Genomic DNA, 288,358 nt, shown 5'->3' with positions numbered 1-288,358 from the left:
ATATATATGTATATATGAAAAAAGTGAATAAAGACAGCTGTTAATATGTTTGTTCACAACAGAAAAAGAAGCTCCCCTCACCCCCTCAGTGACATGTGGTTAAAACCTCTTGGACATTTGAGAGCGACCTGTTAAAGTTCTTTAAAAAAAATCAGGGGCATTTGGGAATTTAAACTCTCAGGCAAATGCCATGATCTTTGTTTTTATTAATCACTGTGCAGCAGAGATGGGCAGTAACGTGTTACAAGTAACGCGTTACTGTAATCCGATTACTTTTTTCAAGTAACAAGTAAAGTAAGGGATTACTATTGCAACAAAAGTAATTAGACTACTGTTACTTTCTCGTAAGCACGCTGCGTTACTGCATTACTAAACCGTGATTTTGTTTGTGAGTGTCTCATGAAAAATGACGTAAGTGCGTGTGGCGTTCGTGGTAACAGACGTGTGCAGATCATCAATGGATAATATGACGAGTGCGGGAGAGAGTACGACCATGTAGCGTTTAAAGCCTGAAAGTACTGACCTTACTTTGAGTTTGATTCTGTAAAAAGTGACAAAAACATTAGCATCCACTGTACACTGCATGGGAAGAAAACTAATATTTACAGCAAAAAAAACCCCCTAAACTTCTGATCAAGTACCGAGCACGCTGCCACAGGTATGTGAAATTCACAGAGATCCCCCCACTGACATCACCGCGGAGGTTCACCTCCACTGGCCCCACTCCTGCTAAACAGCGGAAAATAGATTTAAAAACGATAGTGCCGCTGAGTCTTTGATTTTATTTATTTTCTGCTGTGTTTTACTTGCATCTATTTGAAAGCGTGAGTGTAAACACAAAATATATTCTATATGCTGGAATAAATAAATAAAATATGTATAAATGTTAAACAAATTTCTTCAGGTCAAAGACTGTTGCATATAATTAAATTTTTGCTTGATGCATAAAGTTAAAAGATTAACAAAAGCTTCAAGAAGAGACTTTTTCAGTTGATTACATTTTATATGATGGATTATGCAGAAAAAGTAGAATTGGTCTGAAAGCTCGATTGCTTTATTACCTATTCAGGTTGTGTATCATGTTTTTTGAAAAAGTAACTAAGTAACTAATTACTTTTCAAAATAAGTAATCAGTTAAGTAAACAGATTACTTTTTTTGGAGAAGTAATCAGTAATTAGTTACTAATTAATTTTTCAAGTAATTTGATCAACACTGCTGTGCAGTGATGTAATGCAGATTTTAGCTCTGTAACTGTGGAGGAACCCTCCTAAGCAAACATTGCTGAGCATGTTTCTAATCTTAGTGTCAGAGCAAGTCTATACCAGAGAGTCTGAAGGTTTGTGATGACCACAGTCTGGGGCTTTATGGCTATAAAGCTTATCGATCTGCTCAAGTAGGCAAAGGTGGACCAGAGAAATGTGGTCCATGTAACAACCTCTCTTCTTCTCTCAGAAGAAGAGAGGTTGTTACATGGTGGGTCTCATGAACAGAAGGCCAACTATTCAGTTGGCCTTCTGTTCGTCAACTATTCAGTTGACTTTCTGTTCGTGAGTTGGTGTAGAAGTCAATACCCAGAAAAAGATGTGTGATTCATTATATGTTGCTTCAGGAAGAAAAAATAATTGCCAGTATAGACTTAACCTGATCGATGAGAGGTTAAAACTCATCACATGCAATTGTAAGGCTATACAATCATAATAGATATTTTTCTAGTCTATTTAACACATCTATCCAGAGGTGATGTTTAATAGGATGACTGTTACTATGCAGGAAATTGGTACGTAGCTCAAATGTCTCACATTTTCAAAACCTCCAGTTCAGTTTGTTTAAAGGACTTTTGCAGCACTGTCTCATCAGCAGAGGTAGGGAGTAACGAAGTACTCCCTTAGTTACTGTAGTTAAGTAGAATTTTCTGGTATTTGTACTTTACTTGAGTATTTCTTTTTCTTTCTGTAGTTCACAGGAAGGGAAAAGAAAGACAGCCATCTTCACTCAGCAATAGAGAAGGATGTAGGAAGAAAGGTTAGATTTAACAGTAAGGATTGCACAGTGACGCTTGATAAACTGCAAATTTAAATTTTACACGTGATGTCATCATTTTAATCACATATTGGATTTGTATGCGATGTGTTTTGATAAATTATGTATTTTCATTTTGTGAAATGTCCTGCAAAAAACTAAGATACACAAACTTGTGTTGATCAAATGTTGCATGAAAATGTGGGTAGTTTTGTCGAGGATAAACAGGTTAGTTTGCATGGGATGAATTCACAGTAAGGCGTTGTGTTGGACTAGTGCACAGCAGCTGCAGTGCTTATGGTCAGATTTAGGTTACATCTAAGGTAGCAGAGATGAATTTGCATTTAAGATGATGATGCTTAGATTCATTCACTGAATGCCAACTTACTGTCTAGTGTAAAGACAGTTTAAACAGCATAGTGTCAGTGTAGGGGATGGACATCAGTCAGGACAGCTGTGAAACATCTGCTGACATCCTATTGAATTCAGTCATTAAATCCACAAAGAGCAACCTAAATCAGCTGATCACATCATGTAGAGTAAGAAAATCTACCGAAGTTCACATTAGAAATGATTGTGAGTTGTGATTCTCATGATCATTTCTAATGTGTGTGTTTTCAAACACGGGAAAGGTTATTTGCCGATAGTGTACATCTATTGTTCCGTTTAAAGTAAGAATCCAAACCTACGGATACTGTGAGCCAGATGGATTGCAGTAACGTGAGCCTCTATTCACCTACTGGGGTTTTTTTTTAGGCTTTTCAAAGGCTGAAGCTTTTCAGCTTACACACAGCATCTGTCTGCGAGTAAATCCTGTGTGTGTTTTTTCTTCTTCTTTTTTCCTTGCTTTTTTGAGTCATTTAAGTGTGAATGTTCAAAATGTTCGCCTTTTAAACAAGATCACCTGTGAAGAACTTTTGCCACCTGGGGATCTGATGCAAAATTAAAGGTAATATTTTTAGGCTTCATAATAGCTCACTAATACAGTGCCAAACAGCTTAATTTCTCTATTTCTAAAGATAATTGATTAACTGGTAATAACAAAAAACAGAATTCAGTGTTGTACTTCAATGCACTTATACAAGATTTAAACAACTTCACATTTAAATGCAGTTTAGTACTAAATAAAAATTTGCATGCCTAAGATTGAAACCTTATGGTCTATCAGCTACAGCAAAGAGCAGGGACCAGACTGTGAATGACCAGAGGGAGGATCCCAAGGTTTAAAATTCAGGCTGCGTCTTATTTCAGTAGCACAGCGCGAGCCTCTCCACTCATCTAGATAGGTTGACCTGCGACCTTTTCGGTCCCCGTGCAGTGAAGAGAGGAGATGGGGTGATTATCTCCAATGAAGTGTGCTGACAAGATGATGAGCAACATTATTACATCTGACATTGCTCGGTTGCTCAGCAGCATGTTCTGACAGCAGATGTCCTGCACCTCATTAGCAGAGGCGTTAGTACACGTTTTGTTGTCCTCAAGCGTATTCGGGACACCCTCTGAGGAGCCGAAATTCCCACAGAGGATTTTGTGTGGCCACGATCGCATGTTCACAATTTGAAGATGAAGTAAAGCTCTGAAGGTAGTCCAACAAATAACAGCTATAGTGAATAAGAACGGTAAAAAGTGCTCATCAGTGTTATGGTTACCATCAGCTCTGAATCTGTGCAGCACCTTATATTCTCACTGCTCCTGAGACCTCTGAGCCGTCATCGTAATTGAAAATGACAAGTTAGTCACTCAGATAATTAGATTTCAGCCGCAACACTGGCAATAAGAAACATGAAGGAGAACCCTCCAGTATTGGTAATCAGTTATTTTCTCAAGTGTCCAATTACAGAATAATAACTTCACCAAAAACTAATGTCTACGAAGATAACCAGTGTTTCCTGACAATAAAAGCAACTCCTAAGGGAAAACATCATCAAGTCCTTTAGTGATTATAATCAATCTCGTTCATCTTCTTCTTTCAGGTGCTCTTTTTGTGTGCCACTCCAGTGGATCATCATACCTCTAGCGTCCTCCTCTGTCACTACAACCCTCTGCATTTCCTCCTTCACTATCCTGTACATGTCCAAATCATCTCAGTCTTCCATCTGAAACTGATCAACCTGAGCTGTCCCTCTAATGCATTCATTTCTAATCCTGTCCATTGTGCTCACTCCCAATGACTAATAATGACATCTGCAACTCTACTGCCACCTCCTTTTGTGTCACTGCCACTGCCTCCTAATCATACATCGTAGCAGGTCTTTCCTTTCAAGCTTGCTGCTATCCTTCTGTTTCAAATCACCCCTAACACTCATCTCCACCCACTGGAGATAGACTCTCTTGTGCATCGTTGCTTGGGGTGGTTGACGCTCCGTTCTTATCTGCTTAAACCCTGATCTCAGTACAAATCACAGTGTCATGCCGCAAACATCATAGTCCACATAGACTCCTGCCTGGCTTCATTTGTCTGTTTATCACCATCGTAAACAAGAAAAGGTTTAGAGCTCATCCCTGATGTAATCCCCCTCCCACCTTGAATTCATCTACCATTTCTGTCACTGTCCTCATTCGTGTCCTGCACCATCTTCACTGACACTCCTGACGCCGCGCTTCTGGCGGAAGAGTTTGTTTTAACCCATAAAAGTGTGTTTTGTGTGGAGAAATTGTTCCCAGCCGAGGTGCCCGAACGGAGACCGTTCCCCATGCGTGCTTTTATTGTCATGGCTTTGGGCATTTAATCGCCGCATGTCCGGCGCTGAAAAGAAAAGAAGCCAGGGGTGTGGCGGTGTCTGGCAGGGTGGGGCTGATTGAAACGGCGCCTTCATCGGTGTTACCCCCTGCCGACGTGGGTGGGGATACGATGGGTGACGTTGATCCGCACTTTTCCCTGTTTGTTTCCCATGGGTTTGCTTCCTTAACGGGTGAGGAAACTGATCGGGTGCCGGTGACTATTTTGAGGGATACCGGTGCTTATCATTCTCTCCTGTTGGAGTCTGTGTTGCCCTTATCGGAGCAGTCATCATGTGGCTCGAACATATTGGTGTGGGGGATTAAAATGAGTGTTACAAGCACCTCTGTGCACATGGTGTTTTTGCAGTCGCCTTTGGTTTCAGGGTATGTGAAAGTCGCTGTGCACACGCGGTTGCCAATCGCGGGAGTTTCTTTCATTTTGGGGAATGATTTAGCAGGCGGGCGTGTTTTCCCGTCTCCGGAGATTTTGGGGATTCACATTTCTGCTGCTGATCCTGCCTCCCTCCCGCTGGGACTGTTTTCTTCCTGCGCAATTACGCGGGCCCAGGCTCGCAAAATGGAGGGAGTGGTAGATTTGGAGAACTCGTTTTTGGCTACTGCAGATGGGGGCCACTTCCGAGGGCTCTGAGAGTGTGGTGAGGGGTAATGACTCGGCTATGTTGCCCATAGATATGAATTTGAGCCTAAATATCATGAAGGACCTGCTAATTGAAGCTCAACAGTGTTATGTGACACTAAAGCCCTGTTACACTTTCACTGCAAAACAGGGGGAGTCTGACATGCCAGTGATGTTTTTTATTGAGAGCGGCGTGTTACAGAGATCGTGGTCTCCTGCTCCAACTGGCCTGCACAAGGTACACCAGGTGGTGGTGCCGAAGGAGTACCGATCTCGGGTTCTGAGCCTTGCACACAATGCCAGCTCGGCTCGGCATCTTGGCATCAATAAGACATATCAGCGCGTGCTGCGCCATTTTTTTTTTTGGCCTGGGCTTAAAGCTGATGTGGCAAAACATTGTCGCTCGTGTCACACATGTCAAATGGTGGGAAAACCGAACAAGCCGATTCTGCCTGCGCCCCTCCAACCTATCCTGGTGATTGGGGAGCCCTTTGAGCGTGTGTTGTTGGACTGTGTGGGCCCCTTACCGAAGACGAAATCTGGCCATCAGTATATATTGACAGTAATGTGTGCCGCTACTCGTTTCCCTGAGGCGTTTCCATTGCGTACTGTGAAGACCAAAGGCATAGTGAAAGCTCTTACGAAGTTCTTTTCCACTTTCGGGTTGCCCAGGGTAATACGAACTGATCAGGGCACGAATTTCATGTCAAAGATATTCACGCAGCTATTAAAGGAGCTGCGAGTTGAGATCAGACATCTAGTCCGTATCATCCTGAGTCGCAAGGGGCTCTGGAGAGGTTTCACCAGACATTGAAGTCTATGTTGTCAAAGTATTGTCTCGGGACTGGTAAGGAGTGGGATGAGGGGCTTCCCTTATTGTTGTTTGCCGTTTGAGTAGCCAAGCAGGAATCCCTCGGTTTCTGCCCAGCTGATCTCGTTCTTGGACACATGGTACGCGGGCCGTTGCGATTGCTTAAGGAGAAATGGTTGTCCGAATCGCATCGGGTGGAGCATAATGTGTTGGATTATCTGTGTGCTTTTAAGGAATGTCTCTCTTGTGTATGTCAGTTGGCCCGCGACCACTTGAGGCGAGCCCAGGGCGGCATGAAAGCACGGTTTGACAAGAAATCTGTGGTTCGGACTTTTGCCCCAGGGGAGAAGGTGCTGGTTCTGCTCCCGGTGACTGGGTCTAACCTTCGAGCTCGATTTTCTGGTCCTTATGAGGTGGATCGGAAAATCAGCGATACTAACTACGTCGTTAAAACGCCTGATCGGAAGCTGAGTACCACCCACAAGACAATGTTTTGATGGAGAAAAGTGGCTGTATGCCGGGGGCTCGGTTGAGGAATTCCGAGATGTTGGCAACTTTGGAGTCCTCTGTCTCTCATTTGCCACTCTCTACTCGCAGGGATGTCCTAGGGTTAGTGACAGCTCATCAACCATTGTTTTCTAAACACCCTAGTCTAATATCTGTGCTGTGTCACGACATCACGGTGGAAACTGACAGGCCGATAAAACAGCACGCTTATCGTGTAAAACCCACAAAGCGAAGCTTGATGCAGCAAGAAGTTGGATATCTTATTGAGCATGGTCTTGCCATTCCCAGTCGTAGCGCGTGGAGCTCGCCTTGTATTCTGGTACCAAAAGCGGACAATACGCCCCGCTTCTGCAGAGATTTCCGGAAAATGAATGCGGTTACGAAACCGGACTCATTTCCGCTCTCGCGGATGGAAGATTGCCTCGATCGTGTTGGTTCTGCTCAGTATGTTACAAAGCTGGACCTATTGAAGGGGTACTGGCAGGTTCCATTAACACCTAGAGCTTCGGAGATCTCTGCGTTCGTAACGCCCGATCACTTCCTCCAATACACAGTGATGCCTTTCGGGTTACGTAATGCGCCCGCAACGTTTCAACGCCTTATGCAGCAGGTGCTGTGTGGAGTGCCTAGGTGCGAGGCATACTTGGATGACGTAGTCATCTATTCTTCCTCGTGGCCTGAAAATCTGGCAACACTTTCTGAGGTGTTTGGGCGGTTCAACAATGCCTCTCTCACGCTCAACCTTTCTAAATGTGAGTTTGGGAAGGCTACTATTACCTATTTGGGCAAGCAAGTGGGACAAGGGCAGGTGCGGCCCATGACCGCAAAAGTTCAGGCCGTGGTGGACTTTCCGGTGCCACAAACTCGGCGCGCGTTGCGTCGGTTTCTGGGCATGGCCAGGTTCTATCGGGGGTTCTGTAAAAACAGCTGTGGTAAGCCCTCTAACCGACCTCGTTAGCCCCTCAAAGCCTTTTGTGTGGTCTGCTGCATGTCAAACAGCGTTCAGGTCGATCAAGGCGTTGTTGTGTACTTGCAGCTCCTGATTTCGCTCACCTCTTCGAGTTGGAAGTGGACGCTAGCGCGTCTGGTGCAGGGGCTGTCTTGCTGCAAGAGAGCAAGCAGGGGATCGATCATCCTGTTTGCTACTTCTCTAAGAAGTTTCATAAACATCAACGCTATTACAGCACTAGCTTCACCAACTCTTTTTTTTCTGTAGATCTATGTTATGGCTCATAGGCTTTATGCCTCTGACCATCACCTTTCCAGTCTTCATCCTCTTCATAGCTGCCTTCTCTTCCTCCTTAATAATCCTTTTACTTCCTAATTCACTAACTGTCTCACTGGGAAATAATAATAATGATGATAATAATAAATAATGATGATTTGGGTTTTAGTTGCTTTTAAGCTTTTCAGCTTTCTGGTATGGTGCATGTCTTGCAGTGGCACACATATAGAACAGAACAGTTTCTTTGTTTTTTACTGTCATTGACCACTTTAGATGCCTGCTGTGAAAAATGGCTATTCTTGGCTAGTCCTTTTTGTCCTCCATGGAAATATTTGCATTCTTTATGTTTTCTCGCTTGTATTCTTTCCTTTAATTTGTCAACTGTCACTATGCTCTGCTACTGGAAAACATATTCTCAGGGGGTTAGATTGTATTGTATTGTATTGTATTGTATTGTATCTTTATTTGTTTCAGACATATAAAACAAAAAACAATATATACACACTACATATATTTTCATTTACAGATACGAATATATATGTAGATATACACACACACACGTATGTGTTCAGATAAACAAAAAATATATAATGAAATAAAACAAAATCGTCTGACATAATGTAACAATGTTTGGTCTGAAAAGGAGTAGGAAGAAGTATGAACATACTTATTAATTCCTACCCCTGCTCAACATCTTATTGATCCCACATAATTCACCTAATTCCCATCATCACATACTCCACACGATACACGAGGAGAACCTATATAAACTTGGCTACCGTGATTGATATAATTTGGATATAATTTGATATTTTTATACATACAATGGGTGATCATCTTTATCGGTATCATATTCTTCCAAAATCAGTTTTCGAAGTATTTTCATGAACTTACTAATTCCTGAGCATTGCTGTAGATCTATAGTAAAACTATTCCACAGTTTTACCCCATAAATAGTGACACAAAAGGTTTTAACCTTTGACCGTGCTTTAAGAATCCTTAGATTCAATTTCCCCCTCAATTCATAGTCTCCTTCTCTGTCATAGAACATCCTCTGTATATTTCCTGGTAACATATTGTATCTGGCCTTGTACATAATTTTTGCAGTTTTATATTTTATAAGATCCATAAACTTCAGTATTTTTAATTTCAAAAACATGATGTTAGTATGGTCTCTAAATCCTGCTTTATTAATCATCCTGATTGCTTTTTTTTGAATTTTACATATTGGTTGAAGTGCAGTTTTATATGTGTTTCCCCAAATTTCCACACAGTATTCCAAATATGGCAATATAAGTGAACAATAAAGTACCCGGAGTGATTTGGAAGGCAAAAAATATTTAACTTTACTTAGTACGGAGATGCTTCTTGACAGTTTGGCTTGTATATGCTTTATGTGAGGTTTCCAGCAGATTTTGTTATCTATTATCACACCCAGAAATTTTGTATCCGAAACTTGCTCTATTTCAACATTGTTTACTAATAATTTTGCTCCTGCATCTTTTTTACAATTTCCGAATAACATAAATGTAGTTTTTTCCAAATTTAATGATAGCTTATTTCTATCAAACCATGTTTTCAGTTTAATCATTTCTTGTGTGACAATTTCCAAAAGCTGATGTAAGTTCTCTCCAGCACAAAAAATATTTGTATCATCTGCAAATAGAATAAACTGTAGTATATCTGATGTTCTGCATATATCATTGATATAGAGGATAAACAGCTTTGGTCCCAATACTGACCCCTGCGGAACTCCACAAACAATGTCCATACACTCTGATTGATATTCCCCAATTTTCACAAATTGATGAAATAGTTTGGCAGAGCTAATGATATGATCTCGTTAGTAGCTGAGAATAGACATAGACGCAGTATTATCTTACTTTAAGTCGTTATAAAAAAATATGATTGGTAGGGGAAGGAAGCTGCTGGGAGCTTACTTCCTGGAAACTGAGGTTACAATTCACAGAGGAGAACTGGAGATTGAAAAATGTTGCCTGGTTTGATGAGTCTCGATTTCTACATTCAGATGGTAGGATCAGAATTTGGAGTGAACAACTTGGACACATTTTGTCTTTTATCAACGGTTCATGTTCCTGGTGATGGTAGTGTAATGGCACAGGGGATGTTTTCTTTGCACACTTTCGGACTCTTAGTATCAACTCGTTTAAACACCACAACCTACCTGTGTATGGTTGCTGGCCATGTCCTTCCCTTTGTTGTGTGCCCATCTACTGACGGCCGCTTCCAAGCAGGTTAACACACCATGTCACAAAGCTCAAATCATCTCAAACTGGTTTCTTGAACGTGACACTGAGTTCACCGTACTCAAATGAACTCAGCTCGACCGTCACCAGATCTCAATCCAACAGAGCACCTTTGGGATGTGGTGCAATGGACAATTCACCATGAATGTGCAGCCGACAAATTTGCAGCAAGTGTGTGACACTGTCACGTCAATATGGACTGAAAGGAGGAATGTTTCCAGCACCTTTTTGAATCTATGCCATGAAGAATTAAGGCAGTTCTGAAGGCAGAAAAAGAGGGTCCAACCCAGTACGGGGTATACCTAATAAAGTGGCAGGTGTGTGTATTTTAATACAGTCATCAGTTATTTCTAATAAGATGTGTCTAGTCTTGTGAACGTAGTGCAGACAAGCATAGGCAGATATAACGGATAAAAAGATGCAAAATAAAACTTCTCTGACATTTTTTGTATTTTTTACCAGCATATATCAAAGAGCTTTTAAATTATGACACAGGAGCAGACCACCCTAATACTAAATACAGTGCCTAATAAAGTGGCCCGTGAGTGTATTTTAAAAAAAGGCTTATATCACAAAAAAGGAGTATCATTTTTAAAAAAAAAGTTCTATGCAAAGTTTGCTGTCTTCTGCTATTTTGGTTCCAATCTGTGTCACATTCATCATATTCCAAGGTTAACCACTATCTGCTGCTCACTACCCTTCGAGCAGATTGCCAGTTCAATCCAGATGAAAATATTTTGTTAGCATCCGCAGCTAAAAGAAACTCAAACATTCTGTGTAATAAAAGCTTTGGCGTACGAAATGTAATCACAGCAATTTCAAACAGTTGGCAGCTGAGGCAGAACCAGACTGGCAGGAATTTGTAAACCCTTTTTCCTCTGTACTGATAAAAAGAACCTGACAGTTTTCAAAGAGTATTTTGTTTGCTTCTATCAGATTTCCATGATTTCTGTTGCACATATGGTGAGGTTATATTTTCATTTTCAGTTATTGTGATAGTAGCCAACTCTAAGACCACATCAGCTAGGACATACACGCATATAATACAAGAGAAAATCTGAGTTTCTCATTGTGAACTTAGTTATTTGTTTTAATTAACAGGCTGAGCAATTCAAAGCATTTTAAAGATGTTCTTCAGGAAGAGAAAATCTCTTTTGGGGGAGATTTTCTTTGCCTTTGCTTCGGCTCATTTAGGTGAAGGTTGGCAACCAAGGTTAGAATCTTCTTGATTATTTGCTTTATAACTAATAACGATACATAAAGGATATCATAAAGCTATGTTATCTGGCTGGTGGTGAGGACAGCTCTACTCTAAGCTTGCCTGTCTTTGTCACACACTGTTTAGAAGTCTTGGCTTAAGGGGACAAATCCTTTCCACACAAACACAACATCAGATGAAATAAGGCGGCGCTGTGAGATCTGTCCTGTGTTCTGAAGATGATCTCTAAGATCCATCTTCACAACACCCTGCAGATCCTCTGGCTTCAGGATTACCCGAGACACACATTTAGCTGCTGTTAAGGGGTCGGCAGAGGCTGGATTTGAATCCTGAGGCACGATGCTAGGACAGAAATTCTCTGCAAGTGAGTGGTTGTTGGTCAGATGTGGTTGTTTGCTGAATTCTGGACTGAATACAGGATCATCTGTGGCCACATGACCTGTTACCATGATATGTCTTCAATGCTCAGTGATCTCGTCTTGACGCTCATCTCAACGGTTCTGAGGTGCGGGGAGGGCAGCAAAGGTGAAAGGCTATTCAACCAGAAGACATCGTGACATTTTCAATAAAGAGACCCTGCAGTGACTGAGAAGAGGGAGAATAGCTCACATATCCTTTTGGCACCTCTAACATTTAGATTAATTTGAGGAGGCTGCCTTGAGGCTGCATTGAGGCGTTATATAAATAAAATTGAATTGAATTGAATTGCTGTTGAAATGGACTGTGTTTGTCTTGCTTCGGTCATATCCGGATATTTGCTGATGCCAAATTTAATGCTGTTCACACCGTTTCCCGTCTTACAGCCTCAGCAAGTTACAGTTATGTTGGGAAATTTTTGGACATTGTTATACCCAGTAAAAAGGTTAGGGTTACACATTATAAATAATTTTATTTGAGTATTGTGAGTGTGTGTGTGTGTGTTGTCTTCTATGTCTGGAACATGTGGACATCACCAAATAACACCTTTCTTTGCCAGACCTCCACTGCAGCTGTTCTCAGGTATTCCTTGCTCCAGTTAGTTTTTTCCCGTATGCTCCTTTGGGTTGGAGGTGACTGAGAGAGCCTTTTGCTGAATATTCCACCTCTACCTTCAAAGAGTCCTGCACTGCTTTCAAGGTGTCCTGCGGTTCTTTGTCCAGCTGTACTGAAGAGCACTCGCATTAAACTTTCCTGCATTTGGCTTTCAGGAACTGTACTAAACTGGTTCAAAACATACTTAGAAAACAGGAAATACTTTGTATCAATAGGTAACTTCACATCTGAGCAGACAAGTATCACATGTGGAGTTCCCCAAGGTTCCATCTTGGGACCCCTTCTGTTTAACATCTACATGCTCCCACTGGCACAGATTATAAACAACAACAAAATAAACTATCACAGCTATGCAGATGACACACAAATATATATCACAATGTCACCAGGAGACCGAGGCCCTGTACAGGCTCTTGGTAAATGCATTGAGGAAATCAATGACTGGTTGTGCCACAATTTTCTCCAGCTAAACAAAAACAAAACTGAGGTAATAGTCTTTGGCGCCAAAGAAAAACGATTACAGGTCACCAGAGAACTTCAATCTATACATCTAAAAACCACAAACCAGGCGAGAAATTTGGGTGTAGTGATGATGCAGACCTAAACTTAGAAAAACACATTAAGACAATAACAAAGTCAGCTTACTATCACCTCAAGAATATATCAAGGATAAAAGATCTGATGTCTCAACAGGACCTGGAAAAACTAGTCCATGCATTCATCTTTAGTAGGCTTGATTACTGTAACAGCATCTTTACAGGTCTACCTAAAAAATCAGTCAGACAACTACAGCTCATTCAGAACTCTGCTGCTCGAGTCCTCACTAAGACCAAAAAAGTGGACCACATCAGTCCAGCTCTGAGGTCTTTACACTGGCTGCCTGTCCGTCAGAGGATAGACTTTAAAGTTCTGATGCTGGCCTATAAAGCTCTGAATGGTTTAGGACCAAAATACATCAATGACCTCCTGACCCAGTATGAACCATCCAGATCCCTCAGGTCATCTGGATCCGGTCTTTTATCAGTTCCCAGAGTCAGAACCAGACACGGAGAAGCTGCATTCAGCTTTTATGCTCCTTATATCTGGAACAAACTCCCAGAAAGCCTCAGATCAGCTGAAACACTCAGTTTATTTAAATCCAGGTTGAAGACTCACCTGTTCTCAGCTGCATTTGAATAAAGCACCAAATCCAGACTTTAAGCTTAAATTTCAAAACTTACATTTAACTACTGATTTTATCTACTGTTCTGATTTTATCTGTTTTGATTTTATATACTGTTGTTTGTTTGTTTGTTTGTTTGTTAACTAGTTAGTTAGTTTATTTGCTTGTTTTATTCAATTTTAAATCATGCTTTTTATTTGTTCTTGTTTCTAATGTCTCTGTAAAGCACTTTGAATCACCTTGTTGTTGAATTGTGCTATACAAATAAACTTGCCTTGCCTTGCCTTGCCTAAAGTTGAGCACTCAGAATTCATCCTGCTGCTTCTGGCTCCAACATGTCTTGCAAATTATGTTATGTGCTTCAGAGCTTTATCCTTACTTAAAGTAATACTCAAACAGATTTATGTTTGTGTCATTCATCTGGAGTGGGGTTTTCTTCTGTGACCGCTTCAATTTTCATAGACTTGGAGAGTTGGCAGGATGTTCTGAAGAGGTCCTTGAGATTTTTCATGTTGTTGTGCATTTTGTTTTTTGTTTAGAATGTACCAAACTATTGATTTATAATATATTTTTTAGAGAATTTGTTTGGTTTTTGCAGTCTGACCCACAGTTAGAGCACTTTTGTTAGCATGTTGTGGGTTCAGAGCAAGAGCTTCCAAATTCAAATGCCAGGAATATCTGCCTAAGCAAATAAAATTTGCTTTGTTATAAGCAAATAACAAAGAACTGGCCCACATATTTTCATAAAATAGCTGTTGAGTCATCGATCCAATCACCTTTCACTCTGTTTAAAAATTAAAGAGCGAGAGGTGTGGAAGGACTTTGTGGTGTACCTTTAGTGCTCCTGCTTCAAACAACCTGCAAGTCTGTGACTTGCTTTCAAAGGCTGAGCTATGACGACACCAAGTGGACAAAGTTGTTAACACCAGCTGGATACAGTATTTGTGGTTTGGTATAGGCTCAGTTAACATAGCTGCAAAGAGGGAAGTTTTTCTCTTCCTTTTAAAGCATTGATATATTTGCGTCATTGGCCTCATTTACAAGACTGATGCATATGTTGTTTATTTGGTGAGCTGTTTGGTTCAGACAGAGTTGGATTGCCCAAACTCCTCCCACAACATCTGGGTGCAACATGCCTAGCCAGATGAGCCATCTCGACTCCTGTCACCTATTCATCGTTTTTCTTCCCCCCCCCCCCCCCCCCCTTCCCCCTACTGTCCTCACGCATTCTTTTCCACTTTCTATGCTCTCATTTGTGTCTCCTTACCCCTTCTTTCCTTTTACTACCTCTGGCTTAGAACAGTCCAAATCTGTTTTTGTCTGAAGTTATAAAGAAAGAAATCATAAAGCAGAAGCATGTTTTCTGAACATGGGCTAAGTTACAGATTTATGTAAAAAACTAGTGTTGAAACTGTTTGGGGAATGAAAAGAAAGAAAAGAGTGTGAGATAACTTTACTCAGAGATGGACAACGATAAGAGAAAGACAGGAGAAGATAAGAAGACGAGAGGTTGCTTTCAAAGGTAAGGGCTGCTCGTGGCATTTGATAAACTGGAACTTTATATTATTTGTGTTATTCAAAGGTTGCATGAAAACACCCGGCGGTTTAGTGCTTGATTAACAGGTTAGCTTGCAGTAATGTGGTTAATTTAAGTAAAGAACAGTGTTTCGGACTGCTGCAGAGCAGCTGTGGCGTTCATGGTCAGTTATGATGTTTAGATCTATTCGACCTTTATACCAAAGGAATAACCGTCTAGTGTAGAGACAGTATAAACAGTATACTGTCAGTGAAGGGAATAGAATTTAGCCAGATAGCTCATGAGACATGTGCTTGCATCTCGTTGTGTATAACTACAAAGAGCAGTAAAGCTCAGAGCAGCAGCGCTTAGCATAGATCAGCCGATCAGAGTTCCTATGTACTAATATTATTTTATTATTACATTAATATAGCACCAGGTTCAGTTAGCTTTGCACAAAAATAGCTAAGAGATGCATACTTCAAAGACCTAACTTCTTACTTTGCGTGCACACCAGACTTTTTCACTTTTATTCAAGTAAAGAAGATGAGTCCGTACTTCAACTTTTACCATAGTATTTTTAACACAAGTATTTGTGCTTCTACTTAAGTAAAGAATGTCTGCACTTTTGTCATCTCTGCTGGTAGACAAACCTTTGGTCTCTGCTTTAAATGACAGTATAGCTTTCCCTTGTTTCCAACTGTGTGTGCTGAGCTACATTAAGGCTGCTTACACTGCCAATCTTACTCCAGAAATCAAGCAAGCACAACACCTACCATTAAATCACAGCCACATCTTGCCAGACACGTGGTTGCTGTCCAATCACAGTTCTCTGCTGTGTCAGAGGTTTGAACGCTGGAATATCTTACATGGTACCTAAAACAGGCCGCTTGTCCTGTTCAGAAAACTATAAATCTTGGGCAAGTGCCTTTGCAAGCGTACTTCTATGAAACCTCTACATAACAGTAGGTATGTAACGGCCTGCAATAATAAGAAAAACAGTACACGGTGGGATTTTACAGACAGAGCCACTGACATTCCTTCGGGATCTGTTTTAGCTTATTGTTCTTTCAGAGCTTTATCCCTTGTTCCTGAGAAACCAGCTACCCCTGGATCTTAGTCCAGACATTTCCCCGAGGGATTCAGGGCAGCATCTCATTTGTATGTGACTTACGTGTATTACAGCAGCAATAGCAACAGCAATGTGTGCTGAATCCTCTGGGTTTAGGTTAAGAGAGAGTTTGGAGTCTTAGCTTGTGACAGACAGGCGCAGGCACCCCCTCTTCATTCCAGTCCACATTTCATTATGACAGGAATCTTAAATCACATGAAGACTTCAGGGACTATCCAACAGGAGGGATGCGTGGTAGTGGGGGGGGGGGGGGGATCTGGATATGATCAGAGGAAATGCTTTGTATGTCTGAAAGAAATAATTCACGCTGAGGTCTGGGGGATACATTACTCAGTACTTTAGTTTTGCTTTTTTAAACTAGTCTTGCGATTTGTAGCATTGTCATGGTTTCTTTTCCAGATCTAATATTTTCCTGATAATTTCCCAGTAGTTTTCACTGAAGTTTCCTGGAACAGCTATGTGGGTTTTTGTTTTTTGTTTTTTTATTGGTGCTACAGAAAAACAGAGACACACTAATTCAGTTAAGTCCACTATAGTCCAAAAGAAGATAATCATTTCCATACACTAATTAGTTTTTTTCTGGGACTTCTATGACCTTCCATGTGGGAGAGCAGCTGCAAGACAGCATGCATGGGAGCAGCACGGCTTGAGACGGGTTGCAAAGCAGCCTGCAAGATGTGTGGCAACTGTAGAAGCTAAAGCAAAGCATGAAGGTGGTAATGGTGCATGATTAGGAAAACACAGTTTTAGTTTTGCTTGTGTAAAATTGAACCTAAACATGTCAGCTCTTTTCTTTTGGCTCCTACAGGAAATGTATTCCTACTCTCACCACAGATGGTTTTTAAATTCTAAAAAGGTTTTAAAATTCTTTCACCATATTTAACCACTCAAGGTTTTGCGTCTCATGCAATGAAAAGTGTGCCTTATAAAGTCGAGCCAGAGGCCGAAAGAATGTGCACAGTTCCACTTCACACATACACGTTACACACATGTGTTTACTGTACTGCACCACACAATCTCTCTCTCTCTCTAAGAGGCCCAGGCCCCCTGCTTGGGTGGCAGCAGCCGAGAGAATAAGGAAAGTAAGGCGGAGATAGAGGAATCTGATCAGAAGCCAGATTGGCTCCCTTCCCCAGCCGGACCTCAAGCGTGTAGGACCTTGGCGGGTGGATAGACAGGCGGTTCTGGGACTCGGAGAAGGAAGAGCGGCCAGCTGGAGTGGTAACAGTGTGGTATTGTGAGCTGACTGACTGACTGACGCCTGAGAGGAGCAGAAGAGCAAGCTGCCGGGGTGGCCTCTTTCTGGGCCTCACAGGGCCCCAGCGCACTGATGCACTGCTCGAAGTGGGCCAGTCAGACACAAGAGCACAGTCAAGAGCAATTGGGTGGGTGTGTGCTCAGCACAGATCAAAGACAAAGAAGCATCCAAACAGGGACGCTTGTGTACAGTGAGCTGGAAGAGAAGAGGGGCAGAAGGCTTTGTTGACACTGTTCTAAAACTTCCATTAAAGCGATGATTATCAGCATTGTGGGTGAATTATTGCACGATTGCAGCTGATGCTGCAAAACTCAGTTTATTAACAGAAGAAAACAGCAACAAAACCATAGCTTAGATTTGGAGATAAAGACTGTGCATTTATTTCCCCTTAAAATGCACCACTGTTTTGTTTTTAAATGAGGCTGTGATTTTCATGGCAAGAACAATCTGTTTCTCTGTAACCAAAATGAAAGAAATGATTATCATCAAGGGGAGTTTATCAGAAGAGCAAAAGGCCTGTTTGAACAAAAAACCTTCAGAGCAGAAGCAATCGCTCTGCCTGCCAGAGGGAGGCAGTGTTCACATTGCACATGCTTTTACATTCTTCACAGCATCCATTTTCCATCCAATTCTTTGCAGCTTTTAAGACGCAAAATGATCGCCTGCCACGGAAGCTGAGAGCAAGCAGTTATCTTGTTATTGATGTGGGCGCTTTGTAGAGAAAAGGGAGCTGCCACATTCTGCCAGAGAGGACAGCAACACAAGACAATAAAAGGGAAGATCTGAGGAAGTCTGAGGAATGTGAAGAATGGGGAGAGTAAAAAAACCTCCTCAGAGGATGGACAAGGCTGTGGCTGTGTCACACTTAAACCTGAAACACACCATAAAGCTATTTTTAGGAGTATGTTTAGAGCATTGTGGGAGATGCTGGAATTGCTCAGCACATTATGCACCACAAAAGAGATTTTTATACATTTTAGGTTTCAGGAAAAAACCCAATCAAGCGTGGAAACATTGCACATATGGAGGATAAGCAGACACTTGAGGTTATGGTGTACATCTGTCCTGGCACCTCGTCAGAACATCATCTGGTTACCCATTCTGTTTGCTCTGAAACTGAGCATGCCTTGTATTTATCCTCCCACATGCGGCCTCAGCGGGGAATCCATCAGGTTAAAATACAGCAGAGTCTGGAGAACAAAAAAACGTCTTTTAGCTGAGATCTGGGCGAAAGGGGGGAACACACGAGACAGAAGTGAAAACTGAGAGAGAACAGACCACACTGTCGTACGCTCGGTCTTGGTAAATACTTTATATGCAATTATTTTTGATTTTTGCAAACACTGTATAGAAAACACTTACGGTAACATTTTTTTAAACATTTAAAGCGCGTCTGAGTTTCCAGACAGACATGGCACAGTATAATCTACAGCTTTAGAAACGCTCTCTCCTGTTCTCGTCCTCTGGCCTTGTCCATACTCAGCACTCCCCCAAACACATAAAATCTCTTCCTCACACACACACACACACGCGTGCACACACACACATACTCACAGCCACCACTATCAGGCTCTCCACTTATTATTCACAGTAAGCTTTATAATACTGTTTCTGTATTGTATGATGGTTCTCAACATTTTTTCTTTATTACTTAAAATAGCTATCGACATTTATACTGTAATATTTGGGAAGTGATACATTTGTATTTACATAAGCTTATCAGGCAAGAATCAAATACAACATGTGTGTAACATTTGTATAGCTTTACACAAGTTTGAATATTCTGCTGGAGTCGCTGACTGAAGACCATTTCCAACCGATGGTTTCCAGTCTGTTCAGGACAGTTCAGTTAGAAAAGAAGAAAGAGTTCGGGTTTTTTTTTCCTCCTCCACAACGGTGCCTCAGTCACTCGGAGGGATGACACAGAGCACACAGAGACAGCTGGTCACTGGCCGACTGCCTGCGGGGCCAGAGCAGCACCCCCCCTTAGAGCTGTCTGAGAGCACGAGGAGATTACGGGAGACTGGACGTGACTGGAGATGCTGTGAGGTGCTCACAGTATGTCGGACTCATACATTCAGCAGAGGCCAGGAGGTGTAAGTCGTTATATCTCGAATGGCTGTGATTTAGGGGGTCTTACAACCTCAGTGTGACTGGCACATTTAATCACTCGCTCTTATCTTTTTGATTGGTACAAGACGGAGTTGAGTAAACTTGGCAAATGGTCGTAGTACGACGCCTGATTTTAAAAGCAGATGCTCTCTTCACTTCTAGCTAATCGTACAATACGAATTGTACTTCCTCGTCTCTTACCTTTTCTTTTTCATGCACACACACACAGTTGCAAGCACTCGCATGTACACCCCATATACACAAAGTACAGAATTGGGAATTACACCGACAAAGAGTAGGATAAAACCTTGTGAGCAGACACGCGGCCACGCATACACACTGGGACCTGGGTAAGAGACCAAACTTATGTGAGAGGAAAGTGAGGCACATAATGTGACAGGCAAAAGAGAGCCTGAATTTTGGTATACTTAAAACAGAAGTCGGATGTGGGTGGTTAAGGTGTCTCGGACGGGGCTGGGCTTTCACTCCAGTGAGAACTTCTAAAAGACATTTCGCACCTATGTTCTCCCAGGTGCCGTACGCGTACTCTGAATCTTTTTTAAGAGACAGAGGCAGTAGCTCTATCGTCTAAATGAATCAACAGCTATGCTCTGTGAATAATATTCAGGGTTCGGACTAAGGTACGATAGCAAAGATATGAGCAGTGCGTAAAGGCCTAGCTTTACTTTCACGTTCTCGTTTGCTGTTGCCAAGGCTGAAGGCATTACGTTCCACATAATCAAACATTTCAAGAATGTATGTGCTCCAACAGTCTCATATAAACTCTGAGTTGGGACCAGACATCTTTCTGCTGAGTCCCTACATGGCAAGAGTGGCAGTAGATTATTCTGACCTGGTGCTAGGAGAACATGGACTTAACTTTGTTTTCTTTGTTTCCTTGATCTAAAGGTTAAGGAACGATAGGCGCTGACAGGGGTTGCAAATGGAAACGTTGAGAGATTCAACTGAGAACAACTAGAAAGGTGCCTATTTGCTGAGTATTTACTCAAAATGGGGCAGCACTTTGCTATTCCTCTATGTAAATATTGTTTCGTAACTTCCTTTACGATAGTTAAAAGCTACTTCACTGTCTTGGGTGCATTGGTTCATATGGTCAGTTCATTTTATTTCATATAGATAACAGAAAAATAGCAAGGGAGAATGAGAGAGAGAAGGTAATCTGTCCATCCTTCCAGTCAGCCCTCACTTTGTTAGGATGGGGATCTTGTGTTTATTGTATTGTGTTTTAGTTCAACCATCGTCTGGGGTAGAGTCTTCGGGGGTGGACGAGTCCTCCGCAAAGTCGTCCGTTGACCCGCTCTTGTGGATGCGGCCGTCGCTACGCATGCTGTGGAAAGTCTTGCGGAAAGCCTCCATCATCGAGTGCGCCAGCTTCTTGGCCTCCAGCTTGCTCTCGCATTCCACAGCGTGGCAGTCCATCTGGAAGGACAGGTCGTCGTTGATCTCCCGGTAGATCCAGGCAAATATGTTGGGTTTGACGCTGTGGTCAGCTGTGCAGTAGGCGATGCGCGCCACCTGGTAGGTGTCCATGGTTACTGATGCCTCTCCGCGATCGTCCATGTGGTGAAGACGCACCTGAAAGGGCCGGATCTCCAGCAGAGAGCCGCTAGCCGGACAAGTGCCCTGCTGCTGAGCCAGGGCGCGATGCTCCACCAGACCAACCACCGCCGACTCTGTGCAGCCAGACAGGAACTGCGTCCCAGAGATTGTCACCTTGCCCAGATAGGTCACCTGTAGCAAACAAGATACATAAATCTACAGTGAGACTCTTTTTTTAATTTACAATGCAATGCTTAACAAATCTACATATGAAATTGGTTACTAATGAACCGCTGTGCTTTAATCTTTAGTTAAACATAAAAGGTGTAAACTAAGCAACAGTGGGACAAGGTTGGATCCTTGAGGAACACCACAAATAAGTGGGCATAGGATAATCTTTTTTCATGTTATAATTACATCATATTTCAGCATCTATAAAAGAGCATCCACCCATTCAGCTCATGTAAACGTCTGCAAGTCACTGCTGAGTCACTCTGTAACTGAATGTGATCTGAATGATCACAGCAAAACGAGCCTTCGTCGTCGTCGTCAAACTAATCACTGTGAAAGTCTATCACTGTGAGTGGTAGACTGTGGAGATGGAGAGAGATAAGGTGGGAGACGTAAGAAGCGAACAAAGCTGGAGTTTTTTGGGGGGAGTGTGGCCAGTTCAAGAGCAGCCCAGAAATAATGGCTGACTTGTGCACTTCTCTACATGCTGTTCTTTATGGCTTTACAAAAATACACAGAGGAGATGCCTGCTATGAGTCAAACACTCAAAGAGTTTTCCCCCCTGCCTGTTTATTCGGGGGCAGGGGAATACTCTGAACCCTTTAAGAGTTCGCTGAGGCTGGCTTGCATGCAGTGCATATTTAAAATATAGCTCCAGATAGCATGTGAGCAACAATAAAAGCAAATTCTAAAGGAGAAGAAAGTGTATCAATCATATCAACATTTATGAATTTATGAATTGTGATGTGTGTTGAATGTGAACATTTCTGGCACAATGCACGACACTCGAATGTCAAACTAGACAGTGTTCTTGATAAAACTATTCCCAAAGAAATTCCAGCCAAATATCCATCCTCACATCTATTCTGATAACAAAAACGTCATCCAACAGATATCCATGCCAGACTGACAAAAAACACAGAAAATGACACAAAGCAGAGGCCCGGGCCATGGTTTATTTAATCATATAATTTAACTGCTTCCATTTTGTTTAGTCTGGACCAGTCGAGTCTACCTGCGCTGGTTCACTGCTACATTTTTGACTGCATGGGACTCTTCAGTGTAAGCGTTGAGGATAGACAGGCCAAGCTTAGGGCAATTACCATAAAGCTGGAAAACTGAAAAGCTGGACCTGGACCAAAAAGCTTGGGGGACACGATTATGAAATTAATGTATCATTAATTGAGCCCAAACGATACAGGAGTTTTCGACTGATACCGATATCTGGTGATCAAAAAGGTCAGATATGGATATATATTCAACACAAAACACATTTTAGGTGCCGTTATTTAACTTTTTCGAGTCTGTCCAACTCCACTCAGATCAGCTGGTTTTTTGTGGCAATCCAAACACTGTTGCCAGCAAGGAAGTTGCAGATTGCCCTCTGGTGGACCAAGTATGCAACTTCAACAATTGTAACATGCTTGAAGGGTGTTTCTCCAGTCTCCTCTTTCCTTTTTAAATATACATTTAGTGGATTTTATAAAGGCCAATGCCACAAGACCCTTTTGTTTTGTTTAATTCATGTATAAACAGAAATGTAGTAATTACAACAGGGAGTTGTAGTTGATGTGTTTATAGTAGCCTTAGATCTGTACTGAAAATGCTTGTTCAACATTCAGACTCATTTTGTGACTTTGATTCACTGCCATATGAAACATTCCGGACCAGAAAAATTAAGTTTCAGTGGTTGAACATTATTCTTGATTCATTTCTGAATTCTCAGAATTCAAAAATGTGAAATTTAAAGTATTATTTGCTTTAGTGGTCTAAAAAATGTGTACACATAGATGTAGGAGTACAATAGTACCATTCTTTTAATCTTGTAAAAAGTTTAAAACAGTAAAGCACAGAAAAGGCATCTCAGATTTTTTTAAAGACAGAATTCAACATGACGCTGCAAACCTGACCGACAGTGTTTAGAATATTTTGCCAGTATAAGGTAGAGATGGACCGATCCGATATTACGTATCGGTATCGGTCCGATACTGACCTAAATTACTGGATCGGATATCGGAGAAAAATAAAAAATGTAATCCGATCCATTAAATATCACGAAAGCACCTCACAAAACTTGCAACACGCCGTAACTCACCTCAGAACGTTAGCACGTCGGAGCAGTATGCATCACGTGATAGAGCGGCTGTGGCATGCGGGACCTGTCGGTGGTCTGGATAGCATTTGGAGCTTCGCTAGCAACCCGGCATTTCATCTCCGACAAAGTTATCCCGAGAGAAGTAAAGCAAGTGTGTAAGTCCATCTCTGAATGTTTGTAAAGCATTCCTGCGTTAAGCTTAACAAACGACTGCCTCTTCTTGCTGCTACTTCAATCATGAAACTGCTTAACGATCAGCTGATCGGCTTTTCTGTCGCGAGTCCGTGTCTCTAGTTTGCTTTTGGCCCACTTTGCACCAGAAAGAGGAAACCAGCGGCTGAACAACAGCAGCACGTTTAAGCTTGATCAGCTGTTGTTAGAATTTATTTAATATTACTTTCTACTCCAGGATCTTTTTCTACGCAGCTGACGGCTGGTAACTGTGCAGGGGCGGATCTAGCAAAGTTTAGCCAGGGGGGCCGATAGGGCATTAACAGGGAAAAGGGGCACAAAGACATACTTTTCTTTCTTATTCTCATTTAAAATGTCTAGCTTTTAATAAATAATTATCTGACACCCAAAGTTTTAATTTGATGCAAAATGAATAGAAGTCCATTACTGTATATAGTAACTATTAAGTCTAATATATATATATATATACCCTAGTAAGCTATAGTACTTTTTCCTTTGGGAAGGTACCATCTGTGCAGTCTGCAATTTTGTTGAAGAAAGATGTTGAATCTATTTAATATTTCTTGAAAAATAATTGATTTCTGTGCATTTTTTTTTTCACACTGCATGAAATTAAGGTTGATTACGTCGATTAAGCATCATGAGGTGGCGCGTGAGGGGTGGTTCCCTATTTTTTATTTATTTATTTTTGTTGTTGCTGGGAGTTGGAACCCTATTAGTTAGGTTGCTTAATATTTATGCTAAGCACTCTTTAAAATACCAGAATAGGGAGGATGGTGTAGGTTTAAGTTTATTAGATTGATCAGTATTGCTGAACTATGAAATATTTTTTTTTGCATACAGGTATAACAGAATAGCTTTAGTGTAGTTGTTGTTTTAAACTTGAGTATGAACTTATACAAAATGCAGCAAGATATTTAAAAAACAGCTTTGTTGATTAAAAAACACTATATCGGATTCATATCGGTATCGGCAGATATCCAAAGTTATGATATCGGTATCGGTATCGGACATAAAAAAGTGGTATCGTGCCATCTCTAGTATAAGGTGGACCGATGAATAAACTCACATAAAAGTAGGTCAAAGAATCCTCTGGAAAGCTTGTTTAAAAGTAGCATCTGTATTTGTTCCATTTATATAAACAAACTCCAGCCTCCCTCTATGGTGTAGGAGCCCTCATAATATCACGATTCCCTGATTACAGTACAACAAAATGTGGATTCCCAATTTAAAACACGGGAAGAGATCCAGGCAGCGAATGCAGCCTGGATCATGCCTGGTTTTCATTAGTGGTGGGCACTAATGTGAGACATGCAGGCTTCACACTGGATTCATCATTCAGCTGAGCACCACAGGTCTGCAGGAGCAGCCTGGAGGCTGGGTGGTTTTGATAGCCAACCGCCTCAACACCCTCTCGCAGCCAAACGGCGGTTACTCAGTCAGCCAACAGATCCAAAGACTACGCCAAGATACATCAACCATCCACAATGTGCCTTTTGTACGTCAAATAGAAATAAAGAGTCATTATGGTTACTTTTCACTGCGTCTCCCATTTTGATATTGAGTTACTTGTTTAATCTGCCGTTGTTTTTACTGATTGCTTGCTTCCTAGTTAAATGAAGGCTGGCTGCTTTGCCAGGTTGTATTCAAGGCCAAAAAAAAGACAGTTAAATGTTTTCTCTTACATCCACATGTCTGCTCCGCTGGCTCTATTCTGCTACTGTGTTTGAAAATCAGGATATAATCTAGTTGATCTGCCTTGTTCAAAAAGAGCCGCAGCAGCCTGCTATTGAAAGCAAATAAATCCATTCTCGGGATGCTTTCAGAGGGGACCAGCCAGGAGGTCAAGAGGATACAAACATGTTTGATTTTCAAAGCAAAACTTTGCTATTTAATTTTGGCAAGTCCGAGCTGGTCGTGGTAAATTTCTTAACTTTGTAGGAAAGCAGAGACTAATACTAGAGCTATACAGGTTTGTGCATGTGTGTGCAGCGCACACAGAAAGATAAGTGAGGAATGTGTGAAGTGAGGAGGTCAGCAGACTGAGCAAACATTAGTTTATTTCTTTAAAGTCCAAACCAAACATGCAGCTGAAGAGGAAACTGTTAGATTGCTCAAGAAGAAAGATGAGAGACAGCTAGAAATAGAATAAAATATTGCTCAATGAGGCAGTGTTCATGTGAAGAAAAAGAGGAAAATAGACGAGTAAAACTCTGGAAGTGCATGATTTTCTGGTTTGCGGTGCATGAATCACCCATTTCATCTGCACTGGTATTTTTTTCCTGAGACAACACTGAGCCCATTTACACCTGGTTTTAAAAATGTGCTCTCTAGGTGATAAATGTGCATCTACTGTTTGAACTCCAGACAAACTAAATGTGAAACTAAATCTGGAGATTATTATTAGGCTTGGCTGCTGATTAAAGGCAGCACAGATCCAGCTTTTATATTATTAGGTTATATTTTAATATGTGAACAAAGAACTGAGCCATCGTTTCTTCAGTGTCAAAGCTACCCAGCAATACGTGTGAGTGCATCCAGTGGTACACAGGAAACACGAACTGTTAATAATACATTTGGGGAACTTAATTTTCCAAAATGCATTTCCGGTATAAAATAACATCCACATTGTTGCTAGGATACTATGAAAGTGACCAATCGAAAGAGGACCAGTTCCTCTTCTGGTTTCTTCCCTATTAAAGTGTAGATTTTAACTTTGAAAGCAGTTATTCTGCAAGTGTCAGCAATCACTGCAGGTGAAATGATTTCAGGTCAAGTGTCTTGAGGAGAGAAAATGGAAATAAAAACAGCACAGACATATACACTTACTGACACACATACTTTATTGTGTACGCCTTGCTAGTATCAGGTTGGACCAATTTTGCCTTCAGAACTGCGTCAATTCTTCGTGGCGCAGAATTGAAACGTGGGCGGAAACATTCCTCCGAGATTTTGGACCATATTGATATGATACACAATCACACAATTCCTGCAGATTTGTCGGCCACATCCCAAAAGTGCTCTGCTCAGATCTGGTGACTGTGGAGGCCATGTGAGTACAGAAGAAGAAACCTGCTTTAGATGATTTACATGAACTTTGTGGCGGTTTACCCCGCTGGAAGCAAAACATGGGCACACTGTGGTTTAAATGATGCACATTTAGCACTAAGTGGGGCACAAAGTGTGTCAAGATCATTACACCACCATCCTGAAACCCAGAGAACAGTAAGGCACTGGATGTTTTCTGTTTTTCAGATCATTCTCTGTAAACCCCATAGATTGCTGTGTGGGAAAATCCCAGTAGATCAGCAGTTTGCGAAATACTCCGACCAGCCCAGGGCATCAACAACCGTGCTTCTTTCCTCATTCTGATGCTCAGTTTGAGCTTCAATGTCGTCTTGACCGTGCCTACATGTGCATTGAGTTGGTGCCATGTGATTCAATGATTAGACAACAAGCAACTGATCATGTATGTCGCTAAAGTGTATACAGCATCTTATAAGCGATGTGATAGTGTGAGTTCTGTTCATTTTGTGGTAATGATTCACTCAGAGTCCAATGTTTCCAAAAGCCATGGTATTGGGTCAATTTAATTGCTTTTAGGATAAAACCAGGAAGTTGTTGAGAGCTCTGCCTACTATATTTTTTAATAGAAAATAGAAAAACAAAACAACGTGGATATGAGGAATTAAGATTTTTGATAGAGAAGCTGTTGCAGTTCCTTCTTGAATCTATTCCTATTTTTTAGAAATATTGTCAAAGTATTAAACCAAACACCCTGATGTTGTTTTGCTCTTTAAATAAGTTTTTTCTTTTTTAAATTAAATTGAAAAGGGCAGAAAAAGACGTGACTGATCACATTAAAATTGAAAGCACGCATTCTTTCCCAACATTTGACACCAGCTAAATGACTGACACTTTAAAGCAGCAGTGTTTAGATGGCTCTGCACACAATCTGTGTCTGGAATCCAGCTGAAGAGGCACGAGAGGTTAGTGGTTGACTTTTTACAGCCATAGTGTGTGTGTGTGTGTGTGTGTGTGTGTGTGTGTGTGTGTGTGTGTGTGTGTGTGTGTGTGTGTGTGATTCAGGTTGGACTCGGTCTCAGCACAGGTTATGAGAACCTTCAAGATCTCCAAGCCAAACGTGGATGCTCGCCACAGGGCTCTGTCAGAGTTTGTGCAGTGAATGAAGCAAACCATTGAGGCTGTAGCTATCTCCACATCAGGTTCTTGATAAAACTGCTACATCAATCCATAAATCCCAGACAGCAACACGTGTGCTGTGCTCTAATCTGGCAGTCTGGCTACGTCCTGGCAACCTTGTTTCAACTTTCCATGAGTTTCTCCTTCATTCCTCCACTCGTATCTTTTCCCCTCCACTCTGTCCTCTCTCTTTCACCTGTTTCTTCAGCGAACTCCTTCACCCGCTTCCCCTCTACTATTCTGCACTTCTTCAAAGCCTCGCCGTTATTTCTATCCCGCCAGAGTGGAAATGCTGATTGCATGTGAAGCAATATGGAGACAGAAATGAGGATCAGTTACAGGAACAAAGGCCTTGGGGGCTGCAAAGAAAGGATGTTGTAAAGATAAATAAAGCAAATGTGGACAGAAAAAACAGAGAGTAAGGGGAACGGCAAGGTTTAGAAAACAAGCTTATGTGAAATTGAAATTTAAACTATCTGCTGGAATTGTGGTGTAGACAAAAGCATACCTGCTTTGTCAACGAGACACAAAAACAAAGAGAAGCAGTGGGAATGTTTGAGATTGTGACAGAGAGGGGAGGGAGCGTGGTTAAACATTTGCATGTGTGCCGACATGTGGCTGCTATTACCAACTCTGGTTTAACCCATTGTCCTTTTCTATTCTCTCACTCTCCATTTCTCTTACTGTACACTGCGAGAATCTCAAATGCCTTCTGCCACCTGCAAGACTGCAAGAGCCCCAGTCGTTGCTTTGCACAGTTTCATACCATTTATGTTAGCGCAGAGGGTTCGAGTTCCTGTTGCGGTATTCTCCTGAACCATAGGTGGCGCCACTGAGACAAAATCTTGCACATCAGTGCAAAACCAAAAACAAAGAAATCGCAGATTTTTTTTATTCTTTTCCCCAGAAAGTCTCCCTCTGCAAAATAGCTGAATCTCAGTGCTTCTGTTGTTATCATTCAAGGTGCAACGTGCGAGGTCATAAAAATCTAAATCGAGAGGTGCACAGCAACAACTTGCACCAGCAGATATGATGTCACTTTATAGTCCAGCTTTGTTCGAAGAATGGTGAGGATAATGGCAGCACCGATGGGCTTCATGATCATCTGAGGCAGTTGGAGTGTTCGTTGGCTAGTTTCTGGTAGCACTGCTAGCTTGGCTGCTTCTAGTGTAAAAAAAAAACTCGAGGTAGAATCCACATTAGGTCAAAGAGTTAAATTAGACTGACACCACTCAGACGTCTGTAGTTTATGCTTGAAGCTCCTGCCACCAGATGGGTAACTTTGAATGACTCAAACACTGAAAACAGGGGAACAGCTAGCTTTGCTCAAATGCGCACATGGGGGTGTCCAAATTCATAGGCTGCATCCTCCTGAGGACCCGGCCTTTGCGGTCTACATGGGCCGGGTCCTCCACAGGCCGGGTAGGCCAGAAGTGAGCAGCTGTGACATTGGACAGTCTAGCCTTCAGATTTGTCTCACCAGCTGTCTTGGTGGAGTTTAATAAACTCAGCCGTCTGCTCCTTGCTATGTAAAATATAACAGGACACTGGCGTAAATTCTCGATCATCTCACACTTCTGTGTATTCAGCTGTAATCTCACCCAAACCGATTTACTCACGAACAAATAACACACTGAAAAAAGCCAAACAATAACATTTTTAAGTTATCTAAGTGACTTATATATGATGTTTAACTTGAGTAGCAAAAGACCACGGGGGGTTTGCCGGGAGTTTGCTGTTCTCGTCCCGGTTGGCTATCGAGCTGGTGGGTAACAGACAATGTTGGAGCGCTTTTGCAAATATGTTATATCTTGATAAACCGGGCAGATATTTGAAGTTTACACAGCTACATTCTCGCCTGAAAGTACGTTAAAAGTTTATTTTGCGACCTGGAAAGAGTAAGTAAATGGTAAAAATGGCCTGTATTTGTATAGCGCTTTACTTAGTCCCCATGGACCCCAAAGCGCTTTACACTAAATTCAGTCATTCACCCATTCACACCGACATTCACACACTAGTGATGGCAAGCTACATTGCAGCCACAGCTGCCCTGGGACGCACTGACAGAGGCGAGGCTGCCGGACACTGGCGTCACCGGGCCCTCTGACCACCACCAGTAGGCAACGGGTGAAGTGTCTTGCCCAAGGACACAACGACCGAGACTGTCGGAGCTCAAACCAGCAACCTTCCGATTACAAGACGAACTGCCAACTCTTGAGCCATGATCTCCCCGTAAGTAGCTGCTGCCATTGTTGGAAACTGGACATGGCTGGGCCATGCTATGAATTCTGGGATATGGTGGGCCACAAAGGATATACCCGACCCATCCTTCAAATCTGGGGAAAAGGAGCACATTTGTCGGCTGCATTTGGAGGAGTCTACAAATTTGGACAGCCTTCATCACGTTGCTGTGACGTAATCGGACTACAAATGCGGCCTCAGGAGGATGCAGCCTATGAATTTGGACACCCCCATTTAGCTTGTAAGCTAGGTGTTAAACTGACAAAAGAAAAAGAGCTAAAATGGTACAGCAAAAAATTCTAGTAAGAAACATAAGGTCAGTCCTAACCAATACTGCATTTCATTTGCCTTGGAAGTCAGAGCTAGCACGCTGAGCACATTCCAGTAAAGTCAGACTTGTTTTGATCGATAGCAAGTTTGACCCATTCATGGATCTCTAGCAAACTAGCACAATAGCTGTTTTTTTGTTTTTCAGTTGAGCTGATTCGAGATAACAATCGACCAATGTTATCTCAGAATAGTGACGAATGAGATGAGACCCCGTCTTCAGAGTATTTGAATTTATTTAATATCAAAAGTTGGTACTCCTGTATTCATAAAGCATCATCACACAAAAAAATTTGCAGTGGTTATTTGCTGTATCAATACAGTATATTGTTACAATTTTTGCTGTTGTACTACTGCTTATGTCCACTATCGCCAGCCTGGACTGTTACGCAGGAGTTGATGGGGCTTTTCTAGCTGGATGTCTGACTTGAGGGAACATTCCAGTTGAAAAATTCCAACAGGAAACTCGGAAGTTCTGACTTGAAACGGAATACATCATAATAAGCCAATCGCTGTTCTTTCCAGAACTTTATAAAAAAAAACGTCTGAGACTCCTCTGCTTCTAGTGTTGACTTCTTCTCCTCCCATACCAGCGCTGATGTGGAGGTTTTGTCCAAGTGGTGCCACCTATCACTGAGGACAACACTCACGCCCTCAGAGTTCACTGGAGAGATGTCCTCCACAGTCACCAGATATCAGTCCAACAGAGCACCTTTGGGATGTGGTGGAACGGGTGATTCTCATCAATGGAGCGAAATTTCTGAGGACTGGTTGAGGTAGACTTAATAAATCGGAAAATGAGCATAAAAACTGTAGGTGTTACCCTATTGTGTTTACAACACTACAAAGGACTCAGCATCTCTTACTAATTAAAATCATAGAGCACTGCGGAGAACATGCATGCAAACACATTAAATCGTGTAGCACGGCACCACAAACTGTTTCTGACATTTCCCATTTTGAATGAATCAGTGGATCCAAGCACAACAATGCAATGAAAGCCACAACTGTGGTAGGGTAAAGAACAAACAGACATGCAAAGACAGAAAAGAGAAGTTTATTAATAACAGCTGAGTGAATGCAAAAAAGGGTAGAAGAAAGCAGGGGACACACAGAGGGGGACTGAAAAAACATCCGCAGCCCAGCAAGTGAGCCGGTGGGAAGAGACGGGAACATCCTGTCTGCGCCTGTCTATCTCAGTGTGAGTCGTTATTCGTGTGTAAGCACACACGCATGTCTGTGTGGATGAAAGGTGTAGAGCTAGTGCCGCTGGAGCCACAGCCGGTTCGGCCTTCACTAGAGAAAGGATCTAAAAGGATGAAAAGAGAAGAGCGGGTAGTATGAGAGAAAGATGAGGGAGGACTCGATAAAGAGATACCTGTCCCTACAGACGTTCCCTTTGGGACCATGGAGGAAGAAAGAGGAAGGAGTTGAGAGGACAAGGAAGCGAGTTTGAGACCAGAACACAGACGCGGTTGTTGAGAGTAGCTGTTTGGTCTTGATGGATCAGCTTTGGGAACAGACTGTGATGTGAAGGCAGGTCAGGAGCACTTCTGGAGCTTGTCATTTCTGCATTTAAGCCACCTTCTCAGAAACCGGTCCAAGGGCAAACAGGTGGTGCAGACTAAACACACAGTCCCCCCACCAACCCAGCTGGTTGTAGTTTGCTCCATCCAAATGTTACAATCTTTTCCAAATGATAAAAGATAGAATATCGGCACGAAAATGTAATTGTTTTTGTTCACGCCACAATCACCGGCTATCTGGAAACATTTCAGATTTGTTTCTGGCGGTGGTGTTTGAATGTTGGCTGCCAAGAGTTAGCAAAATACCTGCTATTATCTATGGATGAAAGAAAACTAGCAGGTAATTTGAAAAAGAACTGCAGAAAAAAACAACACTTGTGAAGGGAAAATGTCCCGAACCAACATAAAGTGTAAGTCTAATCTTTACTTGAGAGATGGAATGCCATTGTTCCCGAAAGCATTCCTTCTTTCAAAGGTTCAGGTTTGTCCTTTCATTTGTTTTCATCAGCAGTCATACATTGGTTTGCATTTAAGGGAAATAATATCAGTTACACACTGTTGTCAAATATTCAGTACTGTACTGGCCCAAAATATTTACATCAGTATGATAAAGATATTTACTGACACCAAAGTCGTACTGTATATCCTTTAGCTTTGCACAACTATGCAACTGTTGACAGTAGAAGGTGTCTCCCTCTGTAAAGCCTCTGTGTCTCCAACAAGACTGGGAATCCACTGCTTGCGAATTCAGCATTCCTGAAGTGGTTGTTAAAATTCCTCTAAATGTATTGAATCAGCACAGTCCAGCTGGCTGTGCTAGTCACGGCACGCGAAGATGGATCAGCTTCTTTTTTTTATCCCGATTCAAAGCGCTGTGTGTTTTTTGCTTGTTTGTGTTGGGAGATGATGTGGTATGTATCAGCCCAAAAAAAAAAGGAAAAAAAAGAAATTACTCTGACTGGTTCAGTGCCAAGACAGAAGCCCTTTGGTGTAAATGAAAGGAGCTTTTTCATTCACTCTCACTTACGTACAGCCTACTGCAGCACAAGACTCTCGATAGTCCAAAGATGGAGCAAGGTGGAACTTATCTAAACTGTACGCATATACTTCTCACCATTCAACTATGTACAACTACACTGACAATAGTACTCGCAAAAAAGTCATTACCTGACACATGAATAACCCGTTTCCTCCTCAAATAATGAATAATGATGATGAAGCTGTAACACTTGTATTGGATCAGTACTCAGTAGCTGTATGCATTGAAAACCAAGGGTGTAGTATTGTATGCAAATGACAAAAGCTCCCTCCCTGCTTTCATTAAATGACTATCAAGTGGGTGGCACAGGGAAACAAATAAAATAAAACATGGCCACAGACAGTATTTGGTCGCGATGCTAGCAGAGGTAACACGCCTGAATAACTTAACTCCTCTGTCCCAATTCTTTACTAACTTCTGCTCACATAAAAATAATCGACAAGCAGAATATTCTTTATTCTGCTTGTCTATATTTCTTTATTTATTTAAAATAAAGAAATATACAGGGTTTATCAAAAAGCACAATCTGATTTCAAAGCGCTTTCACTGGTAACGATCGAAACATATATGGTTACAAAGCGGCAATTCGTGAGTTATTTGCCGGTGTGTAGCATAAGAATAGCAGTAATTCCAGACGTGGTAACAAAAGTACAGGGTTAGTTATGACTATAGTTATAACTATGGACATGTGCCATGCGTCATCACAGTTTTAACTTCCTGGATCTGGCTGTCACGTGTGTGACACAGGTAACTGATCCTTTATAGGCTGGGGTTGAAATGGGAAAAACTGGCAGGTGTTCCAATGGGTCCTTGTACAAATCACTGTTGTTTTGGGGGGTTTTTCCACACAGTGGACCAGCGTGTCCGTTGTACTCCACGTTTTCACCTCGGAGAGTGAACCAGACTTTAATGCCCTGGTTAGCCCAAATACAGACTAGCTTTCTCTCACTGAACAACAATAAAGAACTTAAAAGTAATTAAACTAGTAGCAAAACAGCACTTTCTCTAAATTGAAAGATCTTTGAAACTTGGCAAATACACACACACATTTAGTTAATAGTTGTTTTAGGTAATGTTCATTAAATGGTGATAAAATGTTGGCACCTTCTCATTTCATTGCCAAATTATACCATCTACTGTCACCACTAGCAGTTTATAAAGACATGGACTTGAGTGAATTCAGCTTATTCTCTACAACAGTTCCAGTTTCTCGGTGGTCAGAGTAAAGCTAAATTTTAAACAGAAGCATGAATACTGCTCTCATCAACATCTCTTGTCCTTTCAGTGAGGTCTGAAAACCAATCGCTGAATTTTAAAACGAGGATGAAACAACCCGGGAATGTTTGCACATCAGTGATTCTGATGCTTCGAGCTACGAACACACAAATACACATAAATGCCAGAAACGCTGATACAAATCTGCTGGTACATTCCACAGCGCAGGCAGCTGGAAGCACCAGTCGTCTCAACTGCATGGTAAAAACGATTTAAATGTCATCACTGCATGTTCTGTTCTGGGAGGAGGAGTGACAGCGCATCCAGCGCACAATCTGACATCAGAATATCAAGTATGGAGACAGACAAAAAGGCTCTCTGCCTAACAGATTAGATAAAGGCATGGTAGGACCAGCCTGCATTGCACGGGCTGCTGACGTGAATGACGTCAGTGACAGAGGGGAATTATGACTAGCAGAAGTAGCTGATAACATAGCATAGTGATGTCAATACAGAGCAATGTTACGGTGTTACAGCGAGCCTGAATGCCCCGTGCCTTTTGGTGCACTACAGAAGCAAATCCAAAACATCTCATTTCTGCACTTTTCCCCCAACAAATGAAATATAATATGGTAAGTTGTAAACCTTAGATATATTGTTAGCAGGATTTTGTTGCCTTTGGACAGACAGGCTAACATAAGCTGAATGAATTTGCTCGTTGATATAGTGTTCAATTTCCCAGAGGTTCCCAGATTCATTTTTTTCCTGCTCTGCTCTTCTTGTCTTCAGGACAAATATAATTTAAAGCAGTGAATGATGGGTAATTAGCCTTCATTTGACATTCACGTTAACACTTATACAGACTGCACACTGTCTGTCTCACTGCTGGGCTGTTAAATACGTAAGGTGGGTCTGAATTGGAGACTTGTGCGCTCGTGCCTCATAGCCACATCCAAAATCCCACTTTTTCTAAAAGCCAGTTTGACTCCTCGGTAGGGCTGAACGATATATCGCATTTGCGATAATATCGCGACATGATCAAGTGCAATTTTCTAACCGCAAAGGCTGCGATTATACTCTGGACATGTCCAAATTCATGGGCTGCATCCTCCTGAGGCCGCATTTGTAGACCGATTACGTCACAGCGACGCGCCGAAGGCTGTCCAAATTACTACCATATCCCAGAATTCATAGCGCGGCCCAGCCAAACTCCAGTTTCCAACAATGGCGGCCGCTACTAAGTTTTAAAATTACTCATACTAATCTTTCTGGGTCACAAAATAAACTTTTAACATATTTTCAGGCGAGAAAGTAGTTGTGTAAACATCAAATATCTGCTCGGTTTATCAAGATATCCCATATTTGCAAAAGTGCTTCGACGTTTTCAGGGGCGTCTGCTACCCACCAGCTCGACAGCTAGCCGGGAGCTCGAGGGTTACTGATGCGGCCGAGAACGGCACAACTCCCGGCACATCATTTTCAGATCACCGCGGAGTTTCGCTGCTCGGGTTAAACGTAATATATAAGTCACTTAGACAACCTAAAAATGTTATTGTTGGGCTTTTTTCAGTGTTTTGTTTGTTCGTGAGTAAATCGGTTTGGCTGAGATTAAAGTTATTAGATTAGATAAAATAAAACTTTATTAATCCCCCGGGTGGGTTCCTCCTTGGTTTTCACACAGCTGACTAAACGTCAAACAGAAAACTTATTAAACAGAAGTATGAGACAGTCGAGAATTTACACCAGTGTCTGGTTATATTTTAGATAGCAAGAAGCAGACGGCCGAGTTTATTAAACTCCACCGAGACAGCGGTGACGCTAATCAGAAGGCTAGACCGTCCAATTTCACGCCTTTAAATTTTAAAGGCGTGTTTGTGTGTGTGTTTATACAATTGCTATTATGTTTGCACTTTATGTGTTTATTAATACAGAAGACAAAGACCTTAAAAAATAATCGCATATCGCATCGCAATCGCAATATTGGGGCAAAAAATCGCAATTAGATTATTTTCCATAATCGTTCAGCCCTACTCCTCGGGGTCCCGGCCAGGCAACTCTCAAAAGCTACTTTCTACTCTTAGGTGAAGAGAACAAATTAAGTTCAAACACAACAAAATTATATTGTTTTTTTAAGCGGACTCCAGAGTAATTTCACAATTGCCATGAAGTGTGGTGATGAAGCTGGCATGGCTGCAAAGTACATTGCACACGTTGTCAGTGGATGTGAAGTGGAGCGCTTTGACAGCGGCGGGGAAAGCGGGGCAATGAGAGGTGGCCTTTCATGCTCGCTAGCTGCTAGCTTTGGCAGAGGAACAGCAGTCCTCAGCCAGCCTTCCTGCCTGTCTGTCTGTAAATTGGGTGCACGGCCGGAGAATGTGAGAGGAGAGAGTGAGGGTGAAATAAGACGTTCACGGAAGGCAACGTAAAACACTCCGTGGGGATAATAAATGCTATAATATTCTGCAGGAAGGATGGCAAGGAATCCAAAAAGCAGAGGTGGGCTGACAGATATGCAGACAGGCAGGTAGTGACTCAGACAGGAAGTTACGGAAGCCAACAGATGCAGGCAGCGAGGCAGACTCACATCTGAAGAAGTCTCAGACAGACAGATGAAGGAAATTATTTATGTGTGTATGTACTGGTAATTACAAACAATAAGTGAGTGGAAATTAACTGTAACACGCGAAACACCAGTATCCTGATGACTCAGTAACTTGTGACACTGCATTTGTCACAACAACCCTCTGCATGTCTTCTTCACTACATCCGTGAATCTTCTCTGAGGTCTTCCTCTTTTCCTCCTGCCTTTATCCAACATATCCACTGTCCTTCCTCTGCACATGTCCCAGCAATCTCAGCCTTGCTTCTCTAACTTTGTGTCCAAAACTGTCCAACCTGATCTGTCCCTCTGATGTACTCATTTGTAATTCCATCCATAGCGTTTACTCCCAATGAAAATCTGCGTCTTCAATTCTGCCATCTCCAGCTCTGCCTCCGGCCTTTTGTAAAGCACCACCACTGTCACAAAGAGGGTGCCACCCTCAAAACTTCCTTATGACTGATTTGGTTTCTAGCAATTTGCCATGTTCACCTGTAGTTTGCACTGAAGTTGCCAATTTGTTTGCAAACAATTGCTAACTAGCCACCAAGCAGTAACTTGAAACTTGAAAAGTTGAATGCAATCTAGACCAACATGTTCAAAAGGAGTTTGCAGACACAACAGCATGTTTTTAATTCAAAATGCAGCTAACTGCAGCAAGCTGTAGGCAAACAAAGTAACTGTAAGAAGGGTTTTGGTCCAGCCCCTTCTTTACTGCCAATTTCACCAAGCAACAGCTAGCAACCGCTTGGCAACCAGCTCGATAATATTTTTACCAAGCAACCGGTGGTTACCAGAGAGCCCCAGTCATGCATAACTGGATACTGGATAAAAGTTATGTAAATTCCACAGCATTAGGTTTGATTTTATTAACTTCCTAGCATATGATGTTGAGTCACATAAGAGGCCTTCTCCCACCTGTACCTCAATATGAGCCAGTGGAAACGCTGCTGGGTAACTTGTGTCTCTTCTAGCTAGACCAAACTGCTCTGCTCTGCCAGCAAAGGTCCTCTTACTGACTTTCACTTCAACTTCTGGAGCTTTTGGGAAGTGCCAAAGAGGACTCAGCACTTTTGGCCCTCGTAGCTGCTTTTGAGATGTTTTTCTCCCCACAGACGTATATGCATTTAGTACGAGTGCATCTGCATGAGTCTGCGTGTGTTCATGTTCGCTGTTCTGTACGCTGATCCAACAAATACAAATATCAACAAGAGCTGGGACTGTGTGTTCCACGTCGGTTGTTTTTGGCAGGAATGTTCTTTAATGTCAGCTGCCAGATACGAAAGGTTTGTTTTAGTTTAGCGAAGTTAGAAAAACCTCCGTTTCCAACATGCTTGTTAATGACACAGCATTAGAGACCAAAAACAACATCAGACATGCAAAATAAAACCCTAATGCCCCACCACCACCACTTGAAGTTGCCTTCCGCGATGATTTCAGTTTATTTGTTAGGCTTACAGTGCTGCGGCACAAGGGAGGCAAATACACAAAGACACAGTTAGTGGGTTAGAAGTGTTGTGTGTAATAACAGAGCCTGGCTGCTATTTTAATCTGTAGCCCTGTTTGCTTTCTGTTTTCAGGACAGAGAAAAGAGAATATGGGCTGTGAGTTGGATCACAGTTAGAAACCCTACATCTAACACTTAGTAGAGCCGGGAGGGGGGGGACACATTCATGCCAGGACGCACGTATGTGTGTGCCCACACAGACATTCAATATTTCTCAAGTATGTGGCTCAGACAGGAAAGTTAAAACTTTAAAAACTCTGTGCTGGGAAATCCACGGTGCAAGTTAATTAAACTTGTGACCAAAAAGAAAAGGAAAAACATTTGGATTAAGGCTCTAATAATGCTATTACAGATTTAGTGTTCAGGACTGGATTTGAGGATTATTAGGTTCATGTGACCCCCTACCTTGTATCCAGCGTGGGTCCTGCTCTTTGCATGCGGTGTGGTAGAGCAGAGCTCAATGGCCTCGGGCTCGTGGAAGATCACCGTGGGCAGCGGCTCCTTTCTCAGCGTCAGCACATTCAGCTTGGTCTTCAGCATGGTCTGAAAGTGCTGATGGAGAAAGAAAGATATATACACAGTGTGCTTTAGGCAAATATGCAATCTGTACCAAACAGCAAAAAGCTAATTATGGCTGTGGTTCAGCATTAAGTTTCCTTGTCAACACTGCTGTATGAAGAAAAAACAACCCCCAGAAACTTCAGCATTTTGTGTGCAGACGTGTACCTCATGTCCTGCAAAGGAAAGTATGGAACAGGCTCAAGGGGTCAAAGGACTTTCAAGGCTTTTATATTTACACAGGAGCCCACTCCAACTGATAGAAAACACATCTCGGTGGTGAAAAGGGAAGATGAAGGCTCGAAGTGAGATGGCTGTGAGAGATTTAGTCTGCTCCGAGAGGAATGTGAGGAGCAGACGAAGGAAGCCCTGCCCTCTCTGTCCCCGTCAAAACAAGAGGGGCTGCCTGCTCTCATACTACAGTGCACGGCAAGTGTTTCCTGAAGCCGTGCAGAACCACACGGCCCGTCTCGCCATGTGCAGCGTGCCTGTTAGAATTTCTGGTATTTTTAGACACCATCAAAACAAAATTGAGCAGCTAATTAAATCACGATTTTCTGAACTAAGGGGAAAACAGCACACCTGCTGGGCAACGGTGTCTGCAGCCTGACCTCAATTATTTTTCTGGCTCCATCAATCGGTGAATTAAGGCCTGAAAATGACATTTCTTGCCAAATCCATATTAGCAGGCTTCATATAAATCGATCTTGTCAGGGACTAACAAGGTAGCTTTTTGCGATAAACAGTTATACACAACTTAAACGAAACTGCTAGCTACAAACTGCTAGCATGTTCATCCACTGCATTGAAACATTTTACCTTCACGATCTGTAAAGAAAACAGCTAAAGCATTGGTAAAATGAGTAAAACCTCTTTAATCTTTAATGCTTATTTTGTAAAATCTCATTGAATTGGGAGAATTAGTGGAAAAGTTCACTTTTTCGAGACATGACTTTGCTGTTACCTCTGTTGTTGGAGGATGATTTCGAAAATTGCATTAAGTGTTTTCCTGCGTAGCGGTGTTAAGGTTGTGATATCCCTGCTAAGGACTGCTAACTACACGCGAGAAGGGCTCATTAGCTAATTAGCTAATTAGGGGTAATTAGCTCAGATTGGCTAGTTAGTTTGTTTCATAATTAAAATTTACCTCTGTTCTAAGTTTGCATAACCTGCCATCGACCGCCTGGGTTGCTGTAGAGAAGGATCAATTGGTGCACTGCCATACTCTACGCTTTGGTAACAGTTTTAACAAACTAAGTGGCTCTGCAGTGGATCCTATTAGAAAAACTATCCATTACTTTGCAAAAACTATGTATAGAAGATTGACTGTGATTCCAGAGACAGATCCTGCATTTCCTACACTAGAAATCCCAACCACCATGGCAGCAGCTGATGAAAATCATAATCAACAGGTCGGACACTGGAATTCAGTATGTGGGGACCCTGAATGTCTGCACTTGATTTACAGCAATACGTCCATGAATAAAACATTTCTCAGAATCGTGACTGTTTCGTCACAGTCGAGCGGTACTTCAGAATTTCATTTAATCTCAAATCTTCTAGGTTACACAATACAATCGATGCTATTGTGAGCGCACCACCAAAAACAAACTGGAGTTTCTTGTTAAGTACAGATCACTTTAACAAATGCTCTCCAATACTTTGTCTTGCATTCAGTGGCGCTGAAAGCTGTTTTCCACGTTGGACTGCATGAAAGCCATTTTCTCCTGCAACAGATGGTCAACATTTTCAAGCGATGAAAACAGCCGATGCTGCCAATACGATCTATCATCAATCTTCACTGTTGCCTTTATAAGGCCAAGCAGAACATCCTGAATCAACGTTTGAATTTAAACACTGCTTCGCTATCTGATTGTTAGTGTTTATGGTTATATTAACACTTTCCCGCCTGAGTGGGTCTTCTGCTGCCATCGTTTTAAGGGTTTTAAAATATATCTGTCTGTGACTTATAGCATTCTGTTATGAAACGCCTAATCCTGTGCTGACGCCCTACAGTGTAACCCCCAACCTCTAACTCACCGTAGTGGACCTTCATGCTGAGAAAAGGAATAATAAAGAGAAGGAAGCGGCAGGCGGGACGGGGGTAAGGAGAAAGATATGGCGTGGAGATGAAGGAGAAGAAGAATGGTGGAGTTGTGAAAGTAAAGCCACATGTGTGTAAACGCTCGCTGACCTCCGCGTCAGCACTTTACTGCTTCCTGACGGTGACTTGCATTCCTGTGGTTGGCCTCCGTACGGAGTGAGATGAGGGGGTGCCATGACTCCTGCACCCCCCACCAAGTGCACAAGGCTTAAGCAGGTATATAAAAGAAGCGAAAAAAACAAAAAAACTTTGCTTTATACATGTACGTACATGTTTTATACTTATCAGTTCACAGCGAGGTGCTTCGTACTACTGGAGGAAATGGGAAAGCTTTTTTTCCTCCATTACTTTTCCACATGCGGCGGGCTGCTTGTGGAGCAATGCTGGAATTCTATTCACAATATTTTCACAGTATCTTAATGTTTTTGTTATTTCTCAAGTCCCAACTGTCTCCTCATCAAGTTATTGATTCTATTTCTGACTTTAACTTGGAGCCACAAAAGTGTTCGGCCTCCAGCGCCAGACAGTGTGGGCACAGTCAGTTGTGAGTTGGGATAAGGCGAGGATCCTGTAAACACTTGAGCAATCACCAAAGTGCCTGACCTCCATACTTAGTGTTTAAATGTTTGGCTTCAGCAAAAGCCTCCACATGCTGAATATCGATCTGGTTTTTTTCCACCCTAAATGAATTTTAGCAGGCTCCTAATATACTAGCGATGCTCTGCCATCGGGATAGTTCTAATTTAAGCATTTAGTGATAATCAGTATATTGCTGCAAGTCGCCAAAGACCCCAAAAGAATAGTTACGATACCCTGTGCCATCATTCAAGACACTTGGATAAATGTCCAGCTTGAGTCTGCCTTGTTTCTAACATTCACTCCAAAGGTTTGTTCTGGAGTATACAGGAGCCATAACTTCTAAAACTTCAAAAATACTAGTTAATGCAACTACACAGCAACTTTACCGCTTCTTATTTCGTCGTTTCGGGAGAAGAAACACATTTGTACTTGTCATTGTGCTACGATGTGCCATATGATGAAGATGGCGTGACAGCCCGGTATGAAACTTGTTAGCAGAGTGCATCCCCGGAGCACCAGATTTAAAGCATTAATGTTAAATGAAAGCATGCACATAAATTTATAAAGGATTTGGAAGAAATCCCTAAAGCACAAGATTTATCATATGATGGATAACTTCAGGTTTTCAGTTGGCATTTCTAGTTCATGACTTATTAAATGCTCGTTCTAATCATGGGGTGTATCTGGGATGATCAGGAAGAGGAGTACAGAAGTCTGGTGAGGAACTTTGTCGCATGGAGTCACACAAACCACCTGCAACTCAACACCTCAAAGACTAAGGAACTGGTTGTGGACTTCGGGAGGTCCAGAGAAGGTCCACTGCCGGTTCAGATAGAGGGGGAGGAGGTAGAGGTGGTCAACAAGTACAAGTACCTCGGGCTGTGGGTGGACAATAAACTGGACTGGTCATGCAACACAGAGCACCTGTATAAAAAAGCCCAAAGCCGACTGTACTTCCTCAGGAGGCTGAGGTCTTTTAACATCTGCAGGAAGCTCCTGAGGATGTTTTACCAGTCAGTGGTTGCTGGAGTACTTTTCTATGCTGTGGTGTGCTGGGGGAGCAGCACAGCAAAGAAGGACTCATCCAGGCTGGAAAAACTGATCAGGAAGGCTAGCTCTGTGGTCGGCATGAAGCTGGACACTCTGGTGACAGTGGCAGAGAAAAGGACACTAAAGAAACTGATGGACATTATGGACAATGCTGGGCATCCTCTGCACACGGCCATTAACAACCAGAAGAGTCTGTTCAGTGACAGGTTGCTTCTCCCCAAGACAAGAACTAACAGACTTAAAAACTCCTTTGTCCCACACGCCATCAGACTGTTTAACTCCTCTCTGGAGGGGAGAGGGAGGGGAAACAGGAGGACAAAGGAGGGGGGAACAACTAAGCTGTAGTGCCTCTTCACCTCACTGTGCAATACCTTTTGTGCAATACTTTTGTAAATAGTCAACAGTGCAATAGACCTCAATACTCGAAATGTGCAATTCACTTGTATTTTTATTTTTTATTCCTATTGATTCTATTTATCCCCTTCGTATATTTTATTTATATTGTCTCTGTATTTATATGTGTGTGTGTGTGTGTGTGTGTGTGTGTGTGTGTGTGTGTGTGTGTGTGTGTGTGTGTGTGTGTGTATGTATACATATGTGTATGTATATATATATATATATATATATATATATATATATATATATATATATATATATATATATATATATATATATATATATATATATAAATATTCTGTAACTCTGAAACTTCTGTCGGTGCTGTGCTTTTTGGAAATCGAATTTCCCAGAGGAACCCACCCGAGGGATTAATAAAGTTCTATCTAATCTAATCTAATCGTTAATCTTGTGAAATGATTTGGTCTTTTGCACGCAAGTTGTGATATTTGCCTTCATGGCTGGAAATGTTCACATTTAGCGTTATTACTTTAATGCTAAAAGCAACAATAAGTAGTTGGTGGCGAGCAATGCATCCGCTCATTTACACTCACAAAAAGAGAGTGTTAGTTTTTATACTATCAGAGTGTGAGCAATATACTCACCAGCCACTTTGTTAGATACACCTGTTCAACTAATATCTAATTTCCATGTGGCAGCAACTCAATGTATTTAGGCCTGTAGACATAATCAAGATGACCTGCTCAAGTTCAAAATGAGCATCAGAATGGGAAAGAAAGGTGATTTAAGTGACTTGAACGTGGCGTGGTTGTTGGTACCAAACAGGCTGATGATCTACTGAGATTTCCCCACACAAGCATCTTTAGGGTTGACGGAGAATAGTCCAGAAAAGCGAAAACAACCAAAGAGCAGCAGTTCTCTGGATGAAAATGCCTCGTTGATGCCAAAGGTCAGAGCAGAATGGCCAGACCTGCAATTAGTAACTCTAATAACAACTCACTACGGTAAAGATGTGCAGAAAAGTATCCCTGAACACATAGCACATCCAACTTTGACGCAGATGAGCTATAGCAGCAGAGGACCATACTGGGCGCCACTGCTGTCGGGTAAGAACAGGAAACTGACGCGACAATCTTGGTGAGTCAGTGTGAACTGCCAACAATTAACATAGGCTCACCTATGAGAACTGAGAAGATTGGAAAAATGTTGTCTAGTCTGATGAGTCTCGATTTATGCTGTGACATTCGGATGGTAGGGTCAGAATTTGGCATAAACATAATGAAAGCATGGGTGAATCCTGCCCTGTGTGGGGGATATTTTCTTGGCACACTGTGGGCCCTTAGTGCCAGTGAGCACTATTTCACACTGTACTCAGATGGCCTACACATTCACCAGGTCTCCATCTAATTGAGCACCTTTGGGATGTGTGAACAGGAGATTCACATCATGGATGTGTCGCCAACAAAACTGCACAACTGTGTGATGCTCTCATGTCAATATGACCAAAATCTCTAAGGAATGTCTCCAGCACCTTCTTGAATCAATGGCACTGAAGGCAGTTCTGAAGGTAAAAGTGGGTCCTACCTGGTACTAGAGTTGACTGGCTCTGAGGATCTTGCCCTGCTTTCTTTCAGTGATCTAATCAGATTGTGGAATAGTCAAATGGTTGACACAACAGAATCCGTCCCATCAAATTATGTTACATGTGACTTTCTAAAAAACACCAATTTAACATTCCTACAGTTCACCTAGAAATTGTTCTGAAGGCAAAAGTAGGCCCAACCTAGTACTAGCAAGGTGTACCTAATGAAGTGTCTTGTGAGAATGTATTCATGGTCATTTAGAGACTGTTTACATGATTATTATTATGTCAGTTTGTGAGTTTTTGTAGTATTTTTCCCTATTACAAAATCACGCTGTTCTGCTGTGGACCTCTCCTGTGAATAGTTTTGAATGACACTAAAATTAATCTTGAATATTAAGATCTGGATCTTAGTCAAACTGACCCAGTGCAGCCAAGAAATTCTGAATGACTGCTCTCCAACAACGACTCTGATTACTGCTGGAAATCACAAGTGCTATCTAGACAAGTGCTAATTTCTTAAAGAGTCTCTAATACTAAATGATTTGGAATTGTGCATTTAAAATATGCAAATGTAAGACATCACTTGAACAATCACAACCACAAGACATTAAGTCACAGGGAGTTTTGGGGAGTGCAGTTTGCCTCCTACAGTGATGAGTTTAACAGATCACAGATGGTAAGTTCAACTTTTGGCCCTCTGAGGGAGCATTCTTAGAGAAAAGAGGCTCTCAGGTCAATATCATGGTGAGTCACTGCATAACAGGGTGAAAACAGGCACTCGGGCACACCCACTGAGACGCATAAAGTCAGGGTTACGGGGATGGGATTATGACAAAAGTTTACGAAACAGCTGGAAATAATGTTAAGCCCTGCAGACAGATGTCCTTGTCCAAAAAGCACTGATAAAAATCCACCTAACCCCCCAGATACACAAATGGCTACTGGCTCATCCCAAGAAATCAACCGAGACTGGTTAGTTATGTTAAGTATGGTTAGAAGTCTTGTAACACAAGACCTCAAGATAATACGAGTCAACAACATCAGTCTGTGTCATACGCATCGGCATCCACAAACACAGACACACATGTGGAGAGCCTGAAGAAAAAAAGGAGCGCAGACAGCAGTGCGCCAGCTGCTCAACATGTGTGTGGCGCTGATAAAGAACAAGAGAGGAGGCCATCATTGTTTGTTAAACTGTTCTGTTGCAGAACTTTTATTTTTTTAAAGCGAATACACAGCTCCGCATGTGATCATTAAGCCTGACACGATCCAGAATTAGAAACACTTCTGGCCATGAACCAATTAGGAAAGCACCATCAAACTGTAGGAAACTGGAAAGATAAGCAAGGGTCGCACTGATGTCTGGTCCTCGTATACTAGGTGACAAAGCTTGATGTACAAATAGATAGTATTTAGTATAACCTAAAAATGAATTACAAGTATGTTAGCAGCAACAAAAGCACATGCTCTTATTCGCCACAAAATCTTTGAAAATCCCATTTATGATGTTTATTTATTTCTTAACTTTGATCATTTACATCTACGATTGCTTGCTGTCACATCATTTTTTAATTATTTTTTTTACCCGTAACCTATGACCGGTGCACAGTAAGAAACACTGGCAGGAACATGTATTTTGTCTGCCAGTTATTGTTGCCAAAGTCGACCTTAATTTGTTCCTAACCATAAGAGTTTTTTTCAAATTGTAGCTGTATTTTTAAGATGTTGTACTTGTAAACAGACAAAAACATCACTGTGGCTTTTTAAGGAGGCTAAAGTTAAGTTTGTGGCCTCTGTATTTATAGGGAGAACCTGTATTAACTGTGCATCTGTAACTAACCAAGGTAACTATTAATAATCCAAACATTCAAAATTATAGCACTCAACTTATGAAATTTAAAAAATCATGATAAAGGAAAGGCATGCTAGGTAATGCTAGCTAGCCATTTAGCATTAACAGCAAAGCTGTTAGCTATGCTTCTTACTGGTCTGGTTAATGATGAAATATAAAAAATAAAATATAATGCATTAATATTTATTAAATCATCCAATATGAATGAAATCCATATGTATCCAGTGTGTAAGAACTAAAACCTTCACCTTGAACAGATGTTAAGGACCTTTTCTTGGGCGATCGTGGCTCAAGAGTTGGGAGTTCGCCTTATAATCGGAAGGTTGCCGGTTCGAGCCCCGGCTTGGACAGTCTCGGTCGTTGTGTCCTTGGGCGAGACACTTCACCCATTGCCTACTGGTGGTGGTCAGAGGGCCCGGTGGCGCCAGTGTCCGGCAGCCTCGCCTCTGTCAGTGCGCCCCAGGGTGGCTGTGGCTACAATGTAGCTTGCCATCACCAGTGTGTGAATGTGTGCGTGAATGGGTGGATATGTAAAGCGCTATATAAATACAGACCATTTACCATTTTCTGACAACATTTACTGTGTCATATCCTCAGTTTCACCTCAACGAGTGATCTGAAGCTGGAACTGGGACATTTAAACCATGTATTCAGACTGAATACACTCACCGGTAACAGTCCTCTTGCTAACATTCACTTTTAATCATTAACCAACATTCATATTTGAGAAAAAAAGAACTACAACGCTTACGTGTGTGTTCCGTGCTGCTAGCATAACATACGTGGAGCAATGACAGATGAACTACGAGCTAGATTTCTCGTGTTTCCACCTTTACAAGCCAAAGACTTGTTGCATTTGTGGCAATGAGCACTGTCAGCACTGACTCTAACAAAGTAGAACCACACTTCGGAGCATTTAATTCTCGACACCATCTTCACAAAGCCCAGCGAGAACTTTATTTTGGATAAGGAATATCAAAAAATCATGAAATCTGGTCAGATAAAATGTGAGAAATTGACCTTTAAGTACCAATAATAAATCGTATTTCTTAATCCTACCAATTTTACTGGGTTTCAGTACCTAGTCCTACTCTACGTATATCGACCGGGAGCCAGGTGAGGCAAAAACAGCGTGTTCTCAAGACTAACAGGTGCTTTTCCTGATGACAGAATCATTTATGACACAAAGTTTGAAAGAAAACATCCAAATAGAGATTCAAAACACCTTTACAACTTTTCCAGCAGGAACTATCCTCTATGCTATCCCTGATTTGGCTCTTGGCACTTTCTTGTCTCTCTCTTTCATTCTTTCTTTTCATCACGAAAGACATAGAAAGACCTTCACCTACACAGTAACAGTAACACAGTAACTTCGACTACCACAGTAACATGAAACCCCCCAAAAACTATATTCCATACAGAAATATTTTGTCAGTGTGAGACAAAAACCTATATAAATGTCTTTCTCTTGTGAGCAGACAGGAAATGAGCTAAAGTCGCACATTAAATGAATTTGCTCCCAAAACAGGCTCAGCCAATTAAGCGAGTCTTTCACAAACACTTAAACCTTGCGGCTTATACCTTAAGCAACTCTTGAGTTGGAAACCACCTCCATCCAACCCCTGTTTGTCCCTCAGACACCTTTTATACACACAAACACATCCTTCCCAGTAAACCTATGAAAGGACAATGCTGTGGTCTACAGGTAGGCCAGCATGTGGCGGTTACTTCCTAAAGCCAAACGTAGGATGCGTTTCTCCAGTTCCTGGATGGTAAGAATTCAAAAAACTGTCTCTCTGTGTGTTTACAGCATCCTCCACTGATCCTGGGGCAGTTTATGAGAGGAAATTTGCCCGAATGAGCTCAACCTCGAGTAGACTGTGGGAGGTCTGCACATGGACGAAAACCTGTTTTTCTCAATCACGATTGGAGCGCCGAGGCGTGTAGGAGGGAGAAAGTCAGTGATCGGAAGGTTGCGATTGGTCTGTTACTTCTGTAGGAGGAAGTGGGCATTATAGCACTCTAACCTCAAGGCCTGAAGGAGACTCTCTGGCTGGCAGTAAAAACATCAACGACCGTTTGACATAAACAGCGAACCCACTGCGACATCTTAAAGAGTCTAGAGCCAGAGGACATAAACGGGACGTGCTAATGATAAAAAACACTCCTCGCTGCCAAGAATATCTGCATGGTGCGTTGTTCGGCTACAGGTCAACCATCACGGGCACTAACTGCCTTTTGATAAGTCACAATAGCCGTTACAGAGCTGTATATTACATGTATGCACTACATCTTTGGCTCATGCAAGCTAAAGCTAATAAGCAGACTCAGACACTGCTGACCCAATGCTTTTTATTTATTTCTTTAAAGCAATACGTAGGGATGCACTTGATTATCATCAGTTCACTTTCTCATTATTTTTTTTAATAAAATTCTAAAACATAGTAACAGATACATGTAACAGAAATTCAGCAGATCATTAACAATGAGATTGTTTCAAAAACACTTGCTAACTTGACAAGTTTAATGACATCAAGAAATTCATCCAGAATTTTTTCACCTCTATCGCTGTGGAGCTTATATAAAATACATATTTATTGTCTTGGTTTAACATCATTTCAAGGCCTAATCCTATGGAGATCTACTTCCAGGTGAAACGAGACATAGAAAGTAAAAGAAAGGCCAGAAATGATAACTTGGCAGGGGAGCACTTCTACTGTAGCCAGGGGGTAGAGAGGGAGCCGGGGAGAGAAAAGCAATAGCTCACATTCACACCCACAGCCAAGTGAGAATCACCAGAACACCCTAACAGAGGTTGTATTCCACTGTGATAAATCCACAACACAGGCACATTGTAACAGCACAGCCTTCTGACTCCCTCCACCGTAACCTGCCATGCACCCCCCGGAAATGTAGCTACACACCGCCATCGACACAGCCCCCACAGGCATAAATTCCCACATCGGCCACTTGCATAAACTACAACTTAGGCTCAACCTAAATTCATTGCCAAAGTATAAATTACCGTTAATATGTATGTCTTTGGACTGTGGGACGAAGCCAAATTACACAGAGAGAACCCACACAGGCTCAGGGAGAACATAGACAGAACTTTACAAAGAAGGGCCCGGCTACGCATTTAACATCCCTGTGCTGTTAAAATGACTTGCTAAATGTAAAGGTTAACTGTTCTCACATGATGTCAGGTCTGTATGCCTGTGTAACTGGGCGCTTTAGCAATAATTTTCCCTGGTTCTGCCATCAACCTCCAGCAATCAGTCGCAACCAGCCACAGACTGGTCTCTAGGCCTGTGTGACTAGGTCCTTGATTGGGCCCTACACTGTCACCATGACGGTCACATATCTAAAATGGTAGACAAGTTAATGTCAGGTGGTTAAAGTGATCATGTATGTGCAAAACTTCAATAAACAGCTAAGCGGAGCTAATAAAGCTAATGACATTTTTTAACGGGAGCAACAGCAAAAAATAGAAGGTGAATGAAATGGTAAGCTAGCATTTATGGTTGTTTTAAGCAGTTAGCCAAACATGGCTAACAAGTGCTAAGCTAAAAGTAAATTACTGTTAAAAACAGCCCAGATCCCATTAACACAACTTCAAATTAAACTAAAAACAGGCACGCCACCTGAAATATGTTGGGAACTACTAATCTAGTCTGTTAGCATTCAAACAGACAAAAATATGAGTAAAAGTAAAGAAACATTAAACACCGTGCGACAAATGCACTTTGACCAGTACAAAGTATTCAACTGAAATGGATTTAAAATCTTTAAACAAAAGAAAACACAAATAGGTGAAATGTGCACACTGAGGAAATGTCTGCTGGATAACAAAATGGTTTTGGGTATTATGGGGAATTTTTGGGCAGTCTCCTTGTGCCATCAACTATAACTTAACCCTTGTATGGTGTTCGGGTCTGTGAGACCCGTGTTCAGTTTTTTTCAAAAGAAAAATTAAACAATTAATTATTTTTTCACGTGTAAATGTGTTGTGTCTTTCCACTCACTCCACTTGATTATAACTGATTTATTTATAACATTTTATATAAAAGAAAAACGAGAAGCACATTAATTCATAAATGTGATCTAACAAAGGTAAAGGGAAAAAATTAACCATGTTTGCTGTTCATATGTCTTGTAATTGGGATGAAGTAAACATCTGTTGAGTAATTTAACATAAAATTGTTTGATAGTGTTAATTTGGAAAGCCAAAACTCTAGCGGGTCCACCAGACCCATGAACACTGGCTGAGTAACAAAAATACGAACATCACACAAGGGTTAACTGTGGCTACAAAGCAACCTCAGACAAAGAGACAGAAATGCAGAGAATGACTCTGACTCTTTTTGACCTCAGTCTGTTGCACTGTCAGGTCAACATCTTTGCGTCTGGTCAGCCCTGTTTGTCAGAGTCGCACACGCTGAAGTTTGAAAGCGTCAAAAAGTTGAAACCGTGGCTAAAGAAAGAGCTGCTGACAGCGGAAAACAGCGTGTCTGGAAGGCTTAGGGATTTTCACAAAGGAAGCATGCTGCTGTGCATGTGTACAGCCTTGTAACCTGCCTCCTAAGCTGCATGTGAGCGTACATCCACACGCATAGCTGTTCCCAGCCCACTGCATATTGTGCAATCTGTCGGTGAACCAACATGGCCTCTGGCTGGGGAGGAAGGGCCCGTCGAAAATGACCGAGGGATGTGGTCAGCGAGGGGTAGAAAGGGCAAACAGAGAGAAAAACAGGGAGGCATGATGCAGCATCAGCACACAGCGTGGCAACACAACCCCGTATCTCTTCAACCTCACGGATAAACGCATCTCTTTTTCTCCCTTTTCCTCTTCTCGACTGGGCGCAAGACGTTAAAAAAAAAAAAAAAAACGCAGCAAGACATCAGACGTTGCTATGGCAACAGAGGACGGCACAAGTGCGAATAATATGGACAGATGTGAATAACAAAAACAACAAAACAGGACATAATAAGCGACGGTAAATCAGCTAAGAGAGACATTAAACTGTACAAACCCCACCATGCCCGACTCAAAAGCGCTGAAGGATACCAGCCTACAGGATGGTGTTGCTATGGTAACAAAGCAGGCAATGGGTGGGTATTTGCTATCGTTCAGTAACCACTTTTTGGTGTATGGGTCATTCATTATTTTTTTATATCTTTTTTTTTTTATTAATATACACAGCAAGGTTTCTGCTATTTAGCATAAGGAGAGAACAGCCTGGCTGCTGTCCTCAACAAGAGTCTCCTCATAAAGTCGTCAACTGAAACGTGGAGCGTTTGATAGTTTTCAGACATGCCTTACTCTTTTATCAGCATCCAGCCACAGCTGGTTTCCAGGCGGTAAACTGATGTGGACTAAGCCCAGGTTATCAAAGTTAAGATTTCCTTAATTACACCTGTTCCCTGAAGCAGTTCAGTATTACATCCCTGGATTCTACATTTCCCAGAAAACAAGGCTCGGTTAGCTGGCATGAGGCCTCTGTACTTGCCTACAGCACAGCCACTTTCACATTAAAAGGCTCCAAGTTGGATTTATCTGATTTTCCATTTCCCATTTGTAATTACAGTTCCTACATAGGAACTACATAACCCTGGGGGTCTGGCTCAGTAACATCAGCTCAAAAACGGTGCAGTGGGAGCTTCGTGGCATGGGTTTCCAAGGCCAAGCAGTTTCTGCAGGTGTAACCTGTTGATGAAACCAGTACTTTTGACCATATAGTAGACGTGGAGAGTTTTAGCCCTAGAACACTTTATAATGCTATCACTAACATCGAGTATATTTTACCTGATATAATATAACTGATAAAACACACTTCCCAACACAACAACAATACACTGCAAATTGAAGTGCTCTTCTTTTTATTTCCCCCTATACAACATCTCATAAAATGACTGGGGATCTTGTGAGCCTTATCCAATCCCCCCCTACCCCCATGAGCAAGCACTTGGAGACAGTGGGAGGAAAGAACTCCCTTTTAACAGGAAGAAACTGGAACCAGGCTCAGGGAGGAGTGGCCATCTGCCGGGGGTGAGGGGAAAGAGGAGTGAGCAGAGAGAGGAAGACTGGACAAAAGACACACTAGAGGAGAGCGAACTAGAGTTTAATGATTGCTAATGATTAAATGCAAAGTGGTGTATAAACAAACATGGACTGAAAAGAGACAAGAGAAGAAGAAATGCATAACTACGGGAGGATTCACGGTCAAAAAGGAGAGCTTTAAGCCTAAAGGGTGTCTGTCCCATGAATCCAAACTGAGGAGGGGCCCACTCTACTCTATAAACCAGGAGTAGGCCAGCAGTTTGAGAAATTAATGAACAAAATAACTTGACCTAAAAGGATTACAACCTGCTGGTTGTAATCTGGGCTGTTGATGTGGCCGTTTTTTTGTTTTTTTCCCTCTTTTCACTGCGTTTGGCAGGGACCTGAATGATGATTCACTTGCTGCAACACTACCAAAACGTACTGGAGCAACCAGCCATGGAAAGTATGAGATTGACTTTACGACACTTGTTGAGCATGACCACATCTGAGTTTATCCGAAAGCGACAGCGCAGTGTGCTCAGCGAGCCCGGATCAATAGCAGTTTATAAACCGCGTCCTGCTGCAGCCTGTTTGGATCACCTAGAGGGCAGATGTGTGTTAAGGGGATAATTTACAGCGCCCACATCTGACTCCCTACAAACACCGGAACTCTCGGTTTTAATACTTTGTGATTCCATCTTCTTGACGCCTGGGCAGGAGAGGGGATTGTGCAAGTTCACTTGGCAAGCAGTCCACAGGCACACATCTGGAGAACATTACGTCTGCAGGAGACGTGAAACCAGGGTCGGTGCACGACTTACCCGTGGATATCACACTACGTGTCATTAACCACGTCGCTTTTTTTTTTACACCCTAACAGATCACGGGATGCTTTCAGACAGAGGGTAAGCATCCTGATGTGGCAGCATGAACGGAAAAAAGTGACAACAGCAGGAGGATGAGGAGGCCTGCGCTCAATGAAGGTGGATTTTGGATCGAGCTGGCCTCTGGGCCAACGTGTGGATATTTCAAACACAGCTGCAAAGTGCGTGTCTGTGACTTTATACGGAGGGGGTAAAAAAAAGGCTCTCCAGCGGTGGGTTTGCACAGGAATGCAGTGGAGACACAAATTGTTGCACGCTGCTCCCCCCCTCCTCTTCCCAGCCACCCCACTGGCTTGCGTAACGTGAAACGTAGCAGCAAAAGGTAACCACACAGAGACAGGGGCAGAAAAATGCTCGCTTTAACGCTCGTCTCTGTCATTTTCTGAAGTCTGCTGGCACCCCGGTGAAGCGTCACGGCGCACAGGGAACATCTGTAACGGAGCGTTTCTGCCTGGGCTGCAGACACACACGCACACGGCACCAGCACGGCGGGTCTCGGTAGCTGCTGTGAGCCGTTTATTTCTGCCACCCCACCGACCATAAGCCGCTCACATCCTTACCTGCAGTCGCTCCGACGCAGGTTGCCACATGTTCGCAGAATCAGAGGTTCTCCGTCTCTTACTACAGCTTGTTCTCCTCCCGTAGTCCGGCTCACATCTGTTCGCCTTCACTGCTTGCCTCTCCGTCCTCCTTCTCTCTGGACTGGTCGATAATGAAGGATAGGTTGCTCCGCCTGGCTGTAGTTAACGCAGTGGCCACCAGGTGGAGGTACCTGCTATCCACGATGGGGCGCTTCGTGCTGCTTTCAAGTGCGGTGGGAAATCGAGGATCGATACGGTTAATCTGATGCTTTGAATCTGCAGCCTGATTCTTAGGGGGACTTTTTGTTGGTTTAATCTGAGAGTATAAATGCTGCTTTAGCTAGTTTTTTTGTTTGTTTCTTTCTTTTATACACATTTTAACACTTCTCACTTTGTAATTTCCTTTGAAAAATCCATCACCTTAAATATTAATATTGCACATATCAGATTATACACTATTCGTCCCTGAATTCTCCTCTTCCATTTGGAGCATCTTCCAGTTTATTAATCTGGTTTCATGCAAGGTTATTGTAGTTAACTAAAATGAAACTATAAATTAAAACTAAATAAACTAAAATAACTCTAATAAAATTAAAATTAAAACTAGACTTTTGTGAGGAAAAGATAACCGAATACATTTTGTGAACTTGGAAAACTAAAATAAAAACATGGAAGAAACGCCCTTTAGCACCTGTTAGTTTATTTACATTTACATAACATTTATTACAGCTTACCTGACGAGGCATTGATGGATGTGTTTATTGAGACAAGACTGTGACTTACTGTAACTGCTTTCAAAAAGATGTATGTTTTATTGTAATACTTGTATTATCCTAAATCTCGCTTCTGACATATTCCCTTCTTACAGTAATAATTAAAAAGACTGAAACTAATAAAAATTCAATCAAAACTAAACATTTCTAGGCAATAAAAGCTAAACTGACTAAACTGACTCTGGAACTATAATCACTCTGGTTTCCTGATCTCCAGGTCCATTTTCTTTGGTTGATTGTGCAACATCAAGGTTCTTCTTGGAGATCCCGTCACTGCAGGCCTCAGTGAAGTAAATTCTATACTCCCAAAGTCCTGCATTTCCCATTTCCACATACATCCTTTTTCCAAGGCCCTATTTTTTCCACCCAGCTCTGTGAAGCAACACGAACATCAAAAGGCGCCCATAATGAAATTTAGCCTCATTACAAAAATGAATTAAAGGCCCTCGAAGATTAGTCATCTGGACCAAAACAGCCAGAAGTGGAAGAATGCAGTCAAATCAAAAGAAACGTTATGTAAACCCAACAAAAACAGCATTATTTCAGCGGCTAGCAGCAATGAAAACGTGGTTAGTTTAAGTCTTCCGGTCTCATAAATCCCAAGTTGAACAAAGGCAGCTAAGGACAAAGAATGTTATGCTGCCCACACATTTTGATCTCCTTAAGCGCCTAAAAAACAAAGGCTGACTGTATCGGCTCAGAATGACCTTGTTACTCTACGAGCTCAGTCTGGAAGAGATATTCGTGAAAAACATCATCTGTTATTTTCTCGAAAATTGATCAATTCATTTTACTGCCGCCAAAAGTTGGATAATTTTTAATCTGCTGTCGTGTTAAAATGAAACTTTTAGCAGTAGACGGCGCCATGTGAAACAGCCTGACCCTCCAAACCGCTCAAAGGGCAGAGGTCAACCTCACAAAGTCTCGGAAACAGACTGCAGGAAAAGACAAAAGCCAGCAATCGCATCTGGTCCTCCTGCAATGTGTGTGTGTATGTGGGTCGACACACATAATCTACGTAGGTGTGAGGAACGACATGACTCCGCAGTCGCAGTCTGTATTTAGAGATGTTTACACGGGGAAACATCTGGATAAAGCCTGAGGTCACTGAGGGTGTTCGCATTACCAACACTCCATAAAAGGTCTGTCGCACGGCTTACGGTTCAGTGTGGTGGGTATGACCTTGGGAACAGAAAAACAGATGCTGTAAATAGCTAGAATCCACGTTTTCAGAAAACAGTTTAATCGCTGTAGCTCCATGTGTCCGCCCATCATAGCTGGATTATTAGCAGAACAGCAGCAGCATCGCTCGCTCAGTAATCACACTTCAAAATTCTGATGCTGCCACCTTTTTTTATGTTGTGTTTGGGCGAGATGCAAACTGATGAACTGGAGGTGCTCTGTTAAAAAACATAAACAAAGTCCTTTTTGTACGTATAGAACGCTATTTGGTAGAAAACCATGTTCGTGTTTCTCAGTATTGTTTTGGTATGAGTTCTAAAGCGCCTCAGGCCTCAGGTACAGCACTGGTACTAGTAGCACAACACTTTTTCAATCTGATAATAAATCTTTACACTGCCTGTAGAAAAGGGCACAGTACCATTACTGCTGCTACAGCTGTGACAAATGAGCTCATAGGTTCATAGGTGCCCTGGACAGAAGACAGCATTACACTTCCTCGTCGGTGGATCTGTTTAAGGCGTTTTGATTCACTTGATCGTGATTTACAGGTGAGCAAACTTATTATCGCTGGATTTGATCCTAAGGCTGACTGGTTTCAAAATCAAACTCAGGATGTTTGTGTAGACGGCCCAAAATCTCTCTCCCTCTTTAATGAGAAGTGTCGTGCAGAGTTCCCTTTTCGAAACCTATGATACTGTGCAAAAATCTCGAGCCAGTGCTTATTTCTTGATATTTTGCTTCCAAGGATCCAGACTTTCTATTAATGTTTCAATGTTGTCTTGAACAAAAGTTCTCCAAGTTTTTCTTTGAGGTTGTATGTTTTTTAAAACAATTTTAACTGTTTGTTTGGTGTACTTGCACTAAACTGTGACCTATGAATCATTCAAACATTTAAAAAAGGCACCTAGCTCAAGTGATCAACCAGCATTGCGTTTACACATAACAAAAAACTTTGTTACTAGTACCCTGTTTCTTACCCCATCATTTAACCGAATCTATTTTTAAAAATGCCAGAAATATTACAGTTTTGACATTCATTAATTTGTATTCTCGCACCAACAAGATGGTTCCCGATGAGTTATCAGGTAAAAACTTGGTATATCTCAGCGTGGATGCAAAAAAAAGAGGAAACTGGGTGAGTGAAGGACAAAAGTAGAAGTGGCAGGCCTAAAATTTTTACATTTGATGGAATTATGAATGCAGACAAGTACCATCAGATTTTGAGCCACCATGCAATACCATCTGGAAAGCATTTGATCGGCAACATCTTCATTTTTCAGTATGACAGTGATAGTAAAACACACTGCAAATTCAGTAAAAGCATACCTGGGTAGAAAAACCACACAGCAGAACTCTATCAGTCATGGACTGGCCTCCCCTCAATTGAGATCATGTGAGATCATGTTGACTGAGAACAAAACAAAAGACAGTCGGCATCCGAAGAAGAGCTTTGAATGTCCGTTAAGAAGCCTGGAGAACTATTCCTGAAGACTACTTACTGAGAAAGGTCAGGCTTGCACGTTTTAATAAATCGCTGCACATAATTCCCATTTTTTTGTTATATTTCTTTCATTTTCAGTATTGCTTGAGTTTTCATGGCCAGGCCTCCTTTAGAGAGAAGAGACTTGATCTCAGTGGGACTTCCTGGTTGAATAAAGGTCAATAAATCAAACGCTTTCAAACAAGTATCCTGCCCCAAATATGATGCATGTGGTACAGTACACATGAGACACACATAAAGAAGTCACTTATGTTCACTTGAATCTTTATTGTTTACATAATTCAACAGAGATAATAGTTTATCATGTTGCTGCGGTTTAAAACGGGAGAAAAAAATGGTAGGATTAGCTGAGCCTATTGGTAAAACATTGCTTGATCTCGAGAGGAACAACAGAGCTGCACAGACAGAAAGTTTTCCACTGGCAGAACACAGAAGCACATATATTCTGGACTAGATAACATCTCCTCCGTCTTCTCCAAACTAAAGCCAACAGGAGGCCACTCTAGCAAAGAAACTCACATCCAGAAACTAATCGATGCTGCCAACACTAGAGGTGAATTTGTACACTGGGAGGAACAGGTACACTGAGTAGAACCAACTATGTTTCTGTGCAGTGAGAAGTATACCTACCTATTATCCTAAATATCACTTAAAAACATACAGTAGGATGGTAGGGTCACAGTACTCCAGCAAACCAACTTTCTGTACTATTCAAACACCACTTAGAAACTTGCATGTAAAGAACAGGACAATATAATATAAAGGGGGGGGGGAGGGGGAAAGGCTGTGACTAGTATTTTATACATTTATGTATTTTGTCTACTAACCACAAAATTCCCTAAAGAAAACATTTGGCACAATCTTGACAGAGAGAAATACAAGTGCAATGGGAAGAAAAGAACAACCAACAACTGAGTACAAAGGTTTTAAAATATTTGCAGAGAGAACATCAAATCTAACCATGCACAAAGTAAGGCAACCTACAGCAGATTCTTTCATGTTTTTTTAATATAGAAAAAGATACAGTGACAAGTGCACCTATTTCTACAACACCTGTAAGGACTGTTGTCAGCGCTGTCTGCTAAGTTTACGCTTAGAAATGTGGGCTCCCGGGATGCTGGCCCCACCTGCAGACAGACAGTCTGGTGCAGACTAAAGTCATCACTCTATTGTACAGCAGAGATTACTGGTAGTGTTGCCTGTCATCATTAATAACTTAAGTGATGCAAAGAATGCTCTTACGCTACAATAAAGCCTTATTGTGAACTTGGACAGGAAAATAGATGTATCAAATTCCAGATTTGCTCTTTTTAATCTACAGTCTATGTTTTGCATTATTTTCTTTTTCCACTTTACATTCAGTTTTCTTTTGCTCTTATTTTAGATTTGTACTGGCATTATGTATATGTGCGTGTGTGTGTGTGTGTGTGTGTGTGTGTGTGTGTGTGTACAGCCTGTAATGGTGAAACGCAGTCGTGTTTTACAAATCCTTTGTCTTGATGAGGGTAACCAGTGGCTTGTCATCAGGACTGTAGTCTTCATAGGCGATGGGAGTGGCGTCATACATCGCAGGTCTGGACTTTTTCCCAAATCTAATTTAAAAAAAGCCGAATGTTTATCAAATATTGCAGCGTAAGAAGGTGTTTTGAGAGAATGACAAGTGCTTTTAAAGCTGGAGGAGATAATAACCCAGAAAAAGTACCAAAAAAAGTACAAAACATCCTGACTACCCACCCTACTTTAAAGAGTTAGTTAATTATTGTTCAAGAAAGACAAACAAAAGACAGATAATACTGAAAAATGTTTTTAAAAAGCACAAGTGGAAGAATCCAAGATGCTCTAGCTTTAATTAAAAAATCCCAAAAGTTGACTCGGTGCTGTCTTCAGTTAGACTCTGCCTGCCTGTTAAATGTCACTGTGTCCTAAACTGAACATGCACAGTGTGCAGAGCAGAATTTCAGATTAAGTGCTGCCACAGAGCTGCTGGTGACCGGTAAAATGGCTTTGACAGATCACTCCTGACCTTGGCAGCAGCAATCGAGAAAAACTGTTATGACTGAAGGTTACCGTACCCGTTTCTTCTGGATTCTGAGATATACAAACACGGCGACAACGCATCAAAAAGTTGTGTTAATTAAAAAGAATATTTCTGAGTTAACTTGGTCAATTTTGGATTTCTAAAAAAAAGGGGGGGCAGCGTGGGTGGATGGTAAAACTAACATCCAAGAAATGTTAAATGCAAAGCACTCATAAAAACAGCTCATTAATCACAGCAACTGAACGCTGACACACAAATCCTGTCACTGACCTGGCATGGCGGATGGAGGCGATGGCGTTGCTGAACTCGCTGTCAATGCTGCGGCAGTTGTAGAACTCCTGGTAGGCGTGGCGGGAGGAACCTTGATACTCGATGCGGCTGATGCGGCAGATGCCCACAATGAGGATGATGAGCATGAGCACGAAGGCCACGCACAGAGCTCCAATTATGATATAGAGGGAGTGGCGGGGCATGTTGGTCAAGGTGTCCTCAGTGTGTGCAGGCTTCCACTGCAGGTCTAACACACACACACCCACACACACACACACACACACACACAGGGATAGATCTTTGTGTTATATTATTCATGCATAAGATTCAACCTCTCAAAAAAAAAATTCTTTTCAGAAATGCGGGTAAAGCTGTAACAGTGCATCTTAATCTCAGAATAATGTGATTTACTATTTCTTTCAGGGTTGCTATAAACATGAAATTTGTAAGTTGAAAGATAACAGCCTTAATTATATTTTAGCATTAAAAACCTGGTTTAACCATTACAGAAACACACAAGAAATGGTAAAAAAAATATATAAATCTGTTACTGTAAATTTGTGTGTGTGTATAAGTTAATAAAGATCAGTCACAAATTGAATTTTTTAAACTGTTTAACCTTCACTGAATCAGAAAAATACAACTCTTGAGATAAAATCTCTTTTGCAAGCGTGTCTTAACGACCATGTTCTGCTCATGTGCCATTCACTACCCAGGAAAAACACTGAAATATCAAAAGGTTTTTTGATATGATTGCTCATGTAGATATGTACCTGCACAAGCAGGGAAAATGCTTTTTCATTTGTAGTAAACATGGGAGGAAATGTGGGAGGAAATGGAGCTCAAACCACTGAAGAAAACATGTTTCTGCTCGCCAGAGGTGAGTGAGTGGAGTCATATGAGGTCAGGTTTAGCATACTGTCACTGCAGACTCTGCACATTACCACTGCTGGAGTCTCAAGTTTGTCAGCCCTGAAGGGGACCCTCACTTGCCTGGAGAGTTGCCCCAAGAGTTGGCTGTCTTGCCTGACAGAGTAAGCCACTTCTGGAGCTCAACACTGAATTAGCCCAGCAGTGAAGTTACAGCAGTGCAAACTGTGCATCGTGTCGTCAGTAGAATTTGTGTGTAGTCAGAAGTTTGTGTTGCATCCAAATCTGCTGGCAGGCATCTTTTTTTAATTCTGCCAAACACGTTTCATGTAAACTGTATGCAATGATTTCTATGTTTCTATGAACTTAGTGTCTTCAATAATATTAATATTAATATGTCCCTGTGTGTTGGCCCTGCGACAGACTGGCGACCTGTCCAGGGTGTACCCCGCCTCTCGCCCTATGACAGCTGGGATTGGCTCCAGCGCCCCCCGCGACCCTGAGAAGGATAAGCGGTAGCGAATGGATGGATGGATGGATGGATAATAACTCATATTCCAGTGATGAAATGATGATGACCATGTGAAGTTTGCCTTTTCTTCCGCGTTTCTGTAAAATATTTCGCTCTAAGTCAGAGACGTGCTAAAGTGTGCTGACCTGCATTGTGTTTTTGGGTGCATGTTTAGGCCAAAACGCTGATTAATCATTTGAAATCAAAGTTTAGGCACTCCCATCCAGTTTGCCAATATACTCTGCTGTAAATCCTGCACTGAAATATGAGGATTGTTTGTTTATTAAACCTAAAAATCAGCATGGAGTCACTGACAGAAGCGCGTCGACATACAGCCTTATGTCGTCTTGATGGATTCTCAATCATCCAGGTAAGTAATCTCCAAAAGTTGATTCTGTTCATCTGGACGTAGCATTTTGTGGGAACGCGGAGTCAAGGAGGCCATTTACATGAAAAGGGAAAGACCATCCCTGAATCGAGGAGGGGGCCTATGGGTACATCTTTCACCATCTTACAATGTTTGATTGCTGCCATTCCCCAACTCTCTGTGAATGGTACTCATGGCCACTGATCAGTGGTCATTTGATCAGTGGGTTTTGGTCAGTGGTTGTTGATCAATGGTCATGAGAATTTGCATAAATAAGATTAAGGAACTGACCTCCCCGCCCATTGTTCCTTCAGTGGGCTGGTTTCAGTCATTATGCAAATGTACTGTTTATAAGATTTGGGGAAACCTGCAGTCAGCTGAGACTGAAGAAGTCACTTGGATGAGTGACGAAACGTTTCTCCCACAAAACGCTACGTCCAGATGAACAGAATCAACTTTTGGAGATACAGCCTTATAAATTAGATTTTGATATATTTATTTCAGAAATGATTCCTAATAAGGTGTATGCTGCATCAGACAATAACACAGGTCTGCAACCAAAAAACTGCAGAGGATTTTTTGACTGTTTCTTATTTTTCCTCACTGAAACTTGGAAAAATATTCCATCACGTCAGGTTTTCTTCAAAGCTCATGTTTTTAGTTTAATTAAGTGTACAATTTCCCTTTTTTATACTGAAATCTGGTATCCTATACTTGAGTTAAAATATATCCAATAATGATTTCTTACATTAATTTCATCTTTCTTACAGCGAGACTTGAAAGAAATACAAATAGAAAATGCGAGGAATTGAGGGCGGTCAGTAGGAGGGGGAAGGTATGGTGGGTTTGGTGGTGTGAGGAGCTCAGATGATCATGTCCCAACAGCTTTATTTTGGTCATCGTGAAAGGTAAGGAATCTAAGAAAAATTATGCACAGTTAATTGTAATAAAACACTGATTTTCTTCATCGCTGTTTCTGTTCCAGGGGTCAGAGATGTTCTACAGGACAAGAGTATCTTCACCAACAAGTTTGGAGGTTCTGCAGGAGCTGTTTTGATCTGGGAGCTTGAATTCAAAAGAGCCTCCTTCTTCTTGCGATGATAAATTCTTCTGCGTGAATGTTGCTGGTGAGAGTGAACAGCAGGGAGAAGCAGAGCTGTGTGACTGCAGCCTTCCTGCTCAGAGGTCTCCTCGTGAGTGTCATACAAACACTGATGCTGCCCGTGAGCTTCCTGTTTGTAGTTGGAGGAGGAAGGTCACTTCTTTATCACGTCATCGGGGAAAACTTTGAAGCATTTGGCTCATTATCAAGCAGCATATCTGCTTCTACACAGGTTAAAGAGCGGACACATTCTGATTTAAGAGTTTGCTGCATGGGTCCAGGGGTGTCAAACATGCGGTCTGTGTCCATGCACTTTGGCACAATAGATGGCTTTGCAAGGCAGATTGTATCTATGGTTTTTCAGCAGAATTTTCTGCTATTCTGACAGAGGTGATGCCAGCATTACCACGTAGATGTGAAAATATACGGACACCGAAGAGTATCATTAGTTTTTAAAATCTTTAGAATGGTTTTTTGTTTCTTTTTTGAAGTTTTAAAAAAGATTCAAATCTCTTGTTTTATTCTCAGCCTGCCCACGTCCTGCATTTAGGTGTGAAAATCATATCACAGACGATGGTGCCCACTGAAAAGTCAATGGGTCAAAGGGTTAGTTATCAGGAACCAGGAACTACATTCAAATTTCAACCTCACAGTGGAAAGTCAGAGGACCACTAAAGACAATAAGGTTCCGCCTCTGGAACTCGTTGTGTGTGTGTGTGTGTGTGTGTGTGTGTGTGTGTGTGTGTGTGTGTGTGTGTGTTTGCTTGTGTCAAAATTGGGGACTTCTATCAGCTCACACACCAGTCAATTGGGGACACCTCTCCCTTTGGGGACCAAAACCACCGTCCCCAATTAGATTTACCTCTAACAACGTTCAGCATGCTCTAAAACACACGTGTGTGTGTGTGTGTGTGTGTGTGTGTGTGTGTGTGTGTGTGTGTGTGTGTGTGTGTGTGTGTGTGTGTGTACTAGCTGCGGCCCAATCATCATTTTATTATTTAGAATAATATCTGATGAGATAGTTTCTGACAGGGTGACTTACGGATCTCGCAGCTGGGTCCCACCCACCCAGGTGGACAGTGACAGGTGAAGCCATTTGATTGGTCGATGCACGTGCCTCCGTGGTGACAAGGGTTGCTGTCGCACTCATTGATGTCGACCTCACATTTTTCCCCTGAGCAGACAGGTAAGGTGGCATTAAATGACTTTTTTAGCAATAACGTCAACAGCTCAAAGTGAGGCTGATGGATCACAGCCTGACTTCATTTTCCACGCAGCTACATTCATCTTCATCACCAGCCATAATCACAGAAACACGCAGCTGGTCGTCAGGCTGTGCTCACCCAGGTATCCAGGCGGGCAGGAACAGGAAGCATTAAGTCCCGCACTTTCACAGCGGCCTCCATTCAGGCAGCGCATCTTCAGACATGGGTCCTTGTAGATTTCACAGTGTCTGCCTGCATGCACACATACAAAAAGAGCTTTCAATAATTCACCGGGCAGCACTTTTAGCACTCTAAAACATATTCGGATACACACACATACCTTCAAACTGGGGTGTGCAGACACACTCATAGGCATTGATGAGATCCCTACAGGTGGCGTAGTTTTGGCAAGGGGCAGACAGACACTCATTGTACTCCTCCTCACAGTACAAGCCATGGTAGCCTTAACAGGACACAGATTCATACAGTTCAGAATAAAATCACAGTCTTTATGAATGATTATGTAATAACAAAGGGTTTGTGTTTATGTGAGACACAGAGACAGAAAGTGTGTATCCTTCTGCAGTGAAACACAGTAATGGTACAAATTGATTTTCCTGATTTTCTTTGCATCACTGTGAATATGCATGAAAATATTTTTTATTTAGTTTTCAGGCTCTAATATCTTTAAGACCATACATGTACATTTGAGTAGCTTCATGCTGTTCTTTCTAAAGGCCTTCAAATATGGTATGGTGGGTCACACTACAAAATTTTCCAAGCTCTCAAAGTTTTATTTTGAACTTGAGCAACACTTTAGAAATTCCATAGTAGCAGATGTTTGGATTAGAAATATTGAATGACATGTTAAGTAGATCTCTAGATACGGCTATTTCAATTCCACAGGAAACTGATCGCAAAAGGCTCGAATCCCCCACACTTCACAAAAATATGGAAATGAATAGTAGTAGAAAGCTCAAATTAGACCACTTTTTCACTCTCCTGGAATTTCTTCCATCATAGATGTTTCGTGTGCCTAAAAATTAAAAAAAAAAATATTGGCTGACGTATTGGATTTTAAAATCACTGAATATTGGTATCCTTATTGGCCTTATAAATCCCACATCAGTCGGGCTCTATTGTAACAAATTAATTTCTTCAGGGAGTAATTATGTCAAGTGATGCATTACATTTCATTATAGTAGCACGTAATGTGTAACACATGATTTTCTTTCAGTAACGACCCCAGCACGAGTTAAAGCTGAGCAGAGGGTCCTTGTAATAGCGCCTCAAAAACAGTTCACACAGCAACAGCCTATCAAACAACCCGTAGCATTCATCTTGTGGCACTATGAAGCAATTTCCTCACGCGCCCTTCCTCGGTCACTGTTCTTGCTCTCAGTGCTCTGAGCAGATTAAAAATATTTCAACCTTTTAAGTCGCACTTGACACCAGCATTGAGACCTACTGCCATCAATGCTAGAAGCTCAACATTTTACGTGTTTACCTGACTGAACCGCACACTACAGCGTACACAATAACAACTGGACCACCGTATGTGCCTCTGTATTTCTTTACAGGGATTTATAAATTAGCCAACAGGGGTATGAGCGCATATTAAATCAATGTCAAATGACATGCAGTGCACCGTGTTTTCCATAGGATGGCAGCTGTGTACTGAGACCAGCATTAACATGGTCAGCGCATCAGAGCATCAGTGCCTCTTCAGCTGTGTGTTTTGCGCTTTTCATATAGGACGTGTGTAACTTGCACTTCGATTTTGTGGCTACAACAGATGCAGATCGAGTGTTTTCATTATCTCGTCTCCAACTTTGACTGCATCTCTCGGCTGGGTGCAAGTACTGACTGAAGCATCAACAAGCCCTCCTCGGGCTACAGCTAACGTGTGTTTGGGGAAAAGAGAGGAGAGCAATTAATGAGGAGCCCAGTTAGAACCTCCAGGGCCCTCTCTGTGAAATGTCAGTGAAATGTCAAGTGCCTTTCCAAGACTCTGCCTGCTTTCTGTGGGCTGGCAGCCTCTCATGTGAGCAGGATTACAGGAAACAGGAGGACAGATCCTTCAACATATCAGCTCCCCAGAAGCTTTCTTTCAAACAGCCAACAGGCATTTACACAACCCCACACATCCGCACACCGACACCATGGAGACGGTCACACTGCTGCATTTGTGGACTCACACACACAGACACACACACTGAAATTAAAACTTTAATGCAGACACATAAACATGCCGCAAGCAACTGACATTCTGATGATGGGGAGAAAAGATCGTTTTGGTCCAAAACACTGCAATGTGTGTGTATCTGTGTGTGTGCGCGCACATGTGTGTGTGTGTTTGTGTGTGAGTGTGATGCTTGGGATGCTAATTACAAATTACCAATTTCACCAGTCCCATTACAGAGGGAGCAGAGGCATTTGATTGGATGGCAGCATCTGTTCAGCTACAAAACACAAACACAGACGACAGACTGGGAGCCACACACACACACACACACACGCACACGCACACACACACACACACACACAGCTTCTCCATGGCAACCAGACAACAGAGGATAAGAGGGAAATGAGGTGCGGTAAATGTTACAGGATGATGATGAGAAAGGACAAAAGGACAAGCAGAAGAAAAGAACACGTGAAAGTAACACAACGTTATGAAAAATAGAAAAATATGCAGGTAGTGTCGCAATAATTGAAAAGAAGTGGGCGCCCGCTCTGCCTCAGAGCACAGTAAGAGCCGTTTGAATAAAAGGGAAGAACATGAAATAAGAAGGCATTATTACAAATCCAAGTCTTGCTGCTCAACATTGATACTGCTTCGTTTCAGGAATTTAAAAAAAGACACCAAAATGTAAATTTTAAAACTCTTTGTACTGAAATGTCAGGCGCTTTCACAAAAAATGACATTAACATAAGAAAACAAACATAATCTTAGCCCCTAATGCTTAATGTATCATATTTGATGCACGCATACAGTTTCTGTGAGTTTTCCACTTCTACATTATCAGTGTGATTTATATGTATTTATTAAAATAAATAAATTCCACACTACATTTTTAAGCAATAAATATGCTGCAAAAATGAATGTGGCAAATATAATAGGAATTAAAAGTCATATATTCAAATTCATATTAAATTAATGAAAAGTTCCATTGTCACAAAATACAATTTTCTGGCGATTATTTCAGGGTTTAGACTTTAAAGGATCAAAGCGGACCATTTGCTCTTCCTTATTTTGTGGCAGACATATTTTGTTACAACAATGGATTCTAATATTAAAAGGGCTAAAATCTCAAATATTGAGGTCAGCGTGTGTACAGGTGGAAATCTCCAGACTACTTAAACTCTTGTTTTCAACCGTTTTATCTTGACTCAGTGTGAATCACACAGAGGTGATATAGTTAAAATGGTCGTCTCAGATACAGAAGCCCCACCTACCTGCTGTTTAAACCTTTTATTTGTGAGGGGCAGCCAATCAGAATAAAGTAAACTTAAAGGAAGAAGAGCTAAAACAGCGTGTTTCAGACAGAGCGACGAGCTGCTCCTATCAGTTTAGGTCTGTGAATCACATATACGGAGCAGGAAATCAGCTCCAAATAGATCCACTTTAAGCTCTAATTGCTTTCTGCCATTCTTCCAAAGAGACAGGAACTAGATTAGCCGTGTGAAAGGAGCGTGAATGGGAGCATAAAATATGACACTGAGATGGTTACTCCTCTGTACATTTGACTGACAGCGTGTATAAACAGTGAGAAGCAGGGGCAAAGTGTCAAATTATGTTGATGGGCCATTGGGAAAGTCATCATTTTCTCCATCCTAGCAAGGTAATTGCAAGACAATAGATAATGACAAGTCATCATTCCACTCAATTGATTTAATCAGTGAGGCCTCAGCACCAGCAGCGCCGTGCTATCGTCTAAAAAAAACACTCATCGTTGGGGCAGATGACATTTAAACACACCTGAGTCTAAGCCAGGACTACAAGTCACCATCCTTTTACTTATTACAAAGTTTAATGTGCTGGTGGTAAATCCAGATACAGAGTGGAGATTGATCAAAGTAAGGATTCAAGAGGTTTCATGAAGGCTCTTAAAATGTGAATTTCTCAGTGACATCAGTCAAAATCTCATCGGTCCAGGAACTCAGTGGACATGTAGTTTTATTTAAAAATAAAAAGTCCAGCTTCACTCTACTCCCCACTCTACTCTCAGAGGTTTCAGGCTTTTAAGTAAACAGAGTTTCAACTTTTCTACTTGTATGAATCAGCCTATTATATTTCTGGTGCAGTTTAATTCAGCCTTTGTAGCTGATTTGGTTTAATTTTTAATCAGATCATTTAAAAGAATTACCTCCACTCCTCACATAACAAGTAAAACTATCTGAGGATTCATAGATGTCATAAAACTCTTTTCGTTTAAGTAGACCGAGCCCTTTTATGTTAACTATAAGCTTACCTGGCACGCAAAGACACCTGTAGCTGTTTCCCACGCTGCGGCAGACCCCGTGAGCGCAGGGGTTCAGGGCACAGAAGTCCACCAGCTGGGCGCAGGTGGGTCCTGTGAACCCTGCTGTGCAGCTACATCCAAACCCCAGGGGGCCGGGGCCCTGGGCGTAGCATGTCCCGTTATTGTGACAGGGGCTGGAGGCACACGGGTCCACCTTCTGCTCACATGTAGCACCCTGGTAACCTGTGAGAGGGCAGAGAGGGAGCAAATATCCTTAATTTGCTGGAAGGAGAGGCTTAAAGCATACAGCTGCGCTATTACTGGTAAATTGTTAGTTTTGAAGGGAAAGCTTTGGGATTCAGATGAACCTGCTTTCAACAGTGGGTGACACAGCAGGGGCTGTGTTTATGCAAGGCGGGTGTTGCAATCCAATATGTGGCATCTACTTTGGCATAAAATTGCACCCACTCAACTGCCCACTGAAGCCGCTTCTTAATGCAAATGGAACTTTGCAGAAAAATGTTAATGGGATAAAAGAAACTCCTCTACAGTTAAAGGGGATCATAAGTTTTGTTTTTATTTTCTTTGAGTGAACTTTATTGCATTTATAACCACTAACTAAAGGGATGTGCTTCAATTATTCATGCTGCATACGGTGTATTAAATATGACGACAAAGCACCAGCAACCAAAAATATGTACAGAGCAGGACAATAGGATGAAGTCAAATGCTTTCCCTAAAGCAATAAATAAATAAATAAATAGACATTTATCATGCAAGAAAACCACAGTAAGTAATGCAGGAGTGCATTAAACAGTCCTGGTTATACTATACTCCTGTAATGTTTTAGACTTAAAAGCATTTTTCTGACGCAGTTATTTCACTTCTTAAATTGTGCATTTGGTACGTATGGTTATATAATTTAAGTGCGCGCAGTTTAAGATTACATGCTATTATTTACTGAAAAGAAAAGTTTAGTATGCAAGAAAACACACCGGATTACTTTTTTGTCAAAAGAGGGAGTGAAGCTAAAGTCAGTAAACAGTCAATTTACCTTTAAAACTACACACGGAGGAAACACAAAGCCAGGTCCTGTTTATTTGCGTCACTGAATACATCATAAATTAAGAACACATTAAACATTACATATGTAGAAAAACTAGTTTGAATTATATATGTGCTTTTAATGTTTTCAAGTCTAATTCTTTTGTAACACAACTCTGTCAGTGTAAAACTATGTTTTAAATGTTTCAGTAAAAAAGATCAAACTTTTTTTAATGGCAGTGTGTCGCAGTGGTTGGAGGGATTTACGCTAGCCGTTTTCCAGTGCTAGCTTTCTGCTAAGCTAAGCTAACACTCCTCAAACAGAACAAACAAAGGGCAGTATTTGTATGATATGTGGTAGGTCTAATAGAGAAAATGCTCAGGAGAAAGTTAAACTAATTCAGACTTTATATACTCACTGGCCACTTTGTTTGGTACACTTTGCTAGTACCTGACAAGAGCCCATTGTGCCTTCAGTGTATTTTATATTGACATGACAGCCTCACACACTTGATGCTGATTTTTCGGTTGCATATCCATTATGCTAATCTCCCATTCCACCACACCCCATGGGTTGAGATCTGGTGACTGTAGAGACCATCTAAGTACAGCGAACTCATTGTCATGTTCAAGAAACCAGACTGAGATTATTTGAGCTTTCTGACATGGTGAGCTATCCTGCTGGAAGCAGCCATCAGTAGATGGGTATACTGTCGTTATAAAGGAATGGACATGGTCAGCAACAAAACTCAGGTAGGCTGTGATATTTAAACTGTGGTCAGTTGGAACGAAGGGGTCCAAACTGTGCCAAGAAAGTATCCAGCACACTATTACACCTGAACCTTTGATACAAGGCAGGATCTATGCGTTCATGTTGTGTATGTTAAATTCTGACCCTACACTTTGGGGGTTAAAGCAGAAATTAAGACTCATTATCACACCAACATTTTTCCAATGTTCTCAGCATGTGTGAACTGTAGCCTCAGTTTCCTGCTGTTAGCTGTTAGCTGGTGTGGTCTTCTGCTGGTGCAGGTCAACTGCTTCAAAGTTTGACATGATGCACATTCAAAGACACTCTTCTGCATACGCTGGTTGCAGTGATTGGTTCTTTGAGTTAATGTTGCCTTCCTATCAACTTATAGCAGTATGGCCACTCTCCTGGCCTCTGACATTTTCTCTCAGAGAAACGCTGCTAAATAGAGATTTTCTCTTTTATGTCTCTTTTTTTCTCTCGTTGTGAATTGTAAATGGTTGCGTGTGAAAATCCCAGTAGATCAGCAGTTTGAACTTCAGCAGGCTGTCTCGACCATGTCTAAATGCCTAAACACATTGAGCTGGTGCAATGTGATTTCATGATTAGGTATTTGCATTAATGACCACCTGAAAATGTGCACGTAATAAAGTGACCAGTGTAAATTAGAATGCAATAATTTAACTGTATCTACTCAATGTGACTGTAAAAAGAAACAGCACCTGTATGCAATGATCAATACAAAACAGTTTTGATGCTGCAGAATCAGTACTCAACAGTGATGGGAATAACGGCGTTACTAACGGCGTTACTTTTTTCAGTAACGAGTAATCTAACTAATTACTATTTCTATCGTTACAACGTCGTTACCGTTACTAACAGGAAAATGTGGTGCGGTCGCACTACTATTTTTCAACAAACAGACAGTTGCAGCTGTCTTTAGCTTGCTGCACCTTATATCAGTTGCATGGAAGCAGCTGTCTATGTAAGTAATCGAGAACGCGCTCCCGCGGGCAGCAATCACTTTCTGGCAGACGATCACTTTTTGGCACAACACCTGGAGCTAAGGGGGCAAAACAATCGCATGAGTGCTGCTGTTTGACTGAGGAAGAATAAAGTAGTCGTGGTAAGCCAATCACATGACCACTTCAAGACAAAGCAACAAGGTGATATATACCAGTTTTTAAATTGTGTTGATAAGCCTCGTAAAACCAGAGTCATGATAAAAATATATACACAGCGTTTTTTCCTCAATAGTTTCGCCACATTTACTGTCTAAGGACAGCGCAGCAATCACTCTCTGCTTATGACCAAAAAATAATAAAACAAAACAAAAAACAGCCCGTTCGTGTTTGTGGAAAAATGTCGACCAATCAAAAAATGATGTGGCGACATGACATTTGGTTGTTTAGGAAGAGGGGAAAGTTTTAGGAGTGATGGCACGAGAGAGAGAGAGAGAGAGAGAGAGAAAGAAAGAAAGAAAGACAGCAGAAAAAAAGAGAGCGAGTTTTGAGAAATTTGTGACGTTTAGCATGTTTGGAGTGTGTAGTTAATGTGTTGTCTTGTGTAGTTAGTGTGTAGTGTTGTGGATAGGTTTGTGTTGTGTGTCAGAACAATGAGGCGACTGCTGTCTCCAGGTAGAAACAGGAGTGATACACCTGCTGCTGTCAGACCTGCAGGTATCAGGCTGTGATGTTCTCCTTTATAGTGGACAGAAATTATTTTTTTGGAGTGGCACAAATAATTTGTGTGGCATCTTACTGAATGCAGAACAACTGATTGTTCTGTAAATAGTTTGAATGGTTATTTAAAAAATGGGTAAAAGGTAAATGGCTGCAAATAACTTTGTTGTTTGCAAAACTTGTGCATATGATTTTAAAATTGATAATTTATATTTGCATTTAAAGTTATGAAATATGATTCACTAAACATGTTTGTGGTTGTTACAGTAAAAAATATAACCTTTTCAACTTTTATGTTTTTTGTCTGAATTTAGATCAATTGTGTTAATACAGTGTGTCAAAATGAAAACATAACTGTAAACTAAAGGATGATACGAAACAAGGCAAAGTAAATAGTTTTTAAAGGTGAAATGTAGAGGAAAGTAGTTAAAAAACTTTTTTTAAAGTAACGCAATAGTTACTTTTCAATTAATTACTTTTAGAATCTTGTAACTCAGTTACTAACTCAGTTACTTTTTTGAAGAAGTAACTAGTAAATATAATTAATTACTTTTTCAAAGTAACTTGCCCAACAGTGGTCCTCAAAGAAGCAATTCAGCATATTCAGAAAAATGTTAAATTACACCTTGAAGCCTGATTAATGGCTTGTTTTCTATAATATCCTCAGAAAGAAAGAGAGAGCAAATGGTTTGACTCAAAATGTTCTTTCATCAGTCCCTCTTCCTTAGTCAGGTCACCAAAAAAACAGAGTGACAGCACCTTAACGCACACCGAAATATTGTGTTGACAGGGACATCTATAATGCTACACCAGCATCTCTGAAGGGGCTGAGTCTGTTTCCGTCATGCTCCTCCGTGTTTGTATGGGGGCTCTGTCCTGTGCACATCCATGATCTCATTTGCTGATGTGCCTCACGTGTTTCTTCTTCGCCTCCTCTCATTATCTTGTGAGCCTCTGCCTCTTTCACCTATCTTCCGATTCTAAAAATAACCTCCTCCCGTCACCCCTTCTCCTCCTCCTCCTCCTCCTCCTCCGTGTTCACCTCCCATGAGAACCACCATTGTGCTGCAGAGAGCAGAAAGACACAGTCTCTACGCACATACCTTTTCTTTGTATGTCTTGGTCCTCTGATTCACAGCGTAGTAACTCCCTGTGCTGACTGCACCAGAGTGCACACTCAATTGAACTAATGAAGAGATCTCTCTGAAGCATCCATTGATCTGCAAGACTTTATTTCACCGTGTGAGCAGGACATTTATCATTCAGCAGGGCGGACAGGAGCAATCAGGAGCAGGCAGGGAAAATATCACCACAGCTCTTCTTCCCTTTGCTGCCTCCTTCTCTTTCTGCTTCATCCCTTCCTTTCTTTGGTCCTCTGACTTCTTCCAAGCCCCCTCATCTCATCTTCCTTTCCCCGTTTCTCTCATACAGTTCCAAAAGCGCCGCTGATACCGAACACACACATAAATTTAATTTCCTGATTTGCATTTGTTCCGCTGTGGTTTAATCCCCCCGCTTTCCTTCGTATTTAACATATTAGCTCCATTTAAGAACTTGAGCTTCATTTCTCTCTTTGTCTGGTTCAGCTTTTATTTTTTCGGTAACACGTACATTTATCTAAAGAGGCACAACTACACTGTGACATAGGTCCCAGCTGACAGAGAGGAGTCTGTTCGTTCCTGCTGCCAGCATTCAAACTGCCAGGAGTTAACAGTATAAATTTAGCTAGCCTGCTCACTCCTCCACCCTTCTACTTTTGGCTGGAGGCAGCCACAGTGCTGGCGTTCACACTTCACACTTTTCTGTCGGTGTGTGTAAGTGAGAAGAAGTTAATATGACGGTGGTTGTCTCTGTTGAGGATTCAGAGTGCGAAACATGGCCTACTTACACATGAAATTCAGATTAAACATGAGACCTACAGGTTTGACTTTTCCAGCACTTTGGATCAAAGTTAAATTTCCTGCATTCTTCTTCTCAAAGTCTGTCTTAAAACAAGGCTACGTCCAAACAACTAGATTTTCATTTCAAAACATTTGAAAATTTGCAATTTCTGTCCAGATAATAAATCTCCAACTGATACTAACATGCACAAAAAACAACCCAAGACATTCCCTGTAAATTAGGCATGATTGCTGTCATGATCCACAGTCTACAGGTTGTTATCTGCCAGTCAGGACTGAAGATTTGTTTTTTCTTTATGGCCATGTGACAGGGAAATGATGAAGCAGGTAGGTAAGGACACTTAGTAAGACTGGGCTGCAAACCTGGACACCTGGTTCATTGTTTATTAAACTCTCTGCTTCTGACCACACAAATTTAAACACACTAAAATATAGCAATAAAATAGGGACGATAGCTTTTTTGGAAGTCACTGTTTTCAGGAGAAATTATGGTTGAGCTTCTTCCTCTTAGAAGGGAGTTTTTCTTTCACACTGTTGTCAAATGCTTGTCAATTGTTGTTTTTTTCTGTATTAATCTTTACCTACAATATAAGGTACTTTGAGGCCAGGGGCAGATCTGAGGGTGGCATGGATATCAAAGCTATTACTTTACGCATATGCTTTAATCTTAAGAAAACATTCATAAAAGCAGTGGATTGTGAATTCCTTTCCTCACTGGTGACCTTGCTCCTTAGGCAGCTGTAGACTGATAATGTGTGTGAGGCCTTCTTTCAGACTGTATATGTATATGTGGTTAAAATACATTAAATACAGCATGTATACACGTTTCATATAAACATAGTCTGTAACTTTCTTATTGACTTTAACCCAAATAATTAGACATTTCAGTTACATGAATAATGTAATATTTTTTGATTTTATGTACTGTCCTAGCCTATATAATAAATAAGTGTGTAGCCCAGTAAGTTTAAAATCCAGAAAGCTACACAACGTGTTATAACTCGTGTTAGAAACACAAGTCTAACTCTTCTAACACGTCTAACGCTCTTTTTATTACAAATAATTAAAGTGTCACATGCTTAAATTTACACAAAATGTCAGAAACCTGCACTATCATGAAAACATTTTCTCCAAAAATGTAAACATCATTTTTCATGAGTTATTGGGTTATTACACACACGTTCATTCATTTCCAGACTGTAACAATCAACCACCTGTGTTGATCTGAAATGCCCCTGGTGTTGATTTAAAATGTACTCTGGCACAATCAAGGGTCGATTGCTGCTTAAAACAAAAAATAAATCTATATCAACCTGTGGCCGATGTTTTCATGTATTCAATGTTAATTGTAGCGAGGCTCAAACTCTTAATGCTAGGTTATTTTAATAAACAATGTTGTCATATGCAAAGCTAGAGTGACACTAGGAGTGGCAACAGATTATTTTTAGGTTGGGACATGCCACCCCATGCCATCACAGTAGATCCGCCCCTGCTTGCGGCAAGTATTATTGCAATTTGGTGCTATACTGAAAACTGAAAATTGCAAGTGAACCCTTATGACTTCTACATCAGAGAAAGTGCTGCAGCTGGAACTAAGTACATACTTTGTGTTACTATGAGTCGAAAAGCAGGTATAGATTGGAAAAATGTAGAGATATTTTTGATAACATGATGCTGATTGCAGTAAAAACTGTGGGTTAAAACCAATAAAAACCAGTGGATAGAGATCTCAAACACCAGTTTGGCTGTTTCTTGGCTCAAATTCTCTCTGAAAATTTGTTTTTGTCAAATGCTGCCGGTAGGAAAAACAAACAGGGATGAGAATATCTTGTTTCCCTGTGAGGCGAATCGAGCAAATCAAAATGCAGCTCATGTTGTCGTATTTGCCCTATTGATCCCAAAGCTGATGCATCTCTGATGACAGCTACTGGAGTTGTCATGCCTCCCATCCTTTTACTTATTGCTTGTGTCTGTGCAGACACTGAAAGAAAACTTATATGGGAAGAGATCCTATCTGTGCTCTAAGCAGCATTTAAAAACATGAACACGCATCCTCTGCATGTGCCAATTTGGCTGTTTAATTTTGCTTGTACTTCTTTGCCAGTGGAGAAAAATAATAAATACAGAGTGTCTCATTTATCATGGATTGCAGAGCGTTTCTGCTCTACTGGCTCCCAAAAAGAGAGAGAGAGAGAAGAAAAGCTGGAAAGCCAGTGTTATCGGTCCATTAAATGGTTGTTATCAGCTGTTATCACTGCCATTGATATTACCAGTAGGCAAACTTTTCCCCCAGCTACAAGGCGCAGTAGGCTGTTGTCAATTCATTTAACTGTGCGGTGTTCCTGCATCGACATAGGTGGAGTGTTTCCAGTTTGAAAGAGCAACTAAAATCTGTGTGAGAATGGTGGAGTTGGCAGAAATCAGATAACTTTCACCAAGGAAATGTTTGTATGGACTCTTTGCATGTAGTGCCATTCTGACTTGTTCTGTTTTTCATCTTAGTGATGCCTGCTAGAAGGTGCAAGACGGCACCAGCTGGCTGTCATAGGAAGCCAGTAACAGCCGTTTGTTGGGTTTATAACAATTTGAAACAGGTGGAATACATTTTTTTTCCACCTCCATGAGTTGTGAATAAAAGCCTTTGATGATTTCTTACTCAGAGGTTTTACACCTGAGAATGTCAAACTCACTCACACCGTGGTCCACATACAGCCCACTTTGATCTCAAGTAAGCCAGACCAGTGAATCCCCCCGGTCTATCGGTATGAAGAAGTTTAACTGCACACTTAATCCCTAAGATATGTTGGTATTAGAAAATAAAGTGCAATTTCAGCAGTATATTTTCTGCATAACAAAGAAATGCTGTGATAGTAAAAGAATGAAGTCTGTCCCAATGACTCTTTGGGCATAAACTGTAAAAAATAAATGTATAAAATTTTGGAACAAGTTCTGGTAACTCATTGCCCAGAATGTCATTTAACTATAAAACAGATCGTTTTTGGTCATTTACAGAAATTTTTATTTTAAATACCTATAAAACAGGAAGGTAATAATATTGAATAATATGTAATAAATATAGTTAAATATTTAAAACTCATGCCGTCCTTCACTTGTTGCAAAGCTGTCGAGTGGGCTGGATCATAGTCTCTGCTGGGCCGATTTTGGCCCCTGGGCCTTATGTTTGACACAGCAGTTTAACACTGTTATTAAGGATCTCCTTCCTTAAGCCTTGAGGCAACTGTTGTTGTAGTTTGTTGCTGTATAAATACATTTGAACTGAATTCTTTGAATTGAAGTCTTCCCTAGTTTTCAAACACACTTAAAAAAAACAAAAGACATTAAAGTTTCTGACATACAGATAATAAGACATCGTGGGGTCATCTTTGAGCCCTGCAAGCACTTTAATCTTAAGACAACATTCATAAAAGCAGTGGATTATGAATTCCTTTCCTCTCTGGAGACCTTGCTCCTTAGGCAGCTGTAGACTGATAATGTGTGTGAGGCCTCCTCCAGACTGAGAATGAACTGACTGCTGGGATTTATCCCTGGAACAACAAAACAATTTTCACTCAAGGCTCTCTTTATTCACATGTTGATGTCCACGGTCGGCTAATATTTTCACAGTCTGTGTACATACTGGAAACCGCAGTGTTGAGAAATGCTGTTTTGACAACTGCTTTGTGGCCACAGGTTTTAGGTCAATTGGGCTATGAAGACTAATTAAAATAGAGGAGGAGGGCTCAAATTAAGCATGTCAGTGGCACAGATACTCTCACACATGCACACGCACGCACACGCAGCGTCTATGATAACAGCTAAAAGCTGCACACACTACTGCGGCAAACGTATTTCTACAGATTTCTCTCTTTTTCCTTCTTTTTCACAAAGGCACACAAACACCATAAGCTGTGAGGTTTCTTGGCAATCTCAAGCACACAGACCACTCATTTCTGGCAGCTTCACTCATTCCTTCTGATTCACTTACGGCACACGATTGGTTCTAGCATGCGATAACGGGCTTCCTACCTTCGGGACAGTAACACCTGGGCCCGGCCAGGCTGCTGAAACAAGTGGCTCCATTCTTGCAGGGCTGGGAGACGCAGTGATCGACCAACAACTGGCAACGCTCTCCTTCATAACCTGAGAGACACGAGGTTTATGATCACACTGCTTTTGCTGGAGTTAACATTCTGTGTATTGTTATCATACAAGGATGTGATATATAAATATTTATACATCTGCAGAAGACTAAAGTGATGAATACATGGAAAAGCTGGAAATGATTTGCTTTCAATGTTAGATTGTTGGATTGCTAATTAAGTACTGTGTTATTACATTTGTGTTATTACTCTTGACCTTTTAGCTGTTTTATTCCAATACATGAAATCTCTGTTTGCCTGCAAATTGCTCCCACACAATCAGTTCAACAGCCAAAAATGGCACACAGGTACACCTTACACCCCTGAGAGTCTTTATCTACATCAGATATCATGATTATTATGTTACCAGCCTGGCAACCACCTAACAACAGGCTGTAATGCCATCTATAACATGATTTTCACTTTAGGGTAATAACTAAATAATGAATATCCACGTAACTTGAGGGATGCATGATACATTAAGATGTCATCATCTTGCCTAGCAACAACCTACCAGCTGGCTAAATTGACACATTTGTAGCCTTTGTGCACTTACAACACCTTATTAAAAAAGCCTGATATTAATTTTACTGTAATGACACCTAATGTAAACGCAATTTAGGCATGTTATATTATGATGTCATCACATTGTCTAGCAACCACCTAACAACGCCTAACTACAGCATGATCGTAGTAATATTTAATATTATTAAGAGTGGCTGCTCAGAGTTGTGCCTAATTTGGTTTCTAATTAAAGAATAATGTCAGCAAGACCACCTGAGCCACCTAGTAAAGACGGTGGTGTTTGCTGTCTGTTTCCGCTTTCTTAATTTTTTTCCAAACAGATGCTCACAGAGGGCTCGTTAGCACAACATGCTAATGAGAAGTGACTGGCAATCAGTAGTCACCTGTGACATTTACCTTCCTACCACAGGGTCTTTTTTTCCAGTTCCCGTCTCAAAATAAATCTGACAAGATCAAAAGTTCAGGCTACTCTCTGCTGCTCTTTTTATTCAGACATTTTCTTAATGAAAGAAGCTCTCACCTCCCAGCCAAGACAACACAGTCAGGTTCCAAAATATGTGAATGGGGAATCTTCTTCAAATACAAAAGCATACTGGGACCACTACTTTTTAAATTTCTAGTTTTTATACATTACAAGAAAACATTGCATACATTTCCATTGCTATGCAGATGACACCCAGCTATATTTATCCATCAAGCCAGATGTCCTAAAGGTATAAAGGCCTGGATGAAATTTTCTGTTTCTAAATTCAAATAAAACTGAGGTTATTGTACTCGGCCCAAAAGCTCTTAGAAACATGGTGTCTAGCTGATACTTACTTTGGATCAGGGGCGGAGCGTGGGGGTGGCTTACGGGGCTTAAGCCCGGGTTGTTTTGTCAGAAGCCCGGGGTATTTTGGAGTGTAATTTTTTCATAGTTAGATGCCTGGCTGACAACTGTATAAAACAAAAAGTACACACAATATTCGAAGCACATAGTGCACACTGTGGGAATTTACGACTGTGCGTGAATCCCCCCCCCTGATATTGGTATGATCCAAGCTCAGGCACTAAGCGACTGAGCGAGGGGGCGGGGCAGCTGCTGCTCGTGAGTGCGCTGTTGGAGAGACGGAGCCAGGCAGACAGAGGAGAGCTTAAGTTTGACCAGGTACCAAAGCAAATCATTCGTACCGTACAAATAATGTAAATATGACGGTGAATCACGAAAGATTGATATGAAACTGATCACTTGACCAATATTACGTTATTTGCTCTTCAAGTGAATCAACACACGGTGAAATGAAAAGCCGAACAAATGCTATTTTTTAGAGAGTCTTAGCTTACGTGTGTTTATTTCATATTTTCAGTTCTTACCCTCTCCGACTAAATCGGTTTCAGTTATGTACTGAAATATAAGAATGGACATTCGAGGGTTCTTTCAAAGAAAAAACTCAGGTAAATGTTATTTTATATATTATGCTTTGTATGTTGTTCAGTATATTTCTATGCAAAACAAGAGGGATTTCAGTACACAGCAGGATATTCACATTTGTAACCAGATATTTACATACACTTTAGGGAGAAAACATAAAACATTTTTACTGTACAACATCAATTTAGAGTAAACTTTTGTTTTAGATAAATATTGAAATATATTCTGAATTAGTTAAATGTCAGAATAAAGAGAGAGAGATCTGTCTATTTATTATCACTTTCATCAAATTTAGGAGTACATATACACTAAGTTTATTGTTAAATAATAAGAAAACTCCAGAGGATTCCATTCTGAGCTGAAGAAGCTTCTGATAGGTTAGTAGAGTCCATGTGAGTAAATTGGTGGCACAGCTGTGGATGCATATAAGGCAAAACACAGAGCCTGTTTCTGTGACATGGGAAAATCAAGAGATGTCAACAAAACACCAGGAAAAGAACTGTGGAGCTCCATAAGTGTGGCTCAATTTTGAATACAATTTGGGTGTCATTTGCAATTAAGAAATACAGATAGTTTCTCTCTTTACTCTTAAAGTTAACAAATATGAATTAAACATTTAGTCTACTTTGAGGTTTTACCTTAAATAAGTGTTTGTGTTTTTATCTGAAGAGCATGTAAATATCTGGTTTCAACTGTATATTTGATGATGTTGGTGTTTGGTTTGATTGTCAGCACAAAGAGGGAGAGAGAGGGAGATGGAGAGGAGAATGAGGACAGAAGAGAAATGGAACAAGAACCAGGTGAGACAGACATGTTAGTCAAATGGTTGTTTGCCAAAACATCAGAACACATATCTAGTACCTAGTGTATCTTTTTAGGTTTGTTATTTTTCAAATTCTATATTTATTAAGTTATGCAAACTTATTTGCACAACAAGGCTAATTAGTTATATAAACTTTTCTGAATCTAAATAGAGTACTTTGGTAGAATTAAAAATAATATGGCACAAACTTGTGACTCACAAAGACAAATACAGAGGGATCATTAATTAGTAATGATTCTCTTTCTGATCATTCAGAGAGGTCAGGGGAAATCAGGAAAGCAAGTGAAAACCAAAACACAACAGCATCACAGCAGGAAGCAGCAGGTGGATCGTTAAGGACAGCTGAAGGAGGTTTACTGGAAGGAGCAGCAGGAGATGATTTAGGAACTCTAGAAAGTGGTCCAAGACAAAATGTCCTCCCACAATATCCGCTGAGCCAGTTTGGAGGTCAGCAGAGGGCGTTTAATAAGAGTTGGTTTGAACAGTTTACATGGCTGGAGTATTCTGTTGTGAGGAACTTGGCTTTCTGTTTTTCATGTCGCATTTTTGGGAAGCAGAATACTTTAAAAAAAGATGGCCTCAGTCATTCAGGGTTCTGCAATTGGAAGAGGGCTTTAAATGCCTTTAGGGAGCACGAAAAGAGTTCTAGCCATTCGTCTTCTATGATCTGCTGGCACAGCTGTAAGACCACAAAAAACCAAGGTGACGTTGTTGAGCAACTTAGATCAGCAAGCGCAGCACAGATTTCAGAGAGACGACAGTATCTCCACAGGATCTTAGCTGTAACAAGTTTCCTTGGAAAACAAGGAATACCATTCCGTGGCCACGATGAGCAGGAATCCACCAGTCATAATCAAGGGAACTTCCTTGAGTGCATGAAGCTGCTGAAAACATTTGATCCTTTTTGAAAAATTACAGTCCTGTCTCACATACTACCTATGTGTCTCATTTTTCACAAAATGATATGATAACCAGTATTTCACATGAAATAACTGGAAATATAGTTAAAGAGATGAAGGAAGCTAAGATGTACTCTGTTATGGCTGATGAGGCTAGAGATGGGCACACGGAGCAGCTTGCAGTGTGTGTACGTTTTGTGTCATGTAAAGGCCATGTCAAAGAATGTTTTCTTGGTCTACGGAAACTAGAAAGGTTTGATGCACAGTGCATTACAGACACTATTGAGGAGCTGTTGCAGTATCACACGCTCAGTGACTTAATTTGTGTTGCTCAATCCTATGATGGGGCATCTGTCATGAGTGGTGCTGTGGGTGGTGTGCAGGCCCGTTTCAGACAGAGACACCCTGAAGCAGTATATGTGCACTGCTATGCACATGAGCTCAACCTTGTCCTTTGCCATACATGCAAGGCTATTCCAGCTGCTTCTGACTTCTTTGGACTTTTGGAAAATGTCTACACATTTTTTAACACCTCCCTGGTAAACCACACAAAGTTTAAGGAACTGCAAAAGGACCTTGGACTGTTTGCATCTGAGCTTGTTCAGCTCTCTAACACAAGATGGGCCTGCCAAGTAAATTCCATCAAAGCCCTTCTCAACAACATTTCTGCAGTTTTAGCAACTCTCGAAGCCACAAACACTCCTATTGCTAAAGGGATCTTGTCCAAGCTGTCAAAACCCAAGACTGTGTACATGTTAATCATGTTCTCACAGCTGCTTGGCACCACTGAAGGCCTGCACCGCTACCTGCAGGGAGAAAGGCTAGACATGGGCAAAGCTGTGGAGTACAAGATGTCGGTAGTTGATACACTGAGTAAACTGCGCACAGAGGCTGCTGCTGAGGAAATATTTGAGAAGGCCATGGACATTTGTGGAAGCTACAACATCCAGATTCCTCAGGGGGCAAGACACAAACAGAAAAGACTTGAAGGATTTGTACTTGAGTCCAGCTGTGGTGCAACACCAAATCTCACAAGCTCAGCAGAGTTTAGGTACGAGATATTCTTTCCTTGTTTGGACCGAATGTTGCAGGAGCTAGCAGACAGATTTTCTGGGGCAGGACAGAAAATAATGGAGGGCATTCAGGCATGCAATCCATCCTCCCCAACATTCCTTTCCGAAGATGCCCTAAAACCCATTGCGGCACACTACCATGTGACAATAAAGCCTGAAGAACTTGTTGTGGCAAAAAACTTCATGAAAAGAAAAATGGAAAAAGAGGACATTTGCGACATCACAACTGCCTTCCACTTGCTTGACGAGGACATGTTCCCAACTCTGAAGGTCATCTTTAGAATTGCACTAACCATTCCTGTCAGTAGCTGCAGCTGTGAGCGCTCTTTTAGTGCCTTGCGTCGTCTCCACATGTGGCTAAGGAGAACCATGGGACAAGAGAGGCTGAATGATTTGGCCATATTATCTATTGAAAAGGAGTACTTGGATAATGTTGACCCTGAAAATGTCATTGATAGGTTTGCAAAACTCAAGCCTCGAAGATACAATCTCATGTTACCACAATAAAGAGGTGTTGTCAGTGTAGTGCAGATCTGTGATGATTTTCAGTGCTACCGTCATCTAGTTTTGATTTTGGTTCTTTGTTGGTTAAGTCCTGAAGTAGTCTTGATTTTGAACTGTTATTCTACTGTTTTCATTCTGGATCAGTTCTGCGTGTGGTTGAAATGGGGTTTAGTCCCCGTATCTTGAAACAGCCCTAATTTTGTTCTGCCTTGCTGTTTAAGTAAAAAACAGTTTTTAAGCTACATATGTGATATTTTTTTTTCTCATATTAAGTTTTTTTTTAAGCTTACAACACAGCCTAATAAATCTTCAACTTCACAGCAGGTTTTTTTTGTCATTTCCAACCCCCCCCCCCCGCACGCATATTACCCTTTAGGGCTAAGCCCCGGGTGTTTACAATGTCTGGCTCCGCCTCTGCTTTGGATTGCATTACCTTGGCCTCCAGTAACACTGTGAGGAATGTACGTCCTTTAATTTGCATTTTAAAGAAATATGTGGGTGTGCTTTTCTTTTTCCATCTCTGTCTCCGGGTGCTGCTGAAAAGCTACTTCATGCATTTATCACTCATTGGCTGGACAACTGTAATTTATTACAGCCTTCAGTTAATGCAAAATGTTGCAGCGAGAGTCCTGACAGGGTCTAAAAAGAGAGAGTCTTAATTGACTCCCTGCAAAATCCAGAATTGAATTTAAAATCCTTCTCCTCACATACAAGATCTTGAATATTCTGGCCCTATTATATCTTACAGATTTTCATAGTACCATATTGTCCAAATAAAGCACTGCACTCTCAGACTGCAGGCTTACTTGTGTAGAGTTTCTATAAGTAGAATGGGAGACGAGTATTTTGTAGCACCAGTTCCCAGTTTGGATTCGGGAGACAGACACCCTCTCTACTTTCAAAATTATCCCTAAAACTTTCCTGTTTGATAAAGCTTATAGTTAGTGCTGGATCAGGTGACCCTGAACCCTCTTGGTATGCTGCTATAGGCTCAGACTGATGCAGGACTTGATGTGATGCACTGAGCACTTCTTTCCATTTACCACCTTTATTCACCATTTGAACAGATCATTAATTTACCTTCTCCCTCCCTTTTGTCCCATCTCTCTATTTTCTCCTTTTTCTCTTTTCAGGGAGTTGTTCCTTACCAACATCCTTACCACGTGTTGCTCATTGTTTGAGCTTTCTTCAGAGTACTGTATCTTGACACTGCAATATAAAGCACCTTGAGACAAATGGTGTTGTAATTTGGCACTATATAAATAAACCTGAATTGAGATGTTCAAACAGTCTATCTCAAAAACAGCACTGAAAGTAAAACCACACGATATGGCATAAAAACACTGATAGTGTGATAGGCCACACACAAAAGGGTTAATGCTGTGAGTTTTAACCCAAAACACAATCTTTTCTTAACCTTGCAAAGTCAGCTTTGGTGAAAAAAGTGAATGAAAACAAAACAACTCAGTGAGTGAAAATCACGAGCACAAGCATCCGCCTCCAAGCAGCAATATCTGACGCTCTGGAATGAGAACAAGTTCACCACACACACCTGGTTGACAGGTGCACGTGAAGTTGCGTCCTTCACCCCCCTGCCTGATGTCAGTGCAGGTGCCGTTGTTGCGACAAGGTCGGTGGTGGCAGGCGTCATATTCCTCACAAAAAATCCCGGTGTAGCCGTCTTCGCACTCGCAGAAGAAGGTGCTCTGCAAAAAAGCGACAGCACACAGATTTCACGCGTCAAATCAGGGAGCCCTAACGGCGAAACGGCAGGAGGGAGGAAAAACTTGTGAAACAGCAATAATGAGATCGCAGATTGTGAAATAATTCAGCGACACAACAATGCAATTATGAGCAGCGGTGACACAGTTTGGTTTTCTCAGCTAACGAGGGAAAACAGAAGAAACGGCACAAAACCAGACACGGTGAGATGACCTCTCCAACACCTCCCTCTCTACACTTTCATTCACGCTTAAGAGGCACAACCAACCGCTACATCTTTTTTTGGTTCGGTACGTGAATGTTGGGGCTCAGTGGATCCATTTTTAACTATGAGCAACGGATAATTAAAACAGGCCTGCATAAATCAAAAATAGCACCGCAGTGTTTGTTCTTCCAGCTATTAAATTTCAGTGATCAAAACAGAGCACAATAATGCATCTCTGATGATGATGATAATGGGAATTCAGCTTTTTTGGAAGTTGCATGTTTTAGATGTTAGAAAGCAATAAAGAGATTGCTAAAACTAAAGCAATGAGCGTGCCCATTCAGCGGTGCTACCTTTATTTATTTCACTAATTTATGCTAGTTTGTCCCATAAAACGTGAACCTATTGGAGGGCTGTGTATAAAAAAGGCTTTAATTTGTAAAAACCCTTTGAATTAAAGCAAGGATTCTTCATTTTAGTCACATACTGACTGCTGAAAGTAGCTTCTTGTATCAGCGAGCACTGAAATGTGTTCTCGGGTGAAGAAAAGAAACGTTCTCACCTCAGAGGGTTGGGTGATGCATTTGCCTTTTCCGGAGCACTGAGGGTCACTGAAGCTGCTGCCGGGCTCCACACAGCTGCTGGCCTTCACCGTCAGGTTGAGACGGAGCGTGACCTCCGGGGCCGTGGGAGCGCCAACGCGAATCACACCTGCCACAAGAGAGTGTGTAATCTGCTCATTTATACAACAAGTACAGTAATATGTGATGGATAATTTGGATGGATAATTTGACTCGGTGGTGGAGTTTTTAACCATACAGCAGTCTGAAGATGTACTTTCTTTTTCTATTTTCAGACACGGCTCTTCATTTATAAATATCGCAACACCTTTTGGAGAGTTTTTAAAAGGATTCCTGGTCCCCAGAGGATGAATTGTTGGCAAGCCCTTCTCTTTTCTCGCCTAGCGCTCAGCTGTATTTTTAGCCTTTTAGCATGTTGAGTGAATCATCAAACATCGGCCTGCAGCAGCCGCACACAGCTTTCATTTAACAATGCTTTAGTAAAAGTACACACCGCTGCCCCAAAACTGCATAAAACTTAAGTGGTAATAAAAGAATTGATGGATTCAGTTCATTACAGTGACCAAAATAGAGACTGTGCCTCTCTGTCTTTGTCTCTCCCCATCTCTGGATCTATAAATGTAGAACATGTCGTATTATAGGTTCAATCAAAGCTGACAGCTTCGCGGGCACTCGGATAAAAATAGCTTCGTAGTGGATATCACCTGCCATTCTTTTGGAGCAACACCGGTGACGACAGCGATGATGCAAGCTCCTCGGCCAATCGGAGCCCTGATAAAACGACGCGTGTTCCTCCGTCATCCCCGACCGAACCATCGTCAGCACAATGACACTGAAAGTCGGACCTGCGCAGTCATTGCGCTTTTAAACTGCGAGGAAAGCACATGGCCACAAACATGGCACTTCCGTCCCATGTGTAGATGGGTGCCTGTGTCTTTCCTCCTGTCCCCTGATCTTGCAGGGAAACATGCAGCACGCTTAAAATCATGCGTAGATGTGAGTTTGGTTTTGTTGCAAGCATTTTTATTCAATAAATGCGATACCGCCTGCGTCTTCATCCTTCTCCCACAAATTGTCCTTCATTCACGCCTCCTTCACGCCCCTTTATCCTTTCCTCTAATCCCTTTCTTTGTTGTCTCCTTTCCTCCCTTGCTCCCTCCTTATCTAACTCTTCTTTCTCCTTCTTCCATCCTTCCTCATCCTCTCTTCTCTCTGATTTAACTCCCCAGTGTCATTGCCACCGCCACCGTGTCCTTCTCTTTCTCCCTCCCTCCGTCTCTCTCCGGTGAAGCTGCCACCGAGTTACCAGACGTGTCAAGGTCAGCAGCCGGGAAGAGTAGCGAAACAGCATCAGGTATGTAGAGCACACGCAGGGGTCAGCCAGCCCTTCAGTCAAAGGAGCGAGGCTCCAATTAACCCCCGGCGGCACCCGCTGCAGCTCACGCCATGGTTTTTTGGCACCACTCTGTGAATACTCAAAAACTGCCCGTGTGAAGCTCGGTATTAAAACACAGATGGAATATCAGCATAAATGTCTGTTCGGTATGCAAATAAAACATTCTGACTCACATATGCAAATGTTATGTTATTTTCCCCCGATGACACTGAAGAATAAACGTCGCAATTACAACTTATTTAAATTCATTAATCCTCTGATGTTTTTGGCTCGGCTGTAAATGATCTATTTGGAGCTTCTTGACAATGTTTCAAATTCAGCTTTTCTGTGGTTGTTGGATGAACTGCCATACACATTAAATAATTAAAAAAACACACGATTCTCTGTAAATATGTATCTAGTTTTAATAAAGTTATGGCTGGTTTGGAGTCATCGAGGGACTATCTATTTATATTTCCCACAATTTTTTTATAGATCATCCTCAAACTTCACAACAATACACCAAGCCTTGGGGGACACGAGTACCTAGGTGGGCTAAACATTTGACCTTGGCCTTCATTCTCAGGCAGCAAGGTCAAAGTCGACCTTGAAAACGAAATTCCAGAAACCATATCAAGTAATGTATCATATGACAGGGCACGGAGACCGCTGTACAACACACTCGAATCTTAAAATCTTTACAGCCTATAGAAGCTAAAGGTTTCAACTAATTCTGCTGCAATCATATCGGCAAAGTTAATAAAATAGGCAGTTTTAGTATGTAGTGCTTCGAGGTTAAGGGTCAAGGGCCAGAGTCACACGAATCTATTGGATCATCTCCAAACTTTGAACCAATATATTAGTCACTAGGGGGGCATTGAGCTCTTTAACTTTATATTTTGACATTAATTAATTCGCTACACTAGATTTTTATATTACCAATGCTGACATCACAGATTTGATATAGGCCCTGTCCTTCAGGAGGAGTTGAGCTCTTGTTTGTTATGTTTCTGTCATGGTTAATCCGCCAATAAGCACAAGCTCGTTAATCTATAATATCTATAATCATTGTGGTTAGAAATGTTCAAATTAAATGTTTTTACCAAAAAAAGCAGAAAAATAGTACAAGTGCGATATTATTTTTGATTAAGATGCCAAACTGCATCCGTTTACTTGCGTTCCTGAACATTTGTTTTTAGTGGTCGAGTGTTGCGCCTAATTCATTTGCAGTGTTTCTGCTCAAATTTGGATTTGAAAACATGAATTCAGTTTAATATTTGCTTAAAAAATAACAACATCATTTTCAATTTTAAAAAAGTGTTTTCTTGATTTTATGGCAGCTGGTCGAATAAATTTGTTAAGCACCGTATGCCTATATTTTCTATGCAATCTGAGCCAAACATACTCAAACCGGATTTACCAGCTTTTTTAAAGAAATTATTCATAACAAACTAAATCCTCTGTTCTTCTCAAGGCTGTTTAATTTTGATGCCTTTAAGTAAAGACAAATCCAGATTCTTGGCTTCTGTGTCCAGAAATACAGCTCAGGGCTGGTTGCCTCAAAGAGCTAAATGCTAACATGCTGATGTTTGGCACATGTCCACTATTGTAGTTTCCTGTGTTTGCATGCTAATATTTCCCAAAAGGCATTATTAAAAAGTACCAGGACACCAGAGGCTTACTCAGGAAGTAGTTCTGTCCCAGGGGAAGCAAGTGGTCTGGCACCACCAGTCCATCCGGGGTCTGCAGGAACCACATGGTGGTGCCGTTCAAAATGGACGAACGGAGGAAACCCTCTTCGTTCACTCGCCACAGCACGGGAGCTCCACTGGCATTCACCACGACCCTGTTTGGAGCAGAGACAGGAAGGGAATCAAGTATGATGAGGCTGCTTTCCCAGCTCGTGACGAACGCTTACAGCCTTCAGTGTGTAAATCATAGGTTGCACAAGAAAATTCAAGACTCAGTGCTCAAACACAATCCACGTAGTGCACGCTTTTGCTACTGTATACCTAGCGAGGGTCTAATCCATCTTGCCAGCCATGAACCTTTTTAAAATGTCAGCATGTCAGCTTGAAATATTAGACACATGAATGAATCTTCTATGTGAAGCTGCCTGCTTCTGCTAATGATTATTTTATTCAAAAGAAGAAGTTTGGTGAAATATCATCCCGTGTGCACACGTCATGGTCGACAGCAGCTCAACAGTCAGTCAGTTTTTGTACCGAAGGACATTTTGTGCGGCGTACCCGATGATTAAAGTACTGTCCTCCTGTTGGTGAGTCCAAGCTGGGATCATAGTCAGGTCTGTGAGTAATGACTGCCAGAGAGGTTGATGCTTCTTGTGGAAACACTGTGAATCTTGTGAATAGAGTTGTGAAATACAATCAGTGTTGCTGGCATCCATCATTCACACTGAGCCATTAAATAGACCCCCGGGGACACGGAGGTCTCTGCAGACCACATAATTCAAACATAAGTCACATAAAAATACCAGTGACACCAAAATGATCTCTTTGGTCTCTTATTTAGACAAACCTATTATTGAGCAATTCCAAATTAATGTCTATGCAGAGGCCAAGATCAGCAACCCAAATGATATCGATGAGACAAAGTATTATTTACAGAGCTCAGTCCATCTCTCACTGCTACCAAAGCCACAGCCAACACGGACCATGAGGGTAAATCCCGTATCTGGAGGCCTACTGTTCTGGGGATCGTGCTGCCAGCAGGATGATCTAATCCCTCTGGGCAGAGCGAGAAGAACAATGCGCGCCATGTTTCATGCCAGAGACGCCGAGCTCCACCAGCTGCTTGCTGAAGAGACAGTAAAGAGCAGAGCCAAGCCGAGCTGAGCCGAGCTGGATCACCACGCAGAGCAGAGTGAAATCTGTCACTGGGGGTTGTGAGAGGCAGCAGCTTCAATGAGCCTCCTCTTGTTTAAATGCAATTGAGAAGCCCTCTAACCCCACTCCCACACCTAATCCATCCAATATTAACAAAAACAAAAATCAATCTGATTACGCTCTCAGCTCCCGCCGTCACGTATCTGTTCTAATGAACGCTTGTTACTTATAAGAGCAGTAATTGTTATTATTACCTCTGTGTGCTTTTCATACACTCAGCCACAGATGAAACAGATTTACAGAGAAATTAGGATAAAAAAATGACAGATACAGGATGTGCCTGGCGTGACAAATAAGCACACAGGAGTGTTTGTAACAAGCTGTTTGATTCATTACTAAAACATAAAAAATCAGAGTCAACTTTGCTGGCATGAAAAAATATAAAATGGTAATAAATTATTCAGAATTAAAGACTGATATTTGTAGTGCTGTGTAAACATACTGAGCCAGCCCGTCATGGGAAATAGGTGCAGGGACTTATTATAACAAGTGTAAGTGTTCTTGGCAATACAGTATATGAGGCATAAACAGAGTTTATACAATTCTAATAAGCTCAATATTTAATAACCAGTCTGAACTCTCTTAGTCCAACTTCCTTATAAAGTAGTCTTCAGGAATAGTTCTCCAGGCTTCCTGAAGGACAGCCAAAGCTCTTCTTTGGATGTTTCTGCTGTTTGTTCTGTTCTCTGTCAAGATGACCCCACACTGCTTCACTAATGTTGATGTCCGGGCTCTGGGGAGACCAATCCATGACACGCAGTGTTTCATTCAGTGTTTTTCTATCCAGGTGTGCTTTGGCAGCATGTTTGGGATCATTGTTATGAAGAAAAAGCAAATTGCTGCAAGTGATGCTACTTTTCTGTGTTTATTCTGTATTTCCATCGTTTTGACAAGATCCACAACACCACAGGCTGAAACGCAGCCCCAAACCATGACAGATGGTTGCAGACACTCACTGCTGTACCTGTCTCCTCATCTCCTCCATACATCCTTATGATTGCTCATTTGGATTCGTCGCTCCATCAGACTTCTTGTCACTGATTTTCAGTCCAATTCTTGTGTAATTTGGCATGCGTCAGTCTTTTCTCCCTGTTTCCCTTCCTTAAGAATAACTTCTTGACAGCCAATATTCCACTGAGACCATTTCTGATGAGGCTTCAGTGAACAGTAGATGATCAACTGAAGGCTCAGATGCATCTCTCGGGTCTTGTTGGTCGCTTTGCTGGATTTTTTCCTGTCTTAAGGACATGACTTTCAGATTCTGTTCATCTGCTGTAGATACCTTTTCTTTTGTCTTCCACTCTCCAGTTTCCTCAGATTTCTTAAGGATAGACGCCATACTATGCCAGGTATCCAACTAACAACTCTCACCTTACCGGTGCAAATATTTTATCTTATGCCTGTCAAACTGTGCTGTATTTGGCATTTTTGCTGCGTGTTTTGTGACAGGCTGCTAGTAACAAAGCACTTAAAGATACAATTAAAAACTGGTTCTTTGTAGACACAAGATATACCTCGAATTAGGTGCCTTTTGGGGCTTGAATGATTCATGAGTTTTAAGTGGCTTAACACTCCTCTGAAAATGGTCAGGTACATAAAGTGGACTGAAATCTAGTAAAAAGCAGCCAATTCTACACCAGCAATAAGAAAAATGCTGCCAAAGCATACAAAACAAAACGGAAATAGAAAAAACGAAAACAGAAATAGGTCAACAACAAAAAAAAAGGGGGAAGTGTTTCTGGGGAGACAATAACTCGAGGGACCAGTTGCAGGAACCCAAAACATGGTAGGCGTGTTTTATCATGACTCACATAATACTGATGACAGATTTTTAGGCTAACAGTCAGGCTAACACACTTACATCTCATCTTTTCTTTCCTCACAAAAACGATAGATCCTCCACTTCTTTTAAGTGTCTCCCAGCAAAATCCTTAGCATATTTTGGTTCCTGCAACTGGTCCATCGGGTTATTGTCTCCCCAGAAACACTTCCCTTGTGCTTTTTGAGATCTGTTTTTTCCTATTTCTGTTTTCTTTTTTCCTGTTTCCGTTGTGTTTTGTGTGCTTTCTTATTGCTGGTGTTTTCTTAAGTTGCTGTCTGTTTGGCCTCTCAGGGCCACCGTACAATGCCCAAAAAAAGACCTTCAGAAAACCTGGAAAACTATTTTTAAACATCACTAAAGACTAAGACTTTTACACAGCACTAAATTTATTATTCAAAAGAGGACAGAACTGCTTAAGTAAGCCAATTTTGCTTTTAAAAAGAAATCTGCCAGGCACACTTTGTGGTCCATAAGGATATATTGTAGGTTTGAGCTGAGGAGCGAGGGCAGGTTGGATGAATCAATACGATGGCTGTCCCACAGCGCTGCGGCAAAGAGGGGGGCTGAGCCTGGAGGTGAAGCTATGAGCAGTGACTGCAGTAATAAGATGGTGGACGGGCTGCTTGTAGCTGAAATGAGTTTTCCTTCGCTTCAGCCTGAGGCGCAACATGAGGAGTCGAGATATCCGGGGGTTTTTAAATGAAAATGTGCCCGGTGATATCTGACAGCTAGTCCTGCATTTGAATGCTCTACACTCATGCGTGTCGGGAGTGTGTAAGGCTTTGTTCGACTTCATGTTGGCATTTGTCTCATTTTTCGTGGCCAGTGAATAATTGTGACCTAGAGTGATTATTATTAATTCAAAGCGCTTGCATTAAAACAGTTCATAGTCTTGCGAGTGATACTCAGGTTCAGCGTACGCACGTCTGTTTAGAGACATGACAGCTACTCTCTCCGGCTTCTCTGGGATCTGAAGCTTCATCATCATACTATCAGCATCTCTAAATCGATGCCACTTTGGGATTGCTGCTTCATTCCTAAGTGCGGTGCGTCAGGTTTGTAAGAGTGCCCTTCACTGCCTGCATCTGGGCGTGCGTTCAGATGTCATGTGCAATTATACAGTATGAAAACAAAGCAGCAGCAGTTGATTAACTCGCAGCTCTCGGTCTGCGGTCGTGATGAGGGGCCCGAGTCGTGCCTGCAATATGTAAGGATTTTCTACATAAAGGACCCCCAGCATTCACCTTGACCATTCCTTCAGCATAATTCACTGACCCTTATTTACTGAGCAAGAGGAAGAAAGTTTGCGAGCAAACAAGCTCCGAAAATACAGAACGCACTTTCAGTCACGTAACGCCAAAGTCTTACGTGCAAGAGCCAAGTCACGAGGGGATTCAAGTGGGAGGCAATTAGCTTAAAAATCTTTGAGCTGTGTTCGGTTTCCAAGGAAAGTTTCTGCATGCAAGTATGCAGATGAAAGGCTGCACAAAGTAGAATCTATTTTAATGTATCTTGATGATAATTATGCGCCCGATATACCGGACAGCGTGCTTTGTTGTTCCTCTTGCTGATTAGGAGCCAAAGAGCTGAGCTAATTTTGCTGAGATGGTTTTTTAAGCTCGATTCTGGTGTTTGTGTGCTCACATAACACAGAGGTGAAAAGCTATCGCTGGCCACTTGTAGGTGAAAGTTTTCCCCACAACACTCTCTCCTGAGGGCATTTCCACATCACTGAGCTAATGCCACAAGTTCATGTCATGTTGTTCACGCGGTAATTACAAAAAGCTGAGATGGGAAATTTTCCTGGTTGTAAATGAAAGAGTTGTAAGTATCAGAAAAAACATAAAAAATTACTGCTGCTACAACTAGACTGCTAAGCACTCTGAATTATGAGGGCAGAAAAATAGCTGATTTAGGATACATACAGCTCAAACCCCTTTATCAGGAGTTTTTTTCCCATTATAGCACCACTACAAAATACTTTGACCACCTGTCCAGGGTCTACACGGCCTGTGATAGCTGGGATATGCTGAAGCCCTCCCCCACGATGGATCGAAGAAGACTAATCATTCCAAAGCACTGCACACAAACAGGTGTTTCCATCAGAGCATGCCTGAGACATTTGTCAATATTATTGGCTGACAGTGGCCTATCACAGATAGAGCACTGATATGAAACAGACTTTTTTCACAGCATAAAAAGCAAAAGACTATCCTTAGGGAACTCTGAAATTATGTCATCACATGGTTTGTTGAGCAGAGCATCTCCAGCTCCAGTGTTCGCAACACTCTCGTACTCTCATGTGTGTATTACATGCAGTGTAGTGCATGCCACAGCTGAGCAGACAGAAGCAGTGTCTTCACGATTAGTTGAAAACTAGTTTATTTAAAATCAGCGCTATTTCGTCTGTGTAGGTTCTCAGTTGTCCACGTTATGGGAGTCTAAGGAGCTTGGAAAGAAAGCACTGGACTTCTTTAAGTTTCAGGAAGATGTTTCTCATCTTAAGTTTCGTCACCTCTAAAACTGAAAGATGGAGAGTCCCAGGTCTTTAAACCATAGTGGTAATCCCTTAACAGGGTTTTGACCCACTTATACCCACTCATCACATGAACCAAGGTATGAAAAAAAGGCAGAAGGTTCAATAAACACTCCATTTTCAAAAAAATCTGAATTTTCTGGCCATTATTTTACAGCTCAGACTTTAAAGGGCTAACCTCCAAGCCCTTTAAAGTCTGGTTTACCGAAAGAAAGAAAGAAATCGTAGTCCCTGTGTTAATATTAGTAATATTAGTCTGGAGTAATTTAGCAGCAACAACACATGATTAAAACACAATACTGGTGTCAAACTGTCTTTTTGCTATCGATGTTATTTCAGTTGGATGAATGTGTGCGTTTATTGAATTTACAGAAGCTCTCATGTACACAAACATGTTCCGGGTTCGTATTCCCAAGCAAGTTTATTTGGTCTCTGAATCTCTATTGGGAAAATTTAATTAAGCTGTCATTCTGTCTGCTGAGCAAACGGCATCTCTCGAGTAGTTAAAAGAAACCAGACAGATACAGCGGAAACAGAGCGAGATGAATAAACAAGGCCCCACAGGTAGAGCTCGCCCTGCGGGCTGTGGTTCTGGTTGATCAGAGCTTGCTCTAAGGGGACAGCAATGAGTTATAAAAGGTACTTGATGGTACTCTTACTTTACAGCCGTCTCTTCAGGCACCTCCAGAGACAGAGTCAGAGTTCCTGATGTCAGCTCACAAAGCTCAGGACTCACACAGTGCAGACCCTCGGTCACCTGAAACACACACGCATCGCCACACAGCATGAAATCTTTGTACTTTTTTTAAATTTAAGCTCTACAGCAGCTTAAATTTATCTCACCCTGTCTGCCTCCCACGGCACTACCAGCAACCTCTGCCCAGGTTTGGGTTGCCATGGCTGCAGGGTGGGAGGAGGCGGCGTTGTGGTGGTGGGGACGGTGGTCGGTTGCGGCGGCTGAGTGGCGGCTGTGGTCGTGGAGGCGACTGGGGTGGCCAGCTCAGGAGCGGAGGGGGTGGCGGGGTCCCAGTCTGCGGCCGGCAGGTCCAGCAGGACCTGATCGCACCTCTCCCCCTCGTAGCCTTCGGCGCACTCGCAGGTGTAGGCCTGCTCCCCCTCCTCGCTGCCGTTGCGCTGGCTGCAGTTTCCATGGAGACAGGGGCTGCTGGCACAGGGGTCTGTGAAAAACTGAGATAATGGAGAAAATAAATAACCGGCAAAACATCAAGAGGAAGCAACAGAACGAAAAACACTCAGATGCTTCTCACTGCTGTCCTCACTGCCCGAGCACCTTTCGTTTTTTTCTTTCTTTGCCTCCACATCATTTTTTACATCCAAATCACAAAATGTCAACAGAGTAGTCAGCTTCTGTTTTAATGGGCTCTCGGAGCGGGCCCTTGAACGATGTGGAGGACATTTTATAAGTAGTCCAAGCTCGCACTCATCATTTCCTTTTCCCTCGGTGCTCAGCGTCTTCTTTTATTGCTCTCTGACTCAGCTTCCCTGTTTATATCCTCATCTCTGCTTTTACCTTTTATTAAATTTTGGACTCTTTGTTTCCAGTAAATTGTCGAGGGACGGCTTTTCTTCCATCCCTTCTTATGCATATATAATTTTATTCTTCCACTCTCACAGCATGGACCCACTTACACTTTGTCCCAAAATACGGTTTCCCCCTCATCGTGCAGCAAAGAGAAAAATGCACCCTGACAGCCTCCTTCATGCTGGTTTCCCCCATCAATAATTGATCATATTTGGAGAAAACACTGAGGCGTGGATGTTGAAGGTGAAAAGGGACAAAGCCGCGTTTATGAAGCTCGCTGTCTCACACTGTGTTTGGCTTTCAGAGCCTTCTCTAATCCCGCTGCCTCTTTTTCTTTTTTAAAGCAATTTCCCTGCAACATCCTCAGGTATCTGTGACTCCAGCTGTCTAATATGAATGAATGTAGATGCAGTTTTATTAAAGGCAGCTGAAAACAGAAAATCAGGGTGAACAGAGGCAGGGGAATGATGCTCACACCAAAAAAAACCCCCAAAAACCCTCAGTGCATAAAGATGTGAGCATTAAGTATGTGCGAGAAGCAGCAGAACAACAAGGCATCATTAACAGTCCACTCTCTCCGCAAGCAAGTCACAGCTCATTAGTGCTAATCTCTCTCAGGTTTTTACAAGCAATGCTTCTATCAAACTTTCCCTGCTCCAAAGCTCAGAGAGTCCCAGCAGTCCCAGCGAGCTGCTCAGCAGTGGTTGCACAGTCTGCTGCTCTTATCTGCACTCAGACGGCACCGGGGATTGAGTTTATCAACCTTTAGAGAACAGCAATGCTGCCTTATTGCAGGAAGCATTAGAGTCCGGCTCATGACCTTTTTCGTGTGTCACTCCTGATTTTTTCCCCCCCTCCATCCCAAATGTCTCCATCCAGGCTGCACGAAATGTGCTCAAGCACAGCACAACAGGACCAGACCCAATGAGGTAAAACCTGCATGACAAAAAAAATCCCTGTCGCTTATTGTGAAGACTTTCCAAGGCTGAAAGTAGAGGTAATACAATCCTGCGCTGCCTCGTCTTCTAGTATTCTAGTAGCATGAAGCACCTCAAGCTAAAGCCTCAGTATAGAGATAGTTATAGCAATGCTTCTCTGACAGGGTTGATCAAAGTGAACATTATTATCTTTATAAAGTTAAGTTCGTGTTTGAGCTTTCTTTAAAAAACTGTCAGGTTTAGATGTTTGCTACATTTGTACGACTGCGTTAGCGCCAACAGAATTTATTCAATGTTTTTTTGGTTGATAATAATCTACAGAAATATTGCAGTGAATGCCTCCAGCTCCTCAGCTGTGGAGATTTGGTCATTTTTGTCTGAAAATTTCTGATGCTGGAAAACAAAAGTTCCAAATCTGTTCATTCACTTACAAAAAGACAATATACTTGATTGGATGTTCTTAGTTTTTCAAAGAAGAGAAACTAAACACACCTTGGATTCAGTACCTCGTAGTATCAATAACTTGCAGTTATCATTTCCTCTATTACTGTATCCGTCTGTCACACCATTGTGCAGGAATTTTGGCCCATTTTTCTTTACAACATTGCTTCAGTTCATTAAGTTTTTCCACAGCACTTCGATTGAGGTCTGGACTTTGGACCATTACAACACCTTGATTCTTTTGCTATTCTGCCATTTTGTTGTAGATTTGCTGCAGTGCTTGGGATCATTGTCCTATTGCATGACCCAATTTAAGCCAAGCAGACGGATGGCCTTGCATTTGACTCTAGAATATTTTGGTATACAGCAGAGTTCATAGTAGTCTCAATTGCTGCAAGGCTCTCAAAACAAGACCAAATCACCACGCCTCCACCGCCGTGCTGAAAGTTGGTATGATGGTCTTTGGACTTCACCAGATGTGTCCCTGTGCATTATAACCAGACATCTCCAGTTTTATGTCATCCGTCCAAAGGATAGTCTTCCAGAAGTCTTGTGGTTCTTCAAATCCAATTTTGAAAATCTAAGTCTAAACCTTTCCAAATAAGTTATACTGATTAAGTATTTTTATAATTGTACTGTCAGAACAATTGTGGCCTGTAGAGTCTGACATGTAGCTCTTGGTTTTTTGCTGTCTCTGAGCATTTCACAGTCTGTTGTTAGGGTGAATTTACCCAGATGTCCACTCCTGGGACATCTATGGCTTCCACATTGACAAATGATGTTTCTCATGGTAGAATGATGGACTTATAACCCTTCCCAGACTGTTAAAGGGAGGTAATAGTTTGAGCATGTTGCTGATGCTTTTCCTTCTTAGCATTGTGTTTACACACACCTGAACGCTCCAGACCTGCACACCGCCAGAACATCTGCTTTCATGGAGGTGCTCACACTTGCTGCTCATCATTTACTCAAGTGCATTTGATCAGCAGCACCTGGCTGCTGCTTACACTCTTAATTCCAATGGAAGCTGTACAGGTGTAGAGCTGCAGTTGATTAATTCAATAAAAATGTCCTTAGTCTGTTTTTGTAACGTGTAAGTTAGCCTTGGAATAGATTCACAAGCATTTAAAACAGACCACCTATCTGCCTGATCAGATCTTTTACCAGGACAGGGGAGGTGTGTGCAGTAACTCTTATCACTTCAGTACGTAGATGCTGGTGACTCTGTGGGCACAGTTCTGCCCAGTATCACTCTTATCAGCTGCATATACTGAAAACAGGTTTGCAGAGTTATATCAGATTGATCATGATGTCCTGACATGCTTGGTGTTAGCTATTCGTGTTTTACGTGTCTTCCTGCATCATTTTTCTGATTGTTCTGCTCCACCAGACCGCTCATATGCCTGGGGTCTGGCTAACCATGTGAATCAATTTCTTCTAAGCAGCTGATAATAACCCACATTAGCTCCTTTATCTATATCCCCACATGCTCCAACACACAGTACAAAGAGATCCTCCGAGGCCAAATTAATTGCTTCTCAAGGTGCTGTGATCTATTTGCTAATTTGAGATAGCCGCCCTGAGGAGAAAAGATCAATACAGCTGGATGGAGGGAAACAACCACAATACTTAAGCACTGACAGCCACAATTTAACCTGGTGGAGGTGCTGGATGAGTCTGTTTTTAAAGACATGCCACACACACACATGAAGACACACTACATTGCCAACATGTTTTACTCAGTCATCCAAATCACTGAGTTCACGTGTTTCAATCACGTTGATGGCCACAGGAGTATAAAATCAGATGTCAGATGCGGTGGTATAAAGCACACCACCAGTGGACTCTAGAGCTGTGATGAATCACGCCTCTCCGTCTGGCAGTCTGACGGACGAGCCTGGGTATGGTGGTTGCCAGGAGAACAGTACTTGCCTGACTGCACTGTGCCAACTATAAGGTTTGGTGAAGGGGGGATTATGGTGAGGGGTTGTTTTTCTGGAGTTTGGCTCGGCCTCTTAGGTCCAGTAGAAGGAACTCTTAATGTTTTAGCATAACAAGACATTTTGGACGATTTCAGCTCCCGATTTTGTGGGAACAGTTTGGGGATGGTCCCTTCCTGTTCCAACGTGACTGCACACCAGTGCACAAAGCAAAGTACATAAAAACATGGATGAGGGAGTTTGGTGTGGAAGAACTTGACTGGCCTGCACAGAGTCCTGACCTCAACCTGAACACCTTTGGGATGAATTAGAGTGGAGACTATGAGCCAGGCCTTCTGATCCAACATTAGTGTCTGACCTCATACAGTGGGGCAAAAAAGTATTTAGTCAGCCACCGATTGTGCAAGTTCCCCCACCTAAAATGATGACAGAGGTCAGTAATTTGCACCAGAGGTACACTTCAACTGTGAGAGACAGAATGTGAAAAAAAAATCCATGAATCCACATGGTAGGATTTGTAAAGAATTTATTCGTAAATTAGGGTGGAAAATAAGTATTTGGTCACCTCAAACAAGGAAAATCTCTGGCTCTCACAGACCTGTAACGTTCTCTGTAAGAAGCTTTTCTGTCCCCCACTCGTTACCTGTATGAATGGCACCTGTTTGAACTCATCATCTGTATAAAAGACACCTGTCCACAGCCTCAAACAGTCAGACTCCAAACTCCGCCATGGCCAAGACCAAAGAGCTTTCGAAGGACACCAGGAAAAGTATTGTAGACCTGCACCAGACTGGGAAGAGTGAATCTACAATAGGCAAGCAGCTTGGTGTGAAAAAATCAACTGTGGGAGCAATCATCAGAAAATGGAAGACATACAAGACCACTGATAATCTCCCTCGATCTGGGGCTCCACGCAAGATCTCATCCCGTGGGGTCAAAATGATCATGAGAACGGTGAGCAAAGATCCCAGAACCACACGGGGGGACCTGGTGAATGACCTGCAGAGAGCTGGGACCAAAGTAACAAAGGTCACCATCAGTAACACACTACAACGGCAGGGAATCAAATCCCGCAGTGCCAGACGTGTTCCGCTGCTGAAGCCAGTGCATGTCCAGGCCCGTCTGAAGTTTGCCAGAGAGCACATGGATGATACAGCAGAGGATTGGGAGAATGTCATGTGGTCAGATGAAACCAAAGTAGAACTTTTTGGTATAAACTCAACTCGTCGTGTTTGGAGGACGAAGAATACTGAGTTGCATCCCAAGAACACCATACCTACTGTGAAGCATGGGGGTGGAAACATCATGCTATGGGGCTGTTTTTCTGCCAAGGGGACAGGACGACTGATCCGTGTTAAGGACAGAATGAATGGGGCCATGTATCGTGAGATTTTGAGCCAAAACCTCCTTCCATCAGTGAGAACTTTGAAGATGAAACGAGGCTGGGTCTTCCAACATGACAATGATCCAAAACACACCGCCCGGGCAACAAAGGAGTGGCTCCGTAAGAAGCATTTGAAAGTCCTGGAGTGGCCTAGCCAGTCTCCAGACCTCAACCCCATAGAAAATCTGTGGCGGGAGTTGAAAGTCCGTGTTGCTCGGCGACAGCCCCAAAACATCACTGCTCTCGAGAAGATCTGCATGGAGGAATGGGCCAAAATACCAGCTACTGTGTGTGCAAACCTGGTAAAGACCTATAGTAAACGTTTGACCTCTGTTATTGCCAACAAAGGTTATGTTACAAAGTATTGAGTTGTATTTTTGTTATTGACCAAATACTTATTTTCCACCCTGATTTACAAATAAATTCTTTACAAATCCTACCATGTGGATTCATGGATTTTTTTTTCACATTCTGTCTCTCACAGTTGAAGTGTACCTCTGGTGCAAATTACTGACCTCTGTCATCATTTTAGGTGGGGGAACTTGCACAATCGGTGGCTGACTAAATACTTTTTTGCCCCACTGTATATATTTCTGAACATTATTGTTTAATTGGAGATTCAAAGAGGTGAAAGAAAGTAAAAGCATGAGGAAAGTGAGCAAAAGTTTTACTTAAAAGTAAGCATGTCACTGCTGTGATGCATCAGTATTTGCAGAAGCTGACGCAAGTAGTTAACTAAACCTGGGAAGTATGCACGGTCTGTCTTCATGCTTTACAGTGGCAGTTTATCTGTGTATCGCCACAACTTAACATGATAATTAACAGAGGTGTGACGAGGGAGTGTTACATCGCTAACGGCTTCTTCTGACACCGTGACAAGGAAGCAAACGTTGATGCTGCGATGACTTGACGAGCTGTGTCAGTGAGCTGTAGCAGTTAGGAAGACATGAAACTGCATGTTTGTTAAAGCCGATGTCTATATTCATTGTGCTCTTTATTGGCTTTGTGTGGGCTGTGAAACATCCTCAGGAAGTAACATTTGGTAACTCTCAGTGTAAAGAATGTAGAAGTCAGCGTAGTGTATATTGAAAATATTGATACTACTTGCCATGAAAAATTAACTGTGAAGGTTGTGGAATGGGTTCTCGAACATTTCGAGTCTTTTAAGAAGCTCAGAGTGAACGGCAGAAGTGCACTTGAGCAAGAAGTTACACAATATGAAGCTACTGTACCTTTTGACCTCAGAGAGTATGAAAAGACTCAACACAGATTAATAAATGTTCCAAAGCTTTTGTTATTTCACTCTAACCAGGGGGCCGAGCTGAGTCGCTAAGTTGTTTTGCAGCTTGCTGTGTTTGAGGGCAACGGGTGTTATTTGAAAAGGTGATGCAATAAGGAAGAATCAAGCATAATAACTCAACAGCTACTCTATTACAAGTGATGCTGCAAAGTGGTTTTGGACAAAAAGTGCAAAGCTTTCAGGATTTCAACAAATTATTTTGTGCAATAACCGAGTAGTACGTAATCCTTCAAGTCAGTGTAGCAACATAGAGGCTGAACTGAGAATTGTGTTACAAACTGGCTTCTTGAACGTGACCGTGACTGCAGTGTACTCAAATGACCTCCACGGTCACCATCTTTAGGATGTGGTGGAAGGTGAAGCAGGTGTGATGTTATCATATCAGCATTGACCAAAATCTCAAACAAAAGGCGGATCCAACCTGGTACTAGCAAGGTGTACCTAATAAAGTGTCTGGCGAGTTTATAATGTGAAGTAGAATATTAGTAGACTATTAATCGCATTCAGGTTTGAGGGGAATATTTGTGCTTCCTTGTGGTTTTAATGACTCTTTTCAAGGGTTTAAGTTCAAAAATGTAATTTAACTAAACAGAGTTCAACAAGTTAATGTGAGCCTCCAATCGTAATGCCAACAACTGACTGAGTGCGCCATTTCACCATTATTATCGGCCACTTGTTGTTTAAGTGCGACTCATTCGAGTGGCTGGTGATGACAATACTGCAGGGGTTCACTTTGATGGTTCACTTTGTTCCGCGAATTACACCGAAAAAGACGACGGAAACACGTACGTGAAGAATATTATCAACGGAGCAAGTGAACCACTTATCACAAAAAGGTAAAAATAAGTTTCATTTATGTAGACTTCTCTGTACTTTATTTGTAATGTAAGATAGTAACACAGAAGCGCCTCAGTGCTTAGATAGATAGATAGATAGATAGATAGATAGATAGATAGATAGATAGATAGATAGATAGATAGATAGATAGATAGATAGATAGATAGATAGATAGATAGATAGATAGATAGATAGATAGATAGATAGATAGATAGATAGATAGATAGATAGATTTTTGTGTGTTTGTTTTTTGGCAGTACTGTAAGTGTGCTTCATCGGTTCTTTTGCCCAGAGTGTCCCATCATGCTGCAGAGAGATGATCCATCTTATAATCCACTTAGTTCCTCACCTGGACTGTTTATCACCATTTTACAACCCTCAGTCAGGGTGTCAGCAGCCTCCCGTGGCCTCCATAGAGGAAGAATGGATCCAGTTTCTCTTCAGCTCTCTCTCTCATGAAAACATTTGTTTACAAATAGCAGAATCAGGATCTCGTTGGATACATTTGTTCTCGCTGCAATCTGATCTGAAGGAATATCAGCAGAGATTACGGCATGATGTGTCTGCACGATTCTTCTCATTTAATGTTTTACTAATGAGTGATAAAGTTAAAAATTGATGCACCTGAACTAGATCCATCTTCTTTCTTCTTTGTTTTTTGTCGAGCATTTGCTGTTAGCTGAATTTAAGGCTACAGAGAGAAAACTAGAGTGTCTTTGGCTCTTGCTTGCTCTCTCTGCATTGTGTAATCTCAGAGGATCAGTACAAATATCGGGGAATATGAGGCTGAGGAGAAAATACAACCCTGCAACATTCAGGCCGTGTACTTAGCACTGCAAACGCAAACAGAGCTTTTACGGCACTATACGCTGCAGACGGACAGCTGTGAAACACACGACATCACCGCAGTTTGGGGAATTAAAACCAGAGCTTTGTGACTGCAACAGCCAACAAACAGTCTGTAATTATATAATCAATCACACAGCAATTAGCTGGATGAACCAAATTAAACTTTCATGTAGCCAGCAGTCATTTTTATATGAAATGTGCGGTGCATAATGAGCACCCGCAAGTCAGCTAAAACAAAATATTTAATTCATGATAGTGACAAAATAATACTTGGAAATCATCCCTCAATGGACCCATTTCTCCCTGCGGTACTTTCTGAAGTCTTCTCTTCTGAGGTTTGGGCCCAAAGTGATTTTCAATGTACGCAGTACACACGGCACAAAAAAGGCCGAAATCCATGAAGCCGATACACGCTGAATCGGCCTAATCAAGTGAAAAATTCACTTCACACGACTCTTCTGGTTTGGATCCTTTGGATCCGCTGTCCAGACAGAAAGCCTCGAAATGTCTTCTTCGGTGAACTCCTGCTTTATGAGCCAAGTGACTGAGGGAATACAGCTGAGAAGCAAAAACAGACCAAATGAGGCATAAAATAAAATAAGCAAACCGAGAAACGAGGAAGCAGGAAAGCAGTTCAGACAAATATGTTATGAAGACATAGGACTTCTTGAGCCCATACTGAATACCTCTCAGGATAATGGCTAGGACACAAGAAGGAGCTTTGTTTTTGTCTTCTAATAAAAGATGGACAAGAAAGAACGAACCTCCTAATCGGAATATAGGAAAAGGAAGCATGTGGGGTCTTGCAGACAATTCAAATGTTTAAGCTCGGTTTGAGTCTTTTTAGGTATTTCTCTCGTGACGCAAAACTGCGTTAAATTCTCCTGTCCTTGGCAGAAAAGTGGTGATTTTTATTTTAACAGGCCACGTTAGCAAGAGGATCAACATCTCTGGAAGAGAGTCTAATCACTCACCCATTTTGTAACACAATAAACTGATGGAAATGCTGCCGAGAAACTGTCAAAAAAGTGAAAGACTCGATGAGTCACACTGTATATTTTGGGATCTGGGCCTTTAGCTGGTGTTAATTTCTAATCCTGTGAATAACATGTTTGCCTTGTTTTTAAGTCTATATTTGGTAAAAACTTGAAAAGAAATATAAAAATGGTGCCGTGATATTTGCTAAATAAACTCTGCTGGTGATATGAAGGCAATGTGAGGCTAGATATCCATGAAAAAAGCACACTGTGGTAAAATGCTAATATGACTAAGCACAGTAAATCCTCTGCTTTAAAAGCTAAAGAGGAAGATAAAATGTTCTAATTGTATAAAAATCTAGTCTCACTGTGTGAAAACACAAAGCAAAATATCTCTGATAAAGAGACAGAATGATGAAGATGAAAAGGCTTAAACTAGACACGTGTTTTGTAGAGTTGTAAAGACAGAATCCAGCTTAAGTTTAAGATTAAGAGTTTGACTCAGGTGCCTGTAATTGTAATTCCTGCTGAATTTTAACAATGCGAACTGATGCCTCAGTCACGCATGCCTAGAAACTGGTTGCTAAGGACTTGACAACATCTTGCAGCTAAGAAAAATTTGTATTCCCTGACTGGTTGGCTGGTGATTGTTGGACATAACTGCATGAAATCAACTGCAAACAACCGGGTGCTGCACCAAAACCCCCACTGTGATTGCTTTGGTTACTAGTGCATTGCCAGAGCTGGCTGTAGTTTGCATGGCAGACACAGACTTGTTTCTCAAGTACTTGTCAGCGAATTTCCCAACACTCATGAAACTTGAAAAGATTTAATAACGTTTGCTATCAAAGTAAAGGTTTTGCCTTACCAACATGTTTCAGAAGTGCAACTTTAACTTTGAAGGTAAACGTTCTCTGTTTCCTGTTTGCATCACACTTTTCAGTTTCACTACCACCTGGGGAGCAGTTGTATGCAGACAAGTTGGGGTCCTCCATGCAAACTATGGGAAACCGTGAAAACCTGTTAGCAACCAAAACAATCTGGTTGTTAAGTGATGACGTATGAACTTTGCTTCTGGATCCAAACTACTCTGCGTTTATTAAGGCTGTTGTGTTTTTAACATGTTTTAATGCTTTGTATCTTGTTCTATTTAATCTGAACAAGCCCCTAAAAAAGTCTGTGTCGCTGTCGGCCTCTCTGGCTTTTATTACCACTATTCGGCAGCACGTTTTAAAGCTCAGTTTTCTAAAACCTTACAATGTAACCACAGCCCAGCCCATGCAGCAGTATATTAATGACTAACCTTGTATTGTGGATGGATTATCTCAGTTGTTCTCCTGACTTAAGTTTGGTCCGTTTACAGCATCCTGCCATGCGATTACATTTGTCCCTAACCATTGGGATACCTCACTTTAACTTTTATCGAGTGGAAAAAGATTAGCGTTCATCCTCCAGCCTCACTTTGCTAATGTGTTTATATTATGCTAACCATAGCTGTGTAGCTAGCCACCACGAAACGCTATGATACACCAGCTAGCCCAACTTCAGTAACCCTACAAATCTTACTACTGTTTAGTTTTCTGTCTTCATTTATGTCTGCTATTATAACTGATAGCAAAGCTGTACGTTTTGAATTTTCAGAAATCCCTCAGTCAGAACATGCTATATCATCTTTAGATGGAAACTACTGAGCAAACTCCCTGCTAACTTTTAACTCCGTTAAACTTCACAAATTATGTTTTCATGGATTCCTGAATGTTAAACATAATTGTTACACCTGGTAGAGCAGCCACACTGATCATTTTATTAAAGATGAAAGAACTTAGTTTGTAACTCGCAGTGATGCTGCAGTGTTTGTTTGAGTTTGGGAACTGAAGCAGAGTTTGGACCCATAAACGGCTAATGGCATCAGACTTGGAGTCCGGATTGTAAGGAGATTTTCAGTGCAGTACCTTACACCTCTGCACGACCAGGTTCACTTATCAACACCAAGCAACCTCCAGCAACCCCTCACCCTCAAAGAGAGTGTGCTTTTTTCCCTACCAACCTAAGGCTACGTCCACACGTTTTCACGCATTGTTTTCTCTCCGTTTTGGCCTTTTGTCCACACTGACACAGCGTTTTCACTCATGGAAAACGCAGCGTTTTGAAAACGCTCTCGAAAACACATACATTTGAAAACGGTGCTATTGCGTCGCAGTGTGGACAGCGAAAACGGAGACTTTCTAAAAGTTTGTCATGTTAGTCATGTGATGCAATCATGTGACCAATTAAACTAAGATAGCGGAGGGCATTATACAGCAGTTGTTTTGTTTGCTCTCAATTTTGACAGCCCTATTAAAGATTAATATCAGCATGTACATGCTCCAGATAGCTTTTTTTCAAATTCTTTAACACTCACTCGCTTTTGCAACTTTGTTCTTTTGTGTTACTCGCAGCAACAACTCCACCTCATTGTTAGTCCATTTAAAAAACTCAGAGCTGTAACTTTCCATTCTGACTTTATTCATCTCCAAACTACATCTGGACACACTGCGCCAAAAACCAGCAGAACCCCTCCTCCCGACCTGGGTGTGAGTGGAGCCCTCTGGTGGGCCACCACATTACCACATTTTGGCGACCATCTTTCAGCATGAGTTAAAACAGTGCTATTATTAAAAAAAGATAAAAAGATCAGAAGCATCTACCATGGCAGAAGAGATTTGCACATTACATACTTCGTGTTAAATGATGTAATGTGTCAGTTTTCTCCGAGGATTCAGTTCTTCAGTTTTACACTGTCACAAATTCAAATATGAGAGTAAATTATTTCCTTTAAGACTACCTCACTGCTTAACATAACAATGTTCACCTCACATCATGCCATGCTGGCATGCCAAACACATTGGATTCTTCCCGCAGTTCATAAACTGATCAGGTCAGGTGAAACCCCAGCTATCTCCTCTTCAGTGTCAGTGTTAGTCTTTAACCCTTTACAGCCGATCGGAGCGGGCACGCTCTGTTTTGCGTAACTATTTTTAAATCCCGGTAGCTCTGCAACCAAGTAAGCTAGCGCAATAATTTTTTTTGCATATGAAACCGGAGGAGTTGTACTTACATCTTATGCCATCAGCTTGTCCTAGGTCACAGTTTCCTTCCACATATAGCTTTGCAAAAACTGCATAAAAATCACTTGCAGCAACAAAAACATGATATTCCAGAAACACGCTTCGCCGATCCATCAGCTGTTTGTAACACTTCCTACGTCCATCAGCGCGAACTATCACATGACCGCATGACCTGCCCGAAACCGGAAGTGACGTCATTTTGCGGAAATGTAGTTTTTTACGATCGGGGCCTTATGAGCTTGTGTTTTACTTGTTATATGTTTTAAAAAGTTATGTTTGACTTTATGACTTTCTGTGTCGTTTCTGGGATGCTTAAGACTCATATTGCACTGCTGGAAATAGTTTATTTTGATGCATATGCTGTTATTTTGCAAATTTGCACTATAATATTTATTTTCGTTTTTCCTGCAGTATATAAAAATTGGTGTATTTCAAAAATAAAACTATGAAGACACTCAAAATAAATTTCCTGTGGTGGGAAACTAGTTTGTGTAACTTTTTTGTATTTACAGTTTTGAGGGATAAGCCTCTTAAATTTCTCTAACTAGAAATATATGTTAAAAAAACAAAAACGATTTTCAATTTTTTTGTAGTTTATTGCACTTTTTTGCAATTTATGTAATTACTATGCACCTAATGCAGACATATTATTAAAGTTTGGGCTATAATGGTTGTATTGATGTATAGCAACTTGAAATGCTCCCAAAAATGGCTCCACAGCATGTAAAAATATAATATAAGCTCTGGCGAACTTGGTTCTATGGTAGGTCTTAAAGGGTTAATAAGTGTGTCTTTGTATACAAGTCATGTTATGCACTGACAAGCTGTCAAGTGTCCGACGCTGCCCTGTCTGACTAGAGTAAGAGGATACTGAAAAGTTGACGAGTGAGATTATTTTTCGGAAGAAATGACAAATTTATTCGCCACTTCTCCAAATGAAAAAGTAATCACTCCGCCACCCTTGTCCCGCCCTGTCAACAATATCAACTTAACAATATTCAAAGACGCTGTAATGCGCTGTTTTGAGCTTCTGCCTTAGGAGTTCAGCGATTTCCTGTCAGTATTCCAGGCAGACTTTATTGCTGTTATGATTTATTACACCCATCAGTCAGAAAACCACCCAGCATGAAACCCCCTCATGATCCAGCCTCATCACTTCTGCTGTCAGCACAGACACTTTTCAGATTCACACCTGGAGACTTTTTCCCCTTCCTGCGACAGTCTTGAACAGAGGAGGGGGCGGGGGAGGGGGGGTGACTGGTTGGATGTTTTCATACATCAATACCCATATGTGCTTCTTGCAGTCCGTGTGAGCTTCAGAGCTCCAGCCGTAAAAACCTTCAGCTCCAGCACCTTCCTCTCTTTGGTCAGAAAGAGTATTCATCTTCATTTGCATGCACTTCCAAGAGGGTGCTGTGTTTGCCTTGTTCCGACAAGCTTTTATCTCATGAGCCATTTTAGCTATGAAGTTAAACTGAAATTAAAAATGTCAGCTGTCAGCGCTGCTATCTGTGGGATGATTGAAGAGCCTCAGACAGAGCTAAAGCAGGAACAGGTGGTGATCTCACTCACACCATGGGCAGCTTCAGCTTTTACTGTATGAGAGAAGCTAAAGGTACAGTAATATATGAGATACACATATGTCAGAGGTATGTTATCTATTTTTTCCACAATTCAGCACACCTGGTAGTTACTAATGTTGCAGATTACGTACAGTCCTGTGAAAAACAGGATTCGTTAGCTTGTGGAACCACTTTTAGCAGCAAAAACTTGAAATGATTGTTTTCTATGTCACTCTAATGTCAATGTGTCTGTCTGTCCTATGCAACATTGCTTCAGTGCATTGAGGTTTGCAGGTATTTGTTTATGCGGAGCTCTCTCAGGGTCCTGCCAAAGCACTTTAGTTGAGTTGAGGTCTAAACATTGACCGGGCCATAGCAGCACCTTGATTCTTGTTGCTGTGCTTGGGATCATTGTCCTGTTGCATGACTGAGTTTGGACCAAGCTTTAGCTGCCAGACAGATGGCCTGAGATTTGACTCCAGAATACTTCAGTACACCACCATGCATGACAGCTGGTATGTTCTCCAAATGTAGTGGTGTGCGTTAAGCCCAAACATCTCCACTTTAGTATCATCCGTCTAAAGGTTAGTGATCCAGAAGTCTTTCCGTGCTTTGTTCAGGTAAAACTTTGTGAACTTAAGCTGTGCAATCAAGTGTCCCAATTTCTGATGTCTTTCTTCTTGTGTGTTAACACTCATCTGAATTCTCAGAACCTCAAACTACCAAAACCTCTGTTTTTACAGAGGTGCACACAATTATTGATGATCAGGTGCTTAGCATCACCTGGCTGCTACTTGCTCTCTTAATTACTATGAAAGCAGTAAGGGTGTAGTTCGTTTTTAGGGAAAGCGGTTCTTAGAATTGCTGTCATAACAATTCAATAAGATGATGATATGTCAGAGTTGTTTACAGCTTGTGTCACTGTCCTCGGGTGTTTCAAAACCATTATTTTATGGTTCATTTTGAGTTGGATAACTGTACAACACAAAACTCTACAAAATTCATTCTCTGTAGCTCTGCTTTTATCTCCACCTGTTGCTTCTGTTTCCACTGTGCCTGACAAAGGAGATGAATGTGTATGAATTGTAAAGCTCCGCCCACATATGAGGTGATCCTCCCTTCATCTATCGCAGTTAGATGCAGTCAGACCCTGTAATCCTGAAACATTCACTCCCACTGTTAATGTCTTCACCCCTGACCTCAAAGTCAGGTGCATCCAGAGGGAGGGCACTGGGTGGCAAAAGCCCTTCCCAAAATGTGATTTCCCTATCACATATGTTGCTAACCCTTAAGTAAAGATTCCTCAAGTAAATCATTTCAGTCATACAATGCAAAACAATTTTTTGATTTTAACTTTGTTATATTTATTTATGTGTTTGTTTGTTTATTTATTTGTTTACCAGTAGCTTCCTTACTGGTATTTAGGACTGGACTCTCACTTTGCAGCGGAAACAGCACCTGTCTCCATATATTTCCCTCAAGGACCAATGAAATTTGAACTCATCGATAAAGAGAAAGATTTTGACATGTGAAATAAACTGTTTCTGTCCAGCAGAGACGGCCTTAGTGGTTTCAGTATTCAGTTTAAAGTTGTAGATTTTATAATCATATGAGGCACTGTTCATATGAGAATATTGATTACAGGCAGGAGATAAAGTGGGATTTGGCAGGTGGGAGGACAATAAGATCAGGTGTAATGCTGCAGTGTGAGGAAAAGAGCTATTTAACACCATATTTCACACAAATATAATCCAGTGACCAGTTAAATATGGATGCAATACCTAGATACCGCAGCCACAGCTGTATCGATATCACTCCGCGAACGCATCAAAGGGATGAGAAGGAAAAAAGGAAAGAAAGGAAGAAAAAGGGGAGGTAAACTGGATGTTACCGGACTGCGAGATGGCATTATTTTCCTATTAGGTATGAATCAAAAACCTAATACGGCGTCACTGGAAGCAACGCCAGGATCAACAGTAATATATCAGATTTAACTGCTGATTAATCGAAGGGCAGGAACGTCTTTCCGGCCCACATTAACCCCTGATCATAGCTGCTGTACACTTAGGTCATCGGCCCCGTGTGATGACGAGATCAAAATCCATTAGGGGACACAACCATGTTACAAACAAACATCCTGTACAGCCTCCGAAAAATAAACAATATTACTATTCACAGTAAAGCCTGGGGGAGTGTAGCACAAGAAAGATAAATTACACTCATTCACTCACTCTTAACAGCTGTTTGTTGATACCACTAAAGCCCTTCAGTGCTCAAAATAGACATTACTCCATCTATGGGAGGCATTCAAGGGCCTGAAACTGATTTTTTTTTCTTGTTTTATATTCTAGCTATATCTGTGTATATCAGGCTGAGCCATGTGATGCATCTTAATTAGCACGCTTATTGATGAAGTGCCATCTCTAACAGGAGGAGAGAAACATGCATGGACGCAATGGATGTTCACTGAGTAAAAAAAAAGGAAAAAAATGGCACCCTGGATTGTGCAGTCCTCGCACAATAGGCTCACAGTTTCTAAAATCATATCTGCCATAAAAACCACGTGCAACTATCTGCACTTTATACTTACCTAAGCTGATGTCCGGAGACGCAGGACACTGCCCACGTTGTGTTTTAGTGAGGGGGCTTTTTAATGTTGTCTATTTCTGCACATCAAAGCGCCTTCCATCCATCCCTCCCCTCTCCGTCAAACTTCCCCCATCACTTCCTGGCCGCCGTGGCTTCAAAGAGCAATCCTTCTTTTAAAATCTGAATCTATGAGGCCTACACAAACATGGCCGAGCACCTTGATAAATTTCAATCTCGCCTTGATGCATAACTAGATGTAAATGCAGAGGAAAGATGAGAAGGAGGAAATGCTAATGAGGTGAAACTGCCATCAACGCCCATAAATTTCCATTTCCATCACACTTTGTCTCTCTTCTATCTCTACATATCTTTGCTTGTCATACTTTTCTGGAGTTTTTTTTCCCCCTCTCTGAAATGTGTCACTCAAAAAGCAGCCCACAGCAGGACGACGCTTACTTTACTCCACCAGGCTCCCTATGCAAATGACATTAAATAACCTGCCATGATTGCCCGACATCATCCCTCAAAAAACAATTACCACTCAACTTTCCCAAAAGCCAAAACAGACAGAGTGATAGAGAGGGATTGATGCAAGAAAATGAGACCGAGAAGAGGAGGAGGAGGAGAGGAGTAAGGAGAATATTAAGTGGAAAGAGAATGATTTAAGAGAGGAGGTGCTGCATGGCTCTATTTATACCTATCCAAGTAGAGCCGGGGCTGCAGGGGATTCAGACGTTTCTCCTTGAGGACACAGTTGTCTGTCTTCTTATGCTACCAGACAGGAACTAAAATGGATCAGGAGCTCTCGGGCTCATTGTGAAATGATCCGAAACATCTCTTGCTGCAGATGCACTGACGGCGTTTCGTTGTTTGGTGTTACGTCTCCCATATGCAGCTTTTTCACATTACAGTGACAATCTGTCTGCTTGATAGATAAGTTCTCCGGTGAGGACACTTCGCAACGCGACAGTTGTAGTGGATGAGCTGAGACTTTAATATGAGCCCCGTGTCAGTGTTGAGACGGCACTGTTTTAAGCCACAACCAGAGCAGACGGTCTAGAAATAGTTCCTCTGTGAAAGACAGAATAAAAATGTTTTCATTTGGAGATTTCGTCTGAAAGCGAAAGCTAAATCAGTCTTGCACTGATTTTTATTTTAGGCATCTGGAAGCACATGCAGCTGTGTGTTCATGTAAACCTAGCAGCGACTGAGGATCGAGGACACGGGGTTGGGTCATGCTCAAACAGAACTAAATCGAGCGCAGGGGGAGGATGTCGGCAGAGAGAGAAAAGCCGAACATCGCTGAGAGTGAGAGAGAGCTGAGATGTGATAATCATTTAATCTGACACTGTCTCCGAGAAAGCGTTCGCAGTTTTTGTTCAAATAAGAAAGAAGAGTGAGAAAGGAGGTAGAAGTCTGAGCCTCGGCCTGAATGTTGGGTTATCTTTTTCAGAAAGGTTAAAGAATAGGCGGTTGTGACGCTCCTCCCGATGTCTGATACGACGCCGGCCCTTTTACCACATCCGCCTTTTCCAAACTTATTATGCACTCCACCTGATGTTACCATGCAGTCCTTGCATTAACACTGCTTAGTTTTGATCAGTCTTGGTGGTCTCCGCCAAAGACGTTATGTATTCGGCGGTGTTTGAATGCATGTGTGTCATTCTGTCTGTAAACATGATGGCTCAGATCATTTTGAAGGAATTCTGATAGAACCTTGTAGGGATCAATTTACCTATTTAGTGGTCAGAAATGGACAAAAACCTTATAACTTAGGAACTATATGTGCTGTGTATTGTCAAAATATACCTACTGTGCAATGTTCCCTCTAATTTTTCATGTGTCTGAGCGAACACACAAACTCCCTGAGTGATCCCTTGGACCACTGTGAGCAACAGCAGACGTGTGCACTGTGGTCACGCCAGCATAGAATCCATCCAAGTTACATGGTTAATTAAAATAATCAAATTACAGCATTTACATTTATCTTAGACTACTTTTAATTAACTGCTTTAGCCCACTTACAATGAAAATTTAAAAAAAAAAAAAAAAATCTTGTTCATGGCACTATTGGAAGTAAAAATAACTTGAACTCCAATTTTGAAAACAAAACTTTTTTTTTTTTTTAAATAAAGCTCTGACTTGTATTATGAGTCTGTGGTCTGGGAGAGAGTCCTGTAACTCTGTCTGCAAAATACAGTATATAATGACCAATGTTGGGCAATTAATTATATAGTTACTTCTTCAAAAAAAGTAACTGAGTTATGCAAACAACAAAGTTTTTTGCAGCTGTTTGCCTAAAAATGCAGCCAAGGCGGGTTTTTTTTTTTTTTTAAATAAACATTTCAAACTATTTACAGAACAATCAGCTGTTCTGCATCAAATTTGATGCCACACAAATTATTTGTGCCACTCCAAAAAATACTTTCTGTCCAGGAGAACAACAGCCTGATACCTGCAGGCCTGACAGCAGGAGATGTATCACTCCTGTAACACCTGTAACATTCAGCAGTCGCCTCATTGTTCGGACGCACAACAAAACTATTGACTACACTACACACTAACTACACAAGATTTGCGTTAAACGTCACAAATCTCTCACATCTCAAAACACCGTCACTCCTAAAACTTCCCCCCTTTCCTAAACAACTAAATGCCATGTTGCCATATCATTTTTTGATTGGTCAACATGGTACATTTTTCGACCAATAGGAAAGGGTGGGGGTTTTTTGTTTTTGTTTTTGCTCACAGGCGGACAGTGCTTTCGAGCGTTTTCCTTATAAAACGCCGTTTTTACCATTTCTCCCTGCAGGAAATATAAACAATGATAGTATTCAGGAAGGAAACCAAACATTGCAGATATTTTTATCACAACTCTGGTTTTACGTGACCTATCAACACAATTTAAAAACTGGTATAAAGTCCACACTGTTTCTGTCAATTGTTCCGTCTGTCCTGCTCACATCTCCAATGGTTGTACACGTTGTCATTAACGTGGCTTCACGCCACATCAGCCACGCCGCTTTCCTAGCTAAAACACCGGTGTGGCACATAAGGACGCTGTCATAGCCTGTCAATGACGTTGATTAGCTGCGTATATATGAATGTGAATCGCATTATTGGCTGGACTATGGGATAAGGTGGCCCATACGGGAGCAGCCAGTCACTCACTGACTAACACTGCAAAACAGAATTGTTAAAGTTTTAATTTTAATTTCAATTCAGGTTAGATTTTTTTTTGTGCGCAACGCAGATTTTCTGTGTGCAGAGACCGTGCCAGCAGTGCACGATTGCGCATGCGCGCAGCTTAGAGGGAACATTGTTACTGTGTAAAGATTAAAAATGTCAGGTTGCATGTGACCTTTGACCCCTCCTTTATAACAATACATAAAGCCTGAATAAATGCAAAATCTTCACCTTTGATCAAAAAATTCAGTCCCTTGATATTTATCAGTAAACATTTAAATGAATTTACTAAACATTACAATGAATGTGTTAATATGTCAAGTATATTCAAATGCACTTGTTTTTACTGCACTGCAAACTTCTTAAAATACAAAATACAATACGATTGCCTTAAAGTGAATAGCACCCACGCAGAGAGATGATGAATGGATGGATGAAGATTCATCCATTTGAACAGGGTTTCTGGACCTCATTTTACAGAGTTCCGTTTTTTTGACTCTGGGAAAATATCTCAGGCGGACCTCTTGCTTGTCGCATGCTTGGCGTCAGAGGCAGCTTAATCCAGTGTCAGGATGTCAGAAGATGCAGGGTTTTTGAAGCTGTGCAGTCATCCATAAAGTAGTTCCTATGAAGCCTACTGTGACATTAAGATTTATAGTAGACTAAGCAAAATAAAAGCACACATCTAATGAAGAATAAAAAAGTAATAGTTCAATTTCCATATCTACTAATTAAAAACAGATTTTTAGTACGTTGTGTGATCATGCTGAAAAAGCAGTTACTCTGTTACTCTATAACAGAATGAAACAAGTGTGCATATTTATGTGATATCCTGACTTTTACTCTGTAATATGCATCACATGGCTTATAAAAGGACTGCATTTATATAGTACTTTTTTAGCAATACTTTACACCCACGTTAACTCATTTATGTCCACAGTCATGAAGTCCTTTTTATAGTAAACACAAGCACTTTTCTGCACACACGTAGCAGCAGACAGCCCATTCTACCTCCTGAGCCACAGCGTCTATCATTAGACCGATTGGACTGACAGAACCTCGCGTCTTTTCACGTCTTTCACTGAGTTAACTGAGGTGAATCAAGTTTCATTTGTAAAAATCTGTCAAATAATCGCATCGGCTCAGAGCGTAGCTCACACTGTGGTGCGACGGAAGAAAGATGGCAGTTTGCAAAGTACATTATCTATGTTCAGTGTGACTGATCGCAGTGATTGCACGTGTTGCGTCATTTCTTGTTAATTTTTCAAGCTTAGTGTAACACTGGTGGTGCAATACTAGACCTGTTAGTGCTACTTCTTGCCTTCTTTGCATGTAGTGCGGGCAGTATAGTTACCTTTAACCACAGTACGCGGACAGAAGGGAAATATGGACCAGATCAGACAGGTTCTAGATTCGTAGGAGCCAAGGGTGTATGACAACAGAGGACTTGTACACAGTAGGTGTAGAAAACACAATTGCATTTATTAGCAATTATTAAAGTTGTGCACATTTAACAAAAGTAGAGCGCGCTTCTTGAAAACAAAATAAAATAAACCCCACAAATGGTCGACCTAAGGATATATTGTCTTTTGTGTCTTTTTTTTAAAAGTCAATTTCAGTCTTTCAATGTTCAGTAGTCACTCAATGTGTTTGTAACCAGTCGGGTTACAATCTACCAGTTCATCCGGCTCTTTGGGCTGGGCTCGCCATCCAGTACTGGAAAAGGGATCCTCGATTCTTCTCAGGTCCTCAAAACCAATCCAATCCAAATAAGCAAAGGAAAAAACCTGACCATGCAAAGCAACAAATGCTACACGGGGCTTCACAGTGCTCACGTTGGCTCACGGCCTCTGGAATACAGTATCGCTCTTATTATTCTCGCCGAAAAAAGGACTTTCACTATCCAGCTAGCTTCTTCGCCGCACGGGTAAACTGATCTTTCACCGTCTGTGTCTCTGGCGTATCTTACTGGCACACGAAGGCACGCACAGGTGTCTCAGCAGCGCACAGACTGGGGGGAGGGTCAGACCGGCCAATGATTGGTTGCTCAGTGGATCTGACAAACACACTCTAAAGGACTAAGTCCTGCCCCCACACCATCTATATACCACATATACATATGTACATATTAATTAAACTTCTGTTTACATGCTTTTTATCAGTATTTATTATAATTAACTTTGTTTTTATCAATATTTATTTATACTTTTAATCCCGTTTTTAACACTGGGTTACACTATCCCCTCTTAGAATCATGCAAGTCCCTTTGCATGGGCTAGCTAAACGGTAATGACAGGGGAACCAGCCTTCATGGGGATGCCCACAGAATCTTGTTCTGTCAAGGCACTGGTAAAAGCCAGGCTTAGACCTTGAAACAGGGACTGGGCAATGGAAACGAGAGGATTTCCCAACCGACTATATTGCAGTCGTTCTGGTTGGGTTCTTGTTCTCTCTGAGCGCCTTACAGTCGCTGTGACTTCACTCTCAGTATTTGACTGACTTGAGTTTGCTTGATTATCATTTGAGTTGTCTTCTTCCACTGGCCCATCACAGGTAGATCCATCGGGTAAGTTGGCATCACTCTCGCTTTCATTGTCAGTGGTTGAGTGTTCCACCATGGTTTCACTCTCCTCTAGGCTTCCATATCCAAGTGGATTTCCACATTCAGGTAAGTTGTCACATCCGGTTAAATTGTCAGCTCCAATCAAGTTGTCATGTTCATGTAAGTTGTCTCCTCCAGGCAGGTTGTCATGTTCATGTAAGTTGTCTCCTCCAGGCAAATGAGTTTCAGTATGATCGTGATCATTAGGGTGTGTCTTTGGCTGGGGAATCTCATAGACTCGAGTGACCTTTATGGGCTCTTGAAGAGGTTCCTCTCTGAACCAACAGATATCCTCATCTTCCAGTTCTGAATGATCACATTCCTCATGTTGTTTAGGTGATTGCCTTGTTTTTGGTTTGCGTACATGAGTTGGTTGGACAGGTTTCTCTTCAACAGGGGCAAGAAAACCACAAGGGAGCAAGAGATCGCGGTGGACTGTGCGGACTGGGCCCTCTTTTGTTAGGGGTTTTATACTGTAGACGGGCAAGTCACCTGCTTGGTTCACCACAACGTGAATATCAGTCTCCCACTTGTCGGCTAGCTTGTGCTTGCCTCTGAGACGGACTGCACGCACCAAAACTCTGTCACCTGGCTCTAGTTTTGAGGGTTTCACTCGCATATCAAATCTTGTTTTGTTTCTTTCTGCCATTTTGTTAGCATGGTCTGTTGCTAGTTTGTAGGTCTCTTGTAGAGTTGCCTTTAGTTTTGTTATGTACTGAGAATGCGACTTGAAACTTTTGTTGTTAAAGGGCAGCCCAAATGCTAGATCGACTGGCAATCTTGGCTGACGGCCAAACATTAACTCATATGGGGCAAAACCGGTTGTATCATTTTTCGTACAATTGTACGCATGAACGAGTGGTTTGACATAGTTGTGCCACTGAGTTTTGTCCTTTTCCTCAAGAGTACCTAGCATACTTAGTAACGTTCTATTGAAACGTTCTACCGGGTTTCCTCTGGGGTGATAGGGTGTTGTCCGGATTTTGCGAATGCCCATGATCTTGCAAAGCTCTTGGATAATGTGGGACTCAAAGTCGGGACCTTGATCGCTATGCAATCGTTCGGGTATCCCGTAGTGGACTATGAAGTTGTCCCAAAGGGCTTTTGCAACGGTCTGAGCTTTCTGATTGCTGGTAGGGATGGCTAATGAATATTTCGTGAAATGATCGGTTAATACAAGCACATCCTTTACATTACTTCGATCAGGCTCAATGGACAGGAAGTCCATGCAGACTAATTCGAGGGGTCTGGTGGATTTGATATTCACAAGTGGAGCTGCTTTTTCTGGAGGAGTTTTACGTCTTACACAGCGGTTGCATGTTTTGATCTTATGTTCTATATATGCTGCCATGCGAGGCCAATAGAACCTTGTTCGGGCAAGATCTAAGGTACGTTCAGTGCCTAAGTGGCCCATGTCACAGTGGAGGCTTTGGAAGACTGAGTCACGGAGCTGTTCAGGTAAGACAAGCTGGTAGGTAACATCTCCTCCATCTTGGCGAGTTCGATACAGGATGTTATTGTGCATCTCCAATCGATTGAGCTCTCGGAGTAGAAGGTTGATGTCAGGAAGTTCAGCTCGCACAGTTGGTGGGACCTTTTCCCCAGTTTCAATTTGTGCAATAACTTCCCTCAGACAAGGGTCTGTTCTTTGTTCGTTTGTGATCTGTTCAGGGGACATATGGGGCATAACAGGAAGACCACCACAGTCATTTTCATTGACAAAGTCACCTGGAATGGCAGCTGCAGAAATGGCTAGCGAGTGAACCAAAGGGATGGTGTCATTTTGAGAGCTGCATACAAGGTGTTTCTCACAAATAGCAGACACTACTTCAGGACTTAAACTGCTGTCAGGTAGGGACAGGTGAGTCTGTGTGAACTGCTGTATGCGGTCGAGCTCTTTTTGGGACACTGCGTCGTTAAGCAACTCACCATGTGGCCGTCTAGAAAGGCCATCTGCATCTGAGTTAAGCTTGCCTGCTCTGTACTGGAGCTTAAAGCTAAACGTTGACAGGGCAGCTAGCCATCTGTAACTCATGGCATCCATCTTAGCAGTAGTTAATATGTACGTCAGAGGATTATTGTCTGTTACGACAGTAAACTGATTTCCATATAAGTAATCTGCAAACTTTTCCGTTACTGCCCACTTCAAAGCTAAGAACTCTAACTTATGGGCGGGATAACGAGATTCACTCCTAGACAACCCACGGCTTGCATAAGCTATCACCCTGGTCTGGCCATTCTGCTCTTGATAGAGCGCGGCGCCAAGCCCTGTAGTGCTGGCGTCGGTATGGAGCGTATATGGCAGTTTAGGGTTGGCAAAACCCAATACAGGCGCAGTACTGAGCTTTTCAATGATGGTTTTGAAAGCAAGATCACAAGAGGGAGTCCATCGCTCGCCGAAAGGTGTCTTGGGGTCATGGTACTGGACAGACTTAGCTTTAGGCTTTGTGCTTTTGCGCAAAGGAGGGTAGCCTGATGTTAAGTCAGTGAGGGGCTTAACGATACTCGAAAAGTTCTTAATGAACCGCCTGTAGTACCCTGAAAAGCCTAAGAATGAGCGGAGCTGTTTAAGATCACGGGGCACAGGCCAGGTACTTAAGGCTTCCACCTTTTCAGGGTCAGTCTCCACTCCCTTGCTGGACACAATATGCCCAAGATATCTGACAGAAGTTTGGAAAAATTTGCATTTTTCGGGTGAGAGTTTGAGCCCATATTCTTTCAGGCGATCAAGAACTTTCATTAAGCGAGCCTCATGTTCTTCAAGTGTCTTGGAGAATACAATGATGTCATCGAGAAACACGATCACTTCGCGCAGGTTCATGTCGCCCATACATTTCTCCATGAGCCGCTGGAATGTGCTGGGGGCGTTTGTAATGCCTTGGGGCATTCTATTAAATTCCCAAAAGCCGATGGGACATACGAACGCCGTCTTTGGTTTGTCCAGCTCCTCCATCTCAATTTGGTAGTACCCAGATTTTAAATCCAGGACAGAGAACCATTGCGACCCGATCAAGGTGGAAAACGTTTCCTCCAAATTGGGGAGAGCGTAAGCATCTTTTATAGTCTGCGCGTTAAGCTTTCTGTAGTCGATACAGAGGCGGACTTCACCATTTTTCTTCCGCACGACTACAATGGGTGAAGAGAAAGGGGAGGTAGATTCCCTGATCACGCCAGCTTCTTGCAGTTCTTTGAGGTGCTTACGGACTGCCTCCAGGTCGTTCGGATGTATGGGACGCGCTCTATGCTTGAACGGTGTTTCATCTGACAATCTGATTGTGTGTTTCACTTGATCCGTCTTTCCAAAGTCAAGATCATTCTGTGCAAACACTTCGGGCATTTGGCTTAGTTTTTCGGTTATGCGCTCCTTCCATTCAGCGCTAATAGGGGAAGAGTCAAAGTTATATGTTACATTTGACTTCTGCTCAGTTCGGGATCTTGGAGTTCTCACTGAGTGTTCGTGAGATAGAACTCTTTGATATGCACTGACTTCTCCGATGACACAATTTAGAGGGATTGTCACGTCATGTTCGGATTCATTGGTGAGTATAACTGGTACAAGGTAAGGTGCTCGTTCAGGTAGGTCTATGAGACAAGGTTTCACAAGGATGTCACCAGGTAAGGCTGACATTCGTGGATACTCTAACAAGACAGACTTTTCACCGTTACCGGCTGACACAGCTACAGCACCATCTAGAACAACAGTTTGGCCTGCTGGAATCAACTGTGGCTCTTTGTTGTGCATCGTCACTAAACCAAGACTACTGTCTTTGGACTGTTTGTGTCGTGACTCAAGAACTTTTAGAACTGCCCTATAGCCATATGGCAGGTTCAGCTGCAGTTCATGGCATGTGTTAGAGTACAGCTCATAAAGTACATCTAATGTGTTTGTCCCAATTAGCACTAAGGACTGAGAAGCTGTGCGCACATCGGGGACAACTAAGGCAAGTGTCGGCACTTCAGCTTCAATGCCAAGGAAGTCCTTTGGGAAAGTGACATGCAGTTCAATGTAGCCTAAGTAAGGCACGGACTGACCGTTGGCACCCTCAACTTCTAAAAGTTCAAACAATGGCTTAATCTCATGAGAGGACAAATGCTGACGATAGTAGGACTCGGGGACTGTAGTCACCTGGGAACCAGTATCTAGCAAACAACTCACTGTGTGACCATTAACTTTCACTTGTGCAGTACTCTTCGTACCAATTAGACCTTTAGGAAAGTCGAAGGAATCTGATCTTGTGTGTGACTTTAGGCTGGCACGCTTTTTAGGTGAAGCTTTTTGTTTAACCTGGGTGGGACGGGTTAACAAAGCATCAGCCTCCATTTGTCCCGCAACGGAGGCAGAATTTAGTTTAAAGAAAGCTGGTCATTCTGCCTGTCCCATATCTGCCTTCTCACTCTTAATTCCCTTCGTTTTGCAACTACAAGGGCAGGATTGGGCTCTGACTCACAAGTGGCTACTATATGTCCATCTTCCCCACAGCGGAAGCAATACCAGGGCTTGGGCCTAGTACTGCGGCGGCTGGGTGGAGGTGAGTCTTCAGGTTTGGCATGGTCAGGTTTTTTATTTTCAGGTTTCCTTGTTCGAACTGTCTTCAGTGTTGCTTGTTTCTTTGGCTTCACAACGGCAGCTAATTGGCTTTTTAGATCGGCAACTTGTTTTTTCAGCTCTTCTAGACTATCTGACTGTGCTTGGCGAACATCTGCATTTGTTTCAGTGACCGTCTGTTCATGAGACACTGCTTTTGGTTTCGTGGCGCTAAAGTGTTTCTTCATTCGCGTGTTTTTAACTTCTTGTCGGTTTTCTGCAGTACGCAGGAGAAGCAATAGCTCTGCATAAGTGGGCGGCTCCTTATGCTTTAGCTCCAATTGCAACTCCGTTAGCAAGTTATCATCCCAGCAGCCTCTGTAAAACTGTTTAAGAAGCTGCTTATTTACTTCATGTGGTTCAAGCCCACCTCTGCGCACGGTGTGATTGACTGCCACCTGCAAACGAAGCAGATAAGCAGAGGGCTTTTCACCATGATCTTGGAGGGTGTTCATGAAGCGTACAAACAGTTCCTCACCATCTTCGACGGTGCCAAAAGCTGAATCCAGAAGTTTAAGATAGTCTGCAGGAGTGGCTTCTGGCCCAAGAGGGCGGATGACATCAGAAGCGGGAGCAAGGAGACTTTCAAGAATCTTACGAGTTTTTCCCAACTCGGACAAAGAAGCATCTTCCATCAACAAGTCAACATGAGAACGCCATGTTTCATAGTCAGCTTCGCTGTAAGGTCTGGGCATCTTGCCAGAGAAAGCTCTGAGTCTTAATGTAGAGTGAGCATGTGATGTCTTTTCAACACTCTTGACAACATGCTCGACTACTACTTTCTGAACCTCTGGTGGGTTGAGGTCAGTTGGACTCAACATTTGAGGTGTCAAGTTTGGTCTCATGGGGCGTTGGAATGTGCCCTGAATGGGTTCAGGAGGGTGAGGCAGTTCAGTTAAGACTGAAGGTGAGGCTCCAAGTTGTGTGGATCCTACCACAGGGCAAGTCTGATCAGCAGCATCATTTTCAGGGTTTCTCTCAGCTGTCTCAGCAGCTTCAATGGTGTTCCCTATTGTGGATAGGGCCTCCCGCAACACTTCTTCGAAATCCTTCCCACTTAACTTGGCTAAACCCTTCAGGTTGCTAATGTAAGCCTCAGTAACACTGCCCCCTACGGTCTTAGTATAGACGTCAGTTAAGGCTCGAATGCGGTAACTGACATCTGGATTGTCAGTGGACTGTAAGAGATAAGGCAGCTTAGGTGCTAATATTTCAACGGCTGCACCGGACTCGAACTCTACAATCTGGCTTTTGTGGAATGCAGAAGAGTCATCATCGACAGCGAGTACTCTACGAATAGTACCATGTTGCTCCAGAAACTCAAATACCTCTTTGTCTTTCTCTCTATCTGTAACACCGCTAACAATAATGGCATTTGGTACTTTAACGGCATACTTCTCGACAAAATCCATTTTCACAGTATGTGAGCATTTGATCAAAGGTCAAAGAGGATTCCAATGTTGTCACACAACACTCTAGGCTCCTGGCTGGCTCGCCACTTTTACTTATGTAACACTGGTGGTGCAATACTAGACCTGTTAGTGCTACTTCTTGCCTTCTTTGCATGTAGTGCGGGCAGTATAGTTACCTTTAACCACAGTACGCGGACAGAAGGGAAATATGGACCAGATCAGACAGGTTCTAGATTCGTAGGAGCCAAGGGTGTATGACAACAGAGGACTTGTACACAGTAGGTGTAGAAAACACAATTGCATTTATTAGCAATTATTAAAGTTGTGCACATTTAACAAAAGTAGAGCGCGCTTCTTGAAAACAAAATAAAATAAACCCCACAAATGGTCGACCTAAGGATATATTGTCTTTTGTGTCTTTTTTTTAAAAGTCAATTTCAGTCTTTCAATGTTCAGTAGTCACTCAATGTGTTTGTAACCAGTCGGGTTACAATCTACCAGTTCATCCGGCTCTTTGGGCTGGGCTCGCCATCCAGTACTGGAAAAGGGATCCTCGATTCTTCTCAGGTCCTCAAAACCAATCCAATCCAAATAAGCAAAGGAAAAAACCTGACCATGCAAAGCAACAAATGCTACACGGGGCTTCACAGTGCTCACGTTGGCTCACGGCCTCTGGAATACAGTATCGCTCTTATTATTCTCGCCGAAAAAAGGACTTTCACTATCCAGCTAGCTTCTTCGCCGCACGGGTAAACTGATCTTTCACCGTCTGTGTCTCTGGCGTATCTTACTGGCACACGAAGGCACGCACAGGTGTCTCAGCAGCGCACAGACTGGGGGGAGGGTCAGACCGGCCAATGATTGGTTGCTCAGTGGATCTGACAAACACACTCTAAAGGACTAAGTCCTGCCCCCACACCATCTATATACCACATATACATATGTACATATTAATTAAACTTCTGTTTACATGCTTTTTATCAGTATTTATTATAATTAACTTTGTTTTTATCAATATTTATTTATACTTTTAATCCCGTTTTTAACACTGGGTTACATTAGCTCTTTGATTGAACACACTGATAGACGCGGCAGAGCGGCTACCCGTCACCCGGTTCATTACACTTTAAGACATTATGCATAATGTTTGCTTTATGGCACTGGGCCCATCATTTTCCTTCCTTCCAACGTTCATCAAAAACAACAACAGACACACTTGCAGTTACATTTAGTATTCTGGCACTTGTTTACACTTCTGTATCTGACAGCAGCACCGCAGCTCAGACATCAAAGCCGGTTGTGCTGCCCCTCCAGCCCTCACAAAGATCTTGCACAATCATGTCCTGTAATTTGCGGCCCTTGTGAATCATGCGGGCTTTTGATCGACATGCTACATTATCTGATGGAGGAAGACAAAACTTGTAACGTCAGCTGACATAAATGTCTTGTTCTCCAAGTAAGAATGGCATAAAGGCAAATCTATGCATACTGTTGGCAAGTTTTATTATGAGACAAAACTGCATTTAGGCTGATGGTTCACCCACCGACATGTTTGCTCAGTATGAAAAACGACAAGCTGTCAAAGCTGCGGGCAGCTGTGGTCTGACAGCAGATGGACATGTGTGTACATCACCAGTGTTTTACCAATAACAGCGCTGGATTAGAAGCTGATACTCCCTGTTTTCTATCTCTGCAAGTTTCACCAAATCAGATACAGACTCTGCTGCACAACATTGAAAACTGTTGGATTTGAACAGAAGCCCACCTTCTGGCTTTTTAAGCTGCATATCTGTGTGACACGCTGTTTCATCACTACCGTCTGCGTAAAAAGAAAAAAAAAAATTACCACCCGCTGTGACGCTCCCACTGAGTGGGAACGTTACTTATAACACTTTACAGCAAATTAGCCTAAACTGGTTTGGATGCAGTAGATTGCACCTGGAGTGAAAATGGTGAGCGATTATCAAGCTATCGACGTAAAACTCTTTGTGTCTGTCTTTTTTCAGGCCGCAGTTGTTTGAGATGGATGCCGTTCTGCGTGGTGATCTACGAGCTCGCTGTTCACTGTGACCTACATACACAGAGGGCTCCTTGCAGAACAAGATACCCACTCTGTGAAAAAAAAAAAGAGAAGAAAAAGAAAGGTGACGTCTACCGCTGACATGATTAAGCGGGCGGTGGCATGAAAGCAAAGCAGATTCTGGAGCTAAATCAAAAGGCACAAGATGTCTTGCAAGCTTTTGAAAGCTGGGCAAATGATTTTTCAGGTCACATCTTATTGTTTTTAAATAGGTATGTAGCAGATGTTAAAATAGCCCAAATCCCTTGTGGTTTCGCGTGAAGCTAAAAATGGGTCTGGAGCCGGTCTTGGGAATTAGCCCCTGAAACACTGGAAGTGGAACATCCTGCTCTCATTGTCATGAAAATATGAGACCGTGAATGATCAGCGTTCCTTTCACCTGCCTCTCAGGAAGTCGGTGTAACCGCGGGGAAGCTGTTGCGCGCAGGAAATACTTCTGTAGGAAATTGGATGTTATAGAAGAGCACAAGAGGACGCATCCGTGCCTTGTGCAGATTGCTCTGTGCTCTCTTAGTGTGGCACAAATCATTTGTTACGTTGATGAATAACAGAGACCGAGCGCCGGCTCTGACATTTTCTGCACGATGTTACGTCCTCTCCACCTGTTGATCTTTTTGGCTCCCCCTCGTTGCTCTGTTGCCATAGAAACCCTCGGAGAGGAATGAGGGCACCGAAAATGAAACTGGGCCTCGTAGTAGGAGGCAACACCGGACATGTATCAGCGCTCTCCTCCCACTGGCTTTGTCAAACGCTTTTAGAAGCCACGATAATGAGATTCTGTTGGAGCAGCTCCGGACCATCTGAACACACACCTACAAAGCACGCTTGAATCATGACAGGGGGAGAGAGCAGGATGACAGGGAGGATGATCTGAAGTGACAGTACCAAATATGATTCAGGGGAGTCTGGTCTTCAGCCGGCTTTGGCTGACGTTACAAAGGAAGTGAGGAAGCCCGACTGTTCAGTTTCTACAAATAAGAACAGAGTTAAATATTTAAAAAACATAGGAAGAGAGTGGCATTGTTCCTCAAAGAAAAAATCTACTGTTTCATATCGTGTTTTTTTAACTAGTACAAGTCCATGCCACAGTGTTGTTTGCTCTGTTTGTGCAGCTGATATACTTAGAAGTAAAAAAAAAAAAAAAAGATTTAGCAACTCTGATTCCATTATTGATATCATTGGGTTCTCATTGGCTCTGCTTTGAGAGCAGCCACCATCATTAAGAATTAAGTCCTTACTCAAAAAAGTAATTATTACCCCAAAATGTTTCTTAAAAGTAATGCAGTAAGTTACTTAGAAAAAAGCAATTTATAATACTACTCGTTACATTACTTTTGCATTGATCCATAAAATATATAAACCTTTAGGCTACAGACCCACACATCGATACAAGTCACTATACTAAGTATGAACCATTAGGGTCTGGCTGCTGGGCTGGGGTCAGCATTTACACGACTTTAACAACATCCTGGGCTCTTGGCTAGCTTAGTATTAGCACGCTATTTAGCTAGCTTAGCCTTAGCATGCTTTCTGTGCAAGTGCTTGAAAAGACCAGAAGTTGTGTTAGCAGCAAAATGCAGTTGTTTCTGACCTGGTTGCAGTTTCTACTTTACCATTGTCCTCTTATGTGCAATAAAAGTAAAAGTAGTGTCCAGAACTACTGAACTCCTCCAGCACACAAGGTGAAATCAGTTGATTGTAGGAGTACGAGTGGAATTGACAAACGGGATCATAGACAAGCTGTCACGGCCAGGATGGCCGGTCTGTTTGCAGAGCAGACTCAAAAGCAGACACGGGAAAGAGAAAACTAAGGTATAACAAAAAGAGAGCTGTTTATTTGGCTGATAGGGGGAAGAGAAGGGGAAAAAAACACAAAACAAAGGCAAGACGAACTGGGATAAAACTAAAATAGAAACTAAACTAAACAAGACAAAAAAAAAAAAAAAACAAGACTTGAGGCAGAGAAAACAGAAACCTGAACAGAAACATGAAAAACCATGAGCCAAGACATGAAGCAATACAGATGACCTGACACTGAACAGAGGGAGACAGAGGATTTAAATACACAGAAGGGTAATGAGGGAAGTGGAAACACCTGGGGAAACACAGCTGACACGAATTAACACATCACCATAGGGAAAACAAAAGTAAACACACTGAACATGGAAATAAGACTATCAATATAAAACAGGAAACATGTTGAGACATGAACTGGCACACGAGAGACAGAGGGAGCGAGCGAGAGAGGAGGAGGGACACAGAGGAGACACAAGGGTAGCCTACATAGGCAAGGAGATAACACGTGATAAACAGCAAAAGACTCATAAACAAAGAGACGATGGACGATAACATAAACTAGACTAAACTTCAACTAAGACGAACTAATAATAACCCCAGAACAACACTATCTCATAAGTAATCAAAAATACAAAATGCTGAGAATGCCAGACAGGAATGTGAAGTCATTTTTTCATAAGAAGTATCTGAATAATGTTGGAGGAATCAGTTCAGGACATTTTTTGAAGTTTTCACATAGACACGAGGGATTCATCTGCTCCAGACATGTTGTCATTGCAGTATTCAGTTTTATGATGCTGGTAGGCAAGAGGCACAACACAAGGCCCATGTGCTGTCTGTGATGTTTAGCGGATAATCATCTGCACCGTATTCTCACATGGGTGCATTCAGACGTCACACAGGATCTCATCACACGGGGGAAGCTGGCAGGTTAAAGACCGTTTAATGTCACAGCGGAAATGTTTGCAGCTGAACGTCTTTAAACTGTCACAGGAGTCTCGTCTTATTTACTTTACGATGGATTGTGCATTTAAAAACTACGTGAGGATACACGTCCTTCTTTTGGGTTCAATAACTGTTGCAAACAAACAAGTAACAAGTTGTTCTGCTTGTTTCACTATTTCATGAAATGTTGCAAGCATACACACAAAAGGCCAGCCTGATAGGTGTGCGTAAGCACCCTGCTGATGAACAGCGATTGACTGCTGATCAGTGACGTTTGATGTGAGCAGAGCAGATGTTAGAGGCGGATGAATCAGCAGGAGACGAAGCTCCAGACTGGATCAATTCCTCCTGGCAGAGAGCTTCATCCACCCCCTACAGCTCACTGGTTACCCAACACTCGATATGAGGCTTCAAATAAACACTCAATTTATTTAGTCAGAAACTGAAAAAACACTCAGGCTCTGTAAACCATATTGTTTCTTGGTACAGGAAGAGGAACACAATACAAAACCATTTTAAAATACAAATTTTTACCAATTTATGCAAAATTAATTATGTAAAAATTGAACATTTTAATCTAAAATGTTACATTTAATGAAATCTGGTCAAATGAAATGTACTCTGCTGGTATACATTCATTTTTTACAAGGCACATTTTCCTTAATGATAATTAATCATTAAGGAAAATGTGCCTTGTAAAAAATGAAACTTTAGTTGCTTCATGTTTATTGAAGGTGAAAAATCTTTTGTGTGTGTATGTAAGCACTGATTAAACAGCAACAATCACAAATTAAATTATAGCTGCAAGCAGCGTTGAGAGGGCCCTCGCATCCCAGCGCATTGAGCCACGCCCAACACCTACGCCCAGCAGGTGGCGTTAGAGATTACCATCTGATGTAATGTCACACTGATGCATATAACGTGTGGAACCACCAGTTAAAATCCGATCTAGATCAATGAGGATTATAGCCAACGGTGCAAAGTGAGATTACATGTCGAATGATTGAAATTCGCAGTGGCACCACGGCCACGCCCTATGACGTAAACTCAAAAGCTCAGCGATTTAATATGGCCCAGGTGTGTAGTTGATCTTACCGAATAGGAATTTGATCCAATAAAATTCCTAGGAAGAGTTTGCAAAAATACAACACCTGGAAATGGCAAAATCGGCACCAAAATGTCACCTTCAATTCAAAATAGCAGACTTCCTTTTGGGTTTGGGTCTATGGACCACAAGACTTTTTTGTTCATTTTGCACTTTTCTGATGTAATGATGTACCTCATTACATTTTTCATTCATGTACCTCAAACAATGTGTTTGTAGGAATTCGTTTAACAACACATAGGTGAGCTTGTTTAGGCTCCCTTGCACACTAGTGCTCGGGCCCTAAGAAAGTAAAATTAAACGTATGAAAGGGTTTTCAGTGAAAAGTGATGGAAGAGGAGAAAATATGAGAAAACTATCCCCCGTGACAAGACTGTCCACGGTGTATCGCACAGTTCCATCTCCTTGTTGCTATTGTCCTATTGTTCTCAAACATAAGGCCTGGGGTCCAGAATCGCCCAGGCAATGACTCCAATCCGGCCCTCTGGATGGCTTTTGAAAATATGAAAGGAGTTCACCAAATATGAAGGAGTGCACCACTATTTGCAATCCATTTTACACAAAAAGTAATTAAGTCTACAGAAAAGTCCTAAAAAAAGGTATATTTTAATATTTTATAATTATAGCCCATACTGGGCAATAAACTAGCTTTTTCTGTAATTCTGCACATTTTTCATGTAGTTTCACTGGTTCGGGCTCACTTGCTATCAAAGTCGTCAGTATGTGGCCCACAATGTGAAATAAGTATAGCATCCCTGATTTAGGCACATTGGATCTGTTAGGATGAGGTTTTGCAGAATCGAGGTTAGAATCAGAGGTGCTGGTCAAAGTCGGAAATAGAAAATTTACAGCGTCATAAATTATAGCTTTCACAGTAACTGTTAAAATAATCAACACTTCTGTCAAACAGATTGCACAAAGTAGCTGAACACAGTAATTCTGTTATGTTTCTGTTATGTTTCACAGGTTTTATATAAATAATATGTGAAACACCTCCAAGATTAACAGCCCTGCGATCTTTGGGGGAATTTTAAAGAAAAAGTTTCTTTATCACTTTTACTGAACAAGAATCCTAAATTGATTACATATTTAGTTATGAAATATCAAAACTGTAAATTAGAGCATAAATAACAGCTTAGTCCTAAGATGTATGGTATACAGACTTGTAGTCAAGACCGCCTAAACCAAGACAAAACCAAGACCAAGACAATGTCGAGACGAAACCAAGATCGAGACCGAGACCAAAAAGTCTTTAAACTGCAGCCAGATGCTGCTTCGTTTACTGGTGTCAGGCATATTTATGTGTTATGCACTCGCACAGCCCTCCTCACCGCTGTCTACTGTCTCACTCGCGTACTGAGAGGACAGACGCACGCTCCACTTGACCGTCGCATCTCTCACCCTCTCTGTTTTTCACATAATGATATTATCCTATATCCTCGCATGTGATTGGCCACAATATGCAGGGATTGGAGCATAGCTGAGCCACTGTGTGAGAGCTGAGCAGCGAAAGGAAATTAAGTGAGGAGCCGGCTCTCGCTCAATGGGAGTCGACTCTTCTGATTCACTACAAAGCACTCTCTAAGCACGGCTCTTAGAGCTGATGCTTTTGCGCATGACACATTATCGAACGTTACGTTGTGTGTCATGGATGCTGTTGACTCCAAATCTCCCGACCACTATCTCGACCTGAGACAACGAGACCAAGACAAGACCAAGACCACGTAAAAGTGGTCTCGAGACCGGTCTCAGGACATCCAACTGTAATGGTATAACTATAGTAATAACAACCAGAAAGCATTTTCTAGGTAATTTAGAAACGGTCATGTGACCTACTGTTAAAAGTGGCTTAAACTAAAATGAGACTTTTGATACAGTCCAACCAATACAACATTCAAGCTCACAACCAATTTAGCATCACATACATTATTTTTATTAGTAGTAAGTAGTAGCAGTAATAAAAATAATATGATACTATTATTACTATAATACTATTATCAGTTGGTTACAATGATTTCAGTCTGTTTGAACACTGATTTGGATGCATGTGCTCGAGTCAGAGCTCTCCCTTCCACTACAAAAACAAGTGGAACTTCTTTATTGTCATCTGTGTACTTCCTGATGAATACATTTCTACCACAATCTCCAACAGACAGCCAAATTTTCCACAGCGCCTCTCCTATCAACTGAAAGACGGGCCCAGCTGTTAATACGAGCTAATCTCTGTGTCTAACGCCTCAGGCTGGTGACTGCGCCCCGCTCGTCTCTCTGTCGGAGGTGCTCGACTGGTCCTGAAGGGATTTTTTTTGGATTAAGCTGGCATTTATTGTCTGCAGCTGAGAGAAGACGTTCATAACACACACCAGTACACAGACACTTGCCACAGCGTGGTGGCGTGTCTCCCAGCTGGCCTCATTAAATAACATATTGTCATATAAACCTGACTGACAAGTTGTGTTTGAGAAAGAGATGGCAGGAGTCAGTTCTGCATCTGTCACTGAGTCACCATGTTTTGGAAGATAGAGGGCAACAGAGCAGAGGATGATTCACGCGCTCGCTCTGCTGCCGGTCTCTCTTCAAAGGCATTTGTATGGATCAGAACTCAGGACACGTCTCTGCAAGCCCAAACCTATAAACTACCCTAAACCATGGAGGACAAGCAGTTTTCAAATGCATCTTGCTCCTATATTGTCACTGTAAGCGTTAACTGTTTACATGTGGTTATTAACACTATCATTAAAATGTGGCCAAAGTGAGACTGAAAAACAGTCAGCGTGAAAAGGAAAATAACAAAGACGTCACAGGCAGCTGCTGCAGAAGTAAACAGGCCAGCACTCACAGTTTCATTTATAAGCTATAAATAGAGGCCAACCCAGCAAATTTATGAACAAATAACAACAAGTTAGATTAAAAAAAGATACATTTTTAACACTGGGTCTGTGTTGATGTCTGAGCCAGGAGTGCAGGGATTGAATGAACAGTGGCAGTAACACATCTAAGAACAGTTGGGACAGGGGCAGCAGAAAACTGGAAAAGCAAGTGAAACTAAAAAGAAACAGCCGGAGGAAGATTTTGAAGCTCATTAGGTTTTTTGGCAAAATAAAAGACGCGCACCAGATAAGAAGTTCCAACGCGCACATGCTCACATTTGCGTCCATATAAAAAGGCACTGTTTTTGTCCGCTAGAGTGGGATTTTCTCGGCATATTCTGCACCACGTCTCTGTGTGTTCATCATTTGTTTGAAGCCAGCTCACCTCCTGCAACCGCTTTTCCGAGAATATGTGCTTCTTTTGTGGTTCGGACTCCTTCTGACATTTCTTTGGAGGTGGAGGAACACCAAAGTAATTGCTTAAAGGAGCTTGCTTCTTCGACATCTTCTAAACAAATGTCTGTCCTCCTCCAGAAAATCTTATGTACGCAAACACGTGTTGCAACTTCTTATCTGGTGCGCTTCTTTTATTTTGACAGTGAATGCGCACCTGCGGACGACTTCTGTGTCTTCTGTGTCTATAAAGCATAATATCATCAACAAGGTCTCAAAATCTGTTAGCTGCTAGAGGTTTTCTTTGCTGCTAGAAAGACTTCATACAGAGCTCTCCTGTCTTGTGCTTTCTCCGTGGTGGGTGGGGGCGCTGTACTGGGCTCTGTGTGTTTCTGAGATGGCCATATAAGGAAAACCCCTCCTGCTTACATCATCCAGAATCAAGAAGGAAAAAAATACAGCAGAAATCATTTATACACTTTAAAGCTGGAGTAGCTAGTAGCTTGCAAATAAAGATTTTTTAAAAAAACTCATGAAACACATACTCAAAGCTTCCACACCCCTGATACAGACCCTGATTATGTTGACAGGAGCAACAACAAGACTAATCATTACAAGCGACAGTAAAATGATGGTGTCACAGTGAGGGTTATAATCGGGGGGAATTAGTGCTGAGTAAGAGCTGCACAGCCATTTTTATATTATACAGTGACTAGCGATGAAACTGGCTGCTGCTCCATTAAATATATAAATAGAAAAGAGGGCAGATGAAACGCAATAGAAAAAAAACACGAAACCACAGGGAGAATTGTAATGACTTTTCTATCCAGGACAGGAGGTGGATGTTTTGCTGCCAGGCAAAAGAAGAATTAAAGAGCAAATGACACAGACACAAAAGCCCCATTCACGATGAGCGCGCCGGGGGGTGGGCGGCTGCAGATACTCGAGTGGGCAGGGCTGTATGAAAAAGAACAAGAAAAGAAAAATGATTGAGGTTGAACAGCGGTATTATATTTTGCTTGTTGTTAGCTGACCAGTGCGGTGGATGACTTGCTTTAATAATGAATTCTGCGCTGTTCTGTAACCACCAATTGAATTATGAATAACATATTTTCTAACACTTTCAAAAATTTTAGGGGGGTATGTAAAATTTCTCCCATTTTCTCCCCATTTGGTTCTCTGTCTCTTGTGCTTTGTTGTAAGTTTTACTTCTCTTGTCATTGTCTTAATTAGTTTCAGCTGAGCTATGTTAACGCGGCGTTTCCGTTCTCCTTGATTATCTTCCTTTATCTATTTAAATCCTCAGTTTTCATCTCCTCTTTGTTGAGTCATCCTTTGTCGCTGTTGCCCTCCTTCATGTGCTTGCTCTGTTGTTTTATTTTTTGCCCCTTTTCAGATTACCTCAGTAAAAGTTTATTTTCTGTTTAAGAAATTGGTCTCAAAAGTCTCCATTTGAGCCTGCAGTCCGTACTTTATGACAGTGATTTCTGCTAAGTTAAGACTCCACTCTGCTGTGCCTCTGAGTGGGTTGTGAATGGGGGTCTTGGTTGATCACTCATGAGGAATCATAACTGGTTGGTTTGACTATAATAAAAACTTTTGGTCGTCATTCATTATTAAACTACCAGGTTACAGTAACAATATGACAAAGTGGCAAATAAATTCGAGGGTTACCTAGGCAACCAGAACCTTGACTGCCCAGCAATGTGCACCGCCCCTTTAAATTAACGTGTTACCATGCTAGTAAACCTATCATAGAGGTATTTAATCCTGATGACCCAAAACCTTACAAGCCTGCACATTTAAATTTGATGAAATGCTAAAGTGATTTTATCCAATAGAGGAGATATTTCACTCTGAACCACGTAACTGAACCTGATGGTGGCATTAAAGGAAAAGTCTTCAGGGCACGCTGAATCTTTGTGCAAATTTTAACTACAATACTTCAAACAACCTGAAAACTCACTGGTTATTGTTTTTTTGACTCAACCTCTGGATACAGCTGCCAGTATTTTGGGGCTTCGAGTGTAGATAATGAATATCCAGACAGTAATCTAATATCTGTACAAGACCTTCTGCTCAGCGCACCATTCATTGATTACAGCGTGAGTAGATTGAGGTTATGTTTTAAAATAGCTGATAAAACCATCACCAGAGAATAGGCAACAGTTCTGAGACTGTGTGCATTCTGAGCACTGACCAAACAACAGACATACAGATATCTGTCTCCAGATCATCCAGTGCAGCAGCTGTAGAGATGGTTCAATCAGCAGTGGACTTTTTGACTCAGGAGATTGAAGTCACCACCTAGAACAACACTACTACTGTCAGTCTGTCTAAAAAAAAACAAACACATTCGAAACAACCAGTGTGATTGAAATCACGGCAGCATGTGCACTTGCTTTTGAGCAGCTCATATCCACCGCATTTGTATTAGGCTTCACTAATCCTCACACCAGCGTCTCCTCGTACTCTTTCCCCAGATCAAAAGAGCAGGTGATGTGTGATATGGAAATGACCAGAGTCTTTGGCCTCAAGCCTTCCTGTTCAAAGGCGGCACATGTATGCCTCGGGACATCGACATGAACACCACCAACACCTCAGTGATAATAGCTCAAAGAAGGCTCTTTTTGCTGAAGGGTAGATATCAAATCAAAGGTATCAGTGGGGGCATAAGCAGCCTGCTAGCATCCCTTCATTCATCTGTACCTAATTAAACAAGCAGCCATGTTTCTCTTTGCTAACAGTTTATCCGCTTACTAGAATCAGAACCTATTTTTGTCTTTGTCACAAAGAGATTTTGACACATTTCCATTGCACTGCCCGCTGCTTTATTCAAGTTTAGCCTTCACTAAGGTGTAATGAGAACTGAAGGTTTTAGTAACAGCAACTTCAGCATCCATCTATTCAACACCTTTTAAGAATATGAGAAGAATCTCTCTTCCAATGAAAGAAAGAAAAACTATTTAATCAGCCTTAAAATTTGTCTTTATTCGTAATTAGAGTGAGGCAAAGAAGCTGGACATAAAACAGAAAAAGTTTTAAAAGTAACCATGGACTCCTTTAATGGGAAATTCGACTTTCAACATTGTGGCATCAGCGTGACCTGAGATCTTTACATAACGACTGGTTGGTAAAGCAAAGATTAAAGCCTTGCATCTTGTTCTGCTGATCCTTGTGCCTGGTCTGAACCTGCATTTAAGTGGTACGTGGTGTAATATCCAGTTAGAAATTCGCTGATATTACCCACCAAGAAATCTTATTTATTCAAGCAATTAGAATCGGCAGTCAGCTAACACTAAAGTAGGTTTTTCTGACCATTTCAGTCCCAGTTATGATCCTCAGTCAGGGCAGTTCATAGAGACTGATGTGATGCACAGGAATGTTAGTTCGCAGTCTTGTATGATTCAGAATCATCAGCTTTGCCATGTGGAAAATCTTCTAAACAAACAACGATTCACTGACAACCACATTCTTTACAAAATAAAGAGGATAAGCAAACTTACTGATGCACAGTATACAGCATATATAAATAGAAATGTATTCTTTATGCTTGCTGTCTTCCCGCTGACTAACAAGCCAGGGATATCAAAGAGACCAAAGGCTGGTGATGAGCTCTGAGCTCCGCTTAATTGGATGTAGCTCAGGCTGTATCTGTAGCAGCAGAGTGAATGGTCCTGGGAGACAAGAGCTGACCGCCACACACCCACACCCACACACAGACTCCCTTCTCTTCCAATTAAAAAGAGCTTCAGGACTTGGTTTTGTTTACTTTCGCAGAGTCCTGTCAGGAGAACGATCTTTTCATTGAAGAGTTGGCAGATGCAGCTGGAAAAGAAAATAAACCGTCTGTCATTAGAACATTAATTTTGCTTCCTGCTCGAAACTTTTTGAAAGAATTGCTGGTGACTCTCGCTGCATTTATGTTTTAAAGTCTAATAAACGTCTTCAGCCTGCATCTGGATCTTAGAAAAATGTAGAATCCCCCCCCAAAAAGGAGACACAAATTATACTGTAAGTAATTCTAAATAGTTCATAAGTACAGTTTAAGTGGTGCTTAAATTCAGGTACTTTATGGGAAAAGAGGCACAAATTATACTGTGAGTAATTTTTGTAGCTCCTAAGTAAATTGGCTAAGCGACTAAGTGTGTATGTAAATTTTAAATAGTGTGTAATGTCAGGTATTTTACGGAAAGGAGATACAAATAATATTGTAAGTAATGTTAAGTGGTGTGTCATTCCTGTATTGGAGGGAACATTTCCAGGTCCTGTAAATGCTTTCTACTTTCAGCAGCGTGGGTTTTATTATGTAGTGGGTTAACTTCGCCTTTTTACATTATTATTATGTGTTGGTGCTGCACAATTCAGTTGTCTTCTTATACCGTCTATAAAAATGTGATAGGGATGGTTCTCCCTTTCCTACCAACCACAAACACTGCAGGGCGCCAAGTCCAACACTGTTCAACCATCAACCGGAGCTTTCAAAAAGACTGTGAGGAAAAATTACATTAGGGTGAATGACGAAAGACTTATTCCAGTAGAATAATTTGTAGAACAAAACAGAATTAACAACAAATCGTTCTTATTAGCTTTGAATACTTTTATTTATACTAGTAAAGTACTGTTTGTACAGTTTAGTTACTTCTTTGGACTTCATTTGATTTTTGTTTTCTTATGTTCTCTCTAGAGGTAATATCTGAAAATAATCTGTTTGCGCATTAGAAAAGCTTCTGATTCTACATATATTTAGCCGATATTTTTCCTTCTATGAATATGGAAATGTATTTATTTTGCCTGCAACCCCACTGTGTGGATCAGAATCATCTTTATTTGGCCAAATTTGTGCACAAAAACAAGGAATGTGACCACAATTCACTATACAAACAACTATACAAACTATAAATGCAAAACAGAATAGTATAACTGCATATGTACATATGACCTGAATGATATAACAGCGGGTTATTTCACATCGTTCGTCGGAGTGACAGCTGATTATTGCTTTTTTATTGCACTGACAGTAACAAAATGAGTTGTCAAGTTCGGAAACTTTGCCTTTACTTACCTGTCTTCCTCTTCCCCACTGTGCAGGTGTCAGCTCTGCTCCACGTGTCTGTTCCTTTATGACACACGGAGCAGAGCAGCAGAGAAGTGCTTTATTTGACTTGTGATATGTCTTCTAGCACAGAAAGACGCTATATGTAACAACCACATTAGTAAAATTGTTACTTATTATGTTCATACGCTGGTTTTTGAACATTTAGTAAAGGTTTTTGACCTGATGACAGACACAGACTCAGCTGTAGCCAGCATGACGTCACCTACTGACATGAGAAGGCTCGAGATGAGCATTTCCAGCCTTGTCATCTTTGTGAGTAGAGAAACTGCGGGCTCATTGGTCGATCGGAAGTCATGAGCCAATAAGTATAGCTCCTTTCTGAAATATACAACCTGGATCATGTATTTAAATTGAACCAAAATGAGTGACTGAGCCCATAAACCGACAACAATATGATCTGTAGTGACAGTAGGGAGCAGGTGGAAGACAGCCTGGAGAGGTGGAGGTATGCTCTGGAGAGAGTAGTAGAAACTAGATAGAATACAGACAGGAGGCAGAGCTGAAGGTGTTAAGATTTTCACTGGGACTGACCAGGATGGACAAGATTAGAAGGTACATGGATGTAGTGAGCCAGCATAAGGAATAGGTGCAGCTTAGGGTCTCACTCATGTTTCGAGTCTTGCATGCTAAGCTAAGCTAACCTTCCACTGGTTCGATCTGCCCACGAAGCCACAGATGTTAGAAAAGGGTGCAAGAAGCCTGAAGATTTCAACTATGCTTATGTAACAGCACAACAGAGAAAGCATGAGTGGGTAATGAGAGAGAATAATGATTGGCAAATCTTCCAGCTGAGATCTAAAAAGATCATCATCAAAAGACTTGAAACGCCGCTAGTTCTTCGCAGCGCTGACATGCTCATATGAGCTTGTTAAGCTGGGGCAGACCTGCCTGCTGTAGAGGCTAATAACTCATGTGCCATATATCACCTCTCTGAATAGCAGCAAATAAAAATGAATTCTGTGTTTATAATGCCAGGGCTGTAGTTTAGTCTGCAAATTCTGCTATGATCCACTGCTTTAATATGCAGTAGCTGACTGGCTTAGTAACCCATGCAGCAAGCACTCCATGAATTTGCTTCATGACGGATGGCTGTTTGGTGCTGTAACAGCCCTACTGTGTTGTAGAGCAAGCTAGCAAATCCGTCAGGGTGCACAACAGGCCCTTCAGTAATGAATAAGTGAGCGGCTGAGCAGCTAATAACTCGCAGAAAGGCCAGTGGCAGTAAATTCCATCAGGACAGCTTACAGGCCGCTATCCAGGAAAAAAAAAAGGTACAGGCAAATATTAAACCCAGAGAGAAACACTTAGAGGGTTTATTTTCCCCATGTTGCCCACTGCTGTGGTTTGCATTAGTCTGCTTTGATTAGAGCAGTATACACACTGCCAGGGAGGTAAGTAACAAAGCAGGATTAGCCGCAGAACTTAAAATATGTCGCAAAATATCCCAAGGCACAACAAAGACTTAAAAGTAAGCACACTGTGCAAGTTTTGTTTCACAGATTCAGCTTTGTGAGCAGCGTCACAGGCTGGAGGTAGAATTTAGACTAAAAGAGGAGGAAAGTGTGGACTTTTCATAGCTTTCTGTCACTGTTTCTCCTTTCTTCATTCTCATTTCTTAAGCTAGGAGTAGGCGGATCGATCCAAATATCGATAGGATCGATACCAATGCTGCTACAGATATCAGATCGATACTAGCGTGACGGGATCGATATTTTGCTGTGTTTCACTCGCCTAAGTTCAGTGCGTTGCACCCGTTCATCAGAAAGTAGACAAACACCGCTCCTCTCATGCAGGCACACTTTGCTCCGCCCCCTCCTCCATGCCCTGCTGTGCACAGCAGCAACGTGTTGCAGTGAATGAGGAAGTATAGCATTGTGTAGAAGTTCTTTACAGCTGTATATTAAAACACTGGAAACAGTTCTGCGTGTACTGTGGGAACACCATCGACTTGTGCTACTGGTCATGAAAATATGTTCAGATTTGGCAGATTGATGATCATTCATCATCTCATAAATCATGACACACCGCTGTTCCCTACTTAAGCTGCCTTTAAAAGTTAAAAGCATCAGTCTCTGCATTGGTGTTGGCAATATTGGCCCTGTATGCTCGGTATTGGGTCGATACCAAAATTTGCAGTATGGCACAGCACTACCGTAGGCCACTACGTCTTCCCACCATATGACTTGTCCTCCTCCTGCTTTGCCCTGTCTCTTTTCTTCAGTCTCTCCTCCCCCTCTCTCACTCGACCATCTGCGTTTTGATGCATGCACAGAACGTGAGATGCAAACCAGCTTTGTGCTCAGCCAGTCAGGTCATTTACTAAATCTCAATTGACTGCTGCTCCAGTTTCCATGGAGAAGAAACAAGCAACAGGGGAGCACAAAAATCAATGATTCCCCACTGGGCCCGGCTCGGGTCTTGTGCCGGGCCTGAGCTGTGGCGCATAAGAGGATGTTGTTGTCCTGCACAACAAAACACTGTGCAGAGTGCTTGGGCAGTTGTGCGTTCTCCTCTTTGCATTAAATTGTCACCCCTCAGCTCGGGTGGTGTGATGACACCGGCGTCTGCGGTTCGTGTGGGCCAGAGTAACAGTTAAGCAGGCTGCAGAGGTAAAAATAAAAAATGCTTTCTATTCTGAGAGTTAAAACCAGGACAGCCAAGGAGACAGTGATCGTGTCCCTTGCTAAACACTCCACTAAATTATTTAGATCCTGCTAGCGCCTGTCTTCTATCGTACATACATGGATGCATATGCTTTGTAAGGAAGCACTCAGTATGCAAAGGTGCTAACTCTGGGGGGAGGATATGGCTGCCACCTGTTGGTGATTCTGCTGAGGTTCACCCAGTCACCTTGCTGTTTCCCCTCCGTGATGCTGCGGCAGACTCATTTATCCTCTCTGCCGCTGGCGGATGCTCTCTTTCACCCCAGCATGACTCAGAAGCCTGGCTGCCTATTGAGCCTAATGCTGCAGATGCTCAGCTACAGTTCGCTCATTTTAAGCTTCGAAATGAAGCTCGTTTAATCCAGCAGCAGACGCGATTTTTGCAAAAATCAGAAATGTGCCAAACTGAATAAAAGAACGAGGGCTTAGTCAGGAGTACAAAGGTGGAGCTGAAGTGTAGGTTAACGTCAAGGAAAAGGAAAATAGAGGAAAATTTCTGTCCTGTTCATTTAAATTCAATTCAGTTTTACTTTTACAGCCCCAAGCATAACACCAGTCACCACAAGACACTTTATATTGTAAGGTACAGAAACACTATGAGCAAGCATTTGGCGACAGTAGGAAGGAAAAACTCCCTTTAAACAGGAAGAAACCTTCAGCAGACCGAGCTCAGGCAGGAGCATCTGCTTCTGTTAAAGTCTGCTAGCGAACAGCTTGTCACTCATCAAAACTGTCTTCCAGTGGAGTAAAACAACTCTTTAAATATGCCATGTTAACAAAACCTTGCTCCTGACACTTTCTCCAGTGGGCTCTCAGTTTACCTTAATAAAAGCTCTGTGCTGGTTTAAAAGACAGACGTGAGCATCTTCAGGAATATGTGAAAAAAAAAACGGCACTTCTCTTATTCATCACCATCCAGATGTAGTTAATGAATTCGGTGTGGCTCTGCATCCCTGGTGTTAATAAATTCACCCATACTTGAGTTTACACCCCAGTGAACATGCTCACTAGTGTGCAGCAGATAAATTCAATGTTAACTGTAACTTTGCAGTTCACATAAATAACATCAAAATAATGTTTTATAACATATAATAAACTACTTATATGCGCTTCATATATGGTACAGATAAAAATACACACATTTATAGTTTTCGCTTGCATCGCACTGCTGCCGCTCTTCCCTCCTGTTGCCACAGCAACGCAGCACTCGTCTCCATGTCTCTGTGATAGCACATGCTTTGATTAAATCACCGTCGGCAAACAGCGGGGAGCACTACAACGCAGTGTACCCTCAGCCTAATCTAGTGTAAAGGCGCACGTAGAAATAACACGGACACATGATGCAGGTTTGTCACTGACGTCATCTTTGGTGAAGCCTCGATTATGATCCTAAAATAGCAGTGAAAGTTCCCACAACTGAAAACAATTAGTTATAATAACATAAGTGCGCACTAAACCAAACTAAACTACATTTTCCCACCGTGATTTTACAGAAAGTGACACAGCTGGTGCCAGTTTTCTCCACATGACCAACAAAATTGCCAAACTTGCACCGGCTACTCCTTGACCTCCACTTCCTGCTCACTAAGTATGTGAAATCTTCTCCAGCAAAAGCATCGCTTACGGGGACTGCTCACAGTCCATCGTGTGACAACACAGGTAGCAAAAGGTTAAAAAATTAAATACCTCACAGTTGCGTCCAGTGAAGCCCTGGTTACACGTACACGCGTACTCCCAGATGTCCTCTGGCCTGCCTGCCGAGGGGAGGAGGGCCAAGCAGAATCCCCCGTTGAGGCAGGGTCTGCCTTCGCAGGGGTCCGGACGAGGTGTCGCCTGGGTCGGGGTGGGCTCGGCCGGTGCCGGGGTGTCCGGGGCCAGCTGGAACGGAGAGGGGACGGCCCCGATGCTGCTGCTGTTGCTGCCGCTGGTCAGGAGCAGGACGGTGAGAAGCAGGGGGGACGTGAAGCTCCCTGCGTTCTTTGTGGGACGGCAACAAGGAACTGCCGGCACACTGAACACACTCATCCTCATCTTGATCCTCTTAGTCTGGTTTTCTTTTCTTTTCTTTGTTTAGGGGGGGGGGGGTGCGGGGGAAAAGGTTGTGTGTTTCTTTTGCGCCTTTGCTCAGAGCTGCTGCTCCTGTTGACCGGGCTCAGCAGCAACTGAGAGGTATATGAGAAATGTGTGTGTGGTGTGTGTGAAAGGAGGAGAGAGCGAGAGAGGGGCGGAGGAGGAGGCAGGCTGGTTGGATGCTGAGGCTCAGCTGTGCGCGGGTAGAATGACTGAGAGGAGACTGGCTGATGGAGAGAAGGTAGGGATGCGAGAGGAGAAGGGGAGGGCTCTCTGCCTCCGAGTCACAGTGACGATGATTGCTGACGACACTCTCTCTCTCACACACACACACACGCACACACACACACACACACACACACACAAACACACACACCATCCTCCGCTACCCCCTCCTCATCATCATCACCAACTTCATGCACACTCCCTCTCCTGGCTTGCCTTCACTGTGCAGAAAAACAGTGAAGAGGAGCACTGCACCTTCCTCATTTAGAGTCTCATCATCCATATCCTCTTCTTGGAGTTTGGCCTCCAAGGAGGCAGGGAGGAGGGAAAGCAGAGAAGGAGGGGTTGGTGAGAAAACTCATCAGCTTTGCCAAAAGATTGGCTGCTTTCGAGTGATAACAGGCGGCATTACCATAAGGGAGATAATGCACTCTGGGCTTGAATACTGCAAAATCATGCTGATCGAGTTTGGCTGGTATGCTCCGAAAACTTAATCCATAAAGTTCTGTAACAAAAAAGTGTGCATAGATAAAACTGAAAGTAAGGGTTATTTAGGCCTCCCAAATCACAACAGCACAGACATGTTTAGAGCTGTTTTAAAATGAGTTCAAATCCCTTGCTTTTTAGCTTTAAGAGCATCAGTGAACTGTGCCAAGAAATGTGTTTAAAATGTTGCCATCAGTTCTCTTTTGGGGTAGATTTTTCTTTGAGCAGACATATGATGTAGTTCTTTGTTGTTCAAAATCCTGCAGTAGGTGATTACAGTTGATCATGTTCATGTAGCGGTCGATGTCAAAGCCAATATATTGATTACAGGAAGTATGACAACCTGACAGCTGTGGACATAACGAAAAGACAGACATAGACTGTAAATAAAAAACGGACAGCACCTCAATGACATCACAGTCCAGCTGTTTCCATCTCTTTGAAGACAGAGATCAGCAGGTCTCACCGAGACCATTCGTTTCACTTTAAATTAAATTATAAATCGCAGAATCTGAAGCACCTGCTTTAAAAATAAGACTTCAAACGTAAACTCGAAAAAAGGAAAAGTTTACTGAGGTCATAAATCACGTGGAAGCGAGGCGGTCTTCAATTCAGTGTCCCGAATACCTCTCAATTCGCTCAGGTCCAGTCAAGGTTTACAGGACATGGGGAGCTGCAGTTTCTTATGAGGCCAAAATAAGAGACTGCAGTCTTCAGAGACAATAGCTGACTGCGACCACAAGATGGCAATAATCTACAGGATGGACGCTGCGTGCTTAGAGTTAGTGTGCTGTTAGAAGATGAACGTTTGCCCCAGTCCAGAGGTCGAGAGTGCTCAAGGTTATCATCAAGGATGTCTCTGTATAATATTGCATTCATCTTTCCCTCGACCCAGTCTAGTCTCTCGGTTTCTCTGCCATCACCATGCCACACTGTAGGGATGGTAATGGTCAGGTGATGATTGGTGCCTGGTTTCCTCCAGACCTGACGCTTGGCATTCACGCTAAAGAGTTGTTGTTTCTAATGGTCTGAGAGTCCTTCAGGTACCTTTTGGTAAACTCCCTGCAGGCTGCCATGTGGCGGCTTCTGTTTGAAGAGTCCTGGTGGTTACAGAAACTTTAATTTATGGATGATGTTGCCACCGTGCTTATCGGCACCTTCAGTGGTGCAAAAACTTTTCTGTACTCTTCCCCAGATCTGTGCCTCGGCACAATCCTGTCTCTGAGGTTTACACACAATTCATTGGTGCTCTTGTGCTCTTATGGGGATGCTCCAGAGATCCATTTTGAGTGTCGTGACAAAGGCTGTGAATCCTTATGTACATGTTATATATTTTTATAAATTTGCAAGAATGTTAAGCAAACGTCTTTCTACTGTGTTATTACGGGCTCAAGTGTCAAAGTTTGAAGTGAAAAACAAGTTTCATCTATTTTGGAGTAACATGACAGAATATGGAACAAATGAAGCATTGATGCACTGTACATCCAAAACTTTAGTATGAGGAACAAGAGATCGATACCTGCCTTTATCATGTACTCAAACTCTAGACCTTACCAGTGGTGGGCAACTCCAGGCCTCGAGGGCCGGTGTCCCTGCAGGTTTTAGATGTGTCCTTGAACCAACACAGCTGATCTAAATGGCTAAATTAGCTCATCAACATGCCCTGAAGTTCTCCAGAGGCCTGGTAACGAACTAATCATGTGATTCAGGTGTGTTGACCCAAGGTGAGATCTAAAAACCTGAAGGACACCGGCCCTTGGGGCCTGGAATTGCCCACCCCTGCAACTATACTGGCAACTCAAGTAAGGCTTTGAAAGAGACAAATATCCTAAGTGTCAGGGTTACCTTTGAATTTGAGCAGATCTTTTATTTATTACAAATATAATTTTTTTTTAGTCATCAAAACTAATAACATGGAAAGTGTAATTCAGGAGAAATATTAAAGCACACATCCGTTTCCTATGCCGTGAAATCAAAAGTTGTAACAGTCCTTGACCTTGTCCATAATGTAAGATTGATGCTGTCAGTCATTTAAAACAGCTGCAGGTTGTTGCAGCATGCTCAATGTGATCAATACAAAACCTTTCTGCTGTCTATGTCATCCTGGCCTCAACCTTCCCCATTTCCATAATGAATGTCCACTGGTGCCACTTGGTGCATTGTGAGGTGAAAATGTTCACCTCACAATGCACCAAGTGGCTCTGAACACTGGCATTACTGCAGGCACAGCTCGTGAAGAGAGGTTGACGTTTAAACATCAGTCCACGGAGATGTTTGTCAGATGAAACCAACATGTTTTGTTTTTACATTTTTAATCAATGAAACCATTTTCTACAAACAGACGTCCAAAATGGAAAATGGCTTTGTGTTCCAAACACATCTTATGCGACGTTAAATCTAAAGCTAAGCTCTTTTGTTGTCAAACCATGCCCAATAAATGGTTACCGTCTCCACAGCAAATCATTTCCACCAGGAAACCGTGGAGTCCTGTGATCCAGAATGACAGGTGTTGAAAAACATTGAGCTTTGGGGGAACCTCTGAAAACTGTTCAAGAACTATGAAATAACCCAGCTGGTTCCAACATGCCAAAGCAATGGCAAAGAGCATTAGTCAAACAGTAATATGAGTCAAACAGTTACTTTATTTATGTTCAGGTAAAAACATGAACCTGATGCAGTAAATTATTGCAGATCTTAGAAACCAGCACATGAACGTTGGGGCCAGGAGAGCATACAGTGGCGCCCTCCCCTGGCAACAGACTGCAGGTGCACACCACAGTTTGTTCCAAGCCAGCAGTGCAAAGAAAAAAAAACAAAAAAAAACAAAAAAAAAAAAACACTACAGCAAGAAATAAAGACAATATAGAAAAAAAAAAGAAAAAAAAAAAAAAAGAGGTAAAGCAGACATTCCCACTTCAAACGGGGTGTGAAACTGCATATATATTTTATTCCAGAAAATGAACTTGAAATGCTAATCTGGCTATGAAACGATAAAAATGAGACCAGCCAAACTTTGTGCCCAGCTACATTATGTGTTGAGGGTTGCTCAGAGCTTGGTCTACCAAGATAACCCTACGCGTCCGGTAGGATCCAACAGAAAGACGCCAACTCTATTAAAATAAGAGCAAAAAAAATTTACCTGGTCAACACATTAGTTACAACTCTTCATTTGAGCTGAAGCTCTCAGAAATGAGGCCAGAACACAATCTCAGAAGGAGCAGAGGGAGAGAGAGCGAGGGGGAGAAAAAAAAAAAAAAAAAAAAAAAGATAATATGAGCTCATCACTACCCGCATTCAACCAACTGCAACTTTCATTTCCACAACTTGAAGCAAAGACACACTGGGGGGAGGGGGAAGCCGAACCAAATCAAAATAAAAAATTATAATAACAATGCAACACACGAACTGGGGGCGAATATAATACAGAACAGAACGCGAACAGTCGAACTGAGGGGGAGACGTGAAAACAAAGAGCTATTCTATCAAATGTGTAGAATGAGCAAAGTCTGCAAATTTGTCTGTACAAATGATCTTTGGAGCTAAAGTAAACCTAGCTTGCTCAATGGAACCCGCCCTCCCCGCTCCCCTTCCTCCCCCGTCACCCAGTGATGCTGTCCACCACTCTGGAGAGGAGACATCCCTTTTTTTTTTTGTCTTTTTTGTCTTGTTTAAATATCACATAGCAATTTAAAATGTCACCCAGATGTTTTCATCTTTTTTAACATTACTCAACTACTGATATAAGATTTTACTCTCTTTATATTTTAAGTTCTGCGTCATGGAACACCCTTCCATTTTTCTTTTTTTTCCCCTCCTTTTTTTGAGAGACGGGGGCAGCAAATATATATTTAGAGTCTTAATTTTTCTGCAAGCTGCTTTCTCTAACAAGAAGGCTGTACATGTAGCCTTAATGTGTGTGATTACAAAAAAAACTAAGGAGGAAGTCATGATTTCATCGGCTGCTGTAGAAGGCATTTTAATGTTGAGATGTGGCGAGATCAGGAAAGGTGGAAAGACTGCTGGCCCTCGCGAGCCGCAATCAACAGTTTCTCTCGCATGATCTCTATGCTGGAGTAGTCAGGCAGCTTCAGGTAGTTGACGCAGGTCATGACTGAGGGGAGGAAGTCGTCTGGATTCTCCGTCGACTCAAACGTCTTCCTCACAATTGTCAGAGGTGGGTTCAGGCTCCGGAAACCTGCCGTGCAAGGGCAACAGCGGGTGAGCGCGGGGCAGACTTGCAGTACAAACACATCCGAGTTTATTTGATTAAGAGTCACATGTCAGGCTCATTAAATGGTGTGCGTGTGTGTATGATGCGCCTCACCTCCGACAGGCAGTCTTGGGCTTCCTGTGACAAACTGCAGAAAGAGTCTTTGCTGTTCGGCATCGAAGCTGCTCAACACCTCAAACAGGAATCGAACTGCACGGCTGCAAAAACGGGATGAAATGGTTGAGAAAAGTTACTGTGTTACTAAAATGATCAAAAATACTCCTCTGCTTTGCAATGATGGTAAAACTGGTGCAACTAGCTGACTGCACTGTGGGTTCTGTTTACTAGAAACGAGAGTCACGATATTTCCAGTAAGAGCCAGGAATGTGGAATTGATCATGCTTTGCCACCATCAGCCAAATTCTTCGCATAAATACTGAAGAACGCTGAGATTTACAACGATCTAAAACTTAAGAGCCACAGACTGTCTCACCTGTCATGTGTGTATCCGTGATCCGGTCGACAACACTCCATCAGCGTCTTGACATCCCACGTCTCCGATTTACTGCCACACAGCAACTGGTCAAGCTAAATGTTAAAGTGAGAACGGAATGAGAAAATCCAAACTATGAGCACAGGATTTACTTTACCAAAAGTGTAAACAACTCGTGTCTATATTTGACCCATTTTTGTCTACCCTGCATTCCTAAAAACACACCGAGTGCGGCTGTAAGCAATGCTGACACACTGTTGAAAACTGCTGAATTTCATCATTACAGATAGATTTAAAATGACTACCACGCAGTAAACAAAACAAAGTTTCTTACCTCCTCTGGGTAGAAATACTGCAGGTGATGTAACGGGAAGACCGACTCAAACCCTTCCCTAAAAGACTCAAATTGTCTGGACACTCCTTCATTTAGAGTCCAGTACACCACCAACTACAGGGACAAAGCAAAACATTAAGAACAGTGGGGACGGGGGGATTGATAAAAGCGTGGGTTGTTAGAAAAACTCAAATACCCTGAGGTACTCCTCCAGGTTGTAGATTGTGACTGGGACGTCTTTGCCGCCCTTTTTCAGCTCAATATTTGGGAATCCTGGAAGGGTGAAGTCCAAACCCAGGTCCTCCACTGAGCAGCCATTCATGTTCAGGCTCTCGAGAGCCTGCTGTAGCGTCTCCCTCGTCTGATGGAAACAAACGAGGACAAACAGGTTAGCAGAGAAAAGTGAGGGAGAACTGCTCTGGGTATAAAGTATGATCTAAAGGTAAGAGACACCAAAATATGTACAAAGAAGGGGGAGCACTACCAACAGCAGTATCTCTAAGTAAGTTTAGAGGCATCGTTCCACAGAACAATACTCTGGGCTAATTTCATTAAACACAAGCTCTCTGCGCTCTACCTGTGATCGGTCTTGCTCCAGCCTCTTCTTTTGGCGGATAATATCCTCCAAGTGTTGGATTGACTTGGCAACACCGGGATCAATGTTCACCAGGTCGTGGGAGCTTATAGACATCTCATGCCGTAGCATCCACTTATAAAATGGCAGCCCCAAGGGCAGATCCAGCTAAAGACGAGGAGGAGGACAGGATCAGGTCAGAAAGTTTGTTTTAACATGTAAATGTTTACAGCCTCCGCATGCTAAACGGTGTGCAAGAGATGAAAATGGAGGCCGTTACCAGTCTGAAGTCCATTATGGCTTTAGCCATTAGCTTTCCTAAGAAACGGAACTTCATTTTGATTTTGGCTATGTGCGCTGGTTTGGTCGTCCTGCCGAAGGGAACAGCAAACAGTCCTCTGGAGCTGAACATGTACTTGGTTCCCTCTTGGTTTCCTGCAAAACAAGAAGGCGGTCACTGAAAGTTAATACAAGATACTGTAACATTAAATATGAATAAAAATGCATTTCTCGCTTCCAGTCATATCTTCTTGGGAAAACTGATCAATTAAAATCAGTGGCCCCTAAATAACGACATCCTTCAAAAACCAAACTTAAGCACTTTCATTAACGCCTGACTAATGAGATGAAGACTACCTCGATAATGAGTTTTGTATTAACAGACTCGCGTCATTTAACAACACTTTTCATCATTTCCCGCACGTCTGTTCACAGTTGCAGGATATAAGCTGGTACCTTTTGGATTGGCCAGAGTAACCTCTTCGCCTCTCCAAAGACCAAGATCGGCGCGCTGAAGCTCCTGAGACACCAGAGCGTAGAACTCCTGAGTGGGACCGAGACCTGTGCCCACCTGAAAAGGAGAGGGAAAACAAAGTCCAAACTTTCCTCCTATTTTCTTTCAGAGTTTGAGTATTCAGATACGAGAAACTTAAATACCTCATTCTCATACTGAATCTCGAGCATTGCCCTGGAGCTGCCGAGATCCTGCATCACAGACTCTGCCTGTTTTAGGAGCTCGTCGCGGTTTATCGTCCTCTGAAAACACAGCATAACAGAGGGAATCACGTGATCACATTTAGCAGGTCACACGACACAAGATGTGGATTCCAAGGTAGAAAAAGTACAGCACAATGCTTCGAAGTAACACACTGCACCTTTTTCCTGTCCAGACGTGGTGCAACTCTGCTGTCCTGAGAATCTGACTGGTTGATCTCCGGGTTTGTGTCCAACAAGCGCTGCATTGCTCTGTCACGGTCAAAGGCGGTTACATAGAATAACATCTGCCGAGTGTCAAAGGGGAAGAAGAAGGGGCTGCAGAGGAAAAGAGAGAGAAAAGTGTGTTACTACAGCCAGGCAACAACCCCAACAAATGTAATCTTGGCGTTGCAAAACAGATCACAGACTATTCTTGTGAAACTTACCAGGACTTCCCAAGCTCAATGAGCCACGTGGGGATGTTCCCAGTCATGATGACCAGAGGGTCTTGCAGCTGACGATTGGCTTTGGCTGTCAGTTTACTGTTAATGAACTCATTGGTAGAGATAATTTCCTTACACGCAGCGTTCTGTACAACAAAATAAAATATTAAAGTCAATGTTACTGGAATATTTTATGTCCCAACACAATGAACAATCCTAATTGTGTAAAGGCCTGTGAAAACATTTTCTTAAGGACGATATTTGGTGTTCAAAACTCTATCAGAAACAAACACACACTAAGTTCCTCACTGTCAGAATCCTGTCCAAAGGAGACTTACATCATACAGGTAGAACCAGTATCTACTGATGGAGTGCAGGACCCTCAGCAGCAGGATGACCTCTAAAGAAGGGTCATCAAAAGTTATGGTCTCTGGTGGCTCCGAAGTGAGGTATGTCTCTAAGGGATTGATGACGCTGGGACATACACCATCTGGGAGCAATGGGAATAGTTTTAATCAAAACATACACATTTAGATTCAGTAGAAACTGAACAATAAGACCACAGATCCGCTCACTTGCTTTTTGATTTCACAGTTAAACTTTGCAAAGGTGACATCAAATGTCAGATGTACAAGTCTGTGTGGCCTGCTTGACATTTCAATGTCAGTGACATCAAGTATTTCATAGTCAGCAGGTGAGGTTTTAATGTAAAACGAACAAAGCCTTACTCCTGAGATATCCAAAATTCTCACCATGCCACAGCTCATCCTGCTTCTTGGCGTTGCGGGGTGAGGTTTTGGTGGGAGCAGTCTGGGCTCGGCCTCTCTTGCCACCCACAGCATCTTTGCTTCCATCCTCGTCCTCCCTCACAGGCTTATACCTGTTTACAGGATAAAAGAGAAAATGGTCTCCATGCTTTAAGAAAAAAAAACAAAAAAAACAAAAAAAACATGTACAGTCCCAGTTTTACTTCTAAAAGGCCACAGAGAAGAATACGTCTTTGAAAAGCGGGGCATCCTGGTGTGTTGCAAGCCTCTGTAAAGGATCTTCACTGGTTTTAAGTGGCTGTTTCATGCCTTTTCCCTGTCACTCTGACCTAGAGCAACTAAAGCAGTAAACTCCAATATTTTAAACAACAAACAATGGATTGGATTTATATAGCGCTTTTTAAGGCACCCAAAGTGCTTTACAATGCCACTATTCATTCATTCTCACATTCACACACTGGTGGAGGAGAGCTACAGTTGCCCTGGGGCAGACTGACAGAAGCGAGGCTGCCATATCGCACCATCGGCCCCTCTGGCCAACACCAGTAGGCGGTAGGGTAAAGTGTCTTGCCCAAGGACACAACGACCAGGACAGAGCCCGGGTATCGAACCGGCGACCTTCCGGTTACAGATGCACTTCCCAACCCCCTGAGCCACGGTCACCCCCCCCCCCCCCAAACCCTTTAAGAGACTTTGAATCTTGATTGTCATGAGATATTTAGTTGGTATAAAAAGTGGTTATTTATACCATATTGTGTGTGTTTTGGTCCAGATGCCAGCTCGGCCAAGTGGGTTTGCCTCATCATCTGTTGACTCCCGTTCTTCTTCTGCCTGCAGACTGTACTGCCGCACAGCCTGGTACACCGTCATGTTGTACGGTAGCAGGTGGTCACCAATGTAGAACTGCAGTCTGTGACGTACGCTGCCTGAATTCAAAAACTGAGCCGCCTGAGTAATCAAGAAATCACGTAGGAGGGATTAAAAAGATGCATATCTACAGAGGATTATATAGAAGCACACGCACAACCATTATTTGGCATGAATGGAATCGCATACCAGTGATTCGTCTATTTCATCATCTGAGCCATCATCATCACTGTCTTCGTCTTCTTCCCTGATTCGGCCGTATCCTGTGGAGACAAGATTTTAAATTTACAATGCAACGTAACAGCGAGTTCTGAAAAATGGCTAACAGCTGAAAAACGTTTGGTCTCTTGGACAATGCAAAGTGCCCTGCAGTGGGGTTGAAGCACAAGTTGACATAAACATTCTGCAAATGTCTCTCACCTCTGACAACAAGATACCGCTCAATGGCTTGCACCAGAGCCAGAGGGTCGATCTTTACAGGTCCCCCTTTCCACTGTTTAACATTAGTGCAATCTGGGTGTCTCTGCAGCTGACACTTAAGCTGATGTGTGTTGAAGAACTTGAGTGCCTGAGACCCCCTGAGGAGAGAGTGGGAGATTCATATCAATTAAAAAAAAAAAAAAAAAAAAAAAAAAAAAAAAAAAGTACACCACACCAAAATGTGCACAAACAGCTGGAAACAAAATGTACGTAAAGCCACAGACCTGCTGCCATTGCCGTTGCCACTGGGAAAATCGTGCACCTTGACAGGAAATTGCTCCATTTGGCTCAGACAGCTGTTCATCTTGTGCACCATGGCCAAGTAAGGTGCATTCTCAGCTAGATCCAGGCGACCTATGGGCTCCATTCCTGGAGGCTGAGACAAAATGAGGGAATTTAAAAATAAAAAGTTAGAAACAAACCCAGCAAACATGCTTCCACCATCTTCCTGTAAAACACATTTATTAGAGGAAACCGTTGATTCTAAAAACAGATCACTGCAGAACTTTCAGACTTGAGCAGAATAAGATAATTTAACAATAATATATGTTTTAGTCTCACCGGACAGCCACCGAACACATGGAGGAACCTTTTGAGCCGCACATCACGACTCAGCAATTCTCTGTCTGTGTTGGCGGTCAGGTAGACCAACAGCTGCTTCACCAGCCCACTGTGCTGGATCTCAAAAGACGACACATCAGATTCTGACACAATACTGGAGATCTCCACTAAGCACTCCATACCACCGTCCACCTGTGAAATGCATCAGATGATAAAATATTTCAGGTATGGGGTTTAACTATTGATAGTTACTTTGTACTCAACAAGTACAACTACCATCTTCTTCTTGGAATACATCTTATAACTTTAAAACCTCAAACAAACCAACCCTGTACAAGGTGTTGCTAGCTGTTCAATAACTTCTTTTTCGAGGTAGCCCTCATGTTTTACCTGGAGGTTGAGTTGCTCGGTGGCTGTGCAAAGTCTCTGGAGGACATTCAGTGCAGGGTTGCTGCCATCCACATTTTCAGAGTTGAAGTAGCGCTCCACAAACTTAGTCGCTTGGTCTTTGATCCAGGCCTTAATTTTGTCTCTACAAATGACAAAATAAATAATTCACTTGTTAAGGACGATGGTTTAGCCCACGACGGGAGATTTGGATAATATAGGAGTAAAGACAAAGCTAAGCTGTCTTCGTTAACTCACAACCGTACCGGTTATTTGAAATTGAGTCCTTGGGAGGGGCCCTTGCGAGGCCACTCACTCCTGCTGTGCGCGAGGGCTCAGAGTTGGCATTGTTGGTCTGAGCACCCAGCTTGCCCCATGTCTTGGGATTGAGACTGGCCAAGAAGGATGATTTGGGTGACTGAGTACTGGTAGGGCTCTTAGCTAAAAGGAAGAACAGGAGAATTATCAACTAATAACATAAAAAATATTTGATTATTATAGATTTAGCTCATTTGGGGTTGGTTTTGGTTTTTTTTTTTTAATAATACAAAAAAATAAATAAATAAAAGGATTATGACTAAACAATTCAGTGTACCAAAAGTTACTGTACACCAACAGGTTCTGATCAACACTGTAAATATTAGCCGGCAGGTATTACTTTAACACAGGGATGTCAAATGTACAGCCCTACAATTATATCCGACCCGCTAGATAATTTCATGTGTCAGTTATTAATGGTACGTTTGTACATAGGAGCCGAAACTTCAGCCCTGCTGAGAATCCATGCAGGCAGGGGGTGGGACTTTATTTTGATGGGCAATCCAACCAATCAAATGCAAAGACAGACTGGGATCATCCCATTGTGTGAAAAGGAGGAAGGGAGGTAGATGTTCCCAAGACAGCATGTGTAGTGGTGCAGACCAGCTACACAGAGAGACAGTCAGGAAATGAAGAAACGAGCACAGGCTACATGACATTAGGAGCTGGATAAAGTGATACATGCTTTTATTTTCAGCCATTTTCCATTGTGGAGGACAAAAAGTATTACATTCACAGTTCAGTGTTAAGTATTACATAAAATAAATTATATAAAGTGTCTTTGAATGGAAGAGATGCAGAAATGTCTGCATGTGGCATAGAGCCATGGCTCAGTGTTTAAATGAGTCTCACAGCTAAGGAAGTCATTTATAATTCTTAACTTCTTTGATCTGCTGCTCACCACAAGCAAGCACAAGCAGAAGTTCTAGACTTGACTGTATTTTCAAAAGTTTTACAACTTTTCCTACTAATAAAAAACCTCCCTCATGGCTATTCATACTATACAAAGTAATTGAGCAATAAACAATTAACCTGTTGAACCCCAATGCCCCCAGAGGTGAAAGGGAGAACATCTGGTTTTACTCCCAGATCTGTAATTTAATACAGATCTCAGAATCTCAGATAAAAGCCCACAAAACGGATTCAAAACCACTAAACCGCTAAAAAAACCAAATGACCAAAGAGCAGGTAAACAGATTCCGCAAAAAGATGCAAACACAAAGTGGGCTTGTTTACCCGACGGCGCGTACACAGATGTGCCCCCAGGAGCTGAAAACCGACATTTCGGAGATTCTGAAACCGCAAGTTTCGCACCCTCTGACAAAAATTCACTGAACCAGCAGCAAAAGAAGACGTTTGAAAAAACATTGTCATGAATTTTATCTTACCCTTGTATTAACAGGGAAAAAACAAAAACCACCAACCAAAACAAACAAAAGAAAAATCCACACCACACTTCCTGCACAGCTCTCTTGCTCTCAGTGTGCTTCCAGATCACTTTTCCATCAAAAATAGATGATGATATTTTTCTGCCTATTTTGCTTGCTTGTTACGCACCATTCTGCATTGTGTACAGTGTTGACAGCACCTAAGATCAAAGTGAGCTGCATGTGGCCTGCAAATGTTTGACACCCCTGCTTTAACATATGCATCAAAACAGTAACAAATGTGCAAAAAACACGTTCAAATAATATTGTCAATCTGTATAATATAATTAGTCTCATACTGATCTGAGTTCAAGAGTATGGTTCAGAACTTTTTCAACAAAATTATTGTAACATATTTGTGTCTCAAAGTGTGTCTGGGACACTCACCCTGATTGTCTACTTTATCATCATCTCTTGGTGGCGAGTACTTGGGCCTTCTAGGTCCTCTTTTAGGTAGTCGTTTCCTTTTTAAGACATCACTTAACCGCCTATGTGCAAGAGAAAGTTATTTATTTCATGCTCTTGTGGTTATTTATAAAGATATTTGCTCTTCCATTAACTACAGACATACATACCCTATAATGCTTTGATAAATAGTAACATGTATTAATTGCAGACAATATACATTATCTGTGCTCTGTTTACATTTAAGTAGTTGAGCAACTATTTGACAACAATATTTGCTCTTAATGACTTAATTACTTTGTGTTTATGAGCTTTTCTTCCAAATACACACTGGATGTTTGGCTTTGCTAAAATAAAAAAAAAATAAAAAATAAATGTATATCGTTTCCTTAGATAGCCAAACCAAAGCCACATATGGCCTCAAACTCACCCTTGAGGGCTGAGGTCCAGCGAGTCGTCCATGCTGTGCTGGAAGCTGGGTGAGCCCAGGTCAGGAGTTGTATTATTAGCAGATGTGGTGGATGCAGTGCTGATGGTGGTAGTGCAGAGACTGGCGGTGCCACTAGGGCAAGCCTTTGGAGGACTAGTGACCAAAAAGCTCTCAGACTCTGCCAAATTCTTCACTTGGTGCATGACACCTTGAAGACAAAAAGAAAGTATTGCAAAAAAAAAAAAAAAAAAAAGCCTTAAAAGAAGCACAATACAGAGCTCCACGCCAGCATAGAGCTCTGGCTGAGGACTGGGACTCAATTCACATTTCAGGTAATTCAGGGAATAATGCATCAGGGGAAAAAATGCAAAGGAAACCATTAGCATCAATGCACCATTGCCACACTTGCAATATAGTAAGGTTTTAGGTAAAGTCAGCCTTAACTGTCACATTTTACTATCTTATTTAAAAAAAATCTTTGCATTTAAAGCTTTAACAATTTGCATCCACAAACATTAATTTAGCTATGACATCATACAAAAAACTAACACAAAGTGACAGCTTCAGAGCATACTTCTTTTACAAAACGCTTATACTGTCTTATTGGTGTGATGAACAGATAAGAAACCACAGTTCTCCATGGGATCATACACTACCTTCTCTTCTGAAATAAACACTGAAAACATCTGGGAGCTTCTGCATGAGGATCTCAGCCATCTGCAGTGAACCCACTACAATCTTCAAGTCCTGACTAGATAGCATGGAGGCAATGTGACTGTAGAAATAAACACAAGACAAAGGTCAATTTAATTTAAAATCCCAACACTGGCCCTGTTGTTTCTTTAAAATTCTTCCTTTCCAACATCTTTAGCCTACTGTAAGACCACAACCAGATTTAATATCAGTGCTAACAGGAGCCAGTAGCCTAGACTCTTACCTGGACACAGCATGGTTCCTCAGCACATCCTTCAGCAGCTCTGCATCAGCAAAGTAGATGATCCTGAGGATGGCTCTAAGGCACTTGTGTCTGACAGCTGGGCCAGCTGATGAGCTGTACACCTCATACAAGACCCCGAACAGAGTTTTGATAAAGCACTTTGCCAGCTCAGGGTCCTCCTTCATCAACTGGGCTCGTGCATCTTCACGACGGACCTCTTGGTGGCTGCCTAATGATAGACATGGAACGGGTCAGATTAATGCCATTAACCATATGCACTCAATAACTGCATAATGATAAAATGAAATATTTCAGGGGTCTGTAGTAGAGTATAGTAGTTGTTTAGTATATACCTCACTGTTTGGGTCATAGTTTAGTTCTCTTTTTGCTGTGGCCAATTAGGAAGCTGTAAAGCCCCCCCCCCCACACACACACACTATCCTTAAGCTATAATAACAGCAGTAGCTACAAAATTTAAGTTTAGCTAATGTGTCCGACCATACTAGCACTAGCTGAACTATTGTTATTGCCATTTTTCTGAGTAACTGTTAAGCTTACAGTGTGTACTGAAGCAAACAAATTCAATTTCAATGAAGCATACCAAACAATCTGGGGCAAATGCTCGTGCTGCTGCACCACTAAAACATTGCATTTAACAACGAAGGAATTGTTTCAGGGAATTTTTTTTGCTTTTATTTTTTGGGCCGTTAACCTGTCACTGTTAGAAATATAGCTGTGCGACTCCAAGCTGATTATAGCTACCACCCTCACAAGACAAAAAATAAATAAATCTTCATTCATTAGGCACTGAGAGCTTATTTAGATTTTCAAAGGACTTTTCCTTTTACGAGCCTAAAATAAGTCAACCCAAGGAGTTTGTTCCCATTCTATTCTCTGCTAAAATACACTCGTCTTCACACATATCTTCGTCACATATCATTAGTAAAATACCTGTGTTGGGGTTAGCAAGAGGGTTAGGTTTCCTCTGGATACCACGTGCTGTTCCTGTGTCTTCATTGATCTGCTGCATAGAGTTGAAGTCAATTGTGTATACGCGGCCGAGGGTTGACAAGCTGATCTCATCTTCCCCGTTCTGGTGGGCTGTCTGCAGAGCAAGACAACCACACCCAATATCAGTGAGAGATATACAGATCTATACCCACACATGATCCTAACACATTAAATATTCTGACACAAGGTTTAAAAGTCGACCCATTATTCATTCTTTAGTTATCCTTTATTGTAGCATCCTACTAAATCATTATAATATATTACAAAATAAATAAAATTTCAACAATGACTAAACTGATATGACATAACATAATAATAACAACACAGTAATGTGTACCTCAATAATGCGGCTGTCAATGCGGTTGTAAGGATGCCACAGTCCCCGGTCATCCCTCCACTGCCAGATTGCTCCCTCTGTTGTCTGGACACTGCCCTTCTTAAGCATTACATCAACTGCAAAGATGCCTTCTCTGGGCAAGCAGGGCATCAGCTCACTGAAAGGGAAAATACAGAGGTTACCCAATGCAACAAAAATGTTATAGACAAAAATGCCACAAAGTAATAAGCTGTTGTTTTAAGGAAGATTCCTTAAATTACATGAGAAAGATATGCACGTTTACACACACACACACACACACACACACACACACACACACACACACACACACACAGAGAGTGGTAAAACACACTGACGCCCATAGTTTTGATAAACTATGTGCAGCAAACAAAATAAAAACATTGCTCAGGTGTCTGTATGTCTGCTAGTCTTTAATTTTTGCCACACTGCCCAGTGTGACCTTAACAATACCATATGAGTGAGGTCAGCTCGTAGAGCTCCTGGGGGCTCCGGGGTACCAGTTCAATCTGTTCCTGGCAGCTGCCATTTGACGCTCCACACAAAAGGAAACGCAGAGTTTCTGCTATGTCTAATTAGAAGAGAAAAAAAGATAAAAACAAACATTTTCTCTGTTAAGTGTTATGTTTCAAGTTCATACACACCATAATAACACTACTGATAAAAATAAATCAATGGGTTGCGCAATGAATAAAATAAATTAATTTCAAGACATGGCAATTCTTTTTAAATCATTTACAAAGAGCCATAGGACTGCAAACGTTCACAAAAATAGCATTAAGTACATGTTTAGTGTCACATCTGTTTGGTTTGCTGGCAAATAAAGACTGCAAGTTCACAAGATGAGAAACAGAAAATGAAAAGCTTTATCATGTAGGTTGATGTAGCTGTTAGCAGGACCACTATTGACAGGCAGTCATAATTTGGATTTCAGTAATTTTGTGGGGGGAAACAAGTTACCAAACTGTATCTAGTAACTAGCACGTCTTAAATCTATTAAAAATATCCTATCCCGTAAAGTAAATACACTGTAAAACCAAAAAGGAAAAAGCCAATACTGTCAGGGGGCCTACTAATGTGTGGCCTATGTGCAAATGTTACTCACTCTGTTTCATAAGCTGGACTGCCAGGCATGGACAGTTGGAGCACATAAGTGAAAACATGCGCACAACCATGATGAACATCCCCGAGCTGAGCACAGGAGGAGTCACTACCAACAGCTGCTGGATGTTTGTCAACAGGTCCCTTGATGCCACCTCCTGCAACAGGTTCTGTTGATTTGAACGGAGATGCATAAATGTACATTAAGAGGGCATGTGGACTACAAATCTCTAAATGGCAAGAAACAACTGAAACAGCAAACATGGTCTACCAAAAACAAACTGAGGTACAGACCTCTTCATGCTGAAAGTTGTCCACCAGTCTGGCGAAACAGAGACAAGTACTTTCAACTGACTTCTTATCCTAAAAAAGGCAAGAGAATAAATGGTGGATAAGTAAAAGATTTACCACATTAAATAAATGACCTCACTGCTTGACCCAAATCAGACGTAATGTACCGTTGTTGCTAATGTCAGATCAGTATCCTTTATATGAAAACTGTACCTGATGAGTAAGTCTCTGAGTCAACAGTGGCAGAGAGTCAGCAACAAAGTGGAACTCATCTGGAGTAATGCTCTGGCAGCAGTTGGCTGCAATAGCCAAGGCATTCCTCTGAGCATTAATGCTAAAGAACTCCAGGTACAGGAGGCAGTCAGCAAGCCCACCCTATAAGGGATGACAGGTGAGGATCATTACGACTAAATGCGGCTAGCAGAGAAAAGACAAATTAATGGCACAACAAAAAGACAGCGTAACACTTACGGCCTGCAAAATGGCTTTGCTGTGTCGCCTTGACAACATCTCCAAGGCAGTCAGGGCCTGCTCTGCTACGTCAATGAACTGAATCACCTGAAGCTGCAGACAAGAAAGTCGAACAATCCATTAGCATATGAGAAGGTCACTGTTATGAATTAACAAGTGATTACTGACAGAAAGTGCCATGCTTTACCTTCTCCAGGAAGACAGGAATGGCATCGACCACCACAGCAGAAGATCGAGGGAGGGCCTCCATCATGTAAGTGAGTGCACGCGAGGCATGGTTCATCTGAATGCACAGAGCAATGATGTGAAGATAATCAGTTGCATGACCCCCCCCAAACAAAAAGTAAATAAACCAACGACATTTACAATAACAGAAGCCAGTCATACTCACAATATCAAAGTTATGCTCCATTTGTAACAGTGTAATCTGCGAAAGAGCAAGCAGTTACATGGAATTAAATAGCATACATGTGAAAAAATAAAAAGTAACTGATTTTCTGTCAACCAATATTTACATTACACATAACTGTGGGAGGAATTTTTCCCTGTAAAACAATGAATAGGTGAGACACTGCTTCAAAACCAGGAAACAGGGCTGTGGAGTACAGGAAGCTAAACAGCCAAAGAAAATAGGACTTACCAAGGCAGGAACGACACTTTTCACAGGAAATCCACCAAGTGTTTCCTCATTGCCCATCACAAGCAACTGGCACATTTCTATTGCGGCTTGGAGTTGCTGAGACTCGTCACCTGTGGCCTGGAGGCCTTGCAGAAGCTGTTGAGCCTTGGAACCTGAAAACAAGGGAGCGATTTTTTTTTTTTTATTAAAATATTTTGAGTGCAACAAGAACGCTGATGTCAATGTTAGAAGACATTACTCACTGGCTCCACTGCCTATGGTCCTGTGAAAGAGTTGAGACATGCGGGGTCCCAGGGGCCCAAAAAGATGTGGAGGGAGACCTCTGGCCTCTAGTAGAGCTAAAGGACATACAAAGCTTTATGTATTAAAAGGTCAAATATTTTTTGTAATATGAGAAATCTCTAAGGTGGTTTTAACATACCTTGAAGCCTTCCCATTTCAGAATCATCAGACTCACTCTCACCAGAGGTGGTCATGCCCACTGCTCCAGCAACCGAGCTTGACGCTGGAAATAAACCGTAAAAATTCATATTTTAATTTTTTTTTATTGAAGTGAAAACAATGTATTAAATGGCCATAATTGTGTTAAGTTTTCATCTTCACATAAATGAATGGAAATCTGAATCATCTTAAGATAAGATAGAACTTTATTAATCCCTCGGGTGGGTTCCTCTGGGAAATTCGATTTCCAAAAAGCACAGCACCGACAGAAGTTACAGAATACAGAGACAAATATAAATAAAATATACGAAGGGGATAAATAGAATAAATAGGAATAAAAATACAAGTGAATTGCACATTTCAAGTATTTAGGTCTATTGCACCATTGACTATTTACAAAAAGTATTGCACAAGGTATTGTACAGTGAGGTGAAGAGGCACTACAGCTTAGTCGTTTCCCCCCTCCTTTGTCCTCCTGTTTCTCCTCCCTCTCCCCTCCAGAGAGGAGTTAAACAGTTTGATGGCGTGTGGGACAAAGGAGTTTTTAAGTCTTAAGCTTAATTGAATAATGAAGTGAATAATTAACTGACATTTTCAAACTGCAATGTGAGTTATTATAAAAACATGGTGTTAGTTAGTCCGACTTTTCTAGTCTATAATTATGAGAAAGATCGGAGCAGAAATCTTAGTAGTTCACCTTTTACTTTAGAAAAACCTCTTAGTACATGTTCAGCTACACCCCAATCACACATCATTCCAACATTTGAGTTATTTCTGGTTGCAATAAGTAATCTTAATTTGTTAGCGAAAGTACCTGAAGCCCCTTGTGATGCATCATCAGTGCGAGCGGCTGATGAGTTGGCCCCATCTTGGTTGTTGTCGGAGTCGGCCATTTTCTCCTGTCGGCGAGCGTCGGCTGCCCCGCGCTTGCCCAGGCCTGAGCCCCGCCGACTGTTACATGCGTACAAAGAGACTCTGATTATTATACTTTTATAGTGTCAAACTCCAATGCATTCTGTATCATACGAATACATAGCAGTGGTTCCCTTGGCTAGTGATTCTACTATGGTAAATTTGGATCATGCAACTGAAACAGAGGCTTCCATGCATAGTTATTGCCCTTTTATCAAATGCACGTTAGAAGTTTTCATGTTAAACTCATGGGCATACTGCCAACCATGTACATTGTGCAGGATTGTTGTGCCACCTCATGTTGTAAAGGGTGGTAAAATAAATTGGGGTCAGTTGGTCTGATCTATAAACACAATGAAATACCAGTTTGTACCTTCTGTGATGGAGACATTTTTCCCCAAAATGCCAATTTGCAGACCTAAATATTGATTATTTAAGGCCACTCAGCTGATACAAGCTGCTAACCCGTTCAGCTTAAATGAACTCTAAACAAACACAATGACAGCATTTGCACAAAATCGTTTCAGCCTTGATGTTTGTTGTTTTTTTGTTTTTTTACTGAAATCGTAACAACAGACTTTGAGTAGTTTTTTTCTGTTTTGATGAGAAGTGGCTTCACATCCAGTTCAGTCTGGGTGGAGCTCTGCTACTGACAGACACTGGAGCTGATGAGGCGTGTGCTTTAAAATAAAATATCATTAGACCAAGCAGATTTTAAAATGGCAACATTGGTGTAACATCATGAAATAAAGCAAGGGATCTTTAAGTTTTCATCTTTTGTTATTTAAAAGTTTTAATATGCAAACTGATAAAAAGTTTAAACTCAACCCTTTGGCCACCCATCTGAATAAAGCAGTCACACTAGCAAAAAAGGCATCAGTTAGGTCCCAGTAGACTACAACCAAGAGTTTAATATATGTAAGCTAAGGTGTTTGGGTGAGTTGAGTCCAATGAATGAAAAAAAAAAGGAAAAAAAAAAGTTTAGCAACTACTTACCATGATTAGTCATTACCGTAATATAGTAAACATTCCAACCTTAAAGAGGACATGAAGCACTACATATATAAAGGCTAATTTACATCATGGAGCCCTGCTCTCAAAAACTGAAATAGATACAATGTAGACCTAGATATAACATAACATAGATACACTGTCTGTGAACTGATTGCATCATCTAGGGGCTGTACAAGTGATTTTTTTTTTTTAGTTTTAGTGTCCTTATTCTCACGAAGGTTTCTGTCTCTGGTTAGCTAACATAAACTAATAGAAGTCTATTAGCCGCAAACCAGCCGACCAACCACATGACCCAGCGTTCTGTCCTGACAGAACATGGCACTACACATGTTCTCAAATCTTTAAGCGCTTATTTCTTAAATTCAGCTTCACAGACAGCATCACATTTGTCAATTTTTGAGAGCAGGACTCCAGGATGTAAATTATCTTTTATATTTTTAAGAGTTTAATGTCCTATTGGGGAAATAGAAAAGAAACAGAGGCGGTAGAAGAAATGGCATAAACTAGCAGATGTGTGTTTTGTTTTTTTTAGTAAAGCCTATTCTGAAATGCCAACTACTGTTGGCGTTTGGCACCTTAGCCTCTGTGAGAGTTCTGCAGGTGCAGACAGAGGCACAAAGAGGTCCAAGCAGCACAATCCTTGGTCTGCTTTGGGCGATCTACAGGAAGAACTTTGTAGGACAAAAGGTACCAACCAACACTTGACCATAAGTGGACCAGGTGAGGGACCCTCAGAGACAAAGGCACAGAAAGGCCACCACTAATGATCTGTCTGCAGATAACCTTTATAGACCAACTTCTAGACAGATATTCCTGACCAAAAGGCTCTTTTCATCATTCTGGCTTAAGAGAAAAGACTGACAGCACAGCACTAGGTCTCATCATTAAAATTAGACTGCAATCATTTTAGATGCTGAATAAATCATGAATATGCATTTCTTAACTTTAGTATAGCTTCAATGATGTGCACATTCCTTAAAAATAAATATCCAGAAGTAACATGCATTTTTGTTTTTTGTCACTGTAGTGTACCTGGTGCTGGCACAGGAGCCCGTGGTCTTCTGGCGTGTGCTCCGCCGAAAGTTGGGGAGCTCTGCTGGAGGAGACTCGCTGCGCTTCTTAGTGGATTTTCTCAAACCTAAAATAGAAAACAGTGATTATAACTTTTGGACTGGGCCCCAACAGTGGCATCAAATTCTTTCATTTAAAAACATCTTCTACAGGAGGTGAATCAATTTTTTTAATTAACCCTTTAAGACCTACCATAGAACCAAGTCCACCAGAGCTGATATTATATTTTTACATGCTGTAGTGCCATTTTGGGAGCATTTCAAGTTGATATACATCAATACAACCATTATAGCCCAGATTTTAATAATATGTCTGCATTAAGTGCATAGTAATTATATAAATTGCAAAAAAGTGCAATAACCTACAAAAAAATTGAAAATCATTTTTGTTTTTTTAAACATATATTTCTAGTTAGAGAAATTTAAGAGGCCTATCTCTAAAAATTGTAAATACAAAAAAGTTGCACAAAATAGATTCCCACCACAGGAAATTTATTTTGTGTCTTCATAGTTTTATTTTTACTGCAGGAAAAACGAAAATAAATATTATAATGCAAATTTGCAAAAAAGCAGCATATGCATCAAAATAAACTATTTCCAGCAGTGCAATATGAGTCCCAGAAACTACACAGAAAGTTATAAAGTCAAACATAACTTTTAAAAACACCAGTAAAGGCTCATGAGGCCCCGATGGTAAAAAACTACATTTCCGTGAAAATGACGTCACTTCCGGTTTCGGGCAGGTAATGGCGGACGTGAAAGTTCGCTCTGACGTCTATTCCAACGTAGGAAGTGTTATGAACAGCTGATCGGATTGGCAAAGCGCATTTGTGGAATATTATGTTTTTGTTGCTGCAAGCGCTTTTTATGCACTTTTTGCAAAGCTATATGTGGAAGGAAACCGTGACTTAGGACAAGCTGATGGCATAAGATGTAAGTACAACTCCTCCGGTTTCATATACAAAAAAAATTATTGCGCTAGCTCACGTGGTTGCAGTGCTACCGGGATTTAAAAATAGTTACGCAAAACAGAGCGTGCCCGCTCCGACCGGTTTTAAAGGGTTAATTATTCAATAGTAAAACATGTAAGAAGTTTGGGCTGTGGAAGAAAACAGAAAACATGCCACTACATTAGGTTTATGGTTAAAAATCTGTGAAAACACAGTCAACACATAAAAGCAAAGACTGATGCTATAGTAAAGGCCCACTGGTGTTGCCTGTGTAGAGCCCTGCACCACAGACCAGTGAGTATTAATAGCAACACCTATGGCACTATGACAAGACAACCTTCATGCTAGGTCTGTGACTCATAATTCAGTAGCATAAAAATAAATATTAACAGAGTTAAAACCAAATGAATTAAACATTAAAAATTGACTTCTGGACTTCATTTGACCTCATCTTCATGTCCCACTTGCTACTGATTTACAACATGTCAAACAAAAAGGTCCATCAGACTTATTTCAGTAAGTCTTCCAGGGGGGTAATTCACTAAAAGCACATACTTGTCCTATGACACAGGCTGCTGTAACGTGACTAATTTAATATGATCAAAATGTTCTTTCGCACTGAAAAGCAGACAAAAACATGCTGCAGCACTGTACATGCTTACTCACCATTACAGCATAAAGTAACAGAATCTGTGTATTAAAAGGCAGAGGCGGACAGATATGGATATGGCAGGAGAGATGAAGTACTTTCCTTTTGACAGAACCAGCTCATGATTCCTTCCCTGCCCTCAAACATAACTCTCGTCAGCTGGTGGGCCAACACACCAAAGCCTACGAAGGAGGGGTCTCTATTTGGGCCATAGCCCATGGAACAGAGCTGACTTCAGTTACTATCCTTTCACCCATCTAGAACAGACTGACCCCACACTGACCCCTCTGAGTTCAAACTCACTTCACCAGACATACCAGATTTTCACTAATACATTTGTGCAAATGGTCTATATAGGCTATCAGACAAGCTGGATACTAGAGCCAATGTCTTCCTAGAAGCAACTCTTGCAACTCTGTGGCCATTTTGGCAACACCTTGAGGCAGTTAAATGAAGTCCTTATGTAAATGATTGGAGAGAAAGCCTGAGTATAAATTTTGATGGTCACCGGGACACAAAAACTCACCAAATATAATTATTAGCTAAACCTCATTTAAGTAGTACTTTTATTACATATACACAACATGGTTGTCACAATACTGGAATTTCAAACTTGTCAATACCCAGGAAGATACGCAAAGCCATTTTTGGTGCCATGGGGGCGGGGGCTGCTCCTGTATCTAAGTACTAGTAGCCATAGCTACTAGCTGCGTTCACTTTATCAAGGAAGTTAGATGCCTTTGTTTTGCTAACAAGGTAAAGCTATACCACACCAGCAGCAATAATATGCAAGGCCCATTTTTCTTTAGCTTCGAACCACTCCTGCAGCACTTACAGGTAGTTTTGTCAGTACTGTATGTGACTTATTAATCGAGTCACAAATACACAACAGTTCACAGGGCTCTAGAATGTGACCAAATTTTTCAATGGTGTGACTAAAAAAATAAAAAAATAAAAAATAAAATCTTAGGTCGCACTGGTGCGACCAACTGTTCAAGTAACAAAAAAAAACAAACAAAAAAAAAACAAAAAAAAAAACACCACACTTCATGCACAGCTCTCTCTCTTTTAAGAACAGTTTCCCGTCTCAAATCTCTGTTTTTGGCATTATTCATTCGCTTATTACCCACCAGTCTACCGTTGTTTACAGCGCTGTCGGCAGCTGTGGGTTTTTTTTTTGTTTTTACTTAAATGTCCTCGGACAGGAAAGCCTAATTTCTGCTGCCCAATACTGAAGAAATTTAAAGAAATTATGCAAAATTGGAGAATACTGCAGAATATTTTTAAGATTATATGCTATAAAAAGCCAGGCCAGGAAGTTTTATTCTCAGTTACTGAATAAAACACAAAGGCATCTGCTGTGATGCTCACAATTCTGATGAAGTCTCACAAGTATCAGTACTGACTGTCTGAGGCAAAATTGAATCGAATCGAAACCTTGTGAATCGGAATCTAATAGATTATAGAAATCAGTGACGATACCCAGCCCTAGTGAGTAGCCTAGGCCCGACAGAAGTGGATGTAGAGCTATGGGTAATAAGAAAAGATGAAAATAACTATTGATAACTTTTTTGTTAAGTTAAACCCTGATCCGTCTGAAATTCATAGCCAGTGCTCTGACACGGAGTCATCAATCTCTGAATGCTGAAAAATCACAGTGTATCCAGAAAATACATTATATGTCATGATAAATGCACTGCCTAAGTGTCCCCTCTCCCCACTGCGCCATCGGCCCCTCTGGCCAACACCAGTAGGCGGTAGGGTAAAGTGTCTTGCCCAAGGACACAACGACCAGGCCAGAGAGCCCAGGGATCGAACCGGCGACCTTCCGGTTACAGATGCGCTTCCATCAAGTTTAACATTGTCTACAATATTGCCAAGGAGTGCCAAAGCACTTCAAGCACAAGATTGTTATTTAATCATTTACAAATGAATATTGTCTGTATGGACAGCAATTTACCCCCCAAATAAGTGCACATGTAAAACTGCGCTGTTAAGTGATGCGGTTGAAAAATTTGGGTGCGCCTAACCTTTGTGCTGGTGCTCCTAAGAAAAAAAATTTAGGCGCACCAGTGCAACCATGGCAAAACGTTAGTCTAGAGCCCTGGTTCAGGACAGAGTACATGTTTTACAGTTTTACTACACTGCTGCCATGTTGAATTGTTAAGTCAAGATTAACAGGCCTGTTCCAAGTTTTAGAAATATAAATCCAAACTGAGGCAGTATTCCAGCTGATAATTCAAATTTGGAATACGGGATTTTTGACTTCCCACTTGAAATAAAACGCAGCAAGAAGGGCATCCGTTGTGCCCTTCTTTATCTGGCCTTGTGACCCTCGACTCTTTGTGTCTACCTAACGTTAATGTGTGCGCCAGCGTTAGCTCCAATATTCATGATAACCGTTTTTAATACTGTTGTTGAAACTACTGACCTCTTGAATTTCCTCTTAAAGTGCTGTTCTGTGTTGTGAATGTCAATTGAGGAGAAAAAACTTCATGCAAATTCATGTTATAGATATGATAAGCCACAAAAAGTAAAACAAAAAATAATAATACACTGACCTCTCTCTCTTCTATGATAACTAAAGACATGTTTGCCACAATATAGCTGAAACTGTTGTGAACTTCTGCAGCACACATGCAAAGGTGGAGCAATGTGTTTCCCATTTCAGATACTTGCTCTTTTGGGGGAGGGGCAAGAGAACCAGCTTTAGTGTACTGTGCTAAAACTCAAAACATCTGCATTCATAGTAATTTACAGAGCAGTAACTGACTATACTAAGTTTACAGGACTACCACGATATAGACCATGTTACAAAAAGTCTTGTTTACTGCTGATTGAGCCTGCCATACCTGTAAAATCACTGACAACTGAATGACCACCAGTATTTATACATCTCCGGTTTCAGGCTACTGGTACTTATGCCTGAAATATGAACCAGCTCTGTGCAGTCCACACTCAACATGTGTACATGAGACATCCTAGTCAAGACACAAACTTTTTTTATACACACTGTGTTACAGTGTCACCAACTGTACTTATAAATCATAAATATATGAATTACACTAATGTCTGCATATGGGCCTTTTTGAATGTTTTCTCTGCACAATTTTATCTGAAGTTAAAATCATGTGTATGCTTTACCAGTTATGCTGGAATATGTCTAATACAAAAACAAATACATTTATTCCCAGCAGTTCAGAATAAGGTTTTGTATCTCATGATGTAACACTTAATCCCTGGAAAATAACACCTCAATTCAAATATCAAAGACCAATGTGCCAAAAGATAAAAACAAACAAATAAGAAAAATAAACCCACAAGCCAAATCCTAACCCTCTTTATAGTATTAAGGTCAATGGAAAGAAAAATTAAAGGAGAGCTCTATTTAAAAAAACAACAACAACAACAACAACAACAACAACAAAAAAACAAAAACAAAAAACAACAACTTCCCTCCGTGATAGTCAACTATTCTGAACAATAGAAAAAATATAAAAACAAATATGAAAGAAAAATTTCTGAAGTACAAATGCTGTCCTCATAGAGCTAATAATGCAGACGTACACAGTAAATGTAACTTACTTGCTAGCTTAGCTTGTAATCCTGATGGCCCAGGTTTGGAGGTCTCAGTTTTGGATGATCCAGGCAAGGACAGTTTGGGTTTTGGCAGATTGACTTTGGGGTTGAAGCGAGCTGCCCACTCAAATTTTGAAGAGCTGGCAGCTTTGGCCTGCTCTTTGTCACGTGTACTACGGCGTGGAGAGGGGCTAGATGCTGAGCGGGAGCGACGTGCCTTGGACTGGTCTTTTCCTTGTTTGACTCGGGCGCCTTGGGTGGTGGTGCTGTTGGTGCCTGTGGTAGAGGAAGAGGTGGAGGCAGAGGAGGAGGAGGAGTCTGTCACGTTGCTACACCCAGCTTTGGCTGAGGCGGCCGATTTAGACGCCAGCTTGGTGGGTTTTGCAGTTCTGCCCTCGGTACGATTGGGGAGGGACCCAGCGGTGCTACTAAGACCGGGGAGAGAGTCTGCTTTTTTCCGTTTTTGGATTGGCGAGGCCCCAGCGGCCACACTCTTTTTGCTCTGGCCTCGACCTGACGATGCAGGCAATTCTGAAGTAAGTGATCTCTTCTTGGACTTAACTGGGCCTTTCTTGGTCTCTGAGGTATTGTCTCGGGGTGATGGGAGTGATTTCGGCTTCTTGGCAGGGGTTGGGCCAAAGGTACTGATTTGGTCAGGAGCTTCACTTCGCTTCAGCCCTCGGTTGCCTTCACTCTTAGATTGGTGGCCTGGTCGCTCTTGTTCAGATGTTCCTGCAGCCTCTGGGTCGTCTTGCAATACAAATGAAGCCACGGACAGAGTAAGACCGCTTCTGTTAGGGTGGAAAAGACACAGAAGTCCATCTTAGAAGATTTATGAATCCTAAAAAGCAGAGCATTGCAATGCCACATTCACTGCCCTTTTTTTCAGATTTTGATCAAAGTCCAAAAGGACAAAAAAAATGCATGACCCTATTTACACACACATACACACTAAGCACCAAGTAGAAAACACAGGTACCTTCTTGAGCTGTGCCCTCTGGACTGGCCAGTGGCTGAGCTGGCTGTGGCTTTGGGAGCCTTAGAATTAGGTCTTCTACTTTCAGGTGGGGAATTTGCTTTATGTTTTACCTGCTCTGACTGCAACCTGTAAGGTTGGAAATTAAAGAGCACGTAACAGTGTGGGTGTCTGTGATTAAGTTACTTATAAAGAGACTTGATCAATCTCCAAATCATTTTGCCTGTCTCCCTCTGCATATAATCTGGCCATTATCACGTCTGGAGATTAATGAAAAATAAAGCTAAAAGAGGGTTAATTACCGACTATGACAAAAGAACAAAGATAAGCTTTTCCTTTGATTACATAGGACAATTTTACCATTCAGCAAGTTTAAATACCAATTAACTACAAAGAGACACAACCCAAATACAAATTCCCCTCTACGAAACATTTCATCTATTGCTCTTTCAAGAAAGGTTCAACAACTGCTGCCCACAAACTACGGCTGCCTTTTAAATATTCTGATTTTAACTGGACAGTAAGGATGCAGATACACTCACCTTCCAGCAACTGTGTGGTCTTGTGGCTGGGCCGCAGCAGTGTTCCTCTGTGAACGGCGCAGTGACCCCCCTGGATTGGAATTAGGCCGGTTGGACATTGGCACCTCTCTCCTGAAGGGACATACCCTTTCTAGACACTACCATTCACTGTAATAAAGGAAAAAGAGACCACAAAAGAACATTAACAAAATACAAAGACCACCCTTAAACCTGCACCCTCTCACCATCACCACCAAGTTGTCTGTGGTTTAAAATAAGCTGCCGTCTATTGAGATTGCGTATCATTGAACCACAGGTTCACCACTCTGGCCCCTTTGAGATGATCAGTGGCAAAACTTTCTCAAGACTGTACATGAAGATACAACATCTGGGTGGGGGTTGGCAGCAACACCACATGCTAGTAACTACATCCCCTCACAGCTGAAAATCAAAAATGGGGAACTAAGAACTTTTAAAGACTTTATGCTAACTATATTACTGTGGCCCAATATGACCCATTAAAAATAACTAAATCATAGCACAGAGCACAGTTCGTGTTCCTAATCTCTCAATAACAGTCATAACAAAATGTATACTTCTCTGAATAACATTCAGTAAAATACAGCAGTGCTGTTAATATTAAACCTTACTGCCAATATCAAATTTTACTGAAATGTTTTAGTTTTTCCCCCTCCCTGTGCTCCATGAATATCATCAAGTACCCTACTTACGCACAGTATAATACATTTTTACACATTGGTACCTTTAAATCTTTGTCAGAAAGCACTACTGGAACCTTTTCACATACTTAAAATCATCAAAAGGATCATTTTACAATTTCCTTACAACAGCAAAAGATTCCTTTGTGTATTATTAACCAAGGTCACAGCCTAATTAAAATAAACATACAATACGGTAGACTATAATTTAATTCTTTTCTGGTTTCAGTTTAAGTCCTAAACTAACTGCCAACAGCAATTATGCTTCAAAATGACTACAGCATTGTATAAAATTTATATATCTGATCCAGTGTGCTTAGTGTTAGGGGTGCAGTACAATCTTAACAGTTTAATTGATCAGAATAGTACAGAAGTTTTCTTTTTAACATTAGAAGTGAATGCATGTATCTAACTCACAGGAGTCAATAAAGTGACAGTACTGATAAGACAATTGATTAACTTGATCTAAACACATACAGGAAGATGATTTCATTATTTGCTAGACAAAAACCATTGAATCCCTAAATAAATATGTTTTTAATTTTCTTTTCAAAAGCATCTGACTATTTAAGTCACAAGTTAAACTATGATATCACGGATACTGATGATAAAAATACGACACACTTGCCAAGCTCACTGGGCCATGTTAGGCCTGCACTGACAGTGCATCCTAGTCTTTGTTATTCGTCCATTCTGACAACTGGTGTTCCCCACTAGAGTATAATGGTATTAGTTAAGCTCATCAAATGATTTACAGCCTCACATAGACCATCGACCCAGTTTATTTTACCACATAACTAAAACAAGAACTGAAGTGTCCGATTTTTTATACCCATGATTTACAGAGGCCTATATTTCTGACGTAGTTGTCCACCACCGACTAACGCTAGCATGTTTAGCCACTTAATATCCTAGCAAGCCCCATACATTTTAACAATACCTCCATCGTATCGGTTTATTTATACAGAAAAGCTTCACACATCCAAAAGCGAAGCTTGTGGCGTTTACATCTTGAATCTAAAAAAGAGAAAACGCTAGAAGACTTGCTAACTGCGGACCAGCAGTTAGTTAAAGTTACGCTGGCTAACGTAGCAACGGTTACACTGAAATGCGTAGTTGGCGTGCCGGTGTGTCAACCTATTCAGCTAGTACCCTAGCCAAACAAATTGTCACATTTGAGAAGCTAGCTTGTTTGGGTTACGAAACGACATAATGCTTACTAAATGGCAAATACGCCCCTCCAACTGGCGAATAACGATCGGGTTCATCCGAAATTAGCTTCACGTCGAAAAAAGGCAACATCGACAAGACCCGTCTTTCGACAGCGGTTTAATGTAATAAAGCTAGCAGGCTACAAGTAAACTAACGCAAGCTAAGTTGGCAGTCAGATTGCCAGGACACACAGCTCTGTGTACGTGTACGCGCGTGTGTGTGTGTGGTGGTGGTGGGGGCTGACAATCAAGTTTAGAGAAAAGAGAAATACGTTTGTGTTTCGTAAGCAAGCTCACCGTCTACGATTGATGGGGGTAAATAAATCCAAAATACACAACTGTCACCTAGACATGTAACGACGCTGATACAGTTCTACACTCTCCATGCAATTGTCAGCGCGAATTGTTATGTACAGACAGACTCCCAACTAATGTTGGTAAGCTATAAGGATGGCTAACAATATTTTCTGAGCTGACTTAAGGCCAGTGCCTCCCTCTCACTACTACAGCGCTGGCTAGCCTTTTAGCTACTGTTAGCCAGGAAGACAAGTTGACCACTAACAAACAGCGTGCCAACACAGCACATGGTTCTTGTTAAGACTTGGGTAAATGGGACACATAACGCCAAACAACTCATTCAACTACCGTTAAAGTACCTTGCTCAGAATTCAAAGCGTCACGGCTAGGTTATCATTAGCAAGCTAATACTAGCCTAGCCACAGCGAGGGTTTCTTCAATGACCGTTCTCTCGCAAACAGTAAGCTGACAAAAAAAATAAATAAACAGCCGGCTATTGGCTTTAAAATACCTCGCTGTTTTCAATTAAGCTGGGAGCCGAGGTAACACCACATTACTAACCCCGTCGAGACCGAATTAGCAGCTACAGGACTGTCGCGCAGCTTACGATGTTTAATCAAACAAGAGCGTTATAGCTGTTACCAGCTAACCTTGGCATGCCAGCTAATTAACGTTAGCGAGCCTTGTTGTCGATGGCTAACATTTTGCCAGCTCGACAGGATGGTTAAAATGATTTGTGTTGAAAACAGCGTTTTTGGCAACACCGCACCAATTCAGTGTTTATGATAAAGTTTTGATCAAAATTTCCCAAACATTAACAAGTTGTCTAGCTAGCAGTTAGCAAGTAAACGCTAACTAGCAAAAAGAAATGGCCCCTGATACCTTTAGACACAAAAAAAACAGGAAAGCAGGACCGGGATTCGAGTTATTTTCGCAACACCCATTCTTCCGATGTATTTCGAGGTTAAATACTGTCAAAATCCCAAAAGACTACAGGTTTAAATGTCAGTGAAAATGTCTACCTTTTGGTATAATGTTGTTACCTATTTGTTCCAGTGTTGTAGTTGTAACAGACAGTGCACCAGCTCCTCTTTTCTCTCTACCACTGCTAGTTTCACATCAGCTGAGGGGCCTACAACCGCAATATACCTCCGCGTGATTCATCCGCTCCGGGACTAGTTTTCTCCTTATTTTCTGTATCTGCTTGCTTTCAGTCAACAAAGCGAGCGCGAGCACTGGATCGGCTGCTCTTTCGAAACAAAGCGACGGGTTTCTAATGAAGACAATTCAACTATTTTTGTAGGCATCCAGAGACAGTCGCTGAATCACTGAAGTCATCGGTAACATTAGCTTGTCATAAATATTAAGTATCAATCCGCTGGGTCGTGACCCCCCTCCTCCCCCCTTCAACAGACATATATGTAAAATTAATATGCCCCGCATAACTTTTTGTTATTACCCAACATCAATGAAAAAGCAATCGGTCCGTTTCATGAGTCGTTGTGCAAAGACAGTTTTAGTTGCTTTTTAGTTGTCATGGCAACATTTTTTGCGTCCAAAATGGCGTCTTTGCTTGGGGATAGACTGTTTGAAATTAGTGGTCAGGGTCCGCCGCCTCAAAAGGATTTTTTTCAACTTGTCATTACCAAAAACGAGGTTATGTATTATTTATATAACAGACTTTCGAGGAGTAACTGTATAAAGCGTGCTTATAAAAACAATCCCTCTATTTGAGGCTAGCTTAATTTTCACGTTGTTATTTAGCTTTAAATATGGCTTTGCTACTATTTTCTAATATTTATGCTTAACAAATAACAAGCTAATAGCAATATGTTTTAGTAAAATCATTTGCCCTGTTCCAGTAGCATATCGGCATCTTGTAGCCACTACTTCAAGAGAGTCTCCTGGATTAAAGTCTTGAAGTCCCATCTTTGTTTTTCCCCTCTAAATTTAGGTAATACTAACCTCATGGAGGATTTCTTTGCGACTTGAATGCAGAGGTCTTCCCCCAAATCAGCAGAAGACATCTCATCAGGACTTCCAAAACGATAAAACTCTACAGTGTAAGTTTTCTTCATCGAAATCATCACTCCCACTTCCATGAAGTTCTTGATAATATTCTTTTCTAACCTATTTCTGAATCTTGTTTGGGTTTATAATTTGACATAGAAAGGGCTGTGTTTGTCGACTTATCATCTGCAGATGAAGTCGGTGCTGTTTTTGGGCAAAGGATCCTGGATTACACAGCAGCACTGTGCCAAGGAAAGTTTGATTACCTGGAGCGTTTACCTGATGACATCATGCTCCGAATCATGTACTGCCTCGAGCTGAAAGACACGGCACTGCTGGCACAGACGTCACGCAGATTCAAAACGGTGAGGACAACGGTAAAGTACTGGATTTGTTCGATGATACAGAAATAATGCTTTAGTGTCTATTGTTTTTTTCTTGTGTTCAAATTCATTTGTGTTCACGTGTATGTTGTGCTGTGCTCTAACCGGATTGTACCAGCTCTTCAGCTCTGAGAAGTTTTGGGAGCAGACTGTGAGGAACTGCGCTGGGTTTAACAGGGACATTGAGGACATAGCCAGTGCCATGGGCTGGAAGAGCACCTTTCTAACTTTTTTCCACAACAGTGATGATAAAAAACAGCAGTAAAATATATATTCAAAAACAAACCCTTTTATTATTGTTGCAAAACAAGTAAAATCACACTGGCTCATTAGCAAACTAAAAAAGACTTCAGTAATGAATGAGGGCTTTTGTGTGTGTGTGTGTGTGTGTGTGTGTGTGTGTGTGTGTGTGTGTGTGTAAAAATGTTGTGAATATTCTCCAAAGGAAGTCACTACTTTTGCATTACAAAGGAAACTCTTGCTTGCAAGTTTTGTTTTGTTTCAAAGAGTGTGCGTTGTGTAAGATTCCTTGTAAATGACATTAAATTGGCACTTCATGTCTGGATGACAACCTGGTGAAATTAAAATGTAAACAAACTTACAGAAAAATACATAAGCAACTGAAGTCCTGCTGACATCATGTCATACTTCCTGTTTACATTTGCTGGTGAACTGCTGGCTGCGCCCTCTGCTGAAAGCCCTCAACCGGCCTCCGCTGTCTTTGCATACACAAGGCAGCCTGGCTTTCTGTGGGATCACTGAAGCAGCCAGCAGAGGGAGCAATGTCACAATAAAAACGTCAAAATGAGTCAGATGACAGGAGGAGGAGGAGGAGGGAAATCAAGTATGTAAAGGTAACGTGTGCAAAACAAGTGCTGTAGTTCTGGTTACCATATCAAGGCCTAAAAGACTCCAACTTACTTATTCTGGATTAAAAGCTTGTACATATACGTGTGTAAGGACATCTGACACAGCAGTCCTACCTACCTCTCCTGAAACCTGTACCAGCAAGCTACAGTAACATAAGACAAAGGTATGCACTGTTTTTCTCTGTTTACAGGTACTTTAGAATCAGAGCTGGCATGTTATAGTAAATTTTAAAAGAATAACATAATACAGTCCTACTGTCATGTAAGAATGCCAAAAAAAGAAACAAAACCTAAGTAAGCCCTTGTGTTATAACAAAAAGTAGAACACGTGTTAAACTGCAGGTAGTTTAACATAAATGACTGCGCCTTCCTGCAATATCAAATATTTCTGTGGCCAAATGATAGCTGTGTGCTGGAGTGATCTGACATGACAGCATACAGCCCTGAATGGTGGGTACCATGACCTATTATTAGCCCCTGACACCGCCTTCTCAGCTGAGTCTGGTCTAGGAAAAATATTCATTACGTAACAATAAAGAATCTGTCTCCCAGACCCACTTCCCAAATACCACAGCAACAGCTAGGCCTCACTCTGAGGCACAGAGACATCAGCCACATCCATTTGATTACTGACTTGGTGTAGGGCTGTGTGGGGTTTTTCATGCTTATCCATTTACTGCACACATTCACAACACCACCCCTCCTTCTCAGTTCCTCTTTGTGGGTCAGTGATGCAGCGGGAGTGACGCAGCAGTAGCAGCAGCCTCCAGAAGGCAACTTCGCACAGCAGGAACCGGGAACCTCTGCCAGAGCCATAGTCCACAGACGGCAGTGACGAAGGGAAAGTGGTAATGACCTGATCCGGGCTAGAGGAAGAATGGGAGCTGGGTAGTCGCTCTCCTCCTTCTAAACAAACACCAGAGAGGCTTCCACAGCGAAGGGACAGGCCCGGCAAGACCTTCCACACAAACGTTTTGGTAGGCATCTCAAAGTACGAGTGCTTGTTGCAGCAGCAACATAAGTTGTCCAAGGGATGAATGTCTTTGTATGCTAAAGAGTGTGAATGCTTTGAGAATGAGAATGAGGCCTACTCAGCCTTCTGCTGCAGTCTTTTCCTCTCAGCCTTTTCCCCGAAGAGCGTCCCTGCAGGCCGCAGCTGAGCTCACTGAGCATCAGAGGCGAAGAGGCCTGTTAACTTTGTCCTATGGTTTTAAACACATCCTAGCTGTAATGTCAGGGTTATGTTTACAAAATACCAATATGAGCACAGAACTTCCAGTTAGGACAGTTATTTTCTTTCTTATAATTTGCAGGCCTCTTTAAGCTTTAGCTTGAGACCTAACCTCGTAAATCCCAAAGCAATTGTGCCAAGCAATAAATTTAAAAAAAAAACCCTAATAAGGGTATCTAGGCTGTTCATACAGATGAGTTATTATTTAGGTTAAAACAATAAGAAGACCACAAAATGGGCTTTTTCTCATAAATAAGAAATGATTCGTTTTTCCAGCATCAGAATCTGCTGTCAGGTTTTACGGAGGAGAAAACCTGAAATTAGACACAAACTACTAATATATACTGAAACCAGGGTTTTAATTTGACGTCTAATATCTCTTTGCTGTGAATTCGAGAACCACACAGGCGCTAACTAAAACAACAGGTGGCTGCTATGATTGGACAGAGATGTCATACCAGGAAGGAAAATATAAATACATATATGTATATATGTCTTGACAGTTCAAGGCAATCGTGATCAAAAATTATCTGTTTGATGTACCGCCCACTTTGTGACATGCAAATCTCGATAAGCTTATTTAAAAAAGCTTATAAACTTGTCTGACCAGTAAGAAATTGATGCTGTTCTTCCTCTTTTCAATATCTTGCAGTCTATAAATATTAATTAAATGCAGCTTACTGAAAAAGAGCTCTTAATGGTTTCTGCACACAGTGGAATCACACGTGTCTATTGAAAAAGATGGTGGCAAACAATAACCTAAATGGTCTACATGGATTAGGTTTAATTTGTTATACAGCAATAAATGTCTAGCCATTCTAATCTCCATCTTTTTATCATCAAGTTATTTCTTACTCTCAGTATGGGGACTTACTGATACACTACAGTGATGCAAAAAATGCCTTCATGGTAGCGATGATTACTCCAGTTTTAGCACGTTATGGGCCGGATTAAACGCTCCTAGCTTTCTTAGTCCAGAAGAAGGCTTAAGTAGTGGTGAGAGTCTAAAAACAAATGTATTAAACCACCTTCCCTCCCAGAAATGATGCCAAATGAAAGTGAAATCATTTTTACCGCTTTTTCATTACACTCTGGTGCTTTCCAAGAGCAGCCTCCGCAAACCGTTAACTTTATTTCATTTTCATTTTTTGTACACGTGTTTTTGTGACCACCTTATTCTGTTTAAAGGTTACTTTGACATGTAGTAGTTTTACTGTACGGTGTAAGGCACAGACAATCAAAGCAAAACAAGGTTACTGTGTAGACTTATTTAAATGCAGATTTAAATGCATCCATGCACACAAATTAACTTCTTCCCACCAAAGCAGGGTTCTCTCATTCACATGCGTGAGAGCGAGTAGATAAGAACTTCTCACAGAATGGGCGGATAGTTTGACGCTGCATGATGAAGGTCAAACGAACCTGTAGGCTGACTCTGCTGAGAGTCAGACCAGAGAATACAAAGTAAACTTTACAGTAACACACGCTGTAATTATGGCGTTTTCACCACAAAGCATTGTTCAAAAGCCTTAAAGGATCAGTCTGATCCAAGCATGAACTAAAGTGTCCAACCAATACCACTATCATTTAGGGGTTTTTTTTTCCTTTTGGTGTCAGGCAGTTTGTGTCTTCATATACATAAACTTTACTTTCTTTGCTTTACAAAGGTTAAAAGAAAACATCATCATTCCGCTGTCACTCTCAAACTGACTGCTTTTCTAATTTTTACTCTGAATCAAACAACTAATCCACGTTTTAATGTTTGCTGCTACAGTAAAAATATGTTTAATCTGTCTTTTTGTTGCTTTACACTGTAAGTTCACACAAGCAGATATGTAGATGATGATATTTGAAAAGAAAACTGAACAGCGATGAGCGGAGGGCTGCGTGCCACGCCACCCAGAAATGGTGGCTATTGTGTGCATTCATCAAACCAAATTAATGTCATACAGCAAACACAAAAAGGGGGCAGCAGTCACGGCTGTTAAGATTTTAAAGTTCGGTCTTTTAAGTGTGGAAAGCACAAACACTTAATGAAGAAAACATTCCCCCCTTCAGGGCGATGAGTAAGTGCATGCATGGTGATACAGCACCTGCCTCATTTCTGTCTTTTGAACTAAATAGTGCCATAAAAATGAAAGCTTTGATGCTTGCTGTTTGTTAAAGTGGATCTCAGTCAGGATGAGGAGGGCACAGTCATATGACTCCACTCTCAGCCACGTAAATAAAACAGTGCTTCCGTCCTTAGAGGCTAGTGAGAAGCTCACAGAGCCATGTCGTGTTTAGCTTCCTCCCCTCCCCCTCCTCGTCTGCATTGCTGACGCATCTGCTGCCGGTGCATCAATCAGCAGCTTCTATGTAGGTATAAGCAGAGTCTCCGCTGAAAGCGGGACTCTCTCTTAGCTTTGCATCCGGTTTGCATGCTCGATGCAACTGTGAGAAAAAGCATTGATGAACATCTGTCCGCTGACTAACAAAGCTACACAAATAGGACAGTGCCATCTTCTCTTAGCTTGTGCATTACCTAACCACAGTGACTGCGTAAGCACAGACGAAAACCTTTGGTGTAATGTATTGCTGCACTGGCAAAGACAGACATAGTGTAGCGTCATGCATTTAAGGTGCATGCTCTTTCTAAGTGGGCTGGAGATGATTTTATGTCATGCATTTTTGGTCAACATCGAGCTGCATCGAGATCCCGCTGGTGCGGTGCTGGGGAGATTTAATAGATCGTCTGCTGTACAGCAGAGGAACCCTTCACTCTATGCTGCTAATAGCAATGCAGCTCAGCGTTTTCTCTGGCGGTGCATTCGAGTACAGAGCTGGTGTGTGATGTAGCACCCTGCATCTCTCCGCTCTCCCTACAACCCTCTGCCATGCTTAATAAAAGTTGCCGCTTCCTGCTCAGTGGCTCCAGAACGAAAGCTTCAGTTGCCCAGCCAGCACAAAAGCAGACCAATAGTCCGATTTAGCTACACGCTGCTTAAACCGTGAGTTATTCCTATAGCTTGTAGCAGGACAGAAGAGGGACAGCCAGAGGAGGGCAGGGCAGATCTAGCCCAGGACTTGGGCTGCATGGATAGAGGCGAAGGACGTTGGAGCCGGAGTCATCTTCATACAGAGAGGGAGGGAGAGGAAGAAAGACGTCAGAAAAAGCTCTGCTTCTGACAACACCACTGTTCAGCGACCATCATAGAAAAAGAAAACTACTTTCGCCTTGGTCTCACGAAACTGTTTTTCATGTATAGTTTGGTATACACGGGGCTGTAGAAAAGGGATACTGCATGACACTGCTTCCTGTTCGCCCTGCATCACTTTCTCTGATTTACTAAGGTATGTTTTGCATGATTTTTTAACCGTTTTTCTTTCTCTTTTTTTGTTTGGGGTTTTTAATTTTTATTTGCGGAAGTTCGCTTCGCACAGATGAGTGAAGTGTCTTTTGCTTTGATATTTCGCTCTTTGATTGACAATGCTGTCTGTATGCTGTACTGTCATTTCTTGGTTTGTGGTTTAGTGTGTGGGGACTTTTTCATTACAGATGTAACAAAAATAATTTCACTTTGTCTTTGAAGGTAAACTAAAGTTGGGGTGTGGCAAATTCATAAGCCCTGATGAGAAATTCTAATTTCCGCTCAGCATGTGATGGGAATAAATCCGAGAAAACTCATACAAAATGTGGAAAAAATGAATGCGGTGAAGTAGAATAACGATGCAGAGGAAAGGATGAAACGCTTCTGATGAAGCACAAAGTACGAAATTAAAACAAATGCGTGGCACATCACTTGCGCTAGGTGAGAAAGTCCATTTTTTTTTGCTGCAGACAAAGACACACAGACCAATACACAGACACAAAGTACATTCAAGCCGAGACAAAGGCAAACCTCGATTGCTCTGCAGATTGCTGCGCGGTGCAGGTTCTCAGAGAGGGCAGCTTGTTTGTGGGAGAGAGAGGGGACCGAATACTCGGACGGCTAATACAGTCACTTGCCATCCAGCTGAATCCCAATAAGAGCTGCGCCATAGCATGTTGCCATGACAACAGAGGCCTGTCTGAGAAAGACGGCAGCAGGGTGGCTGTGTTTCATCAGTCTGGGATGCTTTAAAGACTGGCGGCCATATTTGTTGCACGAGAATTCAAAAACAAAACAAAACGTAAACAAAAAATACCTTCGGTGATAAATCACCTGCAGTCCCGGGAGTAAAGAATACCGGTCGTTCACAACAGCAGGCTGCCAAATGGTGCGCACCACTGGCAGACATTAACAAAACGTGACACAATATCAGATATCAAACTGAACTGTGAATTTAAAACAGAGCTAACCGATAAAGATGGCTGGCGTGTAGATAAAAACATATTAAACTCCTAAAAAAAAGGATCTAATGCTAATTTGTACAATCATCACTGCGCGACTTTCAATGCAGCCACAAAGATGAAAATAGCATCAATGTAAAGTGGTGACCTCTGAGCTTGACTTGCAAAAGGCGTGATGATTCAGCACTTGCAAGTGTAAGCTGAGTGTGCTTTAGCAGATACAGTCAGCGCACTGTGTAACACATGCTAAATGCCTCAGTAACGACTCATCCCTGACTCTATATGAGTAGGCCACAGTTAACCCGTCATCCTCTTTCAAAGTCAGAATTAACTTCATCTAGGGTTTGCAGATTGCAGATCGCGTTAAGTCATTATCAGAATCAAATTAATCCATAAACGCTGGATTGGCAGCGTTCAAAAATACCAGTCTGTACAATCAAGGCCGCCATTAGCTCCAGTATGCGGAAACTGAAAGGCATTTCCTCAAGAGTAACTACTGCATTACTGTTATCAATGCATTATCAATTTTATATACTAACACATGCAATAAATAAGCTTTTCATAGCATTGTTTATGTTAGTTGCCCTTAAACGAGGTATTGATGAATAGTTGGGAATTAAAAGCAACCTTTGGTGCCTGCACAACAAACTGAAAAACAAAATGGGAGCATATGACTCATAACTCTATGGGTAACATTCATATATTAACTTTAAGACCAAAGCAAAACAAACCAAAAACAACAGGCAGTCATGATGACTGTACAACTGGTCTTTGTGTTGTGCACCGCTGTGGCATCACACTGACTGGATTACCATTCAATTTATTCATCATTAATTACAACTAAAAACAAAAAGGGCCGACTGTTTGAGAATGCCAGGTGCACCAGCTGTCAACCATTAGGTCATTATAGATTCAGGATTTTTTTTAACTGCAGCCATTCCGCCAAATTTTTAAGCCGGTCTCTTTGGTTTTAGCTCATATTTAAACGCAGCCTTTGAATAAAAATGCTAGCTCGCAGTACTTCTATGCGGTTGCGTGACACACTCCCACCAGAGCACTTTCTAGTACAAACTATAAGCCACAAAGCAGCTCCTCTGCAGCCTTTGCTGTAGTAGCTTACAGTTGTCACTTAAAGCTCAAATTTCCATTCCTTGAGTAATTACTCACACCCTCCCTATTGCTGCACCGTCTAATGATTTACAGCCTGAAATAACAAAGTGCATTAACAGTTACGTGTGCCCGACATAAAAAGGGAGATTAACTTTTAAAAATGTGAGATTAAAGAGCTCTTCTACAGACGAGAAGCACATCTGGGATTAAGCAGAAGTGATTTCAGAGAGCAACACAGTCTTAAGACAATTCAGCCACAGTTTATAGGTCTGATATTTCAATGAGCCTACAGTTTGCATTAAAGTCATTGTGTAAGCCATTTTTGAATTGTTAGAAAATTACATTTTATGCAAAATGCAAGTGAAAATATAGTTTCTTGAGTCAGAAGTGTTCACCAGCTTGTTGACATTAGAGCTCATGTGCCAGGACATTACTGCCATCTAGTGTTAAATCACACAAAGAGCTTGATAGCTTCAAATAATACATGTACACACTTCACTCCTGAGTCTTCTTTTGGAATTCAGATTCTCTGTTTCGCAAAACTCTAATGTGATTATTTCTCGTCCTATGTTTAGATGACTGTGGTGTCTCCATGCCCTCACAACCTGATGGATAACGCTCACCCTCAAACTGTGCTTAGCAAGCTTAATGAACAGCGTTTACAGGGCCTCTTCTGTGATGTTACCATTGTGGTGGAGGATGTAAAGTTTCGGGCCCACAAGAACATACTGGCAGCCTGCAGTGGGTACTTCAGGAACGCTCTGACGACTTCTGAGCCATGGAACTCCAGCCAAGTGCTGGAGCTGATGGACCTTAAGTCTGAAGTGTTTGCCTGTATCCTCAACTTCATATACTGCTCGAAGGTGACATCATCTGATGCAGAGGACACCAAGGGTGTCGTAGCAGCTGGAAGAAGACTCGGAATTGCTTTTTTGGAGAAGCTCGCAGAACAAGAGAGACAGGATGAATGTGTTAAACCAGCAGATTCTTGCACTGCCCCGGTGTCTGAAAAAATAAAGAAAGCACCTCTTGGGCTTGAGGAGGTAGACAGCAGCAGAGGACCACGCATCACCAATGCCTTCTCAATCACTGAAGTGTGTCCTGGAAACAATCCTTTCACCCCTCTGGATCAAGCAAACAGAGAGAGGCAGTCACCCGACTTGGGTCAGCTCCCATCAAGTTGTTCTACAACATCCTGCTTCAGCGGGAACAATGAGACTACCCACGCCCTCTCCGAGCACTCATATGCAGTATGCAAATCCACTGAAGGCAAAGATAGCAGTCAGTGTGACAGCAAGAAGGTCTGTAAGCCAGCTGTACCACAGCCAAAGCAACTCATTTACAGGAATATAGGACCGCTTAAAAAGCGGCACAAGCTGAGAAGCATTTTGGGTAAAAGCATGCTTCCGACACCAGCCGAACCAGAAACCGACAAACCAAATACAGTGACCCCCACATTTACTGACGGTGCTACTGCAACACCTGCCACAGTTATGACCCCGCCTCCGCTTTTTTCTGAGGCAGAAAAAAGCATAGACACAGGGCCACCTATGGCCACAGACACAGCTCCAATGGAGCTGGGTCCGCCAACACTTTCCCCTCAGACAGAGGACAGTATATCAATCTATGGCTGTGAGCACTGTCCGGAGATATTCACAAATAAAGCTCTTCTCACCATTCACTCAGAGGTACATAAAAAGCGTTTTGTTAGTCATTTGTTTTGCAAGTTTTGCCACAGGAAGTTTATACACCTCAAACGTCTGCGCAACCATGAGCAGGTCTGTCCTAAGGCTTTGAGAGGCCCACCTAAACTAGATGCCAGGGATAGCTCAACCAAAGAGGTGGATCACCATTCCGATGACGGATCAGAAATGGAAACCAACATATCCCAGCCTCCTCCCACCGACCTACCAAGCCCTCACACCCCAGAGCCCCTTCAAGTGGACCAATCAGAGCCTCCACACGATGAGAAGCCAATGAAGATATATGGTGGTCAGAGGAGATATAGCTGTAGTGTGTGTAAACGGGTTTACGTCACCCTATCCAGTCTAAAGCGGCATGAGAATGTACATTCCTGGCAGAGGGCCTACCCCTGTCATTACTGTAACAAAGTATTTGCCCTGGCAGAGTATCGCACTAAGCATGAAATCTGGCACACAGGTGAACGCCGCTACCAGTGCATTTTCTGCCTGGAGACATTCATGACATACTATATCCTGAAGAACCATCAGAAGTCCTTTCATGGCATTGATCCCAGTCTGTCTGTTAAGAAAAAGTCTGCAAACGGTGGGCTAAAATCCAACATTTATCCTCTCAAACTCTACAGGCTTCTACCCATGAAGTTTAGAAAAAGACAATACAAGACGTACAGTCACACGTATTCAGAGAGAGCTGAAGGAGGTGATCAGTCTGCAACAGACAGTAACTCTGTTATCCCTCAAATTGAAGAAAATGGTCTCAACAGCCACTCTGACACTGCTTCATTCCCTCTGACGTTCATGGCAACGACAAAGATGATTTCACCTGTCATGCCTCGCATCAGCTTTGACAAGCCATGTGACCAGGATGGCGACCAAAATCTAAACAGTGAGGTGGAAATTCGAGGGGCCACAAGAAAAGAGGCAGAAAACAGAGGTCCACCCTTCTTTAGCTATGACGGTTCCTTTTCTGTGCAACCCCATGCAGAATCTCCTGCAGGTTACAAAGATAATCCATCTCCGTTAATTAACTCAGAGCACATGAGTCATAATATGCCCTTCTTAAAGTCCTTGAACACTGTTAAAAAGCTAGGTGAGCTGTCAGCTTCTGCCAAAAGAGTCGAGGACATGACCAAGGAGATCCTTCAATCGCACACAGAGAATTTGTTGTGTGATAAAACATTGGGGGCAAAAACAGAAACATACATCGCTAAACCAGCATGCCCAGGTCCATCTTTTGACAGCGATGCCATGCCGCTGTGTCAGATAACAGTCAAAATTGGCAACGAAGCCATTATCCGACGCCAAATCAAAGGATCGAAACTATTTCCCAGGAAAAAAAGGAGAATTCGAGAACTGAGTGTGGAGCAGAGCCCAAGCCAGTGCCCTCTAACAAGGGAAGACTCAGAGAGTCCCAGGCTCCGCTTCAGACCAGAAGTTGCTGCCACCAGAGAGCCAGAGGCATGCGATGACCCGTCTGATTGCGAGGGAGCAGATAAGCTCTGGCGCCCCTACTATTCCTATAAAGCTAAAAAGAAAAGGAAGAAGCTCAGATATAAGCACAGAAAAGCCATGTTTCACCATTTTTCTGAAACATCAGTAGATAGAACTGCTGCTAGCGAGGCCCACCTGGAAAGAAGCAGTTGGCTGAGAGAAGAGAGCGTGTCGGTGAGCAGCACGAGGGTGAAGCACAGCGTTGGCAAGAACTGCAGCCCAAGGGCCACGTACAACTGTGAGATCTGTGACAGCTCTTTTATCACGGAGACCGGTCTGAGGGCTCATGTCATTGGCTCTCACCCCTGTTTCTGTCGAACCTGCGGTAAACAAGGCCCCCCCAGTGAGGCGCCCGCCGGCCGCGATTACATCTGCAGCAGCTGTATGGAAAATGGCTCCTGCTTCGATAACACACCCCAGAGCCCCAACCGAGAGAAAAGGTACCGCTGCTCCTTCTGTCCCCAGCGCTTTCTCTACCTCGCCACGAAGAGAAGCCACGAGAAAAAACACAAGGAAGCGAACGAGGAGGGCTACACTTTTGACGACTTCGCACCGTGTTCGAAATACTCTGCACACCAGAGCGAAGCCAACAGACAGGCAACCGTCAAAACAGAGGACAGTGACAATCACGGGGCGACGAACATAAAACATGAAAGAGTGGAAGGGGAACATTTTTCCGTTGATGAGAATCAGCCTAAAACTGAGGAGAAAACTGACTTAACGACTCTCCATCAAGATGTGTCATATTCCAGCATTAAAAGCCCGTTATCACCTTGCACTGACCCACTGTTTTCCCTTGCAGCCTCAAAGCTGAAACACAAAATACCAAAAAAGAGGTTAAACACACAGCATTCAAGTCACCTGGTTTCAAAAAGGCAAGCGTGCGACAGAGACAGTGACAGCAACACGGACGCTGTGACGGGACCAAGAACGAACAGTCACAGTGAACTCTTTAGAAGAAATGACTCTGATTCTAGAGGTGCCCACATTTCCATGCACAAGCCAGAGAAATGGGTGTGCAAAGAGGAGCCGTTTTTTTAAAGGTCCATGAGGACTGCAACCAGCTACAGGGAAGATTAAGGAGAAAAGAAAAAAAAAAGCAATTTGGTTAGGGAACATAGGATTTGCAATGTTGTATTTGCAGCTTAGAGTGTTTGAAGGGACAGCAAACAGTAAACATGATGATCTAATTATCCATGTAATCTCTTCCCTCCTAAACCAGACTCAGTAAGCTTTTGTTCAAGTTTTTTTTTTGTTTCTTGCATAATATAGGACCTCTTGACACAGACTGTATTTTGTCCATTGTCTATGCATGTAAGGTAGACTCAGTGACATGACAGAAAGCTCATGGAAACAAAATAAATAAATACAACTACTGGTGATATTTCTTCAAAACGATGTGCAATATCAAAGCAGAGAGACAAAGTGTTGGAAAATATGTAAAATCCGTCTAGTCTTCACTTTTCTAAGCCTGGAGAAAACCATATGAATTTTCTGACTGTCACCTTTCTGAATCTCCCTGTCAGCTAGCTGGACATGGCGAGTTGCACTTTATAGGTAGACTATGCTAATTTGTTCATTTAATACTTTGGATAAGTCGATTTCAATTTAAAGCACCACTGATGTAATTTCAATTTTTGAATTAACTCATTGCACCACTGAGATTAAACTTAATACTTTTGTGTGTTTAATATGTATAAAACATGTAAAATTATTTAAATAAATACTGTTGGATATTCTAAACTGTTACATCCTGTCCTGCTTTGGCCAAAACTATAATAAAGGCTTCACCATTGTTTCATAGCATAATCTACGCCTAAATGCTAAAACTTGGTGAAACTAATTATAACTGAGGAGCTAGAAAAACATAGTGTTTAAGTGTGGTGGATGTTTTTAGGCAGAAGGATTTAAGCAGGCTTATTGGTGCAAAGCCTTCTTCCATCAAGCCACGAGATGGTTGTGCACTCCTCATGGGTCCTCGGGGACCTGCACACCATCTGAAAAGTTAATTCCCTGTTTTCTTCCACACAAACTGCATCTGTTTTTAAGAGTTTAGGCTCAAGACACAATTTCCAGATGTGTAAAAGAAATTCCTTTCTTCATTTTCAGGTATAAGGCACTGTTGAACACACCAATAGTAACATTGAGGCAGCCTGTCCTGCCGTAAACTTTAATGAGGGAAAAGCAGCAAATCGTGATGGCAGCGATGTGACTCCAGATCAGATTTTTCTTTTCATTTTTAAATATGTAAGTATTGCTGCATACGGCTTTGGAAATAGACCGGATTTTACTCATGCAGGGTCAAATTATAACATCATATTATATAAGAGCATAACTAAATATTGTGGAGTTATGTGTCCTGAATAGGGATTACAAACGTAAGTTAGAAGTATTTACATTTATAAATTAAGATGGAAGAAAGACAAAGTATGTGAGCTACCTTCAGCTGCTCCCTTGTTCACAAGGGGTCGCTACAGCTGGTAGCTCAGCATGTTTGATTTGGCAATTTGTTTTATTTTTTTCTTACACCGGATGCCCTTCCTGGCAGAACCCCACAGGGACTTGTGTCTCCCCTCGGGACAGAACCAGGGATCTGCCTAGCAAATGTGTAAACCACTATACTATGAAAGGAAAGAAAGAAAGATTATATCTAGGAATAGCTCCAGTGTTCAGGTGAAGAGGGCTCACTATATTGCCCAAAAGCTACACTGAGTACTGTGGTCATTAAAATAAATATGAGCTAAATCTAGTATATCTAAATATGATCATTAGTAATCTTATATATTTTCTGTTTGAGTATCATACATCACAAAGGCATTTTTTATGTTATTTGGAGACAGAAAATTTACATACATGGCCACTCCTGAATTATTATATTAAAAAATACACAAAGTATTTTACTTTGAATCTTAATCTCCTGTGCAGCTGGGAAACTACTGCCACACCCCTCTGAGGTGAACTCCATGTGCAAAATTAACAAAGGAAAACACTTGGGTTCCGATGTTATAATAACTGTATATGTGTAGTGAGCATATGCAGCATGTGCTGTTTAGAAACCGCATACCTGACAGCTTTTCAGGCTCCATGCTACTACCATCTGACGATGACACCCAACCAAAAAAGCTACACCACCTTGAAAGGGGAAGAGAATAAAACGACAAAAAAAACAAACAGCTGTGAAATGCACACTGAACTGTGTATCTTACAGTATCTTGTAATCCACACAGAAGATAATAAAACCAGAGTGTATAATATTACATTTTTTTCATCTACCTGTTTTGCTGAAAATAAATAAATGCAAACCAGGTATGACACACCCACAAACTCGAATAAATATTTGCTCAGTAACACACTCATAAAGCAGCTGTGACGTTCGCGGACATTTTTATGTTTTGGTGCAATCATTTAGTGTGCAGCTTTCCTCTGGTTAATGCTTTCAAAATAAAGTGTTTTAGTCAGTGTGTGGCCCCGAGAAATGAGTTTTTATCCGGGGCAGAGGTAGCTAACTCATTCATACCCGGTGACACCTTTATCTGTCTGAAATCTAAAAGCGTGCATAAAGCGTACAGGGTTAACTTAAAGCGCTGGCGTCCGAGATTAGCCAAACTAAGCTAAGCTAGTGCCACAAGTCAAACTATTATCGTGTTATCCGAAAGCGTTATGGTTGCATAATGAATGACACCAAACACTCACAGAGAGAGAGGGGGACCTTAAATTCCTTTTAAAACTCCTACTAATCACACTGCTGCGCCAGCCAAAGGAAGCTCGACTTTAGAGGAAGCTCCAAACATTTCAAGGCTGGAGCGTGTGCGGGACTTGACGTGACGCTATAGTGGGACTGGCTTTTTCTCCACTCTGCCTGCATTCATAAACGGATATGATAAACCAGCTCTGAATGCACCGGAGCAGCGACAAAAGTCAGCTCTGACCATGGCGGAAGACGACGACGCTAAGATACGGATTTTACAGAGCCTGCGGGGTAAAATATGTAAGTGAACCGACGTTTTGAGAGTCTCGCACAGTGTGAGGGGGGGAAGGAGGTCGAGAGCTGTGAGACGGAGACCGGGAGGGGTGCGGTGTGCTATCAACAGTCGACTGAGTGAAGGCAGAGACAGGCGAGCTGGTTCGTCTGCTGGCTGGTGCCTAACGTCAAGCTAGCCTAGCATGCTAGTAGAGGCTACTAGCTTGTTGTGAATGCATTCATTCATCGCGCAGAGCCTCGCCGCCACCATTTAATACCCCCGAGCCTATTTTGAAACTGTGACTCTTATTTTTATTCGTATTATTTTTTTTGGCAGCTTGAAGCCAAGTTAAATCAGCGTCGGGCTAGCTACTACCACCAGCCTCTTCAGTCAGTCGTCACCAAGCTAGGAGCCCATTCAGCTATTCTCACTGCGGGCATCTACCAGTCAGGCAACTCTAATGCTAAATATTAGACGGCAATAACGTTATTTCCAGCTACAGCACAGACTTTAAACGCACATCGGATTGAAAGGCAGCAAAGCAGTGGCTGCTCAACCCTTTAAAGTTTCACGTTAGTTGCTCATTTTTAGCCGGACACCAACCTTAACTTAACTGGGAACCACTAACTTATTTTTGCTAATAAATCCAGTATTGTTTATTGGCGTTAAAATAAAAAATAAACCGGTTTCTTGAAGCCATTTCTGCGGTTTGAAATGCATGTGGAGGCTATCGTCATAAAAAAGATTATCGTGTCATCAAGTGCCACTAAATTACTGATTGAAAAACAGATGCTTGTTCCTTAAAAAAATAAATAAAAATAACATCGTAGTTACTTAAATGCCACAATCATCCCGTTTTTGTCAAACGTCCAAACTGGAAATCCCGACTTTAAAGTAAAATACCTCAGCAGAGCCTCGGTGTCCTCTCCTCGCGGGTCAGCTCCTGTGTGGGGGTATCTGCCTGATGGATTTATCGTTTTGTTTTCTACGGCTTCTCTCTACGAGCGTTTTAACCACCTTTTTTTAATGTTTTAAACGTTACACGAGTAGATTCCTTCATTGCAAGTTTTTGGTTTTAGATAACAGGGTACTACATATGGCGCAGTAGATTTGCTTATTTTCAGTGTTAATACCCATTCATTAGCCTTCATCCGCTTCCCCACCATCCTGTCTCCGTCTTCAGGTTTCGGTTTGTGTGTGGCACTGCTTCTATTAATCACATGAAATTTAACCGACTGGTTAAATGAATGCATTTGTATTTAATGAGAGCAATATTTATTACTGCTGTATTACTGAAATTATATCGTGTGTTCATTCTTTTTAATAGCCACTCGTGATACGTTTTCAGTTTCCAAATTGATAGTAGGCACTCATGAGTAATGGGTGAAATGGTGTGTATTTACTGTAAGACGAGTATAGGCCAGCTACCATGTAATGCTTGTATTGCTAGGAACACAATAGGAAGACAAATGTCAGTTTCACTACTATGAATTAATGAAAAAACAGTAAGCAGAACAAAATAGAGGAACTATCATGGCATGTAACTCACTTTGCAGTCTTGCGAAACTCCATTCTTCCTCGTTCACACTTTGTCCTTTTTCCTTTAGCCTACTTCAGTGGAGGTGGCATTGTGTGAAGATGTGTTTATTGTGACAAAAAAATTTCCAGTGTACTTTCATCTGTGTCCTTGTTTGATTCTCATATTAAAGGTCCTAGGGCTTACGCACCCTTTAGGTTGTGGTTTCTTTCCACAGGGAGACGCACTTCTGTTGTAGTGAAAATGCTATGAAAGGGCAAAGATGGATCAAGTGATGCCTTATGTGTTTGTCTTTTTTTTTCTTCTTTTGCATATGTGCTTCTGTGCCCTACTCCCACCACGACATCCTGGTCCAAGTTTAGTGACAGCTTGACCCTTTTCACTGGCCATTCCTAAGATTAGACACAAACCGCTATTAATAACTTGTTAAAAAGCTGATCTCACTGGCAGCTTTTCTTAATTAGGTCCCTACCTGGGCTTAGGGTACCGGTCAGCAGCTAGAGGGCTAATTTAGACCATCATGACCCCTCTAATCCAGTAAATGGCCTAAATATGTTACATTGTGAAGTTATTTATAGTGCTGTATTTTTGGTAACAATTAGCTGTACTGGAAATCAGCTTTACCCTATGTGGCGCAGCTTTTGTGAATTGTTTAGATATGTTGTACTAAAACTCCATGATATGTAATCTGAGCCTGCCTGCAATGATATGGAAGTAGTGTGTTACAAAGGTGTTTGTCATTTGTGAATCAGCGCTGTGCTGTCACCATTGGTTCTGCTGAGGAAGTCGATGTTTCATGTTTTTAACCACATTTGAGCATCAAGTCTACTTCAGCTACATCCGCTCTGCAGCCTACCCTGGCAACTGGCAGGAGTCTGTGTCCCCCGAATGAACAGGGGATGATGAACATCAAAGCAGAATTTTAAAAGTGTGCTGAAAACGACTGCAATCATAAATCTTCTATTAATTTAGGATTCCTGTGTGCTAAGTCGAGCAAATCAAATCACTTTAATGTAAACATAACGATTTTTTTGCTTGTTAGTAGAAGTGGCTGCAAAATTAAAAGCTTATTATTAATTATCAGACTGAAGATGTATTATTTAGAGGTCCAAACCTTAAGCTTAATTATATTAGCACATACATGGACTTATCACTAAAATTCTGATATACAATTGTAAACCAAAAGAGCTACAGAGGTGAAGAAATATTACTGATATTGCTACTTGTGTTGAAGACAGCTTTTTTTAAAATTTATTTTTTTTTTTTAAAAATATTTTTGCTATAATGCTAGGATGCTAATGATGTTCTGTTTGCTGCAGGTGAAGCTAAAAACCTGGGTTCTGTCTCGGGTCCAAATCGACAAAGGGATCTCTGTACTTTTTGCACCATAAGTCTGGATCAAGAGGAGGTGTTCCGCACTAAGGTGTTTGACAAGAGCGTCTGGTAAGCAGGATAATCTTGTACTAATATGCTGATTACAGCTGCAAATCCCAATGCCTTTTTGTCTTCTCTGTTTCAGTTAGGGTTGCAGTTTGGCACCTGTTACTGTGCTATCATATTGTGATTAGGTTAAACATTACTTGTATTAGTTTCATAAATATTAGTTACACATGTAGGCTTCAGTTAAATGCAACTACATAATCATTATGGCTGCGTGAACGCCGAGGTGGGAGACGGCTAAACATTAAGTTGACTAGATGCAGCTAAAGGAACTTAGGAGACTTTTTCTGATAGACTGTGCAGATTTTTTGTCTTTGCACTGATGTAGAGTACAGATTAGCTTTTTTTTTTTCTAGTCCACGGTGTCATTAAATCATTATAGATATTTATTAAACCTTTATTAATATAAACGTAGAATTGAAAGAGATCACAGTAGCTGCATCACAGATTTTGTGGAAGGCCAATAAAAATATGTGAAATGGTAGATGTGAAAGGTGTGAAAAATCTATTCTTACTCACACACATTGATAGACTTGTCACCTATAAAAGAAAGTTATGTTTCCTGATCATTGCAACACTTCAAAATGTCAACTTTTTCTTGAGAAAACAATGCCTTTCTTTTACAAGTAATGCTGGCTATTCAAGCAATCCAAACATTATCTGTTTCGGGTTTAGTATTTTAGTTTTGGTGTTTCCGCCTCACTGTAAACATTTTAACGTAGAAAAAAAATCTTTCTTTGGTTCATTATGTGCAGTATAAAAATCCTTTCCATCAAATAAAAAAAGCTCTTCTCCAGCTGCTGTGTATCATTAGATATTGAATACGTCCTGGTTGACTTTTCATCTTTTTCAGTCTGGTAAATGTCTTTGTTTTAAGTCAGTGTTTTACACCAGGATATTTGTCCTTAAAATGATTATTAAGATAATATTTAGACTTATGTTTTGGAGCCAATTTTAATTATTCAGCTATGCTGTCTTGAATTTATTGGTGAGTACGAGCCACGTGTACAAATACTAGGCATTTATTTGTGGGGTAAAAGTTTAGACTGCTTACTTTGCATGTCTAGAGTCATTAAGAACATTGCATTTGGCTGCTGTTACTTGTGTTTTCATATTTTAAGTTTTTCTTTTTTTTGTTTGTTTTAAAAAATAATTTCATAAAATAAAAAATCTCCTTTTGATCAGATTTTATATGGACAGAGTCATACTGTCTTTCATGGATGAAATGCAGTCTTTTGAATACTTAGAAGCTGTTGAAACATGACTCAGAGCTGTGTGTGTGTGTGTGTTCGGTTCCCTTTGAGCTGGGAAATGTTGTGTGATTCTGAGTGAAATGAGACATTATGCCATAGTTACATGTTCACAGCCAGTTCAGAGAAAGGTGTGGATATTATGAAACCTTTAAGGGTTTTTTTCTATATTGCTGCACATTTAACTTTAAACATAGTCCTGCCCTCTTTAGGCATTTCATAACTGTTCTTTTTTTTTTTCCTCTTTGTCCTGGTTTTTTTTAGTGCAGTTCAACAACAGTTTTAGAGGCTTTTTCCTCTGTCACTCTCAGCTGCACAAGTCCACTATTTATCGCATCTTAATCTATATGGGTATGCGCTCTGTTTGACTCATGCCTGGTGTGTATGTGCTCCAGCCTTCGGGTTTTAATAACTATGATTGCTCCCTTTTGTGGTCAATTGGCTTTCTCACTTTACTTGGAAACTAGGATGACAGCAGAGACAAGTGGGTGTATGGGTGGGTTACGGTAAATAGTTCTCTGATGTTAAAGAAGATATGTGGGTGTAAATTGGATTGGCTGGCCAAGCCCAAGGTGGAAGTGTTGAGAAAGATTACATCATTCAAGATGCATTAATGGACTGTGTGGCATTTGCATGTTCTCCCTGTGTGTGCCTGGCTTTTCTTGGTACTCCGGCTTCCTCCCACAGTCCAATTTTGAAAGTGGCTAAAGTGACTGAGAATGTAAGCCCATGCTAGCCCTATGAAAGACTGGCAACGTGTCCATTGTGTATCCTGCGTCTAAGTCCTATGACAGCTGGTATGGGTAGGTGAAAAGATTCCTACTTTATAGAGGCGGACAGATTAAAGAGCTACACATTAATAAATATTGATACATATGTGATTGTTTACAAGTCTTATTTTCAGTTTCTTTTTTTAATGAGGAAATATCATTGTAAATTTAATTTATTAAGTCATAAATACACCAACAAGCTCTACACACACTTTCGAGAGCTACTTATTTACAATGTGTTTATAATTGGCCTATCTATACCTAAAGCAAGTGTATATCTACTGAATACACTAAATACACTTTGACCTGCTCCCCTCAGGCAGGAGGCTCCGGTCCATTCGCACCAGAACCTCTCGCCATAAGAACAGTTTCTTCCCCTCTGCTGTTGAACACATGAACAATAACCGTATGACTGTTCCCACCACTAACACATGACCCTACGCTGTGTTCACTGCATCATTCCATGTTTGGCACTGATCACCACCTGCACCCATGTATATATCTATCTACTTAGCACTTTTAATTCTTATTCTCATTTTTATTTTCATGTCTATTTAAGCTTAATTTATAACAGTATTTATAACAGTATGTTTGCACTGAAGCACCGCAGCAATTTCCTAATGTTGTAAACCCGCTCAACATTTGGCAATAAAACCCTTTCTGATTCTGATTCTGATTCTGATTCTGAAATGCCGGCTGTCAATTAGTGCGCTATTACGTTTTTTTTGTTTTTTTTCTCAAGCATTGTCGGCTTCAATCTCAGTAAATCTAAAAGAGAAGGACTGCATTTTTTTACTTGAACATGTGGACAGTTTATCTAGCCAAGTACTGTTCAGTCTGTTTAGGGACAGGTGGGCAGGCAGCACATATTAAGGTAGCGTTTAACCTACAGTCTGCTAGCTGTTTGGCTCAAAGTCTTGGTCACGAGGCAGCTGAGTGGCAGAGATATTCTGACCTTCTCTCCATCCCCCAGTTTCTAAGGGGCAGTCAATCCTGTGGTGAATAAGGCATTTGACTGTAAGAGTGAATATGTTGTCTGTGTGATATCCCAGCAGTGTGCTACAAAGCTCTACAGGGTGTACTTGGCATTTTGTAATTGGATGACTATTGCAGAACACAGTATTGTGCAGAGGTCCGGAGCCACCCTTCATTTCTTTATATTTTGCTAGGAAAATAGGAAATGGGTGCAGCGTTTTACTGAAATGTGCAAACATGCATTGAAATACAATAAGGCAAAAAAATTGTTTGACTTTCAAGCTTGTTAGAATTGTACAATCTTTGGTATGACCACCTTTATTTTTCAACTCTCTTAGGCAGCTTTCTTATAATTTAAGTAGTCTTCAGGAATAGTTTTCCAGGCTTCCTGAAGGACATTCAAAGCTCTTCTTTGGATATTGGCTGACTTGCTCTGTTCTGTCAAGATGATCCCACTTTGCTCTTTGGAGACAATCCATGACTGATATTGTCCCACTGTGTGTTTTTTCTGTCCAGGTATGCTATTACTGCATTGCCAGGGCGTTTGGGATCATTGTCACGATGAAAAATAAAACTGGTGCCAATGAGATGCTTTCTATATGATATTGAATGGTGGTTTACATTTGATGGAACTTTTCTAAGTTAATAATTCCATCAATTTTGACATGGTCCCTTCCTAATTCTTAAAGACATGGATTTCAGATGCTGGTCGTCTGTTCTAGATGTTGTTTTTTTGTTTTTGTTTTGTTTAAGGCGTGCCACTTCTTCTTTTGTCTTCCACTTGTTGAAATTCCTCAAATTTTTTTCAACATCATAACAAGATGTGCTAAATTTTCAGCTAATAGCTCTGTGGGAATCACCTTTTTGATTCAAAAATACTTTTTAAGTTAAACTGTGTTGTCTTTTGGTATTTTTCTGTAGACGCAACTAAAGAAATGAGAACAAATTATTTGTTTTGTAACGGACTGCCAGTAACAGAGTGCCTAAAGATACAATTTAAAACTGGTTTGTTCAAGTTGTCTGTTATGTGTAGACACAACACTGGTTCATTCCTTGAGTTAGGTGCCTTTTTATATAAGTCGTGAGTAGGTTATGATTCATAGGTCAGTGTTAAGTAGGTTTATAAACATAAAAACATTCCTCTGAAAGTCATCAGGAAGGAGGACTAGACTGAAAATTTGTGAAAAAGCAGCTAATGTCCAAAGAAAAGCTCTGAAACATCGTCAGAGAACCTGGAAAATTAATTCTCAAGACCATTAAAAAAAATAAAAATATTTGAGAAAGTCTGGCAGTTTGGAAACAGAAATTTAAAAGAAATGAGGGCTGGCTCAAGACTTTTGCACAGTACTGCATTTCTCTGGTTGCAGCATTGGGCATACATGCAGAATTGTATCTAAATGTAACATTGTAACAATGTAACATGACAATGTAACACATTGTTCTGTGATCTCAGCTATTCACATTTTTGCATTTTAGCTCTTTGCATTTTACTCTTATAGCTTACTTGTCACAGTTTTTGCATTTAATTTTTAAAATGTAATTTATGGAAGACACAGGAATATAATGCAAGAGGGAAAAAATACATAGATTTTGATTTTTCTTAATAAAGTTACACTGTATGTTCAGGAAATCAGAAGAAAACTGGTAAAAGTGACAGATTTAAACCTACAAGATATCAAGAACATTCCCCTCAGTCACGATGAGTCATAAGGGCACCCTGTGTCGTCCACCTTCTGCTCAACCAGTTCATTTCCCAGTATTTTAACAAATTCTGGCGGTGTTTATGACAGTCATGTGATATTATTATTACGCTTATGTCCTGTTACAATGTTACATGTACTCAATAATTGCCCATTATTAAAATTACTACTTAACATGGAAAAATAACCCCAACCATGTTTCCACGGCACACACATGCACACTTGCTAGATAAAGAGATTTATTCTGTAGAGGAATAAACGTAATAATCACCACATCTACATTGTTGGTGAGTAAAATACAATATTAATAACTAGGAATGCACCAATTTGCCGTTTTTATTTTATTTTTCACTCCATGATTGTATGAAGTATGAATCAAATACAGTATAAAAATCAATAAAGCTGCAATTTTTAGACTGTACGTGACAAATGGATGCAAGTAAAAACTGTTTTTTACATTATTAACCAACCTATTGGTGCCCATTTAATAAAAGCTCAGCATAAAAGTCTCTACTGCTTTTTTTTCTTCTTCTGTCATTCATGGTGACAGTATTTATTTTTTTTCTTTATCTCATCCTCTGTTCTATTTTAGCGTCCCCCTCCCCACAACCACCGAGCAGATGAGCGATATATAAAATGATGCTGATGCAATGATAATGTGCAATAAAAGCTTTAAAACCAACTTAACAAACAGGAAATGGAAGAAAGGGAAAGTCGTCAACTGTAGTTGACTGCTGTTTGTCAATAAATCATAAGTAAAACATAAGCTACTACAGCAGTTAGCAGATTTGAAATTGTTCCAAAGTGCTGACTCGTTATTTTTATGTCCATTCATGCCGCTAACTCTTTGTCGATCAAAGTATACCCTCTGGGTTTACTAATGCATTGCCACTGATGTGTGACGTAGTAAACATTAACAATACCCAGAAGTCAATAGATCAGCCTGTTGTCACATTTACCAGTGCAGCTGTGCAAGTCAGCTTTGGTCCTATAGCAACTATCAGGTTTTGAATGTTTGGTCTTGTTTTAATGTGGAACATTTCTGCGTTCACAGTGATATCAAAGTTGTCTTTAGTTATTTTGAGTTGACACCCATAATGGCAAGAATTGCATAAGTGAGAGATTTTTAGACTGAAAAGTGAAACACAAACAGTTTCAGCCATAGAAAAAAGAAAATGCATCCCCTTTAAATTCTTAGATTTTGCATATCAGGGCATAATAAAAAATAATCTGGTGCTTGGCAGGTCTTCAAATTGGGTAAATGCAACCTAAAGTCAACTAGAAAACATGACCTGTTACACAAACGGATACCTAACAAAACCTAAGCTAAAATGCAGAAACGGTGTGAGTGGGAAAAACACTAAGTACACTCTATGATTCAGTAGCTTCTAGAACCACTTTTAGCAGTACGTTGAAGTCATCATTTTCTGTATGACTTTATCTGTCTTACAGAAAACGATTGCACCCTCTCTTTACGCTGTTGCTTCAGTTCATTGAGGTTTGTGGGCATTCGTTTATGCACAGCTCTGTTTCATCCGGGTTGAGGTCTGGACTCTGCCTGGGCCATTGCAACACCTCGATTCTTTTCTTTTTCAGCATTTCTACTGCGCATCTGCTGCTGTGCTTGGATCATTGTCCTGTTGCACAACCCAGTTTCACGACATTATTTCATCTGGGATTAATCAAGAAGTTTGAATCAGAATCAACCAAGCTCTCGCTGTCTGATGGTCTCACATTTGACTCTGGAATACTTTAGTATACAGAGGAGTTCATGGTTGACCCAGTGACCTGTAGCTGTAAAACAAGCTGCAATCATTAGCCCTCCTCCACCATGCTTGACAGTTGCTGTGAGGTGTTAACGCTGATATGCTGTGTTTTCACCATGCGTGCCAATGTAGTTTTGCAAACCTTGCCACCATCTTCTCGTCTTTCCAATGAAAATCTTTCCAAATAAGCTATACTTGTTCATTCTTTTTCCAAATTGTACTGTCACAAACTGTAGCATTTGTCCTGTTGCCTAAGAACTGTAGAGTCTGACATGTAGCTCTTTGGTTTTTTGCAGTCTGTGAGCATCGCACAGTCTGTTCTTAAGGCGAATTTGCCCAAATGTCCACTCCTAGGAAGACTGGCAACTGCCTTTTATGGTTTCCACAGTGAGAAATGATCTTTTAAATGGCAGAATGATGGTCTTGTAACCCTTCCCAGATTGTGGAAGAGAAGTAACAGTTGCTTTGAGACAGTTGCTGATGTCTCTCATTCTTGGCATTGTGTATACACACACCTGAATGTTCAAGTACGTCTGCTTACATAGAGGTGCTCACACTTGCTGATGATCATTTAATCAAGTGCATTTGATTAACTGATCATCAGGCTGCTACTTGCATAGAAACAGTACTTAATTTTATTTATTTGTTACAAAATACTTCTGCGTTTTGTAATTCCTGTCAAATAAATATTGAAATGGTGCATTGCAGGTCAGTTTACCTCACAGTAGAACCTTTGACCACTGACTATACTCATTCTCGCTTGTTCCCTTTTCTACCAAAAGAGATAACCTTGTTAGCTAATTTAGACCTCTCCCTTTTACAGCCCTTTCTACGGAGAGGACTTCTACTTTGAGATCCCACGCCCATTTCAGTGTTTATCCTTCTATGTTTATGCCAAGAGTGTTTTCCAAAGGGACCTACCTGTTGGTGAGTAACATTTAAGAGGACAAGCAAGTATATTTTCTCATCTCGATGAATGTGTTGATTTTTAACGTGTGTGTGTGGGTTTGTGTTGCTTTCTCTTTTAGGCAAGGTGTCCATCCGGAAGGATGACCTATGTAAATACAGTGGGAAGGAGAACTGGTTTAGCCTTCAAACAGTAGATCCTAATTCAGAAGTCCAGGTAATTTCTAGGAAAGCTGATGACTCACAAATGTAAAAATTTGACCCTGCTGTATTTGACCCTTGCCCCCTTTTACTGCAAGGTTACTCATACTGCATAAAGTTCCACTCGCTTGGTCATCAGCACAGCACAGTTAATGATGATAGTCTTTTACAGCTCACAGTACCCCAACATAGCGAGCAGGAAATCTGCTCGCACGTAGTCAGAAATTTGCATGCAGATAAGATCATTTCCATGTCAAAATAAGGCTTAATAACCTTACAAACTCAACTCTTCTCACTAACATCCGGACTGTCACCATCCAAAGAACACACTGTCCGAGTCTTTTTGCATGGAAATAGAAAAGCAATACGCAAGTGTCCAGTTTATTAGTGGCAGACTCTTAATGTCATCGCACGATGGCAGCTGAAAAAAGGCAATGTTTGTGGCACAGAAGTAAAGACATTTGTCTAACTGCACATTTAACCTGTTTAATAGACAGCAAGAAGCTTTTTAACCAACACCACCAGAAAAATATAATTGCTTCCATAACTGATACTATTTCCCCCCCACTTGTTTTGTTCTAGCCATCTTCATGATTTAGACTAAAAGTCTTAAAATTTGTATTTGAAATGTAAGCACACTTTGAAAAGAGTAATTTCAAGTCTTCTCCTGCACATTTATATGATGTATAATTAAGAATGCATGCACACGAGGAGAAAGCTGTTGCTAAAAATGATCCTGGGCTAAAATACTTGATCGACTTATCAGGTGTTTTCGGTCCATCGTCTTACATTTTTTGTTTTCCAGCATTTTATTTTTATCATTTTTTTTTTTCATGAGTGCAGTTCTAGTTTCTGTCACATATAGGGCATATATGTGGGCTGCTCTGTTTCAACTGTACATCACTATCTTTGATCAGATAGTTTTTGTGGCGTGCTTGTATTGGGTGAAACTATAGCACACTACCACTTCTGTGCTGCTGCAGCTAACATGTTGACTCTAGCTGCCATTAGCCCACGCCAAGACTATTCTGGGTATGTGCCGCTACACTGATTCACTCACAAGTAGACACTTTCAACAGCAAAGTTACATCAGTGAGCGATGGAGGTGTTGTTTCAGTACCTCTCTGGTTTGATTTGCAGCCAAACAGGGGGGCTGTGTGAACACCCTGCGAGCAGTATTAATTTTAGGTAACCTGCTCAGTTAATAGGGGTCACGGCTGGAACGTGAGCGTTAATTTGGTGAGGATGCTGGTTCATTTGGACGTATATTGGCTTAAAGGCCGGTGCTGCATGAGAAAGGAGTACTTGCCATCTCAGCCAAGTGCTGAATTGCAGAGACGGAGTGCAAGTGTGGGGGCGTTTTGTTTAGCTCACCCTCTGTTGCTCACTCTCTCACTCTGTATCTCTCTCTCTCGTTCTCTCTGACACTTCCGAAGGCAAGACCGGCAGCCTTCACCACATCCGACTCCCCTAAAGATCTTTATGAGTGATTTTGAACATTTTTTTTTTCCTTTACATTTTTAAAATTCACAGCTGTTGTGGCTCTTGTCACTCTCCTGGTTCTCCCATTAACCTAAATCAAGATGGAGTATGAGGTGGAGCAGGACTGCAGGTCTTGGAGAATAAGCAGAACCCATTTTGAAATATGACAGCGAGAGAAATGTGCAACTTAGTAACAAATAAACATGGTGTGCAAAAGTATCGCATATCATCAGTACTGCAAGCCAGATTTTTATCTTGTTTACGGCCTACATAACTTTTGACTTGTGCCTTCACTAAAGACTGTAGACTCATGGCCTTAGTAATGTGTAACTTCTTAGAACGTCTCCTCTCCTCATGGTCAACAGGGCAAGGTTCACCTGGAGATGCGATTGAGTGAAGTGATCACAGAGAACGGATCAACAGGCCAACACATATCAGTCCGGTGAGTTCTACGAGTCACTTGTTTCCTGTCAAGTGTGCTGTGAGTACAGTTAGTTTGAAACTTTGCAGGGAAATCATGACAGAACTCCAAAGCTTGAGTCAAGTGAGTATTTTCACTGGCTAAAGATCAAACCTTCACATTAAGCCCAGCAAAACAAGTCTCCAACATAAAAGGTGTTAGGTAAAAGTTTGAGTAATAGCGCATAGCATACAATCCTAAACTGACTGTCCACACTTCTCATTCTGAGCAACAACTTGTTTGAGAAAGAAATATGTTTAAAGTTGTTTAAAAAAGGGGGGAAAAAAAAGAAAAAGTCATCATTGATAAAAGTTTCAGTATTGCTTGCTAATCTTGGGTCTCGGTAGCTTATTTTTTGTGTGGTTTTCAGTGTGTCACAATATTCCTTTATCATTCACCTTTACTTCCGAGCTGTACATTTCACATCACACAGTTTTCACAAGCACAAACCGATATAAGGGCAGATAATGACGTGGGAGGATGTTGAGAGAGAGAGAGGGGGGGAAAAAAAAGAAAGCGCCCATTGACAGATTAGGCTGAGCATGTAAATTTACACACACGTATGTGCATGTGTATGTCAGACCTCTTGCTGTTTACGTATGTTGTTTTGCACCCCCACCATTCATGCTTGGAGAGCAGGGTAATGAGAAGGAAGTGATGGCATCTGAGCAGGAAGCGTGCGCTTCTCACTCTGCAACCGCTGTGGTTTTCTGCTGCTGTCATTCAGTGTTTGAATCGGATTGTTTGCTTAAACCGTCGGCCTGCTCACTGTCACCTGTGCGTAATTGCTCTTGTTTTTCTCCATCGGGTCGACCAGACAAGTCCACGAAGGGCGTGAGGCTCATCGTCCCGTTGCAGGAAGCTAATCGGAGCAAAGTTGCATCGCGTCGAGTTAAAAATGATGTAAGAGTGAGGCTTTAGGGAATATTGTTATGACAACCTTGAAGATGATACCCAAACATCTTTACATTCAGCTGCTTGGCTTCTCCCTCCGGCCCCGCTTAGCATAGCAGGCTGAATTCATTCTTATTCTCTGCTGACTTGTGCTTAGCAGCCACATCCTGTTTAGACTGCTCACAGTGCCTGTTGTCACCTGAAACACCTGTTTTGTTTTGTTTTAAAAAGATCCTTGTGTGACGCCAGTCAAACGTGAGGTCAGAGTTTCTAATGATATACTGTAATCTAGTTTAATAATCCAGTGCTACATTTAAATATAGTTCACGCTTCATGTTGTTTTTGTTTTTTCCAATACAATACTATATAAACTTGGTTTGTAGTATATGCTTGTCAGTTGAGCCTGATTCCTCTTTTGGTGCAGAGTCATTGACATCTAACATAACTAAGCAGGTTTGTGAACAATAAATAGGGTGATGCAGTGACATTTTTAATGATTATGTCTTTAAGCTTAATGTGCAAAAGCATTTACGGTTTCTGTTTTGAAGACGGGGTGTTTTTCTTATTGTTCCGGTAGTGCAAACCATACAAGGTTTAACACTAAAAGCATTTCCACTGAGGCGTCTGTTGAACCAACAAGAAATTATTTACCATTCACGCACCCGCGGCACGGCATTAAAAGCTAATCTCTCCCAAGGTCTGGGTCACTTTAGGGCCTGTCAAAGTGTTACTGTGTGAAATATTGACGGTTTTGGTCCAAGGTGAGCAGCTCCACAGTGTTTAGAAAGGTGGAATCATAAGATGTAACAAGAATGCTATAACGGTGTAATATAGTTGCCTTTATTTTATGTTCTTTCTCTTTTCTTGTGTTTTTATTCAGGATAATTGAGTGCAAGGAACTGCCTTTGATCAGTGGGCAGAACTGTGACCCCTATGCTACCGTGTCACTTGTCGGACCTGCCAGGTAACTCTGAATTTCACGCAGATAACAAAATAAGTTCTTAGTGTGTTACAGAATATAGAAGTAGCTTGTTTGTTCCTTTTTTTTAGCTTTGTGTAATCACATAAGTAATGACCAATTTCCTGAAATAAACAGTGCACAGGTTTTCCACACTGCCTTTAAAACTACTGAGGAATATGTGCAGAAATATTGTGCAGTGTGACTTGAAGCGTAAGGTCCCTACATATATTCTCATCTTTAGGAGCACGCCCGGTCTAAACCAAGGTTGTTATGGTTAAAGCTAATTGTGGAAAAAGTTTGAAGTAGTTTTCTTTTTTTAACTAACTGTAAGAACATCGTGAACTTGTACAGCTGACTTAAAATAAAGTACAAACAGACAACAAATGTCGTTAGTTTTAGTCTTTCTCAGCCTGCCTGAAGAGGCTTTGTCACACATATTTGAGATGTGGGAGTTATTATGGGTTTGTTTGGTTTTTTTAGTTTCAGTTCATTTCCAGAGTGGATTTCTTTTCAGTTTAGTTTTTATTGTTTGAAAGTTTTTATTGGTTTCACTGTATTAGTCAGTTTTTTGTTTGTTTTTAAACTATCATTGTATGGAGGAAATATGTAGGAAGATTTAGGAAAATCGGTGCAGGTATTAGAACAAAAAAAAAATCCATCAAAGCCTCCTTGAGAAATTGTAATTTTTTAAATTTATTTTTTTGAGCCAAACTAAAAAAATACTAAGACTAAGGATCTTTCCTCTAAATATTTTGTTATTGAAAGTTTACAAAATTGTTTCCTTTAATTTTAGGTAATTCTAACAACCTTCTGTGGGGCATTTTCAGCTTTTACAAGTTGTTGTGCTTGCATTGTAATATCTGTTTGGACTTTCTTAAATCTTGCTCCCAGCAAGTACCCTCCATATTATTTTTGGAGGCGTTTTTAGCTAGATGCTTTCAAGGCTGTTATTAGGCATCTATAATTCGACTTTTGTGAATATAAAGTTGTTTTATTGAGTTGTTTTTGTCATGAATTAAAGTAACAGGGTGCATGTTATAGATGCTAAAAGCAGGTCTTTTTAGTTGCTAGGCATGATGACAGGATTTCTGATATAGTTGGGAACCTCGAGCAGCGTGAGCTGTACCTGCGTGCCAGGTTTAGTTGCTCAACACCTGATCGTGCAGGAGGAGCTCGCAGACAAAGAGCAAACACGCAGACAGAGATTTTGTGCTATTGTAAGATTAGAAAGACTGAAACTAATTAAAACTATCTGAAACAAACCACACCTCTTGAAACAAATACAATATCAAAATCAAAGACTCAGAACTAGACTCTGGTTTAAACAAATTTTTATTTTATTTTTTTTAATGAATGTCATGAGTGAGCTGACTAAACTTTCCAAGAATACAAAGACTATGAGCTCAACTATGAGCATCCACTTACAGCTTGCCACCATCGTGAACCTTGTTACAGATGGCAAGATTACATTTTAGTCATCTTAAGTCACTCCCTGACAGTGCGATAGGAGTCACATGCTTCTCTTCCCCTTTTCTTCTCAACGTATCCATAGCTGAATCCTTAAATTATCAGAGAAAATGGCATTCAGTTTCTGTAATGTCTCCCCTAAGGTCTGATCAGAAGAAAACAAAGGTAAAGAAGAAAACCAGCAACCCTCATTTTGAAGAGACCTTCTTCTTTGAGGTAAATCTTGTAACACATGTTACCACATCATAGGTTTCAAATGGTCTGTTGGTTACAGCAGATAATTGTATATATTAACCATGACATGTTCATCTGCAGGTCACACGGTCCTACTCCAGGAGGACTCAATTCAACGTGGAGGAGGAGGACATCGAAAAACTTGAGATCAAGTGCGTTTTGAAGGTTTTTTTCCCCCCTTTTGTGTGCGCTTAACGCTCTCTCTCGCTGTCTAACAGACCCACACACATACATGTACACGCTTCCCCTTTATAGTCTTGACAAAAGAAGAAGAATTTCTTAACGACTTCAGGTTTAAAAAAAAAAAAAAAAAAAAACCCAAACAAAAAAACTTTTTATTTGGTGTATTCTGACTACTGATGGAGAGCCTTTGATTTCTGGTTAAGGATATGTGGGGCTTCCATCACAGTGGATTCATAGCTCACTGGGTAAGACTAGTCAGAGCTGAAGGTAAACACTCGTGCATGGTGTTGAGGTTTGGATTTGAGGTGGTGTCATTGCACACATTGTATTGGTTTTTATGCACCAAGCAGGTAAGCACTGCTTAGTAGCGATTTTTCTTTTAAGCCCTTTCTGCCATATTTGAAGTGGGTGGTTGTTTTGTGCTGAACACACAGACAGAAAGAGCAACATTTATTTTGCCTTGCTACTTGTACATGTAGTTTGTAGTAACAGTTGTATATTTGCAGATGAAAAACATTCTTTCAGTCCACATCCTTTCCCCTTTTTTGCAGAGTTGATTTGTGGAACAATGAGAATCTGGCTCAGGATGTTTTTCTGGGGGAAACACGGGTTCCTGTCAAGATCCTACAAAGCGACCACATTCACAAAGCCTGGTAAGGAGCAGACGGAAGTATCTCGCTATCTTTAAACGTATTTATGCATACTTATTGAGCACTAGGCTGACAAATTTAGATTTTCTGTCCCCTTGTTTTGAAAATGGGTTTAAAGTGGAATCCTCCCCCCTTCAGGCACATGCCTGTAATAAAGACAGAGCATTTTCTTCCCATTTTAAATGGCAATACTGAGATAAAACTGAAATGTTCATGAGCTTTGGTTTACACCCCTATTACCTCCTGTTTACATAACTCCTAAAAGATTTTCCAAAATAGATTCAGAAGGGTCAGTTTTACCTATATGTGCTCGACTAAATCCAGCACAGTCTGATGCGTCTGTGCCTTTAAAAATTTACTACGGGGGGGAAAAAAACAAAAAACATGATCATTAATCTGTCATGGCCTGATTACCTTCCTCTTTACCAAACAGGGTTTTTTTAAAATTTTTTATTTATTTAAACACTGGAAGGTGGAGCCGCTGCCTTTGGTATTTCACTGTTCAGGAACCCAGTCTTGCATGTCTGTTTGCACTGTTGCATTTTCTTGCTTTTACAAGGTGATCTTAAAACTCTTCCTAGATTTCTCAGAGTTCAGCAGTTTTTCCACTGTGTGGGTGTTTTCCTTGCTTTGCGTCAGAGTAGGAGATGTGGGATTACGCCAGATAGCAGTTTGTTAGTAGATGAGGGCTTTGAGTCGAGTGCGTGGGTGGCTTATGCATGGTGGCAGTACCTCATGTCCTGTGTTTATGCTGGAAGTCGTCCATGTTGCATTCATAAAAAGTGTTGGGTACAGGTGATCTGTTAAAGTGTCTCTGTCTGTGTGCAGTGATTACAGATCAAGGGGATTACGGGCAAACCTGCAGTGACTGCAGGCCAACTCGACATGTATAATGTTGTTTTACCCCACCTGTTGGCTTATGGAGAGATGTGCAGGCACTATGGGAGGAAGATTTATTGATCACTAGGCTGACTAATATGTTCTGAATCAAGGGTGGGGGAACTCCAAGCCTTAAGGGCCGTGTCCTGCAGGTTTTAGATCTCGCCCTGGGTCAACACACCTGAATCAAATGAATGAACCTGAATTAGTTCATTACCAGGCCTCTGGAGACCTTCAAGACATGTTGAGGAAGTAATTTAAAACCTGTTTTGGATCAAGGACTCCTCTGAAACCTGCAGGACACCAGCCTTTGAGGCCTGGAGTTCCCCCACCCCTCGTCTAAATGGATATTATAAAAAGACTTTTCCTCCCATGTCCAGATTTTTGGTCATTTTGATCTTTTCTTTCTTAATTTAAATGTCAAAAAAACGCCGATTAGCGGTTGAACAGCCTCACAAATTTAGATTTTCTTTCCCCTTGTTTTGAAAAAGGGGTTCAAAGTTAAATCATCCCTCGTTTAGGCATATACCTGTAATAAAGACAGAAGCATTTTCTGAACATTTTAAATGCCTATGTCGAGATAAAGCTGAAATATTTGTGTGCTTTGGTTTACACCCCTATATGCTGTTAAACAAGCCTAATGATTGAATTCCTCTTATTTTAAGTGAAAGCTGTTAGAGCAGCAGGAAAGAATTGGCAGCGTAGCAAAGACGGCTGTTTAGTTGATATACTGTGATAAACAGGTGGGTATATCTGTACTGAGCAGCATTTAGAAACCTTTTTTTGGTTTTTCTCAGTTGTTGCTGTAAAATATCCTCTAGTTTATCGTCTTGCTTTGCAATCTATTTATCATGGTTTTATGATTTTCAAGATTTTATGCTCATTGCTTAAAACCTTTGTAAAGTGGACTTAAATCCTTTGTGATGCTGCATATTTACTGCACTATTCCTGATACTTACTCTATTTCATGTTTATAGTATACATATTTTCTAAAGATGCATCCATTGAACTTTTTTGGCTTATTTCAAATTTCCCTTTTTCCGATACCAGCATTTTCCACTTTCGATATTCTTTCTAAAACCAGCACATACAAGCTAATCAGCTTTTATTCACTGATTTGTTTTTTTCTTAAATAGTAAAAGAAACTATAAAACCTTTACAGTTTCTGCAGTAAGTTACAGGATCTTCTTTTGCTGAAACAACTGAGTATAAAGTTTTCTGCTACTGCAAAGAGGTGAAAATAAGTTTCTGTACCTGACATGTATAATCTTTCTAGACAAAAGCAGGGTGTAGTAGATTTATAGAACAAAATAAATGTCAGGTACTTCCATAATTTTCCAATATATTTATAACTTCACTAGATAACCGGAGATCAACTCTCGTCTCTTTTTCTCCCGTCTCCATAATTTTTCTCCTAACTGCTTTAATCGTTCTGCTCATACCGAAGCTGCCGACTCTTGGCTGGCTCTGACCTCTGGATAGGTTCAACCACTTTTCTTTTGTTACCTTCTTAAACTTGTCCTTGTTCACTTAAGTTAGGTCGATTTAAGTGTCTGGTTAGGTTTGTTGTTAGGATCGTTTTCGTGGTGGTCCCCCCGCAGTTTACTTTGGAGAACTTTGTCGCCGAACTCAGAGCTGAGACCATCTGTGCTAACACCGTGTAAGCTTGTGGCTGTGAATATACCACTGTGCACATGTTATGTATTTATAGTGTCTTGTAATCAGACGTGAGGCTGTCAGAGGGTCACTGGTGCGAGCTGAGTACACTGGGAATCGGCTGATTGCAGTTCCTGGTTGATTCAATGTTGCGTTTTTTTTGTTTGTCTTTTTAATATTTTCCCACTTTGAGGATCTCATGCATCTCTGTTGTTACTTCATCTGCTGTTTCAACTGGCTGTTACTGATTTATGAAAATGGGAGAGTGTGTTAGTTGTTAATTATTAATTATTAGTGGTCATAAGCTGCTTCTTTGCCTGGACCACCCCCACTATAAACAAGCACTCCCACCTCCACCACACCGCACCCTATCCCTGCCACCCACACACCCACCAATATCAGTCATGGCCTATGTAACCCTCGTCACTTTCTCAACCCTGTCCTCTAATGTGTGACTTTGTATTGTGCCCCTTCCTCCTGTTTTGTGTATATACTCCTCATGTCTGTTATTTATTCCTGCTGTCCTGCTAGTTATGTTTTCATACCATGCTCAGATGGTGTGGCGCTCCCACAATTTTGTAGTACATGTACAACAATCTGGCATCTCTACTAGAAGTTTGTGCATTAAAACAAAGAGCTAAGAAGTCTTAAGTTAACTGGATGGATGCACACCAGATGTAAACCGCTGCGTGCTCAAATAAGCAGCTCTCGATCTTTATCTGCATCGAAGATAATAACATGTCAGCTGTTTTGTTCAAAATTTGTTTCCACTTTCCTCAATTGGCTGTGGAGGGGTGAAAAAAAATATTGCAGGTTTAAACTCTGTGTTTGACTCAGACAACTGTATTCTGCGTGAGTATATGTGCACAACTCATCATATATTTAGGTAAGACATTGGATAAAAGCACATTTTGACAAATGAAGATGCTTTCTTCTGTCCTGCAAAGTGTTTTTGGAAGCTTCAGTGTTCGTTTTGCTGCTTTTTTCTGGTACAGTTGGTCTGTGATGTGTTAAACAGTTGGTATCAAACAAGCAGGATCAGCTTTTTTTTTTTTTTTTTTTTTTTTTTTAAATTATGTGTAATCTTAGGTGGGTTGTGTTGTAGAGTTAATACTTTATGAAAGTGTCCAGGCTGTCTGTGACTGACACACATGTTCTCAGTTATCTGGTTTCTGTCTTGGTTATGTGATAAGTCGCAGGTTCCATGTGTTCAGAGGATGACTCATTAGTCACAGCACAGTAATGTGTTGTTTCTCTTATTGTCACCCATAAGGTATCTCCTTCAGCCAAAAGGGAACGGCAACAAATCCAAGTCTGATGATTTAGGATCCTTGCGTTTGAAGCTGACCTACATAGAAGACACAGTGCTGCCATCTGCCTGCTACACGCCACTCTGCACCCTGCTGCTCAAATCCCCAGATGTGAAGGTGAGACAGACGCTTTAAGTCGAAGCAAATCCTGATGAGAAAATTCCACACTGAGACGATGCAGAGATCGATATTGTTGTCTTTTCTCTTTTCACTTTTTTTTTCTCACCCTTCTTCAGCCCATCTCAGCATCAGCAGCACACATCCTGGGGGACATTTGCAGAGAGCGATACGAGGTCGTTCTGCCGATGGTCCGACTGCTGCTCCACAACAATCGCTTCGTGCCTTTTGTCTCTGCTGTGGCAGCACTGGAGCTGGACAACACTCAGTGAGTACTCCTCTGGCACATACCTTTTTACACCAAGCCAAGTAGATACACCGGATAGAAACATGCAAACAGATGTTACTGCACTGCAGTCACGCTGTGTTTTCCCTAACAAACAGTTCAACTTTCTGGCTATGACTAATGCAATAAAACAGGAAGCAGCTCTAAAATACAATAGAGCTTCAAGAGTGAATGTGGTTTTAATTACTCGTCTTGACTCAGACGGCCTGATTCTGAAACTTCATAAAAATTCTAGTCACAAAATAAAGTCTAATTGGTGTCTGTGGAATATCTGTGTCCATACAGGGAGGCTAACACTATATTCCGTGGCAACTCGCTGGCAACGCGCTGCATCGATGACATGATGAAGATTGTGGGAAAGAATTACCTATCTGTCACCTTGAAGCCTGTAATAGATGAGGTATGAGTAAAAAGGAGACACACACACACACACACACATCCTGTGTCGATGCCAGAATAGTCATGAATCACTGGGGTTAGAATGGAAAAATCCACTTAAACATCTGCCCTTCAGCCTCAGTCTGCAGATGTGCAGATGTAATTGGAGGGTTTGGATAGGTGCAGGGTATTTTCCTTTAAACGGTTTTAAAACTGTAATTTTTTTTTAATCCTGTCTGGCTTGTTGACACTGGTCTAGATGTACAGGTTGAAGGCCACTGTAATTACCACAGTTTCTTGCAACTGTATCTACAGAGTGTGCATTATTGTGTATTTGGTCTTTTCTTTTATCTGTGACTTACAATTGCTAGTTAATTTGAGTTCTTCGACATAAAGCAAAAAGACACAGCTGGTGTTGAAAATGCCTTCAGTCCCTCCTCTCACTCACCGTGTCCAGCTGGTGAAAATCTGAATAAACGTGCAGCTCCACACAGCAGCAAATCTCAGTTCTTGTTCACTTGAAATTTAAAGATTTGGTTTGTACTAATTGTTCTTTGTTTGCTTGCTTGATTTTTTTTTTTTTTCCCCCTCGTATCTTTAACAGATTTGTGAATCCAACAAAACCTGTGAGATAGACCCTATTAAACTAAAGGAAGGTGACAATGTAGAGGTCAACAAGGTAAGTGCACCCATCTCACTAGATTTATCAGTCTTGTAACAGGATTAATTGAAGCTTTGCTTGTCGTAAAACTGCGAAAAAAGTGTTTATCCACTTTTTAGCTTCTGTTTAAAACATTTTAAAGTGATGCTAAGTTGTTGTGCGTTTTTTACTTTACCTGTACAGGAAAATCTGCAGGGTTACGTCCAGAAAGTCTTCTCCTCCATCACCCAGTCAAGTTCTAACTGCCCACCACTAATGTGTGACGTCTTCAGGTCTCTGAGGCATTTGGCCTGCAAACGCTTTCCAGGTAAAACGTAGAGCCAGTGTTAAAAAGAAAAACTGCTGTGACAAAAGGTTATATGCACACCCACAGCAGGTGTGTAAATTGTGACGTAAATGTCATTATGCCGGGCTTTTAGCAGATTGCGATGTTGCTGCTGGCTAAATGCCTTAGTAGTCCACAGCAGTATATTAAACCAAATGATATTTGGTATATTTATATATACACTCACCAGTCTTTTCTTTGCATACACCTTGATTTTACTGGGTTGGACCTTTGCTTTGCCTTATGAGCTAACTTAATTCTTCATGGCATAGATTCAGCAAGGTGCTCGATACATTCCTGAGGTTTTGGTCTATTTTGACAGTTTTGAGCTTTTCTCGTATAAAATATCTCTATTTTATACGCCTTTTTTTTTTTTTGCCGATTGAATTGAATTTGCTGGTTTCTCAGGTGTTTCTTTCTCCTCTCTACAGGCGACCCACATGTTCAGTACTCAGCCGTCAGCAGCTTTGTGTTTCTGCGCTTTTTTGCTGTCGCTGTTCTCTCTCCTCACTCCTTTCAACTGCGTTCCCATCATCCTGTAAGTACACGTCACCCACTCTCAGCGCTAATGACCAGTGAGCGTTTGCAGTTTACGTTCTCAGTCGGTTAACCTCGGTGCCGTTGTACATTTTCTGTAACTGCAGGATCCCGAGATTTCCCGGACGCTCACACTCATCTCAAAAACCATTCAGACTCTCGGCAGCTGGGGTAGCTTGTCAAAAAAGCTGGTAAGATTTATATTGCTGAAATTCTAGTGTGAACTACGTGTTGTCCACTTTATAGTAATTGACAAACAGAGGCACTTTCCAAATGCATTTTTTTTTCCTGTTATGCTAATTAAACCCACTTTGTTTTTTCTCTTTCTAGTCCAGTTTTAAAGAAACCTATATGTATGACTTCTTCAAATCATTCCAGGAAGAGAAGTGTATCGAAAAAGTTAAAAAGGTATTTTTTCCCCCCTCACATACTCACATAAAGGTCTATAAAAGGATTCATCATTTCTAATGGCTGTTATCATTTTGTTTCCAGTTTCTGGATGAAATCTCCTCCAACGTCAGTAAGGAGTCCAGTGGGCTGGAAGACGCTGTCGTTCTCAAGGAGGGGTGAGTGTTCAGTTAAAGTCTGGGCAGAACTGAGAACTCTCACTTGGTAATAAAGAAGCCTTGAGAGTAGGCATAAAACAACAAGTGAATTTTATGACACGATAACCGTTTGAGGGCGTTCACTATGTCCTGTTAGAAGACTCTAATTACATCATTTGAGCATAAAGATTACTCTGAAGTAATAAATTGTACTTATGTTTTTTTTGCCTTAAGTAAATCAGCTCAGATTTGAACCCTTAGCCTGTCCTTTTATAGGGAAGTACAGAAACGTGCTCAGGGGAGAAAACCCCCTGGAATGAAAACGTTTAAGAAGAGGTGGCTCAGACTGACCAACAGGGAGCTCTCCTACCACAAACATAAAGGTGAGACCAGTTTACTGTAATCTCATACTCGAATGTGATGAAAACTAATGAGACAAACACGTATGCACGGGTTACACGCAATGCTAAGTTCCCGATACTAGCACTAGATGGAGCTAAAGTAATTACTTGTATATTACTTATAAAATTAAGAGATTAAATGGACTGGTTCTTTTATATAGTGCATTTCTACTGAGTATTCAAAGCACTTTATACTTGCCTCATTCACCCATTCATACAAGCACTTTTTTTCTGTTTATGCCTTTTAAAGTACTGGACAATAAGCATATACAATGACCTGATTTGTTTTTGTAGTTTCCTGTGTTGATTACTTGCGTGTTGACTTTGCATCAGCTGATTAATGAAATGCATGTTTTGAGGGCTTTGCAGAGTAAATACTGCCTTTCTGTGATACTTAAGGAAAGTTTCGAGTGCTCAGTAAATTGTCAGAGAGAGAGGGTGTGATAATAAACAAGATTGATCATCAATCATTGGAGCCAGTTGATAGGAATATAAAACTTCAAGTCTTCAAGGAATTTCCCAAAAAATCTGTTCAAAAACTGCAGCTTTTACTTTCATTGGAGAAGTTAAAATGTTTTATTTTCTTCTGCTCATTATTTAAGCTAAACGGTAATGTTGTTGAGACTGGAGGCTGTTTGTGCGTAAACCTAACAGAATGACTTGTTCTCCCCAGGGAAAGATGCCGACCGCACCATTAATGTCAAAAATATCCGGGCGGTGGAGAAAGTGGATGAAAGTGCCTTTAACCGCAAAAATGTAAGCCAGTTCCCCCTCTCACATGGCCCCGTCATCACTTCTCATGTATTACCCGTTTAAAATGGAAACGTCAGTGCCAGTGTCACTTCCTCCTGTTGTTATTAACAGTGAAAACGGCGCATTGTTGGTCTCATGGGCACGTTCACTTTCAAATGAAGTACAGAAATGACAATGTTGTTGTTGCTGGTGTAGAGGGGCGCTTTGTTTCTTGCGCTCAGAATGACCTTTATGGGAACGAAACGGTCACATCATAGTTTAACTACTTTGTTTCTCTTGCGTCAGATGTTTCAGGTGGTCCACTCTGAGAAGCCTCTTTACGTCCAGGCTGGAAACTGTGTGGAAGCCAGCGAGTGGCTGGAGGTCCTGAGCCAGGTCAGTCGTTGCAACGAGGGACGCCTGGCCACTTTCCACCCGTCAAACTACACCAGCGGGGCCTGGCAGTGCTGCCAAAGCCTGAGTAGCAACGCTCCAGGCTGCAAGCCCTGCACAACGTGAGTTTTTCCTCCACATCAACACCACCGCGAGGGGCGGGGCGGGGGGGAATGGTTCAGTACCCTCGCTGCCATACGTGGGGCGTGTGTTGCAGATCACAATAAACGCTTAATAAAACTGCCTGCTGGTCTTAAGTTTGACTGACTGTGTAGGTGCTCACGAGCAAACCTTAACCTTTTAATCATTATCTCTTGTTATGAGGACATTTCAAATGGAAAATAGAAAACTTCTAAAGCAGGATTTTTCAGGTGTGCTGATTTTTATATGATGTTAAAAAAGAAAAGTCTTTTCAGCGTGGCATCAAAGCAGGTTAAGTTTGAAGTTTTCAATAAGGAAGAGGCTTTGTAGGGACTAAACTGAGCTTTAATTGAGAAGTGTTTGATTTCATTTATCAGCTACTGACTTTGAGGACTGTCATTTAGCTGCTCTGATGTTGTCGATCTTCTTCACCGCCTCTGTAGATGTTTAGCAAGTTTACAAAGATGAGTCAGATGGTGCACTTTCATGCTAACGTCTGTAGTGTAAGTGATGTGTGCGAGTGTGGAGAGATGCATGTATTTACGTTGTTTTTCTTAGTTTGTGAGTTTCCTTTTTTTGCTGCTTTTTCCTGCAAAGATTTCTCTACACTTGTGTTCTCTCCTGTTTCAGCACCATGCTGGCCAACCTGCAGCTGGATATAGACTGTGACCGAGAAGCAGAGAGAATTTTCTCACTCCTCTCAGCAAACGACACAAAGCTTCAGAGCATGGAGGGTCAGTATCAGTATCGTTTTCAGAAATGCTTCATTAGAGAGAGCAGGGTATGGTTCATATAAATGCAGCTGACTCATGATATGACGTTCAGTTTAGGGTATTTAATCGTATAAAACTACAAGCCTTATGTATACATTAGGCCCAGTGTTGTGCAGAGTGAGGTCAGATCAGCTGGTGTTTGTCTCTCAGACATTTGCGAGCTTTTTTTTTTTTTTTTTTTTTTTAAACACCAGCAGCTGTCCTTTGTGGGATCAGCCATCAAAGCAATCAACGTATGAAGATGTCAGGTTTTAAATTCATTCATTCTCCACACTATGGTGTGTTTCACATGAACCACTGAGGGCAAAACTTTTAATTTCCAGTGTGGCGGGACAACTCATTTTCAGCCTTCATCTGGTGATTTAGAGGTGAAGTTGGTCTAATTCAGGACCACTAGAGCACCAACATCTTAAATCAAAACCACAGACAGTATAAATGGTCACGTAGCTACTGTGACATCATCTGTTGCTGAGCATTTGGTAACCATCCCACAGATAATCCTCCTCAAACACAGTATCGCCAAACTTTACAACATAGATTTAATTTATTATTCAGTGTGACCCAAAACGAGTGACTAAGCCCATAAAGTCATCGGGAATCTGTTTGGTTATCTCAATAAACATTTTCCCACAGACTTGTCTAGTAACAGAAGTCCTTTAACAGACACAGCTATCGCCATCTGGTGGCCAACTTAGGGCACTTTTACACAGGCTTCATTCATCTGACCTTAAAGCTAAATCTACGGTGGCTCTGAGAGGACAAATGGATTGCAAGATAAGAAAGTAGCAGGAAAATCTCACAAAACACAACAAAGTGTTTCTAGGGAGACAATAACAGGACAGACGAGCTGTGGAAGTGACAGAAACCAAAACATGCACCGGACTGCACTGGGACGCGCTTACAGGAGGAAAACACTTCCGTTTTGTTTTGTAATTTTATTATTATTATTTTTCTTGTGTTTTATGTGCTTTTGCAGGAGTTTTTCTATGTACTGGTGTTTTCTTGCAGTGCATTTGACCTCTCAGGGCCACTGTTTGCATCCACGTTTCATACAAACTATTAAACACGCCTCCTTTTTTTGTATCACATGGTTTTCCCCATTGGGCTGAACACCTCGGACACCCAGTCTGCCATCTCAGTTTTTCTACTTTCACTCTGGTGTCTGTGTAAAAGAGCGAGGGTAAACTGTTTTGCACATACTGCTAATGAAGCTGTTACTTCACTATATCGTCGCGTAGATAAAAACTTGTTTCCTGCCGTCTTCGTGTTCACCATCTCACTTCCGAGCGCTTGAAGTTGCACTTTGTAATGTTTGTCCTCTCCACAGATGCCTGTGCCAGTTTGGCAGTGTATCAGGGCCCCCAGCGAGAGCCGGAGGAATACTCAAAGTTCACCATTCAGGAACCCAAAGAGACCTTTCACACACTGAAACAGCTCCGAAACATCATGGAGGAGCTGCAGCGGCAGCACAATAGCAGGAATGACGTACGGCAGTACGGCAGCCTGTAAGTCTCCATGTTACATTATTACAATACACCAGTTTTACGCAGTATGAGTATATAATGCAGTGACGGTAAATGATGTGGAAATCGTATTAATAATACTAAAACACATTCTGCAGTGTGGATGCTGAAAGTAGGACTATGTGATCTAAATTGGTAGAGGAAGTGCAGAACACGATGGCAAAGAAAAATGGGAAATTTTCAAAATAAGACGCTAAAGTTGTGATCTAAAGCCCTGCAAAGGACATCACAGGTGCACAGGGCAGCATCTGATATCCCCATGTTGTTGTTGTCCCTGGATCATCATCATCATCGATGTTGGTCCAGGTTTTAATACTGCAAGGGACCATTAATACTGTTGTGATGTCATAGTTTTTCGACATGGAAACACAATCACGTCACACAGCAAAGCCAAACCTTAATCCTAGCTCTGACTATGGCCCCTCTATCCCTGCCCTATAATGATAATGATGATCCAGGACGAACACCTGGATCTCCGCTACACCTGAGGATCAGTTCAAAAGTTTTGGACACTAAAAGTAAAGCTGGGAAGCTTGCAGAAATAACAAAAGAAAGTTTGACTTAAAGGGACTAACGCCCTAACTTTAATGTTTTATTACAGCTGTGGCCCAGGACTCTCAGAAAGATCACTTACTCATTATCTTTGTCTTCCTTCCCGTTTCAGTGACAACCCCATAGTGGGAAAAACCTCTTAACCTGGCTGGGGCGATCTGGTCCAAAAGCAGCCACGCCTGCATCACAACAAAGCGCCTACGTTGTCCATTAGAAGCCCCAGGAGCTGTGCCAGTGAGAAAAGGTGCGACCAGGTGAATGATACGCCACCTGACCTCCACATGTCATGAGTCCACTACAGCAGTGACAGCCCGAGAAGGGGAGCCAGAACAAGCTTGTGAGCTTGACCAGGATCGCACCTTCATCCTCGAAAGGAATGAACCCTTAGGTGTTTTTTCTTTTTTTCTTTTTTTTGAAGTATGTTGCCTCATCTCCTCCCCGTCCTCTGCAGTGAAGGTCACAGATTCTATCCGTGTCTTAACTTATGTCCCCCTTTTTACGTACAGCTGTGTGAAATGGGCATCATTAGATGGTGTGTGAATAGGCTGCTAATTTTTTCTTTTATTCACAGAGTTTTATACGAACAGCTGTAATGATGCTCTCCTCTCATCTGTGAACATCTGTCTTTACAGTTGATTCCTAATCACCAATCTGGAGGCCCCTCCCCCCCGTAAACTTCAGTCTTTTCTCCTCCTCCTGAACAAATGTAAATGTATATTTTCAAAGAACATTTAAACCGGTCTGCCTTACTTTGACGGATGTTTCTTTCACATCAAATGCTGAGGGAATAATGCAAAAGCACTTTAAATATTTGGAGCACTCCAAATAGAAAATGATTGGATACTTGGTATCAGCTTTCCCCATTTTGATCAGTTACATGATCCTTTGTTTCATTCCTGTACAATAACATTTATAGCCTGTAGATTTTAAGATATTTTTCTTGACCAAAGACGATTTCATAGGTTTGAACATGAACTTGAAGAAATTAATGTATTTTGAATACAAATGGTTTAAAAATGGAGATAAATAAGATGAATATATATAAATATATATATGTTTGGTTTATGTGTACGTTTTTGCTAACATATCCTTTACTTTTTAGTGACTTAAGGCAAGCAGTTTGCATGCGTTCAGTTTTGAATCCTGATAGCACGACTGTAGTGAAGAGTTGTATTTCCCTGTGATTGTGAATCGTATCGGTACGGTGTGCGTCAGATCTGTGCTGTCGTGTTGAGAGCCTTGAAACCTTACTAACAGTGGCTTATGTAAGAAATGATGTTCAACCTGCAGAGAGGAACCAATTGGAATAACAAAATCGCCCCTGTCTTTCACGCTTTAGTCCAGACAATCTCCGCCAGTGCGCACGTTATGTCCTCCTTCTTTACTATCGTGGCTCCAGCTGTTCTGTTTCATCGTCTTTAGGGAATTTTCTTGAAATGTGGCACAGCTGTTTGCCACAGCACTCTGCTGCAATGACCAGTAGAGAAACGTCTGTGTAGTAAAGGGAAAAATATGATGTTATTACAAACTGTCAGACTCTTAAAGTTACTCATATTCTAGCATGCATGTCCTGCAGGAGTAGGGTTGCATCAGATGAACAAAGCAATAGCAAATAATCAAGATTGATTGCGTAAAATAGAGATTATCAAATTTACTTTGTGGGTCTTACTCCATTTTAATTGAATTCAGTTTGTTTGTAACTGACACAAACCAGCTCCTCAATTTTATTTTTTAAGTGGTAACCAGCAAAATTTCCCCCCAGTTAGGCTGATTTTGATTATCAGTCGGTGGATTGTTTTTTTTTTTTGGGGGGGGGATTTTTGTTCATTTTTTCCCTCTGAAAGAACCAGTGAACAATCACTTTGATTCAGTCTTGATTTTTGAGTTCTTTTTTTGTTCCTTCCTGTGGTTTTGAGTCTGCTTCCCATTTGAACGATGAAGTGTTGAATAGAGACAAAATTAAAGTGGACCTGTTATGCTTCTAAATTCTCTCATATACTTACAGGTTTAATTGTGGGTGCTCATATAAACAAGTGTATGCAGAGTTAAAAGTTCACACTGCTCTACATTCACTGTTTCAGAGGTTGTTTTGTTGTGTTTTTTCTACTCATGGATGGTGATGATGTCAGAGAGTGGATATCCCCTTATATGGTCATCTCAGCTCCATATAGGGGGATATCTAGGGCATCCAATCAGAAGGAAGGATTTCACAAAGCCTTAAAGAGACAAACGCTCAAACAGGTTATTTTAGGTAGACGATCAAATGAGAAGAAATACAAACATGGAGCAGTGAAAGAGCATAACGGGTCTCCTTTGAACATCTAAAGTTTAAACATTGAATGCTGATATTACAGGGTTAACTGTGTCTTTTCTTTTATTTGTCTGTGATTGTTTTCATGAGTTGTGTCTTTGGTCCATTATCTATTTCTAACTTGCATGTCTTGTACATTTAACAATATATTTTTCTAGGAAAATGTTTTGTACCTTTTTTTTTCCTCTCTTTTAAACACTGATTTTAATGTATTACTCAGCTGGTACTTTTGTTCTCAGTCTGTCGACTTCGTCAAGGCTGGATGCTTTCTGTTTTTTTGTTTTTTTTGTTGTTGTTGTTTTGTGTGTGTTTTCTATGCCCGTGCGCACTCCTTATTGGCTCCTCGTGGCCATAACTCCCTCAAAACTCCCTCTCGTTGAAGCTGATTAACACAGTGTTACTGCGGTGAATGTCGCGTGTTCACGTGCACGTCAGTAGTGAACAACGTGCCTGATCGGAGCCAAAATAAAACTGTAAAGTGATTTCACGCCGATTCGGTTAATGGACTTTGCTTATGATTTGAGTGACGCTGAATAAAAACAAATCTCTGATGTCAAACTTCGACATCTGAATCGGAAAGCTAGCGTAGAATCAATTGTTGTTGTATCGCATAAGCTTGCATGCTAACTCCATTGCTAGTTTTAATAAGGCCAGTAAACTAGAGGGTGGTGTATGTGTGCTTATTTTCATAAAACGTGAACGGGGTGGGGTTGTTTTAATCTGTCTGATTTTAATAGGGGAAGTTTCTTCATTTGTTTGTTGTTATAAACGATCTCTATGTGGAAACATGTGACTTTCCTGTTGGACTACAGCCAGCTTCATTTCATAAGATTACCAAACAGGAAGGGAAATGTCCATATGTGCTTTGATCTATCAGGTGAACACAGGGGAAATTAAGGTATTAGCCAACATGCAGATCTGATATGGCTCTTAAGAAGGACCAAAATCTGATATCACTGCAGTTTGTTTTTGCAGGTGTATCTGAAACAATCTTCTTTTTTTTTTTTCTCCTGCCAATCAGATTGTTCTGTGTCAAAGCAAAGTGTGAGTGCAGATGACCGTCTGAAGGCTTTGTAGAATTTTTTTTCTTTCTTTTTTTTTTTTTAAAGCTAAAGTCTCTTCTTGTCCAGTAAACGGTGAGCAGTTCGATGTTATTGTCACATCTCCAGCTCGTTTCTTCTGAATGTCTGTTATTTTTATACACATTAAACATTTTATTTTTCCATAAATGGTCTATTCTGTGTCTCTTCATAATAAAACACTTTGCCAGTGCCTCTTCTGTTTGTTAGGTGTCTGTTTTCCTACTGCGCTGATGTGACCTGCGTACAGTGTCCTCCACGATTCAGACAAAGAAACAAGTTGTGTAATTTTGCGTATAACTTGCTAAAGGTTTGCAATTGGATTCAGGTCTATGGCAGATTGAGGGCCAGCCAATGGCACCAATGTTTTCAACGTGAAGGAACCACCAACGGACTGGGCTCATTAGGCCGTGCACCAGGAGCGACCCAGGGCTCACTGTGCCAACTTAAAGTCTGACAGTCGAGATTATTATCTCCATAATAACAGCAGTCAGGATACTGTTGGCTAGCAAGGAGGGATTGCATAGATGGGCTGCACCAATAAGACAAACTAAATTCTGCTGAATTAATTTCTCATCCCGACTCAAAAATATGTTGGACCCTCTCGCCACCCTGTGTCTAACAGCGTGCTCATGCTGTTTTTCCTCGCACAAAGGAGCGTTTACCTGTCCTGCTGCTGGGTTGATACCCGTCTAAAGCCCTATGCCACAGCTTGTGCCCTGGTATCTCCTCCACACTCTTGAGACTTTGAGGAAGATGCAGCAAAAACCTTCTTCTTGGACTACCTGTGCAACCTGAATAGGCTGCAGGTATCATCTCATGCCCTCTAACTGTAGAAAGTTAGTTTTCAGAGCGAGGCTAAGCTGGCTTTGTGGCAAACTGTGATGAGCGAGCTTGACGTTTGTACAGTTGGAAATGTAGATCTTAGCATAAAATATGGAAACTAGCTTGGCTGCCTAGAAACACTTTAAAAGTGTTGGTAGCAGGACTTTTATTACTTTGGTCTGAGTCCAGATATCAGTTTAACCTGTTTACCATACAAGTAAGGCATGCTTTAACTGCCTGTGCTCAGCACACATCTGCGAGATCTTGATAAGCTGGTGTGATTTTTGCCAAGGTCGCTAAGGGTAAGAGCTAATAACCAGTAAAAGATAATAAACATCAAACATGAAAGACATGTTTTCGCTCCTCTGGTGGGGAGGGGGCAAGTTTTGAATGTCTCTGGGTGGAAAAATATTTGGGTTTAGAGGATTGAATTTATACCACAGCGTGAGACGTCCTCACCTTACAAAGAGCTCCATCTGGGAAGGTAGACACACACTCAGACAGGAGTTTAAGGTTAAATACACAGATCATACAGGATGCTGCTTTGTGGTCCCTGAAGTGCGTGTGCAGTCTTTCTATGTGTTGCGCTTCTTACGTGTGCATCTCCTGCTCCAGCTACACCACAGAGAGGGTGAAAAACTGTCTGTTGTAATTTAAATAAACCACACTGATCTGTTTCAATCTGTTTATTCATCATCGAGTAATATCAGCGATATATCTTCTATGAGACATTTAGGTCATGCAAAGTTTTAACTCTGCCTGGTGTCAGGGGAAAAAGGAAGCCTTTTACGCACAAAGTCCACAATGAAAAGATTTATAGGACAAAGCACTGCATTTGCAAACATTTTACACTCAAAGGCTTTAGGTAAGCTGTTTTCTTCTTTGCATATAATGTAAAGTAGCTGCAGACGCTTTCCATTAAACTTCTGCGTGTCCGCTTTAAGCTGCATCTGCTGTTTAAAATGCACCCAACAATAACGAGGCATCGTCCCGTGAATCTGCTGCTCACACAGACATGCCGTGGGCTCTGCAAGGCGGCACGCCGGCCAGTGGGGCGAAGGGAGGCGGGTTGGCCTTCTCTGCTGAAGAGCAAAACGACGATCCTCCCTGGGAGAGCAGGACAAGGGAAAAGAGACATTAACCACAGACTTCACAGCTTCTGAGTGAAAACTCACACTTTTCAAATAAATTATTAGTTTTATAACCCGTTATGTTATAAAAAAGAAAACAGCTGAAGCACTGTAGAGCCTACCCGGTCCCTTTTGATGCATTTGAGTTTAAAACCCCGACTCGAGGCCCCCTTTTTCACGGGCCTTCACAGACAGCTCGTTGTTTCAGTCGAACTGTTGTTTAAGATCAAACCTGCAGAAGCCTTGTTAATTGTTCTGATGGAACATTCAGCATTATTGGTTGTAAACACGTGGGTTTATTTTATTAAGATGCAGCCAATAAATTGCTCCGATGTGGGTGGTCAACAGAGCTGCGGTTCGTGGAAAACACTAGGTTTCTGGATTAGAAAGGGCCCGTGAAGATTTAAAACAGAGCTTTGGCTTCCCCTGATTGTTTTCCACCTAAACACTTGTGTGTGGCCTTCTCAAAAAAAAAAAAAAAAAGAATTTCCTCATTTATTTTAAACTTATAATCTCCTTCATACTAGCTAACTAACACTTCTCCAAGCATAATTAACAGACCGAAACCCCACGGGGTACTAAAAAAACTGAACGCAGTGCTGTGTTTTAAATGTGAACAAACAAGATTTGCATCTGGATTTGGATCGATCAGAACCACAACTCATGCAAATCAAAGCACACTTCTTTTTGAAATGTGCTGCTGGAAACGATGTGACATTACTGTGGTTGTCACTAAACACTTGCAGGTTCACCTCTGAGTGTGTTCCTGTCAGAACCAGAACTAGATGCTATTATTACATCATCTTAGCCATGATCTTTGAGCTCTTTTGGGGTACACTACATTCAAAACAAACTTGTATCTGTAGTGAAAATCACAGCATGACCTTTAAAAAACATTCATACTGAACAGGAATTTATTGCTGTAGCCACAATGAACGAATGCCAACATGCAAAGAAACAAGAAACACTACTGCCTGCACTGGGCCTCAGTGAAGGATGCAGATCTGTGAATGACTGTAAGAATAGTTTTTCAGGTAAAAGTTTAAAAGCGGTCTTTGATATCTCAGCAGCCGATCCTGTAAAATCTTCAACTTGTTTTTGTGACACATCTGTCAGATGTTTGGTTGGATTGAGATGTAAAGAATTTCCTCTGACTTTTTTCTTTTTCCTCAAAGCAAGCAACACTACCACTGGACTCCAGAGCAGTGGAGATGTGTTCTCTGGAGTGACGATTCGTGCTTCTCTGCCTGGCAATCTGATGGATGAGCCTGGCTTTGGCAGTTGCCATGAGAATGGTCCAAGACATTTTGGAGAATTTCATTTTCCCAAGTTTGTGAGAAAAGTTTGGGGATGGTCCCTTCCTGTTCCAATATGACTGCACACCAGTGCGCAAAGCAAGGTCCATAAAGACATGGATGAGCGAGTTTGGTGAGTCCTGACCTCAACCCAGTAGAGCACCTTCGGGAAGAATTAGAGCTTAGACTGTGATCCAGGCCTCCGACATCAGTGTCTGACCTTAAATGGTCAAAAACTCCCACAAACACACTCTGAAACCTTGTGGAAAGTCTTCCCAGAAGAGTTGAAGCTGTTATAGACGTCACTCGAGTTCATATGCGTTTGAAGGCAGATAAGCAAATACTTTTGGAATATAGTGTAACATCCACATGAAGGCCAGGACAAGCATGGTTTCCTGGCAGAATCTGTTTGCCCAGATCATCACACTTCCTCTGATGCCCTCGTTGGTTCACCGGCTGTCCTTCTGGATCCACTTTTGCTCATCATATCCACAATACTCCACAAGGCCTGCCATTTTTGACGTCCTCTGACTCCCCCTGGAAAAGTCTCTTAGATCCTTACATTTTCCCAATTTTCCAGCTTCTACCGCCTCACCTTCTAAATTTATTCCTTTGCTGACTGATGTATATCTCACCCCCTAACAGGTACTATCATGACAAGAAAATCACTTCACCTATGAGTGTTTTAGTATTGTGGCTGATAAGTTACACCATGGTCTCCAAAGTCCATCATAAAGAAACACTGAAAAATTCTGCATGAAATCATTTTGTGTGACACTTTGAAACCACAATTAGCTTTAAAGGAATTTTTAATATAGGGAGGAAACAGAGAGGTTTGCTGGCCAGTCGAGAAGTTTACACGAGAAACAGTTTAGACTTCACACAGCCACTATATATTTGTAATTGTATCTCTGTGTGTTGGCGTGTGTGTGTGTGAGAGAGACGGTGTTGACCTCACATTGACTGGGTGGAGCTGGTGTGCTGTGTGTATATTGGCGTCCATCAGCAGAGGAGCTGTTGGGGAAGATGCTGTTTTCTCAGAGGGATCAGCCACAGGGCTGCTGCTCCACTGAGGCAAAGAAAGGGAAACACACACACATGATATTAGGTAAGTGCAAAGAAGGGGAAAAAATCAGTTGATATTGGGACACCAAATATTGATATTTTATTAAATAAATTAAAATATACTGGGAATAGTACGAACACGTACACCATCCTGAGATAACTTACAGTAAATCCACTAAACTGATAAACCATCCAACACTGGGCACACTTATCTTGACTGTGGCGGAGGTGTGGTCCCTGGGTCAGCTGCAGGGGAGGGGTGGTACAGTGAGCTCAAGGAGCAGTGCCAGGGAGGTTGGAGCGACAGGTGGACATGATCTAACTAATCAGGTTTCCCCCTTTTTATAGTGAGGTTGGAGATCAGAGACGGGATAGCGCGAGACAGCTGGAACGCTAGCGGACGCTTGTGCCGAACCAGGGAAACAGTGTTCGTGTGCAAAATCAATAAAAACGATTAAGCAACACGGGAACAGTGTGTCGGGTCTCTACAAAATCTCTCTCTCTGGCTGTCAAGGTTGCTTGACTCAGCGGCCGTATTCTGGTTTCAGGGTAGCAGGACAGCAGATATGTGATTTTTGATGATTTATCTCAGGGAACTGTTCTATTATTGGAAACAGATTGCATATAATTGCCAACTTGACCCCATTCATTAGCAAACTGACATCAGACTGACTGCATCTTATCTTATGCATCAACAATGTCTTCTGTGGAAACTGTCACTGAACATGATATATTGAAGGAAGTGAAAAACATTTGTCTTTGATTTGTTCTTGTTCTTATCTCTCAAAGTGAAAACAACACCGATGTGATGAAGCTGCAACATAACGCTTCTGAAAAAATTTTTTTTTCTAAGCTTTGATTTTAGTTTGGTGGGAAAAGTCTTTTGAACTGATAAACGTTACCGATGGACTGAGGTTTAGCGGATCAGAGACAGCTCTGTTAGCCTCTGCTGATAGAACCGCCTGCCAAGCAGTCTCAGGAACATTGTTATTGCATCACTCTCCTTGTATTTAACTTTTATGAGAGACCATTCAAGACATGCATGAGAGGTAAGGGAGAGTTTATTATGCAGACAAATCAATGCTCTTGTACACCACAGTGTCAATGCAACACGTGGTCTGACTACAATTTTCTGGCTGCACAGCAATCAGGTGTCCGCTTCATGCGGGACTCAGTCGTCAGGTCCTGCGCGGACCAACTGTGTGGGGTGATGGAGCACCTCTTCAACCTGAGCCTGAGGTTGGGAAGAGTCCCACAGCTCTGGAAAACCTCCTGTGTTGTACCAGTGCCAAAGACTTCACGCCCCAAGGACCTCAACAGCTACAGGCCGGTGGCTCTGACATCCCACCTGATGAAGACCCTGGAGCGGTTGGTCCTGGCTCAGCTTCGGCGCCTAACAAGCTCATCACTGGACCCACTTCAGTTTGCCTACCAGCCTGGCATTGGAGTGGATGATGCCGTCATTCACCTCCTACATCGTTCCCTCGCTCACCTGGAGACCGCTGGAAGCACTGTGAGAATCATGTTCTTTGATTTCTCCAGTGCCTTCAACACCATTCTTCCCTCGGTTCTGAAGGACAAGCTGGAGAACTCTGGAGTGGACCATCACCTCACTACCTGGATTTTGGACTACCTCACCGACCGACCACAGTATGTGAGGACTCAGGGCTGTGTGTCGGACAGGGTCGTCTGCAGTACGGGGGCCCCACAGGGAACGGTTCTGGCTCCGTTCCTCTTCACCATCTACACTGCAGACTTCTCCCACAATTCCACCCAGTGCTTCCTGCAGAAGTTCTCTGATGACTCTGCAATAGTCGGCCTCATCACTGATGGGGACGACAAGGAGTACAGAGGACTGACTCAAGACTTTGTGGACTGGTGCCAGCTGAACTACCTCCAGATCAATGCCAGTAAAACCAAGGAGCTGGTGGTAGACTTCCGCAGGCACAAGCATTCTCCACTGCAACCACTGAACATCCAGGGTATGGACATTGAGGCTGTGGACAGTTACAGGTACCTTGGTGTTCATCTGAACAACAGACTGGACTGGACTCATAATTCAGACGCCCTCTACAGGAAAGGGCAGAGCAGGCTGTACCTGCTGCGGAGACTCAGGTCGTTTGGGGTGGAGGGCCCACTCCTGAAGAAATTCTATGACTCTGTGGTGGCTTCTGCTATCTTTTATGGTGTGGTCTGCTGGGGCGGCAGCATCTCTGCTGGGGACAGGAAGAGACTGAACAGGGTGGAGGTGGTGAGTGACAGGAGAACGGCGGCTAAGCTGTCATCCCTGTTGGACAACGTCTCCCACCCCATGCAGCAGACTGTGACAGCACTGAGCAGCTCCTTCAGTGGGAGACTGCGGCACCCACGGTGTGGGACGGAGAGATTTCGCAGGTCTTTCCTCCCCACTGCTGTCAGACTCCACAACAAAGACTTTAACTGAACAAACACACACATCCACACATGTGCAATAACACTAAGTGCAATAATCTTTTCTGGCATCGTTGTATTTTTACTCAGTTGTATATAGCATTCGTATTCTATTTTTATCTTATTGTATATTTTTATTCTATTTTATTCTACTGTATATAGTATATTATTTTATTCTATTCTGTACAGCTGTGTACTGTATTTATTCTTATTGTATTCTAATTTTTGCGTCATAACTTTTGCACTGTCCACTTCCTGCTGTGACAAAACAAATTTCCCATGTGTGGGACTAATAAAGGTTATCTTATCTTATCTTATCTAGCACTTTTATTTCTTGCCTCTCATCCCGCACGTCCCAAATTTTGATTGGTTCTAGTTTTCAACAGTTAGCGCTGCAATTCAGACACATTTCCTAAAGTTTTTCTTTAATGCAGAGGTTGTTACAACAATAAATAAGGCTGTCATCTGGGGTCAGCCTGATCTCACTGCCCACACAACAGGGAAGAGCATGAGTCACCACAAAGCTGGCACGCTCCAGTGGAAACTTCAACAAAGAAAAAGAAATGCAGCTACAATAAGATGACGAAACTACTTATGAATGAGTAAAGCCAGTGCGAGAGTTTTTCTCTTTTAAACAGGAGAGAATGATCTTGAAGCGAGGAGCACATGTGAGTATTACAATGTGCTGCCCGTGATTCAAAATGTGATGGAGTCTGCATGATTTGTGTGATTTTCTTTTTTTAATATTAGAAAAACCATAATATCAAACCACCTTTCATCATTAATAACATACTTTTTGACACTTATTTATTTTATTGGGATCTTTTTATCCGTGTACAGAAAGTGAGGTAGGGAGGTCAGGAGTGGGAAGGCTGTATTCTGTGGTTGGATGTAATCACTTCTTACAGTCAAGGCACGCAAAGAGATGAGAGACAGACTTTATGGCTGTTTGGCTTGGCTTTAAGATGCTGCACTTCATGCAGTCAGAATTATTTTTCCATTTTCACAGTGTTGAGTTTAGTCTGACTCAGTGTTGAATGACCAGTATCTAGGGAATTTGTAAAAGTGAGACGGTTTTATTTTATATTTGGGAGGGAATCATTTTTGGCCTTTTGAACAACTGCACTAGGCTACTGCATACTGTGCAGCAGGAACGTGAGAGCAGATGGTGCTATGATCCACGCTCGCTTTCCAGTGTTTTCCTTCTCCTGTTATCCTTTTTCCTTTCTGTTTTGCTCTCTCTGCACTGGTGAGGGGTAAAGACGAAACATTAATCTCTCCCCTACAGTATACATGCCTGCTATCTTGCTATTTACGCTAAAGTCTTGCAACTGTTGCTGGCTGTTTTATGTTTCCAAATGGAAAATTTAAAAATTAAACATTTTTAAAAATCTGAGCAGAGCAACTGAAGCGACAGGACAACATTGGCTGAGATATGACAGAGTAATAAATACATTAGAGGGTTACCTTAGCCTGAAATATCTGCTAGCAATCAACCGCCATCTTCGAAGGAGGACATAATGGGCAAATTTCTCCCTTAACTTTATTTAGACACCCCTCCCCACACCTTGCAGGCAACACTTTTTTTTAGACGTTTTATTTGAATCAAGGTCTCCTCAATGAATGTAGGTGTCATTATGTGTCCACCTGTAGTTGAAACAACAATCTGTGAGAAAGTCACACGGGTGTGAAATTTTGACGGTTGTTATTTTTTAAAATCGTTTTTATCATTAACTTGGTTTCCCTGGGTCTTTTCCCGTGTGTGATGAATAAATCGTAATTTTTTGGGTACCGGTACTGGCTTTATTTTGTTGTATTTATCCGTGACACCTTAAAGGCCGGTCATGTCGGACATAAACCGGTCCGTGGTGCAAAAAGGTGAGTTTGACGTCTGATGTCAGTTTGCTGCCTGCTCTACAGGTCATAAATCAACTAGTGCAGCTTTAAAATCCACCACATTTTGTGTTGTTGCACTTTTTTGTTCAAGGTAGTTTGTGTAAATACATGCACACAGATCACAATCTACTACAATTAATTGTGGTGTGCCACAGGGTTCAGTCCCGGGACCTCTGCTCTTTATTTTCTTTCTCCTTCCTCTCTGCAGTATTTTCAGGAAATATAACATTTAGGTTCACTGTTATGTAGATGACACACAGGTTGCTGTGAATGTCTTACCAACTCTCTAATGCTGCCCAGCACTGCTGTGGTGAGTATTCCTGTGAAGAAGGCCACGAGGTTGAGGCCGGCGAGGGTCCAAATTAAAATGTACACTGTAAAGACTTCCTCACAGCTTTCTACTCCAACAAATTCATAGTAGTTGCTGAGGTAGCCTCCACTGCATAACAAAGCCACAGAGCAGGTTAGTTCCAATGATTTGTAAGACAAAACACATAAAAGTCGGATGATCAGGATATTTGTGACTGAAGTTCAGACTTTCAGCTTTAACTGAAGGGGTTAAAGCCTTATGGTGTCGCTGAGCTGCTCAATCCAATCCAATTCATTTTAACAATGATTTGGTCACTCCCATCTCTCTGTCTTGTAGGTTTATTTAGTTTTTTAATGATGACCTAACTTATCTCTGCTGACAACTCATTGGATGTCGAGCTCTCCACTGAACAGCAACCAAATGGAATTTCAAGAATTTGAATCAACTTCAGATGTTTGCTGATTTTGTCATGAATTAATAAGGAAACAGGCTTCACCTGACCATAAACCTGCTCGTCACACAACTATGTGATTACTTTTGGGCATTTCACAATGGGGACTGTACAAAAACGACTATAATGCATAAAGAGTTAATGCAGTACTTTGGTTAAACCCCTTGAATTAAAGCTGCAAATTTACACTTTAATAGTTTGATTTAAAGTCCACTGTGATGGTGAACAGAGAAAATGCAAAAAAAGGTGTTTTTGCCCCAAAACGTATGGATGTATATGAACGTGTCTATCATTTTGTTCAATCTGTGATCACATATGACATAGATTACTGAATACTAATGATTAAATGTCTCACTTGGCGCAGTCATACAGGTCGCAGCAGTAACAGGTTCCACTTCTTACCGTCATGGTACAAGACTCCTTTAGACTCCAACACGACACCTGGGCAGCGAACCACAAGCTCACAAACATACAGACAACACAACTGGAGGTTTATCCTGCACATTCGAATCTATCCAGACTGGTTGTGACTATGTATCTGAATTAGTCACAGGATAATGTTTTCCTTCAGCGTGTCTCTACTCACAGAAGTGTAGAAATTCTCATAGATGTAGCAGTTGCCGCTGCTGTAATACTGACATCTCCCTGCTTTCAGTGGCCGCATGTCCTGGCAAAAGTTAACATGAGAAACAATCCACAACATTTCACCCAGAACCATTCAAATCAATCTTTATTCGGTGCAAACAGTGGTAAGTTTGAAGTCGAATAAAACGGTCTCTTCCAAAATTCACTCAGTCCGATTTGAAACTGTAACACGAGGTCAGCATGGTCCTTTATTATTGCTTCACAGTCTTCAGTTAACTGTGCAGCCATCTGCTGAGGTTACAAGCAAGTGTAGGTATCTCACCATATTTAAGGCAATGCAGACGCCGTCGATCACCAAGCACACAGAAGAGACGACGATCCCGAAACTGAGAAAGACAATGGCAGCGGTCAGCTGGAGGAGAAGCAAAGGTGAAAACACAAATGAGAGCGCTATAATGTAAGATTTGTGCCAGATGAAAGGCTGGAGGGAAGCCTGACAGGAATGCAGAGAAAAGCTGAGGAAAAGTTTTTTTCTTTCTCTCCAACACATAAGCGTTTTTTCATGTGGATCATGTATCGTAGGTGTGAAGCTATTAGGTTTCCTCACAAAGCACTTAAAACCGTGTTTTTTGAAAAACCGAACTCTGAGAGGCGTAAAATATTATGAAAGACATTTTTTTAAAGGTGGAACCTGTTAATTATATAAACAGTACTGTGCAAAAGTCTTGAGCCAAACTTAATTTCTTTATATTTTGCCAGGAAAATGGGAAATAGCTGCATCGATTTACTGAAACATTTGGAAACAGACGTGGAAATACAGCATATGAGGCAAAAACAGCATGTGGATAATTCCAATGAGCTTTTGAAGTCAGTCTTTGGTATGACCACCTTTATTCTTAACACAGGCTGAACTCTCTCAGGCAGCTTTCTTGTCATTTCTTTAAGCAGTCTTCAGGAACAGTTCTCCAGGCTTGTTGAAGGACATTCAAAGCTCTTCTTTGGATGTTGGCAGCCTTTTGTTCTGTTCTCTGTCAAGATGATCCCACTCTGCTTCAGTGATGTTGAGCTGTGGGTTCTGTGGAGGCCAGTCCATGACTGATGGTGTTCCACTGTGTGCTTTTTCTATCCAAGTATGATTTTACTATTTTCTCCACCATGTTTAACAGATGGCTGTAGACACTCACTTTTGTACCTCTTCTGACTTTTTCTTGAAGATGATTTGGACCAGAAATTTCAAACTTCCACTGAGATCATTACTGCCAAGGCTTCAGTGAACAGTGGACGGATCAGCTTAAGGTCTCTCAGGTCATGTGTCAGCTCTTTGCTGGATTTTCTTTTCCCTATTTCTTAAAAACACGATTTTCAGATAGTTGTTTTTAGACCTGCCACTTCTTCTTTTGTCCTCCACTTGTCTGTTTAAGGCTGTCAAACTGTGTTTATCTTTGGCATTTTTCACCGATTCAACGCAAAATAGGATCAAATGATGTTTCTGTTTCTGTGGCGGCTCACCAGCTAAGATGATATGATCAAAATCCAAACTGGACCAAATCCAAGCAGAGTGAAAGTCGTCAACGCCTTTTTTCTCTTTGTTGACAGGATAAGCTGCTGGTTTTCACATAACCTAGAAGTGTTTTGAAAGCTTCCTTTGATATATCGTAAAGTGTGGGTGATGAATACTTAAACTGAAAGAAACCAGAAAAACATCTATTGTCTGTTTCACATTATTTCTCCTCATTTGAGTAGTAAAGTCTAGGTCATGTGACGATATTCACATTATTTTGCCTTTTTTTAAACCAACTTTTGTGCTACACTCAGTTTTTTAATGGTGTTTTTCACAGTTTAGGATTTTTTATATTAGAATTTCTATCAGAGAAACACACACAAGTTCAAATAACTGCAGACAAAACCAGGATTAGCTCACTCTACACCCATTGGATAAAGGCAGATCAGTGCCGCTTTCCTAAAAAAATACATTTTTTTTTCTTTTTACTTACTGAAAACAGCCCAATGACAGTGTCTTATAATTGGTTACATTGTTACTGTAAAATAATGTGCTGTCACTAGTGAGACGTCTTCAGAGCTTTTTGTTTTAATGTACGTGTTGCATTTATTCCTATTAAAGAGACGCAGGGAGGGCTGAACATACCAGCTGCCTGCGGTTTTCTTCCAGCCAGAGTCCCAGAAGTCCCAGGAAGGATCCAAGGGTGAGCTGAAGAAATCATCCAAAGGACCAAATTTAAAAGCATACGGTTTGTTACAAACCAAACAGATGCAAAGAGTTTAAAATGATCAATCAATATATATAAATCAATACAGCCGTCCATAATTAATTTCACACTCAGATGAAGGTTACCAAATCTGCACCGAGTGAGGCAAAACCTTTGGCTACTGCAGCTTGAGATGCTTTCCTGTTCCTCCTGACAACTTTTTACATTTCTTTAGTCGTATCAACCAGATGTCTCACTAAATAAAATCAAATATGATTTTTTTTTTTAAAAAACAGCTTACAATAACTCCAGATGCATAGCCAGTCACATTCAGGCTCTCTGTTCGGGTCGTTGTGTAGACCCCCAGCACCACTAGCAGCAGGGACAGACTGAGCATGCCCAGCACCAGCCGTAGAGCTCGCCTGACCTTCACCATGATGTCTGCCAGCCAGCAAACAAAGAAATAAACATAGTTTCAGTCATATTAAAACGTTACAGTGCCGGTTCAAATCTCGACAGCTGCCCAACTTAGTTTATTTTGTTTATCTGGATTTCATTTATTTGACTTTTATTGCGAAAACTATTACCCAACCACAGACACCCATCTTGTTTAGTTCACATGCCATGAAATATTTACAGCTCAATAAAATGAGGCATGGAAATGGACTTGAATCCACGGTTTCTGAACACTGGACAAAGAAACCATGAAAGCGCGCACAATATCAGTTCCTTGTTTATGTGACATTAAAAGCACAGGAGCAGTGAGATTCATCTCCTCCCGTGACCTTCACACTTTATGGACATGATTACAACACCACCATCAGTTTTACTGACAGCCTTTATCACTGAGCTTCTGTGAAAACCCCAAACTGTGCTGCAACAAATAACACTTCACCTGCCTTATCAAAAACGTGATTGGATTAAAAGCAACAAAACAATTAAGTAAACTGGATCCAAGGGGATTTGAATTATTATGATCAGTCAAGTTTAATACTCCTGTCCCATCCAGCTGTGATGCCACCACCGCTCTCTTACCTGTTGCTCGGCTCTGTGGGCTCCGTTTGTCCCGACCCGGTGCTGTTCCCTGAATCCAGACCATAAATCCTCCTTTGAAACACAGATTTCCCTCCGACAGCTTCTGATGAATGCAAACAGCCGTTCACTTGAACAGTCGTTTGAGCTGCACAAGCATCAGCTGCATGAGTGTAGCAGCTCAACTTCAGTGAGAGAGGAGAGCTCCTGCGTCCGATGCGTTCAAGCACGGTCGGAACCGTGAACTTCAGCTGGAAAGTCACTTGACAGTTAAATTAGGTAATAACACTGGGACCCTTTACAATCCCGAGTTGTAAATCAAATAAAAGCACGTGGCTGCCCGAGAGCTGGTGCATGTCTAATGTATTAATGTCACATATTTTCTTTGCACGCGTAGGCGTGGTTTTATTAACTATGTGTACATTTTGCGCTCATACAAAACTTACTGCGGTAAAGTGAGCCGTCATTTGTGAGCCGCGGTCAAGCCAGCCGCCTCCTATCCGCCGCATAAATTTCCTTGCGCTTTTACACCAGTCTTTACGGTAGCGCCATTTCGCTTTATATCCTGATTGAAAGCCTAGACTCGCGCACACATGCACGCGCGTGAACAGTCACATGCACGCGCGCACACAAATTACAATGGAACAGCCCAATACAGCCATCGTGACAGTCTGGTTGCATATTCAAAAATTCATTAAAAATCATTCTTAAAAGTTGATGCCAAGCTTTCAACACAATCCTCTTCTCGGACACCTACTTTACCTCTGGGCCAGTTTTTACCCAGATTTACTGTAATATTACTCAGAAATCACAGTAAACTCATATTCAGTGCAATACAGTCAATGCACTACAATTATGTTTATTTCAAAAATTCATTAAAAGTCATCCTGAATAGTTGATGTACAACTTTCAACACATCCCCCCTCTGGGACACCTACTGTACCTGTGTGCCAAGTTTCATCCAGATTTACTGTAGAACTCCTCAGAAATGAATGGAAACATTTATTCAATTCAATACAGCCAATACACTACAATTATGGAAATTTCAAAAATTCATTAAAAATCACCCATAATAGTTGAGGTCCAACTTTCAACACTTTCTTACTCTGGGCGTCCTACCGTACCTCTGGGCCAAGTTACATCTCAATTCACTGTAATCTTTATCAAAAATTGAAAGAACAATTATATGTCAATGCTGGATGTGTGTCCTTTCAAAGTGACACTAAATAACAGAACTCAGGCACATCAGGGAATAATCCAAAAGGCGGATTTATTAAACAAAAACAACATACAAAATATCTCTAACCCATACTACATAACCTAAAAAGAAACAAAGGGACACTTAGAAGCACAAGGAAACAATACTGAAAGGGCAAGAGACACAGTCCAAACACAATCCACAACTAAAATGCCAAAAGAACAAGTCATCCCACATAGCAGACGGGTCTTGCCTGGATCTGGTGTCAAGCCGGCACTGCTGGCTGACTTCTGGCATGGTAAGATGGCACTGTTTATGTGATGGCATGCCACATTTGGCCTGATTGGGTGAATGTGACATGTTGTATAGAGCACTTTGAGTAATATGGGTGAGTAAAAAAGTGCTGTATAAGAATCAGTCCATTCACTGTCTGAACAGAGTTTCGTCATGTTACTTTTGCACTATTATGTTCCAGCACATGTTGTTATTATTACATGGCTTACATGGCTAAGGTACACATTAGGCTGACATCTGGGGCCAGAGCTGAAACTGTTCTGGGCCAGCACAGGGCCAGCAGTGTGTCTGCAACTGGCCTTGTGCTGGCTCATGTGTGGGCCACCTCTGGTAAACCAGATCTGGGCCACCATAGGGCCGTCATTCTTTGCGGTACGCAGGCCATGTGTAAGCACATTGTGTGGGACAGATCCAGGCCATAACAATTTTGCTATGTGGGAGAAATTATGTAAAAATAGAAACATCATAAAAATGAAAATGAACATAAAGTAAAATGTACTGAAAAGAACATCAGTATGGCCATCATTATTTGCTTGGAAAGTCTAAAGTTCCATGGCTTTGAACAGCCAGAGAACGCAATGCCCAGCTTAGAATGACTAAAAGTAACTTCTTTTAACATTCTGTCATTCTGCTTCTATATCAAAAATCCACTAAAAATAGTCATTTGAAAAAAAATATTCGCCACTTTTCATCAGTTTGGGTTCCTCTGTTTATAGCAATTTTTAGAAAAGAACCCAATACCTTTGTCACTATACAGTTGTACAGTGAGATACAGAGCATCTCCTACTCATTGCAAACATGCTGGGAGGGTGGCTCTATCCGCCTTAGTGCAGCTGCTGTACCATACTGTGATGCAGTAAGTTAGTAGGCTCTCAATGGGCGAGTGGTGGAAGGGTGAGCTGTAGTCCACAAAGAGCATTCTGGCGTAGCTCTGCCGCTGTTCTAGGTGACTCAGCACCGAGTGGAGGGTGATGGCATCTTCTGTGAATCTGTTTGCACGGTATGCAAACTGGTGGGGGTCGAATTCTGGGGGGAGGTAATCCTTGGTGTGCTGAAGGACTAGTTTCATGATTACCGGTGTGAGGGCCACAGGGCAATAATAGTTCAGGCTGGTGATGGGAGACTTCTTTGGTACTGGGATGATTGTGGCTGATTTTAGACAGGATGGGATGGCTGCTTCATCCAGTGAGAGGTTGAAGATTCTGGTGGAGATGAGGGTGAGCTGGTGGGCACATGGTCTTAGCACTTTACCACGTATTCCGTCTGGACGCCTTCCTGGGGTTCACTGCTAGGAACACTCATCTGACATCGTGCTCCGTTACAGTGAATGGAGCGGTGCAGGAACCAGGTGAGGATGAGGATGGGAGCAGGGCTGAGGCAGATGAATGCTGCTGTTGTGGTGTTTCAAAGCGGGCAAAGAAGCTGTTTATGTCCTCTTCTAGCTGCACACTCAGGTTTTCTGTTTTCACAGTTCTGCCTCTGTGGTTTATGATGTCTATTATTCCATGCCATGTGTTGTTGCTGGACAGGTGGGACCCCTTTTCAGGTCAGCTCGAGCAGACCTGTACAGAGCTCTGTCAACAGACCTACAGGGAGTGCAGAATTATTAGGCAAGTTGTATTTTTGAGGAATAATTTTATTATTGAACAACAACCATGTTCTCAATGAACCCAAAAGACTCATTAATATCAAAGCTGAATGTTTTTGGAAGTAGTTTTTTTTATTTTTTTTATTTTTTAGTTATTTTAGGGGGATATCTGTGTGTGCAGGTGACTATTACTGTGCATAATTATTAGGCAACTTCACAAAAAACAAATATATACCCATTTCAATTATTTATTTTTACCAGTGAAACCAATATAACATCTCCACATTCACAAATATACATCTCAGAATCAGAATCAGAATCAGAATCGTGTTTATTGGCCAAGTACAGTGGGGCAAAAAAGTATTTAGTCAGCCACCGATTGTGCAAGTTCCCCCACCTAAAATGATGACAGAGGTCAGTAATTTGCACCAGAGGTACACTTCAACTGTGAGAGACAGAATGTGAAAAAAAAAAAAATCCATGAATCCACATGGTAGGATTTGTAAAGAATTTATTCGTAAATCAGGGTGGAAAATAAGTATTTGGTCAATAACAAAAATACAACTCAATACTTTGTAACATAACCTTTGTTGGCAATAACAGAGGTCAAACGTTTACTATAGGTCTTTACCAGGTTTGCACACACAGTAGCTGGTATTTTGGCCCTTTCCTCCATGCAGATCTTCTCGAGAGCAGTGATGTTTTGGGGCTGTCGCCGAGCAACACGGACTTTCAACTCCCGCCACAGATTTTCTATGGGGTTGAGGTCTGGAGACTGGCTAGGCCACTCCAGGACTTTCAAATGCTTCTTATGGAGCCACTCCTTTGTTGCCCGGGCGGTGTGTTTTGGATCATTGTCATGTTGGAAGACCCAGCCTCGTTTCATCTTCAAAGTTCTCACTGATGGAAGGAGGTTTTGGCTCAAAATCTCACGATACATGGCCCCATTCATTCTGTCCTTAACACGGATCAGTCGTCCTGTCCCCTTGGCAGAAAAACAGCCCCATAGCATGATGTTTCCACCCCCATGCTTCACAGTAGGTATGGTGTTCTTGGGATGCAACTGAGTATTCTTCTTCCTCCAAACACGACGAGTTGAGTTTATACCAAAAAGTTCTACTTTGGTTTCATCTGACCACATGACATTCTCCCAATCCTCTGCTGTATCATCCATGTGCTCTCTGGCAAACTTCAGACGGGCCTGGACATGCACTGGCTTCAGCAGCGGAACACGTCTGGCACTGCGGGATTTGATTCCCTGCCGTTGTAGTGTGTTACTGATGGTGACCTTTGTTACTTTGGTCCCAGCTCTCTGCAGGTCATTCACCAGGTCCCCCCGTGTGGTTCTGGGATCTTTGCTCACTGTTCTCATGATCATTTTGACCCCACGGGATGAGATCTTGCGTGGAGCCCCAGATCGAGGGAGATTATCAGTGGTCTTGTATGTCTTCCATTTTCTGATGATTGCTCCCACAGTTGATTTTTTCACACCAAGCTGCTTGCCTATTGTAGATTCACTCTTCCCAGTCTGGTGCAGGTCTACAATACTTTTCCTGGTGTCCTTCGAAAGCTCTTTGGTCTTGGCCATGGTGGAGTTTGGAGTCTGACTGTTTGAGGCTGTGGACAGGTGTCTTTTATACAGATGATGAGTTCAAACAGGTGCCATTCATACAGGTAACGAGTGGGGGACAGAAAAGCTTCTTACAGAAGACGTTACAGGTCTGTGAGAGCCAGAGATTTTCCTTGTTTGAGGTGACCAAATACTTATTTTCCACCCTAATTTACGAATAAATTCTTTACAAATCCTACCATGTGGATTCATGGATTTTTTTTTCACATTCTGTCTCTCACAGTTGAAGTGTACCTCTGGTGCAAATTACTGACCTCTGTCATCATTTTAAGTGGGGGAACTTGCACAATCGGTGGCTGACTAAATACTTTTTTGCCCCACTGTATATGTGCAGACACATACAGGGAATTTGGTTCCGGTAGATGGTGGCTCTCAAGCACAGCAATGTAAATCTCACACACACACACACACACACACACACACACACACACACACACACACACACACACACACACACACACACAAGTGTCTATATATACACATTACACATACATACACAAAGCTATGTAAACCAACTATAAATAACGAATCTAACCTTATATACATAAAATACAGAAATGAATGAGGTGGAATGAATACTACAAAATGTACATAAGGTGCAGTTGCAGTCTGGCAGTGGGAGCAGTGTGACAGGTCAACTGTTAAGAAGGGAGATGGCGAGGGGAAAGAAACTGTTCCTGTGTCGGGTGGTCCTGGTCTGCAGGCTTCTGTACCGTCTGCTAGAGGGCAGCAGATCAAAAAGTCTGTGTGCAGGGTGTGAGGGGTCTGCGATGATTTTCCCTGCCCGTTTCCTGGTTCTTGAGAGGTACAGATCCTGGATGGAGGGCAGGGGGGGCGCTGATGATCCTTTCTGCTGCCCGTACAGTCCGCTGCAGTCTGCTCCTGTCCTGTTTAGTGGCTGCTCCATACCAGACTGTGATGGAGGAGCACAGGACAGACTCAATGACCGCAGTGTAGAACTGGATCAGCAGCTCCTGTGGAAGACTGTACTTCCCCAGTTGTCTCAGGAAGTACATCCTCTGCTGGGTCTTTTTGAGGATGGAGTTGATGTTGGTCTCCCACTTCAGGTCCTGGGAGATGGTTGTACCCAGGAACTTGAAGATCTTCACAGTCGACACAGGGCTGTCTGATATGGTGAGGGGGAGCAGAGTTGAGGGATGTCTCCTGAAGTCCACTGTCATCTCTACAGTCTTAAGAGTGTTCAGCTCCAGATTGTGCTGACTGCACCAGAGTACCAGCCGCTCAACTTCCTGCCGGTATGCAGACTCATCACCATCTTGAATGAGGCCAATGACAGTGGTGTCATCTGCAAACTTTAGGAGTTTGACAGCAGAGTTATTGGAGGTGCAGTCGTTAGTGTAGAGGGAGAACAGTAGTGGTGAGAGGACACATCCTTGAGGGCACCAATACTGAGGGACCGGGTTTCAGAGGTGATCTCCCCCAGCTTCACTTGTTGCTTTCTGTCTGTCAGGAAGCTGGTGATCCACTGACAGGTAGCTGGTGACACGCTGAGCTGGGAGAGTTTGGAGGAAAGAAGTTCAGGCACAATGGTGTTAAAAGCCGAACTAAAGTCCACAAACAGGACCCTGGCATAAGTTCCCGGGCAGTCAAGGTGTTGCAGGATGTAATGCAGCCCCGTGTTCACTGCATCATCCACTGACCTGTTTGCCCGGTAGGCAAACTGCAGAGGGTCCAGCTGGTGGCCTGTAATGTCTTTCAGATGGGCTAACACCAGTCGTTCGAAGGATTTCATGACCACAGACGTCAAGGCGACAGGTCTGTAGTCATCCAGTCCTGTGATGGTGGGTTTCTTGGGAACAGGGATGATGGTGGAGCGTTTGAAGCAGGAGGGAACTTCACACAGCTCCAGGGATCTGTTGAAGATGCGAGTAAAGATGGGAGCCAGCTGTTCAGCACAGGTTTTGAGGCAGGAGGGTGAGACGCCATCTGGTCCGGGGGCTTTCCTGGGCTTCTGTTTCTGGAATAGTCGGCTCACATCCTGAGTGTGTATTCTTAGTTTCAGGGAGGAGGAAAGGGGGGTGAGAGGTGTGGTGGAGGTCATTGAGTCTGGGTTGGAGAGGGTGGTGGTGGTCGTTGAGTCTGGATTGGGGAGGGTGGGGGTGGTCGTTGAGTCTTGATTGGGGAGGGGCAGGGTGAAGGGGGGAGAGGTGGAAGGTGTGTTGGGGGTCAATGTCTGAAGCAATGTCCCTGGGGAGGGGAGGGTGGGGCATGGGAGTCTGTCCGTCTCAAACCTGCAATAGAAAGTGTTTAACTCGTTGGCCAGGTCTTTGTTTGCTTCAATAGTGGGTGGGGGGCGTCTGTAGCTGGTGATTTCCTGCAGGCCCCTCCACACTGACGCAGGGTCGTTGGCTGAGAGCCGTTCTTCCAGCTTCTGGGAGTAGATCCTTTTAGCTGCTTTGATCTCCTTGGTCAGTGTGTTCCTGGCTTGCTTGTACAGGACCCTGTCACCACTTCTGTAAGCGTCCTCCTTGGCCTTGCGAAGATGTTGGAGTTTAGGAGTGAACCATGGTTTATTGTTGTTGTATGTGCAAAAGGTCTTTGTTGGCACACACACGTCTTCACAGAAACTGATGTATGATGTCACAGTGTCCGTGAGCTCATCTAGGTCAAAACAGTCCTGCAGTTCCTGCTTTGCTGTGTTAGTCCACTTCTTCACAGTTTTGACTACAGGCTTGGCACGTTTGAGTTTTTGCCTATAAACTGGAATAAGATGGACCATGCAGTGATCAGAATGTCCCAAAGCTGCCCGGGGCACAGAGCGATAGGCATCTTTTAGAGTGGTGTAGCAGTGATCCAGTATGATGTTGTCCCTGGTGGGGCAGTCTATATGCTGTCTGTATTTAGGGAGTTCGTAGTTTAGGTTTGCTCTGTTAAAATCCCCAAGAATAATTGTAAAGGAATCCGGGAATTTCCTCTCCAGGGTAGTAATCTGGTCAGCCAGCTCGCACAGTGCGTTGTTCGCGTTGGCCTGTGGAGGGATGTAAACTCCGACCAGCATGAAGGAAGAAAACTCCCGCGGTGAATAAAAAGGTTTACAGTTGATGAGAAAACTTTCCAAGTGTAGGCTGCAGTGTTTCTGTAACACTGTGACATCAGTACACCAACCTTCATTAATGTAGAAGCAGACTCCACCACCCTTTGTTTTCCCTGAGAGCTCTGTTTCGCGGTCCGCCCGGTGAAGTTGGAAGCCCGGCAGATTTAAGACAGCGTCTGGGACTCGCTCACTGAGCCAGGTTTCAGTGAAGCAGAGGGCAGCAGAGCGTGCAAAGTCCTTGTTAGTCCGGTTTAAGAGCAGTAATTCGTCGACTTTGTTTGGAAGAGAGCGGAGATTCGCGAGGTGAATGGAGGGGAGTGCCGTGCGGAATCCTCGCCGACATTCAAAAACAAAACAACAACAAATCAGCGACCAATATAGCCACCTTTCTTTGCAAGGACACTCAAAAGCCTGCCATCCATGGATTCTGTCAGTGTTTTGATCTGTTCACCATCAACATTGCGTGCAGCAGCAACCACAGCCTCCCAGACACTGTTTAGAGAGGTGTACTGTTTTCCCTCCTTGTAAATCTCACATTTGATGATGGACCACAGGTTCTCAATGGGGTTCAGATCAGGTGAACAAGGAGGCCATGTCATTAGTTTTTCTTCTTTTATACCCTTTCTTGCCAGCCACGCTGTGGAGTACTTGGACGCGTGTGATGGAGCATTGTCCTGCATGAAAATCATGTTTTTCTTGAAGGATGCAGACTTCTTCCTGTACCACTGCTTGAAGAAGGTGTCTTCCAGAAACCGGCAGTAGGACTGGGAGTTGAGCTTGACTCCATCCTCAACCCGAAAAGGCCCCACAAGTTCATCTTTAATGATACCAGCCCAAACCAGTACTCCACCTCCACCTTGCTGGCGTCTGAGTCGGACTGGAGCTCTCTGCCCTTTACCAATCCAGCCACAGGCCCATCCATCTGGCCCATCAAGACTCACTCTCATTTCATCAGTCCATAAAACCTTAGAAAAATCAGTCTTGAGATATTTCTTGGCCCAGTCTTGACGTTTCAGCTTGTGTGTCTTGTTCAGTGGTGGTCGTCTTTCAGCCTTTCTTGCACTGAACATAAGTTCCCTGCAATTTCTGAAGAATATTACAGTAAATCTGGCTGAAACTTGGCCCAGACGTACAGCAGGTTTCCCGGAGGAGGGATGTGTTAAAAGTTGGACCTCAACTACTCAGGATGATTTTTAATGAATTTCTGAAATTTCCATAATTGTAGTTTATTGGCCAACTGCATTGGATACAAGTACCCTTTAATTTCTGAGGAATTCTACAGTAAATCTGGCTGAAACCTGGCACACAGGTACAGTAGGTGTCCCAGAGGGGGGATGTGTTGAAAGTTGTACATCAACTACTCAGGATGATTTTTAATGAATTTCTGAAAATTGACGCAATTGTAGTGCATTGGCTGTATTAGATTGAATAAATGTTTCCATTAATTTCTGAGGAATTCTACAGTAAATCTGGATGAAACTTGGCACACAGGTACAGTAGGTGTCCCAGAGGGGGGATGTGTTGAAAGTTGTACATCAACTACTCAGGATGATTTTTAATGAATTTTTGAAAATTGACATAATTCTATTGTATTGACTGTATTGAATTGAATATAAGTTTCCTTTAATTTCTGATGAATTCTACAGTAAATCGGGCTGAAACCTGGCACACAGGTACAGTAGGTGTCCCAGAGGGGGGATGTGTTGAAAGTTGTACATCAACTACTCAGGATGATTTTTAATGAATTTTTGAAATAAACATAATTGTAGTGCATTGACTGTATTGCACTGAATATGAGTTTACTGTGATTTCTGAGTAATATTACAGTAAATCTGGGTAAAAACTGGCCCAGAGGTAAAGTAGGTGTCCGAGAAGAGGATTGTGTTGAAAGCTTGGCATCAACTTTTAAGAATGATTTTTAATGAATTTTTGAATATGCAACCAGACTGTCACGATGGCTGTATTGGGCTGTTCCATTGTAATTTGTGTGCGCGCGTGTGTGTTACTGTTCACGCGCGTGCATGTGTGCGCGAGTCTAGGCTTTCAATCAGGATATAAAGCGAAAAGGCGCTACCGTAAAGACTGGTGTAAAAGCGCAAGGAAATTTATGCGGCGGATAGGAGGCGGCTGGCTTGACCGCGGCTCACAAATGACGGCTCACTTTACCGCGGTCAAAAACTTTGAGGTGAGGAGGTATTTTGTCATTTTTATAGATCAGAGCAATTATATGTGTTGTTGTATTAAAAAGTCACACATTATTAGTCCTTTAAAATCTATCATCTGCTTTTAAATAGCAAGCTAAAGCCATGCGCTGGCTAGCTTGGTGCTGAATGGATGATCGAGCATGCATCAGGATTTAAAATGAAGAGCAGTTCAGAGTGAGTTTGATATCGATGTGGTTCAGTTTTGTTCTCACGTTTACAGTGGCGTGCTCACTATTGCGCAGGGTACCTGTTGGAAAATCTTGCACAGAAAGACTGCGGGTCTTTTAAAAGATGTGGGGGGCTTATGGTCTTTTTTAATCATATCAATCATACAGCCATTTAAATACAACCACAGAGTGTGGAATCAGTGTTTAAAATCCATGGTTTAAATACAAGGTAATTAATTCGTATTTCTAAATTTATTGATCTCTGTATCTTAAAATATATATATATAAAAAGTTCTACTTAAAATCAGAAGTTACCCGTTTTGAGTCATAGCCCTGGAGGAAAGATTACGTCAATGAACAACAGTTTGTCTTTTAATTAGGCCAATAAGCTTTTAATACTAGATTTTAACTGGGGATTCCTCTTCAAGACAGGACAGTAGATTTGCTGCTGAACCAATAAAGAGCCTGACCTGTCTGCTGATGTGGTCCTTTCAGGTTCATAATCCTAAACTAACTTTCAAAAAAAATGATCACAAACAAGGTGACATCTGACTGACAAATCAAGGAATCTCTGTATGTATATGCACTAATTGTGATTGCAGAGTTTTTACTCACTCTGATGAGCAGCAGTCTCATACTTGGGGTCCTATTGAACCTCACAGATAGCACACTCTTCCTTGACCTCATTATGATGTCTTCAGTTCAGATACTTCTGTGTGGAGTTTGCATACTTCCCTCTGTGTCTGCACAGGTTCTCCCCGAGTACCCCGACTTCCTGCCACAGTCTAAAGACATGCATGTTAGGTTAATTGCTGATTATAAGTTGGTCATACTTGTAAGTGTGAGCATGACTGATTGCCTCTCCTTGTTAGCTCATAATAGACTGCTGAGTTGTCCAGAATGTACCCCGCCTCTCACCTAGTAACGCCTGGGATAGGCTCCAGTCCCCCACCGACCTGAGTTTGATTAGCGGTGGTTAAAGAAATCCCAGCAGTTAGCTGGATATAGGAAACAAACGTATTTTATGGAGATGTCACATGAGGTGACATAAGGAGGTAAAAGCAGTATCTTAAGTGATTTAAAGACCTTCTAGTGTTGACATCAGACAAAGCTCCAGCTTCACCTCAAATTCTTTAAACATGTAATCCTTCAGGAGCATTTGTCTGCTTGCTTTTAAATTTTGAGTTGAGAAGAGGATGGGAAAGGAACTATATGATTTCACTGCTTCTCTTCATTTGCGTGTTTGCACTGGTGTATTGGAGGTTGTATAGTCATATGTTAAACATAGTCCATCTTTGTTTGGTAAACGTTATCTGCGTTTAGTTGTTGGAGGCTTGTGAAAGGCGTTTGCAGCTGTAAAACATGCATTCAGAACACAGAAAAATCTTTCTGACAGAGGTATATACACCAATCATTTATAGCATTATAAGCGCCTGCCTAATATTGTGGCAGCCCCCATTTTGCTGCCAAAACAGCACTGAGCCATTGAGGCATGGACTCCACTGAAGGCGTGCTGTGGTATCTGGCACCAAGATGTTAACAACAGAACCTTTAAGTTCTGTAAGTCATGAGGTGAGGCCTCCACAGATCAGACTTGTTTTTCCAGCACATCCCACAGTTCCTCGATTGCATTGAGGAACTGTGGAATTTGGAGGCCAAGTCAACACCTCAAACTCATTGTTGTGCTTCTAGAGGCCACAGCTATCAGGGAGTACCGTTTCCATGAATCAGTGTACGCAGTCTGCAACAATATTGGTGGTGTGTGTCAAGTTATCATCCACATGGATGGCAGGTCCTGAGGTTTCCTAGCAAAACTGTGCTTGAAGCATCACACTGGCTCTTGCTTTTTTCCCATAGCGCATCCTGGTGCCAGGTGATCTCCAGGTGAGCAACACATGCACCAGCCATCCACGTAAAGTAAAGGAAAACGTGATTCATTAGACCAGACCACCTTCTTCCACTCCTCCTTGGTCCAGTTCTGATTCTCACAGGCTCATTGTTCATGCTTTTGGCAGTAGAAAGGAGTCAGTATGGGCATCCTGACCGGTCTGAAGCTACACAGCCCACTACACAACAAAATGTGTATTCTGACTGTGTTCCATCAAAACCAGCATTAACTTTTTCAGCAGTTTAGCAGTAGGTTATCTGTTGGTTCGGGCGACCCTGTCGATGGTTCACCACTATCCTTTCCTTGGACCACTTTTGAAGGATACTTAGCACTGCAGACCGGGAACACCCCACAAGAGCTGCAGTTATGGGGATGCTCTCACGTAGTTGTCTAGCTCCCACAATTTGGCCCTTGTCAAACTCGCTCAAATCCTTACACTCGCCCATTTTTCCTTCTTCCAACACATCAACTTTGAAGACAAAGTGTTTACTCACTGATCTATCCCAACCACCGTCAGGTGCCGTGTTGAAGAGATGATTAGTGTAATTCATGACAGTGGTCATAATGACCTGATTGGTGTGTATTTAATCTCTTGGTGAAAAACTGACAGTTTCTGCACACCTTGCTGCACAAAATGATCCTTGAAATTGTTGCTCTGTGACCTAAGTATACACTTTACTGATCAGTATATGGGTCTAAATGGAAGGTTCACAGCTCCCGGAATATGTAGGCTACAGATTTTTATAGTTTCTTCTTGGTTATTGCAGAGATCTATAAAAAAAAAACAATCACAAACACAGTTTAGCAAAAATATCAAACAGCTTCTTGCTTATCCCTTATTTATTTATTTATTTATTTATTTATTTATAGTCCAATCCTGGTACCTGAACATTTTTAAACACGTCTTTAGTTAAATGTATAAACAATGAAATTCAACCAAGACCTGACAACTGGCCCTTCAGCTGATCCTACTGTTGGGTAGTGGGGTGAGCTACAGTGGGGTGGCTGTAGCTCAGGTGGCAGAAGGTCGGTGGTTCGATCCCAGGCTGCCTCCTGGCTGCATGCCAAATATCCTTGGGCAAGATACTAACCCCATGTTTGCCTACCGGTGGTGGTCAGAGGGCCCGGTGGCGCCAGTGTCCGGCAGCCTTGCCTCTGTCAGTGCGCCCCAGGGCAGCTGTGGCTACAATGTAGCTTGCCAATGTGTGTGTGCCTTAACAATGGCTGTCAGGAAGCCATTGTTAAGGAAGTGAAACAGGGAGGTCAGGAGAGAGGCATAACAGTGAGTGTTTACGACTGTTGAACTGGGGTTGCATTTCAGCCAGTAGTGTTGGTAATCTCACCAAAATAGGTGTAATTATGAACTCAGAAAATACCATCATGTTTTGATCCACTATTCAGTACCACATGGAAAACATCTAGTTGACAAAAAACATATTGGACTCACTCATTGTAAGACCATCAGTCATGGATGGGCCTCCCCAGAGCCCGAACCTCAACATTATTGAGGCAATGTGGGATCATTTTAACCGAGAACACTACACACAGGCAGCCAACATCCAAAGAAGAGATTTGAATGTCCTTCAAGAAGCCTGCAGAACTATTCCTGAAGACTGCTTAAAGAAATTAAAAGAAAGTTTGCCTAAGAGAGTTCAGAATGTGTTGAGAAATAAAGGTTGACTTTTAAACTCGCTAGAACTGTACTAATTCTGTTTTTGTCTTATATACTGTTTTTTCAAATGTATTTTCTTGAGAAATATAAAAAATGGGAGCGCCTCAAGACTTTTACACAGTATTTTAAATATACTTCTTAAGATTTAATTATTTTATGTTACCATAAAGTATTGAGGACATTCAGTATTTCAAAGATTAAACTTTTTCCTGCAAAATGAGAAAGTGAAGCAGAGACTAGTCAGTGTGCGGTTCCTTTGGGACGTGGATAATTCCTGGTAAACAGTGCCCTCTTCTGTCTCTATGGAGACAAGACACATGCTAAACCTGCTAGCATTGGCGCTAGCATCACCCAGCTGTTTCATCCATTTTGTTTAGCCTAGCTAAGCTGCGTGTATTTACAGTGCGGCAGAGATGGATGACGGCGACGAGCCAGGTTTAGTCCTCTCTCACAATACTTCGTCGGGCTCCAAGTCGGGTGGGGACAAGATGTTTTCCCTGAAGAAGTGGAATGCTGTAGCTATGTGGAGCTGGGACGTTGAGTGTGACACTTGTGCCATTTGCCGAGTACAAGTAATGGGTGAGTCCAAGGAGCTAACGGAGCTAACTTGGCTACTTGTACCTTTAAAACCCGAACGGCCCGGCGTGTGGAGGTACTCTAACATTGTTCTTCATTTTCAGATGCGTGTCTACGATGCCAGGCGGAAAATAAACAGGAGGACTGTGTTGGTAAGACCCTGCCAGCACTGACATATTTATTAGCAGCACAGACACTCGGCAGGTTAATCTATAGAAAAAAGGGGGAAGAAAGAAGAAGCTAACAGTAGCTAGTTGGAGCTGTTAGACAAACTCGTTGAGCCAGGCAAAATACAAGATAATAACCTTTTACTTCTTTCTTTTAAAATATAAAGCAGAGATTTTATATGACAATTTATTAGCATTTTGATATAAATATAAGGTATCAAAGGGCACCTAATCTAATCCTTGGGGTGCTATTTTTGCATGGTAAATGCCTTTAATGAATAGGACTGTCGTGTTTTGTTTTTAGCTTATTGTAAATGGTTTTTCAATATGTGCCACTTATGCTCTGCCTTTGTGTTTCAGTTGTGTGGGGAGAATGCAACCACTCCTTCCATAACTGCTGCATGTCCCTGTGGGTGAAGCAGAACAACCGCTGCCCCCTCTGCCAGCAGGACTGGGTGGTTCAGAGAATCGGCAAATAAGCTGCACATCCAGGTGGATTACACCTGCGTGCACCCCAAAGCGGTGACAGACTTGGCAGTGATCACTGCAGAGCCTTGTGCGGAGCCGCTGACACCGCAGTTGTCCTCCTGCTTATTGATTGCATGTTTTCAGTAGTCCCGGTACCAGAGGAAGGACAAAATGAAAGCTGCACAGACTGGTTACTCATGGAGCCCTGAAGAAGATGGATGAAATATGTTGAATTGTTTGGTCACTTGTTAGCTTTACATTGGTGTCTGTGGTGGTGTTTGGCACACCTTGAATATGTGACCCTTTTCTCTTCTTTAAAAAAAAAAAAAAAGACTGAAGATCTGTAATATGTGGGGGGTTTTCAGTAAGAAGTTTGAATAAACTCTGTATGATATGATATGACTCACTGAACACTTTATTAGGTTTAGATGCTTGTTATCATCATCATATCTAGGCATGTAGGTGTAGTCTGTGATCTACAGAAATTCAAACAGCATCAGAATGAGGAAGAAAGGTGAAGTGATTTTGAATGTCTCATGATTATTGGTGGCAAACAAGGTAATCTGAGTATTTCACAAAATGCTAATATTCTGGGAAGATTTCTTGATGTCAGAGGAGTTTGGTCAGACTGCAGAGTATGCAGAAGAGCATCTCTGAATGCAGGTGCTGAACCTTAAAGCAGATGGGCTACAGCGGCAGAAGACCACCACCACCTTCTGTCAGCTAAGAACAGGAAGCTGAGGCTCCAGTTCAAACTGGGTGATGACAAAATGTTGGGGGAAAAAAAGTCCCCTGTTCAGATGAGTCTCAATTTCTGCTGCGAACATTCAGATGGTAGGGTTAGAATTTGGTATAAATTATAAACTGTATTCATCCAGTTTTTCATGCTATTCTGTCCATAAAGTAAAAGAGGAAACAGAAAATCCAGTCATGTATAATCTGAGGTTTTAAAAAAATTATATTCAGAATTAGTACACATGTTGGTTGTTTTAAAACAAGCAAAGATATTAAAGTGAGTCAAGGTGGCGTTTAAGTCTTCAGACGCTTTGTTAGCTGTTGGGAAAAATCAATTCCTGAGCTGCTACTGAGCCAATTATGACTCATTTAGTGAAGACTATAATAAAGTTATAATAAACCAAGTGTGCATACCAAATTGCATGCACATATAGCCTTGTCAGTGGCATTATACTCTCATGAAGAGTTCATTAACTCTACAATAACTTGTTAGGGTCCTTATCAGCCACCTCATCGTGTTATACTGGCAGCCCAATTACTGCACACAGTCACTTTGTAACTCCTATGAATAGACCAGGATAAAGCCTCTTAAGTTCAAACCACATAAGTTGCTTTCCCCGTGTGCCACATACGAATAAACCCTTAGCCACCAACAAATCCCTAAGGACGGTGGTGCTTTTAAGGACTCAAACATGCATGGCCCAAGAAGTGAGGGATGCTCAGGATGCAGGTGCTCAGTTGAGCGTAGAACTTGCAGATGGGTTAACGTCAGCGTTTTAAGTTCATCCACTGCCCGCTGGTGTGCCACAGGATCCATCCAGCATGGGTGACCTGCTAGGATTGGACAACTTGGTGGCCAACACCACCTACCTGAAGGCCCAGCAGATCGATCGCAACGAGCTGAGGAAACGGAGACTCTCCCTGACGCTGCCCAAGCTGAAGAAGACCTCTGCTCTCCAGGCAGCAGAGGGAGAGATGTACGAGTCACTCTGCGAGCAACAGCCTATCGGGAGCAAGCTGTTCCAGCAGTTTCTCCTGACCTCTAACGACCAGTACGCGGCTGCTGCTGAGTTTCTGGATGAGCTGAGCAAGTGGAGCTTTGCCGAAGATGAAAAAAGAGAAAAAGCCAAACAGACGATCCTCGCCAAGTTCTGCCAGTCTCAGTCTACGGGATTCCTGTCCTACTTCACCGAAGAGGATGCTGAAACATGCAAGGACTTATCAGACAGTAACTTTGATGAGGTGATTTTGGACCAGCTGAGAGAAGCCACTAGAGAGTTCCTGAAGGGAAGACCTTTCTCAGAGTACCTGAAAAGCCAGTTCTTCTACAGGTTTCTGCAGTGGAAGGAGTACGAGAGGCAGAAGATCACTGACAAATACTTTTATGAGTTCAGGACTCTTGGAAAAGGTGGCTTTGGTGAGGTGAGTGCCAAAAACATTAATGTCAGAATAAAAGTGTTTGGACAGTCAACGGATTTTCCTGCTACAGCCCAATAGCACGAAAGTGCGACTCACATTAGTGAGGCAGGCTACTAACTTAAATAATCCCCCTAAATCACCTCTACAGAATAATGTTATGTCGTACAATTTATTATTGTGTATTATATTGTATCCTTTGTCTTGTCTTCCTCACTTTAATCCTAAATGGTGGCTGCCGCTCCCCGAGGCTTGTTCTGGAGGTTTCTTCCTGTTAAGAGGGAGTTTTTCCTTCCCACTGTCTCCAAGTGCTTGCTCATAGGGAATCATCTGATTGTTGGTTTTCTCTATGATATTGTCTTTATCTTGCAAAATAAAGCACCTTTAGGCTGTTGTGATAGCAACATGGCTAGTTTGTCCTTTAGAGCAGAAAGTAGCTCAAACATGTTTCATATTGATTTGTCATAAATTTGTCCGTCAGGTGTGCGCGGTGCAGGTGAAGCACACGGGCCAGATGTACGCCTGCAAGAAGCTGGATAAGAGGCGTTTGAAGAAGAAAGGCGGTGAGAGAATGGCTCTCGTGGAGAAGCAGATTCTGGAAAAGGTCAACAGCCTTTTTATCGTAAACCTGGCTTACGCTTACAACAGCAGACACCACCTGTGCCTGGTAATGGACCTGATGACTGGAGGAGACCTCAGGTTCCACATATACGACTTAGGGAAGAGAGGCATACGGATGGAGCGTGTGGTTTACTACACAGCCCAGATAACCAGTGGCCTCCTGCACTTGCACAACATGGGCATCGTGTACCGTGATATGAAGCCTGAAAATGTGCTGCTGGATGGTAAAGGACAATGTCGCCTGTCAGACCTCGGATTGGCTGTGGAGCTGTCCAAGGGCAAAATGATCTGCCAGAAGGTGAGTGTCTCTAGATTAGCCTTGACTTTCAGTGTCAGATATGTGCAGGATCAGAGGCTCTCTGTGGTTTGTGCAAGAGTAAGAAATTCTACTCTCCATACCAGAGAATCTCTTGTTTTATTGTCCTGCATGGCCACCCAATGCTTTGTATTATTTTTCTGCTTCACTAAGGAAATCCTCACTGACATTAACACTGAATTCTCTCACAGTGTGTTCACCTGCCATTCCAAGGAGCTTACCAGGAATAGATTTATTGACTCCCAGTCCTGCTCAGGCCAACAACGAATAAGTGCACAGCCCTGTGTAACCCAAATGAATCTCATTAAAAGGTGCCTGACCTCATCCACGGTTGGACGCTGCGTAGCCTGAGAAATGTAAGGTAGATTGACCAGAGCCTGTTAGCATTCGCTGGCTAATCTTTGCTTTGCCAGATATGGCTTACAGGTGTCTGTCCAGGAACACAGTCAGAGGATTCACAGCAGGCCTCCACTCACTGGATGAGTCTCACAAGTGCCTATTAAAGCAGGCATGGTCACATACAGCCCACTTTGATCTGAGGTGTACAACTTGTGTTGTACAAAATGTAAAATGAAAAAAAAAGGGAAAGTAATAAGCAAGAAATATATGTTGGCAGGTGCAGGTACAGGAGGACTCAAATGCCAGTGTGTAAAAAGAGGTTTTAGGTCTAGTTTTAAAGGACTGAGTGGAGGGAGCAGATTTGACTGAGGGGAACGCTGTTCCACAGTTTGGGAGCAACCAAAGAGAACACCCGGTCTCGTCTGAGTGGGGTCGTCTGATCAGAAGCATTCGATCTGCTGACCAGAGAGTTTAACTACTCGTTTATTTATTTAGTTTCAATATAAGTAGAGAAGTTCAACTTCAATCACATGTCTTGGTTTTTCTACCTGAAAAAGAAACGCTGCTGTAGGAAATGAAATCTCTCTTTGGGCTTAAATTTGTAAGAAATGTGTAAGATTACAGAAAACTGTGTGGTTGTTTAATTTTTCAGACAGTCTTGTAATTTTAAAATTCAAAGCTTTAGTTCATTTACAAAAAAAAATCTCATTTTCTTTCTTTATTTACTGTGGACTGAATAAAAAAAAAAACTACAATCTATAGAGCAGATATTGAAAAAACAGCTGTCATTTAATAATTTAGATTAGATGAAACTTTATTAATCCCTCGGGTGGGTTCCTCCGGGAAATTCAGAAATTCAGTTATTTATCGATTATTTAATTACATTTCTGCAGTAAAGATTGCAAATTTATACCCTTTTTCCAAATTTTCCAAAGCCATCCAGTGGGCCAGATTGTAGTGTTTACCAGGCCGATTCTGGTCCTTGGGCCTTACATTTGACACCCCCGCTTTAAAGGATCATCATTTTCTCTTTATCTTGTTTTGGTGCATTCTAGCATCTTCATTTTTATCTTGATGTTTTATTGTTTTTTGTTACATTCAATTAAACAGAAGCTGTATATCTTATCCAGCTTCTTCTTGTTGCAGATAACTGAAATAATTATTCAAACTATAAATGATTTGTTGGAGTAGATTATCATGTTGACGTTCATTCCCTGCTTTATAATGGTTTCAGAAAAAGGTCTTTTTTTTAACAGTTGTGTCTTTTGAATCTCGGACTTTAGTATTTCTGGCTATCAGAGACTGCTGTCTGTCAGCTCCACAACCAGCTCTTGAGCAAAATAATAAATACTTAAGTGCCCTAAACCTGCATTCTGTTCAATGGCCAGCAGGGGGCAACTCCTCTGTATGCAAAGGAAGTCAGACCCACAGAAGCCTTTGACAAAATTGTAACACCTGACAAGACCGTCAGTGATGCAAATATCTCATTAGCCGATCATTAATGCATTTAGACACAGAGAGAGAGTCAATGTGACCTAGTGAAGTTCAAACTGAGCACCAGAATGAACAAGAGAGGTGATGTAAATAAATTTGAATGTGGTGTGGTTGTTGGTGCCAAACAGGCTGGTCTGAGTGTTTCAAAGGCTGTTGGATCTGCTGGGATTTTCCCCACTCAAACATCTGCAGGGTTTGCAGAGCATGGTCTGAAAAGAGAAAACATCCTGTTCTCAGTTCTCTGGGTGAAAATACTTTGATGATGTCAGAGTGCCCCTCCTGTCAGCTGAGACCAGGATCCATCCTGGCTTGTATCAACCCAGATAGCAAGGAGACGTGGTTTCAATGTTTAGTCAATATCAGGTGATTCCATTGAATCAACGATGAAATCTGATGTTGACCGAACGTCACTCTTGCACCCTTTTTTAATATTGAAACAACGTCATGTTTTGATATTGAATCACTCTTGAACAGCTTGTACACTTTGGGCCTTTAGGTGCCTATCAGAATCATAAATTGCTAAGGAAGCAGCAATGTTTTGTCGCCTTTTGTTAATTTCCTACCGTGATTATCCATTTCCCCCCATTTCTCCCACCCCATACTACATTCACACACCTCAGCAAATGACTGACAATTCTTTGGAGCTTAATTTAGTTGAATGCCACAACAAAATAACCCAAAAACCTGTAAACAATGAAAACCTAAATTCTCTTCTTGTGCCCTCTGTGTGTGGTCAGGCTGGTACGACTGGCTACATGGCCCCTGAGGTTCTGAAGCAGGAGTACTACCGCTACTCTGTGGACTGGTGGTCCCTGGGATGCAGCATTTATGAGATGGTGGCCGCCCGCTTGCCTTTCAGAGACTTCAGGGAGAAGGTGCAGAACGATGAGGTGACTCGCCGCACCCTGGAGGACGAGTGCAAGTTTGAACACAAATCCTTCGATGCTCCCACCAAAGATATTATCAGCCGCTTCCTCAAGAAGAGGGTGGCGCGTCGCTTTGGGTGCCAGTAAGAAAAACACTGAAAGTTTGAATGGTCTAGATGTAATGGAGCGAAGTCGCCCGGCAGCAGAAAAAGTCTCACTTCCTTTTTTTTTTACTTATGAAAACATGCCAGTGTAGTGTAGGTTCTCAGCTCATGTTTGTCTTAAGCGCTTGAAACGAATGCAGCTGGATTTCTTTTTGCTTTTTGCTTTGTCCCCTCTCATCAAACAGGCTTCCTCAGTTCTAAGAACTGTCCGACATATTTAACCCCTGCTTGTAGATTTTCCTGCGCTCACTTATCCAACACCAAATCCAGTCAGTTTACAGAACTGAGGAAGTCTCTTGAATGAGAGGTGAAACATCTCCACGAACCAAAGGGGCCTTCATAAGAAGCACTTAAGACAATCCTGAGTAGAGATTGCTCGATTTCGACCACAAATGATAGAAAAAAGCATCAACGTGAACACTGATGAAGTACTACAACCACACCAACACAAGGGGGCGCTAAATTTGTTCAAAAAGGAAATTATTACCTGAGCGAAAACGAAGGCACCGACTTGAATGTGCTTTGATTTTTATTTTGTGACTTTCAAACTTCTCTGCTTCAGTTTATTTTTATATTTTTAACTTGTCGTCTTAAGTTCTCTCCAAGCATCACAACAAAGGGAGGGTGTGTCCTCGAAGCCTTTCAGAGGAACTTTGTGACCATCAGCTCTGCTTTTGGTCCTCTCCAGCAGCTCCATGTGACAAAAATGTACTTTGTGTGATTCTTTACATTCTCCAATTATAAAAATTTGTAGCCTATGAAACAAATTTCATATGTTTATATTTATATATTGGATGCATAAACGTTCATGGTCAGTCCTGAGTTTCCCAAGGAGCCAATGAGAAAAGTTAACAACAGAGCACGAACAGATTTTTTTGCTTTTCCTGCCAACACAGCTGGCTGATCTGCAGCTGGACCCATTTATTTTTCTACTTTTACTATTTTTAAAGCCATTCAGCTGCTCTGAGTTTTATTTGTTAGCAAAGAAGGCTATTTTTAATTCGCTTCATTTGCACAAACTTACAGAGCCGCTTATAGGTATAGCTTCATAGCGGCTCTGTAATTACATAAATGCAAGAAGAACATGTGTTTATTGTATTGACAGTGAAACTTTAGGTCACTGGAGTTACGTGTTTTCAATAATTTCAATTATTTAAACTCCTCAGTAATGTGTCACCTTCATTATAACCTCTGAGTCAAGATAAGTGCAGAAAGGTTGAAGCTGGATGGAGTGGTGTAGAATATGGGTGTAAAAATAAAAAATCAACAGAAGGGGAAGCGAGGCAGATGATTCTGAATGCGTGGCAATAACTTCTCGTCACATATTTCTGACATGTTTTGTGTTAATGGACAAGGCATTTCTCTGAATGCCTCAAAGTAACACTTCCTCTTAATCCATCACCTTTAGAGGCAATGACCCACGAAGCCACGAGTTCTTCAACAGCATCAACTTCCACCGACTGGAGGCGGGCCTGCTGGAGGCCCCCTGGGTGCCAAAGCCCAACGTGGTCTACGCCAAAGACGCGGACGAGTTCAAGGACAACTCTGACATCAAGGACGTCACGTTTGACACCAAGGATGAGAAGTTCTTCAGGGAGTTCAGCACGGGCGCAGTGTCCATGCAGTGGCAGAAGGAGATGATTGACAGCGGCGTGTTTGACGAGCTGAACAGCGCCGCGGTCATCCAACGCGACCGAGAGACTGCGTGGAAAACCAGGCTGTGCGTCCTTTTCTAAGCACACTCACAGGAGGAATTTTGGACACTTGAATATGCACAGATGTCCTTAAATCGAAGTGCCTTCAATTATGTGCCTCGGAAACCTTTTTACGCGTGCCCTTTTTCCTTAACCTCAGTACATTTCCCCACATAAATAATTTCATTATGCAGCCACAGCCAAACATAATAGGACATTAGTAGCTGCAGTAAAATAAACTTGCAGTATTAATGCCCAGATGGAAAACATGCTGACATTGTACTGCAGCTGCGGCTTTATACTTTGCCCTCTGTTCCCGGTGAGACAGCAGATCCCAGCACCTTCATAGTTTCCATTACATCACTTGGCAATTTTTGGCAGGCAGCTGTTTACGTGTGTTTGTAAACAAGCTCCATAATGGCTGTGTGTCATCACACTAATGCGCCACCTTTCTATTAGTGGCCCACGTTTCACACGGGACCTCTGAAGAGCCCTTCTTCTTTCCCCCTCTGATGAGCTCCTGCTCAGGGTCGCGCTGATGAAGTCTCTCAGCGCACCACTGAGCGCCGCCAGACGCTCACGGAGTTCGCTCAACCTCCCGCGGCACTCATCATCATCATCCCCATTATCCCGCGCTGCTTTGGTATTTACAAGCACTGGATGACTCGTTCACTAATTTTAACGACCGAGGGAGACAAATTGTCGTACATGCACAAAGTTTTTTCCACTTGAAAACATGTTAACATAGATTTTCTGGCACCATCGAGCCAACGCCAAACCCCTTTACAGCCCCCTCAAATCACCCTTTGTTTATGCACAAACCCCTTGTTACTGTGCTCAGTGCACAGCAACAACAACAACAAAAAGTAGGCTGTTTGAGAAAACCTTTCACACACAAGTTGCCTTTAAGGATCCATAGTTTCTTCTGATTCATGACTGAAGACTCAGGTTGAAGTAAATCAACGGACTGTTACTGCTAATCAATCGTTGCAGAGTCTACTGTAGCTTCTGCTTGGAAAACAGCAGATTTCAGGGGGGCAGGTTTGGCCTTTAGGCTACCAGAATCCCCTAGGTGTCTTATTTTTGACTTATTTTTACTTATAAACTTTTAAACAACTGCAACTTAAGAAAAGTGGTGGGCAGATCGATCCAGATATCGATATTCTAGATACCAATGCTGGTATTGGTATCCGACCGATACTGGCACTATAGAATCGATACTTTAGTTTTTGAAAATGAAAAAATAAATTCCAAAAATGTCTGTGAATGTAATAACCAACAGAAGTTGACCCAAACTGCTTTAAAGACAGGCACAAGACAGTCTCCAAAAACATTCAGATTTAAAATACATAAAAAGCTAAAAGTTGTGTTTTGTTGTGTAAAATAATTATTGTGGAAAGTAAAAATCACAGTGATTTAGTGGTCATTAAAATGTGCTCAGAATTTCCAAATTGATGCTGATTGTTCTCATTAATAATGGCACGCTGCTCCCCTACAGAAGCTGGCTTTATAGGTTAAAAGTATTGGTACTTGGTATTAGTATATACTTAGTATTGGATCAGTACATACTACTACTGCAGTATCGCACACCAGCAAATAGAAAAAACATCACAATAACTAAACAAAAACAAAACAAAAAGTTTCACAAAGCACAACGGAACAGTTTTTGGGGAGACAATAAGGTGATGGACCAGACGCGGATGTGACAAGCTAACAGTAAATAGCTAATACCAAACATGTTTCTACAGTATTACATGAATCATGTGACTAAAATTGACACGCATCACAGCTCATCTGTCACGTTATTCTGTCCCCGAAAACATTTCCGTTGTGTTTTTCTATCTGCTTCTGTTTTCTTAAGTTGCAGTGCATTTGACCTCTCAGGGCCACCGTACCTTAGTGCCAAACAATGCCAATCATGTTTTGTAATGCATTTCTGAACACAGAAATGTGCTTTTCTTGCAGTTTAGATGATATGCTCTTGTACTTTCAACAACATATTTTGGTTTGCAAGGATTTTATGGATCATCTTTTTTGCTACTGATGCTGGCAAACCTTTTTTTTAACAAGCTGTGATGAAAGAAAATAAAAGCAAATTTCCAAAAAGCTTGAGTGAAATAAAGTTATTTCCCTGTCCTCCTGCCGCTGATGATTTCTGCAAACAAGTGAGTCACAAGAGCGATGACATGTGAAGTTACAGGTCGAAAGCTACGCAGTCATTGTGATTATCCTCTTGTTGCTCATCTCACGGTTGCAGATCTCATCTGTCATCATTTATCCAAGCAGCCCGGTGTCGATCTGAAAAACAGAGCTTGTGTCTTCAGTTACATCATGTTGCTTCAATATTTGATTCGGATTGCTTCATCTGTCACTGTCAGCGTAACCCTCCAAAACAAAAAACAAACCCCTCAGCACGTTTAGGTAATGAGGGACACATAAACATGTGTTGCGCTAATTCCTGCACGGGCAGGGGAGAGGCAACCTTACAGGGCGGAGGAGTGGCCCCCCCCTTCACGCTCCACTGTCACAAGATTAGAGGGTGCTTCAAGATGGAAATCCAAGACGCAACCTGATCATCGTGGCTGTGAAGGCAGAGTGGGGAGTCCACTGTGGACGACGTGACGACAAGGCAAACTCGGCAGAAGGTCGCCAGGAACATGTTTTTACCAGGCGCGTACAAGCTGCTGCCAGGGTTTAGTTCCCCACGGCCCAGCGCTGTAATGCTGCCCTCCAATTCACAAACAGCACAAACAACTCTGCAACACACACACAACATGTACTATAAAACATTTGCACTCAGGCATGCAAATACACACTGGTGCACGCACCTTTCTGCATCTGTAGCACCGATTGTGCAGAAGAAGATGTGCACAGATCCCACAGAAGACTTTCACGCACTCTCTCTCTGATCCACACACACATACACACACACACACAATCTTATTACCTCTGTAGAAGCAGGTGTGGGGGTTTTAGAGATCAAAGCAGGACAGGGTGTAATTTGGTATCTGCGTTTGTTACATGCCCATGCTCTGGATTCACATCAAAGGCATGTGCCACACTTCAGTTCTGCCCTGGCATCCTCGGGATTGTATCACACCACTGATATCGCTGCTTTTTCCCCTTTTTTGGCTCTGCGTGCGTATGTGTGCGTGTTCTTCAAAAGGCGTAAACATGAAAATTACACCGAGCGATGTTTATATACGCACCTCTATGTGTGTGTGCGTGTGAGTGTTTGGGATAGGTGAGAAAATGGTTAAATAGTAGAGACAGAGAGGCCATTGTCTGCTGAAGGAAAGCGAGAGCCAGCCATGAGGGAGAGAATGAAGAAGGAAGAGAGCTGTCTCGTACTCAAAGCTGGTGTGAGGTCTATATTTTTAGGATTAAAGTCTGTTTTTAAATGGTTGAAATCTTTTCTTTTTCTTCCTTCTAGGCAAATTTCACGCCATTCAGCGTAACAAAAATATAGAAAAATTTGAACCGAGAATCGAGCACCAGATCAGGACTGAGATCCTCATCCCGCTGAGCTGCCAGTGTGAGCCTCACTGCTACAGCCCAGAAAGTCTTTTGCTCTTTTGGTTCACGTTCAATTTTCTAAGCTTCATTGCTTGAATTCTTAACATTTCCACAAATAAGTGAATTCGTGCTTGGCGGTCCAACAGAAACAGAGCGTGTGTGTGCATGATGTTCTTCCCCACTGAGGCCCAGTGGGTAGTTTCCATGGTGCCCAGACCTCAGACCCCTTCCAGTGCCAGGGGGTGGACAACGTCATGGACAAGGCGCACACACACACACACACACACACACACACACACACACACACACACACACACACACACACACACACACACACATTTATAAACAGTCTTAGCCTTCATCCTATCTCTGCACCATGTTTGGTCCCTTTACTGCAAGAATCATCTGTTTATGTGATTTAATCTCATGTTCCAACAACAAACAAAAAAAGCTGCCAGTGAGACCAAATGATGGCACCGGTTTCCAAACTCACGTCTTGGGAAAGTGTCTTGAACCATGACTGCACAGCTATATCGAAAGCAGCGAAAATGACCCCAAGACATCAACCCTGTCAAGTCCATGTGATTACTCCAAAATCTTGTCAACTAGAGGACAAAACAAATAATTATTCTGACTCATCAAACGCTATTTAAATATTGTCCGCAAAAGTTCTTTTTGCTTTTCCCCAACACATAGAGCTAGGGTTAAGGTTCTGACCTCAAAGGGTTAACATATCAGTGTCAGGTGATTGGAAAAAAGGCCACTTAAGGTTTAGAAGTGGATAAAAATTACTTACAGGAGCACATATGTAGAAGACTTTACTCACTCATTGATGTGTCTGGATCCTAAGCTTTGGTATAGTATGTAAGTCTTACCTAATGTTATATCGGCAGATAAATGGATGGAAAGATGGACGGATTGAGTCTTTGTGTTATTGCTACAGCACAGAAATCCTCCAGCAATCATCCTTACCTTCTGTCATATCGGCGATACGTAGACATTAGAGCAAGCAGTGTTTGTGGTTCAGACCCAGGACACACAGAGGGGATCATCTCTTGAATGGCTTGATGTGTCCCCTCCAGAAGAATTAGAGGATCAAGAGGATATTGGTCCAGAGATTCTCTGCACTACTACCTCTGCAAGCCCATCCAGGTGGATTGATGGATTGATGGATGGATGGACGGACGGAGGAACAGATGGATGTACTGAGTCTTCGTGTCATTGCAACAGCACAGAAATTATCCAACAACCATCATTTTGCCATGACAGTGGTGGTGGCATAAAGGCAGGAGGAGTTCCAAAGGTGGTTTTAATGGTTTTCTTTAATGGCTGTAGCTCAGGAGGTAGAGCAGGTCATCTATTAATTGTAAGGTTGATGGTTTGATCTCAGACTGCTCCAGTAAAGTATAGTAAAAAAACCAAAAACCTGCTTGTGTGAATGTAAAGAGTGCTCAGGTAGAGTAGTCCATTTATCATTGGCTGCCTATTTGTCAACAAAGGTTTTTGTTTTTAAATAAATGCCAACAATTAATTTCATTTTATTCATATAATGCAAATTGACAATAACAGCTGCCTCAAGGCACTTTATAATGTAAAGAATCTACAATAACACAGAACAAAGCTCAACAATCAGACAGTTCCCTACACTCATAAAAAGGAAATTGGGCGGTTGTTGCATTTTCAAAAGTATAACTTATAATTTGAACAAATTATTTCATGTTTCTATGGTGAACGTAATTAAATCATGTAGGATCTGCATAATATTCAACAACTTAATTTGTTCTTGTTAAGATGACACGATAGGATCTAGTAAGAGTGGTTATATACGCCCGACTGTGGCTCAGGGGGTTGGGAATCGCATCTGTAACCGGAAGGTCGCCGGTTCGATCCCTGGCCTCTCTGTCCTTGTCGTTGTGTCCTTGGGCAAGACACTTTACCCTACCGCCTACTGGTGTTGGCCAGAGGGGCCGATGGTGCGATACGGCAGCCTCGCTTCTGTCAGTCTGCCCCAGGGCATGAATAATGAATGAATAGTGACATTGTAAAGCGCTTTGGGTGCCTTTGGGTGCCTTGAAAAGCGCTATATAAATCCAATCCATTATTATTCTTAGTTGCTGGACTGAAATTCACAAGGGGAAAAGGAAAGTCACTGGGTTTATAAGAGGCAGACAACTACACACACACACACCACATTTACGCTATCGCTATTTATTGTGGTTTAACCTGTCAAGGACAAAAACTCTGCATGAAGCCTTGTAATCATAGCTTTCCTACTTTTGTTAAGCCTGGTTTGACAGTTTGGTGGCGTGGTGGTTAACACCGTTGCCTCACAGCAAGAAGGGCGTGCGTTCAAATCCCCAATCTAGATAGTTTGCAGTGGGTTCTCTCTGGGTAATCTGGTTTCCTCCCACTGTTAAAAGTCATGCAGTTATTTGAGTTAGGTTAATTGGCGATTCAAAATTACCTATAAGTGTGAATGTGAGTGCAAATAGTTGTTGTCTCTCTGTGAGAGACTGGTGACCTGTCCAGGGTGTACCCAGCCTCTTACCCTATCACTTCTGGGTTATGCCCCAGCTCCCGGATAAAGATAGTAGGATGGATACAGTGGAAGTTGTTGTGAATCCATTAACTTTTCATGTTATCTAGACTTTGTTGAACATTATGTAATATGAAGACAACATGTAGTATTTACATGACCAAGTAGTATTTGGGTAAAAGTTATTGAATAGTGTTGGAATAAAGTGACAAAATTGTGAAGAATTAAAATGTTCCAAGAGCTCAACTTACTTCATTTAAACATGTTTCAACCACATTTCATCAACACAAAATGCACAGCTTTATTGAATATGAATAAGTTGTGTTGATTTAACTCAGTTGTTTAAGTTTCTTCCAAAGCAAAACAATTGTGTGCAAAAAATTTCCACTGTTGAATTAAGTAAATCCAACATGTTCTTTTGTTTTCAGTGTACATGCAAGCACCTGGCGACAGTGGGAATGAAAAACACCCTTTTAACAGGAAGGAATCTCAGGCAGAACCAGGCTCAGAGAGGGGCAGCAATCTGCCGCGACCAGCTGGGGGTGAGGGGAGGAAGGCCGGACAAAACAACATCAGTGACACATCAGGAATCCCCTAGTTTAGGCTACTGAATACATTATATTCTCCATAAATGATTAATTTCAGGATTGTTGACAATCAAAAGGTGTCCTTCATTATTTCTGGGTCCTCTCAAAGAGGACCTGCATCTACATCTATTTAAAGTGAACAAATTAGTAAACAGTGTATTTTTTCACCACTTCATACAGCACTCTTAGCTGTTTCTATCTTAAATCCTTTACTTTTAATGTTGGCCTCAGTAAATTTTTAAGCTGTTATCCTGCTTCTTAACTTTCACAGTTCAGCCATTTCCTTGTTCAGCAGTCTGCCACATCTCTCCGGTCACCTGTCACTAGGAATAAAGTTCTCTCCCACAAGTAGAAAATCCCAAGGAAACAGCTTAAAGTTCAAAAAGTTATAGCATCCTGAAACCGGAGTTGGCCGGAGCGTTAAGCTTTCTGATGTTCCTTCACCCCTCCAGTGCAGGGTGATTGAAGATCAGCACATCAAACGAAGGGAGAGGGATATAATGATACAGAATACTGTATCGGGGAAACACTTTACAACTCCTCATCTTAAACAGTGAAGGAAAGAAACAGTTGTGGTGCATGTGTTAATGTACTTTAATTGCAGTGCACCGTGCTGCCTCAGGGGTCACCGACTGTGGGGGGACTGCTGGCATCTGTGTTTGTGTGGACAGATATGCTGCTCGTGTGTATGTGTGTGTGCTCAGGAGCAGGTACAAAAGTCATCACGGCGTTGGGTAATGGTGACAGAGAACCAGAAATGTAATCTGTGAGGCGGTGTTAGTTTCTAAGAGTGTATCCAGTTTGATTTAATTTGCTGGTATTTCTTGCATTCTTTGTTAGCAGTGTAATATGACTGACAGTTGGCGCGACAGGCAGTCTGGACTCAGTCCAAGTCTTTTTCTGCTTTAAGTGTGCGTGTGTGTGTGCGTGTGTGTGTGTGTGTGTGTGTGTGTGTGTGTGTGTGTGTGTGTTCCCAGACTCTCTAATCTACCTCTTCCAGTCTGTCAATATCACTTGGCATGTGTGTGTGTGGCTAAATTCACTCCTCTGCAGCCGTCCTTGGACATCTGGGGTGTGTTGATGCTGCTAATGGATAGTGCGACTGTAACAAAGAAAGAGGCCGATGTGTGGATTCTGTTGAAATATGAAGTCTGTTTATATAAAGTACAGAGCTGGGGGAAAAAAAAGATAATTAAACTGCTCCTATACTATTATGACCAAACTCTGTGGAATTTCCTCACAGGTACTTCTCACACAGTGACTCCACACGAGCAGGAAAGAAAGAAGATGAGGTACACTCGGATATTTGGCGAAATGTTTAGACTCTTACAGGAATGCACTTTGTACTGACTGTGGGGGAGATGTCGCTGAGCAGGCGAGGTCTGGGCATTGTCCACTTTGAGCTTATCTACATCAAGAACTTGTTCTCTGGCCTCAAGAAGTTAGGCCAGAGAACGAGGCCTAACTTCCTCATGCCTTCTCATTAGGCAGTTGCTTTAGAAAGTATTCAGACACATTCAATCTTGGTGCACAAAAATAGTTCAGTGGCCATGTTATTAGGGTAGTACTTGGTTGGACATCTTTTTGCCTTCAGAGATGCTTTAATTGTTCATGGCACTGATCCAACAAGGTGCTGGAAACTTTCCTCAGAGTTTTTGGTCCACGTTGACATGACAGCGTCAAACAGTTGCTGCAGATTTGTCGGCTCCACATCCATAATGAGAATTTCCCGTTGCGCCACATCTTGAAGGTGCTCTGTTGGAGTGAGATCTGGTGACCGTGAAGGCCTTTTAAGTACACTGAACTCATTGTCAAGTTCAAGAAAGCATTTGAGATGATTTAAGCTTTGTGACACGGTGCATTTTATCCTGCTGGAAGCAGCCATCAGTAGGTGGGTACACTGTGGTGATAAAGGCATTGAAGGGGCAGCAATATGCTCAGGTAGACTGTGGTGTTTAAATGTTGGTACTAAAGGGCCTGTGCAAAACTGTATTTCAGTTTCCTGCTCTTAGCTGACCAGAGTGGCACAGTTGTGACCACAGCTGTACCTGATAAATTGGCTGGTAACATTTGTAATAAATGCAAATATAATATGTTTGTGTTCTAGTTTATATTTTTGAAAAAATGCATTAAGTTTAAAATGTGATGTGAAGAGTCACATGTATTTTATATGCTCTAATCAATCAATTAACCAAGACTTGCAGGCCTGAATAAGGCCATTGTGCCCACACTGTTTAGTTTATTCCAGCCTTGTTTCTTAGCCTAATGTTTGTTGAGACAGACGCAGCAGTTGTAAACCACACCTTACTTTTTTTTTTAGCTACAAATAGAAAAGGGGATATCTGTACTAAAGTACACTGCTGACCCACAGAAGGTGTGTGGGACATTCACTCCGGGCTAAATGCTACAGGCCAGACAACCACAAAGGAGTTTGCAGCCTTTAGTACAGATTTATTGAAGCCGTGTTTTGTTAGGGTAGCTAAAATCAGTCAACTCTTGGAAAAATTCCCCTTAAACTGACAAAAAAAGCTGTTTGCATGCAAAAGAAATAGTTAAAAAAAGATCAATCAGGATATATTGTAGCGGTGTCTTCCACATAAAGGACTACAGTCCAACAGTACCAGAAAAACTAGATATTTATTTATCCTGAAAACTGAAAACTGTGTGTGATAAAAAATAAAAAAATTTAAAAAAGATTGATCTTAGTTCCCACATGAAACATCCAGTTTTAAACACTCTCTGGACGCTGGCGTCCTCGGAGGTACTACCACTTGTTTTGACTGATGGGCTAATTTAGGAGGTTCTACTTTTGGCTCTTTCTTGTTTGCCGGCAATCTTTTTGGCATTTAAAAGAAAACTGAGCTCGAGTTGCAGGTTCACCAACGCCGACCACAACTTCTGCTGAGAGTGCTTTCAGTGGTGACACGCCTCAAATCTAAAAACTCCACACTGTAACCTTATCGTGCTTATTTTTATCTTCAGTGAATGACGTTTTGTACTCCCATGTTCGATGGATTAAAGGGCCGGGCTTTATCTTGTGATGATCAGGAGGTTGCGGTCTGCCGGCTTACACACACACACACACACACACACACACACACACACACACACACAAATGCACACGCACACATAAATATGCCAGCATAAATACACGCACACACTCCCCCCAGATGTTTCCCGACATGGTCTGCTGTGACTCCGGTACATTTGTTTATCCCTGCATGCATAGTTAATGCTACATGCCCTGCACAACAGAGCTTACACTGCTTTTTGTTTTCCACTGCAGCTCTTTTCCATTCTCAGAGTGACCAACACAATGGCTAGTACACCTAAAATGGTACTGATGGCTGTTTTTCTTCTATTTGGAAGTCAAATGATTTTATCACAAAGGGCTTAAAATGAGGCTGAAACAAGTGACGTCATCTCGGATGCCTGTGTATTGCCAGAACTTGTCACTGTGCTTATATTTCCATAACTGCATTATCAAAAGTGCTGTAGCTAAAGGGCCAAATAAGCATTCAGAAATGTTACATCATTTTGAAGCTTTCTGGAAGTCAGAGTTTTACCTGTTGTATGCCAAACTAGACAGATCACACCAGCCACAACACCAGTGAATTCTCAGGACACAGAAATTATTCATTTTAATGGAAAATTCTGGTTTATTTAAACTTTTTTTAATGACTCATGTAAGTCTGCAGTCCGCATACAATACCAGGTCTTACCAGATCTTTCAACGTCTGTACAACACAGTGAAAAGGAGAGATGCACGTCTGTACACTCTTCAGCTTTTGTGCTTTACAAGTTCATTTTTTTACTCAGTTAATGGTTTGAAGTAGAAAAATACCCCAATCACTTCCCCCAAAATTGGATATGTTTACCCAATTACCCAATCCTACCCACATAGCAGACAGGTCAGGCCCGGACCTGGTGTCAAGCAGATATGGGCCAAACCTGGTGTAGATGGCACTGTTTATGTGATGGCATGCCACATCTGGCCAGATTGTAGTTTGGTGTATGTGGCCCAGGCTCAATGAAGACAGGTCTGGTCCAGGTCCAGCATCAATCTGGCACTTCTGACTGACCAGTGTCATGGCGGGGTGTATGTCAACCAGGTCTGGCAATAATGGTGCTATTTATTTTCCTATTTTAGTTAGAAGACCCAAATGCCATGTTACAATACTATACTGCTGTAGTATCCAACGTTTCAAATGCAGGTTTGACAGGTTTGTGAGTGTACACTTTATCCAAAACCTAGTGACGATTTACTTACGGTTACCACCCGGTGGCTGTAGCTCAGGAGGTAGCGTGGGTCATCTACTGATTGAAAGGTTGGTGGTTCCATCCCTGGCTCCTCCAGTCTGCATGTCAACTGTTTTGATGTGTACGAATGTAGTTAGGAAGTTCTCAGTTTAGAGAAAGTGTGTGATTCGGTGAATGTGTCATGTTGTATGGAGCACTTTGAGTAATCTGGGAGAGTAGAAAAGTGCTACAGTATATAAGAATCAGTCCGTTCACTGTCTGAACAGAGTTTTGTCATGTTTCTTTTGCGCTAATATGTTCCGGTACATGTTGTTATTACATGGCTTCACTAAGGTACACATTAGGCTGACATCTGTGCCAGCACTGGGCCAGCAGTGTGTCTGCAACTGGCCCGTGGCTGCACGCAACTTACACGAGGCCCACATACCGCAAAGAATGACGGCCCTTTGGTGGCCCAGATCTGGTTTGCCAGAGGTAATCCACACATGGGCCAGCACAGGACCACCAGTGTGTCTGCAACTGGCCTTGTGCTGGCCCATGTGTGGGCCACATGTGTGGGCGTGAGCCTGGTTCTGCCAGACTTTTCTTCCTGCTAAAAGCGAGTTTTTCCTTCCTACTGTCACAAAGTCCATACCAAGGTTATTATAGTAAACTAAAACTAACCTAAAAACTCGACTTTTGGAGGAGAAAGGAAAACAATTTTGTGACAAAATGAACATTTTTGAGACTTCTACATCAGTTTCCCCCCTCCCCTGTGATCTGTTCCTCTTCATGTGATTTAACTCCAGGTCCAGTCCTGATACACATGAACTCCGAAAAAATACTCACCTTCAAATTTTCACCTCCGAGAAGCATCTACGTGGCGAGGTCTGCTAGTCACTTCACTGAAATGCAACACTAACATGAGCTCTCCCCTTCCTGAGAAATTTGCTTTTAAACCCGCATCACTTACAGCTGCTCTCCTTGCTTAATCACTCCTGCTTGATATTCTGCAGTCACTTCCATCCTCCTGAAGGTGAGACTTTTTCAACCAGCTGCTCTGGGTCGCATGCTTTGTCAGATTGTTAACACATAATAAGCCCACGCACTCTTGTAAACATCAAAGGCGCTCCTCTCTCATATATATATTTTTTTCCAGCCGGTGCAATGTCCTTTTCCGTTGTTGCTTTGAACACATATACAATTATTACGGCTGGTGGGAGGAGATACTGCACATGATGCAAATGGGGACGCTCGCACAATGTGCATACTCGCCCGTACACACAAACACAAACGGCCGAGGCCCTGGCATGTCTGAAAAGAACACTTTGATGGTGCGGCCCTCATTTGCCGTTTGAGTTGGCATTGAGTGAGTTCTCCCGTGGTCCCCTGGCCACGGCACGCACACGCACACACACACACACACACACACACACACACACAGCCATGAAGGCCTCATGGAGCCTGCAGGGAGTCAAACTGCTCTCACCTGTTGTCTCTGGCAGCCTAAGAGGAGACGATTAGCGCCCAGCACTGACAATATGCTCTTTGTTCCCCTCTTTCACTCCCTCTCCCTCTCATGCTCGCAGTCCGTTGCTTCTGCTCATTCCTCCCTCTAACCCGGCCTTCTGTCTTCCTGTGTTTCTCGCTCTCAGTATCTCTCTGTCCCTCTTTGTGTCCTTTTAACTCGCTTGCTATTTCCGTCTCCCTCCCTCATTCTCTCTTGCGCTCTCTGTGTCTCTATCCATCTCTAATGCCCTCGTGGCCATGAGAGCAGCATGTGGAAAACAGTCGAGCACTTTATCACAGATCATCGATGTAATCCCTCGCAAGTATGCTACGCGAGGTCGCTGAAGCAGTCGCAGTGACTGAAGCCGGAATGAACTCATTTGGCTGTGCAGTGATATCAACACATGAAGGTCAAATGTTTTAAACATTAGCTTGGATTAAACCTTAGGAAATACAGCACATGTTCCACCCCGAATGCATTAGCATGTATTAGAGAAGCCTGGCCTGGCATCCACGGGTAAAAGGGTGTAAGTGAGCTGTGCATGTGTCCCACACGCCAGCAAGAGCACACAAGTCACAAACAGCCAAATGTGATATTTCCACGAGCGGGGGCACAGATGTGCAGCAGTATAAAGTGGGCTTTATAGCCAGAGGGGAAGATCTCACATCGAGTGACCCGAGCTAGCATTCCTCAGTATGCTGAAAACATAGTGGACAGCAGTGTAGTGGTAGGAGAGGTGCAAAGTCTGAGCTTGCTCGCTATCAGCTGTGCTAAAATAGGAAAACAACTTTCTCCCCCACTTTAAGCAAATACAAAACTATACCAAAGTTTAGTAAGAGCAAAAAAATGCAGGAAAAAACCTGGCATGTGCAATTCCTTTAATTTGCCAAATATAATATGTAAACATAATGATATCAGAAAAAAGAAAACAACAGAAATTGCTGCAGTCTTTACACAACGTGCTTCAGTCCATTTAGGTTTGAGGGCGTTCATTTGTGCACAGCTCTCTTAAGGTCCCAACATGGCATTTAGATCAGGGTGAGGTCTGACTGGGCCGTTGCAACAAATTGGTTCTCTTCTTTTCCAGTCATTCAGACTCATTGTGCTGTTTGGTTCATGGTCGATTCAATGACTGCAAGGAGCCTAAAACAGGTCCAAATCACCACCCCCTCACCGACGGGCTTTTCATGAGCTGTTAGTGCTGGTATGGTGTTTTCAATATGTGATGCCGTGCATTGTGGTCAAAACATCTCCACTTTGGTCTTGTGTTCATATCCAGCTATGTGAGTCTAAGTCATCCTGTCATGTTCTTTTTTGAGAGAAGAGCTTTGTAATGAAAACCTTTCTGAACAAGTCAGATTTGTTCAGTTGTTTTCTAATTATTATGTCATGAACTTTATCATTTAACATGCTAACTGAGGCCTGTAGAGTCTGAGCTGAAGCTCTTTCTGTTTTTTTGCAGTTTCTCTGAGCATTGCAGGGTTTGATCTCGGGGTGAATTTACTGGGATGTCCACTGCTAGCTTTATTCCCAAACACAGCATAAAAAGAAAGTCAGGTGATACCAGCGGTAGCATGCAGAATCATGAGTAATCACGCAAATAATACTAAATTTTACTTAATGAAGAGATAATCTCTTCCATGTGTGGAGAGAGATGGTGTTTAGAGCTGGTAACATGAAATCCAGTCACAGTTCACAGGTGGTCTGCTGTTTGCATACGTGTCTTATCAGACGTGCTAAAAAAACGTTTCCGTTCACCTGACACAGTGCAAACAAGTCAAGCGTAGCGTGCACAGTGCAGGCTACATGTAACTGAACAATAAGTTTACTGTGACCAGGGAGGAGAGGGTAAAACACACACTGGCAGATTTTAGCAGATAGTCTGAGATGTTATAAAGAGTTTTAAAAAGGAGTTTTCAACAGAAACACTTAAACTGAACTAGCTGGCCTCTTGTTTCTGTTCCTCTAAACCTGCAGTTTAGAGTCTTGGTTTGTTTTGGCAGATGAGAGCAGCTGGAGTAAAAACACTACCTGTCCATTTGTGGAGGCTTACATGTGATGCAGTGTCCTGGAAAAAGCTGTCTGAGTCTCTGCTTTGCATTTCCTCAGCACTGGTGTATAAATCATACAGTGTAGCACACGGATCCATTAAACGCAGAAAAGACCAATTATGTGTTATTCCCCACCGCTACCTGTAACTGTGATTAAAGCTTTAAATGTACTAACATCTCACTAAGTCTCTGAAATTCATTTTAAATTTTTCTGGACAGCAGACGGTCACTCTGTGTTTATACAATTAAAAAAATGAAGAATTACGTTTGAGGATTTGGTTTCCTGAAGTCTCTCTGTACTTTTCAAACAGGAAAGCTCTTGTGCAAGCTACCTGATGTCTGTAACTGATTGTGTTCATACTGTTTGTACCCTTCACTGCCCTGACAGACTGTACAAATTCTCTCATTGCTTGCTGTGACTTTTTGGACTAAACCCAAATGCCCATTTATAAAGTTTTTGAAACTTTTTAAATGGGTCAGCTAACTCCAACCTGTTTAAAAAGTTTCAAAAACCATAATTTACGACGTTAGATATACAAAAAAGAAAAGAAATTGCTAAAATCACATAAAAATTGAATATGTTGTTATGCGCTGTTATTCGGCCTGGTGTGGGGCTGTGGCTCAGAAGATAGAGTGCTTTATATTTTAAGGTAAATACCCTGCAACTATACAGAGAAAACCACAACAATTAAACGACCCCCTATGAGGGAGCACTTGGCGACGGTGGGAAGAAGTCCCTTTTTGCCTTCAAGAAGGAAATCTCTGGCAAAGCATGGCCCAGGGAGAGGCAGCCATCTGCTGTGACCGGTTGGGGGCGAGGGGATGATTATGATTGCATGCAAAGTGGTTGATAAATACAAACATTGGAAAGTTGGTGCTTCTGTAGTCTACATGTCCAAGTATCATTAGGAAAGATACTGAACCCTGTGTTACCCCGATGCATCTGTCGGGCTGCGTGTGTTACATAGGTTGCAAGAACTTCAACCAGAAAGATGGTTGTGTGAATGAGGGTTGTAGTAAGAAAGTACTTTGAGTGCTCAAATGGAGCAGGAAAGCACAATGTTAGTACCAGTCCATTCATGTGACCTGCAGTGCACAGTCAGCCACCTACAGCCACCTTCATGAGACAGACTTCATCCAGTATTATCCAGGCAGTAGCAGTTCTGGCCTGCCCAGTAATAAACTCAGGTAACTTCATTACTGTTAGCAACACAGCCATCGCTGTGCTTTAAGGCTGTGCTGACGGGCCATGACAGATTGAGTCCCCCCTATGGACTGGGGCCTCTCCGCTCCCTGACATGTTTTATTAGACTCCCTCTGGACCACATTGCCTAGCCTGACCTGGATCGCTCCACTACATGATTGGCTTAAAAGCCCTGGGTCAGGACTCTCTTAGTTCAGGGGAAACAGTTGAGGCATGTGCTGTAAATCAGCAGGCCAGAACAATGACACCTGAGGAAGCTAAACTCTCCTGATGGTGAACGCGCACCATAACTCACACCTGCTTAACCTGGGAAGACACGAGGTGCTGATCCGAACGGGAGTGAACGCCTGAGCCAAGCTGAGAAGTTTCATTACCTTATATGCACTAACTAACTAAGCCTGTTATGGCCTCAGTATCTCATCGGCAGTGTGAAATATGTTGCATTCAGAATTTATGGCTGAGATTCACATGCAATATTCATGTTTTTTTTCTCCTGAACACACAAGGTTCTCCATCCAGCAGCTGTGATAGATGAAGCGTTCTTGTTAACGGGATTTATGAGGAGACGTAAGTGCAATCAATATTTCAGCCCATCGTGTAGCCGGTTGTGGAAAATAGACAGTTTTCTATGCTGGCTGGAGCTTTGTAAGATCAGGGCTCAGTAAAGTACATTATTGAATGTTTACAGGCTAAGCTCTGCTTGATGAATGACCTGCACAGTGGCAGCTCTCCTAAAATCAAATAGGTACACTGGCGTATTTGTACAAAACAAACATGATGAAGAGGACAGAGTATATATACACATGTACCTGCATGCTTGTAGGAGATGTTGTTTAACTGGCACAAATGTATCTATAAATTATTTATTGCCTATTCCCTATTTATGATCCTATTTGTTTCAGTTGGATCAAAAAGCTGGAAAATGGAACTGATCTGGAACCATTCTGATAACTCTTTAAATCCCAGTATTGTAGCACGGGAAACTGACTGCAGATCTGACATTAATGAGCCAATATGTTCTGCCGTATTTCACGAGAAGCCACATTCATCAGTCACAACCGGACTGCCTGTGCACATAGTCAACAGACCGATCGGGTACCTGCTTATCACAACCTTCACAAAACTCTCATTGGTACCATTTGTTTGGTTATTCACACTTAGCCTGGCATAGTGGTAACCATGGATGGAGGAGACTCAGGCCACCTGGATGTGCATCTTGCCCGCCCAATCAAAAGAATGTCATATTTAGTGAAGAGGGGAACCCAGATTAAACAAAAACTAACAAGGGTAACTAAAAAACATCAACTAACAGAAACCTAGACTAAGGAAAAACGCTAGCAACCAGGAGCACTGGGGAAGGTGAACAGACACTGTGACAAAGGCAAAGGGGAAGACAGCAATTATATGCACACAAAAGGGTGATTCGGGGAGGAGAGACAGCTGGAGACAGAGAAAAAGACACAGGTGAACCAAATCACAGCGACGAGACCAACGACGTAAAACTAAAAGCAAAGAATCGGGACTGCAAACTCAGAAAACAGGAAGTGATCATTAAATCAGGAAGACAAAGACATGAATTAATTTAATACGAGAGACTTGAAAGAGGAGGGAGGAACACTAGGGAGGAATTTAGAACTGAGAGTAAATACACAAAGATAATGAATATAAGAAATAACATAAACATAACACAACACCGGGATCTAGAAAGTCTCCATAAAACTGGGTCAACTGGCCGATGACCATGACAAAGAATACATTTCTTTACCCAAAGGAAAAATATCAGAAGAAATACTGGAACGATTCCTAACATCTGATTAGATGGAAAACCTAGAGATTACCGCCAATATCGCCCACTGCCCTTCCCCTCTTAAAGAGCTCAATGATGAAGTAAAACTCTCATATTCTCCATAGGGATTTTGATAATGAGTCATAATCAAGTTAAAACCATAGAAAGTAGACCTACTACGAGCTACAACCTGGTGAAATGATGGCAGCTGCTCCTGTTGGAGCTCCAAGTCAGTATGATACCAACTTTGTATTGTTTTATACTTTATTATACTATAAATTATATATGTTGACAATTCACAAGACCCATTTACAAATCATAGTCTTTAAGTTATAAGGTTTTTTGTCCATTTTTGACCAATAAATTACAGAGTTCACCTTAAAGACCTCGATGGACGTAAGCTAAATTTTAACAGATTTATAACGACCACACTCTCCACTTTACAAAGTTTCCACAGAATTCATTCGAGACTTTTTGAGCTATCGTGTTTACAAGCAGAAGGACATGCACACAAACGCTACCAAAAACATAACCTCCTCGGCGGAGGTCACGTCTATCCTCAATCATAAACCCTTTTTTCCAGTTTCTTTTATTTTTGTTAAACCAAATCAAATATTTTTTAGGATCAGGACTCATCCTGCAGCTGGTTCAAAGCTTAAAACTCTTTTTATACCGATGGTTCAGAACACACGCATATAACGTGTTCTGAACCATCAGTGGATAAAATGAATGGGAAATTCACGGTCACTGCCGAGCTCTGTTGCTGTGTTCAAAGACACTTCCACTGAACGGGATGATGTTTAATGGCTCACAAACTGTCCGACCACTAATGAAACACTACACACTCAGACACGCATAAACTCTGTATGGAATAAATCTGGTGTTTTATGGTATCAAAGCGGAAACAAAATGCCAAGTTTCTGGTCTTAAAATGGCAACTTTCAGGTGACCAATCCACTTCCTGACCTCTGGATTGTGGCTACAGCTACTGCTCAAGTTGTCCAAATATTATTTCTACAAGACCACCCGAGTATAGCAGGCTAACAGTAGCCTTAGCTGGGTTTAAATATATATTTAGCTATGAGGCTAACCTCCCTTATGACCCAAGCTAATATGAGCAATCATACAAACTATTTCTGTGCAGTTTGTCAGTAAAGGTGCGTGTTAAATGTACAGTTTCTGTATTTACCTTAAGGACAAAAGAAACGTTAATGTGTGATCAATTCACTCTCAGAAATTGAGAAAGATGTCGGAAAGATTTCATACTGTGGGAAGTCTTAAAAAACAAATTCAAGTATAATTTAGTGGAATTCAAAGGTTGTATGAATAGTAAGAACTTTAATGCAGGTTTGTTTATAGTACTGCAACTACGATGCACCGGTGCAGAGAAGCTGTGGCGTTCATGGTCAGTGTTAGCTACCATTTAAATTTTAGCTAATGATGCTGAATAGAGTCACGCACTGGATGCTAGCTTTATAATGTCTAAGGGTTGCTGCTTATATCTTGTTACTATTCCTGAGGGATTGTTTCCCCCCACGCTGCACCACTACAACCAATCTTAGAGTTGCCCCATGAATGAAGTTAAAACATCCCATTCTAACCCCTGAGTATACACCAGTATAACCACAGTATCTACCTATCTACAATGTAGGCAACAGCTAATAATGCTTTGTTTTTCTCTGCTGATGTTCTAGCAAACCGATGTACAAGCTGAAGACTTTCGTTATAATTATAATTTTAATAAAGATTGTATTCCATTCAAATCTTTTAATGCCATTGACTATTGCATTTCCGTCTTTGTCACTGTACATCTGACAAGGTATCTCAAAGAGCCTTTTTTTACTCTCATACTTTTTAAAATTCATTTCAGAGTCTGTATGTTTTTTTAATTTTACTTTTAATTAAGTAAAGAATTAATACTTCAACTTTTACCAAGGTACTTTTAACACAAGTATCAGTACTTCTGCTTAAGTTATGAATGTGTGTACTTAGCAGTGTTTTAGCATTCTAACATTTACTAAGCAGTGACTTACTGTAAACCTAAATATAATATAAATAAATATAATACAGTCGCACAGCCAACACCAGCAGCAGGAGATTTATTTAAGCATACATAAACAAAAACAAGCAAAAAAAGCCTTATATCAAATGTTTGTTCATTCTTTATGGATGACAAGGCCTTTGTAACTATCAAGTGATCACATGGGCAAAAAATAAAACTTTAGTAACTTAATATGCTGTTCAGACAGTCATGTATCTATTTGTTTAGAGAGATTTGTCTCTATCAAAAAGACAACATAAGATTACAGACGAGTTGCAGTGGAAACACTAAAAGCCTTGTCTGCTTTTCTTCCTGCTATTTTTTGCTAATCGTATCTCTCACTCCCCCACACGTCAGATCCATTCAAGGTTTTTCTTTCATGCCCGCTCCAGTGAGGCGGCTGTTATGAGTCAGAATTACCAGGTCGAAACTTCAGTGTTTGAAATCTTTATTATCTCTGAGATCGGTTTTCTAGTCTACAGTTTGGCATAGAGGCACTTTATCTCACATCGTCCTCACCGGATCAAGTCTCCTAATCTCACAGCAAGTCTCCGCTTTAGATGTGGGCGTGGGGTCACGGGGTGAAAAGGTACGATCCTGAGCCAGTTTGTGAGTTTTTAATATACAAACATCAACAGTCCAGAGAAAATAAATGCATGAATGAAGATTTTCTGTAGTTATCTGGTTGGAAATCTAGTTTATCATCCAACTGTGACTGTCAGTAGTTCCCTTTGAACCACGCAAGAGTAATTATAACCATTTGATGTGGACTTTTTAGCCATTCCACAAAAATACAAACTTTCTGACTGGAACGGGTCAAAATGGAAAGGACATGGCCAAATGTAAACTTAATGTGTTGTTTTTCCAGATTTCTGGAGGCTTGAATTTTGAGAGACGGGGGTAAGGTGAGACAGGATTAAAATATCAAATAGGCTTTTGGGCTCATTACAAAAGAAACAGGGTTTTTATACGTCCTCTTCAGCAAACCAGAGTAAGCTGTGTCCGTTGGCTGCCGGTGAATGCGCGCTCTATGTCCTGACAGACAGAAGAATGAGCTGCTTTATTACCTCTGCGCAGGGCTGCCAATCATCATACGGCGGGTATCCCCTCACACTAGTGCAAAAACAAATGGAGTATAATGTATTAAAATATATATTTCCATTTGAACAGATATTCAGTGTTTTACTAATATAATGACCTTTACTGCATACAGTGATCCTGCAATGGATACAAAAGCCCCAAACACAGGCGGGATTTCATAATCTTGACCTTACAGCGCACCGCCCTCATTTTATCTCGCATCAAATCACGTCTCTTTCACTTTTTCAGTGAGAATTCAGCCGTTTCCACACTACGCCGACTCCTGGAGTCACGCTCCCTGCTTCATCCTGCTGATCCCGCTCTGTCAGAAGAAACGCACTGCGATGGAGAAAGCTCGTATCTGATGGTTTTAGTTGCTGCCTTCCTTGATTTTCATTGTTGATGAGCATCAAATTTTAAATGTATGTACGCAACAAAACAGATCATGAGAGCCAACCAAAATGACCCTGTCATTATCTCTGTGGCCTTATCAGCGGATGGAGTTGCTAAGGTGACTCTAAGATGGATCTGTTAGCGTTCAAGCTCTCTGCTTTGTTAGGATTTCATTCATAGTACTTTTTAAGTACTGGCTTAAGACTATGGTGTCCATCCGGATGCTCACTGAATACTGAGGGCTCAATAAGCAACATACCATTAACCAATACTTCACTGTATTTAGACAATGGTGAGTGATCAGAGACAGCAGGGTCATGCAGGGTGAATGACTGAATGACATATAGAACTTGCTTATTGTTAAATTATTAAGGTGTGAAGCCATTTTTAATGCATGTTGATCAGTAGTAGGGCTGCTCAATTAATCGAATTTTAATCACGATTACGATCTGGGCTTTCAACGATCATTAAAAATGACTGAGCCGATTATTAGCCCCTCCCTCATTTATCCGCGACACCTTAAAGGCCGGTCCGTGAAAATATTGTCGGGCATAAACCGGTCCGTGGCGCAAAAAAGGTTGGAGACCACTGATTAAGAGGACCCGAGGGAAGCTCGGAAAGCTAAGCAGAAGTTATTTGGAGAGGAGAGTGACTGCTGTTGGTTGAAAAGAGGTAAAAAAAACATCAGTGGTGTTGCACACTATTTTATATTATTTTTTAAAGTCATTGTTAACCCTTTAAATCCGGTCAGAGCAGCACGCTCCATTTTGTGTAACTATTTTTAAATCCCTGTAGAACCTGAACCGTGTAAGCTAGCGCAATAATTTGTTTTGCATATGAAACCGGAGGAGTTGTACTTACATCTGATGCCATCAGCTTGTCCTCGGTCACGGTTTCCTTCCACATAAAGCTTTGCAAAAATTGCATAAAAAGCACTTGCAGGAACAAAAGCATAATATTCCAGAAACACGCTTTGCCGATCTGATCAGCTGTTTGTAACACTTCCCACAGTGAAACAGACATCAGGCGAACTATCACATGTCCGCCATTTCCTGCCCGAAACCGGAAGTGACATCATTTTCGCGAAAAATGTAGTTTTTTACTTGTAGGCCTTAAAAGCCTATACTGGTCATGTTTGACTTTTCTGAATAGTTGCTGGCAGAGGTGTGGACTCGAGTCACATGACTTGGACTCGAGTCAGACTCAAGTCATTAATTTTATGACTTTAGACTTGACTTGAAAAAATGTTCTAAGACTTGTGACTTGACTTGGACTTTTACACCAATGACTTGGGACTTGAATTGGACTTGAACCGGTTTACTTGAAAAGACTTGATATTTTACCCCAAATATAAAATTTAACATGCATATTATATGGAGATTGAAAATGTGACGTCATTCACGGATAGAACCGCAAAGGATTCTGGGAACTCGTGGCAAGCGGTACTAGCGCACGCAGGCTTTCAATTAAAATCAGTCACACAGCGATAAAAAGAAACACAAAAATGTCAAGAAGCTGTTGTATTATTAACTGCAATAGCCGGTCGCATGACAGCCACGAGAAGCCGACGGGTAAAGAGATCGGTTGTTATCGGATTACGTCGTTGAAGAGAAATTGTTCAAACCATGTTTCCGAAGTAACAAAGAGGCGACTGGATTGCAGCCATTCAAAGATCAAATATAACGTCCTAGAACACTCCAGCTCACAGGTTAGTCTGCTCCAAGCATTTACACAAAGGTCAGTCTGCTGTTGTAGTTAATGCGTCATTTTTCTTAACATAATTGGTGATATAGGTTACAAGCAAGTCTGGCGCTGAACAGAAATTGTCGCGCTATGCTCCTTTATTTATTGTGCATAAATAGTGAATTGTCCTGACACAATATTGCGTTTCGCTTCTGTTATTATGGTACACTGACAAAAACATATACTTTTATTCACAGGATAAAACAGGTTTTTTGTATCACTAATTGCCCAGTACGATTACAGCATACAGTATTATTGTCACTGCTACATTTCTGTGATGCTACCAGAAATTATTTCCACTACTAATTAATTACCGTTGAGCTCAAAGGTTATATTAATAAACGGTTAACGAATGTGTATTTATGACGACAATTTGTGAGACTGGTAAACTTATGATATGTACGATGGTCTTTCGTTCTACACGGTGCATTTCAAGGTCCTGCACCCATCCGTCGGTAAACTGTACCTGGGCTTGTTGCAGTGACCGGAAGTTACTAAACTTCATGAGTGTATGCACTCACTCCAAGAACCGTATAATTATAAATATGCATATAAATATGCTAAGATGAGATAGCTGACTTCATCTAACTAGCAAATGTTTTCCAGGCTACGTTGGTGATACAGTTTTTTTTAATGTTCATGATATTTTTGTCATGCGATTTTAAAGCTGGTCCTACAACCGCATCCAAGAATAACATGCAGCTTATCTCAGAACTGTCGGTGAAAATTATTCTTGGAGCTAGGTTTAATTGAGCTGCATTTTAAAGAGGTGCAATTTCACAATTTGTGTATATTTTCTAAGTTCACTATTTTGTATGTGTTGAGAAAAACACAGATTTAAAAATTACATGGTCTAATATTTACATTTAGCATAACTGCAACATTATTTTTTCGTTTGTTTTTTTTAAAGACTCGAAAGGACTTGAAATTCAAAGTTTCAGACTTGTGACTTGACTCGGACTTTTACACCAGTGACTTGAGACTCGACTCTGACTTGCCTGACATTACTTGAGACTTGACTTGAGACTTGAGGATAAAGACTTGAGACTTACTTGAGACTTGCAAAACAATGACTTGGTCCCACCTCTGGTTGCTGGGATGTTTAGAACTCGAATTGCACTGCTGGAAATAGTTTATTTTGATGCACCTGCTGTTTTCTTTGCAAATTTGCATCATAGGATTGTTTTTTCATTTTTTCTGCAGTATATAAAAATTGGTGTATCTCCAAAATAAAACTATGAAGACACTCAAAATAAATTTCCTGTTGTTGTAAACTATTTTTTGCAACTTTTTTGTATTTAAAGTTTCGAGGGATAAACCTCTTAAATTTCTCCAAGTAGAAATATATGTTAAAAAAAACCAAACGATTTTCAATTTTTTTGTAGTTTATTGCACTTTTTTGCAATTAATGTAGTTGCTATGGACTTAATGCATACATATTATTAAAATATGGGCTATAACAGCTGTATAGCAACTTGAAATGCTCCCACAAATGGCACTACAGCATGTAAAAATATAATATAAGCTCTGGCAGACTTGGTTCTATAGTAGGTCTTAAAGGGTTAAATAAATATCGTCAAATAATCGAGATCTCAATTTCAGTGAAAATAATCATGATTATCATTTTTGCCATAATCGAGCAGCCCTAATCAGTAGTGTTATTTTGCAGAGCCCGTGGCCCTTTCATTGCCAAAACAAGGCATGACACAAGGTAGCAAATCCAGACATTTAGATATTTACGCTGTACACTGACTGTAAAAAACACAGTTTACCACAAGCACACACAGGCTTGTCTGAGGAGGTTATGAATGTGACTCATCAGTAATGAATTTAATCCAGGCACGTCTACACCGCTAGATGATTTTATTTATGGCTCAGTCACTGGAGTAAAAATATGACGGGATCCTCCTTGCAACTAGGAAACATTTGGTTGGTTGCACAGGCATCGCATTTCAATTTTCTGCATTCGCAAAATGATTGCAAGTAGTTGCTGTGACTGCTTTTGATAACCAGGTGACCGCACCGGTTGCCTGATCGAAGGCGAAACGATCGTCTTTCACCAGCGGCGATTATCTGCAAACCTTCGCCAAGGCAGATTGGCAAAGGTTTGCAGATAATTACCATCTGTCTAATTTCTAAATGCAGGCAGTTTGCCAACACACTGCAATCAGTCTGTGCGTATGAGTGCAGCTCATCTGCAACCTGTCCCTTTCTAATAGGGCTTTGTCTAAGCTGGTTGTATCCTCATTATATTCCTATATAAACGTGAGGCTGCTGAGTGCATATGTCCTTTTGCAGTTAAATTGTTGCCCCCTAGAAACTACGTCACTATTTCTGGAGGAATCTCTGAGGTTCTGTTTGGACTCTGACTGTAATGATACGGTAACAGACGTGCGACAAGTGGCAACAGACTTGTGTTTTTTTTCCAAACCATCACAGGTGATTGCCACTTTATCACAAACAGATTGCATGTAATTGTCAGCTTAACCCCATTCATTCACAAACTGATAGCAGACAGCAGTCTGACTCCGTCTTATCCAGCTTTTGTCACTGTCTCATCGCACCAAAGTTGCACTGAAGACAGCAACTGACTGTGATTGGTTGCAGATCTGGTCCCCGTCTTCAGGGCAACCACTGAAAAAGAGATAAAAATGTAGGTCGTGCTGTGGACTCCCACTACTGTTTTCCCAGGTGTGACTGGAGTAAGCTTTCTTCAATCATCGCAGAACAAAACTGCAGACACTGCTGTAAAAGCGGTACTTTTTAAAACAAAGCACTTTATTATTTTTATGTAAAATTACTTCCTGTATAATGACCCTTTACAAATGACTTGCTTTCCAAAACAAACAACAACAAGCAAGTTTAAAATGAAAGCAAAGTTAATCATCCTGATGCTCTTAGTTTCAAACTTTCATTTCTATTTTTTAACTAAGAAACCATAAGTGTAAAAATGTACTTATTTGAAAATACAACCACCCTCATCTCCTTCTCTGTATTAACGTAATAATGTGTTTAAAGCATCATCGGAGGGTAACGTCACTCTCCTCAGAGGCCTGTACTTGCCCAGCTGCAGTGCTGCTGGCACAGGGGCAGTAAGGTGATCCTCAGGCTATCAGCGGGCCATCGGTATCATCTCGGGTATCTGTGTCATTTCTGGCATGTTCCAACCCAGGAGCCAGATTCTCTTTCCATTTCCACTCCTGCATCACGAAATCAAAGATCAAAGATAGCTGCCAGCCTTTCGACAGCTCGCCGTCGGAGAGGAGCGCCTGATCTTCTTAGATTGAGATTTGCAATTACGTCTTTGTTTAATCTCTGGCTCCTCAGTGTTTCCACACGCCACCCGAATTCCATAACAGTGCTGCCTTATGCTGCAGCACACCCTGCCAACACTTATCACATCAGCCAAAGACTGAAGGGAGCCAAACGTTTGTTCAACCTCGCATTTTCGGGCACGTTAAAACACAAACTGCCGTTCACTCCATCAGATGGCATCGGTCTGGTCTTGCATAAAACAAAAACCCCGAAATCTTAGACAAGTATCAGAACAAGGCACAACTTTGTCTAGCCCGCCCCCCACACCCTCTATGCACACACACCCCACCCGCTGACCCCCACCACCATATGCCAAAAATTATCATACAAGTTTCTCTTTGTATCCATATTTAAAACATGATGGAGAAGAATTGAGCCTTTATACGAGGGGCAGCTTGTGTGTTTATCCAGCAGCTCCAGCACCAGGAAACAAGAGAAAGCCCCCATTGGTAGTGGTGGAAGCAGGAAAAGGTTGGAGACTGCGGGGCTGGCGAGAGGAGAGGTGAATGGAGACGGGGGAGAGAGAGAGAGAAGGAGAAAGAAACTCTTTGAGTGACAGTAATTTGGGAACCTGGACTTTTTATGACTTTCCTCCTTTTGGGAAAACATACAGACTTCGGGGTATAGCACTTGGGACCATATCAAAGGCATCTTTTACCATGAGAAGGTGTGTGTGTGTGGCTACGGTGAACCAATCACCACACAAATGTAGGTTTAAGTTCTTCCGATGTTCTCAAGTAAATATAAAGTTTTTCAGAAGAGGAAAAATGTTTGTTTTATGTCAACAGAAAACCTGTGTGAGGGGGGTTGTTTACCACCACAACACTGGACTGAAATGTGAGAACCAGCATTAACTAATGTGGTAGAACTTTTGGGATTTATTATATAACCATCATCCATTAACCACCGAATGTCAGCTACACTACGTGTCAGCCGCACAATCTCTTCATTGTTGAAATCAAGGTTTTTGATAAAGAGGGCATTACAGTTTTCCTGTGATGGAATTTTGCCATGGAATACCAGATTTTATGGGAATTAATTGACAGAAGGGAAAAAAATGAAGCAATTTGTTAAAACAGCGAATGATCTCACACACATGTTGCTAATCCAGCCTTAAGTCATCATATATTTTGCATTTATCTGAAAATACCTAATAATATGGTGAAATTAGAAAATATATTCCTTTTTAAAAATTGTTACAGTTTGGCAAGTTACTTTTTAAAAAAAACATTTAAGCAGGATATTAAACATAAATCACAGTACCACCGTACACAAACTAGTCAGTTAATATCGTTCTCTAAAGCCGACGTCACCGCTCGGCGTCCATCTCCACGTACAGATGGTTGGCCTTTTAAAAGTAAGGACACATCAAAATGTTTACTCTCCTCACTGATAATGAAATATTAAACAAGCTGAATTTAATGAACCTGAAACATTCAAACTGATTTTTAGGTGTCAGCTTCAAAACACAAAACACGCCTGGAAGGCGTCTAATATATTTGCAGTCCTGTCCGATTATCAATCACCGACTCCCTTAAAGTTGTGAAATTTAAAAAATACTGAAACTACAAACTAGCAAATTATTAAGAAATTGTAAATTGTGGAAATGTGAGAGTTGAGAAACATTTCTACTGATGGGTTTGTTTTTGTGGCAAACAGAGCTGGGACTGAACGGGCCTCTTCATGACCCTCTGGCCTCGCTTCCACATTCAGGACGCTCAGGAAGGCCTGCGGCTTGGAGGTTTGAAACCACAACGACCTTCTCACTCCGTTTGCCTCGTTTTAAACTTTTTTATTTCGAAACGAGACAGGGGATAAATTGCGCTGACTATGAAGGGCCCCCTTGTTCACTAAAGAATAATAAAGAAAGGATACCCTGGTGGAGAACCTTGGAGTAATTTTGCCTGTAAGTGTGTGAGAGTATGTCTGGGCTCAAGAGTTGGCTGACACAGAGGGTAGAGAGAGGGAGCGAGCGTGGGGGGGCTGTCTCATTCCCTCCATGATGGATGAGCCTATTAGCTGTCCAGTGTTGGCACAGGTTTAGCTTTACAGCTCGGCGGCGCTCGCCTCATGGCACACCACGGGCGATTACAGCAACCAAAGGGAGAGGGAGCGGGATGAAATGATGATATCGCGTTTGGGGTATGCTTGAATCGACATCTGCTCCTGCAAACGATTGGCAGTCATGTTTAATTTAACGAATGGCCACATTGTACTTCTCAGATGACCTGTGCATGCTGCACGTCACTAAAAAGAACAACTTGGAGAAACAAAGAATTAAAACCAAAGGAAAATTGTTTGTTTCCATAGTTGGAGTTTGTTGTATGGTATTTCTAATCCACCTGAATGTGCCCCCTTACTTAGGTACACCTGCTCAGCTGCACCAATGTAAATATATATAAACATGAACGTGCAGAACACAGATATCTAGTCATGTGGCAGCAACTCAGTGTATTTAAGTATTTAGACATGGTTAAGACAGCCTGTTGAAGTTCAAGCTGAGCATTAGAATGAGGAAGAAAGGTGATTTAAGAAACTCTGAAGGCATTGTCGTTGGTGCCAGACAGGCTGGTCTGAGTATTTCAGAAACTGCTGATCCACTGCTACATAACCTTAAATACAAAGAAAGGTCTGAAAAAGTTCTAGTGAGCAGCAGTTCTCTGGGAGAAAATGTCTTACTGGTGTTAGAAGTCAGAGGAGAATGGCCAAAATGGAAGGCAACAATAACTCAACTAACCACTTGCTAGAGGTCTGACTATGCAACATGTACAACATGAAGCAGCAGAAGACCTCTCCAGGTGCCATTCCTGTCAGCTAAGAACAGGAAACTGAGGATAACGTTTATACAGGCTCTCCAAAAGTAGGCAACAGAAGTTTGGAAAAATGCTTCCTGGTCTGATGAGTCTAAATTTCTGCAGCAACATTCAGATGATTGGTGTAAACATCGTGAAAGCTTGGATCCATCCTGGGGGATATTTTCTTAGCACACTTTGAGCCTCTTAGTATAGACGTTTAAACACCACAGCCTGCCTTGCTGACCATAGCCATCCCTTTATGACCACACCATACCCATCTTTGAACCCTGCTTCTCAAACTGGTTTCTTGAACACGACAATGGCGTCCACAGTCACCAGATCTCATTCGATAGAGCACCTTTGGGATGTGGCGGAGCAGGGGATTCACATCATGTATGCGCAGTCGCCAAATCTGCAGCAGCTGTGTGATGCTGTCATGTCAACATGGACCAAAATCATTGGAGAAGACACACAGCAAACAGCCCAAAGTGGATTTGAACCACAGAGTATGGAGCACCTGCTCTATGAGAGCATTATTATCATCAATACTATGTCATTCCTCTTTGGGTAACATCCTGCATTTTAATGAAATTTCCTTTCTTCTTGAACATCGACAAGAATATAAATGGAATTATTTGAAGCCATCTTATTTTTATGTATCATGATTTACTGATAGAAACCACCACAGAGCGGGGAGATCAGACTTTACAAGCTTGTAAGCTGTGACAGAGAGTTAAAAAATTAACAGTCTCTTTAATCCTGCATTTACTACAACCAAGGAGCACTCCTTATGCCTTTATTATTTCATTATGCTGTTATATACAAACAATACTGACCAAGTGGTCCTTTCCCCCCCGTTACAGAGCAGCAACCTGCCCAGCATGTATCCTGCCTCTCACCCAGTGTCAGCTGGAATTTGTCCAGTGTCATTAGAGCTTGATGAAGACAATGTGATAGTTCAAATCTATTTATTGGATGCCTATTAGCTAAATTTAAGTTGAATTAAGTTTGCAGCTACTTCCAAACCATGCTGACGTCTGATGGTGTGCGACACATCTGTAAACCTTTGGATAGCCTTAAAGACTCATCTGTATTTATGTTCACCCATAGTGCAGATAAGGGAAAATTAAATTGTTTTACTATTTTACCTTTAATTCACTTTTAATATGGAGAAAACAAAACAAAACATTTATAGCACATTAGCACTGCAGATCAGTGAGACTTAGGATACATTCCTGTGCACATATATTGCAGCAAATGGACATATGCCAGCATCCCATCCCTGCACACACGCACTCGCAGGCGCGTCAACATTAACACATACATTCACCCTTCAGACGTGGACAGTTTCCAGAGGAGAGTCCACCTGATTCTCTCATCCATCCACAGGTTATAAATAGGACTCGTTTGACGTACCAGGGCAGAGGCCTACAGGGTGGGCAGATGAGGCAGGGGTGGGTGTGGGGTCAGAGATAGTTGATATCCCTGTGCTTGTCCCCTAACCACTCTATAAACCCCCTCCTGTCTCTGCTGCCAGCTTTCTCTCACATGCACGTCTGCCTCCCCCCTCCTCTCTTCCCTGTGCTCTTGTCTGTGTGCTCGGCCCGCCATGTGTCCTTCCTCACTCACTCTGTGCAACATGTGTCACTCGCACTCTCTCCGGCATGTGCTCCGTCTCTCATGCTCTCTCTAGCTTTCCGTCCCTCCCAGCTGACAGCATGTAATTGAAATGGTCAAACGCATGAAAACATGACAAATGGCAAGGAGGTATTTGTGCACCATCATCAGCATCGCTGCTGCTGCTGCTGAGCGGTCTCTCCTTTGCACTTCGTTCAGCTGCAGCTCAGTTGACAGCTTGCAGCCAAACTGCATGGGCAACACGGCAAATGGTGAGGCGACTGAGAGGAGATTTGTGCTTCATCATCATAATTATAACGGGCCCCAAACTCCCTCCTCCCCTCCAGCAGGACCTACACACTTGGCTGCAGCGCAGAATGAGTCAACATGTGTTAAAATATGACCTGTGACTATTTAGCCTGCACATGTTGTACTTCCCAACAGAGAGTCCCTGAGAAACGGGATGTGCAGCTTAACGAGATTAAAGATGATCAACCAGATTAAATGTGATGCCTGAGTAAGTGGAGAACAACAAATTGATTTTAAACCCGTTTTAAATCCCAGCGTATAGTTTTTGGCTCAGATTGTGTGATCACTGTTTATCCACTTCTGAAGCACTTTTAATCTTAAGGAAAAGAAAGCCTGGAGAATCAAACTTCCTGGTGCCGTGTC

General features: G+C 41.7%; 10 protein-coding genes across 21 annotated transcripts; 6 read left to right on the top strand and 4 right to left on the bottom strand.

The window, feature by feature from the left end:
• Positions 1–18,804: 18,804 nt before the first annotated feature.
• Positions 18,805–54,085, bottom strand: pid1 (phosphotyrosine interaction domain containing 1). The gene is made up of 3 exons (XM_085245389.1): positions 53,927–54,085; positions 38,760–38,906; positions 18,805–21,371 (listed from the first exon to the last, which is right to left on the bottom strand). The coding sequence occupies exons 1-3, from the start codon at positions 53,954–53,956 to the stop codon at positions 20,871–20,873; spliced, it is 678 nt and encodes a 225-aa protein (XP_085101515.1). The 5' UTR covers positions 53,957–54,085; the 3' UTR covers positions 18,805–20,870.
• Positions 54,086–57,650: 3,565 nt separating this feature from the next.
• dner (delta/notch-like EGF repeat containing) lies at positions 57,651–142,675 on the bottom strand. Its single transcript, XM_085245388.1, has 13 exons — positions 142,042–142,675; positions 94,975–95,319; positions 94,791–94,888; positions 88,550–88,713; positions 85,474–85,622; positions 84,537–84,690; positions 77,637–77,750; positions 68,242–68,475; positions 64,107–64,229; positions 63,905–64,018; positions 63,604–63,735; positions 59,712–59,958; positions 57,651–58,995 (listed from the first exon to the last, which is right to left on the bottom strand). The coding sequence occupies exons 1-13, from the start codon at positions 142,384–142,386 to the stop codon at positions 58,884–58,886; spliced, it is 2,331 nt and encodes a 776-aa protein (XP_085101514.1). The 5' UTR covers positions 142,387–142,675; the 3' UTR covers positions 57,651–58,883.
• On the top strand, positions 81,473–82,987 carry LOC146559438 (zinc finger MYM-type protein 1-like). The gene has a single exon (XM_085245146.1). It carries the CDS (start codon positions 81,473–81,475, stop codon positions 82,985–82,987), a length of 1,515 nt encoding a protein of 504 aa, XP_085101272.1.
• A 3,083-nt stretch (positions 142,676–145,758) lies between the features above and the next one.
• trip12 (thyroid hormone receptor interactor 12) lies at positions 145,759–174,490 on the bottom strand. 6 transcript variants are annotated; one of them, XM_085245380.1, is made up of 42 exons: positions 174,412–174,490; positions 170,747–170,893; positions 170,208–170,333; positions 169,235–170,019; positions 164,013–164,118; positions 161,869–162,005; positions 161,035–161,118; positions 160,856–160,951; positions 160,614–160,765; positions 160,365–160,400; positions 160,161–160,256; positions 159,974–160,066; positions 159,716–159,877; positions 159,506–159,574; positions 159,216–159,381; positions 158,564–158,681; positions 158,093–158,249; positions 157,696–157,849; positions 156,745–156,973; positions 156,464–156,582; positions 155,808–156,015; positions 155,360–155,460; positions 153,494–153,668; positions 153,231–153,372; positions 152,841–153,032; positions 152,504–152,655; positions 152,220–152,377; positions 151,989–152,062; positions 151,681–151,880; positions 150,918–151,045; positions 150,504–150,655; positions 150,169–150,311; positions 149,902–150,058; positions 149,684–149,782; positions 149,483–149,597; positions 149,028–149,182; positions 148,751–148,915; positions 148,370–148,534; positions 148,174–148,287; positions 147,840–147,934; positions 147,461–147,564; positions 145,759–147,331 (listed from the first exon to the last, which is right to left on the bottom strand). In XM_085245380.1, exons 2-42 carry the CDS (start codon positions 170,842–170,844, stop codon positions 147,135–147,137), a joined length of 6,174 nt encoding a protein of 2,057 aa, XP_085101506.1. In that variant the 5' UTR covers positions 170,845–170,893; positions 174,412–174,490; the 3' UTR covers positions 145,759–147,134. The 6 variants fall into 6 exon arrangements, with proteins under 6 accessions (XP_085101506.1, XP_085101504.1, XP_085101503.1 ...); XM_085245378.1 differs by lacking the exon at positions 174,412–174,490 and adding an exon at positions 173,975–174,352; XM_085245377.1 differs by lacking the exon at positions 174,412–174,490 and adding an exon at positions 173,996–174,352.
• On the top strand, positions 174,371–175,630 carry fbxo36a (F-box protein 36a). Its single transcript, XM_085245387.1, has 4 exons — positions 174,371–174,608; positions 174,907–175,015; positions 175,155–175,327; positions 175,464–175,630. The coding sequence occupies exons 1-4, from the start codon at positions 174,489–174,491 to the stop codon at positions 175,608–175,610; spliced, it is 549 nt and encodes a 182-aa protein (XP_085101513.1). The 5' UTR covers positions 174,371–174,488; the 3' UTR covers positions 175,611–175,630.
• Positions 175,631–176,162: 532 nt separating this feature from the next.
• On the top strand, positions 176,163–187,801 carry zbtb38 (zinc finger and BTB domain containing 38). Of its 3 annotated transcripts, XM_085245384.1 has the most exons (3): positions 176,163–176,378; positions 176,926–177,191; positions 183,443–187,801. In XM_085245384.1, exon 3 carries the CDS (start codon positions 183,443–183,445, stop codon positions 187,097–187,099), a length of 3,657 nt encoding a protein of 1,218 aa, XP_085101510.1. In that variant the 5' UTR covers positions 176,163–176,378; positions 176,926–177,191; the 3' UTR covers positions 187,100–187,801. The 3 variants fall into 3 exon arrangements, with proteins under 3 accessions (XP_085101510.1, XP_085101512.1, XP_085101511.1); XM_085245386.1 differs by lacking the exons at positions 176,163–176,378; positions 176,926–177,191 and adding an exon at positions 177,258–181,236; XM_085245385.1 differs by lacking the exons at positions 176,163–176,378; positions 176,926–177,191 and adding an exon at positions 177,259–180,778.
• A 1,797-nt stretch (positions 187,802–189,598) lies between these two features.
• rasa2 (RAS p21 protein activator 2) lies at positions 189,599–221,688 on the top strand. Of its 3 annotated transcripts, none has more exons than XM_085245375.1 (25): positions 189,599–190,046; positions 192,877–193,000; positions 200,282–200,385; positions 200,487–200,581; positions 202,413–202,489; positions 204,282–204,365; positions 205,973–206,045; positions 206,145–206,215; positions 206,798–206,899; positions 210,705–210,858; positions 210,978–211,126; positions 211,430–211,544; positions 212,127–212,201; positions 212,367–212,490; positions 212,940–213,046; positions 213,153–213,236; positions 213,376–213,453; positions 213,538–213,611; positions 213,867–213,973; positions 214,665–214,747; positions 215,030–215,238; positions 215,888–215,991; positions 216,228–216,263; positions 217,358–217,535; positions 218,218–221,688. In XM_085245375.1, the coding sequence occupies exons 1-25, from the start codon at positions 189,989–189,991 to the stop codon at positions 218,246–218,248; spliced, it is 2,496 nt and encodes an 831-aa protein (XP_085101501.1). In that variant the 5' UTR covers positions 189,599–189,988; the 3' UTR covers positions 218,249–221,688. The 3 variants fall into 3 exon arrangements, with proteins under 3 accessions (XP_085101501.1, XP_085101500.1, XP_085101502.1); XM_085245374.1 differs by having other exon boundaries at positions 216,228–216,278; XM_085245376.1 differs by lacking the exon at positions 216,228–216,263 and having other exon boundaries at positions 189,600–190,046.
• Positions 221,689–222,991: 1,303 nt separating this feature from the next.
• Positions 222,992–249,147, bottom strand: LOC146559432 (transmembrane protein 255B). Of its 2 annotated transcripts, none has more exons than XM_085245370.1 (11): positions 249,039–249,147; positions 245,473–245,642; positions 234,725–234,827; positions 233,991–234,130; positions 233,629–233,691; positions 231,805–231,894; positions 231,484–231,564; positions 231,253–231,338; positions 230,416–230,575; positions 225,704–225,814; positions 222,992–223,427 (listed from the first exon to the last, which is right to left on the bottom strand). In XM_085245370.1, exons 2-11 carry the CDS (start codon positions 245,542–245,544, stop codon positions 223,326–223,328), a joined length of 1,008 nt encoding a protein of 335 aa, XP_085101496.1. In that variant the 5' UTR covers positions 245,545–245,642; positions 249,039–249,147; the 3' UTR covers positions 222,992–223,325. The 2 variants fall into 2 exon arrangements, with proteins under 2 accessions (XP_085101496.1, XP_085101497.1); XM_085245371.1 differs by having other exon boundaries at positions 234,725–234,824.
• On the top strand, positions 244,654–250,025 carry rnf7 (ring finger protein 7). Of its 2 annotated transcripts, none has more exons than XM_085245373.1 (4): positions 244,654–244,671; positions 248,821–248,996; positions 249,098–249,145; positions 249,521–250,025. In XM_085245373.1, exons 2-4 carry the CDS (start codon positions 248,831–248,833, stop codon positions 249,637–249,639), a joined length of 333 nt encoding a protein of 110 aa, XP_085101499.1. In that variant the 5' UTR covers positions 244,654–244,671; positions 248,821–248,830; the 3' UTR covers positions 249,640–250,025. The 2 variants fall into 2 exon arrangements, with proteins under 2 accessions (XP_085101499.1, XP_085101498.1); XM_085245372.1 differs by lacking the exon at positions 244,654–244,671 and adding an exon at positions 244,806–244,864.
• A 967-nt stretch (positions 250,026–250,992) lies between these two features.
• On the top strand, positions 250,993–259,360 carry LOC146559430 (rhodopsin kinase grk7-b-like). The gene is made up of 4 exons (XM_085245368.1): positions 250,993–251,785; positions 252,261–252,698; positions 255,287–255,558; positions 256,988–259,360. The coding sequence occupies exons 1-4, from the start codon at positions 251,186–251,188 to the stop codon at positions 257,313–257,315; spliced, it is 1,638 nt and encodes a 545-aa protein (XP_085101494.1). The 5' UTR covers positions 250,993–251,185; the 3' UTR covers positions 257,316–259,360.
• The last annotated feature ends 28,998 nt before the right edge of the window (positions 259,361–288,358 follow it).

Source organism: Mchenga conophoros, linkage group LG14 (assembly GCF_057382185.1).
Source record: "Mchenga conophoros isolate Kocher_MC1m ecotype Shallow Benthic linkage group LG14, M_conophoros_male_GT1.1, whole genome shotgun sequence".
Classification (NCBI taxonomy): domain Eukaryota; kingdom Metazoa; phylum Chordata; class Actinopteri; order Cichliformes; family Cichlidae; genus Mchenga; species Mchenga conophoros.
This window is presented reverse-complemented; position numbering and strand designations above follow the sequence as displayed.

Coding starts and splice junctions, on each gene's coding strand:
- pid1 (XM_085245389.1), bottom strand. CDS start 53,956: ATGTGGCAACCTGCGTCGGAGCGACTGCAG. Junction 38,907..53,926: donor CTGCGTCGGAGCGACTGCAG/GTAAGGATGTGA, acceptor TTTCTCCATCAG/CACTTTCAGACCATGCTGAA. Junction 21,372..38,759: donor GGACCCACGCTGGATACAAG/GTAGGGGGTCAC, acceptor TGTTTGCTACAG/GTGACCTATCTGGGCAAGGT.
- LOC146559438 (XM_085245146.1), top strand. CDS start 81,473: ATGATAACCAGTATTTCACATGAAATAACTGGAAATATAGTTAAAGAG.
- dner (XM_085245388.1), bottom strand. CDS start 142,386: ATGAGGATGAGTGTGTTCAGTGTGCCGGCAGTTCCTTGTTGCCGTCCC. Junction 95,320..142,041: donor TCACTGGACGCAACTGTGAG/GTATTTAATTTT, acceptor CCATTATCTCAG/TTTTTCACAGACCCCTGTGC. Junction 88,714..94,790: donor CCTGAAGAGACGGCTGTAAA/GTAAGAGTACCA, acceptor TGCTCCAAACAG/GGTCGTGGTGAATGCCAGTG.
- trip12 (XM_085245380.1), bottom strand. CDS start 170,844: ATGTCCAACCGGCCTAATTCCAATCCAGGGGGGTCACTGCGCCGTTCA. Junction 156,016..156,463: donor TGTTTATTTCAGAAGAGAAG/GTAGTGTATGAT, acceptor TTTGTCTTCAAG/GTGTCATGCACCAAGTGAAG. Junction 153,373..153,493: donor GACTCAATTTCAAATAACCG/GTACGGTTGTGA, acceptor TGTCATTTGTAG/AGACAAAATTAAGGCCTGGA.
- fbxo36a (XM_085245387.1), top strand. CDS start 174,489: ATGGCAACATTTTTTGCGTCCAAAATGGCGTCTTTGCTTGGGGATAGA. Junction 175,016..175,154: donor AAACGATAAAACTCTACAGT/GTAAGTTTTCTT, acceptor TATCATCTGCAG/ATGAAGTCGGTGCTGTTTTT. Junction 175,328..175,463: donor CGTCACGCAGATTCAAAACG/GTGAGGACAACG, acceptor GGATTGTACCAG/CTCTTCAGCTCTGAGAAGTT.
- zbtb38 (XM_085245384.1), top strand. CDS start 183,443: ATGACTGTGGTGTCTCCATGCCCTCACAACCTGATGGATAACGCTCAC.
- rasa2 (XM_085245374.1), top strand. CDS start 189,989: ATGGCGGAAGACGACGACGCTAAGATACGGATTTTACAGAGCCTGCGG. Junction 204,366..205,972: donor TCACTTGTCGGACCTGCCAG/GTAACTCTGAAT, acceptor GTCTCCCCTAAG/GTCTGATCAGAAGAAAACAA. Junction 213,237..213,375: donor GTAGCTTGTCAAAAAAGCTG/GTAAGATTTATA, acceptor TTCTCTTTCTAG/TCCAGTTTTAAAGAAACCTA.
- rnf7 (XM_085245372.1), top strand. CDS start 244,821: ATGATCGAGCATGCATCAGGATTTAAAATGAAGAGCAGTTCAGA. Junction 244,865..248,820: donor AAAATGAAGAGCAGTTCAGA/GTGAGTTTGATA, acceptor GTGTATTTACAG/TGCGGCAGAGATGGATGACG. Junction 249,146..249,520: donor TAAACAGGAGGACTGTGTTG/GTAAGACCCTGC, acceptor TTTGTGTTTCAG/TTGTGTGGGGAGAATGCAAC.
- LOC146559432 (XM_085245370.1), bottom strand. CDS start 245,544: ATGAGGTCAAGGAAGAGTGTGCTATCTGTGAGGTTCAATAGGACCCCA. Junction 225,815..230,415: donor TGGGCAGCATTAGAGAGTTG/GTAAGACATTCA, acceptor TCTTTGCCTCAG/TGGAGCAGCAGCCCTGTGGC. Junction 223,428..225,703: donor ACCAGCTCCACCCAGTCAAT/GTGAGGTCAACA, acceptor CTGCTCTCCCAG/GGAGGATCGTCGTTTTGCTC.
- LOC146559430 (XM_085245368.1), top strand. CDS start 251,186: ATGGGTGACCTGCTAGGATTGGACAACTTGGTGGCCAACACCACCTAC. Junction 252,699..255,286: donor GCAAAATGATCTGCCAGAAG/GTGAGTGTCTCT, acceptor GTGTGTGGTCAG/GCTGGTACGACTGGCTACAT. Junction 255,559..256,987: donor GCGCGTCGCTTTGGGTGCCA/GTAAGAAAAACA, acceptor CATCACCTTTAG/AGGCAATGACCCACGAAGCC.